The 288,358-nt window shown below is 46.9% G+C and overlaps 7 protein-coding genes, 4 long non-coding RNA genes and 2 other non-coding genes across 13 annotated transcripts; 6 read left to right on the plus strand and 7 right to left on the minus strand.

The window, feature by feature from the left end:
• Positions 1 to 45,536: 45,536 nt before the first annotated feature.
• LOC135389135 (protein NYNRIN-like) lies at positions 45,537 to 46,328 on the minus strand. The gene has a single exon (XM_064619147.1). The coding sequence runs from the start codon at positions 46,326 to 46,328 to the stop codon at positions 45,537 to 45,539; it is 792 nt and encodes a 263-aa protein (XP_064475217.1).
• A 13,979-nt stretch (positions 46,329 to 60,307) lies between these two features.
• Positions 60,308 to 64,495, plus strand: LOC135389144 (uncharacterized). The gene has a single exon (XM_064619161.1). The coding sequence runs from the start codon at positions 60,308 to 60,310 to the stop codon at positions 64,493 to 64,495; it is 4,188 nt and encodes a 1,395-aa protein (XP_064475231.1).
• A 285-nt stretch (positions 64,496 to 64,780) lies between these two features.
• LOC135389151 (uncharacterized) lies at positions 64,781 to 65,752 on the plus strand. The gene has a single exon (XM_064619174.1). It carries the CDS (start codon positions 64,781 to 64,783, stop codon positions 65,750 to 65,752), a length of 972 nt encoding a protein of 323 aa, XP_064475244.1.
• Positions 65,753 to 77,061: 11,309 nt separating this feature from the next.
• On the plus strand, positions 77,062 to 78,395 carry LOC135389158 (uncharacterized protein K02A2.6-like). Its single transcript, XM_064619200.1, has 2 exons — positions 77,062 to 77,511; positions 77,793 to 78,395. Exons 1-2 carry the CDS (start codon positions 77,062 to 77,064, stop codon positions 78,393 to 78,395), a joined length of 1,053 nt encoding a protein of 350 aa, XP_064475270.1.
• Positions 78,396 to 95,092: 16,697 nt separating this feature from the next.
• On the plus strand, positions 95,093 to 188,042 carry LOC135372722 (uncharacterized). Its single transcript, XM_064606216.1, has 7 exons — positions 95,093 to 95,241; positions 98,798 to 98,871; positions 128,122 to 128,214; positions 133,499 to 133,583; positions 154,716 to 154,777; positions 179,938 to 180,012; positions 187,912 to 188,042. Exons 1-7 carry the CDS (start codon positions 95,193 to 95,195, stop codon positions 187,975 to 187,977), a joined length of 504 nt encoding a protein of 167 aa, XP_064462286.1. The 5' UTR covers positions 95,093 to 95,192; the 3' UTR covers positions 187,978 to 188,042.
• LOC135372705 (uncharacterized) lies at positions 100,195 to 101,011 on the minus strand. The gene is made up of 2 exons (XR_010416075.1): positions 100,892 to 101,011; positions 100,195 to 100,817 (listed from the first exon to the last, which is right to left on the minus strand). It is a non-coding gene; the product is annotated as an uncharacterized LOC135372705 (long non-coding RNA).
• Positions 120,094 to 121,527, plus strand: LOC135372709 (uncharacterized). Its single transcript, XR_010416076.1, has 3 exons — positions 120,094 to 120,249; positions 120,558 to 120,673; positions 121,246 to 121,527. It is a non-coding gene; the product is annotated as an uncharacterized LOC135372709 (long non-coding RNA).
• On the plus strand, positions 143,093 to 143,907 carry LOC135372716 (uncharacterized). The gene is made up of 2 exons (XR_010416083.1): positions 143,093 to 143,212; positions 143,287 to 143,907. It is a non-coding gene; the product is annotated as an uncharacterized LOC135372716 (long non-coding RNA).
• A 35,360-nt stretch (positions 188,043 to 223,402) lies between the features above and the next one.
• On the minus strand, positions 223,403 to 223,891 carry LOC135389165 (uncharacterized). The gene has a single exon (XM_064619214.1). The coding sequence runs from the start codon at positions 223,889 to 223,891 to the stop codon at positions 223,403 to 223,405; it is 489 nt and encodes a 162-aa protein (XP_064475284.1).
• Positions 223,892 to 251,232: 27,341 nt separating this feature from the next.
• LOC135389170 (uncharacterized) lies at positions 251,233 to 261,504 on the minus strand. Its single transcript, XM_064619227.1, has 6 exons — positions 261,475 to 261,504; positions 261,341 to 261,406; positions 256,860 to 258,791; positions 252,413 to 252,679; positions 252,008 to 252,201; positions 251,233 to 251,445 (listed from the first exon to the last, which is right to left on the minus strand). The coding sequence occupies exons 3-6, from the start codon at positions 258,595 to 258,597 to the stop codon at positions 251,233 to 251,235; spliced, it is 2,412 nt and encodes an 803-aa protein (XP_064475297.1). The 5' UTR covers positions 258,598 to 258,791; positions 261,341 to 261,406; positions 261,475 to 261,504.
• A 519-nt stretch (positions 261,505 to 262,023) lies between these two features.
• LOC135372734 (uncharacterized) lies at positions 262,024 to 262,809 on the minus strand. Its single transcript, XR_010416093.1, has 3 exons — positions 262,664 to 262,809; positions 262,413 to 262,469; positions 262,024 to 262,066 (listed from the first exon to the last, which is right to left on the minus strand). It is a non-coding gene; the product is annotated as an uncharacterized LOC135372734 (long non-coding RNA).
• A 21,417-nt stretch (positions 262,810 to 284,226) lies between these two features.
• On the minus strand, positions 284,227 to 284,348 carry LOC135379837 (U5 spliceosomal RNA). The gene has a single exon (XR_010419290.1). It is a non-coding gene; the product is annotated as a U5 spliceosomal RNA (small nuclear RNA).
• A 172-nt stretch (positions 284,349 to 284,520) lies between these two features.
• On the minus strand, positions 284,521 to 284,640 carry LOC135379628 (U5 spliceosomal RNA). The gene has a single exon (XR_010419104.1). It is a non-coding gene; the product is annotated as a U5 spliceosomal RNA (small nuclear RNA).
• Between the last annotated feature and the right edge of the window lie 3,718 nt (positions 284,641 to 288,358).

Below are 288,358 nucleotides of genomic sequence, written 5' to 3' on the forward strand. Positions count from 1 at the left end.
CCTTATTGCCCAACCTTGCCCTTATTGCCCGCAAGCGGTACGCAAAAACAAACAGGTTTCAGCTTTGAAAACTTAAATAACTATTCATAAATAAATGGTGATATGAGAAACTGCTCAAGCTATAGTGCGCCAGGCGGCACCGTATGGCGCCGAAGCTATATTCACCAACTAAAACTACGTTTCAGCAAAGCGACAGATAGTCAATATAGGCTGAATTAATTGACACAATAGCGAAACCATCAGATAATAGGATACCTGAATCAAATCAAACTCAATCAAAAGGACACCTGATTTCCTAATGATTGATAAATTCTGGTAAAATTTTCAGGTGCGTCATTGATTACCACGGAAATCGCTGCATGAAGACCTAAAGAGTACGCATGTATTTCAATGAAAGGATGCCGGCGATAAATTAAATGTTTGCATGTAAGGCCCAGTTCTCACTTGGCGACGCCCTACACCGCGTCGTGAGCGGGCGGCGGAAGTAGAGGCGCATTTCCGCTGCCCCGTCAGCGCGCACGATTTTCATGTTCTCACCACAGTGGCATTCCGTCGTCCAAAGCAGACAAAAAATCAGGAGGCGTGGCCTTTCTGTGTCACCTAATTGGTCGCCAGATGTCGGTCTCGGCAGCTCTCGCCGACGTCGTGAAAGAAGGGGGGAACGGCAGGTTTTCTCTTTTTCTTTTTGACTCAACGTCTCTCCTCTCCCGACCCCAGAAATGCGCGTCTATTTCCGATTGGCACCTTGCACGAATGGGCACGACGGAGAGGGGCTCGCCGCAGTGAACCGTGCCTGTAGTCGAGTTCATCCTCTCAGAAAAAGGCATCTTGGGTCTTGTAGATGAACTTTAACACATAACATATTCATATTTAAAGGGACCGAAAAGTGAATATAAACATATCGAAACTTTATGTTAAGCGAAAAGCTTGAACCCTCAAGAGCTCAAATATCAAAGAACTCCGCTGAAATCGCTGTAATAGCTAATAGAAAGCTAGTAGATAGAAATAGTAATAGTAATAGAAATAGCTGCAGACTTGTAGAAATGTATATATGTATGTATGTATGTATTTCTTCCTTGCTGCAAGCTTTTCTCACAGCTTTTTCTTTGCAGTCACAGCATATTATGAGTTTGTTCCTGGAGGGTTAAGTAACCTGGGGGCATATCTGTATTTGTAGATGATACTCATGTCTTGTATATATGAGTAAATAAGATAATTTTCATCAGTGTCATTCAGCTGGACTGTGTTCATAACCTTTTAATATACTTCTTATTGACGAGGTTTCCAAATGCTAATTAATATTTGAACCAAGATTGAGATTTATCACTTAATTAACTCTATTTTGCTAAAAGGAGTACTTGTAACTGATTCATTATCATGTCCCCAACTATCATTTGTAAAGAGGGACTTGAGGGCTGACTTCAAGTATTAGCAACCCTTGATCTGGGTTTAAAGTTAACCATGCAGCATTGGTGTGGGCAATAGTACTAAAAAATGGCTAAATAAATTATTGCATAAGTTCTCTGTTACTGTAATTGAGGTATACTTCTGTAAAGTACTTTTGACAGCCCTGTAAATTGAAATTTGCTTCAGTGTACACGACAAACGCTTTGTAACATTTAATTGAAATATAATATAACAGCAGACGCAACATTTTGTCGAAACTCAAACTATATCTTCCTTTTTTATTGTCCATGGGTTTAGGAAACAGAGTAGGACTTCCTGCCCTCTGATGTTTTGACGTACTTGATAGAGTTGTAAAACCTGAAACAAAATAAACAAGAGAAGTATTAACAGTTTCGTCCTTCCCTTTTGAATTTAACAAGCTAGTTATATTTTACCAGTTGTGCACTTTTGTATTCTCTGTTGGTGAAAGGATTACAGGAACAATAATGCTGCAGATCCAACAATGACCTGTCATCTTGATGAAGATGAGAACTTTTCTTCAGGCATGCTAAGTGAGACAAAAGAAATGTACAATGAAGGCTGTACAAAAACAGCAAATCTCCGTCGACTAAAATTTTATATATGGGGAGGTTACCACATCGTGTAGTTTCCATCCAAAAGTAGGACTAGGCAAGGTTGTTTGGTTGTTGTTGGTAGGTTGTTGGCATGTTGATGTGCTATACCGCTATAGCACATCAATATAGATGAGGGGCAAACACAGTAGACAGCATGGTGGCTGCAAACTCTAAGCGACGATTTATTCAACAGAACAAGAAATCGAAAGCATGAGTAGAAAAAGGCAGTGCCCATGCAATGCATGCAGAACCACATTAATCTCTGAGAAGGTAGGATCGGGAGAGCAATAAAGAAAAATGACGGTTGTGTCCGAGATAGGGGAACTCTTCAAATTTAGGAATAATATGATGTGGTAACCTTGCATGGCTCACTGCAGCTGTGACACACACTGAACAATTCCAGTAGTGGGGCTTCAAAGACAATGAACTTTCACTGTTTCAATGGTCATTCAAGTGTAGAGGATGCATCTCTAGGAAATTAATCAGCGTTCCTTAGCCATAACTCCACCTCTTCACACAGGAAGTATTCTTCTACCCTTCAAACAACCTAGTAGTTCTCATCGGTTTCTTCTCCTACTGTTGACGTCATACTAATGTTCTGCGCCTGTCCAAAGAGTCTAAAAATGTCACAAAGTCTGCAACACGTAACAAATCTACTGCTTCAATCTCTGGACTTTTGCATACCTGCTTTCAGCTATTTCTGTCATGTCAACTTGAGTGTCTCGATCGCACAACACGAAGCAGTCTGGCGCCATTTCAACACTGGAAGGCCCCTAAAATTAAATTTGTTGATGTTGACAATGTTGAGTACGGGACAAGTAGGATAACATTCATCGCTATATTATAATTTATACATGTGTGACGCCTGTACATACCTAAGACTTGTGTTGAACTCGTCACCTCGGTGAAGCAAAATCACTGATTACTGAAAGGCAGTTTGCTTCGGACGCCTTCGCAATTCGCCGTCTACGGCATCTTCGTAGTCATCGGCAGCAAAATGAGCTCAGCACACACGACACGACTGCTGCATCTAATAGCCCAGTGTTTCGAACCACATTCGTTTTCGCTCACTCTCCTGTAGAATCTTGTGGCAGAAAACGCCCGCCGTTGAAGATGAACGAACATGATTTTTGCATCCCCGAACACCAAAACTACACCAGGCATATGTAGGTATCTCGAATATGTGACACACCAGCCACGAACATGTCATTGACTTCCACTTTCTGCTTCACGCGGCCAGCATGACAACTCACGACGTAAATAAACGCGATGACATAGACGGCCTTGTAGATGGCGCGGCGGATCGTAGCTCGTAGCGGCGAAGTAACTGAATGCCTTATTAACGTAGAAACTATGGAAGAGAGCGTCATTTTTAAAATGGCGTTTAGCTGTAAGGTAATGTGCGTCAAGTTTATGCTCTACAAAATTAACTCTCACTTGGTAAGGGCTGACCAATCCCTGGGAGTCCTGCACCCGAAACCCAAGTTGCTCTTTTTTGCCGTTCGTTGGCAGCACCGTCCATGTTCCGGCAACCTTCGAAATATTTATACGTAAAAAATATGCCGAATTGAGAAGTAATGCTTTCTGTGTCTTATCAAAGAATGATGTTGTGCACGACAGTGGCAAAAAATATCGGGGTTATTTTGCACTTTTCGGTCCCTTTAAGAAGTCATCAGTGAGTTTAGGATGGTCCATCAGAGTGGTGGGTTTGGGATCGCTCAAACAGTTAAGCCTGATGTATTGATGGACCATAAGAATTTCTGATGGGCTGACAGCGACACCATAAAGCATGATTGTTTGGTTGGATTGGATTGAGGTTTTACTGGCGCATCAGCAACTAAGGCTATAACATGATGGTTTCATGGTCCCTCAATACCTTAATGGGTTGATGGAATTTTCTACTTAATAATTTAATTAAGATACTGGAACACGAATCATCATATCAGATACTCGCTGCCCAACTAGCACATTTTCAATTTCCTCAAGATCCTCTGCGTCGAGTATCCTTTGGATCTCCACATCGCAGTTGAAGGCACCTGTATAACAGACACTGGCTGAACCACAGTGCCTTCTTAGTTTATCAAGCGATATTGTTGATCTTGTGTTGCACAATTCTTTGTTGAATATTTTATTGATGATGTGTGGCGATATCGAGTCTAACCCTGGGCCTAGTGATGCACTTAAAAAAAAACTCAATGAGATTTTGAAGGGCCAGGCCGACACAAATAGGTCATTAAGCGATATTAGACGTGACCAACGTTCGCTTCAGAAAACGGTGGACGAAAACTGTGAACAATTTAAAGTTCTGGGAGCCAGGTTAGCTAACATGGAATCCCTTTTTTCTGACTTTGCTGATATGAAACGCACAGTAGGGGTCCTTCAAAACACAGTTACTGAGCTTGCGTCAAAAATCGATGACCTTGAAAACAGGGCAAGGCGTAATAATCTCATAATCTATGGCCTTGAAGAAGGGGATGGCAAAACTAACGATAAATTGCTAGAAGTCGTTGAAAGCTCAGTATTTCAGAAGATTGGTGTCACTGTCCAATCTGTTGAAGGTATTCACAGACTGGGGCCTAAGCGATCTGGTACTAGACCAGTTATCTTCAGACTGTGTGACTTTAGAAAAAGGGTATCAATTTTGCGAAACTGTAAAAAGTTAAAAGGGTCAAGTATTTCGGTTAGCGAAGACTTTTCGAAAAAGGTCCAAAACGTACGCAAGCTACAGTGGAGCAGCTGTTTTGAAGAAAGGAAAAATGGTGCAAAAGCGCGCCTTGTCTACGACAAGTTGTATTTACATCATAAGGCATACTGCTGGGACCTCATATCTGGATCACGTAGAGTATGTAGTAGCTAACACGGCCTCTGTTGTTGATGCGTCACGTGCTGACGCTGCTACATTTTTGTCAGCAGATTCCCCCATTCCAACTAAGGGTTCCTAATAAATCAGATGAAGCTATTTCTCTGTTTTACACAAATATTCGTAGTGTACGTGCTTGCGAGAAGCGTGTGCCTCTTTAACTACATGAATGATTGCGAGGCTGATTCGGTTGCACTCAGAGAAAATTGGCTATCACACGACATATCCAATGCAGAAATCTTTAGTTATAGTGATGTGCCATATCATGTGCTTCGTTGTGATAGAGTTAACCGTACTGGTTGTGGTGTAATGATTGCTGCAAAGACCTGTCTAAAGCCTCAGTTGATAAAATTGTCTGTAACTTATCTCGAAATGATTTGGATCTGTCTCCATGGTGCACATAGTATGATTGTAGTAGGGATTAGCTATAGTCCGCCATCTTCACCAGCCTCCTTTATTCTCTCCTTCCATGATGCTCTTTGTGAGTTAATTACCCGATTTCCCTCGTGTTTGTTACATGTAATAGGTGAATTTAACTTTCCTACCATTACTTGGGGATCACTGCCGTCCTCACACCCTCGAAGTTCTATTTGTGACGATTTCCTCAATGCTGTATCCACCTTTAACTTCTCTCAGTTAATCTCAGAGCCAACCCCCTTTGGGTCATCTTGCTCAAGTACTCTCGATTTGCTGTTCAGCTCCCATCCGGACACTGTAAAGTCCGTTCAGGTCTTACCTGGCATTAGCGACCACTCCATTGCTGTTGGGACAATTCATACACCCTTTGTTAAACAGCACACGACTACCAAAGCTATCACTTTCTATGCAAGAGCCAACTTTGAGGCCGTTAACGCAGACCTTCACACCTTTTAGGGAAAGCTACCTTCCCGAATTTTCTTTGAGGTGCTTAGAGGAGAACTGGTCTCTTCTGAAGAATGAGTTCAACCGTCTTATCAATTTGTATATACCACGCATTTCCATCCCTGTCTCTAGTAAAACGCCATAGCTCAATCGTGAGCTTAGGCGTCTCCGTAATAAATAAGAAAAAGCGCCTATTCCGCAGAGCGCGTAGGACCAGTAACCGCATCCACTGGGCTTCTTACTATTCTGCTGCTAATCAGTTCAAGCGGTCCTTGCTATCGACAAAGACCGCTTCTTTTTAGTTCAACCCTGCCTAGCCTCCTTCGTTCCAACCCCAACGATTCTGGCACGCTCTTAAGCCGCATGAGGACCGAACCGTAAATTTAGTTCTTGACGGAATAAGTGTACCTGCTACCTCGTGTCCAGTTGTGCTGAACGACGAGTTCACAAAATCGTTTACTGTTCCCGACTATCTAGGGACACCACTTGTTAATGTTACACCCCCTAGTATAAAATTTCCTATGGATCCTCTGGCCCTTGTTGTAGTGGGTATTCATAAACTGATAGACTATTCAAAACTCTCGTCCAGTTGCGGGATCGATAACATTACAACCAAGTTCTTGAAAGGCACGAAGGATATAACTAGTGTTCTACTGTTTAAACTATTTTCGTAAAGCTTGCTCTCTTGTAGAGTTCCGCACGACTGGAGGGTTGCGAATGTCATTCCAGTTCACAAGTCAGGTAGCAAACACGGCCCAGGTAACTACAAGCCCATTTCATTAACATCGGTTCCTTGCATGTTACTCGAGCATATAGTTGAATCTCATTAAATTCCTTGAATCCAATTAATTCTTCTCTAACGTATAACACGGTTTTCGCTGTCGTCTCTCTTGCGAAACGCAACTAGCTTACTTCACCTATGACATATTTTCATCTATCCACGCTGGTTCCCAAATAGAGGCCATATTCATTGACTTCCGCAAAGCCTTCGATAAAGTTCCTCAACACCTTCTCCTTCATAAACTGTCTGTCCTAAGAACTGATCCAAATTTACTTGCATGGATTGGGGACTTTCTTCACAACAGAACTCAATTTGTCTATGCAAATAACACAACTTCCTCCATTACATCTGTCTTATCTGGAGTTCCACAAGGTTCTGTTCTCGGCCCACTCCTGTTCCTAATTTACATTAATGACTTACCGCATGCAATTTCATCAACCATTAGACTGTTTCCTGGCGACTGCGTGATCTATCGTATAGTTAGAGCCCCCTCTGATAAATCCGCCTTGCAAAGTGATCTCCATGCCATTTCTTCCTCCTGTAAAAATCGGCTTATGCCACTGAACACTAACAAGTGCAACCACATGTCACTACGACGCACTAATCATACGCTCAACACTTATTCTCTAGATAATATCATCCTTGACACGGTAAGTTCATATAAATATTTGGGTGTTCAATATAGCTAACAACCTCACGTGGGATCTCCACATTAATCTTGTATACTCGAAATCTAACAAAACGCTAGGCTTCATCAAACGTAGCTACTCCAAAGCACCTATCGAACTAAAGCTTCAACTGTACACCACACTAGTTCGCTCTAAACTTGAATACGCGGGGTCTGTTTGGGATCCTTACCAGGATCTCCTTATTCGGAAATTAGAATCGGTACAGAACAGGGCTGTTCGCTTCATTTTTTTAGATTACTCACGTCATTCTAGCGCCAGCGAGGTCAAATCTCGCGCCTCTCTACCACCTCTTTCTTTGCGCCGTATACTCTCTCGTCTGTTGCTGTTTCATAAAATCTATTATAATGACACTCTTCCCAGGTATTCTCTTTTTTCTCCTCCTCACCGTATATCTTGGTACTTGGATCATCCTGAAAAAGTCCTGATTCCCTTTAGTCCAACTAATCATTTCCAGAACTCATTCGTTCCCAAGACAGGTAGTGACTGGAATGACTTACCTGCGGCCATAACAGTGGTCCGGGACTCAACAAGGTTACGTTCCTTACTCCACTACGTATTTGATGTGTAACTTTGTACTTTTTCATTTACTTCCTTGTTATTTCCTCTGTAATTTCGTGTGTACTTGAGGGTAAATAAATAAAGAAAGAAAGAAAGAAAGAAAGAAAGAACCTGGGGCGCCACAGTGGCCACAGAAGGAAGGGTGCCACAGTGGCGCTCTGCAGTAGAGGCACATCCTCCTTGTTCTCCGCGGGCTAGTACAGAACTAATGCCCATGATGAACTTGAGTCTACGTTTATTGCAGAAGGGGTAGAGCAACGTTCTCACACTTGTAACAGAGTAGCACACACTGCTTGTCCTTGATGAGGGCACTCAGCTGCATGGTCCGTACACAGCTGCTGCTTCGGTTCTCATCACGAGAGATGTCCATAGTATATGATTTGATGGGGTAGGTGAAAAAGTCTGCCTTATGACGAAAGATGGAAGTCACTGAAAAGGTTAGCCAGCTGTAGGACTCGTAGTCCTACGCGAGTCCTACCGCTGCCTAACCTTTTCAGTGACTTCCATCTTTCATCATTAATTTCTCGGGCACTTGAGGCTTTGTATTTGTCCTTTCTATGTGTTCCAGCCCCAGAACATCGGTTCTCTCAAGTCTTCTTGTTTAGAAACACAATAACACGAACCTGTGACGCTAGTGTAACAAGAAGAGAGTACGTCTGTTCAAGGGAACTGCAAAACATTTAATCAAGATGGCGGAAGAATCTCAAGTCACGAGATCCGTGCCATGATTTTACGTTATAGGTGTCATGTTTCTTTACGCTCCCACGCCCCAATTGAGGACTTTGTCTTGAACCGAATGAGCATTGAAGGATGAACCTGCTTGGTCGAATCAAGCTTCATCTGCTTCTAGTTTATACAGGAGCTGAATCGGTCTCTGAATCACCTTTCCTCCTGCTCTCTTCATCTGGCAGGATCGCACACGGCCATCCGCGCTTGCCTTAGTCTTCTCGACGCGTCCCAGCGCCCAAGAAAACCAGGCAAATTTTCCTTGCGGATGTGTACAATGTCTCCAGTTTTTACGTTGGACGGAGACTGTGGCTTTCGTACGTTCGCAGATCTGAGATGCAGGAGGCATTCTTTTGACCACTTGCTCCAAAATGAATCCGCTCCCGGTAATGCCAACGTCTCCTGAGCTGATCTCAAGTTGATCGCAACTCGGTGGGAGACTCACTTAATGGAAGAGCCGTTATCCGTTTCCCAACCAGAAAGTGGGCTGGGGTGAGCGCGTAATTGTCATTTGGGTCCTCAGAAACAAAGGTTAAAGGCCGGGAGTTCAAAACGGCTTCCACTTCTGTGACCACAGTGACTAGAGCTCGTCGAATGTGAGTGTGGTTGTGCCGAGTATCTTCCTCAAGCAAGTCTTGACGCTGCGGACGAGCCGCTCCCAAAAGCCACTCCCACCAGGCGGCACGTTCCGCAATGAATTTCCATACGATGCCATGTGACGCAAGGAACCCGTGTACAGTGAATCTGTGATAGCTGTGCGAGAGAGAGATCGCGAGACACACGCTTGAAAGAGCGAAGATTGTCCGAATAAACGGTTCCCGGCACACCTCGCCTCGATATGAACATCTTGAAAGCTTTTAAGAAATCTTCGGCTGTCGTAGAGTCGGTGAGTCCAATGAGGTGAGTCCAATCCGGTGAGTCCATGCAAATGTCCGGCATAATCTGTCCCTGTAACATCGAATGGTGGAGCTGGGGATATCCGATCTCATGGCAAAGGGGCCAGTGGCGGATCCAAGGGGGGGGCGGTTGGGCGATCGCCCCCCCCAAAAAAAAACGTCAGTTTATGCATTGCATTTCCCTCTCCCCCTCCCCCACTGCGCGCTCCGGCAAAGAAACCGCCCCCCCCCCCAAACCGAGGGTCTGTATCCGCCCCTGGGGAGGGGGCACCTGCCCCCCCTGTCCCACCGTCCGACCCATGCCAACAACGGTCACGCGCTTGCTTTCACCAAGATGCCGCCTTCACTCTTTATTCTGTCTCCATGACAGCGCTTTCCTTCTTTCTCGCGCGCGACTCACGGCACGTGGCCAATTCCGCGTCTAAGCGGTGAGAACGGAGTCTGAAGTAAAATGAAGCGAGCGAGTCTTCAAAAGATTGACAGTTTCTTTAGTCGCGCTCCCAAGCATGCCTTGCAAACTTCAATTCAAGACAGCGAGGAGGTCGCGGCGCCGGCAATATCACAATCGGGTTCCTCTACGTTGCCCACGGATGACAGCGACGCGGACGCCAATCCTCAGATAGCGTGTGCCATGCCAGCAAGTGCTGTGGCTGACGGCAACGGTTAACGACATGAGCGCAGTCACAGTGCTGAACATGAATGCGAACTATCGAACACCATGAGTGACAGTGGAAGGAATGATGGCTCCGCTGCAGCCTTTTTACTAGACGTTGGAAGCTTTGTCGGGAAACATGTTGACGACTTCACTAAGCGGCGCTTGTTGGAATCTCATTGGCATCCAGCGGAAAACTACAGTTTCCCATACTCCGTCCACAAAAAAGGCGGCAAGGAAGAAAAGAGATATGTAAGCCACTCACATTTGAGCAAATTTAACTGGCTGGTTCTCTCGAAGTGCCAAAGTGGTCTCTATTGCAAGTATTGTGCACTCTTCACAACGGGGAGCGTAGGAGGGTACCAAAGGAATGTTACTGTTCAAAAGCTCGTTACAAAACCTCTCCGAACATTCGCGAGGCTACTTGGCAAAGATGGTGACCTCCCTCTGCATGAAGCAACTAGATACCACAAAGAGGCGGTTCAAGCCGCAAAAGCCTTTCTTGCCTGTGCCGATGCACCTGAAACGTGCGTCGCCAATCAAGTATCTTGTCAGCGACTTCATCAAGTGGATGAGAACCGGAAAAGACTCTTGCCTATCATAGACTCTATAATCTTTCTAGGGCGCCAAGGAATACCGTTTCGCGGACACAGAGACGACGGGATGCTTGCAGACTGTTCGCAAGGTACTTCATTAACGTCAAACGAGGGCAACTTTCGAGAACTTTTGCGGTTCCGGGTCGCCAGTGGGGACACAGAACTCCAAAAGCACCTTGCCAGCACGTCGTCCCGGGCCACATACATCAGCAAAACGACGCAGAATGAACTCATCCAGTGCTGTGGAGAGGAAGTCCTTGCCACGGTCACTGGGCGTGTGCACGAATCCGGCATGTACAGCGTTATGTTCGACGAAACCACTGACCTAGCTCACATGTCGCAGCTTAGTCTCATTTTACGCTACGTTCACAAGAATGTGGTTCGAGAGGACTTTGTACAGTTCGTCGATCTTCGTCGTGTCAGTAGCGATACTGATACCGGTATCAACATTGAAGAGCCCGTCTTGACAGGAAAGATACTCGGGGAACAGGTTGTAACAACACTGAAGACCTTAGGCCTCGACCCAGAAAAGTGCGTAGGTATAGCTACCGACGGCTGCAGCGTCATGGTGTCCGAGATCTGTGGCGCTGTGTCTGAGATCAAGAAACATGCGCCTAATGCGGTGCACTGCCCGTGCTTCAACCACGCACTCAACCTGTCTTTGTCCAAGTCCTGCAAAGTCCAAGCGATCAGAAATGCTGTTGGCATTATGAAAGAAGTAATTTCCTTCTTTGCGGCGTCATCGAAACGAAACGTGGTATTAAAGAGCACCCTTGGAGGCCAACTTAAAGGCCTTTGTGAGACGAGGTGGGTTGAACGGCACGACAGCGTTATACAGTTTCGAGAGTCCGTGGGCAGTGTGTCGAAAGCTCTTGATACCATTGCTGACTGGAAAGAGATGCAAAGCGCAGCGAAAGCAAAGACGCTCCGTGCTGCCATCAGTGACTCCGAATTCCTAGTAGCAATTGTTTGCTTGGCGGACATACTCGCGCACACTGTTCCACTGAGTCGTCTCTTTCAGAAGGAATATCTTGACGTTCGCACGGCTAGGAGCGCGTTGGCAGACACCATGACTGTTCTCCGCGACCGCAGAGAGAAAAGTGAAGAGGCATTTTCGGAGCTCTACAAGCAAGCCAGTGCCCTGGGAGAAGAACTGGGAACAGAGTTGCGGTCCCCACGTATAGCTAAGAGACAGACTCACAGGTGCAACGTCGCTACGGCCAATACAGAGAGCTACTACAGGATGTCACTGTTCACTCCGTTAATGGATAATGTGCTGTCAGATTTAGAGACAAGGTTTACAACCGAGGCGGAAAGAGCATACGAGCTGTTCCTTTTTGTGCCCCCTCACACCTGTGCCACAGACGGCGTCGACAAGGAAGCTGTTTCTGCTATTGGGGAGCGGTATTCTGCGTTCATGGGGAATAGCGCGCCAATAGGACCACTTCTACTTCAAGCCGAGCTGAGGTTATGGCGCGAAAAGTGGAAGACCCAGACTGAGGTGCCGGGTACTGCTGTTGAAGCTCTGGACAAATGCGACAGGGAGGTCTTCCCTCTAATACGTACGCTTCTACAAGTACTGGCCACTCTCCCTGTTAGCGTAGCCAGTGCCGAACGGTCCTTCTCTACTCTCCGTCGGTTAAAATCGTGGATGAGGACACAGATGGCTGAAGAGCGCTTGACTGCGTTGGCATTGCTGCACACCCATAGGGACATTGCCATCGATACGCAAAGGGTCATCGATCGTTTCGCAAGTAAGGCTCGCGGACAACGGAGACTAGATTTTGTCATCTGAGTGATATTTATATACCAGTTCTCTGATGCACAATAAACATCAGTTTTGAGTTCACTGCATGTCAGTAACGCTATACAAAAATCACCTTTAACGAAGAAAAAACTGTCGTAGTTCCCCGCGGCAGGTACAGTAGAAGGGCCCCTTCTTGTCCCCCACCCCCACCGCACGCACAACAAGGCATAGGCATCTGAAGATTGAAAACACTATATAGAAATTCGCTTGAGACGTTGTCCGCCCCCCCCAAAATGAGGGTCTGGATCCGCCCCTGAAAGGGGCAGTAATTTCTGTACAGGCTCGTGCTTTGGCTCGGCGACAAACTCTGCACTGATGCAAAACACTCTTGACCACCTGACGCCCTCGAATAATCCAAGACTCCTCTCGTAAGTCTGCCAAGGTATCATGAACGCCAGCTTGTAGCAACCGTACATGCGCACGTATAACAAGTAGTTTGTTACTGGATGGTCTGGTGGCATAACAACAGGGTGTTTTGTCGAGTCCCGAAAAGTACCATACTTAAAGCGATCCTGCATGCGAGGAATTCCTTCATCATCGTGAAAACGTGTGCTCTGAATGAACTTGTGAGCTGTCGGATGCGGGCCAAAAGACTGCCGTTGTGCAACTGCTCTCCAATAGCGTTCCGCTGCCCTCATCTCATCTGAAGTCGGCATCCTTGTGATTTTCTGCAAGGCGGTCCTGCTGTTGTGCACAAACCTCTTCACCCATGCGGTTTCCCTGAGCAGCCGCGAAAACGAGCTGAAATTGCTGAACTGCAGTATGGGAGCTTCGCTGATAGACAAAGCGGAGAGAACATGCGCTGGTGTCCTCTATAAGCAAACTTCTTGCGGTAACGTTTCTGTAGCATGCAATTCTGGAGGCCAAGAGTCTGGATTGCAGAGCCATGGTGGGCCGTGCCACCAACTAGTAGCGTCTAATAGGCGGGCACATGACATCCCTCTTGTCAGAAAGTCGGCTGGGTTGTCTGTTCCTGGACAAAGCCTCCACTGGAAGGCCTGCGTGGTGGTTCGAATCTCAGTCACGCGGTTCTGCACGAAAGGTTTCCAACCCGCAGGAGATCCGTGAATCCAATATAAGGCAATAGTGGAATCAGTCCACAAAATTGTCCTCACATGCACCAAGGACAACTTCGTCCTAACGAACTTGGCTAATTGTGAAACCAGAACGGCAGCCATCAACTCGAGGTGCCGAAGGTAACAACAACAACATATATATTGTGATGATGAAGTGGGGAGGTTTTCCACTCTAGGAGTGGAACGCTACCCCATAGCTAGGGGTCTAATATGGTAAAACTTCAGTTGTAGGCTCAGAAAATGTATTCCTTTAAATGAAAATAATACAAAATAATTTCATTGCCCCTTTAACCGTGATCTCTCTCCTCTGGTATCAGGAATTCATAGGTTTATTCGAGGTTCCTCGTCAACTACTCTAGCGAAAAAACGTAGAACGAAACCAGCGGATAACAGCCAAGGCAACGTTCCCATCCCGGGGTATGAGGTCGTTCTTCAGAAAGCAGACCTGAAACAACAACAGCAGGTGAACCATGGCTGTGACCCTTTTTTTTGATGGAGTACAACACATAAAGAACACCGAGGATATATAAAAGAAAAACACATGACAAACTACGCGGGCGTGTTTGCAAACGCCGCTGACCCTAGGAACGTAGTGGTACATCCATGCACATCACAGCGATATCCTCGCCTCTTCCTCGATCAAGTTCTGGCACCGAAGTATTTGTCATACAGATTATACAGTGGGGGCCCCGTAGCATAGCTAGAGGTGGAGCCTCCCGGAAGCAATCTGAATATCATATGGCGACAACATCAGAACAAGTTATACAATATAAGGACGCACATTATATGGAAGGTCAGGGAATGTACTGTCACAGCAAGGGACAGCGCACAAGAGGGCAAAAGAAAAAAACAAATCAAATAAATACAAGAAAAAACAACTAAGAATCGGCAAAAATATGACATTTATGAAAGTGAACAGCGTAGAACAGAAGCTAACAGTGTAGGCGCAAAAACCCACGGGAGAAAGAAGACAAATAGATGAAAAAGCTAATGTGTACGAAAATTAGGAACTAATTCATGAGATGGTTCCTTAAGATGATCCGAAAGCGATGGAATGAACGTACTGACTTTACGTAATCGGGCAAGGTGTACCATAGTTTGGCAGCCACGAAGGTGAATGTTTGCTTCCCGTAGTTGGTTGTTGTGCGTGGCAGGAGAAAATTACCGGCGCGAGATTATCTAGATGGAACTGTAGCAGCCGACGCAAAATGGACGACGAGCGCCGCCATGGCCGTTTCGTCACGACGCGTATCTCGCGCATGATTTCTATCGAGTCAAGTGGTCGACATCCTTTCCGCTCCACCCGCAGCCAACCAGTACGAGGCGCTCAAGACTGCTGTCCTCGAGCGAACCACGGCTTCGGAACGCAGGCGCTTCCAAGAGCTCCTGTCTTCCGAAGATCTTGGCGACTGCCGTCCATCTGAACTATTGCGACACATGCAGGGGCTGCGTTGCGAGCGAGCCCTGTCCTTCGATGCCAGCCTCCTCAAACAACTCTTCCTGCAGCGCTTACCAACAACCGTGCAGATGATTCTAGCGTCTGCGTCGACTCTGCCATTGCAAGAGCTTGCGGATCTTGCAGACAAGATCATGGAGGTTTCCCACCCGTCCATCTCAGCCATGCCTGCAGCGCCGCCCTTGCCTTCAGCTGTTTCCCCCGCGGCGTCTTCACCATCCGCCTAAGTCCGGCTAACTTCTCCGCCCGGCGACTCCATAGCCCAACTGCGCGAAGATTTTGGACGCCTCTCCGCCATGGTAGCGTCTGTCCTGTCATCGCGTGCACCTTCCAACACAGACCCCGTTTCGCCCAGGCGCCGCCGACGCGATCGTCCGTGCTCTGCGTCCCGCTGCCCCAGTCGACGCCGTTCACCTCGTCGGCCTCTGCAAGAGGAGCCCATCGACCCTTGCTGGTACCACCAGCGGTACGGCTCCGAGGCCCGTCGGTGCACGTGACCCTGTACTTGGACCGAAAACTTGCCCGGGGACCGTTAGCGGCTGCGACTGTCTCCACCACGCCTAGCAGCCGACTATTCTACATTGTTGACCGGCCCTCAAAGACTCGCTTCCTCGTTGACACCGGCGCCGAAGTGAGCGTGCTCCTCGCTTCAGGAAGTGACAAGGGTCGTCCAGCCGTGTTCCATCTTACGGCTGTCAACAACACTGGCATCTGCCACCCTCGATCTGGCCCTTCGCAGAACGTTCCCGTGGCTTTTCCTTGTGGCCGGTGTCCGCCAAGCCATCCTGGGCGCCGACTTCTGACACCATTTCGGCTTCTCTGTGGACGTCGCTCACAAGCGCCTGATAGATACCTCCACCCATCTGTCAGTTCAGGCTCGCTCCATTCTGCGAGCCCTCTCAGCGGCACCTCCATTTCTGCCTTCCACTCATCATACGCTGCCGTCCTCAATGACTTCCCAAGTCTCACGCAACCACCAGATTCGTCGCGCCCAGTCGCACACGATGTCGAGCACCACATACAGACCACCGGAGCACCTGTTTTCGGCTGGGCACGTCAGCTAGCTCCGGAGAAGCTCAAGGTTGCAAAAGCAGAATTTGAGCACATGCTGTTCATCGATGTAGCCAGACCTTCCTGCAGCAATTGATCCTCCGCTTTGCACATGGTGCCCAAAAAGACCGGCGACTGGCGCCCCTGCGGTGATTACCGTGCACTGAACCTTGTTACTGTGCCTGACCGTTACCCGCTCCTGCGGTTGCAAGACTTCACGGTCAACCTCCACGGCACTACCCTCTACAGTAAAATCGATCTGATGAAAGCATATCACCAGATCCCCGCCGCCCCTGAAGACATCAAGAAAACGGCAATTACGACTCCGTTTGGGCTGTAGAGTTTCTGCGGATGCCATTTGGTCTCCGCAAGGCGGCCCAAACGTTTCAACGTTTGATAGACAGCGTAATCAGGGGCCTCCCCTTCGTCTTCGCATACATTGACGACTTGCTTGTGGCCAGCTCGTCTCCAGAAGAGCACGAACATCATCTCCGCCTGCTTTTCTCACGCCTGGCCGCTCACGGCTTTGTTGTCAATGTACAAAAATGCGAATTCGGCCTGTCATCCACAGAGTTCCTTGGGCACAAAGTCTCCCCGGAGGGCATAACACCGCTTCCCTCCAAGGTCGAGGCTATCTCCAACTTTCACCAGCCCTATCCATCCGGCAACTTCGGCGCTTCCTCGGCCGAATCAATTTCTACAGGCGCTTCATTCCGCACTGCGCAGAAACCCTCCGCCCCCTTGAAGCTCTTCTCGCTCAGTCGAGCCGAGCTGCGAAGAAGTTGCTGTGGAATTCTGACGCCGAATCGAGTTTCCTCAAGATCAAGGCAGATCTTGCCGCTATAGCTAGCTAGCATTCAGTGGACGAGCGGCGCCTGAACCCAAACTGACTCGGCGTTAGCAAATTGAAATTCTCAATGTAATTATTCAGACGAATCACGAGAAGTTTCTGGAAAACAGGTAGTTTAACATTGACACTACTCGAAACTAGGCCCCACTCGAGTTTCTGAAAGAAAACGTCAATCTGGACTACGTGTCACATAGGCGTCTGCCACTATCGGCAACCCAGGCAACGCACGGCGCCCTAGTATACGGCTAGTCTAAACGTAGACTTCACAAATGTCTATTAGACGTCTAACAAAGTAGCTCTGTTGCTCCGTATCCGTCCCCTAGCCTTCCCCTAGCCCAGCTAACGTTATGCTAAAATACGGCTATTAGCGGGATAATGACAGCACCGATTTAGACTTTTTTCTTAGACCAAATCTGTAAAATGGGCCAGCACTTATCTATCCACTGAGCCGTCATATAGACATGTATTAGCCATGATGTCTAAAATTATACATAATTTATACCTAAACTTTAGCACCATGTATCGGTTCATCCAGGTGTATGTCCCTCACGTGCGCATGCAAATATGTGTGGATTATGCAGAGTATGTCTATACAATTCGAAGAGGCAGCATGGATGTTGGTACAAGATTTACTTCTATTAACATACAGGGTAAACATTGACATTGAGTTGGAAACGTGCGGACAAGTTACCACACATCAGGAGCACTTCACGTCGTTATACAATGACATACCAACCAATCGCAGTACTCGTATCACTGTTAGCTGCAAGCAATGCCTCTGTTTTCGGGTCCATGCGCTGATCTTGATTGCTCCAAAGGCAACATGTACTTTACACACGTATGGGATGGTACACGACTGTGGGTAGCAGGAAGTCTCCAAGATACATCGAAAATAGAAACAATATATGTAATGAAACTATAACCTACTATATGTAAAAATGTTTGATGCAGCTTGTTTACTGAAGAACTGAAATGGATGCATATTTTTGATTCAGTCGCTATGCAAGTGTCTAGAATTTCCCTATCCATACATGTCGCATCGTATTCTGCTTGTGCAGAACCCATTTGACTTCCGACTGACAATTCGAAGACAAAACCTTTTTCTATACGCTTGCATAACACCAACGGAATCTGAAAAGGAAAGTGTTACGGAATCTGAAAAGTAATCATTCTGACAGCCTGCACTGAAATGACATCAATTACATAAATACCATGCAGTCCAAACATTTCAAATGTAACTGAAACTAGCGTCAGATTAGCGAGCACATAGAAGTCCAGCGATATTGAACAACAGCACAGTGAGATGTGAAAAGGTAACAGTTTTCGTTTACCACAAATGTGATTGGAGCTGCATCTAACCTGAAGTGCCAGAAAATGAGTCACAGGACAGGTACAACACCTGCCCTGTGAGTCATTCATCACCTCCAGTCCATGAGTCTGCAAGCACCTACAAAACTAATAAAGAGATGAAAGACAATCAAAGAAAGAAAGAGAAAGATGAGAAAGATGAGAAAGAGAAGAGATGAAAGAGATCAATGGACATAACTGCTTAACGTACGCACTGTTTAAAGACAAATGCAACAATCTTAATTAATGTTGACCTGAACCCATATTTCACTGCAACACAGACAGCATTGAACGTAATCAAACGACTTAATTTTATTACCACATATTTATTTCAGTCTCATATCTCCATTGTTTTCGTCACCCATAAGCAGCCACATTCTGCAGATAAAGAAAAATATATTTAGCTGCTGTGCTCCACACCTCCACGGCGTTCGATTGTGAACACAAGCAGGAATAAATATGAAAGCGAAGGAATAGAAAGAAAGAAAACTCACCCCTGAAACCCAAAGACCGCGTTTCACATCTGGAGCGTCGCGTCATAGAAAAAAAAAAAATCAAGAAATGCTCTCGAAGAAGATCATCCGATCAGACCTTGGGCCTCGCCTGTTGCTTTGGTGACTAAAAAGGACGGCAGCCTTCGATTCTGCGTCGACTACCCGCGGCTAAAAAATATAACCCGCCGTGACGTACATCCGATGCCTCGTGTCGACGACGCGCTGGACTGCCTCCAGAGTGCCCGCTACTTTTCGTCCCTCGACCTTCGATCCGAGTATTGGCAGATTCCCATTGCCGAAGACGACATCGAGAAACCTGCCTTTACAATACCTGATGGGCTGTACGAATTCCTCGTTATGCCTTTTGGATTATGTAATGTCCCGGCCACATTCGAGCGAATGATGGATTCAGTGTTGCGCGGGTTGCGATAGAACATTTGCCTATGTTACTTTGACGACATTATAATCTACTCCTCAAACATGGATGAACACGTCACCCGTCTTTCCGCAGTCTTCAACTGTATCGCACGCGCCGGACTTCACCTAAACCGCAAGAAGTGTCATTTCGGATATCGGCAAATCAAAGTAGTTGGCCATCTTGTTTCCCAGGACGGCACCTTCCCTGATCCGGACAAAATTCGTGCTGTTTCCAAATTTCCCACGCCCTCCAACATCGAAGAAATACGCAGCTTCCTTGGGCTGTGCTCATATTTTCGCCGTTTTATTCGCCACGTTTGTGACATCGCCGCTGCCGTTTCCTCTCCGCTTCGGAATAATACCGCTTTTGCTTAGAGTCCTGAATGCAATGCGGCTTTCCTGAACCTGAAAACCGCTTTGACTATACGGCGCCTGTCCTCAGCCACTTTCACCCCAACCTGCCTATTGAAATCCATACTGTCTCTAGTGGAGATGATATTGGCGCCGTCTTGGCTCAGGGACATCCTCATGCTCCGATGGAGTCAGCTGTCGCTTTCGCCAGCCGTTCTTTAACATCAGCTGAGCAGAATTATTGCAGCACGCACAAATAATGCTTGGCGGTTGTCTGGGCAGCCACCAAAATTCCGCCCGTATCTCTATTCTGCCCGTATTGACTTTCATAAATTCAACACATACCACAGGAGACGACCACAAAAGCGTACTGACGTCAGCAACTGCGACCGTGTCGACACCACAGTTCAAGAGCAGGTTTTATAGTGGTACATTTCCCTTTAATGAGGCAGCAAATTTCTGATGTGATAATTCAGTTCTCACTAACTGGCGACCTTTTTTTTTTGTTTGTTTTGAGTACTGCTCCTACAAGATTTTTCCTCATCCTTTCCTAAAAGAATAGTTGGTCGCAAAAGGATTGCCTTCAAAAGGATCTGCAAGTCTCTTCTATCCACAAATGGCAGAGAGGGTTACTTCATTTAGATCATTGCTGATTTTGTGTAGTATGTTGGCGAGGTTCGACACCCTCTTTACAAACATGGTGAAATAGATCTATACACAATCATGAGGCCGGCCTTTTCGATATATACCTTTCTACAATGGGAATCTGCGTATGACTCGTGAAAGCTTCCGTACTCTAAAGCCATCTAGTGCCAACTCAAACATTCTGACCTCCTCGATGCCTTCGAGATGGCATCGCATTTCTGAAAGACATCGGGAGGATCATCCGTCAATCCGAGTAACATACACGTTCTCATTAAATGTAACAACACACATACTTTACCGGCAGTTACATTTGAGCTTGAGAGTGAAGGAATCTGATGCACACGTACCTCAATATCATGTATGCCAGTACGTAATGTCTCCATAGTACTGTTTGCACGTTGAAGATATTTCTGCAAAACGAGAGAATGAACCTTGCATATCGTAATGTTGTCTAGCTCCATTCTAGTGATGTCAAGACCATCATAACAATAACGAGACACATTATGGTGTGTCACTGAATAGCTTTTCCGAAGCCGTATGTATTGAGTGCTTACCAAATAAATTGTTGAGTAAATGCTATTCTTAAACAGGGGAAGAGTACGTAAGGGTGAATAACATGGCATGTGTTTTCAAATTACTGTACCAGCAATCGAAAAGTACCAGCCCGATATGCAAAGCTGATTAAAGAGGTCACAACGCTTTAAACATCATCTGGCATCAATGAGAAAATTGACAAGAATGGCTCTGAACTCTTTCACGGCGGTAGTCAGTGACTTCATCTGCTTCCATAGGGCTTCCATGAAGCACAGCACAGCTGATAACGCTGCTGCACGGTACGATCGAACTAAGCTTTTATGAGTCGTTTTTGGGCCTTCCTTGCTAGCTTGCTGCGCCCCTGGTTCCTGTTATACTTCTCGAGAGAAACTGGTCCGCGTGGTTGATGTTTTCTTTTTCTTGTTGTTATTAGTGCTTAGACAGGCGGCTGCAGCTGGAAAGCTAAACTCGTCATGCTTCAGGCAAGTGAACCCAGCCAGAGTGCTGCACGCAAAGGTGAAAGCGGGAAACTTGTCTTTTTGCTAACCTTTTGGATCTCGAAGAAGACAAATCTGGCAAGAGGTGGAGCTGCAGCCGAAAATATTGTCTTCGGGTGGTGAGCGCAGTCGCATCTAACATTGGTCGCTACCACCCCCGTAAGGCCGACCGCGGTAAAAGCGATGCTACGGATGTTGTGTTTAGGCTCATGACATTTTGTTTTTATATGGTACGTTTTCCTATTCAAGTTGTTTGGAATATTTATCCCGCTCTTAATAAAAGTAGTTTACACAGCGCCAACTGATTAATGAAATAGATTCCTATACTACAAACCTAGCCGCGCTGATATCTTATGGACCAGAGCGAGAACTCGCTGTAACTTACAAAATCGGCAGACTAGTTTTGAAGAAGCTGCATGTTGTTGTGCAGTTAATAGACAGCTCTAATGGTTAAATAACCGCGAAATCGGGTTCGTAACTGGGTGGGGGATAGACTGACATGTTATGGATTGATGACTTTGATGAGCTCGGTGCCCGTCAAACGTACGTGTCGCATTACGTGTGGTTCAGCGATCCTCAAGCGATCCCGGTTCAGTAATATCAGAAAAACAAGCGGCCAAAAGACGTAGGCGGAAGGAAGCATACGCCACAACTGCTAATTTACAACTGAAGACATATTATGCGACAAGACATGTTTGAGCATGGAAACACAAGGAAACACGGCGTTCTCACGCGGGACGAATGGAGCTTTTTTTGTGAGACTATACAGGGTGTCCAACCGAAAAAGGACCAGGGGCTAAAAGAAGGGGGCTTGCGCTCTTTCACTCTCTCACACTGGGGGGAAGTAAAGACGCGTCTTCGAAGACGCGCAATGAACAAAATAAAGCAATAGGTGCTCCTTCACGAATTTTTTTTTCTTTTTTTGCGGACGATCTATCGAACGGATTCTTGTTCTTGTTGTAAACGGCTTTGGTATCAGGTGACCGAAGAGATCAGATGTTCTCACTGGCACAACTTAGTAGCTTTTATAACTAAAAAGTTAGAAAATTAATTACCGCTAATCAATTGACAAGGGGCGATGAAAAAATATTTTTGGATGGACCACACAACTGCCAAGCACGTACACTTGGTTCCATTTGTGCAGAGCACTCCGTTTTTTCTTTAGCCCCTGGTCCGTTTTCAGTGTGAAATTATGCCTACAGTCGGCTTCTTTTTTTCTTTTCTTTTTTTTTTTGGAATCACGAGTCGTACGCCTCAACTTGATCCTCGCCTATCGCAACAAGATCATTGAGCTGATTCGAGTAATTTGGCTGCATAATGTAAAACCCACCGCGGCAAGTACTAGCAGCCCGTTGTGTGACATCCGCCATCCGCCAACTAGAATTAAGCGGAACACAAATTCACGAATCCATATTGATGCAGTTACCACCCTTGGATTTCGTTTGCCATTTCGGTTTCTGGTGGGAGAAATCAAAATATCATTTTCGTTTCTGTTTCTGTGTTCGTTGACCGCCGAGTGAGGCAAGTTATCTTCTCTGCCTACCGTTGGCGTTTCAGGTAAACAAACCCCCCGATTGAAGTGCAATAGTACCAGCGTCCGTACCATAGTGGTTAGGATGATTCCCATATCGAAAACAACATTAACATCAGCTGTCTTTCAATTCGCTCTATAAATGCCATGTATGTTCACTAGAATAGCCATATTCTTTCGTGTGTTTTCATAGCTTTTTCGTTTTATGCATCTTAATGCATTGTGTTCATTACCATCGTCTCACTCCGTAATTCGTCTGGTTTGCTATTTGTCATTGCTTTGTTATATCTGTGGAGTGTACGAAGGGGGGTCAGACCTCGTCAAGCTGCAGTTGTTGCAGCTTTTTCTCTGTATCCCCTCACCAAGTGTCATTGGTGAAATAAATTTATTATTATTATTATTATTATTAATATTGCCTTTCCACGCCGAGACCGGGAGGTGCATGGCAGGGGTCCAAATCCTGTCACCGGCTGTGCCGTCTGACGTTTTTCCCTGGAATTTCTCAAGACATTCCAGACGAATGTCGGCACGATTCCTCCTGAAGTCGGCCCAGGACGTAGACTAACCCCCCCTGTCCCCCACGCCTTCAAGCTGCCCTCTCTCCCTCTGTACACGTCTATACGCCGCTCATAGCCACTGTTGCTTCGCGGCGCTAACCCGTAAGTAAATATACCGATAGTAATAGTACCGATGTTTGCGCACGGTCAACCACTGTCTCCATCGGCGTGGCCGAGCAGGTGAAGGGGTCCTACTCGGTGTTAGTAGCCAACCCAGACGAAAAAGTAAGTTGCTACTCTACAGGGTGTCCCAGAAAACGTGTAATTGGATTATATTTAAAGCAAAATTACGCCGCCTAGAACCATGCGGTCAACAGCGTTTGCTCTTATTAGGTTTTTGTGACCTCCAGGTGTGAACGTCATGTATCGTAAGTTTAATCATGTAAATATTTGCGCAGTGATCACGGAAATCTGCAAAGCAAAAGCGACTTTTTTACCCACCACTAGGAAGAGCGTGACGAATTCACTCAAATTCACGATAATTGATAATGATACTCACGACCTATCCCATCGGAAAAAAAAGAGGAACATCATACTTTAAACAATAAACCAACCTTACGAATGAATGAACACCGAGCCTTAAAAGGACAATAAGGGACAAAGGGACAGGTAAACAAGGTGCATTTTCTTTTAATGGGTTGTGATACTTGCTCACGGTGAACGTTTTCCAAAAATTGTTGTCGAAAACAAAACACTAAATACTGGCTCCAAACAGACCGAATATTCACTGCACTCTGCACTCACTTATGCCCCATCTTGCGATGCCCAGGCGACAATAGCCACACGTCATTTTAACGTCGCGTACCATCAGCCATTCAAAATGCGGGACGCTTATACATTGATTTCATTGTAATATCGGGAAGATAGGTGAATTCTAAAGGTCTGGCCACTTGTCAGTCCCAAGGTAGCCAGCTGAAACCGTACCAAAAGTCAGCAATTATGCAGTTCATGTACGCACTAGGTTTTCAGTGTTGTATTGCCCCGCGAGGTCACCGAGATGCTCCCGCAACCGGTTCCTTCGCGAGCTGCCGCTTGTCTCAATGGGACCTGTCATTGGCTAGGAGATCGAAATCTCCCCTACCTCTAGCCCCTGGAATATGGTGTCGATATACGTTAGAACCTGGTGCCGTGTCCCGGTTCCAGGGATGAAGGAGAGGCTCACGTGGATCATGCTCTTTGAATGGCATTGTTTTGTGGTAGAAACGCTCATTAGAAGTAAATGAATTTCATATTTTGATATACCGGCCTCGGTGGCTCAGTCGGTAGCGTGTTCGCCTTCTGACCCCGAGATCGCGGGTTTGAACCCGGCCGAGGACGCCAGCAACTTGGTGGCAGGGTACAAGTTGCTTAGACACGCCGTCTTCAGCGAGGGACGTTAAATACGGGGTGCCGTGTGGCGTCGCTCATGATCTCAGTTGTCTCGCGACGTAAACACCCAATTATTTATTTTTATATCGTGAGCTACGTTTTTTCATAGAGCATAATAACTGGAGAATGTTCGTCGAGCTGTTTAGTGCCCCTTTGACGAGCAATGACTTTTTGAGTGCAATCATTATGAGTCCGACGAAACGAGGTTTCAAAGCCAGCCCATAGAGTGGTAGTAGAAAAAGTAACAGTTCCTGAAATTGGGAGGGTGAAAGCGTTATCGCAGCGACAGTCGGACGCGATAAGCCATGCCTGTGTTATCTATCTCTGCCATGCCGGTGGGCTGTGTTTCCAACGTCCTTTCGTCGAACTAACAACGATTGCGCTGAAATATTCGTCGCTCACAATCTTGTGCGAGCCGTAGAGTATGATGTTCCATTTTTTCTGATGGGATATCTCCTGAATAGCCCTGTCAATTATAATTACGTTGAATAAATTAGACATGATCTTCACATTGGTGAGAGTGACCTTTAATTGGCTAATTTACGACTTTAGTTCGCAGAAATTTGCATAATTAAACTTACGGTACATGACATGCGTCATGCGTACGGTACATGTCATGCGTTGACCGCATGACTCTAGGTGGCGTAGTTTTTTGTTATAATTCAATTACACGTTTTCTAAAGCACCCTGTATAAAATATCTATTGACGGTTGTCAATAGCTGTACGAAGGAATTCGGCAAAGGATTCATAAACGCTGCATGGTCTTCCTTTTTCGGAATTGGCCACTCAAGCCCATATCGTAGTAAATCTATAAACAAATGCTTGTAGAACCTCTATAAGCCATCAACACGAAGCCTTCATAGAATCAATAAGGAATTTATAGACCCTGTTCTGAGCATCCCGTACAAAGTCTGCTGGGAATTGACCACCGTGTTCATATTGAGCATTTACTGCGACAGGCCAGTAGTAAAGGGGCGGTCAGAAACTGCTGCATAGCTAAACTACGGCGCCCCTGCCCCTGAGCCCTGCGCGTATTTTTCCCCGCGCGGCGCGTGTGCGGAGGCTTGTCCGCGCGATTATAACATGCAGAGACATGCAAAGAAGGGTCATACACAAAAAGTACGAGTGAAAATATACTTATTAATGCCAATTGTAATGCCAATCAAGTTGAGATATATTTATTAAAGCCAATAGTGCTGGGAATTGTGCCAATTGTGATGCCAATCAGGTGAAGGAGAAAAACCCAGCCGAAAAACCTTCACCACCTGTAACAGGGCGGCGCTCGGGTGGAGGGCTGCTGTGGTGGGCGGAGCGTGACCGGAGGGCTGCGTGCGCGCTTACCCTTCAGCCTGGGCTGACTTCTTTCACCATTTTCCTACTTGGGCCGACTTCCTTCCCGCGACCGGCTGGCGGCGCTCGAGTGGAGAGCTGCTGTGGTGGGCGGAGCGTGACCAGAGGGCTGCGTGCGCACTTACCATTCAGCCTGGGCTGCCGACTTTCGTCATTTTTCAGCCTGAGCCGACTTGAATCTTAATTTTTTTCAGCTACAACAGGGTTGCAGTAGGCTGTTTACATGCAAAGGATAGCCATACACAAAAGTACAAGTGAAAATATATTTATTAAAGGCATCAGAAATTATGTTATGGCTCTGCGTGAATGGGAAAAACTTAGCCAAAAATCTGAAGCAGAAGAAACACAATACACGTAACAAAGAATATACTTATTACAGGTACGATACAATAGCATTGAATAGCTATCGCAAATCAGACACAATATTTTTTATTAACTGTAATCACAAGTTTTCAATGAATCAGAAGGGATAGCACATTTAATCAAAGAAGATATTCTTAATCAATATGATTATAAACAAAAACATAAGTTGTGTTATAAAAAGTCTAATATTTCTATAGGTGAGAACCATCAATGCAATAGTGGGAAGTTCTGATAGTTGTATGTAATTAACTGTGAACAGCAGAGACCCTGGAAGACTATGCGACACGAACACAAGAGGAAATAAAATCTATACCACTACAAAGAAGATATTCCAATTAATCAACAGAGTAATCTATCATTCAGAAAATCAGAAGAAAAAATCAAACTCATCAGAAAATAGACATGTTAAAAATGAACTTCACCACATAGCATGCTCCTAGCCAACAAACAGAACAAAGAACGACACGAACACAAGAGGAAATAAAATCTATACAACTACAAAGAAGATATTCTTAATCAATACGATTACAATCAAATTACAAGTTGTATTATAAAAAGTTTAATATTCCTATACGTGAGAACCATCATTGCAATAGCGTGAATATCTGTCATAACATTTCGGGCGCAATAGGGAATCTCAGTTTGATATTCGAACATTACTCAACTTTTAATTTCTTATTAAGTGAACAGCATAGATGTAAGGAAATAACGAGAAACAACACAATCAACAGCTACAATTAATAGAGAGCCAAACCTGCGCACCATCCAATACATAGAGAAATAATAGCTAACAAATCTATCAAAAGGCGAAATATTACAATATAGCACAGACTTAACGCTGAAGAACAGAGGAACACGCGGCGACACGTGAACAACAACAGAGGAAAATAATCTATCATTGAACCATCATAAAATCGACCAATATACAATTTTCATTCTAACAAACACTACGAACCTTGATAGAAGTATCCAAGACGTAGGAAATACGCACTGTTTTCACTCTTTTCTTCAAAGCCAGGAGACTTTATGTCTCTATCTATGTGACCATAGCACCGCGCATGCTTTGTCACTCAAAAAGTTAGGGGCTATATTACTTCGTCCAGCAAACGGGGCGCTCTAGAGGTCAGATAAGAGAGTTCAAAGGCGATATATTTTATTGTGCAGCGCAAATGGATGTCGATATCACTCGCGGGGGTTACTATCTTTTCGCATCCTTTCCCTGAAACGGAATTCTTTCGTCAAAGTGGTTGACAAGTCGAATACGTTTGTAGAGATGCGATATTGTTATTGAACATGTAGAAAAAGTGCAAATTATTAATTGGTAGCAACGATACTCAATCAAAAACGAGAAACAAATTTAATTACATCAATTTTTGTAATATCTTGCAACAGAAATTTCTAATGAACCACACAGAAATATCAAATGTGAAATGCAACTCAGAATTATGAGGCATTCCCATCTTAGAGGTACTTACTTATGTCAATCGAGTGAACGATTGAAACAAATACAAGACAACAATTATTTCGAGCAGTAAGTTCACAACTCACAGAATATCAGTCGAGTGAATACTTGAAACAAAATCAAAACAATAATTTCACGACAGGTGGATATTATAGCATTCTAAACCAGATAATACAATTTTAATCAATAAAATAAACATAGATATGCTTTTAATTAAGTGTAGATGTGCACTTGAAAACAGAAGAGACAATTGCTCTACATTGAAAAGATGGACAGATTTTGTACTCGATACCATAAGTCATGGGAAGATGCGATAAAAAACTGCTTCGAAAAGGAGGAGCCGCGAAACGATTTCATTATTGCTGCATTTCAATACGTCCTAGACATGGTGGTATTCGGAGAAATGGTACAAACTACAGAACTGAACGTGCAAGAATTTATATGCCGAATCTACAATACTTATAAAAATATCTGCACATCAACATCGGAAGGGCCACTGCGATTGATGGCGGAGTTTTTGAGCTTTGCCAACGAAGAATTGAAATACACTAGACCAGATGTAATTGTAATCATTGCAATGGGCATTGCGTTCATCAAAACAGCAGTCGGATCAAATTATCATATAGAAGCGGTCTATATCGCAATAAATGTGAAAGCATAAATAAAGAAAAATGTAAAGAATAAATGTGATTAGAAATGTAGACTTGGCCTGCACACCATGCTCGTAAAATCTTTCGTTTGCATTGTGGCATCTCATAATAGATTCGCTTTTCGCGAAGGGCTCCCAGGCTCCCTTTTATCTCCCAGGCACTGAACCCGAATGCGATTGTAAGAGACGATGACACTGTGTCGCGAACGCTTTGACTTATCCCGCCGCAATCAGTTATCTTGCCTTATTTCCCGTTTTGCCCTATCTTGGCGACTCATTTTTCGTATCCAGTCATACAAACGGACAACTGTGTTGACAAAAATATTTATTTATTTGTTCCGCACTCCAATCGGGTTGGTTGTCAAAGACGCCTTTTCTTCTTCTTTTACTATGTCTGGGCTAGTGCAACAGATTGAGAAATATACATGCGCAGTGGAATTTAATTCATGAAATATGATAAGTTTTCACGTGAGATTATTGATCCTTTTTGTAATAATAGATTGATGTATCATGTCTCTAAATTTCAATGACCGATCCTTCTCCGGCAATTCTATCCTTCGGGTGTTGAACTTGTACAGTAGTCGAGTAAAACATATTTGGTGGTCAGGTCTCATTCCATATGAGAATTCTTACACAAATTGTGGAATATTCGTTTCCTTAGCGATCACTGTTCTCAGTCTAGCCATGCTAAATGCAAGGTGTTTTCGTTGTGATGCGTAGAATTCATTATAATGATGACAAAGATTACATTTATTGTTTCAGTTATACACTTGTTTATTTCGATAAATTACAGTTCTATTTCAAACTCTGAACTTTTCGTTTCTTGTCTTCATTGATGAATTCCGAAGACATTAAATAGTTTATTCTGATTATTTTGCGCTTGAATCCAGCGTTGATTAACGCAGGCGCCATGTTGTCGCCGTGTTTGTATTGCTTCAACAACTTGCACTTTGTCGCGATGAACTTGCACAGTCTCTTATTGATGTTTCCTTTCTTTGTATGAAGATTCTTGAATGGCGTACAAGAGAGTATTAGATGAAAATCGTCCGGTGGTCCACCGCAATTGATATGTTTGTTGAGTTTCAACAGGTAATAATACATCAGACCTTGCACAACAATATTGAACTTCTGTTGATTCGACATCGTTGCGGAGACTGGAAGAAGAAAATAATTGCGTTGCCGTGGTAGTGGAACATATCACGTGATAAGATTTTATGTACTTTCCATCTCAAATATGTGTAATTTCAACAAATCCGTAATGAATCGTGCGATATAGACCGCTTGTATCTTATAATTTGATCCGACTGCTGTTTTGATGAATGCAATGCCCATTGCAATGATTACAACTACATCTGGTCTAGTGTATTTCAATTCTTCATTGGCAAACCTCAAAAACTCCGCCATCAATCCCAGTGGCCCTTCCGATGTTGATGTGCAGATATTTTTATAAGTATTGTAGATTCGGCATATAAATTCTTGCACGTTCAGTTCTGTAGTTTGCAACATTTCTCCGAATACGACCATATCTAGGACGTATTGAAATGCAGCGATAATGAAATCGTTTCGCGGCTCCTCCTTTTCGAAGCAGTTTTTTATCACATCTTCCCATGACTTATGGTATCGAGTACAAAATCTGTCCATCTTTTCAATGTAGAGCAATTGTCTCTTCTGTTTTCAAGTGCACATCTACACTTAATTAAAAGCATATCTATGTTTATTTTATTGATTAAAATTGTATTATCTGGTTTAGAATGCTATAATCTCCACCTGTCGTGAAATTATTGTTTTGATTTTGTTTCAAGTATTCACTAGACTGATATTCTATGAGTTGTGAACTTACTGCTCGAAATAATTATTGTCTTGTATTTGTTTCAATTGTTCACTCGATTGACATAAGTAAGTACCTCTAAGATGGGAATCCCTCATAACTCTGAGTTGCATTTCACATTTGATATTTCTGTGTGGTTCATTAGAAATTTCTGTTGCAAGATATTACAAAAATTTATGTCATTAAATTTGTTTCTCGTTTTTGGTTGAGTATCGTTGCTACCAATTAATAATTTGAACTTTTTCTACATGTTCAATAACAATATCGCATCTCTACAAACGTATTCGACTTGTCAACCACTTTGACGAAAGAATTCCGTTTCAGGGAAAGGATGCGAAAAGATAGTAACCCCCGCGAGCGATATCGACATCCATTTGCGCTGCACAATAAAATATATCGCCTTTGAACTCTCTTATCTGACCTCTAGAGCGCCCCGTTTGCTGGACGAAGTAATATAGCCCCTAACTTTTTGAGTGACAAAGCATGCGCGGTGCTATGGTCACATAGATAGAGACATAAAGTCTCCTGGCTTTGAAGAAAAGAGTGAAAACAGTGCGTATTTCCTACGTCTTGGATACTTCCATCAAGGTTCGTAGTGTTTGTTAGAATGAAAATTGTATATTGGTCGATTTTATGATGGTTCAATGATAGATTATTTTCCTCTGTTGTTGTTCACGTGTCGCCGCGTGTTCCTCTGTTCTTCAGCGTTAAGTCTGTGCTATATTGTAATATTACGCCTTTTGATAGATTTGTTAGCTATTATTTCTCTATGTATTGGATGGTGCGCAGGTTTGGCTCTCTATTAATTGTAGCTGTTGATTGTGTTGTTTCTCGTTATTTCCTTACATCTATGCTGTTCACTTAATAAGAAATTAAAAGTTGAGTAATGTTCGAATATCAAACTGAGATTCCCTATTGCGCTCGAAATGTTATGACAGATATTCACGCTATTGCAATGATGGTTCTCACGTATAGGAATATTAAACTTTTTATAATACAACTTGTAATTTGATTGTAATCGTATTGATTAAGAATATCTTCTTTGTAGTTGTATAGATTTTATTTCCTCTTGTGTTCGTGTCGTTCTTTGTTCTGTTTGTTGGCTAGGAGCATGCTATGTGGTGAAGTTCATTTTTAACATGTCTATTTTCTGATGAGTTTGATTTTTTCTTCTGATTTTCTGAATGATAGATTACTCTGTTGTTTGATTAGGAATATCTTCTTTGTAGTGGTATAGATTTTATTTCCTCTTGTGTTCGTGTCCCATAGTCTTCCAGGGTCTCTGCTGTTCACAGTTAATTACATACAACTATCAGAACTTCCCGCTATTGCATTGATGGTTCTCACCTATAGGAATATTAGACTTTTTATAACACAACTTATAATTTTGTTTATAATCATATTGATTAAGAAGATCTTCTTTCATTAAATGTGCTATCCCTTCTGATTCATTGAAAACTTGTGATTACAGTTAATAAAAAATATTGTGTCTGATTTGTGATAGCTATTCAATGCTATTGTATCGTACCTGTAATAAGTATATTCTTTGTTACGTGTAATGTGTTTCTTCTGCTGCAGATTTTTGGCTAAGTTTTTCCCATTCACGCAGAGCCATAACATAATTTCTGATGCCTTTAATAAATATACTTTCACTTATACTTTTTTGTATGGCCATCCTTTGCATGTAAACAGCCTACTGCACACCTGTTGCAGCTGAAAAAAAAATTAAGATCAAGTCGGCTCAGGCTGAAAAATGACGAAAGTCGGCGGCCCAGGCTGAATGGTAAGCGTGCACGCAGCCCTCCAGTCAAGCTCCGCCCACCACAGCAGCCCTCCACTCGAGCGCCGCCAGCCGGTCGCGGGAAGGAAGTCGGCCCAAGTAGGAAAATGGTGAAAGAAGTCAGCCCAGGCTGAAGGGTAAGCGCGCACGCAGCCCTCCGGTCACGCTCCGCCCACCACAGCAGCCCTCCACCCGAGCACCGCCCTGTTACAGGTGGTGAAGGTTTTTCGGCTGGGTTTTTCTCCTTCACCTGATTGGCATCACAATTGGCACAATTCGCAGCACTATTGGCTTTAATAAATATATCTCAACTTGATTGGCATTACAATTGGCATTAATAAATATATTTTCACTCGTACTTTTTGTGTATGACCCTTCTTTGCATGTCTCTGTATGTTATAATCGCGTGGACAACCCTTCGCACACGCGCCGCGCGGGGAAAAATACGTGCAGGGACGCGCCGCGAGGGGAAAAATACGCGCAGGGCTCAGGGGCAGGGCTGTCGTAGTTTAGCTATGCCGTAGTGTCTGACCGCCCCTTTACTACTCAGGCCTATGAATTCCATGCTGAGTCTGCGCTGCAAAACGATTATTGTGTCCCTATTGATCTTGTACCTGTATTTGTATTGAACCTGGATCTGTACCGCAGAACTGTTACTTTATTTCTACTGAGTTCGCATACTGAGTTCGCATTAATTGATGTTTCTGCGTGGCATGCAAATATGATTGGACAGCACAATCTACAATCCCTTGTTTGTTTTTCTTTGTTGTTTCGCTATTGTTTTTCTTCTTTTGCCGTCATACATATTTCCTATGTACAGTGCTGGGGAAACTTTAGGGAACGCGCTTCGGCCCATTCGTTCGTCAGAGTGAGACGCTGAGAGTAGGACAGACACGCGAATGGGGCCATTGATTTGTGGACGTGTACCTAGGTTAGGTTAATTAATTAATTAAATTAAAATTATTGAATTACTAATTTGGGGTGTACGTCGCGAGACAACTGAGATGTGCCTAGGTAAACCAGTCACGTGTTTGCAACTACATACATACATGCAAGTCCCTATACATCAGTGGCGGATCCAAGGGGGGCGGGCGGTTGGGCGATCGCCCTCCGTAACGTCAGTCTATACATTCGATTTCCCTCTCGCCCTCCCCCACTACGCCCTCCGACAAAGAACCCCCCCCCAAACCGAGGGTCTGGATCGGTCCCTGCCCTACATTCGCTGCAAGCGTTTCACTCTGAGGAAGGATTGCGCTGAAAAGTGTTCTGGAAACTTTTGTTCCAGCACTCCGCGTGCTCTGTCGCCTTCACACTGATTAACTTGCATTGATACACAGATTCAATAGGGATACACTAATAATTTTGCAAAGCAGGTTCAATATGAAATCCATAGACCCTTTCTCAATAAACGCTCAATAAGGAATCAGCGGCCAATTTCCAACATACTTTCTACAGGAAGTGCAGTGTTTATAAACACTTAATCGAATTTATTCGTACATAGACATTTTATATAGTACCAATACGCTTTGTATAAAGACATGAATCCTCAGGCACACGATATCTGTGATACAGTAGAAAATATTTGGTAACAAATGCAAAACGCAGCTTATGATATAATGTCGGATTTCACCGCGTAGTAATAGTTGTTCAATCGTATCGGCACGTAAATCATTAGCAGATATTCTAATGCATTTGTTCAATTTTTTTCCGTAAAACCACGTTTCAATACCTCATTTTATATACATTTTACCTGTTAACTGCTCGTTTGTGAACGCAGAGACACACAAATAAGTGCCTAGGCAGTATATTTTTGTATTTTGGGACATATCAAGTTTTTTTCTTCATTGCTTCAGGGTATGAAACACATCTGTACGTGAATATAGTAGCAAGTGCCTGTGTCAAATATTTGTGTGAAATAGTGTCATGTAATATAAATACAGAGCAATATTATTAGCACCTGTTTAGTACTTCACTGTTCTTAAATTACTTTGGAAACTGCGCGTTTAACATACGTTGTCGACAGAATACCTGTGCACAACACACGACGGTCAACACATGAAGCAGTATGCAGCCTATAGCTGCCTATCCACAACGCACAATAGGCAGAACATCAATCAGAAGCCAATATGTTGCCTATAGGCAGTCTATGCGTGACACCGAATATACACCACATGAATAAGAAACCGCCAAAGCAGCACACAATATTCGACCCATATTGACTGGTCATTCGCGATACGGGCCCAGTATGGGACCCGTTTCCCCCATTGGTATTTCCCCATATTGGTTGAAACTGGGCAATATACGCCCCATATTGGCAGTTTGCCATAAAGAAAGAGGGGAGAGTGTGCAGGCAAGCTGGTATAGACGAATGGTAGGGAACCGAGAGACACGGAACAAGAAGGACGGACAACAAATTCTCAGTTTCAGGCTGCTGGGTCTGAAAATTTCTTTTCTGTCCTTCTTGTTCGGTTCTTGTCTCTCGTCTTTAGGGTATAAACGTCAAATTGCTGTAGCATAGGTCATGTTCAAGACTGATCTATGTTTAATTTGATATTTATTCTATTGATAATTGAGTGACATTGTTGTACTTGTTTATCATTGTGCACAGTGTTGCATACATTGCGATTAATTAATGTGCTGCTGAGGCGGTAGAGGCCCTGTCATGTCTCCTGCGACTTTTTAGCCTCTGCTCCCACTCACTTGCGTGATGAAATAAATAAATAACAATAATAATAATTAAATAAATAAACTTGAAAAAGAACGAATTACTTCCAAGCTACTTCGGACACAAAATAGCACTTCGCAGGTGCAGCGCGCGTGAGCAGTTCAGTTCGACCTTGAGTTGCCTGCAGAGGAGTGCAACACGGTTAGATCGTTTTCGTTTATATCCAACAACTCGAACGCTTTGCAGCATACTTCCTGTGGGCGCACGGTGGTTCAGCTTCATTTCAGTTCTTACTTCCTAAGTAGAATACTGCATTGATTGGATATTACGCTTTGCGGCACAAAATGCCATGAAAGAACCGGAGAAAAAAGCAAGAAAATAAGTGGACGTGTGTGAAAAGAGAATAATTAAAAGTAACTTGGAACTTAGCATAAGTTTCTATAGTCAAGTTACCTCCTCTGAAAGTTACCACGGCGCAAATGTACCGAGTTGAGTGACAAGTTACCAAGAAAAGGAACTTAGTTACAGTAGCGAGTTGCCTCGAACTCTGGACTGAAGCATCAACGTGCCATGATATCGAAATAGACCCAGAAATGCCAGTCAGCAAAGGGAACAACAACTAAGTGCTGATCATGGACGGAATCGTAATTTCTCTTCTCGATTTCATACCAAGTGCTAGCACAGGGTAATCGACAGTAATGCTGACAGGTTATCAGTATACGGGCGGGTTCAATACCCGATGCTGTCTGGCTTTTTGGACGGCTACCATGTTTCGATAGTAAAATCTGAACAATGCAATTCTCTGGAAGAAAATCAAGGATGTTGAGCTACACCTCGCTGCGTTCAAAATACCCATGAAGGCCTTCGTTCTCATAATTTTCGCTTTCGTCTATCGCGCGCAACACTCACCTGGCTCATCATTGAAAACGTCATCATTGCGTTCCGTACGCACTGAGCTAATTGCTTCGAAGATCCTTCTGTGTCCTTGAAAGGAAAAATACGAGAGTTAGACGGGCAATGTCGAATTTTCCTTGGTTTCTGATTATTGTCATGCAAATTCGTTGCATTTTACAAGTAAGAGTGTCAACTATAGACCCTCAGTGTGAATACAACTGCAGGAGGCTGAACGAGTATAACGTCCTCGCCGTTGAGCTCCGGAACTTCTGCCTGGTGTCTAGTATCGAATTTCAGCTTCATTTTCTTCTGGTGCCATCGGATTCTCATCCAGCCATATTCGGTCGGCTACCCCTAGCCAGCACGGAGAATGGAGTCCTCCTTGTACGCAGCAAAATGCGGACTGCGTCGGACAGCTCTTGCGTGCGGCCTGTTGTGATGCTGTACTGCGCCTTCTAAAGCGCATCCAACCGCCACGAAATTTGGGATGGACAACCATGTACTTTTTACGTGCTCAATTGTTGTTTCATCGAACACATTCGCTGCAGGTTGGTAGGGTGTTGTGGAGCGCATTGTAATCCCATGCTCAAGTGCTTACTTTCGAAGCTTTCTACAGCGAAACGCAGGACCGCTGTGTGAGATGACCACCTTCGTGTTCCTTAACATATCTTGATCAAGATGGGCAATGACTGAATGAGCGTCTTCTCGTCCAGGTCGTGTCGCGAGCATCCTAGTGCAGTGGACGAAGAGCAGGAAGGCTTGAGTGCGCCTACAGCTTCGCCTTTTTCTTAGTTCGACGAAATCCAGGTGAACGACGCGAAAGGTTGTGTCTGGGTTCTCGGGTTGTATCATAGCGCATGTCCGCTGGTGGAATCTGGCTTTGTGAATCTGGCATTCATGTCACAAAGAGGCGTAGTCTCGTATGATGGTTCGCATCTATCGTCATTAGACGCGTTTTGCAAACTCAGAGTATGTACGCCAGAACCCATCATATCCTCCGGATTCCGGACTGTCATGATACAGTTCGAGGATTTTGTGAACCAACGTATAAGGAACAAAAAACTTCCCACTCCCTAACCTGTAGTTGCTAAGAGCCCTCCCAGAGCTTTAGGCCATTATAACTTCCTCGTCCACGGTGATTGGACGTCGTGGCAGGTGAGTATTAGACGGCACAGCGCATGGACGCCTGTGAGGCCACCGGTGCTACGGTGAGAGGATTTCAAGTCAAAAGGTTGCATTTCCAAGATCCAACCTGCAATTCTCCCATTGGACTCTGCTAACTACCCCGCCGTACATGCATGCTTTCTGGAGTGTTATGCAAAGTATGCTCATCATGTCTCCGGGATATGAGTACTCACAAGAATCCACACAAAACAGTCGATAGCAGCAACTACATAACTTTATTGACCACTCATGCCTTTCACCTTTATTCACATTTAAAAGCATAACCATTCATCATCAAGAGACCTGAGCGTTGAACTCATGGCGGCACAACAAGAACTTTCCCCGCGCATCATTCGCAATGATCGAACGATGAAACCATGAACAACGAAGAAATGCGCAAAAAAACACCTAGGCCCTTATTTTGGGGTCCAACTTGTTTTTCTTCTGCAAAAGCACATGCAAACCTTATCATGACGTCCATGAGTCTTCAACGCATTGAACAGAGTGGCTGCCTCTCCCTTTGCTGGCGGCATGCTCAACCTGCTAGAAATATCATTTCCGAAAGCATGGTAGCAGCATACCCATGTGAACTAGGTAACATACCGTCTGCACAAAGCAGATAGTCGCGGAGGGTTTCATCTTGCTGTCTACCTCCCTGTTATCCATCCCAGGCGAAAAAAATAAGCTGAGAAGTCAACTGGTACCAGCTCATTCCCAGTTCGCTCCAACTGGAACTAAGTGGTACCAAACTGGAAAGTGAACAGGTGCCAGATCAAGCTGGGCTGGTGGCAACTGGAAAGCGAAGTGGTACCAGTTGAAGCTGAACTGGTGGCATCTTGAAAGTGAACTGGTTCCAGTTCAGGCTGGACTGGTAGGAACTGGAAGTGAGGTGGTGGCAGTTCGTACTGGACCAGTTTACATATTTGGGGGAAGTTTCGGTTTCAGTGCTAGGACAGGATAACATAAAGATTGCAAGACGAAGTTATAAAACCGATCGGAAAGTAACTTTATTAGTAGAAACAATCATATTTCAATTTTCGGTAAAGTTCGTTAGCGTTAACGAAAGTTTTTTTTTTGAATTCTGATATTTGTATTTTGTGCGTTCCTGCTCCCGTGATGAATGATGCGTTTACTGTGCAATGTTCGCTTGCTTAGCAGCATGCCTGTACAACGATTTTTGCTCGTGATGTGTGACAAAAGCGTTAGTTTTATAATCTAAAGGATCTGTCGAAGTTACCACAGTGCGAGAGTACAACGAGCGCCAGCGGCCGGGAGGGTGGATGTTGTTGGATCACAGCACGACTGCAACTGTGGAGAGCGCTTTATCGTGAGTACTATGCGTAAGTGCTTTTCCCTTGCACACCGTTTAGAAATATTACTTCCACTAGAACCTCTTCTCTTTAATCCGCGTCACGTTCGTGACACCTGTAAGTGCATGCCGTCCCAGTCGAAAATGTGTCTAAGAGACTTCTCAAAATTTCCTGAGAGGTCTGAGAGGACCTTTCAAGAAGTCTTGAAAGGTCTGGTAGAACCTTGCAGGCAGCACAGAGCGGTCTGATAGGACCTTTTAGAGAATACCTGGAAGACGTTGTAGAATCATTCATGTAGCCCTGAGGGGTTTGGGGGGACCTCTCAGACAGCTCAGACAGCTTTGCGACAGTTCATCGTGTAACACCTCCCAGAGCAAGTTGCTGCATGTTTCCCGCGCCGCGGGACATGCCACGTCGTCCGCTTTGGAAAATGGTTCGCAAGATTTCACATGTTTGTGCATTATTCCTCCAAGGAACAAGTGCCGTGACAATCTTGTATTGCCGTTCCCCCTTGAAGCTATTGTTATTGCAATGCGTGCATTATTGCACGGCACGCAAGTGGAAGCGTTTCGGCCAGTCGCCAGCGGTTCAATCAGTCTGTTTTGAAACGTTGAACTGTGAGGACGTCGGCCGCGGATATCAAGTAATTTGCGTTTTGTATTCGGGATTCTAACTGTTTTTGAGCCATGTAGACGATGCGTCAAATATGAGGAGGAGGTAGAGTGTCGTTGGGAGGAACCCGAGAGGTCTGCCTGCCTGATTAGGCGGCATGGGGAAAGGGGCATAGGGAAAGGTGGTGGAGAGGAGGAGAGGAAAGGGTGAAGTGGAAGACCGAGCGGAATCCGCTCGGGGGGAGGATAGCTGCGTCCATGGGCCGACTTCAGGGGAACTGTGCCGGCATACACCTATTACACATGTGAGGGAAACCCAGGAAATACCCCAGACGGCACAGCCGGCCCGCGGATTCGAACCGCGGACCTCCCAGTCTCCAAGCGCACGCGTTACCGCTGCGCCACCGGAGCTGGTCGTCAAATATGCTTTTGTGAGTGACAGGCATTCCTGTTCACTTTACACTTTTACCGCTGTTCGCAGACACGCATTATGAGCGCCGATAAAAGTACCAACCACGTTAGGTTACCAACGGCGCTTTGTGCCAAACGGTATGATATATATTTCGATGCCTACACACTGACTTACACTGACATTTTGAAATTGTATTTCTTACAGATGAATCTCATACGAAGCGTCAGGTGGTGAGAACCCAATCTCGCCAGTGTCTTACGCAAGCAAGGGAAACTAGACACTGCATCGCGAGTCCCGAAGTATACGTAAAACAGACGAACTTGATCACCGATAAGCGGAGTTCCTCAAGAATATTTTTCACCGCCGCTGTACGGACATTGCGAATATGTGTCCCATGAGTTCACGCTTTGTGGAATACGACAGAATGTGTTGATGATGACTGTATGCTTTCGTAGACATGTAAGTGCTAAATCTAGTTTCTGTTGCTGCTATGTACCGTTTCGTGTAAATTCTTGCCAGCGATCCTTCAACAAATATTAGATATTGACAATTCTGCAAGACATTTGAAATAACTGTTAGATAATCTGATAGCAGTGTGCATGCCTTGAGTGTATCTGTACAATCGAAGGAACTCAATATATGTGGAGTTTTGTGACACGTACTTGTCTGTATCTATCTCTGGTGTATCATGTAGCACTGTATGATTGTACCGCTCCGACGACAGGTGCAGCCTAGACGGCGAAATTGAATATTGATGTTCCGATGTCAAATCTGGGCATTAGCTTCTGAGAGATCCTGAGAGGTCCTGTCAATCTGAGAGGTCCACCAGCCTGAGAGGCCTTCTCAGGCCGAGAGGACCTCTCAGTCCCATAACACATTAGACCTTAGGGGTCTTTTCACAATGAGTTTTACGAGTAACATGCGGTTTATGTTAAACGTTACCAGCAACATTTTTTTATTCTCGTGTTTTAGTTTTTGTCTTTTTTTTTCGTTCATTCTCGTGTGTCAGATCCTTCACACCACGGATGTTCTTGAAGTAGCGTAGTGTGCCAGAGTAGTACCCATTGCCCCCAAAAGCCGGCTAACCTCGTAGTTGAAATGTCCAACTACTGCACAACGGAAATGTTGAGAGATTCGCGAGCTTTCAGTGGCCACGACTGCTCAAATTGAGTGACTGTCTAGGCACACACTACAATAGTACAATGACATGTTGCAGTTGAATGCATATTTACTTGTGCCCTTTCAACTTTTTCAGAAAGCTTAAGCTGTTGGGGTTCAAAGGAAATATCGATCCATTGTGTATTATTGAAAACATCTTATATACTTTGTTGAATGATTCAAGATGCCCAAAAGACAGTCAAGCAAGGACCAGCCAACCATGAAACTGTGTAGTTTCTAATTGCTATAATTTAATTACATTATAGTTATGCTACATGTACAATAAAATATGTGTAATGTTTGACTACAAATAAAATGTTACTTTGCATTGCAGTTCTTTGGATCTGGCGTTGCTGGGAATAGCGATCCTGCTAAGCGCCACCAGCTACATACAAGCTGCCCTCTGTCCGAACAGGCCACTCCAAGTGAAGCCACTTGAACCGGTCCCAGCTCAACAATGAGGTTTGCGACTGTAACGAGTCGCAGCTAGTCCAACTAGGACTGGGTGCATTGTGTTATCCAGCAGCGTTTTGTAGTCGTGTTCTGTGTGTGACGCAATTTCACTAGCCATATTCCCAGTGTTGTGTGAATTATCTCAGACTATGGGATCTCGGAGGAGGTGTTGGAGTCTGATGCATCTCACCGTTACATATGCTCTACAAAGCCACTACAAGATTTAGAGCAGCATATCACATGCACATAGCACAGGAATGGCGGCATATATATAGGAATTCATACCGAGAATCTATTACATATGTTCAGTTTCTGAAAATTTTAACCTCAATTCTCGTCAGGATATTTTAGCACTATTCGGCTTTGACATACAGATGAATGGCGAGAGAATCCAGAGCATAACGATTTACTGCTAGACCGGGAAAAAACACAGCGCTAAACAGACAACCACGGGAGGAACATGAGACACACACGGGCGCTGACTCAAGCTGCTTGACTCAAGACAGTTCCCATCACAGGATTGAGAATTTCAAGATGGCTCGACGCCCGCCATTTGCATCCCCGACCCCGGTGAACTGTAACTGTAACTGCAACTCCCTTCCTGTCATAACTTAAGACGGACATGCGCGTGAAGCTACAAATGATGCTTACATCGGTATACGATAAAACCACTAATATCGCTGTTATATAGGAAACGCGAAATTAATGAGTTGAGTTATTCATTTGCCTATATTCTCGACACCGTCAACCATTCAATGGGCATTGAAAGTGGCCGTGTAGCAGCGTCAAAACTCGAGCGTGCTCGGGAAGTTCGATGCAGATCGGATTCGAGAAGGATCGAAATGCCCGTGTGACAGGAGTATTAAAAATAAAGTTGTTGTTGTTGTCTGCACTTACATTCGCAACACGAAGATAATATGCGAAGTGGCTTTAGGTTGGTCATCACAACTGAGGTTTCGATGAGTGGCTTAGATGTTACCATACCGATGTTAGATTCCTTATTGCTTTAACAGCTGTGACGAGCGTTTCGTGAGAGAACAGTCGCTTCTGAGAGCGGATATCTTCTTCCTCCCCATTCGATAATATGAAGGGGGGGGGGGCTCTCGTCGATCTGAGGCGGAGTCGCTTGTTTGGGCCAACTAGTTGCTCCACAGAGTGTTCTTTCTGACTGTGCCCAGCATCCTAGGGATCTGCTGAAACTCCAACACAGCACTGTCATCACTTTCGCATCTTGCTAGGCGGAGCAATAGTTCGATTTAGGCCGACTCGGATCCTCACAATGGCAGCAAAGCACCTTATGGCAGGCAAGTCGCGCTGCGACACCAGTTCTACCGGGTACGCACAGGGAGGATCACAGCAAGTTCAGTTTCCGGCCTCCACCTGCTTCGTGATGGTCCTCCGGCACTTCTCTGGCGACAACCAGCATCCACGCTCTCGTAAGGGTCATGGCACTGTCGCCCACTCAGCAACGCACTCACCAAGAAACAATCAGCCCTCAGCAACGTTCACTCAATGCGCTGAGCAACCGCCCAACGCAATCAGCAGCCACTCAACTCAGTCAGCAACTACTGAAACACCCAACCCACTCAGCACTCATATCTGTTCTCTTGAACTCGGAGCAGCGCTCTTGTTCCTGCTATCTTTCTGCTGCTCCATCAACTGCCACAATTACAAGCAGTGTGCCCAGTTGTCTATCACCCATGAGCCGTCTTTATTCTCCTCTTCATGATATTGACGCAGACCCTTACCGCATGCATCGCTCCGCGTCTGAGGGGGGAGTGAAGTGGCAACCGTTGACGACGACGACGCGCCTCTGCTGCCGCGCGTTACTGCGTCTTGCAGCCAATAAAATCGGCACCGTCCTAGCGTACGGCCACTACCACACGCCCCCTGGGACATTCCATCATCGCCAGTCCAGTCAGGATTCATGTAGGGGAACACCACCTCCTCTAGACAAACATCATCGTTAGCTAATCTTGGGTGGGACTGGAAGCCTGATGAGCATCTCATTATTTGATAACATCCGAGAAACGCGTAACTTCCTCGTGATTTGTCGCGAGATCCCGTACGAGCCCAATCGCAACACTTATTCACAATCCAAGCCAACCAAGGATGACCAGGAAAACCAAAACAATTAAAGGTCTTCAGCATCTGCACAGTGAGCGCGAACTAAAAAGATTACGATAATGTACGTCATGTTCAGCAAAGTATCCAGTACGACTACTGTAACCGAATGTGTTTCATAGCACGTGTGTGTTGAGGGCGTGAAACCAAAAATCCTTACGCTGAACTCACATTTCTTTGGAATGGATACTTGTGGTAACAAAGGCGGAATGAGACGCACCCCATGTGAAGTCCCTAAAGAAGAAAAAGATTATATCTTTGCGGGAGCGACTGTTTCACGATCATTAGAACGTGCCTGCTCAAGGAATGCATGTGGCTACCTAAGGAAAAGATAACATATTTCACACACCGACTGTTTGACAGTCGTTGGAATGCACCTGCTGAACGATGTGTGCGGTAATGAAGTCAAGAAAGACGTTGCTTGACTTAAAGCATTGACTCGCACCGTGGAGGCAAGAAACTAATAAGAGGGCTATAAACACGGAGGGTCGGGGGTTTCCTTTGGCGGTCGCTCCTCGCAATGTCACCCCCATCTAGTTGCCCGCTCACGTGATCCCCTCTTGTTTCGGTAATGGCGGTCTGCGCGGAGGCTTCGGAGTTCATTTGCACAGCGCTTTGAAATGTACGGGGTACTTCAACGTTTGCAGCGTAATAAATCGCAGTGGAAGTTCAGCAGAACAGAAGAGAAGCCCGTCAATGTCACAGTGATGTACGTACGTCTTCTAGCAATTTAGCGATCCGTTGCTTGAACAGTTTCAACAAGTGTGATAACTTGTTGCTCCAAAGAGGTTCTGAAAGCGGGAGCAAGTTATTGGGCCGCTGTGCGTCTCCGTATTCAGGTACGATACGCCATGAGAACGCCATGTTTGATGACGCATTGCAGTGACGTTTATGGGTCACCTGTTGGGCAACAGACCACAGTGCCATGCGCCGGTCTGCATGCCCTGTTGCAATGGGAGAGGCGGTTAGGGCATCTCTTTATTTTCTTCCCTCCAAGGCGCGCACCACGTATAAATATAGCTATGTGTATAGCTATAGCACACGTAGAGAGTTTGTGCAGAGCAACCTAAGTGGCATTTGCGCATGTGACTCGCTGTATAGTTGCGAGGCGTACGGCTCATGCCCTAAGCACCACCGCGATCAGCAGGCAGGAATGGCGTTCACTCAGTTGTGTCGCGACGTAAACCCCCAACTATTAAAGCAATATATTAGGAATGGCGTTTAAGTTAACTCTGGTGCAAGTTGTACAAAAGGTGACGGACAAAGACCCATTATGCGCGCTAAACCTACCGAAAGTCTAATAAATTCAACCCAGGTCAACAACAATGTAAACAGAGTGACGCCTACTTGGCTGCACCAATGTCACCATGCCCGTCTTTCAATAGTTGTCTGCACGTGCAGCTCCGTTAGCACGTTGTTGGACTCACCTTTCCATTTCTGGACCTGTAGTACCGGCACCTACATACGATTCATCGGAGACCGCGATATTGAAATCGGAGCGCCTATTCTAATGTAACGCAAGCCTAAACTTGCGCCCTCTATATCTATTTTGTGACTCTGAGTTTGGTTTACACGGCTTTTCTGTACATTCTGCACTTTTGTTTTCTTCTTTTGTATTTGCTTTCGTTTGGTATGTTTTGACGTCGTGTGGCCCAGGGGAGTAATCTTGACAGGGGCATTCAGGAAGAAGCAACGTAAAGCGCCTGAAAGACGGCCGTTCACGAAAGCCAGTGGTACCCGTGGCGGAACTCTAACCGACATTATACGTACTACATCAGTCTGATTACAGGTCAGTTGTAAGCGGAGAGAAAGGAGTGGTTTCGCTGAGCTTTTGTCAACTGCCCTCTTTAGGATCATTGCTTGTACATCGGTGAAGCTTAGATGTTGTGATTTTGATCATCAGTCCATCAGACTCTGCTATTCACATCGCTAACCTAAGACCCGTGTGTTCAAGGAGACGACCCCTTACTTGCCCTTTGTATGAAGAAGGCATCGAAAGAGTAGCGCAACAGGATATCCTTCATGCATTTTTCAAATAGCCTGGTTGCCAAGAAAGTGGCCTTAGCATTCGTGATGACGCCTGCAAAGAAAACACAGAGTTCAGTCGACCCATAGCAGAGATTCATTAAGGGTCCAGATGGAAGCCAAAGCATCAGGTCAGGAACATCCAATATTAACAAAGACCAGTGTTCTACTATGCACGATCCTCATCAATGGCAGTGTGCACTAAGGGAAATTGACTGAATCTTGTTCCATTGCGGTCGGAGCTGCCCTGTAAACACAATTATTGTTTCTCAGGTAGAACTGTATGGGTAGAAACAGTGATTACCTATCCAATTTTACTGCACTGGTTGGAAATGGATAGTTATACGTGTTGAATCAGAGAGAAGCACCGCAACAGAAGGTAGCTGTTTATTGCCGGCTAGGTGCCAACCGAACTGAATCAGAGAGGCCGAGTCGAATGGCCGAAAAGCTTGCGCGTAACACGGGGAGCGTGCCCAGCTCGATGCGCACGCCATCTGTATCGTCTGCTACAGCCTCCCCCCCCCCCTGCGGGAGACACCGAGGCTGCCCGGCCATGAGACATGCTTAGAGCGGGCGGGTGCAGAGGAGTGGCTGCCGGGAGCAACCGCCGACGAGGAACCGGGCGCAAAGGAGGCGACGATGCTGGGATTTTCAAGATACGTTGGTTTCAGCCGGTCGACTGACACGGTATCCTCTGCGAGGACAGGTATCCGGCGAGGACAGGTTCCTTTCCACAGTAAGGCGGAGAGAGGGACTTGCGCACCAAGTCTGTCCGCAGGAACACATGAGTTGCCATAGGCAGGTCTTGAGGAATGTTGGGGATATGGTGGGATGGAGCCCTCGACGGGGTTGCTCGCACAATGCTGAAAGAGCGATGAAGGCGCTGGAGGAGGGCCGAAGACGAGATGTCGGGTTTCGACGGGCACAAGAACTCTGCGGGGAGGCGGAGCGAACAGCCGTAGACGAGTTCAGCGCAACTGCATCCGAGCTCCGGCTTAAGGGCGGCACGAATACCCAAGAGCACGAGGGGGAGATGGGAGACCCAGTGATCTCTCTCTCCGCGGGCGATGAGCGCGGATTTGAGGTGGCGATGTAAACGTTCCACCATGCCATTAGAAGCCGGATGATAGGATGTGGTGCGCAGCCTGGTGGTGTCAAGGAGGGTAGCGAAAGCAGTGAAGAGCCGGCTTTCGAACTGCCGCCCCCGGTCAGTTGTTATTGGGGAGGGCACGCGAAAACGCAATATCCACATAGACAAGAAGCTGGCGGTGACAGTTTCGGCTGATATGTCTGGCATGGGGAAAGCCTCTGGCCATCGAGTGTAACGGTCCACGGCGGTCAGTAGATAGCGATTGCTGGATGACGGGGGCAGCGGACCTACAATGTCCAGGTGGACATAGTAGGTCTGCATACTTTTCGGAATATTGGAGGTCTGCTTCCAAGCTGGAACAATTATCATTTTCTTTGTCCAACTCTGTGCTTATGGCCCAATGGCTATGCTACTAACGTCGCTCTACTCTATACACTGAAAGCCGAAAGTATACAACACACCGTGCACACATACGCACATACGAAAAAACAGGGCGATTTTTTCTGCTTTATTATTACAATATTTAAAATGCATGCATAATTGGACTGAAAGGGCATTCCGTGTTGAACAGTCCAAGGAAATAGTGAAATATAGCATCCAGTGTTAGAGAAAGGTCATGTGAAGGTCATTATTAAAGACGACGGTGTTCAGTTAACCAATTATTGTACAAGCTAAGCGATTATTCTGACTGCTATTAACAAACTAGTTCAACTGTCTTCAACGTATACCACCCTGCCCTATTAGGCAAGTGCGTAGGAACTGTAGAGGACGATGGTCTTCCTCTACATGAGTCCCGACCGACGATGATGGTATGCAACGGAGAGCCGATGACGGTGGCCTATCTCCATGGCCGCGCCGGTGGAACTGAGAAGCGGGTGCTCCATGCGCGTGGCCATCCTTGTCGTTGTCTAGCGGCACTACAGGGGTCCCCCTGCCGTCAGATGCGTTGCGGACGCATCGCAAGAACTGGAGTCCAGGTAACGCGCCTGGGAAAAGCTGCAGTTGAGGGCGACCGTGTATATGTGCATGGTCGAACAGGTTCATGGCACGGCACACGTTGGCGGCATATCACAGATGGTGAGTTGGGATGGTGAGTTGGGAGATGGTGAGGACGGGAACAACGATCCGTCAGGTAGAGACGAGCGAGAGAGAGTGAGGCGCTCGGTGTCGTGGTCCTGGGGTGCCGCGACCGGCACGGGAGCCGAAGCTCGAGAGTCGCAGGTGAAGTGAGTGAGGTACCGAGACGGGCTGAAGCGTGCCAAGGCGTCCGCTGCCGCGACTGCCGCGACCGGCAGGTGAGCGCAAGGCTCGAGTGTCGCGGCCGGCAGTGAGGAGCGTAAGAAGAGGAGCGAAGAGTACCGAGATGCGGTAGGAGTGAAGGCGGGCCGTGTGTGCCGGAGGTAGTGCTGCTGGATGGTGTCGTCACAAATTTGCTATAGTGAAGGGCCGAATTGCTCCGGACGTGATGTTCTTCGTCCGGGTCACCAAATGTAGAGGACGATGGTCTTCCTCTACATGAGTCCCGACCGGCGATGATGGTATGCCACGGAGAGCCGATGACGGTGGCCTATCTCCATGGCCGCGCCGGTGGAACTGAGAAGCGGGTGCTCCATGCGCGTGGCCATCCTTGTCGTTGTCTAGCGGCACTACAGGGGTCCCCCTGCCGTCAGATGCGTTGCGGACGCATCGCAAGAACTGGAGTCCAGGTAACGCGCCTGGGAAAAGCTGCAGTTGAGGGCGACCGTGTATATGTGCATGGTCGAACAGGTTCATGGCACGGCACACGTTGGCGGCATATCACAGATGGTGAGTTGGGATGGGATGAGTTGGGATGGTGAGTTGGGAGATGGTGAGGACGGGAACAACGATCCGTGAGGTAGAGACGAGCGAGAGAGAGTGAGGCGCTCGGTGTCGTGGTCCTGGGGTGCCGCGACCGGCACGGGAGCCGAAGCTCGAGAGTCGCAGGTGAAGTGAGTGAGGTACCGAGACGGGCTGAAGCGTGCCAAGGCGTCCGCTGCCGCGACTGCCGCGACCGGCAGGTGAGCGCAAGGCTCGAGTGTCGCGGCCGGCAGTGAGGAGCGTAAGAAGAGGAGCGAAGAGTACCGAGATGCGGTAGGAGTGAAGGCGGGCCGTGTGTGCCGGAGGTAGTGCTGCTGGATGGTGTCGTCACAAATTTGCTATAGTGAAGGGCCGAATTGCTCCGGACGTGATGTTCTTCGTCCGGGTCACCAAATGTAGAGGACGTTGGTCTTCCTCTACATGAGTCCCGACCGGCGATGATGGTATGCCACGGAGAGCCGATGACGGTGGCCTATCTCCATGGCCGCGCCGGTGGAACTGAGAAGCGGGTGCTCCATGTGCGTGGCCATCCTTGTCGTTGTCCAGCGGCACTACAGGAACGTTCTTTAGTGTCTCATCGCGTGGAGTTAGACAAAGGCAACACTGTCGCCCTCGATAACTGACAAAAAGGGACCCAACAATTTCCGAAAATGATTGCGGTTGTCAGCAAATGTTTGACCGTTTTCGCAAGGAGACTAGAAGATACGAAGTGGATATGGATAACATTCGATTATTCGCATTATGTATAAGTAATTCTTAATCTGCTACATATTCGCTGCCAGAGCACTCACTGCATCCTACCTCTCGCGAGAGCCAGATGCTGTTCACCAACGTTTTTATTACATCTCAGTGGACATGAGCAGGATTTCAAGTATAATTGGGCTGTTTTGGATGGAGAAGTTACCTGTCAAAAAGAAGTCGTTACGAGTTAAGTTACCGTGTGAAAAGTGTAACTAAGTTAATAACGAAGTTCTTCTGCATGAAATGTAACTTGCAGTTACGAAGTTACTTAAAAAAAGAACGACTTACTTCCTAGTTAGTTCGGACGCAAAACAGCACCACTACACAGGCGCAGCGCGCGTGAGCAGTTGAGTTCGACCTTGAGTAGACTGCGGAGGAGTGCAACACGCTTATGTCGTTTTCGATTATATTCAACAATCCGAACGCTTTGCACCTTACTCCCTGTGGGCGCACAATGGTTGAGCTTCACTTTAATGAAAGCGGTTCTTACTTCCTGAATAGAGTACTGTCATTGATTGAATATCACGTTTTATGGCATAAAATGCCATGAAAGAACCGGAGAGAAAGCAGGACAATGTGTGGACATGAGTGAAAAGCGAATTAAACGTGACCTGGAACTATGCTTAACTTACTTTTTCAAAGTTACCTGAAAACTAAAATGTTCCTCCGAAAGTTCCTACGGTGCAAATGTAACGAGTTAAGTTACAAGCTAACAAAAAAAAGGAACTTAGTTACAGTAACGAAGTACTTGTAATGAGTTACCTCGAACTCTGGTTTTTACCTCCTTTCAAGTTGTTCGGCAGAAAAATGCGTTCTAGTCAAAGTACTTTTTCGTCACCTGTGCTCACCGGCCCCTTATTGAGGTGTTCATTGCGTTTTCTTTTTTGACAAATATGTCGCGACATATTGAATTGCCATTCCGATGAGATCCGGCTGTCTTATTGTATCATGCCCACATACAGCTAGGTCTCTTGAAGCAACGCAATTACTCACAAAAGCACAAGTGTCACAGCAAGATCTTCGAGACACATCTCTAGAAAGTGCGAATTAATGCTGCAAGGAGCTTGCATTGGAATTTTTGGTAATAAGTAGATTGTAAAACTGTGTGTTTGTAAACGCAAAAAAGGTTTTACAAAAACAGACGCCTTTGTGTGCGTTATTTTCTGCCGTGTGTCCTAGAAGACTATTTGGAATGGCTCGCCTTCGCGCTCGCGAACAGGCCCCATTTGCATATGCACACCTGCAAGCCTGGGCACGTTCGTTGTCTAGTAAACAGATATTCATCGCCGCGTGCATCCATGCGAATTTTCAAAACGTTTGCGGGGCCCATGTTTGCACTCACACAGGTGTACGGCAACAATTTTTAGACACGCTATAAGGTGTAAGACTCAATACCTGAATCTAATAATTTAATTAATAATTGGGGGTTTACGTCGCGAGACAACTGAGATCGTGAGCGACGCCACAGCGGTCGGTATGTGGATTGCTTTTGCCCACCTGAGGGTTCTTTAACGTGTGATGAAAGCTCATCACACGGCACCCCGTATTTCACGTCACCCGCGGAAGACGGCGTGTCTAAGCAACTTGTACCCTGCCACCAAGTTGCTGGCGTCCACGGCCGGGTTCGAACCCGTGATCTCGGGATCAGAAGGTGAACACGCTACCGACTGAGCCACCGAGGCCGGTAGTATACCTGAATCTCAACGTATAATTTTATACCTCGTAAGTATCAGTCGCTGTAAGTAACAGGTGACCACTGCTCTGAAACGTATTAACCTTAGTGTGTGGGGATGGGCAGAGAAATACATAAACACCATACTGCTTTGAGGTGTATGAACTCACTGAACTTGTCCCCGCAAATCATGAATGGTTCTATGTCCGGCTTCTCAGACTCTCCGAGTAGACCGCAGAGCAGGAACAGAAGACAATAGGCTAGCGTGGTCATATTGATCACGAGACAAGCGCAGTAGCGAAGAACGCAGTAGCGAGAAATATACTGCCGTATCTTTACGTGAATATTACCAACGAGTAGCTCTGTTTAAACATCTGCTGGTCCCGACAGCTGAATTCGCCCACGGTTTCCTCCACCTTGTACCAAATAAATATAATGGGAGGATACAGACTCTCGGAGTTTGCACAGTGTCACGACTGTGTCGCTACCGTCGGCCCCAAACTACGGCTAATCGGCACCGTCATCGTCCTGCACGTGCAAAACGTCATCTGGCTGGATGCCGTGGGGGAGCACGAGAGCTTCTGGGGAGAACTGGGGAGCACGAGAGCTTCTGGTCCCTCTTGGCTGCTCTTTGCCTTTGCCATGTCTGCCTGTGATTAAAATCCAGCGTCTGGACCTCTCGCTGTCGTCAATTTGGGACAACGAATGCATCAACGGACATTATAGGTAACTTCAAGGCTTCATATACGACGCACACTTTCAACAAGGTGAAAAAAAGAGAAAAAAAAAGAACGAGGAAAAGGTTTCACCGGTAACGCGTCCGCGAAGCCACGTCGTGCCTTCTATAAACAACATTTGAGGAAGTTCCGTCAACTGAAGTTGTCCTGGTACAAATCGATATCAATCGTCCAGATTCTCTGCTCATTGTTCACACCCCAATGAAACCCACCCAAGCGGCGTGCTTTGACATTTAAAGGGGTCATCGCATCCGGGAATGTATGTACGAGACCAATACGGTAATGATTGTCGCCTCTTCATCGTCAACTTGGCCAAGTTTGTCTTCCAAAAACAGCTTTCATACTAAATATACAAGTTTTAAAGGAGTACAGAGGGCCGTAAAAAAAAAAGTCAGATTAAGACGTCTGATGAAAGTTTGTGAGTCATTATACCGAATGGCGGGAAAGGTTTTGATGTGTACAGTTTGTTTCCCAGAAAAAAAAGTCACATAAACATGGCTCCGCGCGTTCACCCTTAACTCGCCACTCCAGGTATAACGAGGATGAGTAGGTATGATGCCACGTTACCGATGACGTTATAAGGAGAACTCGTTCTGGTTAGCCTGTCAGTGAAGGTCAGCGCCTTGTTCCTTTGCCGCCGTAAACCAGTTTTTCCAGTTCTCCCGGATAATTGGGGATAGAAGGAGGGGCCGAATCAATAGATAGTTTTAACAGACCGTTGATAACGTTGCTAGCGTCTCACCGTATCAACCGGAACCAATCAGTGGATAAGATTCTGAGTCACGCACGAGTGCGATTGGTTCCGATAGAGACGACAACTTTATCAACGGTATACTAAAACTCACTATAACCGAGCCAGGAGTAAGGCTTTTTCAGAACCCCGAACAGTCGAGTTGCAGAGGACAGCGGAGTAGCAGACATTTCTCTAGGCCAATCAGCGAGCGTTCTCCTTATAGCGTCAGCGTGAGGTTCCAGGCAGATCACAGGCTCGTATTACTCTTCACTACCGTTGCAGGCGGTCGCTTTTTGCGGCGAATTTTAAATTCAATTTCTGCGATAATTACGACTTTTGTGGTGTGAATTACTTCGCATGCTGCATCTAACTGGTCTACTTAACAGTTTTATAGGAAGAAAACAGGGTGTTAAAATGACTTCTGTGCTACTTTAAAGATTCGCACTTCCTTTGAAGCTACCATGATGACGTAAGCCTAGCACACGAATGCGATCGTAGCTCAGGCGATTGCCTCCCAGGTCGTCTGCTTGACGTTCGGATGGCGATATACCAAGTGAAGAGCCCTCGGTTAGTATGCAGACTTCCGCTTACCAGTGTAAGTTCTGACGTGACCATGTTAGGTGGAACACGGTGTTCTGTTCCTGGCTGTACGAACACGTCCGACGCTAACCAGAAACAACATTCCACAAGCCGATAATAGACTCCACGCCCATCAAACGCTGTCCCCTCGTATTCCGCTTACCCTGTCGGTCGGTGAGTTGCCAAGGCTACCAAGGTCCCTCCAGCCGCTCCTTGATTGGTCTTGTCTGTGCCAAAAGACGCTCACTGATTGCCCATGTCCAGGTGACGTTTCAAGAACGGGAATTCCGGAACACCCTCAATATGCATCGTGTGCTCTACAGATGTGTTACATCAAGCAGCACAAGAACAACGCCACAAATTCGCGTCGGATTTTCGGCGTTATTAACAGTGACGAAGGCGGTGTAAAACGGCACTATACTTCCGAAATCGACCGGGACCCGTAAGCCAAAAACACCTGTGTCTTTTCCTTGCGTTTGTCCGTATACCTCTTTGGACGCATAACTTGTACACTCGCTGGTATATTAAAGGGGCACAAAACAGGTCGACGAGCATTCTCCAGTTATTATGCTCAATGAAAGAACGTAGCTCACGATATCCAAATACGAAATTATTTCGCTTCTAGCAAGCGTCTTTAACACCAAATAATGACATTCAAAGAGTATAATCCGCGCAAGTCTCTCCTTATCCTTTGAACTGGGTGACGTCACCACATTCCAACGCATAGCAACACCGAATGCGAGGCGCTGGAGGTGAGGGTGATTTCGCTCTCCTAGCCAATAAGGATCCCACTGAGACAAGCTACAGCTATGGTGGGCTGGAAAGCATGGTGTGCCGTTCGGCGGTTGTCCCCGCCGATGTTCCTGCCGAGAGATGGCGTCAAGCGTATTTCGGCGCTATGCGATCTAATCGCCTCTTGGGGCTGATTTCAGTTCTACTCGTCATGTGATTACACACCCTCCGTTCACCCATGAACATGCCTCTCCTTTGCTCTGCATGCAAAATGCCCCTTGAGTGTCACCTGCAGTAGCGATCGAATAGCACACCTAGATATCAGTGCTGACATTTGTCGGCGCGTCCCTATCAGCCTGGTACACAGGTTTGGGGCACATGTGCTGTGATAACGATAAAGACGTGATCAAGCAGCCGGTTTTGCCTTCGTGTAGTGATATTGGTGATATGTGCCTATGCCTCCCTTCATTTGAGCGACCTTTACGTTGCAAGTTGCGAGGTCCGGTAACGGTGAATAGTGATAGAAATGTTTAAGTCGGTGTTGGGCTATAAGCGTGAGATATGCGTTAGTTGCAGCTAACCAACGTGGGCGATCGAAGTGCTGATTACAGTCTGCATATGAGCAGTCTGTAGAGGCAAGGAATCCGGAAGACAAAAGGGCCGAGACGAAAATATAAGGATTTATTCATTTATTTCAGAATACTGCTGGTCCCAGAAGGGACCTTGGAAGGAGTATGGACGGTACACATAATACCTTCATATAGTGGCGACAATTCGAAAGAAACCCGCGCAGCATAGGGTTCCCAAGTTAGCTGTGCGTACGTCACGATCGGTAACAGGAGTGTTCTCTATACCGGTAGTCTGACCTAAGCACCCAATCAAGCAATGGCCGAAGGCCAATGGCCGGAGAATCGTCGGCTGCGGATCGCCCAACAACGATCGGCTTGCCGATGTTGAAACGATGGTGGCCCATAGTAGCACATAACAATGCTTGGACACGCCGTCTGTCTGCCAATGTTTATACGCGGTTGGCAGGATGTACTGTACAACTATGGTTGACACACCCTCGGCCAAAGTGGTTGAGAGAATCTTTGTGACCGCGTTCTTTCCACTACCCCGCGGATGTCTACCCTCCCGCACCCACCGTGCGGGTGTTTATATATATATATATATATATATATATATACTCATGGAACGATGCGGCAGCACCAGAGGACACGTGTTTCGCCGTGTTTGCGGCTCGTCGGCACTGGGTAGCTGCGCATCGTTCCTAATTGGCAAACCAGGGGTCACTCAGCGAGCGATATGCACCTGGGAGGGTGACTGAGCACTCCTCAATGCCACAGTGCAAGCCAGTGAATTATAATGCAGGAAAAAAGCCATTAAAGAAACAAATAAATGATACTAGATGTGTTTGAAATTCAAACTTACAGAATAACATGGCTTCTATGGCTGTACGCAGAGAAACATATACTCATGGAACGATGCGGCAGTACCAGAGGACACGTGTTTCGCCGTGTTTGCGGCTCGTCGGCACTGGGTAGCTGCGCATCGTTCCGAATTTGCAAACCAGGGGTCACTCAGCGAGCGATATGCACCTGGGAGGGTGACTGAGCACTCCTCAATGCCACAGTGCAAGATGGTGAATTATAATGCAGGAAAAAAGCCATTAAAGAAACAAATAAATGATACTAGATGTGTTTGAAATTCAAACTTACAGATTAACATGGCTTCTATGACTGCACGCAGAGAAACATATACTCATGGAACGATGCGGCAGCACCAGAGGACACGTGTTTCGCCGTGTTTGCGGCTCGTCGGCACTGGGCAGCTGCGCATCGTTCCGAATTGGCAAACCAGGGGTCACTCAGCGAGCGATATGCACCTGGGAGGGTGACTGAGCACTCCTCAATGCCGCCGTGCAAGCCAGTGAATTATAATCACTCCTCATTATAATGGGACCACGCGACAATGACTGACCCGGACGCACGAAGTGACAGCAAGCTGTGGTAACGCATCATGATGCCAATCCTTCTCGTTGCATTAGAGAAAACATGGAGGAACATGGAAAAGATTCCATGCGCATTATGCGAAAACAGCTCGAACGCATTGTAAAATAAACTAAGCAATGTGTGGCCTCTGTGGAGTCTGCTGTGAATAAGCAATTGAGTTCCCAGCTTCTAGCACAGGATGCAGGAAGTGTTGTATTTTATCCCACATTGCCCACTCAATGTGAACTCAGCTGTTCAGCAGTTGCTGAAACTTTTAGTAGTGGATCAGTATCCAAGTCCCCTGATCTGTCATTCCATTCCTCTGCAAGCCCCCTCCCCTCAACAGCAGGGTGTGGCAACCTAGAATATGTGGCAGAGTTGTCACCAGCTCGTGGCACATACGAGTACAGTGCTGATCTGTTTCCCCACACCTCTAATGAAGGGCTCCCTGCATGTACTTCTTCAGGTAGTTCCCCTGAGCTTGAGCTTCTGGCTGAGACGTCCCCTGAAACCGATACTGTGTCAAAATTAAGGCACTGGACACTCGAAAAACAACATTCCACGATGCTCTGTGCATGAACTCTTGCAGATCTTCAAGGAAAGAGTTCCAGAGCCACCCAGGTCATGCCGAACATTGCTTGGCACTCCTGGCAGCACACCCACTATTGCCATAATGGGGAATACGTCCATTTTGGGATTGCTGAACAACTAAAAAGCAGGCTTGAGGTTTACTGCATAGTTAGACAGGGTACCTTGCAAATCTCTGTTAATGTCGATGGGTTGCCAGTTTTCAAAAGAAGCAGTACAAGATTTTGGTGTATGTTCAGTCTCCTTCGCAGCCCCACCTGTACTGGCTGCAGCACTGTATTCCCCATCGGAGTGTACTGTGGCCTTGGGAAACCCCAACTTGGTGGGTTCTTGAAGGTGTTCGTACATGAGATGGGCTTGTTGGCTACAGGTGGCTTGGGATTCAATGGTGTATCTTATGCAGTGACGATAAAAGCTGTAATATGTGATGCAGAAGCACGAGCATACATAAAGGCTATCAAAGGACCTACCGGTTCATATGGATGTGAAAATTGCTTCACGGATTGTGAACATAGAGGGAGAAGAGTTTTCCCGCGCTTAAACAGCCCTTTCTTTCACAAACCCAAGAGGAAAACCACACTGCGGTATCTCCGCTCACCGGGATTAATGTGCCCATGGTGTCAGCATTCCCCCTAGACTATATGCATCTTGTATGTCGAAGGGCGATGAAGAAAATGTTAGACTGGTGGGTTAGTGGAAGCTTACGAGTACATGTGAGGCTGGGCCAGTCTAGTCTCACCACCATTTCCTCCCTACTAGATTTCATATAGGGCTATGTGCCATCAGACTTCCCACGGAAATGTAGGGGCCTTAAAGAGCTGAAACGCTGGAAGCCTACTGAATTTAGCTTTTTTGTGTATGCCGGTCCAGTTGTCTTGGGCGGAATTTTGTAGAAGGAGATGTATGAACACTTTTTGTGCCTCCATGTCGCGATAGCCATACTGGTGAGTCCTCGTCGCCGTGACCTTCTTAATTACGCCGAGGAGTTACTGCACTATTTCGTTGAAACTTGCGCAACGCTATATGGCGTTGAGTTCATAGTCTACAATGTTCATTCCTTGATTCACCTGGCGAATGATGGCCGCCTGCATGATCCACTCGATGCGTGCATCAGCTTCCCCTTCGAACGTTCTATGCAGGTCCTTTAGCGCCACATTCGATCAGCAAACAAACCCCTTCAGCAGTTGCACAGGAGACTCTCAGAGCACATGGGACTATTTAAATGCGCTCTCTTCGCACAGAAAGGACTGAAACGGCTGTGCTGTTATAGCCACGTCAGTTCATAACAAGGGCCCAGCATTGTCGGGTTGCGAGAGGCAATATGGTAAACGTTATCTACGTGGCTCCATGATTTCGACTAGCATGAGGAACGGACACATGCTCTTGCGTGATGGTAACACCCTCTCGGTATGCAATGTCATAATTTTGGAGCGTGAAGTCATTTTTGTGGGTCATATGTGCCACACAAAAAGTGAACTCCGTGCCCATCATCTACACTACCCATCTATTTAGTATCTGATGTAGCTGCTGCTCTCACCTTTGCCAATCACACTGATGTCATTTGTCATCACTGAGGTCACTGATGTCACAGTTTGGCATCTAGGGAAAATGAACTCTCTCCTACCAAGTAAGATTGCTTCCAACATGCTCCTTGCCTTACGTGGGCTATAATGTCTGCTCAAAGCGACATAGGTTTTCGCCAAGCACTTGGAGGGGATCTACATCACATCAAGTTCAGTTTCGTTATCAGAGACCAATGTTTTGTTGCTTTCCGAATCATATGGAATCGCCGAAAAAAATTCATATAAAATCCTGGGGGCGGGGGTGGGACTCCTGGGGGTGCTGGCTACCTCTTAGGATCTCTACATATTTGTGAAATGTAAGTCTTTTGTTGCAATAATGGTTTCATCATCTCTGAATTATATTTTTTTAAGGCATTTAAACACGATAAAGAGATTATTGCCATACCGAAGGAACTACGTAGGCGACATAGGGAGAAACTCTTCGCACTGGAACTTCCTGAGTGGTGCCCGGAGCTTCCAGCTTCAAGTTTTGACCAGATGGAGCAGCTGAACAGTTTCCTTGCGGAACGTGAGAACATGTCAAAGACGGTTAGTGTCATGATCAGGTTGTATTACTGTTACTAGGCCTGTGTGAATAATGGAATGTTTATACCAAATCATAAAAGTACGCAAGAAGGAAAAGTAGGTGAGGGTCGTCTCTAGCGGCAGCTGCTGACGGCAACCTCTACCTTTACCTTGGCTTGTGCGGACTGCTCGTGTGGTAACTCGTTTCTGGCCCTGACGAAGTAAATACATTGTTTTATCCCGTCTTACCCATTATCGTGACCTGACTTAGCAACGATCTGGTGGCACGGACGTGATGAGTCGTCACATGTGTGGATGACGTGTCCCGACTTCGTGACATGTCTAAGCGTGGGAAGTGTTATAGCCACCTATAGTATCAATGTCGTTATGTCAGAGTCAATTGATTCCACTTCGTGTGCTCAGAAAATGCTCCGAACAAGAAAGTGACAGCTACAAAACTTATGTTGTACTCTTTGTTAGACATTACAATAGGTATCGGTGACATTTCAAACCATGATGTTAGCTGCAACGTGCTACATTCGATTTTCCTCTGTGTTTGAGTGCATTATCTGGAGGAACTCCGCCACCGGTGCTCACGGTTCAGTCCAACCTCGCTACATCAATCGGCAGTGGACGAACAGTACGTCGTCCTGAGAGTCGAATATGGACTAATAGAATATCCAAATTTGATGCTACAAACATGAACAAAAGTTCATAGTACACATTCACATTGAGAACACTTCCCATCATCGTAACATTCAGGTCCTTTGTTATTCCTTTCATTGGTGACAGAATGGCTTGTATGTAACCTGTCTCTCTTATAAATGAATTCCTCTTACCATGCACCTTCAATTGAAATTTCTATCAGGTACAGTTCTTTGGTGTAAGAGGGGGCTCAGATGCGAAGGATGTCATCCGTCAAATCCTCCGACGCGTACTCAAGGACAACCTCGCTATAGGATGCAGTTGGAACGGATCAAGGGGAGAGAGGCATGCCTTTCCCTACTGAAAAATCCTATATGTTGATCCTCAATATGATGTTATTGGATATAGGACCTATAAGTGGTGTAGGTACCACAGGAGTTACAGGTTTTATAGGAGCAATATAGGTATTATAGGAGATGTAAGACATGCGTCTCCTATAGACTCGTTTCATCTGACGTCACTGTCGCAGACGGCATAGCCTTTCCACCTGCTTGTGGCAGCCATACTTTTGTGCATGGCGCGTGCACGCTACCAGCATTAACTGTGGTGCGAGCACGTGCGAACACAAAAGTATGGCAGACGGAATGAGGTCAGTGAAAAGGGTTTATATGATCTGTACACTGCGTGTATGGGGACACGGTGTGAAATTTGGCTGTGGCGATACATGCAAACACATGCAATGAACAAAAATAATAAGAGAGGAGTACAATAAAATACAGCCTGCTTCCCTTTATTTATTAAAACCATTCGCAATTTTTTACATTCAAGGACACAGCTGTAAAGGCTTGCACTGCGACTTACTTGATGTCTTTCAACATTTGCGTGACGTATCTGTTCATTTTCCCACGTCGTGTGTGTGCTGGATCATCTGCGTTGTTCACAAAAATCGATCCGTGAAAAGCATCTGAAATTCACAAATTCGTCGTAAGTAGCAGGGCCACTGGAGCATCACATGTGACATCTTCACTCTGATAAGCGTTGGAGGTTTACCAATAGGGACACTGAGCTAACAGATTGAGATAAGGTAATAGGAATCACACGGGCAATATTCACACTGAGAGCATAAAGTAGGAGGAACCCACATGCTGGAAAGGATATTGAACAAAAAGCACGAAACATGACACTACTGGCACGCAACTAACCTTTACTTCACCAAATCTAAGGGCTTCTAGATGTATCTTCCAACACGCACACAAGAAAGCATGTCTACACCTTACCTGAGTTACTTCTATTGTTACTTTTAGACCGTTGTTACGTGTGTTTAGAAGTAACATCGGCTCAAAGGAAGAGGTAACACAGGAAATTGCGAATTTTAGAAGTAAATTGGGTCTCGAAGAGCAGGGGCAGAGGTAACCTGTGGGGAAAACCCCTGTCTTCTCCTGGTTACTTGTGCGTGTTACTTCTACTGGGAGTCCGTTACTTCTACGAAGATTCACCAGGTGGACGTCACAGCAGCCTACCTAAACGGGACATTAAGGAAGACAATATACATGGAGCAGCCTCAGTCCTTTGAGCCACAGGACCAAGACGAAGTCTGCCTAAAGTAGCCATTAGTAGTCATTACCTGCATCAATTGCCTCCACGGAAAACAACCGCGCAGCTCATTCCCGAACGTAAAGCCTGCGATGATAAACGGATACAGTCTGTTGCTAATGCAACGGACATATCATGATCATCATGAGTACAACACGACTGAGCGCATGTCTCGCACATCACATCCTGACTATCATCCGTCGCGAGCGTTATTCATTCTGGAAATAAACATCGTCGTAACTAGTCACGTCTCTTCTCGACTTGGTATCAACAGAAATTGGTGCCGTGACCAGGATACTCAAGGTTAAAAGAACGAAGGATACAAGGATTACGGCTCTGGTTCTCGCATTGTTGGCCACGGTGAGTTTTACGGTTTGACTTACTCCCGTGGATATTCGAATCGAGTCGGCCATGGACAAGTTGAAGAGAGACAGGAAATTTTTACGCTCACAAGCAACAAGATTGAGGAACGATATCGACGAGAAATTGGAAGCTGCCGGTACAACCGCGCAAGAAATTGCTATACTAAGAGAGAAGCTCCAAGATATTTCCAGGGATTTGAAGGCTGTTGACAGCGAGCTCAAGGATAAATTCTCTGACGAAGAATATGAACGCGAGATGACTGCCACGACCGAATACCGCCATCAGATTTTGGAGACCATCACTCGCATAGATCTGCGCTCCCAAGTAGTTTCGACGGGCGCGTCGACTTCGGCGGCTTTGAACCCCAGCCCTGTTCCAGCTGCTTCTGTCCATAGGGACAATAAGATAAAGCTGCCAAAATTAGAGCTCCCGAAGTTTCATGGCGCCATAGACGCATGGCTTCCTTTTTGGACACGTTATGAAGTTGCAGTACACCACAACAACGCGCTTACCGCCACTGAGAAGTTCTGTTACTTGACGTCTCTGTTAACTGGGAACGCTGCTGATCTCATCCGTGGATTAAATTTGAATGAGGGCTGCTATAACGAGGCAATTGAACTTCTCAAGAAGGAATATGGATCATCCACACGCATAGCTGATGAGCACATAAGGAAGCTGACAAACATGGTCCCAGTCACGGATCCTGCAGATATTTCGAAACTGCGGCAATTCTATAATGAAATTCAATCCCGGGCACGAAGCCTTCAGGTTTTGGGCATATCAACCGATGCCTACAGCGCACTACTTAGACCCATCATTTTAAGCAAGCTGCCCCAAGACATGGTCATTGAACATCAGGAACGACAAGAATTTAATGACAGTACTCGCGGTGCAGATGTGGCCAGTGGCAGTGCGGTACACCTTTACAGCCAGGACTTCCAGGACCTGATGGACTACTTGCGAGTAAAAATAGTGTCCAAGGAACGTGCATTAGGGTATACCGGTGAGGAGAAGCACGAAGGGAAACCGAATATTCGTAAGGTCAAAACCACCGATATGCCAACGGCCTCTGCTCTTTTAAACGCCAACAATGCACGGACACCAAATAATGCAAATCATGAATCGTGTTTATTTTGCAAGTCAGATCAACATCGGACGGTCACTTGCGACAGCGATATCCCACTACAGGAGAAGAAGCGGCTCTTAATTGAAGCAAGATGCTGTTTAAAATGTACGAGACGAAATCACATTGCTAGTCGCTGTCAGTCGTATATCAGGTGTCGCAAGTGCAGCCGAAGACACGCTACGAGCCTCTGTGACCCAGACTACATACGCAATAGGAGTACCCAGCAAGTACAAGTCAACACAGTTCCGGTCGACCCCCCGGGAGAGGTGGTTTTAGCAGCCTCCGCAGTTCCCTCTAAACAGTCAAGCACGATAATTCTAGGCACAACAATGGCATGCGCGAAGGGACCTGAAAACACATGCTGGGTACGCGTTCTGTTTGACAGCGGTAGCCAACGCAGTTTCATCACCGAAGAGCTCGCGAAGCAATTAGGATGCCACTCCCACGGAGTCGAAAAAATCAGCATAGGGTCGTTCGGTGGAGCAACAGTCACCAAGGCATTGAGCAAAACTTCGGTCAAGCTGCAAACTACACAGGGCACTGCCGTAGAAATTGACGTCCTGCAAACGCAACAAATATGCGCCAACGTACTTCCTGCCATCGGTCAAGAGCATCTCAAGGGCACTTTCCTACTTGAGGGAACATCGAATGTCACCACGGCAGATCAAGAACTTCCTATCTCCATTCTCATTGGGACCGATTGGTACTGGAGACTCGTGCAAGATGACATCAGGAGAATTAATGATGATCTAGTCTGTGTCCCCACCGAATTAGGATGGTTTGTGCATGGCGTCGTAAACGACACGATGAATTCTCAAGCCCAGGAGCAAGCTGTAATGCTCTGTGTCCGGCAAGGCCTGCAACGTCAATTCATTAACAACATTTGGGGTCCAGAGGACGAAGCCGATTACGACGACAAAACCGCAGGAGAGGTATTGAACAGGTTTAATAGTACAGTCAGGAACGTCAACGGAAGGTACGAAGTACGGCTACCTTGGAAAGACGACATAGACCTTGGAACAAATGAACGAAACGCACGGAAACGACTTAAAGGTTTGACGGACCGTTTACTTCGTACGCCCGACCTGCTCAAGACGTATGATGATGCTATCCGCAAATATCTAATTGACGGCGTCGCAGAAAAGGTGCCAGAGAACGAATACAATCACGATCAAGTTGATAGACCAGTGTACTACTTACCTCACCACGCAGTCATTCGCACGGACCGCATTACAACGAAATGTCGTATCGTGTTTGACGCTTCCGCTCATGAAACTCAAGAGATCAGCTTGAACGAGAATCTTCACATCGGACCCAATATGAACCCGAATGTAAGCGTTCTCCTACTGAGATTTAGACTACATGCTGTTGCTTTTACTGCCGACATAGAAAAGGCATTCCTCCAAATACTCATCCACAAAAGAGACCGAGATGCCCTGCGATTCCTCTGGTATCAAGCTATGCCCACAGGAGTGGGCGATAAGTTGGAAATATGGCGAATGACGAGAGTCACGTTCGGGACTGGCCCTAGCACATTCCTGTTGGCGGCGACATTGAAGAAACTGCTGAGAGAGTCCGAAGTAGAGTATCCGGAAACAACAAGACTATTGAACGATTGTACGTATGTCGATGATTTTATATCTGGTGCTGACTGCGAGGAAGCCGCTATCAACGTGTACAACGAGGTGAAGAATATAATGCAGAAGGGAAGCATGAACATGCGAAAATGGGCCTCCAACTCAGCACGGCTGAACGCTTTGTACCTGCAGGACCCGGAGGAAGTCTCACCCTTCGCTGGAGATTCCCGCGTGATAAAGGTTCTGGGAATGAAGTGGGATACGGAACAGGACTCCCTCTTTTACAATGCTACCAACCTTCTTCAAGGTGGAAAGCCTGCTGTATGGACGAAGAGGAAGGTGTTGCAGACGGCTCAAAGCATATACGACCCGCTAGGTTTGATGTCACCGTATACGATCGCTGCAAGGATCTACATGCAAAAAATGTGGCAACAAAGTCTCACTTGGGATCAACCTATTCCGGCGGACCTACAGGAGAGTTGGGAAAGGTGGTATGAAGACTTACAGTACCTTACCGAGATCAAGATCAACAGGTACTACGGCATGTGGACGACGAATGTATCGTTGCATGTTTTCTGTGACGCAAGTTGCAACGCGTATGGCGCCGTTGCGTACCTGGTTATTAAAACATCGGACTCTGCTTCTTCAAACATAGTGCTGGCGAAGGCCAGGGTAGCACCAGTCAAGAAGCAGACGCTTCCAAGGTTGGAACTCCAAGCCGCTGTTGTAGCTGTGAAAATTTCAAGAATGTTGATGGACGCATTCCCAGGCATCAAACAAGTTTTCTTCTGGACTGACTCGACAATCGTACTGTATTGGCTACACGGTAAGAGTGAGAATTGGAAGGAGTACGTTCGAAGGAGAGTTAACGAAGTCAAGAAGTATACGAAGCCAACACAATGGAGGCACTGTCCTGGGACCGAAAACGTCGCGGACATGGTCACTCGAGGTCTTCGACTGACTACACTCACGACCAACGACAAGTGGTGGAACGGCCCTAATTGGCTCACAGATGAACAAGCATGGCCTGAAGAGTGCTTCGAAGCACCAAGCTGCCGGGAAGAAGCGAAACATGAGCAAACAGCACTTGCAACAACGACGGCGCCAGCGGAAGAAGTTACTCGCTGCACGAACTTCAGCTCACTAAATAGACTCCACAGAGTAACAGCGTGGATAAAGAGATTTTGTGGAAACTGTAAAGGGGCTTCTATCGATGGACCACTTAGTATGGAAGAGATTGAAAACGCTAAGAACTATTGGCTCCGACATGTACAAGTCACAGCTTTTCCTGAAGAATATCAAACCCTGAAGGCCGCGAAATCACTAAAAAGACGACACTTCATGCAGAAGTACAGACCGTTTCTTGATGAGAACGGCATAATGAGGGTTGAAGGGAGGTTACAGATGGCAAATCTTACGTTCGATGAAAAGCACCCCATAATCATGCCACGAGATGCTCACTACGTCTCATTACTCGTCGAGCAAGCTCACCGAAGGGTCATGCATGGAGGAGTAGCAGACACCCTTGCATAGCTCAGGGAAAACTATTGGATAGTTCGAGGAAGGCAGGTGGTGAAGAACATTCTTCATAGGTGCACCGTTTGCAGGAGATTCAACCAGACAAAAACGTCTGAGAACACGCCACCACTTCCTGCTGACAGAGTGCAACAATGCCATCCATTTACTGTTGTAGGAGTGGATTTTACAGGACCTCTATACGTCAGAAACACGCACGGTCATCAACGCAACGTGAAAATGTACATTGCCATGTTTACTTGTGCTGTCGTAAGGGCTGTCCACCTAGAAGTTTCCCGCGACATGTCGGTGGCAAGCTTCGTTCACGTACTACGAAGATTCTTCGCACGGCGAGGGATGCCTAGAGTAATATACAGCGACAACGCACCCACCTTCAAAAGATCTAACAAGGAACTTGCTGCATTATGGCGACGTATACGAGACGATGAAGTGCTGGACTGGCTTGGGACCAACAGCGTGAGCTGGAAGTTCATTCCTACAAATGCACCGTGGTGGGGTGGATTTTATGAACGATTGATAAGGTCTGTGAAACAGGCATTGAGGAAAACCATCGGCAGAAAATCACTGACGTATGAAGACCTGGTGTCAGTCGTAGCAGAGGTGGAAGCCGTCATTAATTCTCGACCGCTTTCTTACGTGTACGATGACCCACATGAGATTCTTCCGCTAACACCAGCGGAGTTCATCACAGGGAGACGCCTTACCATAGTGCCTCCAGAGATGACAACAGAGGAGACTGAACCCATCCATCGCACATGGCAGAAACGTGCAACATTGCTCCAAGCAGCATGGCGAAGGTGGCAGAGGCATTACCTTATGGAGCTCCGCTCAGCCAACCAGTGCAAACAAAACAGGGGGAAGACTATGTCGCCAGGCGACGTCGTGATTTCCGAAGACAGAAAGCCAAGGATGTTCTGGCCTCTGGTCCGCATTCAATCCGGACACAAGGGACAAGACGGGACGGTACGGTCATATACAGTGCGAACGTCTACTGGGCATGTGACTAGACGCGCTAGCAGGTCGCTGTACCCACTTGAGATACAACAGCATGACGTTGCCGGTCCGCAGTCTGTTGCTAATGCAACGGACATATGCAACAACACGACTGAGCGCATGTCTCGCACATCACATCCTGACTATCATCCGTCGCGAGCGTTATTCATTCTGGAAATAAACATCGTCGTGCGACAGGCTAAAGTAGCTCACAGACTGTTTCCGCCCGGTCCAAATTTCCTCGGGTACCATCCCATCTAGTATTCGCTTTGCGCAGCGATTTCTGACGTACACAGCAGTGTTCATTGCTTCAGCCCAAAATTTTTCTGGCAAGTTTGAGTCACGCCCGCTTTTGATCGCTTTTGGTCGCTCATCTGGCAACAGTTTACAGTATCACACGAGAAGGGACACTACATCGCGTCCTCGTGTTCTGTCGGTTGCATCTTTTGAAATGTGACGCCTCTGTGGCTGACAAGTTAAATCACGCTCGTGCTTGTAGATGTGTTGTGAACTGCTTCCAAATGACGTTTACAAACAATGACTTCTGGGGAGTGCCGAGAGGCAGATGCAAAGGGTGCGAGGACTGCAAGAAATACATAGTGGAGTCCGGCAGTCGTCATCTAAAATATGAATACTGTGCGCACAGCCCGGTTTCACATAACAGGATACATGAAATAGGTAAGTGCGTATTTCATCATGATCGTTCCAAGTAGATTCGCTGTTGGTGCCTGTCTTATGGTAAGTCATACATGATGTGCTGTCTGCGCATATGTAAGCTGTTGGTCACAGTGTCAACGCTCGGCCTTAGCGCATTCTGCTTTCTCTTGTCAGCTTTGCTCTCTACATCGACTTTACTTTGTATCTCTCCGTGTCGCCTTCTTGTCCCAGCATCTGTCATACGCTGAAAGGTATACGATACCTATAGAGCCATTTTGACATTGGGATTTGTGTAATGAAATTTAACTACGAGCAAATTGTTTCCATTCAGCGTTGAAGAAGAGTGATAAGCGCTATAGTCTGTGTGTCGTAGCAATTACAACGAAAAGAAACTGGATTTTTCGTAGTACATTGTTCTGAGAAGTATTTAGTTCTCTTATCGTGGGGTTATACTTTTCATTCGTTTTTTTTCTGACGGATTTAATCGATTTTGGTGTATGGGCTAATTGCTAAAAAACTAAAGCCCAGTTGACTCACTAATGAAACGATGCGCGATATCGAATTCCTCATGAATAGGCAACTGATTGACCACTATACAGCGTGCATTTCTTTATGCCCAGGTGTGTGTGTTTGGCGGCGAATAGTATTTTCTTTACTTCTTGATACGGCTTGATTTTGACTTGTTCAGGGTCGTGTTGTCAATGACAGGTTATTTCGTCGTCTTACTGGCTGGTCGATGAATTGACTCAGTCATTTTCTGGCTGACTGCGTTCCTAAATTTCACTGACTTCGTGGTGAATGGGTCGACTGATGACTTGAGCCACTGTGATTGGTCGATGTGGTTGCCCACATTGATGCCTTAATTGGTTGTTATCAGTGGTTTGCTAGTACAACTGACCACTAGATAGCATCTCGCGAATTATACCAATGAAGAAAGTCAAGACAATCAATCAGTCAATAACACCGACTAGTCAGTAAACTGTTAAAAAATAAGAAATCGATCACATCTGCTAATGAATTACATTCAGATGAATTTATCTACCAGGCAACCTAAATCCCCATCCCGATGAGTCAGGCAGTGGAGGAGCGGGTGGGCTGGTGGTAATTAATATGTCAAGGGCCTGCAAACTAATGTCGACTGATTTTCCTCAGGTGGCGAAGAACATGTTCAGGACGTGAACTTGCAGCCACAGGAGGAAATAGGGCATAGCTGTGACGTTTTCCATGGTATTTATTTTCTTACATATAACGACCTGCCATCCACAAAATATTTTGCCGTCTGTATTTGTTGGAAGTTAACATTTCAGTACTCTCTTCTTTTTATGTGCATGTATCGCTGACCTCACCAATATGCTGCATTACACCTGGCCTTGAGGAAGTTCAATGTGACCTCCATACTGTGGCTGGTTTCATCACTGCCGCTACATGTACAAATATGGAAGCTTGTGAATTGGAAAATCCCCCGTTTTCGGCAAACGACGCTACGACACCGAACACCGAGTCTTCCAACATATCAGGTATCTACATTTTTTGCATTCATTACGCGTGCTTGCACAAGTGTAATTAAGATCTGCTTTTGCTATTAATGGATGTACCCAAACAACGTGAGAACGATAAATAAGGAGTGCCCATTCCATTTTAGATATTTATGGTGGTGAAAGCGGCACCGTCCCCACAGCAACAAGCAAGAATGAGGACAAGGTCCGTATGCATGCATGCCGCCCCTGCAATTTTACAACACAATATTTCACGCGATTCTGTGAACACATCAAAGTCCCTTTGGAGCTGTGTTCATTCTACATAGTCTCACATATGCCACCACATTGAGAAACGATATCTTACGTTGCCAATGCTGGGTTGTGTTTTCCTGATGTTCACTATAAAATACGTGCCCAGGAAAGCCCATGGTCATTGTATTTTGGTATGTCACACGTGTCGTGTTTCGTGTGTGCCTGCATGCAATTTGCTGCATGCATGCACGGACGCGAGGAACGGGCGGGTGCAGCCCCGGAGCCCCGGGAACGGTGTTACTTCTAAATGCACGATGCACTTGGTTACTTTTAGAGAGGTAACCCCGGCAGAGGTAACGCTGTACCCATCTAGTGTACAGGTAACAATATTGCAATTTTTTTACCTTTACTAGAAGTAACCGGGCTAAGAGTGTAGGCATCACCTGTAGAGCAGAATAACACATCCACAGCAGTTCGGTGCACCAGAGGAGCCCAGAGCCACAACGAAACGCAAAAATCCGGATGCGAGAACAAACGCGTCCGACCTCAACGAACTTTGCAAGCGAAATGAACGCCAGAGCGCCAGAGCCCAGCCCCCGCCTGGTGGCGGCGGTGGAAGGGAAGGAAGATACATGCTGTTCCGGCGCTCCTCGGATTATGGCAAGAGAACGGAAAGTCGAGCGAAGACGGGACTAATACTATCGGAAAGAGGACGCTTTCCCAGTCAAAAAGAGACCTCAATCGCCTTTCTACGCCAACAAAAACCCGATATCGAGAAAAATGCCCCCGGTCCTATGTATAAGAGGGCCGCCGTTGCCATGGGGTCCTAACTCTGGAATGCAGAGGGATAGAAAGGTGCCGCAAGTTTCTACACGTTGCCTATGTCGAGTGCGTTCATCCATTAAAAGGAAATTCGCATCCGCCGCGGGCTTGGAACCTGAAAACAGTGACAAAGTCAGGAAATGGTGGTCGGTGTCAGGAATTTCGAGAATGACGCGTTAACCGCTGGAAATGGACGGGTGGCTTGAGTAAGTTGTAGAGCAGAAAACAGAGCACATGCACACAAAATTTCGACTGAATCGGATGCGAGTTGAGACTCCGAACAGTGGGAAGCGTTTCAGAGTTGCGCTAGCGAGACTGGTCGCCTCGTACATACTCTTAAGCCGATATCGCGAGAATGGAACGTCGCGCGTCTACGGGATCAACGCTGTTCGAAAGAGCACATCGAGACTGTCACAACGAAGGGAAACACAACAATGTCGCAGCAAGGGGAACGTTTTTTTTGGGAAAAGCCGTCGGTCCCATGTACTGGGAGGCTAGTAAACGCGGAAGCCTGTAAATCGAGAACCGCTAAAGTTGGAAAAGTATGGTAAATTTTATCACGTGCACCGCTTCGATAACAGTACGCTCTCCAAAGATAAACCATGTCCGACGCGAGCTTATTTCCGAAAAAGGGACCCGAAGTTCGAAAAAACGGCGTTTCTAACGCGTCTCCTCGTCCAACTTCTAAACCACTAGAGATCAGCTGCTAGTGTGATTTGAGCGATCGTAGAGCTATTCCAGACCTGTTCGGACCTCAATTTTTCGTCTCGATCCGACAAACGGGGCGAGAGGTACGGGACTTTGGAGGTGTCGGAAGCACCGGCGGGGGCCTTGAATTTCAAAATATCTCGGCAATTGTCAGGATTTCCCACAAGCTACGAGCATGCAGGCGAAGGGGGAAGAAACGGGAATTCGTCACAAAAAACCGCGTCCCGATATGACAGCTGCAGGCCGAGATATTAGACCCGGAAACCTATCGAGCGACAAAGCAATATTGCTGGGTGGGGTTCAACAACCACTGGACGGTTGAAGAACGCCAAGTACTGTAATATGCCAAATGTGTGCATGGAAAGCACGCATCATTTTATGTTTGATGTTTGGTCGATCAATAATGGACTTGTATGTATGTTCCAAAAATGAATCTAACATCAGCTATTTTAAGCTGCAGCTGAAAATAACTGATGAAACACATCAGCCCTCCTAAAATCAATTCAAAATTTTTACATGTAAAAATTTTGTAAAAACTGTAAAAATTGTAAAAACACTCTTGATGTACCGAAAACTGGTTCCTGGTTGCTTATTCAAGCGCAGGCACATACGCAATCGTGCAATCGGATATGAAGAACTTGGTTATTGTTACACATGGCGATGAGTCAGAGAACTCGACTCTTTTCGGTCATCACCGTGTGTGTACGAAACCTTTGTGTGTGTGTGTGTGTGTGTGTTTGTGGAGCTTAATGATATGAGGAAACAGTGCTTTCAATTGCTTAAAGGAAACAATGTTTATTTTTAAGGATGAAAATCGGAGGGCATTGTGGATAAAGCCTGTGAAACTACGCAACGAGAATGTGTCATAGGAAATCAACAAGACAACATTTGTCTGCTCCAAGCACTTTTTGTCGCTAGACTTTCTACCAAATGTGGCAAATGGATACCGCCGCCTGAATGAAACCGCACTGCCGTGCTGTGCCGTGGAAGCTCTGTCTGTGCCAGCAGCGGAAGCAACATGTGATGTTGGCGAGAGCAGTGGCATCTGTAGCAGTGCGTCAAACCCCGATGCCATTGCTGCTCAGGGACAAAGTCACGTCAGCTGTCACAGTCGAAGTCGAAGTCACAGTCACTGTCGAAGTCACGTCAGCTGCAAGTGGCACCTGCAGCTGCAATGGAGGTACGATTGTGGATTTACTGACGAGGCAACTTGCGGAGAAAGACGAAGAACTTCGAATTTTGAAAAGTCAGCTCCGCCATACAAACGAACGGGTGAAGGAGATACTTCAAGAGAAGCAGAAGGTTGGGTTTCAACTCAAGCAGCTTGAAAGAGATGCACAACAGCAATGGATGTACTGCTTGCGACATACTTGTTTGATATCTCCAACCCCTGTAAGAGCGGGTTACCGAACCAAGTTGCTGTGCTACCGTCGCTTTCGCCCCACTTCCTTTCCACTGGTGGCGGCGGGGCTGCGCAGTGCCACCAGACGGGAGAGATGGCAGTCCGATAACCGCGCGTCGTCTGCTAGCTCCAAATGCATCGACGGGGCGCGCTTTCCTCGGAATGCGGAGTGGAATGGGAATTGTAACCTGTTTCCTTTTGTTCCTGTTTACTGTTTTTGAAACGTAAGTACACCGGGATTAGGCCACATTTGAGCAGTTCCTGCGGTCGTCACAACTTTTTGTGAAAGGTGTCACAGTAATGCAAGGGACCACGGCTGCTCCGTGAAACTGGCACAAGCGAGGGACTATCTCATTTTATTTACTGGTGTTATGCGAAGCAAGCAAGCCTCGCTTGCTGGCTAGGATAAAAAAAGAAATAATAAACTTATACAAAATGAGGAAAAGAAACGCTGCGGAACACGAGACCTCAGTAACGCGTTGGTGCCCCTCCACTCTCAATCACTGCGCTCATTCGCCTGGGCAGGGAAGCGTAGAGGGCGGAACAGCACCTTAGGAACAATCGAGAAAGTGTTGATAAGCTTATCAACATTTTCTCGATTGTTCCCGATGTGTTATTCTTGAGGTCCATTTATTGGTCCATGCATTCGCACTCCGCATTCCGAGGAAAGCGCTGCCCCGTCGACGCATTTGGAGCTAGCAGACGATGCGCGGTTATCGGATCGCCATCTCTCCCGTCTGCTGGCGCTGCGCAGGCCCGCCGCCACCAAGGGAACGGAAGTAGGGCGAAGGCGACGGTAGCACAACAACATGGTTCGGTAACCCGCTTTTACGGGGGCTGGAGATATCAAACAAGTATGTCGCAAGCAGTACATTCTCTGTGCATATCAGATGAAAGAACTCAGTTCTACAATGGCTTGCCGGACCTAGAAATTTTTGCACGCTCTTCATGACTATCTTGACCCTGAGGAAAATGGCTCCAACATTGCACGGCAGACAAAGCCAGGGAACACTCCACCACAGGCAGGATGTGGAAGCTTTCAACAAAGAATGAGTTGTTCCTTGTGCTTGTAAGGCTCCGGTTGCGTCTCTTTGAGCAAGACTTGGCAGACCGTTTGGAGTCTCTCAGTCAACAGTATCTCGCATTTGCGTATCGTGGCTTAATTTTATGTCTTTGAGGCTACTAAAATTGCCATTACGGCAGCCTCGCACTGCAGTAAACACCACCATTCCCACCGCATTCAAGGAAAATATGCAACCACGAAGGTCATCCTAGACGCAACAGAGGTCGGGTGTGAAGTTGCGAGCTGATTAGCTCTTCAATCTAGCACATACTAGACATACAAGAGTGCAAACACATTCAAGGGACTCGTTGGAATAGCCCCAAACAGGCTGGTAACTTTCGTGTCAGAACTTTTCACTGGGTTCACGTCTATGACAGAGAGTGCGTAATAATGAGTGGGTTTCTTGAGCTGCCATTCGAAGAAGGGGACTCTGTCGTGGGAGACAGGGGTTTTACTATCGCTGATCTCCTGGAGAATGGAATCACCTTTCCTTCGTAATGAAGAGTTCACCGCAGTACAAGAAACGAAACAGATTGCGTCATTACTAACTCATATTGATCGTAGAATTCGGCGCGTAAAGTCATTTCACATTTTTGATAGAGTTGTGCCACTGAGCCTTGGTCCAGTAGCAAATCAAATGTGGACTGTTGCTGTTATCTTAACCAACTTCCAAAGTCCATTGGTTGACCAACATGGGGCAACCTCTGCATGGAGCTGGCATGTACTACTCCATGCAGAATTAACAAACACGGCTCCATACTGCGCATCCCGGAAATGCCACTCTAGTGGCACTTGCAGAAGTTACTGAGAGAGAAGCTTTGGGGGACCCCTCACCAGGGCATACCTGTCTGGTGGTTTCCCAAACCTTATCTCTCATTACATTCTGCAAGTGCCGCTAGAGAGGCATTTCCGGTATGCGCAGTGTGGAGCCGTGTTTAACTTAACGAGGCTTGGTGCGGCACAGGCGATAAGCTGTAGAGGGTAACTCGTTTATGTGGGAAAGTGTCGATCAGTACATGAGAATAAAGCTTTTTAGTTGATTAGAGTTAATCTAGTGTCATATCACATTCCGTAAAGTCATTGCACTTGAGGGTGAGGACTTGCGATGACAGTTACATTCAAAAACAGTAAACACACAAAATATCACCTAGGACAGATATGTCCAGCAAATAAAAAACCTCTAAAATATTGCACAATATCATATACAGGGTATCTAACTATGAACAGGACCATAACGTTCTGTCAAAGCAGCAGCATCAACTTTTCCCACAAAGCTTTTATGAGAGATACTGTTAACAGCAAGCATGGACATCTAAGAACAACACAGGCACAAAATGTCACGTTGAACAGATATGTCCTAAAAGACTGCACTATAAATATACATATATATCTAAAAAGGCAAATTTTCGCACTAAAGGTCACTTGATCATGTATCATTCCCAGAGTTGTACACGTTACTCGAAAAAAGTAATTACAATTACTGTTAGTACTACGCGAAAAGAAATTATTTACCGCTACAAATTACTTCACCAAACATTTAATACGTTGCCGATTAAAAATGTAACACGTTACGTTTCCCATTAAATTTAATTAAATTGTCTCGACTACTGTCCCAGATGAGGACTATCGTATTGGCGTCGAAACATCCGCTTCGTTTTGTTACTATTGTTATGTTCAGCCCGCACAATTTGTCAATACAGGCACCTATTGTACTGTTGCTCCAGTAGGTCGCGGTTGTAAGGGGCTATCATATATTACTGTGGTGTGCATGGAACACGTGTGGACTAGAGACGATCGTACACAGTGACCTCTGCGTCATTGCTTCAGTCGAACTCGTGGTGGAACAGAAGAATAGACTGGCTTGCTGAAAAGTGTTGCCACTGTTGACAGAAGGTTAAAAAGTAATCGATTACTCAGTAATTGATTACCGAAAATTATAACCAGATTACTTGGAAAATTACTTGCTCACAAAATTAATTGATTACGTTAAAATTTACTAGAGAAAAGAATTGATTACTAGTAACGCAATTACTAGTAACGCGTTACGTACAACTCTGATCATTACACTGTCATTGTGCACGAGGCCATGGATGTACACAGTCACATGTAAAATATAGGTGCTGGCACAAAATGTCACATTGGACAGATATGTCCTAAAAGAATGCTTTATAAATATATATCTAAACAGAGAACTATTTGTACTAAAGGTCATTTGATCGTGTATCATATCACATTGTAGTCATTGCACATTAGGCCGAGACGCTCTATCGTGTTTTTTGGGGTTTGTGATACCAAGTAGGGCAGCAGAATTCTGAAGTAAAATGATCAAGGGCCCCCTTTGTAGCCATCCTGCCTTCTTAGTCGAAGTGTATTCATTCAACTGCCAGCCACTTTTGTGACCATAGTGTTAGGTATTGCCTATAAAGATAAAGACGACGAGAATGTTAGAGGCACGACGCATGTGCCCAGCATGTAGGACTGTTTAGTTGCTCGGAACATTAAAGGCTTGCTGTTCGGCGGTTGCTTGGTATCGGCGTGTCTTCGGTGGGCAATATAGAACAACTGGCGACACAGGATAGGATCTTCAATCATCATGTAGATAGAGGCCGACCCAACAGCACGCCAAGAAGTAACATTGCGAGCTACCTCAGGAAAAGGACTGAACGGACTACAACTACGCAACCGATAAGTGAGACGCTTCTTCAAAATGTCCACGCCCCATGCTTCGCAGCGTTTAGGAAGCATGTCGGAGTTCAACCCGAAGGGGGACGATATCAAATCGTATTTCCAACGGTTCGAAAATTTTGTTGACATAAATGAGGTTCCAGGAACAAAGAAGTTGAAGCTGTTCCTAAAGGTAGTGGGCGGTCACGCTTATGAGGAGCTCAAGAAAATTATTGTTCCGGAGAGCCCCACCGACAAAACTTTCGATGAAATACGGAAGTCGCTTGAAGCCCACTTCAGTCCAGAACACTCAGCAACAATCGCAGAACGTTGTAAATTCAATAGGCGGATCCAACAAGAAGGAGAGAGTGTCAAAGATTTTGTCACTGAGTTAAAGCATCTGGCGCGGTACTGCGAATTCAAAGCATTCCTGAGTGATGCCCTGAGGGACCGCTTTGTTGCAGGGCTACGCGATCAGGCGACACAGAGGCTGCTTTTTGCAACGGAAAGCCTAACATTTGAGGGCGCATGCAAAATCGCGCTTGAAAAAGAACTCGCTGCACGACAGACGAAGGAATTGTACACCGCAGAGCCCAAATCAGCTGAAATAAACGCGGTGCGCGGAAACGCCAAAGAGAAAAGGCATGTAACTGAAGTAAAAAAAGACAATGCGTCACAGAAAAGGAGCTTCTGTTATCGTTGCGGTAAGGGACACGTTTCCGCAAGATGCTGGTATCGGAACACGAAATGCCGAACATGTGCGAAGACTGGGCACTTGCAAGCCATGTGTCCGGAAAAGAAAAAGAGCTCGGTACACTACGTTGAAACGTCAGATGCGAATTCTGAGGAATCGCGTATCTATCATGTTGTAATGTAAGCAACAGGGAAACAGCATGGCTACGAGGTTTCTTTGAACATTGAAGGAACGCCAATTTCAATGCTCGTGGACACAGGCGCAGCAGTTACCTTAATGCCCGAAAGAATCTACATTGAGCATTTCGCAGGAACCAAGTGCGAGCCAACGCACGCCTCACTAAGACCTACACCGGTGAACCGCTAAAGCTAAAAGGGGACGCAGTTGTCAACGTGGACATATGGGTCAAAGCGCAGCACTTTCGCTCTTCGTGGTAAAAGACGACGACAAGGATTTGCCGACGCTACTAGGCCGTGACTGGCTTGAAAAGTTACACCTCGACTGGAGAACAGTTTGCGCTGTCACGGATGACAGCAGAGTGAAGTTACTACAAGACAAGTTTCCTGAAGTTTTCAGCAGCACGCCCAGGGTAATAAGAAACTTCGTAGCCGAAGTTGCCATAAAAGCCGACAGTTTGCCCGTGTACTACAAAGCAAGGCCCTTTCCCTTCGCGATCAAGGACGCTGTTGCAGAAGAACTGCGCAGATTGGAGAACAACGGCATCGTAAGACGAGTGATGAAGAGTGACTGGGCAACTCCTATCGTAGTGGTTCCCAAGCGTGGAGGCGGACTCAGAATCTGCGGAGACTATAAGGTCACGGTAAATCAAGTTCTCAAGATTGACTGCTATCCGCTGCCTCTTCCAGAGGATCTCTATTCGATGCTTGCGGGAGGCAGGGTGTTCAGCGTGTTAGACTTGTCTTCAGCCTATTTACAAGTACCGCTCTCCAACGATGCCAAACCTTTACTCACGGTCAACACTCATCTAGGACTGTTTGAGTACCAAAGACTTCCTTTTGGAATTACGAGTGCGCCAGCTATTTTCCAGGCAATGATGTACCAGATCCTGGAAGGTATCCCAAATGTAGGATGTTATATAGACGACATTATCGTCACAGGCAGCAAAATAGAGGGCTGCTACAAAACGGTCACACAAGTTCTGCAACGATTAAATGACTACAACCTCACTCTAAAAGCAGAAAAATGTCAGTTCTTCCGTGACTCAGTCGTTTATGTTGGCCACGGGGTTCCAGCTGAAGGAATCTATCCGATAGCAGAAAAAGTGAATGCTATCAGGGACGCACCAGAGCCAACCAACATTACAGAATTGAGAGCCTACCTAGGACTCCTCAACTTCTACGCCAAGTTTTTGAAGAATTTGGCAACGGTGACAGCTCCTCTTTACGGATTGCTGAAGAAAGACAAACAGTGGCACTGGGCAAAAGGGTGCAAGAACGCTTTCGCAATGACCAAAGAGATGATTCTCAGCAGCGAAGTGCTCACCTTTTATGATGTGAATAAGCCCATTGGACTAAGCTCTGACTCATCTGCTTATGGTCTAGGGGCCGTCATCTTCCATGAAATGCCAGACGGAAGTGAACGACCAATCGGGTTCGCGTCCCGCACATTCTCATGCAGCGTTCTCATGAACGCAATTATGCACAGGGCGAGAAGGAGGCACTTGCACTCATCTTCAGCTTGCGACGTTTCCACCGACACCTGTATGGACGACGTTTCAGCCTCTACACCGACCATCAACCCCTTCTCGGTCTACTGGGACACGATAGACCTGTGCCATCCTCAGCTGCCGCCAGAATTCAGAGATGGACAATGACACTGGCCGCGTATCAATATTACCTCAAGTATAGGAATGGCCTGAACATGGAAGAAGCAGATGCGTTATCGCACCTGCCGTTATCCGTACAAGAGAGAAGGGACGAACTAGACTGTTTAGCCGTGTTCGATGCGACGCCCCTGACTGCAGCGCAAGTTGCAATGGAAACTAAGCGAGACCCGCTTCTCAGTGCGGTCGTCCAGTATGCACTAGCCGGTTGGCCAAGCAAGTACCCCCAAGAAATGCACGCATTCTTTGTGCGCAGAGACCAGCTATCAGTGGAACAGGACTGTTTGACATGGGGCTACCTGGTCAATGTCCCGAGGAGCTTGCAGCCTGCCGTGATCGCGCTATTACACGAAGTTCATCCAGGCATGACGCGGATGAAGATGTTAGCAAGGTCATACGTTTGGTGCCCTGGTCTAGACAAAGATCTAGAGAGCACAGTACGGAGCTGCAAAATCTGTCAAAGTGTTCTTCCGGCAAAGACTGTTGGTCCTTTGCAGCCCTGGCCATACCCAGGGGCGGATCTTTCAGGTCATACGCAGGGGTCAGGATGTCCTGACCCCGTCCTCAGTTTCTGTCTTCACATAGTGCTCAATTTACCTCGATTGCGTATCTACCGTTCTGGGCAAGGCTGGACCCCCCTCTCAGAAAAATCCTGGATCCGCCCCTGATATACCTGACAAGAGTTTGGCAATGTGTACATGTGGACTATGCTCTGAAGGACGGCGTAAATTTGCTGGTGCTGGTCGACACCTACTCGAAATGGGTGGAGGTTTTCTGTATGACTACAACGACTACTACAAGCACACTGAAGAGGTTGGACGCCCTTTTTGCATGGTATGGTTGCCCTGAAGAATTGGTAACAGACAACGGGCCACAGTTCGCCTCTGAGGAATTTCAAGATTTCCTGCGACAGCGAGGAATCAGACATACTCGAGCACCTCCATACCACGCTGCTTCCAACGGAGCTGCAGAGAGACTGGTAAGGACCACCAAGAGTGCGCTCTTCAAGGAAGCTCTGGAAGACATGATAATGGGAGCGAAGCGTAGAGTACGAGAGCGCATTAACAACATTCTGATGCCCTACCGAAACACGTCAAATTCGGTAACGGCAAAGGCTCCAGTGGAGCTTTTCCTGAAGCGGTTGCCCCGCATTAGGTTGTCTCTCGTGAAGCCGAACTTCGCAAGTGACATGGCAGACCGTCAGAAAAGGAATACTGACCGTCGTAACTGCGAAAGAGGACCGGCAGACCTGTTCAGCGTCAACGGCAACGAAAGGCGAAGCAGAATCATGGCAGGAAGGGATCATCGAATAAGTGGTTAGCACATACCTCGTCAGGGTAGGATGTCACGTGAGATTCACTCATGCTGATCACCTGCGGAGGCGACGGGCCATGGCACCAAGCACGTTTCGTACTGCAAATCAGGATGTCGCAGGTGCTGCGTCTACCCGTCCGAGTAACGAACCCCAAACGTGGGAAAATGTCGACACAGCAGAATCGACGTCACGGGAGCCAGGGCAGTTTCAGCACGGCAGCTCACCAAACCCCATCCAGCAGCCGGGATCAGCAATTAGCAACGGGGACATGGTTAACAGGAATGAGAAAACGCCTGACTCCAGCTTCGCTGAGGAAGAGGCGCCCAGCTTCTCCGGCTGTCAGTCGTCCACACCAATGCTGCGGAGAAGCACGCGTATTCGCACTGCTCCCTACAGATACCGCCCGGACGATTATACAACAAAGAACTAAGTGAACAAACATGTAACAGACTTAGCTTTTGTTTAAGGATGAAAGAGTGTTAGGTATTGCCTATCAAGATAAAGTCGACGAGAATGTTAGAGGAACGAGGCGCGTGCCCAGCATGTAGGACTGTTTAGTTGCTTGGAACATTAAAGGCTTGCTGTTGGGAGGTTGGTTGGTATCGGCGTGTCTTCGGTGGCCAATATAGCACACAAACAACAAAATCTCCCCATTCCCAGCCAGTCAGTGCCATTTGCCCCAGCACCTGATAACAGTAGCGGTGGTTTCTCTTCAGTTTTGAGTGGCCTTGGTCGTCAAGAGCCAAATATGGTATGTTATACTTGGCAGAAGAAGGCTCGCTGTCCTTCAGTGTATACGGGCACTTGATCTCTAGCACACCACTAGGTTTAGCCTCTGTGGGGTCATAAACGAATCTATCTGGCGAGGCACCCAGCCAAGGGCAGCTTGGATCCATGACAATGCATGCTGTAGATAGAGCGACATCATGCCCAAGTCGTCGCATTACACCTTCGTAGCACTGTGCGGCAACATCCTCGTGTTCTCTTCCATATGCCACAGCCCGTACTTTAGACAGGTCACGTTGAGTAATTAGGTTGTTCAGTCAATTTTCAGTCCACTGAGAGCGGTGCAAAACATGGCCAAATTGTGACGCAGTAAGCCGCAACTTCCCTGCAGAGAGCCATCCTTTACTGCTCTCCTGCTGACGGGTGTTCCGTTCAAGAACTCAAGCATCCTCGCTTGTGGGAACAATTTCCTAAAAGTCAAAAAGATAAAATCAATCGCACGCCACTTGCAGTAACGGTACTTATGTTGCCTATGGATATGGTTACCAAAGGATGAAACAGAACGTACCAAGCAGACTTGAGCCCGTTACCAAAAAAAATGAACTAAATACCGTTACTCGTTACTTCAGAAAGAAGTAACTAAATACGTTACTCGTTACCAACGTACAAAAGTAACGAGTTCTCGTTACTCACAGGTAACGAGTTACTTTTACGTTACCGTCGCATAGTTAAAGGAGCCAACAAACATGCTGTTTACTTGCCTTCAACTCTTTATTAAATTGCACTTCAGGAGAAGCTAATACTCGAAATTTACATTTCCGAAGTGGGGGTCATCGAAGATTACGAAAACACACGAAAAGACACCAGTTTTCGTGCCACCGATCACCAACGGTCCCCAAAAACAGACGAGGGGCTGCGTCATAATTTAGGGCGCTCAGGAGCTTAGCAAAGACAAGAAAAGGCGAGAAGTCGAAACGCGTTTTTTGTAGCCATAGCACAGTTGGTGCCCATTCTCGGTGCCCATTCTGGTGGTCGGAGATTACGGAAACAAGAGAACATACAAGGGCCTTCGTTTAAGACAATAGTCAGGAGTGAAGACGATGAAGGGTTGATTGAAGGGGTCATTGATTAGCCGTGTGATGCTGATTCTCCCTGGAATATATCGGTTGAGGTCCCATTGGTACATGAGCCACCACTATGAAGTCTCGAGTGCACATATTCAACTTTGTAGCAGTTGTCTTGCGCTTCTGCCTGCCGCTGTCTCTGCCACCTGAGCCAAAAATGAACCTCCCTACAGCCTTGTACACAGCTGGCTCCTCGTGCAGTGGTGACCGCTGCACTATTGCTCCTGAAAAGTACTCGTAAGTAGAATATGATGAATAGGGCTTGTAGGTATAATTCCATATTTAATCGCACTGCGTAGAAACACAGGAATATCACTTAAGCAGATTGCACAGGAACAAAAAAGGAAAGAACATTGACTGTTTTTGTGACTTATTGCTCAAGCAAGATCCTTTGCGGCTGTTCAAAGGTGATCAAGTGCATACTGAAGCCACATCAAATCTGTCTGAAAAAAAAAAAACATAGTTTGGGACACCTAGGAAACGTTGTAGCAATAGGAGGAATCTAAATATTATACACACACTCACTATTTCCACATGCCACTATTACATCTAGAGTCGTAAGTAAGACAACTGTAAACAGCATTAGGATTACCTACCAATCACAACAGTGCAAGGATTGGACCCCGTGAACGCAGACTTGCTGCCTTTCATCCCATTCACACTGAATTCGGCCTGTTGCGGCGTGCGCATGAACCTGGATGCAACAGCCCCGACTACAGTGTAGAGAGCGGCTCCTCCCAACCAGCAAGGTATTCTCTCTGAAACAAATGCATCACAGACCATATAGCTTTTTCTAAACCAGCTTGGCCTCCCACTTGTAGTATACAGTAGTGATGTTTACTTAGTTACACGAACGTTAAAATGGCCATTTACGAAAGGATATACACTACAGGTTCGATGCCAAATGTTCCAAACTTTGAGATTGTAACCAAGCAGATTAGGGGACTTATACAAAAATGTTGAATGAGAAACACGAGCATAAAGAGCACCTGGGCATGAAAAAACTGAGAGTTACTGTCAGTTCATTACATATTATACTCATAGCTCTCGTCTCCTTCTGTGGCATTGGCTTGCAATGATGCCCTTCATGATTCATCTCCGGCGCCAGTGGAAGGGAAGTTGTCAGTAGGGAGGTTGACAGCACCCTAACAAAAAATTCAAAATGATGAAATGTACGAATTGGTCGTACACCTGAAAAACAGAAGGTCAACCCATTTTATTTGCTAAATACCGCGTGCAAGAAAACTGCACCACTGTGTGCCATTGCGTACATTGTGTGCCGCTCTCTATGTAGAAAGACCATAAACAGAGAAAAAAAAAAACTTGTACTATGTAAGACTGAGCATTAAAGGCCACACAAAACTTTGTATTGTGGTAGCCCTTGGGCATTTCACACAAAACAAATACCAGTACAATGAGAAACGGGCATGAGATACTGCGAAAAGTTGCAATGCGACTGACCCAAAGCATTCAACAGAATGCAGAACCTTCTACCATGAAAGGCAAGTAGGTTGGAAGGCTCTTCCAAACATTGCACTATAATGGATCGTGAGGATCAAAGACAATTCAAAAGCCGTACGGAAGAATGGTGCAGATACGCCATTGGGTTCGCACCGAAAAACACGATAAATGTGGCGGATCCCGGGGGTAGGCACGGGAATTTGCCGAATAACTTCGTAACCGCTCTGAACATACAACGTACAGTACATCATAGATGTGAGATAGAAATGTGTTGGTAAACGATTGCGATATACGAACCTAAAAATTCCACGAGATCGGACGAGGGGGAAACGAGTTCCGTCCCCACAGAGGTACCCGATACTCTTCAGCGAATTTCTGGAGAACGAAACGTCGCGCACTTACGGGACCAAAGTATTCGGAAAGAGGACGTCGAGCCCTTCAAAAAGACACAAAACACATCATATTTAGCTCCACTATTGGCATATTTCGGAAAGAACTATTCGGGATATAACTGGCAATCGCAACGCGTAATGTTCACTGCCCTAATCTGTGCATTCCACTTAAAGTTCAAGTATAGCCTGAATAACATGTTACAATGGTACTTAAAATAAGCAATAGGGAGCAAAATATAGAGACAATACTTACCACTAGCAGAATGTTGTGTAACAACTTTGTGGGAGCATCTTTCTTCCTGCCGCATTGCAAGCTATCCCACACCCAGGGTCATCCGCGTTCGCTCATCTATAGGCGAGATGTACTCAATAAAAAGCCATTTATTACGTACCAGTTACAAGAGAGAGAGCCCCAGCTCCGCTCGGCCTGGCCGATAGTCAGGAAAGAGCCCCGATGCCGTCGCAAACACGTCTTTTAAAAGCTGCCAGGAACGCCCCCCTTCGCATCGCGTGACAGTTTATTAGCGCGGCGTGTCACAAGATAAGGCATCCACACAAAGAATACATCAAGCATTGAAAAGTTCGAATGTTCCTGGGGGCACTTTGGGGCTTATGAAACAAAACCATGAACAAATTCCGTGTTGTTGGGGGGTCAGAATCTGGTTCACAGATCAAGTGCCTCTGTGATATAGATAAGCATGTCATCTACGTGGTCCATGCGATCTGGGGCTATTCAGGACGTCGTAATAGTTCTGGACGATGTCTTTCCAACACGGCGATGGTGGCCGCAACGTCTCGTTCGGAGACCCTGGGTGTGCGAGCAGCTTCTTTCCTGGCTTGATGCAGTGCGTCCCGACGATGGGCAGCCCTATGTATTTCGGAGACTGGACACAGTGGGCAAAGGATGCGACGTTCTTCTTCTGTGTAAGCGATTGGGGGGTCCGCGGGGTGCCCTTCTTCCAGTGTGATCCCACGAAAATGCGGTGGTACCTGGCTCGCATCCATTCCTCGAAGAGGCCTGGGATGCGCCGTCCGCTCTGATCGGGAGACCCACGAAACTGGAAAGCCTCCTGCTATCACTGTCCACGTAGCCACTGACTGAAAACGTGGAGCCCCCGGGAGGGTGGCTGAGTTGTCTGGTGCAGACCCCGTACGAGCCGAGCGGGAACTTCGCTGGGCTGCAAAATCTTTGTGCCTCTTGGACATCATGAAACTGGAAAAAGAAAGCATGTATACAAGGACCAGGAGGTTCTTCCTGACGGGAGGATCTGTTAAGAACACCAAGAAAGAATGGCATCGTGAAGACGATAATTCTATCAAAAGCTAACTTGATCGACAGCACTAGTTCTAGTAGCCGATATAGTAGCGTTCCGTGCGTTCGCAGCCAGCGGGAACAGGAGAGGCTGGTGGCTCCGACACGAGCGAGACTAGATGGGGCACCCTAGTCCTCATCTCGCATGCATCTGCGCTTGGCTAGTTTCAGCGCAAACTTCCGCTGGAAGATAAAGGCATACCAGAAATAACGGGTACTGCCAAACGGGGATGGTAGACGAAGCGTCGTTTACCATCCCCGTCGAAGCGTCGTTTACGTCTTCTTCCATCGAAGCGCAGCCAGATTGTGGCAGCGGCTTGCACAGCGATGATGTGATCTTAAGAAAGACGTAGGGTGGCATCTGTGGTATGCATAGCCACGTGCCGTGCGAAGCAGTCCTCGAAAATACTATCGCCGACTCCCTCGGCCGCCCCGAAACGGTCTCTATCAACCGCCTGAAACCGGCTTTCATCGGGGCCGATGACACTCCAGCGGCCCTGTCAACCAGCACCGCCGGCCGTTCCAGCATCCTCGGCAAGACACCCAAACGAGTCCCTTGGAGTGACTTCGTCACTTTCGTTGGAGGGGGGGGGGGGGGTTACTGTGGCGAAGACGAGGACAGCTGATGCTGTCCGCTCGCGCAATAAACCATGAGCTCAGATCTTCGCTGATGCCTCACCGGACCGGACAGGCTATCTTTCTCTAAAACACAAACAGCAGGAAGCAGGTGCTCTGCACTCCCAGGCAGCAGCACGAGTAGTGAAACCACGCTGGGTACAACGCTGTTTTTGAACAACGTTCTAGACGTGTCTGATAAGAATATCGCTCAGGCGAAGTGATAAACAACCTTCGTAGTGGCAGTTTCTCTCTCCTATCTGATAATAAAATGCTGGTGGCAATTTCTGGGCAGTAGCTGTGTATAGGAAATTTAATTCACTAGGGTTCTTATGCGTCTTGGAGATATTATGTGATGCGAAGCGTGTAATTTCGATTTAAGGCCTCCTCATATTCAATGGGCACGCGCAGTCCGTCTTTCATGTTGAATTCTAAAGCTACGCGACAACACACTATTGGTAACGACCCAGGGAGCACATGGCGGGCTATAAAAAGAGATAAGGAATGTCTATAGAATGTCTAGGCACTAGACCAAATGTCAAGTATCCGTCCACTAGACGTCAAATAACACGTCAAACGTTACGCCACCTAGCCATCTAGCCCTAGACATCCGATGTCTGTGTACCTAGCCGAGATTTAGACATTCTTTTGATCTGATGTCTGGAACAGGGTCAGACACTTAATCATGTATTACACATGAAATCTACAGCTAGACCAATTTTATCCCTCCATTCAGGCCACAGGTCTAGTGTTATACATTTCCTGTACCTTACTTTAGCCACCCTTAGAGGTACTTTAGACCATGACTAGTCCTGCTACCGTCCTGGCATGCATTCATGCAGAAATGTGATATAATTGATAGCAACATGGATCTCAGCATGAACATTTATTCACAGTAAACCACATGCGAAGTCCACGGTACAAAACGCAGTCTAAAACTGGATTGACTTTGCTGCCAAGCAGGCGTCTTGTGTTTTGACTGAGGAGTGTTGAACTGGCAGCAGGCTGTTGATGGCCACCTCATTCCTTTCTTCAAATGAGTGATTGTTGGTGCTGCAGCACTGCCTCCAATGACTCACTGTGGCTAGAAAATAGAACAAAACATGTCAGAAAGCATTATGTAGCCTGCTAGTTCTAACTAGTTTGTTTAGTGGCTATGCACACTCTTTCACGGGATGCTTCTCTGGCCACATAAGAGCAAAAACTGTATCAACACTGATCTGAGAGACGCATAAAGAAAACAAGCTGCACGTACAAAAATCACAGGACTGTTACAGCTACACAACACGAATTGCAGCAACAGCTGAAAATCTGTTTGTGCGCGACTACCTGATGTGGACGCTGCCAGGATATCAGGGAAACGAGGATGTAACAGCTGTCGCTGTGAAAGACACCTGGTGAAAGTACATCGATGTGACAGGAGTTTTCTCGTGACGCACGACCTTACCTGGTCGAGCAGGCGACTGCGAAGCACTCCATGATTGGCGCAGCACTTCCATCACTGCATTACGCTAAAACAACATCTCTGCTGCTCTCATAACTTTGGTGCAAAAATTCTGTACAGAATAAAAATAAACACTGTGTATATTATAAAAGACAATACAAAGCAAGAGCTGTAACACCACGTCAAATATTATAAGGTTTATTCACATGACGTCATCCGCAGGAGACCGCCACTGTCGCTAGCAGGCAGATTTGCAGCCATCGGCCACCATATTGTAGATCTCAGCCAAGCTGTTACACATATTATACTCACCGTATATCTGGTGTTTCAAACTTGTTGCTCTGTGATTTGTAGAATATCCAAGTAATTTCCATGTTTTCGGTGTTAATAGTCACCTAAAAAGCATAATGCAGAGAACAAATGCAAGGGCGTGACATTGAGGGACCTATAGTATGGCGCTGAGGTGACTTCGGTGAATAAATCCTTTAGGAACTCAAATCTTGCACTGCTACCAGATAGCTGTTTGGGTAAAGTAAGACGGAATGACATAGTCACGCTGTTCTCCATACAATACCAAGGATGTTTTAAAACGACTCAGCACAGAAATACTAGTTTCGTACCGTTTGATGAATATTTTGTCTGCTGCCCATACATGTTGTGCGGTTCTTTAGCAAGCTTCTGGCAGTCCTTTCTTCTACATCGCACTTCCCTACTGACTTTCACAGCATCTGAAAAAAATTTTCGATTTCGTTAAGCACACGACAACCATGTAAATGGAAAGCAGTTAGAGCCTTTCACCAACTGTGTTCGCAATACTTTGTTGACAAAAAATTCAAAGAGTCTCCCTCTAGAGCATGATTAGGGGGCACATCGAACACCAGGAACATTGGACGACAACACAGTCACACGTCAGAGAACACTGCTTCCCCTCACCTCACACGGAACTGTTAAGCTTGTGTGCAAATAGATGTTTCGTAGGGTAGGTTACCACTATTTGCATATCCACCGATGCAAGATAGTCCAAGCACCTATAAAAAGGAAAATGCAGTTGCTATGAAACCATGATATGCAAACAAAAGTACTTGCGCAAAATTTTCAGTGTGTAGTTTGCCAGCGAAAAATGCAGCAACCGAAGTCGGGCTGACATGACAATGAACTAACCAGCATTTATGTTCCGCCGTGTCCGCCCTGCAAACCGTAACTGTCGACTTTCGCTTACACAAGACTTCAACAGTCATCGAAAACTCGTGAATCTCGATGGTTAATTAGTGATGCCGCATTTGTTTTAGCACCAAGACGAACCAAGGCACTTACTGAAAGTTTTACTGCCGAACATACAATGTTAATCACTACTTTGAATGCAAGTGCAGTCAGGTCAACCCACACTTGCAATGTGCTCCAATCGATGATACCAAGACGAAATATATAAAGGAAACGATATTCCGATATTATGCCACGCATCTCTACTACTTGCGATTTGGTGCACAGAAACGGGCACATACTTTAATGAAGAGTGAACTCACCCCTTAAACTTGAAAGCCAGAGCACAAAGAAACGCTGTCCACCACAGTGTAATATACTCTGGGAGCTCTGCTGCGCTCAACTGTTTTTATCACGGGACAGCACGGCGTACATTCTCGCTATGCTAAAAAATTGCAAGACAAAACGTGCAGGAGATTAAAACTTCGAAAGATTTTCGTATAACAACCAGTGGAGTGCAGCCGCCAAGACCCAACTGCTATCAGTTGCCCGTTGCGCGTCCGGAAAGTTTGAAGTTTCAACGGTTGAAACTGAACAGGTTCGAACTGGTTGGATGCATGGATGATGGATGGTGATTGGGTTGACGGGCAGACGTCATTGCCATTGCTTTAGCTCGTGCTTATTGAGTGCTTATTTTTTGTAATATTCTTTAATTTCCGTGGCCGTTCATTATAATTGGGTGGCGGAGGTTAAATGTTAAATAGCACATATGCCAATCCAGCGGAAGTGACACCAACATCATCATCATTATGCCATCGTCATCGTCGTTGCAGCGACGAGTGGCGTATTTTGGTGCTGTGTGTGTTGAAAATCGCTATTCTTTTTGCAAACATTTTATCGGTGCCTTTGCTACTGAGCTACAGGTGTGCCTAATATGTGGCGTATTGCCTGTTCAGCGGTTTCAAAGATAGATCATGGGCAGTTTCAAGATTTTTTGAAGGGTCCTGAAATCCCTGAGTCACGTCAGATTCCATTTTACTGCTGCAGCTGTGTAGCTTGTGGGAAAATGTCATGAGCAGTAAACAAACATCTGCCATTTGCTGCCCACAGTACGTGCAAAGTGCTGCTGCGTTTGTGGAGCAATGGTTTATAGTGCTGCGCTGAACGATTCGTCGGAGTCGTCGACTTTTTTATTGACGTTTCAGTGATTCAATAATTTAGTTGCTGATTTCTTTAATTTGGTGTAGCGTAGTATTTTGCAGGGAAGTTACTGACGTACAAAATTTACATTTACCAGCAACGGTAGTGCCATCAGGAACGCTAGTTCAAGAAACATTGCCCCGAACAAATGCGGGCTTTCGTGAAGAAAAAGATATATATTCAGTAAAATAAAATATTACTTCACAGCACTTAAATTCTGGTAATGTCTTCTAGTTGTGGATGCTATATATATGCATGTCAGTGAGCCAAAAAAACTCTGATCATCATATCTATGGACATTATTTAAATTATCTACGTACCTCAGTCAGACTTCCCTCATCTGACTGATCTTTTGTTACAATATATGGGCATACAACTCACATAGCATGGAAGACTACATACTATCCATTTGGTCACAATATAATTTGACAAAGTTAATGTGGTCCATTCATGCATAGTTTCTGAAAGTTGTTACAGAGTTTAGTTTTATTACCTCAGTATGATCTTTTGCAAACAGCGTGTACTTACTGCTTCACACATGTGTGATGGAAAGGAAGAGAATAAGGAATTTCCTTCATGTATGAGGATCATCCAACAAAAGTTCCTCTGCTGTGAACAAAATAATAAATCTATACCATAACATTGAAAAAATTTATGTACAGATTAGAGCTCAACGTTACTCCCTAATAGAGTCACTTTATTTAGCTGTGCATTTTTGATACTGCGATACCAAGTATTCAATACGTTGTCTGTGCCATGCTATGTCCTATTTACAAAGTGAGGCATTCACTTTGCATTTCACCTGATCAATTTGTGTTTCATGATCACTTGCGAATTGGTGACTGCCGAGGGGCGCTTTGAGAGGAAGATGGAACAGCAAATTGGGCAAGTTTTCATTGAAGTAGGAATCATCACATTGAGCATGCACGAGGAGAACGAAGTATACAGGAAGCTCACGAAAAGGAAACTCACGTTTGTGAGTCTCCTGTATACTTCATTCTCCTCATGCTCAAGGTGATGCTTCTTACTTCAACGTTGCACCAGCTCACTTGTTTACTGTTTCTCTCTTTGGCAAATTTCCAGATGAATTTCTGTAACAAATCCCGAGTCTTCGAAGACGAGTGCAGACAGCGTTGACGTGGTACGCTACACCCTTCCAAATCCTGTGCGTTTTTGTTTCATTTTAGCTTGAGGCTTACCCAGGATCTCGCAGTACACCTGCATTACTGTGATTGTGCGTGTGAGGTAATCTACAAGTTACACAACGATAGTCCTAAAACACTGTCGGCATAGCCTTTCCAGACGAAAACGCGAGTTTGACCTCCTGCAGAATGCTTTCACCGGGCACCCACCATGACTTCCAATGGTATTTTGTCTCAGCACTTGCATAATGCACCCACGTTTCATTAATAATAATGGTTCCAAGAAATTCGTTTTGACCGTCTCGATACCATTGAAGGAAAATGCAAGCTGCATTCATTCGTTGCTCTTTACGAACGTTACCGAGCAAATGTGGACCCCATCTCGCATAACTTTCGTTGACCAAGCTGAAGGAAATTTGTTTCCATGAGTATCAGAGTGCAGTACCAGTGACCCGCCAGTCCCCGTTAACAATTCTCGGAATTTCAGAAAAGAAACGTTGTTTCGTGGTGTTATAGCTGATCTCCCACTGTACTGTTCATTGTGCAGATTTTCACGACCCTGTACAGAGGACACACCATTTCAATGCCTGTAAAGTGTTTTGTATAAACAGGTGTTAACTGTCAGTGGATATTCTCTAAAGCACTCTTTTTTCTTTAACGAAAAGTGGGATAGTCCTTACTTACTAGGATAGTCAGACGCACTCGGAAATATCACATGCATGCTTGAATGCCTGACACAGGTGAACGGCACTCCATTAACCAACGTTTGCAGTGCCGGGATGTCACACCCAACTACTACACCATTCAGTTTGTCCTAGTGGTGTTTCCTTTGAATAACAAATATCGGGAACTTATTTTTGGATGACCCTCGTAATTGCAGTTCTCTTTCTGCATTTGGCTACATTTTTTAGATTTCTTGTGGTGACTCCTGTGGACAGATACCGGCATGGAAGACATAATAATAATTGGGGTTTATATTGCGAGACAACTGAGATCATGAGCGACGCCACAGCAGTCTGTCTGTGGATTGCCCACCTGAGTGTCCTTAAATGTGCAATGAAAGCTCACCACACAACACACCGTATGTAATGTCCCTTGCAGAAGATGGCATGTCTAAGCAACTTGTATACTGGCACTAAGTTGCTGGTGTTTTTGGCCGAGTTCGAACCGGCGATCTCGGGATCAGAAGGCGAACACACTGCAGACTCAGCCACCAAGGCCGGTTCATGGACAACTTGGACAACACAACTATGTTAACTCTGCCATCAAGTAATTCAGTTTCCTGCATATGTTTTGTAACAATTGAACTTCAGATTTGCAAGTCTGAAGGCTAAGCTTAGAACCACCGCTTATAATTTAGTGACTCTATTTGGTGTGTGAATCTGTTCACATCGCTTAAAAACCTAATAAGACAAAATCTTGCTGATTTCTAAGATGTGGTATATACAAGGCCAGCTACAAGACGTCTACAATTAGACGTCAATTACTAAATGTCTACCAGATGTCTTGTAAATCACTAATTTTAGACATCTAAATAATGATAAGACTTTTAGCCGTCTAGTCAACGTCTAGTATGGGCACTATCCCTAAAGTCTATGGTTAGAACAGGTCCGGATGTCTAGTAGACTACCATATGTTCCCTGAGGAAGCTCCTGCTAAAACTCGAAGTAACTGTGTCACAAACAGCAATTTGTTACGGGCTATATATATTTTCCACAAATTTTCATGAAATAATTGCATTCATTCTTGCTAGTTTCTACTGATTTATAGTTTCTCAGCTTACAAAACTCTGCTCGCGAGCAAAACGCCATGCGCCGGTGCACGAACGTGTGCCGTAAAAGTGAAAGTAATTTCGGTTCAGCCAGCTATCTGCCGCTCTTATCATCGCAGACACATATAATGGGGATCAATATGTGGATTCATCGATATCTGGAAGACGCTGTGATATTAATATGGCAATTGGCAAATGAAATAATTACAACAAAACGAAACACTTCGTTAGCTAAGTTTACTTCCTTGCCTCCTCTTATAATCTACACAACAAAACACTAATATCAAATTTTCTATATCGCTCACAAAGCGTGTAATATTATCAGCAATAAAGTGCAGTCATAACTAGTTTCACTTACTTGTGAAAAGAGACTGCAGATCCCTGGCTTGCATATTGCTTGCAGTTCTCGACAACGCATTTGTTGGGCATGTCGTTTCGGTCGACCACCAAGAAGACCGAAAACAAATGCCCACACCTTCCATGGTTTGCCATTTATAGCGTCGCTAACCAACTAGACCTTGACGGTCGTAATAAAAATTACTCATGGGCTCCTTGTCGCGGACCCGACGGACCAGGTCGTCGCGGCGCATTCCGCACCCCGGCCCGTTGTAGACATTGCAATTTAGAGAACCCAAACTGCCGTGCGTGCAAGTATTTGTAGACTAATATGTGCAAATAACCGTTCAACATTCAGTACCAAAATGAAAAGAGTAAGATACTACTTCTTTATTGAGGCATTTTTTAAAAGAAAATCGATATGTAAACGCCACGCAACGAAACAACAGAAAAGTGACAGTTCGCGCCGCTGCCGGTAGCGCACTTCAACCACGAAGGTCTGGCAACTACGCTCAACAAGATGGGCCCGCCATTTGACGGTTTCTCGAAGGGAGTTGAACCCACCTGGTGTCAGAGATAACATCTTAAAATTTTGATTGTTTCCCTGTTAAGTGGCATCAACGCATTTTTTTACTGAAAGGCTGCCTTCCCGCATAGCAGCTGAGCATAGCAGAGGAGGGTGCCACTAAGTGACCGCGAATACTGTGAACGCTTCCGTAGTGACCTACGTGTTGCCCCATAGCCGCCAAGCCTGGACTTTCGTTCGCACATTTTTTGCATGTCACTTGAAAAGCTCTATACCAAGGGTGTGCTCCTAAAATGTGGGTCTTTTTTGTAGCGCTTATTTAGTGCGCCTCGGTATTTAATGAAATGTGTTTGTAACTTGTGTGGGGGCGCTAGTGGTTACCCGACATTGTAGCCCCAGTAGGGGGCGCTGGCTGTACTGGTACGCTAGTATTTAAGGGGACGGGCTAGATGTCAAGAGGTGTGCGTTTTGGGAGCGTGGTCTGCAGCATGGCAGGGAATAAATCAGGTCTGTTGTGAGTAAACCTCCTTTGTGGTTCTTCCCATGCGCGGCTTATGCGGGCGAGTTTGGGGTTCCGGTCGTGGTGAACGAAGGTTCCCACAATTTGGCGCCCAACGTAGGGGCCTTTCCCGTTTTCTGCTGGTGAGGATGCTTGGCCTGTTTGTAACTTCGTAATTTGGCTCTTCTTTTCTGGAGGCTGGAAAGAGCTTCGTGCTCTTGTCTCCATAGCAGTTATCGTAATTTGCATAGTAAATTAACGTCACCGCGCGCTTTATTTTCCCGTTGTTTCGTGTTTCGTTCTTTTCGAAACGGGAGAAGCCTTGTGCTGTTGTCTCGAGGGGCAGTTAGCTCAACCTGCCCGGTGCAGCGGAGTCGCCCCGTTATCTTATCCAAATTCTAGTGTTTTCACTGGCCTCGTTACTCGTGTTTGCAGAATGTACGGGTTACGCACAGTATCCCGGAGCCCTCTCGTTCGGTCACCAGCATGGGAGCCACGGTATGTTGGGTTTCCTCCGGCCTTTTACCTAACTAGGCTTTGGCTTGTTTTTGGAAATTGTTAGGTTTGAATTGGGGGGGGGGGGGTTGTAGACCCTACTGTTGCAATCCTTGATGTGTTCGGTACCCGACGCACTCTGCTCGCTACCCGTCCGCGGACACCAGCGAACAGCCATCCGGACCTTGCAGGGCGGTTGACGAGGTTGCAGCGAGGTTTGAGGTACTTCAGCAGTGCCCTCATCCGCATAATTGTCACACTCTGGAACCTGCAGGCCGTAGCCTGACAATTCTAATCCGACATGGGTGTAACCATGCATGACACGCCACGGGCAGCGCGTTTTTACCTCAGGCGGTTCGCCGTGATAGGCACAACCATGTGCGCTGTTATTACTTGATATACCGCTCTGATCGATCACGAGGATATCAGGTTGATAAGGTGACGTTACGGCCTATCCGGCAGAACGGTATCTCGGACGGATTTAATACCGCACGCAACCTTGAGTACGCTTATCTCTTAGGGTTTGCAAGAGATGGCCCAGAAGGATTACAGTTCGATGTAAATCCCTGGTAAATTTGGGAAAAGCCGGTTTTCAACTGGTCTAAGGCCACGTCACGGTTCCCGAATGTCGCCGTTTCCTCGAGTACTTGACACCCTTGTATTTGCGCAGAGGTTCGTCATTGTAGGGAGGGTCCTGCAGGCCCCAACCTGCTAATATGGACCATCCGGGTTTCAGCCGGTATGTATCCGTCAGTACCGGGTTTCGGTCACCACATCCAGGTGCTCACGATCCAGTGCGCTTTTGTCGAACTTCCTTTACGCGGTCCTTCGCTCGTACGTAGGAGAGAGTGCTGACCCAGCGCTCCTGGTGGGGGGCTTACCTTTTACTACTGCCTATTTTCGTTTCTTCCAATCTCCAGTCGACGAGGACCAGGGAGGACGGTTCGTCCATCATCACGGCCGCCTGGTGGATATTCCCGCTCTCGGTCCCCGGTTCCTCCCGCCGCGGTTCCTCGACCCCGGATGAGATCTGCTTCGACATGGACTGTCGTCCACAATGGTTATCCCATCTCTTGGGCTAGCCACTCCAGGTGGCCTTAGCATCGCCCCCTTCGGACATCAGACCCGGCCACTGTTCTGCCGCCGTTCCGGGGACTGACTATGGCTGAGAGGCGTCCCTCGGACCCACTTCTGCCCCTCTCGGTCGAAGAACAACGAGTGCTTTGCCGTGTTCCTGAAATTCACCGGGCCACTCACCAGCGGGGACACCTGCATCGAACACGGGCTGCGGAGTCCTCCTCTAGCGCTATCAACCCGGACACTGCTATAAGCGTTCTTCGTCGCATGCGGCCCGAGGCGCTCCGCGAGCTCCTGCGTGACACGCTCCGCCAGCCACTTGAACCACCCGGTGCCCCGCCTCCGATTTTCGAGGAAGAATTGCTCATGGAGTTTCCTTCAGACGAGGACCTCTAAACTTTTGCGTAACGAACTTGAGGAGGGGAAGATGTGGGTGCGCTAGTGGTTACTCGACATTGTAGCCCCAGTAGGGGGCGCTGGCTGTACTGGTACGCTAGTATTTAAGGGGACGGGCTAGATGTCAAGAGGTGTGTGTTTTGGGAGCGTGGTCTGCAGCATGGCAGGGAATAAATCAGGTCTGTTGTGAGTAAACCTCCTTTGTGGTTCTTCCCATGCGCGGCTGATGCGGGCGAGTTTGGGGTTCCGGTCATGGTAAACGAAGGTTACCACGCTTGTTTTAAATGAATATTTTGCTTCTGAATTCTTCCAGGAACAGGCAACGGCAATTGAAGATATGTCATTAGGGAACATTAGTAACAGGAGCATTGATGCGGGCGGCGAAAGAAGTGAGGTGCGCATATCGACCCCGCAAAGACATCGCACAGAACAAGGTGAGCAAACGTTTCCGTTGTGTTCCTTCAACAGCTATAGAACTTGATTAATTCGAGGAAACAGACCAGCTATTTTTGAGACGCACAGTTTAGAAATTACGTTGCGATATATATTCGCCGGTAACTGCAGGTTGAACCATGCACAAGCCAGAAACGTCACCGAAAAACGCCGATTTCATTCAAAAAATAACCCCTAAAATATATGCCGAAAATAAAAATGAGGCTACTGATGACATTCACGTCACATAGGCATGTTTGGTGTATATTGCTCGAAGAATGCTGCCCCGAAAATCCTGCTTCGAAGATTGCTCAATACGGAAAGCTTTCCACATCTTGCCATTTCACGAAAGGTTAGTCCGGAACTCACACACTTTCTGAACACAATCCGTCATCGCTAATTAAACCCTAAGCTGACAGCAGCTCTCCTCGTCATCTGCAAACGGTGGCGTGGTGCCCAACATAGACGTTCTTAATGTCAGATAGGACCACTAATGAGTCATTTCACTAATACAGCTGTTAGGAAGAAGATATCCTATTACTTAACAATCGCTCGTTATTTTGCGTGAGACGCTTGTCTTGGACCTATTCTTGCACATAAACCCTCCTTGGTTCACGCACACCGTACATTCATTTGGAACTGCGGGTCCAAGAACATGATTGCCCTCGCGATCATCGTCGTCATTCTTACGTATTCACAGCTATGTGAGTAAAAGCGTCCATAATTGTATATTGCTCCTGCTTAACCTCGCGCCTCCATCTGCGACGACTCAGATCCTTTGAAAGGACGGTCGCATCCGATCCGCTCGATTTCCAAAAGTATAGTGTAATTTTATTCCTCGTGGGCCTTGGGTAACGCTATCGGAAATCCCACGCGAACTCGTGGCGTAGTTTGGCCGTTCTTCGATGGAACACGTGGCAAGAGCAGATGCTGGATGTAGAGTGTATGCCTCTTTCTGGAAAAAAGAGAAAATGTTAGCCAATAGGAACGTAGGGGGGCGCGACCTCCAGAAATGGAATGCTGCGATGGTGTGAGTGTTTCATATATGTAATTACGTGGCCTGCGGACGGCGCCATCCCTCCTCTGATCGCCGCGGTCTTTCTCCTCCGCGTAGGGAGTGATGTCACGCTGCCGGTGCTGATGCAGCTCCAGCTGATGTTTTTAAAATCAGTTTAGCTTTTGTACTTTAGTAGTCAAAATGAGTATATATCCGCATTTTTCTGACGAAAAAGTGAGACAGGTAGATCGTTGGCCGATGCCGAGCACAGTGGTTTGAAAGATGTGCTTTCCGATGTCCCTTGAAAGCGTTTCTCACTCAGTAAGGGTTGCCTTGGACACGTAGAAAATAAAATTGCCCTGATCAAAACTGAGGCGAAAATTGACAATCAAGAAATGCACAGTCATCTTAAGATACCTAAGATAAAGGTAAGCGGCGCTGGTACTGACGAGTCTTATGACCAGTGCAGCTCCAGATCCCCTGAGGGGTTCAGGTAACGATCGATTTTTGTTTGTGCGAGCACAGTTTCCTACATTTATAATTTTACGCGAAATTCAGCGTTGTTATACTGATTTCGAGTTGTCCCAGGAAACGAGGGAAAAGGGAATAGCTTGCAAGTAGCCCATATACAGGGTGTTTCGTTTTTATTCGTTACGATTTTTTTAATGAAAAATAACTAGCAGAGGAAAATAGATGACGCTCTAGGAGGTGGGATATACGACCAGCCGAACATCCTGTAGAACAGCATTTGCAACCACAGAACAACTAATTAGCTAAAATTCATTAATTACATCGTTAAGTTTATGTTTTCCGGAAAATATTTCTGTGAGATAGCAGTATTGGAGCATGTCATCATTCAATTCCACAGTCCTTATTAAGCACCCTGTGAAGGTGCTTAGCCCACACTGACCCATACTGACCCTACACCACCAGTGTAAGGTGCTGATGGGGACCCCAACGCATAGTTTCAGAATACTTTGAGAGGTGCTAGCGGTAGTGCGCCGAAATAGCCCCCAAAGCGGCGTGTGCAAAGCGACCTCATTGGGCTAAGCAGGTAACATGACCCCCGCGTGGCTCCAAAGAAGCTACGGTTCACCTTCTATACTCACCTCACTTGCCCCTCGTTTCTCTCTCCTGTCGAAAATCCGTTAGGGCGCCCCTTTCCATCTTTCCTCCATGCTCTTATGTCTTCCTAACGGCGAAAACTGCGACCTCGTCTCTCACACTTACCCCTCGTTTCTCTCTCCTGTCGAAAATCCGTTAGGGCGCCCCTTTCCTTCTTTCCTCCATGCTCTTATGTCTTCCTAACGGCGAAAACTGCTACCTCGTCTCTCACACTTACCCCTCGTTTCTCTCTCCTGTCGAAAATCCGTTAGGGCGCCCCTTTCCTTCTTTCCTCCATGCTCTTATGTCTTCCTAACGGCGAAAACTGCTACCTCGTCTCTCACACTTACCCCTCGTTTCTCTCTCCTGTCGAAAATCCGTTAGGGCGCCCCTTTCCATCTTTCCTCCATGCTCTTATGTCTTCCTAACGGCGAAAACTGCTACCTCGTCTCTCACACTTACCCCTCGTTTCTCTCTCCTGTCGAAAATCCGTTAGGGCGCCCCTTTCCTTCTTTCCTCCATGCTCTTATGTCTTCCTAACGGCGAAAACTGCTACCTCGTCTCTCACACTTACCCCTCGTTTCTCTCTCCTGTCGAAAATCCGTTAGGGCGCCCCTTTCCATCTTTCCTCCATGCTCTTATGTCTTCCTAACGGCGAAAACTGCTACCTCGTCTCTCACACTTACCCCTCGTTTCTCTCTCCTGTCGAAAATCCGTTAGGGCGCCCCTTTCCTTCTTTCCTCCATGCTCTTATGTCTTCCTAACGGCGAAAACTGCTACCTCGTCTCTCACACTTACCCCTCGTTTCTCTCTCCTGTCGAAAATCCGTTAGGGCGCCCCTTTCCATCTTTCCTCCATGCTCTTATGTCTTCCTAACGGCGAAAACTGCTACCTCGTCTCTCACACTTACCCCTCGTTTCTCTCTCCTGTCGAAAATCCGTTAGGGCGCCCCTTTCCATCTTTCCTCCATGCTCTTATGTCTTCCTAACGGCGAAAACTGCTACCTCGTCTCTCACACTTACCCCTCGTTTCTCTCTCCTGTCGAAAATCCGTTAGGGCGCCCCTTTCCATCTTTCCTCCATGCTCTTATGTCTTCCTAACGGCGAAAACTGCTACCTCGTCTCTCACACTTACCCCTCGTTTCTCTCTCCTGTCGAAAATCCGTTAGGGCGCCCCTTTCCATCTTTCCTCCATGCTCTTATGTCTTCCTAACGGCGAAAACTGCTACCTCGTCTCTCACACTTACCCCTCGTTTCTCTCTCCTGTCGAAAATCCGTTAGGGCGCCCCTTTCCTTCTTTCCTCCATGCTCTTATGTCTTCCTAACGGCGAAAACTGCTACCTCGTCTCTCACACTTACCCCTCGTTTCTCTCTCCTGTCGAAAATCCGTTAGGGCGCCCCTTTCCATCTTTCCTCCATGCTCTTATGTCTTCCTAACGGCGAACACTGCTACCTCGTCTCTCACACTTACCCCTCGTTTCTCTCTCCTGTCGAAAATCCGTTAGGGCGCCCCTTTCCATCTTTCCTCCATGCTCTTATGTCTTCCTAACGGCGAAAACTGCTACCTCGTCTCTCACACTTACCCCTCGTTTCTCTCTCCTGTCGAAAATCCGTTAGGGCGCCCCTTTCCATCTTTCCTCCATGCTCTTATGTCTTCCTAACGGCGAAAACTGCTACCTCGTCTCTCACACTTACCCCTCGTTTCTCTCTCCTGTCGAAAATCCGTTAGGGCGCCCCTTTCCATCTTTCCTCCATGCTCTTATGTCTTCCTAACGGCGAAAACTGCTACCTCGTCTCTCACACTTACCCCTCGTTTCTCTCTCCTGTCGAAAATCCATTAGGGCGCCCCTTTCCATCTTTCCTCCATGCTCTTATGTCTTCCTAACGGCGAAAACTGCTACCTCGTCTCTCACACTTACCCCTCGTTTCTCTCTCCTGTCGAAAATCCGTTAGGGCGCCCCTTTCCATCTTTCCTCCATGCTCTTATGTCTTCCTAACGGCGAAAACTGCTACCTCGTCTCTCACACTTACCCCTCGTTTCTCTCTCCTGTCGAAAATCCGTTAGGGCGCCCCTTTCCATCTTTCCTCCATGCTCTTATGTCTTCCTAACGGCGAAAACTGCTACCTTGTCTCTCACTAAGTGAAACAATCATCTTCTAGGGGATCCGGTCAACGGATGCCCCAACTGGGCATGCAAAAAGGATGTGATTATTCACCTGAAACATCGCGTAAAGGCAAGTACAATTTTGCACAGACTTTTTGAACGAGTAAAGAACGAGGAAGGAAAAAAGCACAATTCGTGTGGGCGAATACACTACGTGACTCAGATTTTCAATCTAGGTCAGGTAGTAAAGCATTGAGAGATCGTAAAACAAACACTCTTTCTGGAAACTCCTGGAGTTTCCTTCCGACGAGGACCTCTGACTTTTGCGTAACGAACTTGAGGAGGGGAAGATGTGGGGGCGCTAGTGGTTACCCGACATTGTAGCCCTAGTAGGGGGCGCTGGCTGTACTGGTACGCTAGTATTTAAGGGGACGGGCTAGACGTCAAGAGGTGTGTGTTTTGGGAGCGTGGTCTGCGTGGTTAGTCAGGAATAAGCCGTGTGTCACAGCGAAGCACACTTGTTTGAAGTTCGCACTGTACGCAATCTTTAGCTGTGTCTACCTTTAACACGAATCGAAGGTCAATGTCATTCACTGAGGGATAAGCTCTTCAACACTATCTGTTTCTGAATAAGCTGCTACACGTCCAACGTAATTGTAAGATGTTAAAGGCCGGCCCGCATGGTGCGTGTTTCTACGAATATTGCGCTGCGTAAAACTCTGCATGGCCACGCAGCGAGACAAAAAATACGCCTGTCAAACCGCATGGGGCGCAAACCCCGCTGCTGCGTGCACAGCGGCTTTCGCGTATGTGCTTTAGGAAGTGTTTACAACATTCTCCTGTTCCGTGCTGAAATGCTTGTTTTTGTGTGCATTCCTTTGTAATTGATTTGCATTTAGTAAAACGGACCCTCACGACCGATAGCTTTCGTACTTAGGGAGGTCCTTCTGCAGTTTTTTCGTAAGAGCAGTCATTGCTAAAAAAGAAGTAAATGATGGACCTGAACCAGAAGTGACTTCCTACGCCGTCATTGGTTGCTGTGGACACCCGTGCGTGAAATATCAAACCTGCTCTGACGCAGTGCATCACGCGCTACGAGGAGCTGCGATGTACAAAATTTCGCGCTGGGCGTGACATCTCTACTTTTACCCAAGAAAAACGCACCGCGCGGGCCGGCCTTAAAGGAGCATGGAAATCATTTGGAACATATATTTTTTCACCGCTTGATATGAACATACTACCTTCATAAACTGTTACGGAAAATATTTCCTTCGAAAAGCGCGAATTTCCTGAGAAAATTAGTTTGGAAGAATGCGCTCCGCGGCGACAGTCTCCCCCAAGCCGAGTCTGGCGTGTGGTGACGTCAGGCGTCCGAGCACTTCATTGGCTGCCGGAAGCGTCCGCTCCCCGCCAGAATCGTCTGCTAGCTCAGGAATCATGGCAACTTACCGACTGAGACGCTGTTGCTATTTATTTGCGTTTGACATTCACTTGCGTTCTTACATGATTTGTCTCGTAAGTTTTGCATAAAACAAGACTGCGGGCAGTGTAAAAGGTGTAGCCAGGCCTCTGTGTTGCAGTGACGGCCCGGGTTGAGGTGGATCGTACGCGGTTGTGATTTCTGTTCCGATTGTGCTGAGGTGTCGTTCATTAGTGAACAGTATTGTGCCTGTGTGTGCAGCATATATATATGTGATACGACTAAATACGTTCCTGTCAGTTGGAGATTTATTCCATGTGCCAGTGTTGTATTCTGCGTATGACCATTCAAAAAAGAAAATGATTATTTGACCATGTATTTTGGGGTTTCCCACAGATCGCTAGCAGATGAACTTTACTAACTTTATTTTGGTATTCATGTTGTAGTGTTTGTGGAGACGTTACGCTCCTGGTATCACTAAGATATGGTAAGCGCAATGTTACACAGCTATGCGTTCATCGGTCCGCTCTTTCGCCTCAGAGATGCCAGTGTCCATGCGGTTCAGAGCCCATAGTGTTGACCACAACACGGAGAAGTCATGATGGTCGGCAACATCTTCAAGTGAAAACACTGGTCACTGCGCCGCGTCTTCATGACTATGCATTTGTAAATAAGAAGAAGCACTATATTTCAATCCGAATGTTCGTTCACACTTAGCAGCATCACTTACCAGCCTCCGGTACATTCGTGTGGCGAAATCGAAGCTCGAGGAACTTAGCCTCCAACTCCATAAAACGTTTCGTCGAGAAGAGCAGACGTGTCGCCTAAAGAGTGTTCAATTCATCACCTGTCCTTCGTACGGCGTCCGATGAGCAACAACGCTTCCTTCCCGATCGGCTTGCCAGCGCGCGCCGGAGAAATCGCAAAAAATAAAGAAAAAGACGGCGCGGTCACATGACGTCAGCGGCTGACAGCCGAGTGAGGGGGCATTTCTGCCGCGAGATTCAAAGCTCCCTCGCGCTCCAGGATTGCGCGCTACGCTCAAACTTTTTGTGCGAATATGTATCACAGGGCTCAGAATCATAATTTCTACTTCTCCCGTCATATTTTATTCCGATCATTTCCATGCTCCTTTAAGTTTTGCTGATAGTCAGGAACCTGACATATACAGGTTCGTGATGGTGCGATATACCTGTGTAGAGCACAGTATACATTGCGGAACAAGCGTTCCTGTTATACAATGCAAGAGAATGACCACGTCATGGAAGCCAACATCACAAAACACATTGCTTTATCATTAACTGCGGACATACATTTTAAATAAGGCAGGTATCCTCAATCAATTACAGACCATCAAACCGATCCGGAACAGGAACCGAAAACAGGAAAGAACCGTTATTTTTGCCGGAACCGAACCGAAAAGGCCTGCGCCATCTTGGTGCTTAACGGGAACCGAACCGATTTATAAAAATTCGGATCCCGTTTCAAAACCGGTTTCAAAGCACCGATAGTTCGAGACTGATAATTTTTCCATGGTACGCACCCTATGTTCCCCAACCTGTTCCAAGAGTGACCGGTTCATGCAACATTTTTTGCAACCCGAGTCTCCAATACTAGCGGAAATGCACAGCTGGATGCCCGCATCAATGAAGACAACCGCGCTCAATAGTTTCGTTTCCCTGTGGCCACGCGTTCTAGTCACAGCTTTGCGGCCAGCAGAAGCTCATACCCGAACCGTTCTGAATGCTTTTGGATAAAGAACAGCGTTTGTACAAAAAGAATTGCTGGCTATCTTTACTATTACGAAAACTTGGGAAGAGAAAAAAAGCTTTCGCAACTTTCCTACCGTTTATTTTAGGGCATATACATTGTGCAATGAACCGGTTCGGAACCGATATGTGTGTCCTCCTCGAGCTGAACCGCAACCGAACTAATATGGTTGGACCCAAACCCGAAACTCCCCCAAAACAATCGGTTCGATGCTCAGATCAGGAATCAAAATTACAAGTTCCATGAACAACGCAGATATGCTTGCTGTACGTGGCAACCATTACCGCTACAGGTTGCAAGAAATTTCTATTTGTGGAATGCACGAACACTGAAGACATAGTGCATCGCCATAGAAGAAACCCTCCTAACCCACTGTACAATCTTCTCTGCAGGGATTTAGAGCAACAGTTAGGGGCACAACGTGAAATATTTTGACACTAGCAGTGGGATAGCGGAACGAAAAAAATTATGACAGTAACGTCACAGCCTGTAAGGAGCCGAGCGGACCGGTGACGGGGAGCAACGCAACTAATCAGGCGTCCATCAAACAACACATTCGCGTCACAGGTACCGAGGTACGAAGTACATGGGTAGAAGCGCACTAGTGTTTTGCCCCAAGTTGCGAGCCTGCGTCGTTTGTACTTCATCGGTGAAACACCACATTCTCAGTAGAAGCAAACATCGTAACAACAGAAACACGCACTTTTATCACGTGCATAACCGCTACACACCACATTGTTGGCGGCGTTGACACCGGTAATTTCACGACATATCCACAGCATAGCAGAGCGCAGCACACTCATCCACAGAGAGGTTGATATAGCTAGCCTCCTAAAGGCCATCGAAGCGACAAATTGATGCGCTGCCATTTTGTTTGGCACTAACGTAAACAAATGCAGCGGCGGCAGTGACTAGGTGGACGGCATTACTCCCGCGACCAGCGCCATTCCTGCCGACGGGAGGAGCCGCGTTGTGGATAGCGCACGTTAACGAAGAAGGTTAACGCAACGCGCGTTAGGAGGAGCCGATAGCGCGCGCCAAATGTAGAGGGTGCTTGAGAATAGCGTACCCCAGAATGATGGGATACCGCAGCAAGGTGATGCACTGTGTCATCCATTCAAAGTTATCCAGGATTGGTTCTAATGGCATTCTGCTGGGACCGCCACATTTAACCGCCACGGTTCCAACCGAGAATATGCGCAACTTTCAGCTACGGTGTCTCCGCCACGAGGGAGAGCGAAGGTGGTATTAGCTCAGCGGTGACTTCGGCTTGAAGCTTGCATTACAGACGATCAGAACTTGCGTCCGCTGCTCTACGCCTGCCACATAGTAGTTGAAAGCACGATCGCGCTAGCCTAATGCAAGGAGAGGAAAAAGAAGCTGGACACCAAAAACAGAAAAAAAAGAAGAAACTCTCCGTTTAAAAGCAGGAAGATGTTACACAGTGCGTCAACCGCGCTGTTGTGGTGGGAAGAGTCAGTTTACACTCCTTCGCACGTGAACAGACCACGAGTCCTTACGTGTCTGTCCAAAGGGGACTACCTCCAGCTTACGCTTGCCTCATCCTACAAACTGTAAGAGAAGGGCTTGTTTATTTACATCTTGGTTATTAAAAGTTTAAGTAGACGTCCTACGTTGCAGCGGAAGCTTTACGTTCGTCAGGAGCTAAAATGAAGAGATTCCCCGTACTGTAGCAGCTATACCTTGTTTGCGAACAAATCCATTCTCTTGCTCTTTGTACTTTTGTCGTCTGTGTGTCATTTAGCATTCCTGCTGTTGTGCGTAACCTAAATATATGTGTACTTAGCGCTTTAACAAAAATAAAATGCAATTAAACTTTGCGAAACAAGTTTTATGCTTTCTTCGTCAGTCAGAAGCAGCCATAGTATTTTTTGCACAATATAAACACCTGCTAGAAATATCCCAAGTTTATGTGCAAACAGCAGGCTGCAGCAACGAAATATTGCACTTGTCATAATAACTATGTGAAGCCATGGTACATAGGTGAACTGAATGAATAATCTAAAATATTACACTAGTAATTTTGTCACACATAAGCATCATGAGAGCTAAGAAATGTTGTGCGCTACGGCATTCATAGCGTTCCTGCGACACATGAAGTGATGACACGTGAGGGAGAATGTTAGAAGAACACAACATAGCATAACCTTCGGGTCATTTCAGTAATGTCATCCCTTTTAACAACCATGAACCGCGTTTCATGAAAGAAACAGATGTCATGGCTTGACATCGAGAAGGAACATTCCAAGTTGGCATTGCGAATTGCATTGGGTCACGTTTTCCCCTTTATCAACAAAATATTACATTTTATGTTTTATAATTAGCTTTGGAATGCTTTCCCTCTGTCCTGCAACGGGGCTTTTTATCTCCAGTAGGACCCACGTGGGCTGTAACTCAGCCGTGGCACAGTATAGGGTTCACACGGGCTCAAGCTCCTCGACAGAACTTCCAATCAGTTTTTCATGTACCTGCTGTACGGGAGCTTCACTTGTGTTGCCATAACGGGCATCATCATCACCTTTAAATATTTCAGGATAGTACAGCCTTGTGATCGGTTCGACAGGTCGAATGCTAATGCGCACATTTGCACTTACTCTGTGACACAAGATTGTGATTTTGCGGGACGGCATAGCCTATGCTGCAGGTCCTAGGGGATGGTAACACTACTGTCATAACAGAAATAAGTAACAGACAGCGGTTTTTACCTCGTGTAGTGAGCACTTATAAATTTGAAAATGACCAATGTCGTAAAATACTACTTGATAGAAAACTGTTTACAACATTACAAACGAAGTGAGACGTTCTTCACGAAGGGTTCACTACTTGCACTGTCAGTATATTGTTCGTGTGGGTGGGCTTCAGGTTAACTGTTTCGATTAATCACAGCATCTTTTCTTGTACAAACCTATATAAAGTGGAGCACGGAGCAGCTTTGACGAAATCATGTTGTATCAATCATGTTGTATCAAATTTGCTGTCGTCGAGTTGAAATGCAGGATCTTGTTTGATATTGCAAAAGTCATTTTACCTTTGTCGGTTTAAAAATATTAACCTTTAACACTTTCCACGACCGTTGCTCCACATCCGTAGACGAGAGTCCATCAACATGTTGATGCTTATCCTGACGCCTATCCTATGAAAAAAGATAGATTAAAGCATCCCGAATGAAGCAAGGTTGCAACACTTCAATTAGGAAAAACACTGAGAAACGGAGATCCAGTTGTCTAAATATGTCATCTCTTTGCTGAGGAGAACAACGGAAGCGTTGCTGACGCATAGTCCTCCACGACTGTGAATGTTGTAAGGCTCGAAAATTTCGCTGGAACATTGGACTTCAGAGCTCTCTCATGGAAGGACTTCCTCCATAACAAGCAACTATTCGTTCGCACCCGTCAAGGGGATACGGAGCATGTATCTATGACTCATGGAGTTCAGGGGAGCGTCCCCAACAACACACTGTCATACCAGGAATATCCTAAGAGCATCATGCATGGACGGGGGTGACATCCCCAGGAAGGCGATTCTGATCCTCAAATCATCCTCAACATGTCATTTTGGCACTATATACCGTCCCCACAGTGTCCTCAGAGCATCCACAGACGCTACGTGAGGGCAACTTTAGGGCAGTGCTAGAGCACTTCTAGGATGAACCATTCTTTTCGTTTTTATTTTATTTCTTTTCTTTTTTATTTTTATTTCTTTTCTTTTTCTTTTATTTTTATGTGTTGACACATTGAAACACATCAATGTTTTTTATTGCACAGAAAACAGTTGCATACTGATTCCATACACGTTGGTTAGCTGCCGCAATAAAGTCTTGCTGTTTGTTTCTAGCACATTTCATAAAGGAACAATAAGCGCGGCGGTTTAAAAAGGAAGTAGAGATAGATATAAAAGACACATAAAAAAAACACTCCGAAAGGTACTGCAGGTTTTCTCGCTCAATTTAATCCTGTGGTCATTCATTTTAATCCCATGGTCACTGAAATTAATCCAATGATCACTGAAATTTATCCTATGATCTATCAATTTAACCCTATGGTCAACCAATTTAATCCAGTGGCTAGCCAATTTAATCCGTCCCATATCATTACATCTGCCGCCATTGGAATCAGTATAACCCAGTAACTTATGTCTACTGCTGCACGATAAGGAGATAAATTGCGAGTACTTGGTCATTTATCACATTGGTATTGCATCATCAGTTATGACTATGCGGGACTTTATGAGCTCTTCATCACTATAACCTATATTATAGTCCATGACTGGACTATTTCGGACCACCCTTGTTGGAAATGGTATAATGACATGAATTATGACTATGCGGGATTTTATGAGGTTTTCATGACTATAACATACATTATAGACTATAACTGGACTATTTCGGGGTAACCTCATTGCAGAGAGTATAATACCATGATCTATGACTATGTGGGATTTTATGGGCTTTTCATGACTAAAACCTGCATTGTATACTATGGCTGAACTATTTCGGACTACTCTTGTTGGAAATTGAATAATGCATTACTTATGACTATGCGGGATTTTATAAGCTTTTTATAACTATAACCTACATTATAGACTATGACTGAACTATTTCGGACTACTCTTGTTGGAAATTGAATAATGACATGACTTATTATGACTATGCGGGGATTTATGAGCATTTGATGACTATAACCTACATTATAAACTATGACTGGACTATTTCGGGTTACCCTTGTCGGAAATGGTATAATTACATGAATTATGACTATGCGGGACTTTATGACCTTTTCATGACTATAACCTACATTATAGACTATGACTGGACTATTTCAGACACTACCGTTGTCGGAAATGGTATAATGACATTATGACTATGCGGGACTTTGAGCTTTTCATTACAACCTACATCATAGACTATAACTAGACTGTATCGGAGTAACCTCATTGCAGAGTATAATACTATGATCTATGAGTATGTGGGATTTTATGGGCTTGTCATGACTAAATCCTGCATTGTATACTGTGACTGCACTATTTCAGACTACTCTTGTTGGAAATTGAATAATGACATGAATTATGACCATGCGGGACTTTGAGCTTTTCATGACGCTAACCTACATCATAGACCATGACTGGACTATTTCGGACACTACCCTTGTCGGAAATGGTATATGTCGGAAATTCACGCAAATCCATAATAAAATAGTCGAGCACCTAAAACTGTGTGGGAACTGCGAAGTAGATTGGGGGGATGTCAGGGTTGTGGCCAGAGAACCTGACAGTATGAAAAGAGTTCTATTTTGGAAACTCAAGAAATACGTGGTTCTGGAAATGTCCTAAATAGACCTTCCATCCCTTTCACTGATCAGTTGAAGCTGTTCCTTTCTCCCTTTTCACCTCCTTAATGTATATTTTCTCGACTTTGAATAATAAATTTTCAAGTGCATTTGAGATGTGCGTCGTGGTCGTCTTTGTCTGCTCTCTCAGGGCTTTGTCGTTGGCGTTCAGGAACTTCCCCATCTGGGATTCGAACCTTGAACCCTTTTGTTTAAAAACCTGATGCTATAGCCACTGCACCATTTTGGCACTCACTAAGCTCCTTCTGCTGTGTCATCTGCTGTTTGTGCATGTGCCACTTAGGGATGAATTGGCTAGGACCAGAGAGTCGAACCGAAACGTTTCTCTGTTCAGGTTCGACAAATAAAGGTTCATTTCCGGTTCAGCTGCGGAAGACAAGTGTAGTGGCTTGAAAAGTTTTTTCCCCAAGCGGTTAGGTTCACGAATCGGTTCGGTTGCCACAGGCGGGAATGAAGCACAACAGGCAGGTTAAAGCACACTTCTGTTTGTGAGGTACAGTGCTTGAAATGAACAGGAAGGCATGAACGTCGTTCAAAATCTTGATATTAAAATCAAGATTACTAGTGGTTACGACAGGAGCATAACCGTGAATTACAGGTCCGGGTTTTGAAATAGTAATTATCATAATTGAAATTATTGATTGCCTGTCACTAGATGCGAATACGTTAAGTAGCGAACGACGCTTCATGCTGGTTGGATTGGCTTATTTTGGCTCCCAGGAATTGTGGATTTTAAAGATTTTAGTTAAGTTAAATTAGGACGGTGCGGCTCTCAGCCTGGGGTCTTAATGTAAAAGGCACGTCATCTCGTTATCACTGACTGCCGCCGTGTTGCCATGGGCGCGTTGCTGGCATTGCGCAAGAGTGAAGTCTCTGTGGACAAAAGACAGAGCAAGTGCAAACAGAGTACGGCCCATTTACGACCCATTGGCAATTCTTACATACTATGTCAGTATGCATATTTTTACCTATTTTACTTCAAATGCACACAGATAATCGCCTCAATGTTTTCTTTTCGTTCCGACCAACATGAGGGTGGCATGGCCTTTTACTTTTGAAGGGGCTCACACACACTATGTGTCAGTGATCAGTCCTGCAGTTAGGGTGGATATCCTGTATAGCTGAGGCTGATTAGCATTTTATTATAAGATATGTCGCTTCATGAATGCTGCCCAAAACTGTTGTTGACCCCTAATCCTTATACGGGGTGTTTCAGTTAAATCCCCTGCCTAAATAATTTGCGAACAGGTGGCCTAATCGAAGAATTTCGCGTTTTAAAATTCTTATACCACCTGCAATCTGCGTACCGTGTGAATGAGTGGGAGGCGCTCATTATTTAAATAAAAATTCAAATGAGTTTCATAAAAAACAAACATATCTTCTAAAGCAGGGTGCTGTCGGCATTAAAATGGGTACTACCCCTTTGGGACTCTCAGTGGACGCCTTTTAGAGAAAAGTCTCCCACTGAGTGGGTCAACACTGAGTGGACACCTTTTAGAGAAAGGTCTCCCACTGAGTGGGTCACTGAGTGGAGTGGGTCATTTGTTGCAATAATTAATTGGTTGCGGTTTACACATTTTTGTCGCAGCGAAGCGCGTGAGGACAAGGCGGACAAGGGAATAGGAGGGAGTCCGTTTGCGCTTAACCGCGACCAGGCTAGACAAAAATAGTAAACTGAAACCAGTTAATTACTTCAACAAATAACCAGCTTTGGACGGAGATGTTTCTCTAAAATGTGTCAACTAAAGGTCCCAAAAGGGGTACTACCAAATGAGTACTACTCATTTTAGAATAAAGTACCGTTTGGGGCCTGTTCGTCACACATAATAAAATCGTGCACTCCGCCCACCTTAAAAACAGTGCATACATGCTGTGTCGTCTATATTGTTGTTAGCACTGTTTTAGTGAATTTACCCGCTTTAATGAAGACAGCGGCCTGCTTTGGAAGCTGTGTTTTCACGAAACTCATTTGAATTTTTATTTAACTAATGAGCGCCTCCCACTTATTCACATGGTGTGCAGCTTGTAGGTGGTATTGGAAAGATACTTGTAAAAAAGACGTTGACGAATTCTTTAGCCCGGGGGTGTAACTGAAATACCCTATATGTATTCACGCATATGTCGTAGCCATTAGTTGTCATAACAGGTTTGAGCTACCATCGTTGTTGTTATTTTGCGACTCCAGCAAATCCAGAGCATTCCTGCAGACCACGACTTTTTTGGCAAGCAACAACAAGGCTACGAAGCTAATAAAAGAAGAAAAAAAAAGACGAAAAGTTTTTTTATGTTCATGCAACGTTCTGCCCCTACTTCCATATGAACAAGTTATTTGAACTGGTTACCGGCACTTTTTAACGCTTCAGTTTCGGTTTTGTCCAAAATGACGGTTTTCGGTTCGGGTTTGGTTCGACTCTCTGTCTGGGACTATTCAGCAGTTTAGAGACTAATTGTACATCCCGGAATGCAACAAGGCAGCAAGGGACCAAATCCAATGATTAAACGCGCCCGTGGGGACGAAATGCTGCGACTCCTCCTTTTGTCTAAGTGCAATGCTGCTTCTAGCGCAATATGTCGTGGAGCAGCTGTGATGTACAAAATGAGGTGTGTGAGCTGTCGTGCTTGCTTGACTGAACCAACCTTGTTGAGAAAACTGCACACATAGAAAAAAGAAAAAATCAGATTGGCAGCACATGATGCATTTTTGCCTGTACCTGTCTTTAAGTCCAATATTTAAAGCATCGTCATTTCAGCCTTGTATGTCATGCTGTGTATAATGGGCACGCCACTGAACAGTGGATCACTGTGACCTGCATGCGTCATTTATATGATGCGCCATATTTAGTTTCCTGTTCAGAGGAGGAGGAGGACGAACCGAGCATGTCTTCTGGCAAAGCATCCATCAATGTTGGCGATGCATACCAGATGGTAGAGTAAGTAGACATATAATTAGTGGTCCCTTACGTTGTACCTGGGCTTGGACTTTGCTTACGAATCCTTCTGTTCATGTTCTGTTTGCGGCTGGGCTTTCCTGTACTTCTTTCCCACTGAACAGGGATGATCCAGATGATGACCACGGGGTCAATTATTCATTTCCCGACCTTGGTCCGCTTGGTTCTTTGCTAAGACCTGACGTTCCGCTAACAAAGAAAGTTCACTTCCAAATAGTGGAAACTGTTTGCCAGTCCATGCTCAAGTGTTCACTGTGAGTTGCATGCAAAAATTCCTGTGAATGCTTGATTGTGAGCGCAGCATGCTGCACATTGATACTGGGGTGGAGTATGTACATTGCATGTGACCGCTTTCTTAGGCCCGTTTGTCATTCTGGCCCAATGCCATATGATTCATGCAACAGTGCCTTCCTGTTTGTTGCTGTTTCAAACCACTGTGCTTGTGAATGCCCTATAGACCATGTGTCCCACATGTTAGATGTGCCTTTTGTATTGCAAGTGCTTGCATCATTCTTTAATATTATTATTTTATTTTCCTTTTTTTTTGTTTCATTATCAGATGTTGCTGTTACAGTATTTTTTGAGAACATGTTCTCTCGCAGATTTCCCAGTAGGGCATTCTATGCCGAGGTAGTGTCAATGCTTCTGGAGCGATACCCATTCTTAAGCGATGTAATGGGAACTGGCGATGTAAGTACATTGCTCAGGACTTGTTAAAAGCTTCTCAAGTGTAACTGCAGCCAGTGCAAGTGAGGAGGTTATGTGGGGTAGACCAAGATTGTGACCTGAGTAGCGTGCATCGTAACTGGTGAGATAAAAACCATGCCACACCTGTTCGCATGACCTGGCATGTTGTCAGATGGCTTGTTCGCATCACATTGTCAGGTGTTTTCAGGTGTCCACGAGATTCATTACCTGTGTGCTTTATTTTGTATTTTGCATGAGGGCTGCATGGGCCCAGCTTTGTAATACCGGCTTCAGAGAGCTGTATGCTGTCAATAACTTTTGCTTTTATGAAGCGCTACAGCTTACCACAACTGAACTGGTGGGTGCAACCGTGGCATGAGTCAAGTATCCGCTTTCTAAATGCTGTACGTGTTACAAATGATGCTGCTGGTACTGAAATAGCTGACTTGCATATTCATCGTCATCAAACAATTTTGCGAAGCAGTGGAATACTTACAAACCCTCACCTTACAAAGAAACCAGGTGTCTTTCTAGAGCAACACATCAGAGAGATGGAGAGAATTCTGGAATGTTGAACGATGATCACGGAGACTGTAAAAGCAGTGTTACAGTGCAAAAAAAAAAAAAAGAATTGTTTCTCACTCTAAATGGGCACCGAATTATACAGGGTGTCCCAGAAAACGTGTCATTGAATTATAATAAAAAAACTACACCACCTAGAGTCATGCGGTCAACGGCATTTGTTCTTACTGGGTTTTTGCCACCTCTTCATATGAATGTCGTGTAACGTAAGTTTAATTATGTAAATTTTTGCGAACTGAACTCGGAAATTTGCCTAGTAAATGTCACTTTTTTATCCCACCAATGTGAAGAGCGTGTCCAATTTACTCAAATTAATGATAATTGACAGGGATATTCAGGAGCTATCCCGTCGGAAAAAATAGCCGAACATCATGCTCTACGGAGGTCGCACAGAATAGCGCACGATGAATTTTTCAGCGCAATCTTCGTCGGTCCGACGAAAGGAGGTTGGAAACCCAGCCCACCCCGGCATCGCAAAAAGAGATAACGCAGGCATGGCTTATCACGTCCGATTTTCGCTGGGATAATGCTTTCCCTCTCCCAATTTTAGGAACACTACTTTTTCTACTATCACTCTTTGGGCTGGCTTCGGAACCTCCTTTCGTCGCACTGCGAGCGATTGCGCTCAAAAAGACATCGTGCGTTATGGTCCGGTGCTCCGAAAAGCATGATATTCGGCTATTTTTTCCGATGGGATAGCTCGTGAATATCACTGTCAATTATCATGGATTGGAGTGAATTCGGCACGCTCTTCATATTGGTGGGGTAAAAAAGTGACCTTCCCTTGGCAAATTTCTGAGTTTAGTTCGCAAATATTTGCATAATTAAACTTGGGGTACATGACATTAACTTTACAAGGTGGCAAAAACCTAATAAGAACAAATGCCGTTGACCGCATGATTCTAGGTGGCGTAGTTTTTTTATTATAATTCAATGACACGTTTTCTGGGACACCCTGTATTTTTGCTGCATACATTAAAATCTTGGGTCAAGCATGATGAGCACAGGAGATGTTCATTCCCAACACGCTGCACTGTGCCTTTAACCTGTTTTTCCTTTTGTTTAGCATATGAAAATATCTCCTCAAGTCATAGTTTTTATTACCTCATTCCCTCTGTATCCGTACATTTGATGTGTTGCCCTTCAGTCTAAAAACTTCACTGAAACAGTTCACAAGGGTTTGCAAAAAGTCAATGAGCAGGTGGGAAATGATACTTAATGCAGAGAGCACACATTATGGGGAACACTTTGCAAAGCACGCACATGCGAAGCCCAAGTCACCTGATGCAAACTCAGCAGGGACAGGCTTTGGAAGTCACTGTCCTTTTTCTCTCAAGTTTGGTATTTTGTACTTACCCCTCTCTTGCACTCACAGGTTTGATGCATGTAGCCTTAAATGGTTCTCTAATCACAGTAGCTAGTTATTAGCTAGTTTTTACTTCTCTGCTAGCTTAGAGTGGAACAAACTACCTTCTTGTGTATGATGTTTATGTGTTCCTTCTCCTAGGCCTTTGCTCAGCCACATTGATGCTGTTCTCACCTTTCTTGTGCTATCTGTGCTAGTCTGTCACTTCCTGTATCTGCAGGAATCCTGGGCAACCTCCCTCACAAACAAACAAAGTTCAAAAATGTGCGGCGCAAAATACACAATAATAGGAGAGTTCACGAGAACAGGATCAAGTATTGCAAGCAACAGAAGAGGAAGGCGGTAGATGGCGCCATTACCACCGAGGACAGCTCAAAAACTGACGAGGTGCTTAAAAGACGGAAACTACACACAAGCAACTTTGCAGTACGTAGCCATCTCTTCATATTACACCTACTTGTACCTTTCTGCATGGCTGTTCTTCTTAGGACAGCAACGCAAGAGTGAATTGCGAACTGCTTCTTTTGGTAGCAAGCAAGTCCATCCTTCATGGATGGGGAAGACTGCAACAGTGCTGCAGCTCATGAAGAATGGCTCATAAAAGAAGCTAAAAAGTTCAATGCAGATGAAGAGCTTATAGATATGCGGATGGCGGCTACAATGAAACAAAGAACGGCAGCTATTGTGAGACTCCCAGTGGCAACTAGCAAACAGACTTACCCATACCTGATGGACTCTGTGAGGGTCTGTGAATTCTGTGTCTTTTAACTACTGCAGAGTTAACGTATGCGAATGCTGTGGGAAACAACACACCTATCAACAAGAAAGGTCACTTTGTCATTGCCACGTCACTTTCGATAATCAAATTTGGCATTTCCTAGTGGCTGAAGTTGTTGAGAGCCCTGAGGGTCGATAGTATCAGGCCAAATGCTTAGGGCCTCACTCTTATTTTATTTTATTTTTTTAGTAAAATTAGGGGAGGGAGTGTAAATTTGTGGTTGTATTTTTCTTACATGTTGGTTTTTTTTTGGGGGGGGGCGAAATTTCATGAAGTCATGTTTTGACGTAGAGAGTTCAGATGCATTAGCGTCAATTTTTGGAAGAAATAAACGTGTGTATGGCAGTGTGCGCATTGGGTGCAGCATGCAAAAGGAGAGCGTGCGAGATGCCATAGCACCCGTAGCCGATCAAGAAGCCATATGTTTTTCTCTAAAATTAAGTTCCACCCTCTAACACAGCACATTTATACCCCTGTCAGACGTACTAATTTAGTGTCACTTTCAGCGAGTACACTTGCAATAAGTGTCATTCTTTACGAGTCACGCGGCATCTTTTAGTGACACTAGATGCAAAGTACACTTACGATGAAGTGAGTTCGCCAAACTCACTTCACTTTGCCTGCAACAATCAAGTACGTAGCCTCCACGGCAGGAATTGCGTAACAAATGCTTATTTTTGGAAAAGGAAAGAAACAACCCAACCGGAATTTATATTTGGACAAGTTTGTTAAGACAGCGCTGATTTATATAAGAAAGACGTAAGGATTTTTTGGCGTGATTTACCGGTACTCTCGTTCACAGACTGCCCAGTAGAGTTCGTAATCCACTTCGCGGCAGCCATATTTGTTGACATTGCACGGTGGTTAAGTGTTTCCGGCGAAATCGCGAAATAACCGCAGTGAAGCACTGAATAACGGAAGACAAAAAAGACAGGGTGTCATGGTCTGAGATAGAAACCCATGCTATCAGAACATGGGAGGACCAAGCGAAACGCGAAAGTGTATGCTGACATCGGGGGCCAGTTGCACGCGCAAGACATAGTAAAGACCACCAAAGAGGTGAAGAAGAAGATTGAAAATTTGTCAAATAAATATACTTGTCGACTTCAACTGCGAAGAAAATCTTTATGAAATGTTTCTAGACGTAAGAAAAACGATTTTACCGAGAAAGTATATTGCACTCCCCGATGTTTGGTGGGAGTTCAAGCTCGCCCATCGTCATCACCATGTCTGCTTAGTGACACTTACTTATACCGTGTAGCAGGAGCGTAGTGAAAGTGACATTACGGGACGGAGTGCACTTCAACTAAGTGACACTAAATTAGTACGTCTGACAGGGGTATTACTCTCGTGTGCAGCAACTGGTATTTGCCTTATACGTGCTGCCAGAGGTCTACCATTTTGCTGTGGGCAATGAACTTGGCTGTGGTTGTTACTGGAGGCAGTGGTATTTGTAAGACAAGTGTCGCAGAAATAGCGTTCATTTTCCTTTTATCACCCTCTTTGTAAAGTGTTGCGGTCCCCTACTTAGGTCCCTTTCTTGTTTTTAGTTCTTCAATGAATTTGCGAGGCTCTATGGCCACCACCCACTACAAGGGATGGAAAACACCCTGGAGTGCATCCGAAAGCTTGCTCTAAAAGGCATAATCAAATGCAAGAACGAGCGTCGGGACCTGCTGCTCACTGATGAAGGACGGGAAGACATAGGAGACACGCGTAGGAAACGTAAGTACTTTTGCTAAGCTGAAGAATGACATAATCACAGTTGAGCAAGTTACTGCTCAAACTGAGTGATCAGGGTAGTGACATACTGTGTTGGGGCCAAAATACCAAGTCTTGTAATAGGTTAGCTTGCTATGGGTACCACCTAATCTTGTGCAGTGCTTGGACTTTTCCAGATCTGCAGGCAGTCCATGCCTTCCAGATACTGACCTCGGCTGTGAAGGAGCCCGATGCCACAAAAGATATGTTTGTGAAAGATGTAAGTAACTCATAAATTATGTCACACAGATTGTTTTCTTAGGCTACTAAATGTTATCTAGTGTGTGCGTGTTCACGCTGTTTGATGGTGGTCTCTCCTTTTTTTGCTATCACTCTATTTGTCACAAATCTGCACATTCACTGCAACGTTTGTCACCCATTACATTCAACTGCATCACACCAACAGTGAGGGGAATAGGAGGGCTTTCAACACCTGACTTCTTTTCCTTTTTCCGTTTATGCTGTTATAATGTGGCTGTAATGCTGCAATTGTGCCACATTTGCCATTTCTGTATCTGGAATCTAAAGCATAGAACTGTAGGTGAACTCAATGAACACACTTTTTCTGGTGCATTGTGGAGGCATTGTCAGTGTATGTAACCTGCATTCCGTGGCTTAAGAACTTAAACATATTATTTTTCCTTAACAGGGTACGCCCATCCCAGTTACGCCGTGTGTGGTGTACACAGGGCCACGCCTTGAAGAGGCACAGCATATGCATCTTCATGTAGACAAGATCAGTTTGTTCAGAGTGATTGACCTAGAAGAGGGTTTTGCAGCCATCCTTGCTGCATATTGGCTGTTCCAAATCGTGTACTGCCGAAGGCCATACAACGTGCTTTGTACACTTGAAAGAATATGTCTTGGACTCTGTGACGCTCGCCCAAGGACCCCTGTCATAATTTTTTTCAATACCCACGGTAAACACTTCGGTAAAACTACAGAAAATTGAGCCACTGCCCCTCCCGCTGAGTTTATCTTGCACATAGGGCAGAGTGACACCCATGCAGTGATGCCCTGCTGCTGCATTACCTTACCTGCTGTTTTTGCTTGTTTTAGTTGGGACAGCTCAGTTCATGTTTAGGGTGCCTGATGAGCACGTTACTTTTTATTTCACGTTACATGCGTCAAGTGTAGTTCCTCAGTTGGTAAAATCGATACAGTGCAAGAACGAGGACCACAAGGATCATACAAACACAGGCACTGCCTAACAACTGAAGTTTAATTCTGCAACTGCAGGAAAATGAAAGGGAGATAGTAGAAGGGAGAAGAGAAACGATGCTACACAGGTCATACGTTTTCGTGTGACCTGTGCAGCCTCGTTTCCCCTTCTCCCTTCTACTTTCTCCCTTTCATTTTCCTGCGGGGTCAGATTAAACTTAAGTTGTAAGTCAGTGCCTGTGTTTGTCTGATCCTTCTTGTCCTCGTTGTTGCGCTGTATCGAATGAGTATGTACCAACTCGCTCAAACCTCTGTATCCCTATTTAGTGATTACTTTTCATTTTGGTTTGGGGTTTACTTGCGACAGTATGTGAACTACATGCTGGACAGCATGTATCTGCCAGGTCCCTGGTCATTTATTAATGTTGCATTTGTGATGGTGCTTTTTTGGCGTGTGCGTTCGTTCAGTTTTGTCTGTGCCGATAGTGGCTAACTTTTCGTATCCATATGAATACATCTGCTGTGGTGTTCCACTGACATACCTCATTTGACATAGTGTTCTGCATTTAGTAAGTGCGGACCACAGACATGTTTAGCTTTGCTCAATTTCACCGATAAGTACATTGCGTAACATTCTTTCTAACTTTCTTTTCACTTGATTCTCAAATAGGGTACAGTACCATACTGTACTGTACACATACGCAAATACTGTAGTTGTGGCTGATATTATTTCCTTTCCTAATTTGTATATCTACAGCAGTGACTTGTGAAATTATCAAAAGTTGCTTTTTCTTATCTGTTTTTTGTCTTTACATTAGTCTTTAAACCGTGCCTTTCTCTCGTATAGTGTGGCAGCCCTTCGCTCTTGATGTTTATGCAAAGGAACTACAACTCACTATTGTATTGCGATGTGTAAGGTATGCGGGACATTGGAGTTTCCGAGGTTTACTTTTTTTGTCTCTCAGTGAACATTACTTGTCCTTTAGATAAATAATTGCCTTGCCCTAGCAATAAACTTGACACTCATGAATTTTGTTCCATTTCCTTGTTCCAGATCTGTTAAAGATATTGCTTGCGCTGAGGCCTGTCAGGTGCCCTTATGGAACAGAGGTTCTTCATTGAGGTGTTTCAAAGGAAGCTACAATACGCTGCACAAGTCCACTTGCTGGCACCAAGCTTGATTGCCACAACTTCCTTGAAATACTGTCATATCAGAACCTCTGACCTGCACACACAGCATCCTGCAAGTGCATGCAACATCCTGCAGGCAGTATTCTGCATGTAGTAATACACCATTTTTAGTTGGTGCTACTGTTCAAAAACACCTCACTCAAACAGTGTTTTTTGCATAATACACCCTCTATATGTGGTGTTTACAGGATGTTACACCCTATAGAATGGGTGCTTTGCATACATTACATATTTTTATGGGTGTTCAAATTTACACCTTTTTTGAACGGTGTAAAGCGACACCAAAATGGTGTTCGCCATGGGACAAGATTTTTACACTGAAAGGGTGTAAAAAAATTAACTGTGTAACGTACACAATTGCCACAAAGAAAGAAGCTTCACGAGGAGCACAGATTGTGACCACGATTGTATCTCAGTACGGCCGAAGTCTCATTACGGCCGATGTCTCAATACGGCCGAAAGTCTCAATACCGCCGATAATCCTTTAATCCCCAAGTGTCTCATTACGGCCAAAGTCTCGATACGGCCGAAGGCAGTCTCATAACGGCCAAATATGAAAATGTGTATTGTAACCTGCATTGATATGCAATGTCGCAGCCAGGTATGGATATAATATATTCAGCGGGGTATAAGCCATGCACTGTGCCCTTAGGGCCCTTATCATATTTATATACACATATTGCGAGACAAACGGTATGTTATCATACCACAGCACAATGCAACATATTGTGTAATGTGTACTCCCACAAGGTAGTGTTGATGTTGCTGTGAAGCAGGCTACTATGTGGAGTTAGCTACTTGTAGAGAGCTAGATGAATATTGGCTTTGTTGTGACGCTTTTGGAGCCATCCTACAGTCACTGGCCAAGACGGAACACCTATCTCAGTCGATGTCAGTTTATTTCCATTCGCCTTACAATGGTACAACTCTTGCTTCTGGAATGAGTAAACCTGCAAGAAGCGAAGAGCAACCATGAATGGGCTAGCATATTAAACAAAAGCATTTGTCTCTACATGGCTGGTTTTAATGTGCACAAGCTGCACATGTGTTGATACGTGTCTGTTATTTCATACAAGGTTAACATCAATCTTCATCAAGACAAAAGAATGACAAGCCTTAAAAATATGACTTCCAGGTAAACACAGAGCATGACCATGATATGAATATAGGTTCAGTAGTTCATTCCCTTAATGGAAACATGTGAATATCAAATAGTGATACATTACAATTCATGAAATGACGCATGCATAACTTTCCATTTCTGGTTTCTTTTTTATAAAAGTAGTGCACGAATTAACATTCGTGCACTACTACAAAATTTCTCACTTCACAACAGAACCTTATGATGATCTTAACAGCTCACCTCTTCGGCCAGGACTCCCTGGGCAGCAACATCCTATTAGCCATGTTGTTGTTTTTCTTTTTCGGAATCCTCCGTGCAGCCACATACCGTGCCTGGAATGGAAAACCAGCTATAAATAACAATGTATTTGAATGACTTCCTCTTGAAGTATTTATTCTAATCAGATATGCTTTTGTGCCTAGTGTGGTGCGCGAAGGCACATAAGTACAACATTTGCAGACGTTCGACGTAAGCAGTTCAAGGAGATGAATTCAAGTACGCCGACTTGCGCTTTTATTTTTGAAGAAATACGACGACAAATTTTACCAAATTAAATATGGCTCACAATGATACGAGTAAATGCTGCTGTACGGTGATGCATCGTCGGTATCTTATCGTCATCGAATAAATTTGTTGTTCCTAAACGCGCAACCAACTAGAAACGGCGCAAACCTACGAACAGATACCGAGTTACATCTATTACAGGCACTTCGGCTGTTTTGATTCATTTAAATTACTCGTATGAGAATCCAACTATGTGTGGACAGCACAATACTAAGCAAGACAATCTACGAAAGCATTACTCACCAGAATTCCTGCTAGACTTGGTCTTGGTCAACACTGCGCGATATACGTTGGGGCTGTGGCGATTCATTCAACTCGATTTTTACGGGAACAACAGGCGCTACTCGAAAGACAACGACGAATCGAAAATAGAGAGCCGCTATAAAGTCCGCTAATTTGCACATTACAGCACTACAAATCGATATATGAACACGTCGTAAACAGCAGCCACTCGCTCACACAAGAAACGAGGTACCCAACGTTGCTAGACACCATCCGAACTCCAAAGTGAGAGTAGCAAAACAACAAGATATCAAAACACGAAAGGAAGAGTATTGATCCACGCCCCTTCTATAGCATGCAAAACGTGTTTTGAGCTGAGATGAACATATATGTTCATGACGCGAGTAATTTTCACTTTTCACTGATCCAAAGGAGGTCACGTGGGATTGCTTGACGCTTGCGAAATTAACAGCAATGAAAATGGCGAAACGAAACTTGTGAATCGTGCATTTGCTCTTCATGGTAGCTGCCAGAAAATCGAATCAAACTTATGGGACACTGGATTACAGGTATGTTGGCATCTTTTTCATTCCTGCATATCATTTCACATTACACTATACGTGAATACATGGTGTCATGTCATGGGTGTCATGTCTCACGATGCTTGGGAAGTAGTTGCATGGGGAAGTGTGCATGGTTCTAGACTTTTAATTTTCGATCGCGTAATCGAAATATCAGCACCTCTCGCATTGTGGCTTGCATGTGACCAACCAAGTGCTGTTCCCTTACTAGCGCTTCCTACAAACGACAAAACGAAACATGTGGGAATGTATATTTTTGATTACTCATATATAACAAGAAAATATATCGTTTTCAGGTTGCTGCCACTACTCCATGTGCCCGCAATTGTCTTGCGTGTATGATTACACTAACGACGTCGCCGACCACGGCGGAAGTGTTTTGCGTACACGCGTTTCAGCATGAAGCCTGCAGGTAACATCTGATGCTTACCCTTCGGATATTCTGAATTTACATATTGTAGCTTAGAGGAATTCCGAATGCCCAGAGTGACACACACTTATAACATTGTGACATCAGTGCAGCGGCATAAGCTCTAATGTAGTGCCCCACGAAAATGAACAAGGGGAAGTGGTTTATTCAGAATCCCAAGCACGAGAGGGGTTGGAAAAAATTGTGAGCGGAGGTCATCATTATAGTTACGTCATTACAGCTTAACATATCATTACAGACGTATCTGAAGCTGAAATCGCAATGGCACCCCCTATAGGGGGTGCACAGGCAAAAACGTTAGGGGGGTCCGGATAAACCACTGACGAGGGGGACTCCTCCACCCCATGTCAAGCCTCATAAAACACCTCCTGAAATATTTTCCTGGCTATGCAGCTGCATCATTATGACGTAATTGTCATTGTTGTCCATAATTCTTGAATATGTTTTGAATATATGGAAAAAAGTCTGCTTGACAGCATATGTCTTATGGTCATCATCAAACAAGAGCATATGTCATTTTGTTCAGTGCCTTATGTACTTTTTTTAAATTTCAGGTGGACGTAAATTGTAGAAGGCAGCTAGTGGGGGAGAAGATCATGGTCATAGGTCATGTGGCTCCTGGAGCTCCCAGTGGGCTCCCTTGTGGAGTACTTTTCAGAACACGCACACAGTTCGCTCACAGAACCAACGAGTAGGATGTTGCTTGAATACTGAGAGAAAATGGCGTAACACATACAAATATCGTGTGACACATATGACAATAAAAACATTTTTCACGAGGGATGCATGAAACACTGTCGCAATATTGTGTGCACGAACCATTGTGTGTGACACAAGCCGTGGGGGAACACCGTCTCGGACACATTTTGGGAAGCATAAAACACAGTATATACAGAGCTAATATGGTGGATGCTTCTTTTTTCTTTTTGGCCGTTATGAGACATCTTCGGCCGTAATGAGACTACCTTCGGCCGTATTGAGACTTTGGCCGTAACGAGACACTTGGGGATTAAAGGATTTTCGGCCGTAATGAAATTTTCGGCCGTAATGAGACTTCGGCCGCAATGAGATGTTACCGTGACAACAGCAAAGCATCGATAAAGTTGCTCGTTTCGTTAGCCTGAACGACTCGTTCAGCTGTCTCGTGCCGTTATGTTGAACGTGGGAAGCGATTAAGCCCCCAGGTCCCTTCGTTCATGAGGTGACAGCGCTGCACGTAGGCAGAAGCACCACAACGAAGAGAGACCAGCCTAATTATAGGCAGCCGACTGTACGTTTATTCCCTGTCAAGACGTTGATCCTTTGGCGGCTCAAGAATAGAAAGCCTAAGAGACTGACAATTATTATGACAGTAGGAAGTTGCGCATGACACACTAGGAATTCCGGAGCATAACCTATACTGTGACACATTATATTGGGGAAGGAGGAATTGCCCAACAAAGACACAGGAAATTTGTCAAAGAGCATTGGTATTATGAGTCACTCTACTTGAAAAGTAATTAGTTATTCGGTAATTGATTACTCAAAATTGTAATCCGATGACTCGAAAACTTACTCAATTACTTGTAACGCAATTACTAACGGGCAATTACTTGTAACGCGTTACGTACAAGTCTGAATAATTGATATTATGCTCTAGGCCATCTGGGACATTATGCTCCTTCAGCAGCACGATAAGTCCGATCCTTGCTGTTCCATTGCTCGAAGGTGACTTCGCCCTACCTGACATCACCATCAGAGTCCGACTCGTGGAAAGTGTTTGTCTCTGCGTTAAAACCCTGTGAGTGCGATGCTACGCGTACGTTGAACAAGGGGATATGTCATGCTCCTGGATTTTGTTCAATTTTTGCTCAGTCACACAGCCGAAAGCGATGCTATCAGGATAGACGTGTAGAGTCGGCACATACATACATGTTATGCATCTTGCGTTTGCGTTATTCGACGAAATCCAGCTACAATTACTTTACCATATGTTGACTGGAAGTTTTCTCGTTTCGGTATTTTTCGACTTCTCTCCATATTGCATACAAAGGTTGAACTATACTTACAACATACAGACACCAAAGTTGCACAGAAATTTTTTATATACAAAATGTGTACGAAATTCATAATCCCAATTCGGGACAACGCGTGATAGCTCTAAAATGATCTCTGATACGTTCTAAAATCTGCCAAACACTTATGCACTATACACTACGTAAATATGCATGCACTTATGCTCCACAAACAACGGAAACATGCCCCGTGGTGTTATATGCTATAATGAACCTCGCCTCTGTCACGGAATTCACTTCCAAATTCAAGAGACACGTCCACTTCGAAACGTCTGCGCTCTACACTTTGCTATGTATGCATGCATGTGAATTTAAGTGCAGCTTCAACTCTACATGAACGGTCGAGCGCGCACCCGCGATAATAATAATAATAATAATAATAATAATAATAATAATAATAATAATAATAATTGGAGTAGGTTTACTGGTAAGGGTATAAGTAGAGCCTGAAGTTTTCGGGAAATATTTTTTTCTAAATTCGGGGGGTAAAAATCGGGTAAATAAAGGTGTGCACTAAATTCATGCGAATTCAGGTTGAAAAAACCCCCGGTATGCTAAATCCGGGGAGAAGTCGGGCTCAGTTACTCAAACTAACTGTAGTGGTTCATTACAAACGATCATGATACTGCATTTGCTGCCAAAAAAGCAAGTTAATGCATTCCTACAGGCATCCCAGTGAGGGGAATTTGCCGGGTAAAAATCGGGTTTCACCCTAAAGGGTGAACCTTCAATTCGGGGTGCAAATTCGGGGAAGAATCGGGTAAAACCCTAAAACTTCAGGCTCTAGGTATAAGCCTTCCTTAGCGGCGACACGTTGCACATGGGCAGGACGGCGGATAATCTCGACCATCTGGAGTCAAAAGTTTCCGACACACGGCGCTTACGGTAAGGTTATCATGGTGACTCGTCACCCGTTATCATGCAGCCGAGGTGCTTTGACCAATATCGTGGCTTCGAAACTGAACCGGCTATCTTGGGATCAGCAGGCGGACACGCTACACACTGAGCCATTTTAGCCAATTAGCCAATTTTAGCCAATTTTAATAAGAAAACATATCTCAACTATGGGGACATCTTCGAACGACTTCTTCTGACAACTGTCTGAATATAGGTCTAAACTCAATATACGATGTTCGTTAAAGGGACTATGAAACGATTTTTTTCTTCGTTTCGTTCGAAAGAAGACATTTTTCTGAGTCTAGAACCGAAATTTTACTTTCGTCGCGCGAGCGGATTTCTCGGGAGCGAATTTAAACGGAGCGGTGAAGGGAGGACAGCTGGCGCCGCGCCGTGGCGAGCTGCCAAGCGGAGACACAACGGGCAACTTGACGCGACCACGGCCGGCTCAGCAACACGTCATCGTGACGTGCTGCCGAGCCGAGAAATCCCGCCAGCAGCATGTGCCGTAGGATCCCGCGTATGCGTTCATCGGGAGTGGAAATCTCCATGACAGCTGCTTTCGCGCGATCGGCAGATTTCGGCAGTGGCGGCAGCCACAGCGCGAGCTCGCGGCATTACTTGCCATTGTGCAACACCGGTGACGTAACGGGGAACCGAAGTGCGGTCCGTACAGTTACACCATCGACAGGGAAATATGCGCGGGAGAGGAAGAACGCGGAAGAGACATTTCCAGCGCGGGCTCCTCGCAGAGTGGAGCGATTTCGTCCGGAAAAATTTGTGGCATATTAGTTTCTCTGCGGGAAGAACAGTTTCCATCGAAAAAAAGTATGGGGGTTCGGGAAATTTCATAGTCCCTTTAAGGGTTCCTATTGGTGTCGTGGATTGTGCCACAAAATACTAGCGTCTCTGAATTCCATGTGCTAAACGAAGGACAAGGGTATGCATACCTATTTTACGTGACCTTACCGAATATTAGCTCGCCGATGTGATATCTGCAATGTTCCCGCAATGCCAGCGCAAACAATTGTGCTTCATAACTCGAATGGGATGTAGTTTGATCAATATATATTGTGATGTTTGAGCTCTATTTGGGCCTCATCGATGAGAGTGACTTTTTTGTCCTTCTGTATGTATTGCGGCGGTGCTGTGCACCACCAAAGAGGCTTGTATTGCCAAATGTAGGATGGGACAAGCGTAAGTCTTGATCACCATCACGTTTCAAAAATAGTATTGCAAATATAGGCGTTCGCTGTTGGTGAACACTTGAGAAACAACACAATTATAATTATGAGGGCAGTTATTAAAATAAAAATATAGTGGTACTGTGATGTTACACGTAAGGTTTGTCTGCGCAGTGTGGCGACATGTTGCACGTGTCGCCACAGTGTAGCACTGCGGATAATTTGGACGTGCGCCGGCAATCTCAGACACACGGTGCTGGAAACAATGTTGTTTACCTCCACCACATTGCTACCGCCCTCGGCCGGGATCGAACCCGCGATCTTGAGCTCAGCAAGCCAGCACGCTACCGATTGAGCTACCGAGGACGGCAGGGCAGTTATTCAAACTGCGGTGTCAACGTATCTCCAGAGGTATTTCGTTAACGTAGTTGCAAATGAGCCCTTTTACAAAAGCAAGCGCCACCAATGGCACGCAAGGGCTCATGGGAACGTACGGTGCTTCCTGCATTACGAGACGGCCAGAGGCGGAGGTAGAACAACTTTTCCGGTTTGTGCTGGATAAACAGAAGCGGGCGACGCAGCTGTGTCCCTTAAAGTCCCCATGCAGCTTTGCGCCTCGTGCTCGGCGCACCTTTTTAAAATCGTCCATATTAAACGTAGAAAGACGAACGCGGCGCAAGCCTCAGAACGGCCAGTTTCTGGATACGCGTATGCGCATGCCCAGCCACGTCTGGCGGCGGCTGCCATGTTTGTTGACATGAAAACATGCTGTGGGCTGTGATGAGGGTTGTGGAAGCTTTTTCTCGCAATACCTATAATGTGTCCACTGCCGAAACATTAAAGGCATAAATGTTGGCATATGGTTATTCACACCGTAAAAGCATCACCGAATGAAGCGGGAGCCTTCCATTCGCGCCGTTGGGCGGATGAAACAAGATGGTTTCGTGTGGATGATCACGAAGAACTCAGGTGCTACGCTCTCCGTTCCCAACGTCTTTCCCTTTGCCAGTGTTGGCGCATGCGCTGTGAAGCTGCTTGCAATGCTTGTAATGTGTTGCGTCGAACTATACGAGCGTCGCATTGATAGTTGGCATGAAATCATGGCATGTTATGAACATGCCTTAATAAAGTTTTCGTGTGTTTTTTGGGGTACATCACGTTTTATGTGCTTCCACAGGAACAGTCTATACCATTCAAAACAACTGTTATCCTGCTATATCCTCAAGAAATGCCAGCTACGCCCACGTTGTATTAATTTGCCATCATTGCTTTGTCGTCTTCCCATCATGTCGAATCTCGCCGCAAGGAGCGACGCGCACGTGGAAATGGTCCATTCGATAACGGCAGTTGAAGAAACGGCACCAGCTGTGGGGTTGAAACCCGCGATATCTGATCACAGATGCTACCATGGTGTCCACCCTTTCGTCAACATACCAGGCTACGCTAGCAAAACGGGGACATGCACTCGCATTCAACACATTCTCTTTTACATGGTTGCCAGTCGCTCCCACATTCACAATCGAGGCGGGCGTCATCTTTCTCATGTAACGTAGTAGTGGATGAGGCAATTAACACAGAAGGGCAAACACAACGCAAGCCTAGTGATGAAAAATTTCCGGAAAATTTCGGCCCCGGAAAAAAAAACTCTTCGTGTGTGTGCGTGTGTTTTCGGAAAAAATTGGGAAAAAAATATAGACGAGGCTATTACTATAGCTTCTAACTTTTCTATTCACATTTAATACATTGGGCGACATTTGAGCAAAGCTTTTGCATAACCGTAGAGGCAGCAAGGACAAAATACCGAGCAATATTCTTACACCTCTCATCTGCAGTAAAGCTCTACGCAACGAGGTTTTGTCTGACTTGTATCCACTGATGATGGATAACAGATGAGGTGTTACCTCGAGTATCCTCTAAAATCTTCTTGCTTACATTCACATTTGAATGTTACTTTATGTATGTATTACGCGCCGCGTACAACAGCAAAATAATGACATGAAATGAGGTTTCGGGGTTCGTGCGAGCCCCATAATCAGAAATATTATGATAACAATGTCACTTGTCAGCTTTTTGTTAAACAAGGTGGCGTAGCGATGTGGGAGCGGGGGACGTGGATAGAATCCCCGGCTTGCGGACCATATTGAGATTTGCATGAAGAAACCCGAGTTTTTGTACGCGCTCCTCAGTGAGCCGGTTTGACATTTTTATGTGCACGTTTCCGAACTGTGTCTGTAAATCCTGATGTTTTTTTCCCATATTTTGAGCCGACGAAAAAAAAAACATTTTTTCGTGAATTTTTCCCTTTTTTTAGATCTCTATGCAAGCCTCACAACGCTCAGTTGCAAACTGCAATTGGGTAATGACCATAGAGGGACCAGCAGTGGAGTTCAACTCATACTCTTCCGGTCTGAGGCAAAGATTTCTCTACCCCCCCCCCCAGCCCCCCAGGCCCCTGCATTTTTGCAAACCCCCCCCCCCTGAAATTTCTCAGGTGACCCCACCCAGCTAGGCCACCAACACGTTCTGGTAGAGAGTCCGGCGCAGCGAATTACATCCTGCACTGTCAAACTTGGGCTGTAGGACCACAGTCATGCAGATGATCGTACCATGAATTTGTCCAAAATCATTTGAAAGTGACTGTTCAATGATGGCATATATTGCGCGCATATGCGAGCAAAAGTGCGTGCGGGCACGCAAACTCAATGTCGATCATCAAGAACCATTTGCGCCCAACACAATCGAGCGAGGTATCCTGCTTTTTTCTCGTCTAAGGTTTTCACAGTTGGTTGCTACTTATTCATTGAGCTTCGTGAGACAAGGTGCTAGTCTTTTTTTCTTTGTCGGTCGTGTGATTATGCATCTTAATGTTGAAATGCCGTTCATAATGAATCTGTATTCTAATGCACTGTGTTCTAACGTAATAACATGTACAAATAAAACGGGAAAGCTGCGCAGAGATGTCAGTGGAACCTTCACCATCAAGCATATCCCCCCCCCCTCCAGCAGTGAATTTCTGGGGAAATCACTGGTCTGGGGTGCGTCCAGTATCTCTGCCCGTTAATCGGAGCGTATAGGTTCGAATCCTACTGCTGCTACCTTTCCTCCGACTACACCATTAGTAAATTAAGTCTACTTATGGAGTTGATGGAACATGAAGTTATCGCTCAGTCATCGCGAGAGGGAGGCGTGCTACACGCCATCGGGAACATATCTCATGCTTTTCGGCATAATGACATTCTCCCTACGTGCTACAGAGCAACAATAACGTTTACACATTGTTTTCTTCATTTTACAGTACAACGATCGTCTCCTCGCCTGCAGATACCAACCGCAACCTGAGGACCCTTGCCCGTGCTATAATACAGAAGAAGACGGGGCAGACTGTTTGGTAAGTTTCATTGCTGCTACTCTCTGAATATACAACGAATGGTATAGTGCCAGCATTATCTAGTTTTCTGATGTAGAGCCAGTAATAAATAAAACCTCATTGTGGGTAATGTAGCTTTTTTCCGGAGTAAAGAGCCAGCAACAGATACATGCGTGGTTATTATTGGATATATAACGACTATCGCGCTATTGCAACCCCAGCCCTTGGCCTCGCTGTCGAAACCCATAACTAAATGACGTGCTCAAAAGTAATAATATGTAGTTCGCCAGTGCCGGATTCAGGGGGCAACCGGGGCACTTGCCCCGGGGCCCCCACCAGTGCTCTTGTCTCGTAATTATTACTTTTTGTGTAAATAGTAGGTCACTGTGGAGGTTATAGCCAATGTTACGCTTTGATCAAGAACTGTCGTGCGCCAAACATTTTGTAGCATGGCCTGATAAAACCAGATTTGAGTATTTGATCACAAGTTCCAGTCCTCCGCCGACCATCCTGACGACAGGCTGAAATTGCAGCAGCGCTCGTGGTGATCACGTTAGACGCTCGTCTGATTAGGCCATTCCGAGTAACCGCCGCCTCTAGACGCAGCGTTGCGTTGTCTACAGACGAATCGCCGTGTTTCTGCAAGGCGAAAGCGGGGAGTTTGCATGGTTGGTGCGAAGGTAAGAAATTTCGGATGTCTTTCGCAGTTCCGGAGAGAAATTGAGAAAAGGGTGCGAATCATAAGTCCTGGCACGAGATCCCATATGAAACTTTCGTACCGTTACGAACTATTTGGCTGAGATGAGATTGTGAAATATTGCTTCCCATCATTTGCTACAGGTTGTGTGAAAGCAGGCAAGCTCTCAGAGTCAGCTTGCGACTGATGGCTTCAACAATTGGAAGCACGCCTGCGAAAGACTATCAACCCATGAAATATCAAAAGATCACCTGGAGGCGATAGTTAGCTTGGTGAGACGGCAGAACGAATTCAACCGGGTAGACTCTGAACTCGAAAGGCAAGCGGTGGGGGTGGAGAAATACTGGAGCAGTATCCTGAAAACGATAGTCAGTGTAATAAAGTTTAGCTGTGAGAGGGGTCTGGCAATGCGGGGTGATAACGAGCTAATAAGATCATCACAGAATGGAAATTATCTTGGTTTACTCGAGCTCGTTTCTGAATATGACGACTTCTTAAGGAACCACATTGCCAACCACGCAAACAAAGGTAGCGGTCATACAAGCTATCTTTCGTCAACGGTGTGTGAGGAAGTTGTTGAAGCAATGGGTCGGCAAGTCAGCAGTGAGATTAAGATTAGCAGTTCATGCTTAACCAGGGACATAAGGCTCAGGACATGCTCATGGCTTTAGTGAAGTTCCTCGACGCACATGACATAGACATCAAGGACTGTCGTGGGCAGTCGTACGACAAAGCCGCATCCATGAGTGGAACGTACAAAGGCTTTCAAGCACTAATACGGCAGAAAACCCCTCTGGCCACGTGGGTACCTTGTTCAGCGCATTCCCTGAACCTGGTGGCAAAATCAGCTGCTGAGTGCTGCCCCGCTGCTGTTGCCTTTTTCGACTTCCTTGAGCAGGTATACGAGTTCTTCACAGCGTCGACGCATAGGTACAAAGTGTTGAACGATCTCATCGCAACGGTTTCCGACGACTCCTCGAAAAGGCACGTTGTTCCAGTACCAAAAAGAGTCACCGGTACAAGATGGTCCTGCAGAGCGGATGCAGTTGGAGCGTTAGTCAGTGGCTACACTGTTTTCTTAAAAGCGCTGGAAGACGATGAAGATGAAACGCATGAAGTGCGATTTAAGGCTGGTGGCCTCACTGACACAATGTCTAAGCTGGAAACAGGAATTTATGCCGCGTTTTGGGACGAGATTTTACACAGAGCAGACAAGACCAGCAAAAGCGCTGCAAAGTCCAAAGATTGACCTGAACAGTGCAGTTGCCTTGTTGATATCGCTCAAAGAGTTTGTTTCCCCAACGCGTGAAGAATTCGAGCGTGATCGGGGAAGCTGTGACAGGAAAAAGCGAATTTACTGCAGTGAGAAGGCGGCGACCCAGTATGCGGCGGACTCCTCTGGACTACAGGTCGACCCCGGAAGCACGGTTTAGTAGGCCTTCGGAGGAGTTTCGTGTAAATAACTTTCTCCCAGCAGTTGACCAGTTTCTGGCTTCTCTTAATCAGCGGTTGGGCGCGTACGAAGAACTGCCGTCCAGGTTGGTGTATTTGGTGAAATCGGCGTCCTTGACGCCGAAGACATTAAAAAAAAACGTGTTGCCTAGCAGAAGCCTACAAGGAAGATTTGGATGATTGTTTTCTTGACGAACTAGTACACTTCAGTCACTTTGCAAAGGCATTTTTGCGAGACAAAGTCGGCAGCCGAGAACAGTTTCTCAACACGCTCCTCATAGAAGAGGGTGTCAAGGAAGCTTTCCCCAATGTAGAGATTGCCCTTCGTATGTATCTTTGCATGATGGTTAGCAAAAGTTCCTGTGAGCGCTCATTTTCCAAGCTGAAGTTCATAAAGAACACTCACAGGGCAGCCATGACGCACGCCAGGCTGAACACCTTATCGCTGTTATGCATAGAAAGGGACATTTTGAAACAGCTTAGCTTTACAGATCTCATTAGTGATTTTTCAGTAAAAAAATCCGGAAGAGTTCCAATCTACGCTAGCAGCGTGTCCTAGTCTTAAGTAGCTTGTAACATAGTTAAATGCAAGTGTACCCTAGAATGTGCCAGCAGCTGAGTACGCAATGCGATCAACACGAGTGTCGTGCGTCTTGATCGCAGGATCAAGATGAGGTCTTAGTAAACATGTTGATTGAAAGTGATGAGAACTGTGAGTTCTCAATAGTTCCTCCCATCACCCGTCGCAGGGGAGGTTGAGGAAACTTATTCTTCAACGTCAAAAAGTGCTGAACAGTTTGAAACAAAAAGTACTCAACGTGATTTCCAAGACAGAAGAGAACCGGGCTCGGTTGTACATGGTTCGTTCACGAGCGATGTAAATCAAGTACCACAGATTTTCACTCCTCTGAGAGTGTAATGTAAAGGGTACTGCTACCAGTGCCATCATCTCAAATGACATCGTTCACGCCCGTGAGATGTTGAACAAGGAAGGCGTACGCCTTTTTGTACCACTTATAAATTTCATACTTGGTACAAAAAAGGCAGCGCCTGCGGTTTTCAACAAATCAGGGGCGAGAACCCTGCCATTCGGAATTGTGGTTGGCTACGAGCGGGCTATAAGGTAGAATTCGTTTCTAAGAAAAAAATTGTTCGTCAAAAGCTGCACAAGTTTCCCTAGAAGGAAATAAGACCACCAAGAGGTATCAAACACAAAATGAAACTTAACCGTGTCAACCCTGTGTTCCTTTCTACTGTGTTTTTTGTGAAGTTTTTGATTTGGTGTATTGTTACGTATGCGACATCTTCTAAACTTTTGAACTTCTGTGACATTTACAGGGTGTAGTTCTTTTAGCTTAACTTATGCCTGCTGTTGGCTGCGTTCTACAGTTCCCGACAAAAGTTAACGGAACACGCGAGCTGCATCCTTTTTCTCTGGTGCGGCACCCAAGCGGTCTTCGGAAGCGGTTGAATTCTTTGCTGAGAGAGGCGTGGATGAGTGTGCTGCTCGGAAATCGCTATGGTAGTTTCGGTTTTGCTTCTCTTGAACGTACCCACGAAGTCCATTGGATTTCACTGCAGTGCTCTCCAACACCACGTGACTGAAATATTGTGTATGTAAGCTGTCATCTGATCACATCTGATATTTAACGATTTCGATATTTAGCGATGTCCCGTAACGATTAATTTGTTTAGAATATATGTAATGCTTCTTCGCTTTTTAATACGAGCAACACAGTATCGTGTTTCCACAATGACTTATTATTTGTGTCCCCAATGATAGCGGAGAGCCACCAGTCTTCACAATGTTTCAGTGGCGCGGTGTTGCAGAACACTGCAGTGGTTTCGAACTCACTTCGCAGGCACTATCGTGGGAAGCAATACCGAAACTACCGCAGTATGTAGCTTGCAGCACGCTCATCTACCCCTCTGAAACAATGACCTCGCTCAAACTCACCCGCTTCCGCCTGCCGCTCGGGCGTCTTAGCGGAGAAAAAATGCGTAGCAAAAAAAAATGCTTTTGCTGAGTCTGAGAATTTATCGTCTGGCCTTCTTGTTCCGTGTCTCTCGGTCCCCTACCATGCATCAGCTCGCTTATTCCATACGCTTCTGTCGGGACCTGTACATTTTGAGGAAAGTTTGAATGATGTTGGTTAGTACGTACGTGGTTGCTCGCATTCGATATGCAACGGCCAAGACAGCTATGCAAGGTGTCCCGGGGACACTCTTTCACATCAAGTGTCGGCAGTGTATAACTGTGATATACCTATACCTTATTGCTTTGAGTCTGTGACGTACAACTCCCCCCACCACTCATAAGAAAGTAGCTGCAAGTATTGTTTTTGCTAAAACACCAAGAATGGCTGTGAGAAATTGTGTCGATATGAATAGTTACTATACGGTATATGTACAGAGGATGTTGCGCGAGAGCGTGGCCATCAATTATTGTAAAAAAATCTACGTGAGATAAAAATTGGAAACATTCTGCACGACACTTGTGAATGTTTTTGCTACGCTGCGTACGCTGCTTTTGCCGCGCTTTCAGTTTATCTTGCTGTTGGCAGCTCTCACGCTATCGGCCACAAAATGGGAAGTGCTACTTCGCCTCGTTCCTTCTGAATAATTATTGGATTATTCGCGAAATATTCAAAACCATTGTAATGCAACTACTGATGAGCAAAAGCATTCGTCGTTCGTAAGTTGCTTGCTGATTACGCCTGACCTTGACACTCCCAAAACTGTGGAGGTAGCCTCACAAAAGGGACTGGCGCACCACTCCGAATCGGCATTGCTGCTCAGGGCATAGGCGCCGACTGCGGGGGGCGGGGGGGGGAGGTTTGGAGGGTCTGAGCGCCCCACCCCGCAACTTTTCCTGGGGGCCAGGCCCCATCCGGGAAGTCTACCCAGCTGACACTCAACATGAATGTTTCGGGGGATATCCTAAGAATCGCGTGTTGCATGCGAGTGATCATGAAGTTTGAAGGCTCGCTACATATACCTAAGGCGTCTACTGCAAACTGTTCGCACACTTCGTTGGTCTCCGATAAAAGGACTCCCATAGGAGTTCATTCATGTTCTGTTCACCGTCTGTGCCACCGCCCCATTTGCATTGTTCACATCATTGTGTTGTTATTGTGTTCATAATACTTTGCGCAGATCATTGTTGATGCTGCGTTTGGCTGGTGCTTCAGAGGGGAATGTTACGGATACTACGACTACCACTCTCTGAAGAAAGCACATGGTGAGTAGAAGTCATGTTAATTGATATCATCTCAACGTATTGTCTCTCTGTGCTAAACAAAAATATTCACTGGCCAGATGCATCGTCACCCACAAAGACTTTCAGAAATACGAGTCACTAACGAAGAACGAAACCCGGGACTCCGAAGGGCAAGATAAAGTTTTAGCGAAAAGAGGCTGAATTAGTGACAACAGTAATGCTAAAATAGTTTGATATCCATTCACAGCCGTGCTGTAATTATCAGGACTTCCACGGCAGCGGTGGTTCAGTTCAACTCTCTTTGCTTTCGGAGCTGTGACGCCTTTTCTCCATAAGTATTGGCGCATTATAGCCTTAGTTGCTCATGCGCCATAAAAACCCGAATCATCATCATCAACCTTTTCTCCATATAATCACTTTTTTATCAGTGTTTTGAGAGTCATATAGCCTCGGTCCTCGTGCCGCACTGCAATGCCCTGGGAGCAATGTGAGTGTCTCGAAGGACTCTGTGACGACCACTAACCTTGATGTGTTCTTTTTTTTAATTTTTTCTTCACATACCTCAAATGCTTACATCGGAATTGCGTAAGGGGGATGCCCAAAAACACACAAAAATACCTCACAAGAATTACAATGGTTCGCATGTCTTGGTGAAATCAACAAGTATGTTTAACAATACAACATTACGTGATAAATTCTTCCAATTCCGGTGCTACCTACCTGCAGTGGGCTTACCTGTTACCTACGTGCTTACTACCTGCACTGGGGAGTTGTACAAATAATCAGATGTGCCAAAAATTGCCCGTAGCTTAAAAGCATGATCCACACGGCTTGAGGAGATATGGTGGTAATGTATAAAGATAGAATGAACGTAAGTCGAACCACAGTGAATATTTTATGCGTGTGCACTACGCTACGCACTTCTCTGCGATCTTCTAGACATGAAATCTATTTATCTCTCTGTATTTTTTTTTTTTTTTTTACAGTGTATAACGGAACCTGTTTGTCAAGGATGGCTTAGGTCCTGACATCCGACTCGGCGCGCCATTTGGTGGCGCAGCAGCAAATCGGAGAGCACATGAATAGAGAGTCAAGAGCAACACCACCTAGATACAGAAAGCCTGCGCGTTCGTCGACTTGACGTAAAAATTAAGATGATGATGATGATGATTGGAGTTTTAATGGCGCATCGACAACACAGGTCATAATGCGCCAACACTGTGATTAAAAAGTGACTAGTTAAAAATAGGTGGGATGTTTAAAAAAGAGAGAACGAACTGATAAAATGAAAGCAAAGGACTACAAAAGATGCACAACTCCAATGTCTTTTAAAAAATTGAAAACTCTACTAAAAGCGATGATAGCCTCATCACCCAGCAATAGCGCTGGATGAAGAGGCAAGAAATACGTATAAAACTCTGTGAAATGATGCTGAGTAACAATTAAGAGTCAGCCAATCAGTTTTCAACGTCCGTAGCCAATCACGAACGTGCTTTCAACGGTCGTGGCCATGGAGAAGAACCACCGTCGTGTGCGAGTTGTGGTTGAACGTCCCCGCGTACTAAATGAGAAAAGTTGGAAATAAAGCGCAAAACGGTCTCAATCTTTCTCAAAAGTGATATTCTGGTAAGCATCTTGCACTTTTTGTCTGGTGAGCTGGAATCATTTACGGGTTCTTCAATTCGCGGAACGGTGAATCGCAGTAGCAGAGCATTCTGACTATACAGGGTGTCCCAGAAAACGTGTCATAGAATTATAATAAAAAAACTACGCCACCTAGAATCATGCGGTCAACGGCATTTGTTCTTATTAGGTTTTTGCCACCTTCTAAAGTTAATGTCATGCACCCCAAGTTTAATTATGTAAATATTTGCGAACTGAACTCGGAAATTTGCCAAGTAAAGGTCACTTTTTTACCCCACCAATATGAAGAGCGTGCCAAAGTCGCTCAAATTCATGATAACTGACAGTGATATTCAGGAGCTATCCCATCGGAAAAAATAGCCGAATATCATGCTTTTCGGAGCACCGGACCATAACGCGCGATGACTTTTTGAGCAATGCTCGCAGTCCGACGAAAGGAGGTTCCGAAGCCAGCCCACAGAGTGATAGTAGAAAAAGTAACAGTTCCTAAAATTGGGAGAGGGAAAGCATTATCTCAGCGAAAGTCGGACATGATAAGCCGTGCCTGTGTTATCTCTTTCTGCGATGCCGGGGTGGGCTGGGTTTCCAACCTCCTTTCGTCGGACTGACAAAGATTGCGCTGAAAAATTCATCGTGCGCTATTCTGTGCGACCTCCGTAGAGCATGATGTTCGGCTATTTTTTCCGATGGGATAGCTCCTCAATATCCCTGTCAATTATCATTAATTTGAGTAAATTAGACACGCTCTTCACGTTGGTGGGGTAAAAAAGTAACCTTTACTAGGCAAATTTCCGACTTAAGCTCGCAAAAATTTACATAATTTAACTTACGTTACACGACATTCACATCATGAGGTGGCAAAAACCCAGCAAGAACAAATGCCATTGACCGCATGACTCTAGGTGGTGTAGTCTTTTTATTATAATTCAATGACACGTTTTCTGGGACACGTAGCGAAGGAGGGAGAGGAGGCCATGCGCAAGCTTTTTCTATCTAGGTGGTGTTGCCAAGAGCCACGCTGCGTCGTTGACAAAAGTTGCGTCCTGGCCAAAAAACGCCAGTCGTGCGAGGTAGTAGAAGCACAGGGGTGACACAAACCCGCCATTGTTGTAACTACCCTCAAGCGGGTGCTTTTGGCAAAACTGCCATCTTGTCCTGGTCGCACGTCATAGAAAACGTCATTTTCAGGTCATGTGACTTTGTTTATATGTCGTTTTGCCGCTTACCGACATATTTTCGCCGTCATAACAACAAGAGATTACCGTATTTTGCCAGCGTAAACTATGGGGTGCTTCTTCCGCAACATGGTAGCCCATTTCTCCTTAGTTTAAGTACATGGCATCGGCTCGGTAAGTCTTAACGCGCAGTCGTCATCACATCTTTGGAAGTCCACAATACGAGGCTTTGTGTGCAAAACTGCGCGTTTTACTGCAAGATTATCGGATAGAAACAATTACCGTGATCGAAAAACATCCAAAACGTCGTCCAGAAACAACAACCGCATTGTTTACAAACGGTTTGGCCGCCGATCACGGGCGCCGCCATCTTTAAGGTCACGTGCGCATTGACGTTTGCTGTGACGTGCGACCAGGACCTGTCCAGGATGCATTGCGTTCGCCCAGCACGCTTTCGTCTACGGAGGAATACATTGGATGCCACCCCTGTGAGTACAAGCGCCGTCAGTGCATTCACTCCAAAATCGAACGGTGTCGGGGCGCTGCAGAGAACGGAGAACTGCCGTCGCGTGAACGCGTCGTCTACTTTTACGCGTGTATTCCGCATTCCGTGATGGAGCATTGGGGAACCGAACAGTATCGTACCATCGCAGCACAAGGGATCTTCCGGTGTATATACACAGCAATTACGGAAAATAACCATCGACTGCGAACATCGGCCCACGTGTTATCCACACTAGAAAGGTGACTCTGCCGCCCCCTATACATCAATATCGCAGCGAAAACACGCTATGTGGCGGCAACGAAGAGTGCTTACGGCGTCCAAAGATTGGGAGTGGAGGGCCCGGCACGCCGCTGTAGAACGGGGGGGAGGGGTGGGATAATGGCAGGGTCGTTTCGCCGCTCTTGAGCGCGAGCCGCCAATATGGCGGCGTGCGCGACCTACAGGGGGCGCTCTAAAGGTCACGTGATCCGCCGGTAGTGTGGAAACAGCGGCGGTAGTGCCTGTGTTTGGTCGTGATTATGCGGTATTGCGCTGTTTTGAACTGCAGGTCGTCATCAGGTACGCTTGGAATCAACTTCCCGAACTATATAGCCGAAACGCGAAAAGTTTCTCACATCTGGATAATCAAGCTGCGAAACGGAATGCAAGCGCCAGAAAAATTGGTGCACTATGAGGCATGTTCTGAGCATTTCGCCGAAGCGCACATAGGAATGAAATAAAAGGGTAAAGTTGTACTTGCTGGACTGAAAACTTGAACAATATGGCGCACTTGGTTTCCCGTCCTGATCCGAAACGTGGTTTTCTGAAAGGAAATATTGTGCCGTCAAGAAATATACCTACGCGGATGCTTGACAAGCCTCCATCAAAAAGCCTGCCTGAGAGGAGAAATCGTCATTATGCTGCACTGTCAGATATGTTTTTGTGCGATTTTGTTTATTCTGCTATCGATCTTCCTATATGGTGCTTTGCGGTTATCGCAGGATATAAATTACGTCTCACACCTGAAGAAAACGGGTGTCACATCAGTCACATATCTCCAGCTATAGGAATAAAGGTGTTGCACTGCTGTATGGTTTCCAATGTAGAGTTGTTGGTTGACTAATACGTCACGCTGTACAATACAGATAACAAACAGAAACAATAGAGAACAGATACAATACAGAACAGAACAATAGAGAACAACAGAACAATACAGAAACAAACAGATACGAATATCGAAAGAAGTGAGAGGGCGCTGACAAGCTGGGACACACAAGCTGGTACATGATGAGAGAGGCGGAATCCGAGACGAGGAAGGAATATACACAAGTTCCTGCTTTAGCCTGAACGAAACTACTATACAGGGTGCATCACGCAAGACTGACCAGAATTTTTATGAAAAAACCTATGCGAGCCGCATAGATGTTGTTTTTGCAGTTGAGTTGTACGACCAGGCAGACATCCGAAAAAAGTGTGCAACTACGAGATGACTAATTACGTAAAATTCATTAATAATTTGTAATTGGTGATTTCGGGTAAAAGCGAGATGGCAGATTGAGAGACATTCCTAGTTGCAAGCCATTTCACGTTGAACAATCCTGAAACCCGTACGTGCGTTAAAATATCCATCCCCGAATTTCGATATGCAAATAAGCCGAAACACAACGCCGGGAACACGGGGAGTACAGCGCTTATTTCACGTCAGAGGGCCACGTGATTTGGAGCGGTGGAAATCATTGGAGTGGGTGACGCTCAGCTGGGTGCGCTTTTTCGGGGTTGGCTCATTTGCATACCCAAATTCGGGGATGGATATTTTAGCGCACGTGCGTGTTTCAGGATTTTTTAAACGTGGAATGGTGTTCAACGAGGATGGTCTCTCAATCTGCTACCTCGCTTTTGCCCGAAATTCCCTAATTAAAAATTAATTAATGAATTTCGGGTAATTAGTCATCTGGTAGTTACATACTCTATTCCAGAGGATGTCCGCCTGGCCCTAGAACTCAACTGCAAAAACAACATCTATGCTGCTCCCGTAGCTTTTTTATAAAAACCCTGTATACACAGGATAACGTTACAGGACTATCACCGTATTGCTAAAGGGATTGCTCTCAAGCTTGCACCTCACACAATTGCAGTCCTGTTGGTACTGGTAAGATGAAAACTGTTGACACATGTTATTACCATTGGAAAGTTGATCTGTACCGAATAACTGATCCACTCTGTACCGGCTGCTAATGATCACGATCCTCAAATGTACTGTTACACGTTGCTCTCATTCCATGAGGCACCGCTCTTTATCTTTCAATTCAATTCAAATTTTATGGTGCCCACGAGCAACCAGATTGGTCCGAGTAATCCTGCACCACTCCAAATACTTGCCAAGTACGGCAAACAAAACTATGAATGTGACACTGCTCAAGGCCGATAAGAAGGCTTTTTTGACACACAAAATATCCGTGTCTGGAAGCTGGTGTGGGCATCGATAGGGAACCTGGAAGACAAATCCCGTCCGTAACAGCACTGCATCACACGCGCACCTGTGTAACGCGCATAAATTTAAACAGGAACATACTCATTAAAATGAAAGAACATGAAAGAACTGAAGTTCTGAAGCTGGAACAACATAGAAGGCGGGACAAATACATACAAAGCCTCAAAGTGCCTAAGAAATTAACGATGAAAGATGAAAATTACTGAAAAGGTTAGCCGGCTATAGGACTCGAACCCACATCTTCTGGATTGCCGGTCCAGGGCTCTACCAATTGAGCTAAGCTAACACGCCTTCTCAGCGACTTCCAGGGTGCGTCATCTGAAGGGAGAAACCAGCCACTCTCTCTCACTCAACCTCCTTTCACTCTTACATTTTTGCTCACTCACACACACATTCATACGACGGGATCGACGCAAATGCACTTGGAACTCTGCTGATCTTTGTTCTATGATATGTAGCCTTTATCTGTGGGATGCTTGCTCGGCGTTGTTTTTGTTATGTGATCCATCACGTTGAAGTATATATGCATCACAGTTGTGGCGGAGGTGTTAGGCACGTAGCCGAGCAATTATATAATTCTGCTGTCAATTAACTTTCAATGTGTATCTGTTTGCTGGCCACGTCAAGGACACTTTTGAAGAACGACATTCGCATATGAATCCCTCAATGGGGATTACGGCGCTTTCTAGGTCGTCCAGAGCCAGCGTCCCTTTCAAACCCTCGGAACGTCCGGCTGGGAGTCGTGGAAAGCGGGTCAGGCGAACCAGTAAGAGGCGGCAACCGCATGGAGCACTTTTGCCAACTGAATGGCAGCAGAACTTGAAAGGAACGGTGACCTACTACGCGAACAATAGACGACGGACCGATGAGCCGGTTTCTGCCAAGGATAGATATTTAGTCTGAGGAGAGGAAGTGACACCACCCGACGGAACCGTGTGCGCCAATGAAAACACGCTTCACAGGAAATGCGACAAGCACGTGACAAAGTCACCTGTAATCATGCCTGTGATCGCTTCTTTTCTTTTCTTTTTTTTTGTCGGGCTTTGCTTTCTTCGCCCTGCCTCCTAGAAGGACACGCGCGGACTTCCACGTGGATATCGCAAGTTTCAAAGAGGCCACCCCTTTGGAACGTTAAACTTGTTCAGTATAAAAGGACATCAACTTAAAATATATCCTTTGGCAGGAGGTGGCAAGGTGTGTGCAAGACGAAGGTGACTAAATGAAACATCAAAATGTTATTTGTGGCACATGCCAAATCGGAAATGTGTGAGGAGATAGCGGTAATAAAAATGCAGTCTGATATTTCTTTAGTGAGCATTGCTAGAAACACTCATAAGCCAACATACTCTTCGTATCTCAAAATTTCTTGTAAACACCTGATTTCTAGATGTTATTAGCACCGTACTTTTTCAAGAACCGCTAAAATATCATTTATGTCACTAAACAATACGTACAGCAGTTTACTACAATAAGCATTGCTACATCGCGTGCAACAAGCGGTGGTAAACGCTAGGCCGACGCTTCACCATGACAACCTCAACGTGGATATTCTGCTCCATGCGGTTGCAAGCTTCGATACCGTTCCGTTCCCGCCGAGTTGGCGCTCCGTTGGCCCGATTCAGTTGGCAAAAGTTGCTCCATGCGGTTGCCGCCTTTGTCACCCACTTCGGAGAAAGCTATGTTTAAAAGTGAAAGTTTTCCATATCAGCTCATGTTCACGTGTAAACCTTGACGTCAGTTTGTAATTCTGATTGGTTGGTGAAGGAGGTGTGACCTTTCCGTAAAAAGGCGACACTTCTTGACCACTGGGATTGATTGTCGCTTGCCAACGTGTCATGATATGTTGTAAATAAATGTAAATAGTTGTTTGTCTGTTGACTTCGCCTGCGAGTCCGTTCTTCAAGTAAGGTGTCTGTCGACCATCCGTGATTTGGGCCGCCGAATATCTCATCATCGCTAGGCCCACCCCGAGGAGGAACCTAACTATAGTCATGAAATGTCATAATGATCGTCGGTACTCATAAAACACTGTATGACACTGTTTGAAGCAGCGGTAGTCCCATAAAATCGATTCATGGCACATGAAAATAGTCATGAAATGTCATAACGACGGGCGGTAGTCATAAAACATTCTATGACACTGTTTGAATCAGCGGTAGTCCCATACACTCTAAATCGTTTTACACCTTAAAGGGTGTAAATCAAAATGTTCATGGCGCACACCTTTTAAGGTGTAACACCCTCGTGGCAGTTGGGGTGTCAAGGTTGTAACGCCGAAGCCGAATAGAACTGCTGGGTTCGTGGCAATATGCTGGTAACTGTGTATTCACAATTACCAGCATATTCCATATAATCACGTTGAGGTCCATATATGTATGTACATCAAGGTGATTAAATATGTGTGTAAACATGCACAGCCGACATACAGAAAATGCATGGCAATGAAGCATGGCAGCTGTGTATAGCTTTTCGTGAAATTGTAGACCTTCTCATGAGCAAGCACCTCCCCCATATGCATGTTCATTACTTAGAACGTTGCATTTATTCGTTTCTTCAAGGCTTTGCAGTGTTGTTCCCACAAATATCTAACCCCTGTAAAATGCATTACATTGTTCATTATCCGCGACTCATCAGGATGTTTGGTCCTCTCCAAGCTGTATGGTGTATACGTTTCGAAGGGAAACACCAGCATTTTAAAGATGTTGCTAGAAAAACTCGACATTTTAAGAACATAACCCTTTCATTAGCAAGAAGACATCAATTTTATCAAATGTATGTGTGGTCGCAGCCCTTCATCAGTTCAGAAATGCCATCATGAGAAATGCTTCATCTACTGATGGTTCCAAGCAGATACTTCTTCAACATGCCCCAGAAGCAATTCAGAGTTACATTCATGACCGTGATATTCACGCAGAATCTATAGTCTATGTGAAAAGTGCAGTTGATAATGGTAACACATTTGGTGTTGGCTGTGTTGTTGCCAAAGAATCTTCCGAGGAGGACTTACCCGTGTTCGTTGAGGTTACAGGCGTATATGTTATTAACTCTGATACCATTTTTCTCATACAAACATTAACTACAGTTGAGAATGATGAGCGCTATCGTGTATTTGTTCCGTCTTGCAATGAGGAGCAACGTGTTTTAAGAAATGTAAGCACTATTTCAACAGATCTTCTAAATCTGCATACATTACTAGGTGGTAGACGTGTTGTAAATCTATGCCACGCACTTTTGTAATGTAACTTCCCGTTCCCTGTTGTTGTATATATTTACTTTTGTTCGTGTGAACGAAAATAAACATACTCCCTTCCTACACCCAGGCGACACACTTATCACCATATTTCTCCTGAGGGTGTAGTACACCATTGTTACACCCTCAGGAACTTCCAAAACAAAGTTTTAGGGTGTGAAAGGGGTGTGATCTTTGTTAATACACCTATTTTACACCTTTAAAGGAGCATGGAAATGATCGGAATAAAATATGACGGGAGAAGTAGAAATTATGATTCTGAGCCCTGTGATACATATTCGCACAAAAAGTTTGAGCGTAGCGCGCAATCCTGGAGCGCGAGGGAGCTTTGAATCTCGCGGCAGAAATGCCCCCTCACTCGGCTGTCAGCCGCTGACGTCATGTGACCGCGCCGTCTTTTTCTTTATTTTTTGCGATTTCTCCGGCGCGCGCTGGCAAGCCGACCGGGAAGGAAGCGTTGTTGCTCATCGGGCGCCGTGCGAAGGACAGGTGATGAATTGAACACTCTTTAGGCGACACGTCTGCTCTTCTCGACGAAACGTTTTATGGAGTTGGAGGCTAAGTTCCTCGAGCTTCGATTTCGCCACACGAATGTACCGGAGGCTGGTAAGTGATGCTGCTAAGTGTGAACGAACATTCGGATTGAAATATAGTGCTTCTTCTTGTTTACAAATGCATAGTCATGAAGACGCGGCGCAGTGACCAGTGTTTTCACTTGAAGATGTTGCCGACCATCATGACTTCTCCGTGTTGTGGTCAACACTATGGGCTCTGAACCGCATGGACACTGGCATCTCTGAGGCGAAAGAGCGGACCGATGAACGCATAGCTGTGTAACATTGCGCTTACCATATCTTAGTGATACCAGGAGCGTAACGTCTCCACAAACACTACAACATGAATACCAAAATAAAGTTAGTAAAGTTCATCTGCTAGCGATCTGTGGGAAACCCCAAAATACATGGTCAAATAATCATTTTCTTTTTTGAATGGTCATACGCAGAATACAACACTGGCACATGGAATAAATCTCCAACTGACAGGAACGTATTTAGTCGTATCACATATATATATGCTGCACACACAGGCACAATACTGTTCACTAATGAACGACACCTCAGCACAATCGGAACAGAAATCACAACCGCGTACGATCCACCTCAACCCGGGCCGTCACAGCAACACAGAGGCCTGGCTACACCTTTTACACTGCCCGCAGTCTTGTTTTATGCAAAACTTACGAGACAAATCATGTAAGAACGCAAGTGAATGTCAAACGCAAATAAATAGCAACAGCGTCTCAGTCGGTAAGTTGCCACGATTCCTGAGCTAGCAGACGATTCTGGCGGGGAGCGGACGCTTCCGGCAGCCAATGAAGTGCTCGGACGCCTGACGTCACCACACGCCAGACTCGGCTTGGGGGAGACTGTCGCCGCGGAGCGCATTCTTCCAAACTAATTTTCTCAGGAAATTCGCGCTTTTCGAAGGAAATATTTTCCGTAACAGTTTATGAAGGTAGTATGTTCATATCAAGCGGCGAAAAAATATATGTTCCAAATGATTTCCATGCTCCTTTAAAGGTGTGAAACGATTTAGAGTGTATAATCAGTTCCTGGCACATGTCATGAAACTAGTCATGAAATGTCATAATGAGTGTCGGTAGCCACAAACCACTGTATGAAGCAGCGGTAGTCCCATAAAATTCATTCATGGCGCAAGTCATGAAAATAGTCATGAAATGTCATAATGACAAAGACAGTCATAAAACACCGCATGACACTGCGAAAACCAGGGGTTGTTCGATTAATAATTGGCGTAATCGTAAAAGGATCAATCATGAAAATTTCCATGAAGGAATAATATGGAATACATTTGCACGTAGCGCTTGGAAATTGGAAAATTAATTTTAAAAATTTATTTGTCAAAAGGTGCACAAGTTTGCCGAGAAGGAAATAAGACTACCAGGAGGTAGCAAACACAAAACGAAACTCAAAAGTGTCGACCCTGCGTTCCCTTCTAGTATGATTTTTTGTGAAATTTTTATTTGGCGTATTGTCACGTATGGGACATCTTCTGAACTTGTGAACGTCTGTGACATTTACAGGGTGCAGTGTTCTACAGTTTCCGACATAAGTTGACGGAACACGACATGCTGCATAGTTTTTCTCTGGTGCGGCACCCAAGCGGTCTTCGGAAGCGGTAGAGTTCATTGATGACAGAGGCGTGGACGAGTGTGCTGCTCGGAACTCGCTACGGTATTGCTTCTCCTGAACGTGCCCACGAAGTGCTTAGGATTTCACTGCAGTGCTCTCCAACACCACGTGACTGAAATATTGTGCATGTAAGCTGTCATCTGATCGCATCTGATATTTAATATAATCAAAGCTAAGTCCCGTAACGATTAATTGGTTTAGAAGGTATGTAATGCTTCTTCGCTTTTTAATACGAGCAAAACTGTATCGTGTTTCTACCATGACATATCCTTGTGACTCCAACGATAGCGGAGAGCTACCAATCTTCACAATCTTTCAGTGACGTGGCGTTGCAGAACACTGCAGCGAAATCACTTCGCAGGCACTATTGAGAGAAGCAATACCGAAGCAACCGCAGTATGTGGCTTGCAGTGCACTCAACTACCACTCTGAAGCAATGGCCTCGCCCAAATTCACCCGCTTCCGCCTGCCGCTTGGGTGTCTTAGCGGTGAAAAAATGCCCACCCCGCTTGTTCCGCACACTTCTGTCGGGACCTGTACCTTTTTAGGAAAATTTTAATGATGTTGGTTGGTACATACTTGGTTGCTCGCATTGGATATGCAACTGCCAAGACAGCTGCGCGAGGTGTGCCGGGGACATTCTTTCACATGAAGGGTCGCCAACCTGTAACTGTGATATACATGTACCTTATTTTTGTATAATTTGGGACATAGAACTCTCTCCGCAGTCATAAGAAAGTAGCTGCAAGCATGGTTTTGCTAAAAGCGCCAATAATGGCTGTGATAAATTATGTGTCGATAAGAATAGTTACCGTATTTTCAAGCGTATTAGCCGCGGCTTATGCGCGATTTTTTTTTTCGCGGACGCTCTGCGGCTTATCCACGGGTGCGGCTTATCTGATGGCTATTTTTCCCTGGTATTTTCCTCATACCCCTGAATAAACGAAAGTGCCGACAGTGCCCCATGTTTTTCGGAACAGGACCGCCCTGCCAGTGCACGCACAATACCGAACAGGGGCGGGTCCACATTCGAATGGACTGACCTTCCGAATACATTCCCCCACCCAGCTTTAACAAAATGGGTGACAGTGATTAATGTCTATACCACTAACTCGTCAATCCACAAAAAAAAAAAAAAAACACGCAACAAGGGCACAATCCGATCTTAGTGGAACACTAGAACTGACCTCCTTTGTTATACATCATGCCGATACTGGAATGTGGACCACAGGGTTTATGGCCTTCCCTAAGGTCTCCGTTGTCGGCATACCCACAGGAAGGGTTCAATACACCTGACATCGGGATAAAACGTGGTCAGCTAAGCGTCAGTTTTCATTTGACCTGAGCAGCAGCATTCGTGGACACGGCACTTATAGGTAATACCCCTGTCACACGGGCATTTTCGATCCTGCTCGACCGAACCTGCTTGAACCCAATGCAGATCGGATGGTGCTACACTGCCACTTCCAAGCAGGATCGAACTTTGATCCTGCTTGACTCGAGACAGTTCCCATAACAGGATTGAGAATTTCAAGACGGCTCGATGGCCGCCATTTGCATCCCCGACCCCGGTGAACTGTCATAACTTAAGACGGACATGCGCGGGAAGCTACAAATGATGCTTACATCGGTATACGTATACATCGGTACGGTACATAAATACGTATACATCGGTATATAAAACCACTAATATCGCTGTTATATAGGAAACGCGAAATTAATGAGTTCCGTTTATTCATTTGCCTATATTGTCGACACCGTCCACCATTCAATGCGCATTGAAAGTGGCCGTGTAGCAGCGTCAAAACTCGAGCGTGCTTGGGAAGTTCGATGCAGATCGGATTCGAGAAGGATCGAAATGCCCGTGTGACAGGGGTATAAGGCATGGCTCCATCGCGGAGGCACAGCTACGACCAGCGGATTCAAATTAAAAGTCGTCGACGTCGCGGACCAGTACGGGAACAGGGCAGCTGGCAAGGAGTACGGCGTCAACAAGCGTTGAGAGTCTATATTGATTTTGTTTGTGCATCACTGGTTTAGCGCACAAAGCGGTCGCGTCGTATTACCCGCGGCTTATCTGCGAGTGCGGCTTATCTGCAAAAACATTTTCAAAATGTATCTAAAAACCGGTCCTGCGGCTTATCTGCGGTGCGGCTAATACGCGTGAAAATACGGTACTATACGGTATAGGCACGGAGGATGTTGCACGAGAGAGTGACCACCAATTACTCTAAAAATCTACGTGAGGTAAAACATTCAGCATGAGGGTAGGTTTGGGTAGCAGTTTTTGCTACCCAACCAGTTGTTTTCTATGAGTGTGCCTCATTAGTTAATCGAATTAGCTTAATTGAAGTCAAAATTTTTGAAAGAAAGGTAACTTTTTGCGTTAATTAGAAGGCACAAGACCGGAACCCACCATTTCAGTCACAAATTCAGGATGTTTCACAATGTTTCCACAAAAATTTGGGATCCAGAAACACTCAACAAATGCCAGAAAGACCTTTCCGTGGCAACATTTTGAGTTCGACTAGGATAATTAGCCTAATGAATGAGCTATACTCATGTAAACCGCCTGATGAGGTGGAAAAAGCTTAATAAGTGTGGTGCACAAGGTTTCCCATTTTCATCTCACGTAGATTAAAAAAAATAATTAAGGTTGACTCACTCGTGCAACACCCTATATATACCGAGTGTTTTGTTAAATCCCCGGGCTAAATAATTTGCGGTGGACCAAAGTTTCCGTTTTTTTTTTTTTTTACAACGATCTGTCCGATACCGCCTACAAGCTGCGCACCATGTAAATGAGTGGGAGGTGCTAGTTCTTTAAATAAAAATCCAAATGAGTTTCGTCAAAAAACATCATTTCTAAAGCAGGGCGCCGTCGGGATTAAAATGGGTACTACCCCTTTTGGGACCTTTACAGGACACCTTTTAGAGAAAAATCTGCAACCGAGGAGGGTCATTTGTTGCAGTAATTAATTGGTTTCGGTTTACGTATTTTTGTCACGGCTGGTCGCAGTGAAGCACAAAAGGACGCTTTTCTACTCACTTATTCATGAATGAGTAATCGAGAGTAATTTATTGGTGATTACACCAATAAATTACGCCCTGTTGCATTTCGCCGCGACCAGCCGCGACAAAATACGTAAACCGAACCCAATTAATTACTACAACAAATGACCCGCTTCGCTGGCGGATTTTTCTCTAAAAGGTGTCCGCTGAAGTTCCCAATAGGCGTAGTACTCATTTTAATGCTGACGGCGCCCTGCCTTAGAAGTTACGCTTTCTCACGAAACTCATTTAAATTTTTTTGAAATAATGAGCGCCTTCCACTCATTTACACAGTGCGCATCTTGTAGGTGCTATCGGGCATATAATTGTAAAAAAAAGTTATTCGATTGGTGCACCCGTTCGCTAATTATTTAACCCGGGGTTTAACTGAAGCACCCTGTATATATAATGTTAAGCGTTTGATGGGCTGTACTGTGCTTTGCTGCGTATCTTGCAAACTCCTCAATAAATTGTTTTTCAGTGTATATATTTAAACTCTCTTTCGATTTGTATTGTTAAACATGCAAGCACAAGAAACTGTCAGGGAATAGATTTACACGTGACATTATTTCATTGTGCGGTGCAGTAGATTAGATTAGTTTGTGATGGTGAATCGTACGCATAGGTGCAGAAGCATTAATGAAATACACGAAATATAGGTCCCATATAGCATAGGGGGCAATATCCTGGTGCAGTTCTCCGAATTTCATATATGGCATCCTCTGGACAAACAGAGGACGTCCATGGATGCTCCCTTAACCGTCCCATAGACGTCCACAGGACGTCCTGAGGCTTTTATGGATATTTTCAGGACATCCATATGTCCAGAGGTGGATGTTCAGAGGGTGTCCTGAAGACATATAGTTGTCTGGGAACCAGTGCAATTCGGTCCGAAGAACCATTCCCAAAAGTATCAATTCCTTGCTGGCTCAAAGCTTCACACATTCGATCTTCAACGCCACAGTGAAAAACGTTGCGAAATACCGAACACAAACCGGCGTTCGCGAAACTCGAAAACATCCTCCAAATCGACGTGAAATGCCGCGTAAGGGTACTGGAGTGCGACAGGATCAAAGAGCTTCACAAATAGTTTTCTTGCGTTGGTGGAGACTGATGATTAACGGGAGACAGAAGTCCACCTATTTTATGTCATCACGGAAATGTCCATTTGAGATTTAATGTGTTTAAATGTTTAAAAATATTGGAATTATGCGTCCCATATGCGCCGTTGAAAGTGCACGGTGGCGGATTGGTCGACGAGAGAAGGTGTAAGAAGGAGTAAGATGCACGCGTTACCACCTCTCCGCGAGGTTCGTGCACCACCCATACACCTTCCCCTCAAATGAATATGTATCGGACCATCGTTTGTCCTTTTATGAGGAGTATATCTAAAATGAAAAGAGTATAAATGGGAAATATTCCTTTTTCACTCCATAGAAAACATTTTCGAATAACAGCGAACGTAAACCAACACAGTTTTCTTAAGAATAGGTCATGTGTAATTCAACTCTTTCAACTTGTCTCTAACCTTCATACTGCCATGCACTCCCCCCTATAGACGGATATCATTTTCCTCGATTTCAAAAAGGTGTTTGATAACGTGCCACACCACCGACTGCTAGTTAAAACAGGTGCCTTGAACTTTCACCCAACGGTTAGGAACTGGATCCGAACCTTTCTTACGATCACACCTAATGAATTGGTATTAAAAATTGCAAATCACCACCGAATACTTGAAAATCGGATTGTTCCCCACGGTTCTGTGCTCGGTCTTCTTTTGTTTGTGATATACATATAGGGAATACAACCTTCCATTAGATCCAAACTTGGCCTCTATGCAGCCCTCTGCCCTATATACCGCGTCGTACAAAATGAGCAAGACTGTTTCGTCCTCCAGAACGACGTCGAGCGCATTTCAGACGGGTACAAAGTTGGCTCACGGAAATCAACACTGACAAAACAAAAAGCATGACATTCACTTCGCGCCAAACCCACAAAACTTACACAACAGACAATGTTATACCCATGTCACACGGGCAGTGTTAACCGCGGTTAAGGAAACCACGGTTACGCGTAACCGCGGCTGGCGTAACCACCGTTAGCGCGCAAACCGCGGTTTGTGGTAACCGAGCTTGGCAACCTCGGTTGAGGGCACGACGACGGACCGAAAGTGAGACTGCCGACGAAGCCGCCTGCAAGGCTCGTACTTACCACAGGCCAAGAGAGGAACACTTCAAGTGTTACAGTTGTGGAAAACCCGGCCATGTTGCAAGGAACTGTCGCTCCAACGGCAACGGACTAACGAGGCAGTCCAACTACCGTGGAAACTTCAGAGGGCGAGGAGGATCCCGCCCATGGACCAGAGGTGGGCAGTGGCAAAGAGCACGGTTTGCGAGAACTGAAGAGGCAGAGCGCCTAGCGGAGAACTTCAAAGACTTTGCCTTGCGAACCACTTCCAGTGATGAGCTCCCTTTAGGCAGAAACACCAGGTGGTCAATAGACTCAGGTGCAAGCAGTCACATGACCGGTTGCAAGGACTTGCTACAGGATTTTAGAGACGACACTACCAAGAAGGTAGCTCTAGCGGATGGCACGGAAATCGACTGCGTAGGTACAGGGACCGTCGTATTCAACGTCGTCACAAGGAATGGCCAGCGCAACAGGTTGTCTGCGAAGGATGTATTATATGTCCCGAACATGGACGACAACCTAATATCCGTGTCAAAACTGACTGACAAAGGAATGGATGTTAACTTCTCAGGCGAACAGTGTACTGTTTATCAGAATGGCAACTTCGTTTTTGAGGGGCTAAAGGACGCTGTGGTCTACAAAATGCAAGCCGAAGTCGTGGTACCGCAAGAACAGGCAAACATGGCAGACGACAACTCCGCAGCAGGATGGCACAGGAGCATGGGACACTTAAACTACGACACACTGAAAGTAATGGCCAAAGACGGGATCGTACGAGGACTCCTGAGTTTCCTGTCACCAAATGATGACAACTGCGACTGTTGTCTGCTAGGGAAGTGCACGAGGCTCCCATTCAAGCCAACCAAAAATGTACCCCGACAAAAAATACTAGAACTGCTTCATATGGATCTGTGCGGTCCTTTCCCGCCATCCCTCGGAGGAAGCAGATACATGTTAGTCATAGTAGATGACTGCAGCAGGAAGGTGACTGTTCATTTCATGAGCACGAAGGATGAGACACCGTCGGTTATACAGAACGCCGTTGAGCAAGCTGAAACTCAAACCGGCGAGAAAGTACAAAGAATCCGGACGGACAACGGTGGTGAATTTGTGGGACGAAAATTAGAGCACTTTCTCAAGGCAAAAGGAATCGCGCATGAGAAGACAGTACCATACTCTCCCGCGCAAAACGGCGTTGTCGAACGCATGAACCGGACCTTGGTGGAAACTGCGCGTGTGTTCCTTGCGGACGCCAAATTGCCGGAAAAGTTCTGGGCGGAAGCAGTAAACGCAGCGGCACATGTGCGAAACCGGTGCAGCAAGAGGGTACTGCAAGGGGCCGTACCAGAAGAGGTGTACACAGGAAGGAAGCAGACAGTGAGCTATTTCAAAGTCTTTGGATGCCAGGCTTTTGCATGGATCCCGTCACAGGAGAGAACGAAACTCCAAGCTAAGAGCAGGAAAAGCATTTTCCTGGGTTACTGTAACGACCGGAAAGCGTACAGGCTATACGACCCAGTACGGAAGGTTGTCTTCGTCAGCAGGGACGTCAGATTTCTCGAGCACCGAAGAGGTTCGGAACTCCTACAAGAAGGCAGCATCGCTGAGAGGACCGCTCCTAGCGTCACCTTTTACGACACCATTCAGAATAGAGAGGCAGATGGCTCCGCCACCTTAGAAACCCCTCCCCGCTCAGAAGAGGACTCTGAAGCCACCAGCGAAATGTACTTTGACTATCCGTGGTCTCACGTTCTCAAAAGCAAGGCACATTAATGTTTCAAGCACTTGTACGTTGCTTATCGTCATCCAAAGACACCTAAACACATCTATCATCTACTTTGCACTCATTAGCCGTCCAGTAACACGCTCTGATCACAAACAGCCAAACATAGCAACATAGCACAGCGGCCGCCATGACCTTTCAGAGTTTTCTGCCGCCGCCGCGCTAACTGGAGGCGGCGGTGGCCGATCTGTTGCACAGGAGCGGGTTTGGAGATACGCCTCCAGTGCTGGTCTCAGCACAATCACTGTGTAAGCCTCGACAATACTCGACTCGCTATCCGACCCCTACCTCGACACACTTCAAACCCACTCGTCTACAGGTCTCGACGTGGGCACTTTCTTCGACGTTTTCCTGCACTCCGCGCGTCAACCGCTGTATAGTTCACGTTATTTTGAGAAGCACAACCCACCGGAGCACAGGCTGCCTCGTGAGCGTCGCATTCCATGCACGAGACTTAAATGCCCGGTGATATAGCACAATTCCAGTCTGGCACGACATTAGAGCTTCGAGCTCGCCTACCGCTAGCGGTACGTGGCGGTAGCCGACGCTACGGTCCTCATCTCGGTCTGGGTCTCGGCCCTCATCACGGCTAACGCAGCCTCGCTCTCCCTCGGACCCTATGATCATACGCCCCTGTGCCTGTTGCAGCACAAGCTGCGTCCTCTACCACGTCACCGCATTCGCCGCACACGTCATCAGCTTTGTCACGGACACGTGCTACCAGCAGCAGCTCTAATTTTATCGTCAACGTTCAGGAGTTCACCCACGACTTGAGAAGCTCACCAGTATATCCGGGACACTCCATCATCGCCGATCATGTACGGGAACATCATCTCCTCTGCAGACCCAAGTCACGTATATCACACGCGTATACTTGCTGTGTAGTCACAGATACAGTACATCCACTAACCCAATACCTGAAGAAACGCACAAACGCCACCACGCTTTGGAAGTGTGGGCATAATCTAAACGACCAATCACAGGTAACGTTGATTGCAGTGTGAAATAAACAGATGTTCAAAGTTTCCTGCCGCTAGCCTTGCTCTTTTGGCAGAAGGGACGTTTTCGTCTTCTGCTTTCCGGCCGTCCACCTGATCACGTGGAGTAGCACTCCTTGTCTTCATTTTCAAGAAGATGCTATCACCACAAAGCCTGCGGCGCATTTTGGATCCCCTTGGAAACTGGATTCGTGTTGGCTGTGCCTGCCGCAATGCCTAACTGTTAGCTCTGCACAGTGCGTGAGCAAGCAACCGCAGTATTGGGTAGTGCAATTTCGTACGGCACGTCCAAAATATATCATTAAACAAGCCGAGCGAGATGGTGTGGCTGATTCATATCATAGGGCCTGCGATTATTCTCTGAAAGACAAGAGGCATGATTAGGCGCACGATCTAAAGATTTTGATGATCATGCCTCACCATGATAGGCAAGCCTGCATCTATGCCATTCTATCTATGCCTCACCCACGCAGACGCACGCAGATTCGTGGGTGAGGCATAGATCGGGTGGAGCCCGTGCGACGTTGCAGGTATCCATCCGTCAGTGTATTAAGGCAGTAGGGGCCCCATCCTCGTCAAAGTAATCGACTTCGATTACTCTGTGTCTCGCCCAGGGCCGGCGATAGGGGGGGGGGGGGGCGAGTAAGGCGACCCACTTAGGTCCTGCGCACGAAGCCCTCAACCAGAGATTACTTTTTTTAAAGTATCAAGTATGCACTTAATCATGTGAAACAGGCCCCGCGGTGTGCCTTTGCCTCAGGCCCCGCATACCCCTAGCACCGGCCCTGGACTCTCGCCTGTCATTGGTTGTGGCGTGAAGAAGGCGTGAACAACAGAAATGAATGTGACGCGCCCTCAACCGTTGGTCGAACTCGTCATTCTACAATATTCGTGATAAAGTAGATAAAGCGTGAAGGGTGCAGGATCGTCTATCTCGTTACATTCACCTCTCTTCTTCACTCCTTCCTCACTTAACCACCAATGACAGGCGAGACACAAGGTAACCGAGGTTATTACTGTGACGCGAATACGGTCCCAGCTCTCTCCCTGTGCACTGCAGGGATACAGCGCAACTAGTGAGTTGCTTGGTAGTAGAATTAAGGCTGCACTAGACAGCGAAGACAACTCTACGAGGTTCCCACCGCTATCGAATAAGGACAAACTTTCGATGCTCCTGGTCACTCTATATCCTGTACACCGCAGATCAGACAAATACCATCTGCTTCTTGACGACGAGTCATCATCGTTCCCATAGAAACGTAAAGCTCGTAGTGTAAGGTTGATTGCGATCCCGGTGACTTGGGATGTAGTTGATATTCAGGTTAGGTCAAGTGACTGTCGCTGTTAATCGCATCGGTGAGAGCATATGAGTGCAACCTAAGTAGAGGGACGAGCTTCGACATCACTTAATGCCTGACAATCTTAATGTGTTTTTATATTCCACAAACATTACCGTTCACCTGCACGCATCCTGCACGCAAGGATACCTTATGTTCTAATAATCTGGCTTGCCTCCACAAACCATCTCCATCTATTCCCAGGAGAATGTAACATACTCGGGGGACAACGAGGGCTGCGAACGGTTTTCCGATTTTTCACACCACATGCACTCTTCATAGGAATCTAACCAAAATAAGCCCGCACAGAGACGTTGACCGTGAGAATTAAGTGCATGACATCGCAGGAATACGAGAGAGCATTTTCAGTGACGTGGCATATTCTTTGCATTACCACTCGAATACCCAAATAGCGCTAATACAACCATTGACTCCGTAGAAACTTGACCATATGCTGTACGTAAATTTGGGGTGCGGCGATCCCTTGCTGAAACATGTGGTATCGAGTCCTCAATTGACCAATGTTCTATTTTACAGGGGTGAACTATAATATACCGTGCAAAATTCCGCAGGATTATACGAACTTCGTTTCAGGTGCGGTAAGTACCGGATTTTTTTTTTCTTCAGAACAAGTTAAACTAGATGAACTAAACTAGATTTAAACTAGATGAAACGTAACAGTGCATACAGAATGGATGCCTAAAAGTTATAGGCTGCCTTGTAGCCGCAAAAAGAAATATCTGAAAAAAAAAAATATTGGACAGAATGGAGGATATGCTTGTACGAAAGTAACTCCGGGCTAATTAGGTAGCATATTTACAGGTTATAAACTCCCAATATAGGGTTTAAGGGTTGCACCCTTGTAGCGACAAAGGCCTGTGACGTTTGTTAGTCCTAAAATGTGCAGGTCAACGGTAAAGACTGAGTAGTAGAGGGGCTGAGGGTCAATACTCGAATGCCTGGTTTCTGAATGTCGCATGTGTAAGAATGTAAGAGAAGACACGGCCGTGCGCTTCGCTGGCTGCGTGCTAAGTGAAGGAACGAGAAGCAGCGCGAGAGTTGCTGCAGCCAGCCGTTTATTTAATAAACCGAAACCAGAAACCAATAGGATGATGAAGATGATGAGTGTGACGTGATTATCAGCCGGGGTGAACTTATGACAATAATACACTCCCCCTCAAACCGGCTGATATGTAGAAATTCCAATCCATATTCGTCAGGGTATATTCAGCCCGCAGTCACTACCACAAGAAATGTTCTTATCGCTCGATACTGGTTTGGTGAGAGCGTCAGCCGTCATTTCTTCAGTTGCGACGAAGGATTCATTGAACCCTCTGTGCTCCAATTCGTTTCTGACATAGAAATATTTTAGGCGAATATGCTTGGAGTGTTGGTGAAAGACAGGATTCTCAATAAGCTTGATCGCCTATTGGTTGTCGCAGTATATTTGAAGTTCTCCGACGCAGAACTTCTCAAATCCAGGAAGGGACAGAAGCCGCCGATATTTCGAACAGAGACTGTTCTTCTTCTGGGCACCGTCCTCATCATTGGCATGGTATTTAAAGGGTTAGGTGTGACGTGTTTAAAGGTTCATGCGAATTGTGGGTCAACAGCCCGGAGGGAAGAAAGGTTCCGTACGGGCTTTTACGGCCGGAGTGAATGGCTGCTTTGTTAGAGTGTGGAGGGGATTATGTGAACGTAGTGATCTAGGCTACAGACCGGTTACAGAAAAATGGAAGGTTCACGAACACGTGGACGAAACGGGACAACAGGCAAGAATTGGCAAGCATAGCGAAAGATAAGGAGGTTAGTGGTTACGTGGGGAAAATTCCAGAACCAACAAAGTTTTTTTTTTTTAATATTTGTAATGCAAAGTTGTGGCATGCAATAAAGAAAGTAGAAAGCAGTGGCCATGCAGAACATAACAGATGATAATGGAGGTAGAAGGGAAAAACATATTTTATTTGTGAAATGTTTCTAGGGTGCCTTGTGATTTGTTGATACCGGACGGGTGAAGAGCGTTGAACTTGTATATGAGATAAGACTCCCTATCACGTCTGTCACGTGTGGATCTAAACCCGGTTTCTAGAATATATAGTTTAATGTTGTCAAAATTGTGGCCAGGAACGTTAAAGTGTTCGGCGACTGCTTTGGGGAGTTTGTTGGACGTGTCGGTTCTGTGTCCGGTAAGGCGGTTGTTCATTTGTTGGCCGGTTTCACCAATCTATTGCATAGAGCAGTCGCCGCATTCAATGCAGTACATGACATTGGAGCTTGTGCATGTGAATGCGTGGTCAACGGGGTGGGTGTAATTGCTCGCACTACTTTTGATGGAGTTAGCGTGTTGAACGTGCTTGCATGTTTTGCAGCGCGGGAGGTTGCAGGGTCGCGTTCCCGTGTACGCGGTGCTTGTTTTGCTGATTTTGGCATTGACCAAGGAGTCTGCCAGGTTTTTTGCGCGTCGTTATGTCACCTGTATGGGATTTGTGAATATATTGCTAAGCCGGTCACTGCTTTGGAGGAGGGGCTCGTGCTTCTGTAGAATGGCTTTGATGTTTGGAAGTGCGTTGAATATCTTGTGATGAAGCTTATTTGGCACGCGTCAGGATTTTTTCGGTTTTCCAGAACCTCGTCTCGATCGAGTGTGTGTGCCTTGCGACGGAATTCGGTTAGGAGGGAGTCTGGATAGTCCCTTTGGGCAAGTGTACTGCAGAGTTTGTCAAGCTTCTCAGCGTAATCTGTGTCGTTTGAACAAATTCCGCGTAGTCTTACACTCTGCCCATTAGGAATTCCAACCTTACAGTGACGCGGGTGGTGACTCTTGAAGTGAAGGTATTGTTGCTTGTCAGTTGGCTTTTTGTACAGGGTTGTGATGAGGTTGCCGTTGTCTAGTGATATTGTGGTGTCGAGGAACTTAATTAAGTGAGTTGACTGTTGTGATGCGAACTTTATGTTGCTACTCGCGGTGTTCAGTTGATCTATGAACTTTTGAAATTCATGTTCCCCGTGTTCCCATATTATCAGTATATCATCGATGTATCGAAGGTACACCGTGGGTTTCAATGAGAGGGCGCTGAGAACTTTGTTTTCTAAGAACCCCATGAAGATATTTGCGTATGTGGGTGCAACAGGTGTGCCCATACTTGTACCGTGTACTTGTAGGTAGTGTTCGCCATTGAACTCAAAGTAGTTCAGTTTAAGGACCAAGTCCATTAGAGCGAGTATGGTTTCCGTGTCTTTTCTGGTGTTTGTTGTAGAAAGGGTATTGCAGAGGGCTGTGATTCCGTCGTTGTGTGGGATGTTAGTATACAGTGATATCAAATCCAGCGTGGCTAGTATTGTGTCCCTACCAAATGTACGAGTGTTGTTGATATCTCTGATTATTCTGAGGAGGTGGGGTGTGTCTTGTACATGCGATGGTAGTGTTGTCGGAATATGGTTTAAATAGTGGTCTAGGAATTTCGAGAGCCTTTCTCTTGGTGTGTTGTTATTAGATACAATTGGCCTGCCGGGGATGTCAGCCGTATAGAGCTCGTTGGCGTGTACCTTGTGGATTTTGGGCAGTAAATAGAATCGACCTGCGCCTGTGTTTGATGGGGTGAGATATCTGAGGTCATCACGTGTGATGAGCTTTCGTTCGTGGAGGTCCTGTATGGTATGGGTTATTAGCGCCGTGTACTCCTTTGTTGGGTCATGGTCCAGTTTGAGGTAGTGTTGCGCATTGTTGAGTTGCCTATGAGCTTCAGAAATATATTTATCTGTGGGCCAGATGACCATACTCCCACCCTTATCTGCGGGCTTGATAATGATATCATCTCTGTCAGCTAGCGCTTTGATGATGTCACGCTGTGTTTTAGTGAGGTTGTGACCACGCGAGCTTTGGGAAATACCGCGAAGGATGTCGTTGCTTACTTGTTTAATGTACAGGTCTAATGCGGGTTCTCGGCCGTGATTTGGTGTCCAGGTTGATGGTAGTCGGAGGTCGTTGTTGTTTTCTTGTGTTGTAAGAGCGAAGAATTCTCTAAGGCGTAGCCGTCTCGCAAAGTCTGATATGTCTTTGTGGATTTCGTATTCGTTAACAGAATTGAGTGTAGGGCAGAAAGTTCGGCCAAAAACATTTTTATCCATTTGCCTTCTTCTAGGCATTCGGTGAGTTCCAGATATTCCGCTTCACATGTAGAAAGTGCAATTTGTTTATTTGTTTATTAGTGCTACACAAAATCAGGAACACACTTCAGATAAGGGACAGTGAGGGGGAAACCCTGTTAAACGGTCCCGCAAGAAAACATATTATTCAAATACATCTTATGAGGGAGAGGCAATGCAAAGGTAGTAGTCCGCACATAATGTAACAAGGAAATATACAAGATGATACACATCAATACATATAATATGCACAAACGGTGTACGTTGCTACAATGAAGTAATGGACATGAAGAAATGGACATGTCATTGAACTAAATAAAGAGATTAATGCCGCTGTTGAAAGTGTAATTTGCAAGAGCGCTTGAAAGCGAGAAAACTAGTTGTTGACCGTAGGTTATGTGGGAGTTCATTCCACAACCTAGTTCCAAAAGAAGAAAGGGAGAAATGACCGAAATTAGAGCAAAAGGCCGAACATTGAAGAGAATGCGACACGTTCCGTAGGGAATATGGTGGAACGAAATTTTGAAAGTTAAGTAGTTGTCTGTCAAAAGACCTGTAGAAAAAGTTATGCATAAGAAGGGCAACTTTATAATCACGGAGATCGAAAATATTAAGTACAGATAAAAGAGAAAAAGCGAATGACACCGACTCCAGACGGCCGACAGAAAGGATAATTCGTAGCGCACGCTTCTGGGCAAAAAGCAGTGGGCTCAGATTAGAGTTATACGTGAGGGCGTAGACTTCAAGGCCGTAGTTGATATGGGAATGAATCAGGCCGTAGTATATGGTTAAAAGTATGTTAGTTGGGACTAGGTTCCTGAGTTTGCTTAGAGTATACAATCCACTGGAGATTTTACTCCGCACATGGTTAATATGATGGTGCCAGGATAAGTTTTCCTGCAAAAAGACGCCCAGAAACCGGGTGACAGAAACACGAGAAAGGATATTCCCTCCGAAGGAAAGCTGCAAATTAGTGAAATCCAGGCTCTTTTGAGACGGTCGGAATACCATATACGACGTTTTTTGAAAGTTAGCAACAAGTTTGTTATGTGATAGCCACAAGTTAAACTTATCGAGAACAGAGCTCGCTTTACAAAATAGTGTTGTGAGGTTTTTAGATTCAACAAAAATAGTCGTGTCGTTTGCGTCAATCACCCGCTGCTTTGAGGATTTCCAGCTAATTGCACCCTTTGACAACATGTACACGTAAGCGTTCCTGGATTTTCCCGTCTCATCTTCGTTCCAGCTAGCGTCTGTGTAACCAACAATTGGTAAGCCGGAAGCGGTGTACGTTATTCCGGTCTTTATGGTACCGCTCAAATAGCGAAGCACTTGTTTGGCCATTTGCCAGTGCAAGTGAGTATAGCTATTATTAAATGGGCTCAGGTAGCTTACAGCAAAAGTTATGTCTGGTCTTGTAGCTTGTACCAAGTACATTAAACTTCCAATGAGTTGCTGATAGGGCACGTGTGAATCCCTTTGCTTTGTGTTCCGGAATAGCAAGCCGACCTCCGTCTGGCTGACCTTTCCTTTTTTTTTTATAAACATATCCCCCCCCCTTTTGATCTTGGGTTTCAACACCGTCGTACACTCTTAAAAATGAACTTCACCACATAGCATGCTCCTAGCCAACCGTCATCTCGAATGATTTCGTTATCAGCCCTGATTTGTTGAAAACGGGGGGCGTACGCCTTTTTTGTGACACTTATGCTGTTCATAATTGTCACAAAAAGGCGTACGCCCCCAGTTTTCAACAAATCAGGGCTGATAACGATATCATTCGATATGATGGTTGGCTAGGAGCGTGCTATGCGGTGAAGTTCATTTTTAAGAGTGTAACTTGTGTCAGGAGAATCTTTGCTCGCTTGTCCTGATATCACGGAATGTCCTTTCACTATGGGCGTTTTGACAGGCTTGCAATCTTGCATGCCGAATTTGGCGAGAATCTCTGAGATGTATTTCTCTTGGCTCAAGCTTATCTTCCGAGAGACTTTATCATGACTGATTTCTATGCCAAGGATATATTTTGGCTCACCTAGGTCCTTCAAATCAATTATTTTCCCCAGAGCTTCAATGGCCTTGTTAAGCACATGCTGATTTTTCGCTGACATTAGGACGTCGTCAACGTATACACAGAGGATGACTGTTTCATTCGTGTTGCGGAAAATGTACACGCATATGTCACTTTCCAGCCTACTGTAGTGAAGATCCTGTATCGTTCTGTCGAGAGTTTGGTACAATGTTCTACCGGACTGCTTCGGACCGTAGAGAGATTCTTCTAGTTTGCCGACTTTCCCGGAAGTGGAAGTGGTACTAGTCCCAGGTGGTTGCTCCATATACACTTCCTCTTCAAGGACAACGTGGAGATACGCCGTTCTAACGTCGAGTTGACGCATCACCAGGTTTTCTTCATTGGCCAAAGCTAATAACAATGGTAGGCTGCTGAGCTTCACTACTGGTGAGAACGTTTCATAGTAGTCGACGCCATGTGCTTGACTGGCTCCTACGGCTACAAGACGCGCTTTATATTTCTGTATCACCCCTTTATCAGCATACTTGCATACTCCCTTTATCAGCATTCGTTGCGTTTTATCCTGTAGGCCCATTTGGATTTGACTACTTTCATTCCGGGCTCTTAATCCACTAGGGTCCAGGTACCATGTTCGTGTAATGACTGTAATTCATCGTCCATGGCTTGTTTCCATTTTGAGGATTCAGGGGAGGTTATAGCCTCTGCGTTGGTGGAGGGCTCGCATAGTTGAACTGTTTTGGCAGGTCATTCTTTTACTTCCCGTATAATCCCATGGTCAGTATAACTCTTCTTCTTCGGGTCCACCTGTAATCTCTGAAGAGGATGTGAAAGTCTAGTAGAGCGACGTAATTCAAGACCGTCGTCTTCGGTGGAATCGTCGGAAGTATCTATAGAAGAACTGTTCCGGATGGCAGAGTTGTCTGACGTTTGCGTGTCACGACGCATGTGTGACGTTGTGGACGCCGTGGTATTTGATGTGGTGTATTCGTGGAGAGAGATGGTGGTGGGCTCGCAGAAAGGAACATGGAGCATCGGCTCGGTCTCGTGTTGGTTGTAACTGTGCAGAAGCTCTGAACCACTGCGCTGTTCTAGGCAGCAAACATCTCGACTGACGAAGAACTCGTTTACGTTGAGGGTCAAATAACCTATATCTCTTGCGGTCATCGCAATATCCCCCAAAAATGCTGGGTATGCCCCTGTCTTCAAGTTTGGACCTGCGATGTGTTGGAATCCATGTATATGCGAGGCACCCAAAAACTTTCAGGTAGACAACCGTTTGATTGCGATTGGTATAGATCTCCTCTGGAGTACGCCCTTGCAATATTATTTCGCTGCACCTGTTCCTGATGTAAGCTGCTGTATTTACCGCTTCAGCCCAGAAGACCTCAGGCAATTTTGCCTCTGCGAGTAGTACGCCGGCAGTTTCGACGAGTGTGCGGTTTGTACGTTCGGCTATGCCGTTCTGTGCTGGAGAGTAAGGCATTGTTTATCATGCACGGTTCGCGTACGTGCGAGAAAATCTTCCAGATCCTGTGCAAGAAATTCATCACTGTTGTCAGTCCGTATTCTTTGTACCCGCTTTCCGGTTTGAATTTCAGTCTTCGTGATCGACGCTTGGACAATCGACGTTGTCTCCGCTTTACCTTTCATAAAATGCACAATAATCTTTCGGCTACAATCATCAACGATGAGAAGTAGATACCTGCTACCTCCGAGTGAGCGTGGAAAAGGGCCGCACAAGTCCATGTGAATTAGCTCGTTGACCATTTGTCTGGGAGCATGGCTGGTAGACTTGATTGGCAGCCGCGTTAATTTCCCAATGATACAATGTTCACAGGAATGTTCTGTGGGTGCAGGTAAACTGCTTGGGAGCCCTCGAACTACCTGCTTACTGGACATGACTGATAGGGCATCGTAGTTCGGATGGCCGAGTCGTCTATGCCATTCTTCTGAAGGTTTGCTTCGGATACGATTTGCTTGTTCAAGCGGCGGTGAAACTTCAGCTAACATCTTGTAAGCTCCTCCAACTTTTTTTTCGTCGAAGACAGGATCCCAGTGATGTAAAACGTTACACCCATGCCCTGAAAAGGTTACATCCATCCGTTTACCCATCAACTTTGATACGGAGTGGAGGTTGTCCGCCAGGGACGGATGATACCATACCGCCAAGCAGTATCATAGGCTTTTTCTAAATCAAAGAAAAGAGGCGCGCAGTGATTTCCTCAGACAAAAGCCTCTCGAATAGTGGATTGCACTCGAATAAGGTGGTCTGTCGCGTATCGAAATCCACACTGGTTATTATTAAGGCAGTTTTTAATCTCAAGACAGTATATAAATCGGTTATTAACGACCCTCTCGAAATTTTTGCCCAAGCAGCTTCTCAGCGCAATAGGTCGCTAACTAGTTGGGTTTGAAGCATCCTTCCCAGGCTTCAGGAAGGGGTTGACCGTTGCTACCTTTCATATTGACGGCATTTGGCCCTCTTCCCAGACGTTATTAACAAAAACTTGCGCAAACATCGTTTAGATTGATTTGACAGGTGAGTAGGCTTCGAATATGCGATGCGGTCTGGCCCCGTGGCACCGACTTTTACGGAAGACAGTGCTCTCAGGAGCTCTACCATGGTAAAGAGACTGTTGTATGCAAGGTTCTCACCACCTGTGACGGAAATGGCTTGTTCTTCAGCTTGTTGCTTCAACGAGAGGAAATCCCTGTTGTAATGAGAAGAACTCGATATGTTGTGAAAATGCTGACCGAGCAGGTCAGCCTGCTAGCCCAAGTTCTGATATGGAGCTCCATTTACCCGAAGAAACTGTTAGATCGTGAGTTAGGCAGTATATTCAAGGCAACCTAAAAAGTATAACTGGATTTAATCATAAGAGCAGATACAAGCAAGTACTATATACGATCCGGCCGCTGCCACACCCGTCTCTCCGTTCTCCTTCTCTTGCTTTCCTACGCAGCGCTCTGCAGCAGCCGCCGCGCTCTAGAGGCGCCAGTAACCGACCTGTAACGCTCGGCCATCCTAGCCGTCGACCGTCCCGGGAGACAAACCATACTTCTCTGGCTTTCTTTTGACGAGCGAAGAACGGCGAGGCACAGCCACGTTGTCATCTTCCGATTCACAGTCCTTGGACGGAACGAGTTCGTCGTCACTGTCCTGAGAAACCTGATAACGCCGAAGTTTATCCACGGGCGCCATGTTGCTATAAACGCGAGTCATCCGCTGTATCTCGGGGATGTCGTCGATGTGGTAGCAATCAGTAGGCAAAGCCTCAGTTATAACATATCGGCCTTTGTAACACTCCTTCAACTTTCGAGATTCTCCCGTCGACTCTGGATTATGTCATAAGATAACCAAATCACCAGGAGCGCAGTGCGGAGCGTCAGCTCTCTTCCAGTTGTAGCCTTCCCTTTGTTTTTGCTGATCCTCTCGGATGTAGTCGATTGCTTTCAAGCTTTCTTCAAGAGATCCGCATCGAACATCTCCCGATACAGAGCGTGGTATATAGTTCAAAAGCAAACCAAACGGCGTGGTGCGTGGTGCTTTATGATACGTGTTGTTAATTCCCCACTGTATCTGAGGGAGCTTGTCATCCCAGTTTTTTTTCCCTTGGGGTCCTCACACAAGCTGACAATTGCTGGGGTGATCATTCTGTTATATCGCTCTACCTGGCCTTTGGCACCAGTCTCATTCTTGATGTGGACAATTTTTAGGTCTCGACAACACTGCTGAAAACTTGAACCGGTATATGACGTACCCTGATCAGTGATCAAACGTTTCGGTGCTCCGAAGATAGCGACTATGTCCAGTAAAAAGCGTCGAAATCCGTTTGCACAGGTATTCCGGACAGCGCGTAGTAGTACGAACTTGGTGAAGGCGTCCACTGCAACGATGATGTACATGTTGCCGCTTTTACTCTTAACGAACGGGCCGAAAAGGTCCATATGAAGGGTGTGAAACGGCTCACCCAATTAGTCGATGCTGTGCAAGGAACCCGGCTGTTTCCCCGAAGGTTTCTTGTGAAACAAACACTGTAGGCACTCAGCGATGTACCTTCGCACGTAGCGTTTCATTCGCGGGAACCACTAGTCACGGCGCAAGAGTTCAAGAGTCTTCTCAACAGCAAAATGCCCAGCGTCGTCGTGGCACTTGCGGACGATTTGATGTCTCGCCGCCTTGGGCACCACCCAACTAGGATGTTCGCAATCGTCGATGTGAACTCTCCCGTACAGTCGTCCGTTGATTATTTTGTATTCGCGGTGCAAACATTCACTGTTTCCGTCTTTCGGATGGGCCTGAAGGTCTTATATAATGCTCCGCAATTCAGCATCCGTCTTCTGTGCCGTTATGAGCCAGTCTTCCGTAGTCAACGCAGTAGCGAGCACATGTACTTCATCAGTAGAGTTGGTTTCCTCCGGATCTCCATGTGGCATTCGGCTTAAAGCATCAGCGTGTGGTATGCTTGTACCAGGTCTATGTTCGATGTCGAACTGGAATTCCTGCAACTTCAGGTACCATCTACCAATCCGTGGCACCAAATCTCCCTTCGCCAATGCCGTTCGCAGGGCACTGCAATCCGTAATAAGAAGAAATTTCATCCCCACGAGATACAGCCTCAACTTCTCGATCGTCCAAACAACGGCAATCGCTTCCAGTTCGTAAGAGTGATAACGTTGCTCCTCTGGTGTCGTCTTGCGGCTGACGTACATGACCGGATGCAGGTGTGTATCAGATTGCTCTTGAAGCAAAACACCGCCAAGGCCGTTCTCTCTTTCCTTATACGAAAGTCGGTAAGGTCGGTACGTAACTGGCTTGTTTGTAAGCAGTTCTATATTCATTTGTGACACAGTGGTTAGTCCGATTTCAGACTATGATTTCGCAAAACAATCACGGTACTCCTCAAGGATTTGAACCAGCTGCTGGCGTTCCTCTGACGATGCCGTCTCTCCAACATTGAGGTCATGCACGTCGATAGGCTCGTATTTGTTAGGATGAACGTGCAATACGGCAGGCAGATCAATGGACGTATCTTCGCTGCATTTATCTCCACGAGCGACTACTTGTCCCTTTCGAATACTCAAGTCTGAGCCGGACATGTTCACAATGGGCACAAAACACTGCGAGTCATCGGTAACGCGTACAACACAACTTGGAATACAATATTCTTCACCCTCTTTTGGTCTGTATTGTGTATCTACAAAGAGGTCAGTTTCCGCTGTACTCTGCGTAAAACATCCAACGAAACCGACGTAGTTCGGTGGTATGACGGTAGAGTCCTTTGCCCATAGGCTAACACGTCTCTGTGGTGTTGGGATCTGTATTCGACTAAGCGTATTATCATCTTCGTCTATATCTTGACATTCTTCAAACAGGCCCAGCGTATCCGCCTACGAACGACGGGTACGTGACGTTGCTCAATGAAAGGCTGTCCTACCAAAAGCGGTACGGACTAAGAGTGATCTGGAACAATATAGACTGGGCTTTCGCCTCGTCGATCTTGATATGAGCGTTCGCAATACCGCATACAGGTACACTTCCTGACCCGTATCCGGCGATGTTGATCTTTTCTTTAGGAGGCGAGTACACGACATCTAACTCCTCGGCATCAGAGAGTCTGCCGTTTATGACCGCGTCAACGAAATATTTCTCATTGTCCCTACACGACACTGCTTGATTTTCAACATGGTGACTTTTCACAGTATGAGATGTTGTCTTCTCTGCTGGGCAATCCTGTACCTTGTGTCCGACCTTCTTGCACTTGTCGTAACGCTGTCGCTTCTGCGGCTCTGGGCATTCCAGCGAGATATGACCGTACCTGTTGCAATTAAAGCAAAGAGGTTCCTTCTTCTCATTGAATATCGGCTTGCGCTTTGTCCTCAGCTTTGCTGAAGCTTGATTATCAGATGCCCTCGAACGAACTCCGTCTGATCTGTGTTCATCGCGATTCGGTGCAACTCTAACAGCAACAAGTCCAGTTTTTTGATGCACTTGAAAAGGTCTTGAAGCGTTGTAAAGGAGGTCACACTGACACAACGAACTGCCTCTTCATCGTCTAGTCCAGTTATAACGTACTCCATAATGTTTTCGTCAGTCAATCCGCATCGCCTAGCTCGGCTCACTTTATCGTGAAAATACTCGGCAACCGTTTCATCCTTTTTCTTTTTTAATTCTCTCGACCATTTCGTGGTACAGCTTCGGAAGGCTTCTTATGAATGGGAATGCGCTCTGCAGGTGTTTCCCATTCCTGCCACGTCGTCAGCACTTCCTGAAGTCCTTCATGCCACGTTTTGGCCGGTCCCTCTAACTTGCACACCGCGTGACAAACTGTTTGTGCGTCAGTCCATTCGTACATTGTTGCAATGGTATCCACGCTCTTTAGCCACGTTTCGATTGTGACGTTCGTATCACTAACAGGGTTGAATGCTGGGACCTGATTTCCGCCAATCGTCCCATCGCTGAAGGTTGTCCGCCGGTCCCGGTCGTTCGAAACAATATAGCAGCCCCCGTGATAGCCTCACTGACTGCAGCCCGTATAGTCGCTTGCATCACATCATGCAAATCATAGGCGCCGTCGCTACTGCTTACTTGTTGTTCGGTGCGTTGTTCGTCGTTTTGAATGGTGCGCTGTGTGGCGTTTCCACGCGACGAATGGGTCTCCCCTACGTTGTGCTGTTGGTTCTCCGGACACTCCCGATCGACGTTTTCGTTGTCGCCGGCTACGTTAGTCCCTTGAGAATCAACAGCAGCACTCCAGACACCCCCATCACGCTGCTTTGAGTTCGTGTTCGCACGAGTGGTCGTGGTAGGATGTCGTCGCGGCATGGTGACCAAAATCCAGTTACATCCGCTGCTGTGGCTGTCAGAATTGCGCTGTGGACCTCATAATCCCACTTCTGAATTTGTTAGATCGTGAGTTAGGCAGTATATTCGAGGCAACCTAAAAAGTATAACTGGATTTAATCATAAGAGCACATACGAGCAAGTACTGTATACGATCCGCCCGCTGCCACACCCGTCTCTCCGTTCTCCTTCTCTTGCTTTCCTACGCAGCGCTCTACAACAGCCGCCGCGCTCTAGTGGCGCCAGTAACCGACCTGTAACAAAAGGGGACATAAAAGCCTGAATGACCTTCTTTAATTTTTCCAAGTCTACCCCAAACAGCCTTTGATGGGGTGCTGTATGTTAAGGAGGGGATAAAACTGCACCACGAAGACCGTTTCGTCTGCTTTCTCGTCCATTTGGCTTTCACCCGTGCTCTTTTAAATGCAAGGAGGTTTACTGGGGTGGGGTAGCCCCACCCCACCCCAGAAAACCTCCGTGTGGTGCGAAAGGTACCCGAAGTTCTGTTCCGTTCTCTGCGTGTTTTCCCAGATGCCATGCGTCCACGAAGGTTTGGAACGGTTGGGGTGACGGCCAGATGTTTGTGGTGCGGATTTTAGAGTCGCATTTATTATTGCATTGGTGATAACATTATTTGCTTCTTCAATGCTAGTACCCTCAAAAGATAAAGATACAATGCTGGCTTCTTTCTGAAATCAGCTCCAGTCTGCCTCAGAAAGTTTCCATCCTGGAGGTCGTGACATTAGAGAATTTGTTGGACCACGAAAATTTATAACTATAGGAAAGTGGTGACTATATACCACGAGGATTTTGCTCAACTGTCCACTGCAGACGTGGAAAAAGTGCAGGACCGCACAGCGAAGTGTCTACAGAAGAGAAACTTTCTGTTGACGAATTTACGTATGTGGGTAACCCATAATTTAGGGGACATAGTGGCCTCGAGAGAAGAACCCTCTCGAACATTTTACCTCGGCTATCTAGTTTTGAGCTGCCTCACAAGGGATTGTGAGCGTTAAAATCGCCTGAGATAAATTTAGGGCTGAGTTAGTTGATTTCATAGCTTTTCAAGTTCACTTTGTTCTATTAATGATGATGGTGGCAAGTATAATGAGCATCCTGTCAAGACAGTGTCAAGGCAGACCTCAACCGCAACTGCCTCCAAGTCTGTGACAAGCGGAAGGTGTTTTGCAGCTACAGCCTGTGGGAGAACCACAGCCACACCTCCAGATGCACGCGTCCCAGTTGTACGGGCCCTTCTAAAAACATTATGTCATTCAGCGAAAAGGATTTTCTTCGTGTAGGTATGTCTCTTGTAAGTAGAAGCAGACGACCCTGTACTTTTCGAAGATAACGTGCATATCATCTATGTTAGTGTGGAGGTCCCGACAGTTTCATTGAAGGATTACTTGCCCCATGATAAAAGTGGTGTTTAACAAGAACAAAGAGAGCCTGAACATTGTGTACTAAGGAGGTACAACTCTTGGTGGGAGTAATCTCTCTTCGTCTTGGGACTTGCCTCTACCTCGGCCTCCTTTTTTTCTTTTTGCTCCTTCATGTGGGAAGGACCGCGTGGGTTAGACGTACAGCGGAGACTTGATGATGATTTCTGCGACATACAGTCATCAACGCCAAGCTCCATAATGTGTGTACGTGATATTTTCAGCTGCTTTAATTCTCAGCACGTTTTTTTTTTTCTTGCTGCCACTGAGGGCAGGACGGTGAATAGTTTGCATGATTGTCGCTGCAGTTTGCACATTTAATCTTATTTTCACAGGTTTCTGCTGCATGATTTTGCCCTGTATCGGCGCGCTATGGGCAGATAGTGCGTCCCCGGCAGCCTATTTCCAAAACATATCGCGCACAGCCGGCGAGGCTCCTCCTCACCCTCTGCTGCGCCGGGATCACAAGGCGCATGCGCCTGTTCGCACGGCCATTCATGTGTTTGATGCCGCTTCAATCATTGCCGCACAAGACAGCAGCAGTGGCACGGCCAAGTGCATCCGAATGATGAGAACACCTCTTGCTGTTTGTACCGTCCTTTGTGGCATCGAAGCTATCGAATAGCTCGCGAATGAATAGTCAAGTTACACGCTGATGCTGTAGCAACACGTGAATGGTGCACCTGTGGTGTAACACAGACCAAATCATTTCTGCAACGTTGCAGTTGACTTAACTCTTCGGCATACTTTGCACCATTCGAGCTGCATATATGCTGTCTCATGATTTGCTATTTTGAACACATAATAAAGGGTCTATTCGAACGTTCCTGCAATGCACTTCTTTGTAGTCGTAGTGCAAGTTACAAAACAAATCAAGAGTGGACTCACCAAAATCACTCTTGCTGTCATATATGACACAGCTAATTCCGCGATGTGTAATAAACGTCAGCGGCAAAACACGTTATAATGGGTCTCCATATGCACAGGCAGTGCAGTCAACCCACAATTTGCGAACCGTGAGCATTATATTATTGCTATCGAGGAATTCACGTTTGGAATAATTGCAAGAGTAGACATGCAGTAAAATAACACGAGATGCCCCTTAACATGTGATGACATGCATTTAATTTAGTCAGTAAACGTCTTATATATATATATATATATAAGGTGTGGCGACGTTTGGGACTTATAAACATATGTTCAACGTGCAGCCAAAGAGCGTATGCTATTTTTCTTCATTATATATATATATATATATATATATAAAGTTCAAAAAAATACGGAAACAGATTTTAGGGAAGCTACAAACACTAGTTTATTACATAGGGAGACGTTAAAAAGTAAAACGGGCAAGGGGTCGATGTTTCGACAGTGGCACTGTCTTCGTCAGGACTCCTCTTTATAATTCACTGGCTTGCACTGTGGCATTGAGGAGTGCTCAGTCACCCTCCCAGGTGTATATCGCTCGCTGAGTGACCCCTGGTTTGCCAATCCCGAACGATGCGCAGCTACCCAGGGCTGACGAGCCGCAAACACGGCGAAAGACGTGTCCTCTGGTGCTGTCGCATCGTTCCATGAGTATCTGTTTCTCTACGTGCAGCCATAGAAGCCATCTTAATCTGTAAGTTTGAATTTCAAACACGTCTAGCGTCATTTACTTATTTTTGATGGCTTTTTTCCCCTCTTTATATATATATATATATATATATATATATATATTGCTATACGTGCAGCCAAAGAGCTCTTGCTAATTTTCTTTTCCCTTATACACTTTACTGGCTTTGCACTGGGCTTTCAGAGGTGTCTTAGGACACCCTGACGGGAGGCATCACGTGCCACGTGACCTTCTGACGCCATCCGCTCAAACGTTGCCTGCCTGCGTACTGCTGATGATGGCCCAACAAGGCCGAAACAGCTGTCCAGTACTGGCATGGCGACGTTTGACTTACAAACATATATATATATATATATATATATATATATATATGGTGTCCTAAAATTTATTCGTTCTTGCCAGTCTTGCTCAATGTTAGTAGTGCAGCTCTACCTCTTCGTTCCTGTCCAAAGCTCAATTAAATTGTCCGAGGGCTATTAACTGTACTCTGGACACGATTCCACACAGATCCAGCTCTAACATGCTACTCATGAATCACATTGAGGGCTATCATCAGAACTGTTTTCTTTTAGGGAAGACGCATCTTTTTCTCTTTGCCCTTTTCGCTGTGTCCCTGTTTCAAAGTGCTCCTCCAAAGTGACATATAACTGTTAGTGATGTGACTGATGGCATTCACCACCTTCATAAATCAAAGTAAGAAAAAGTAGGATATTGATTGATTTGTAAAAGAAAAAAAATGGAGCTGTTAGTCCCAGGTAGGATATTCTGAACTTGTTCCTTATTCATTGTTCGGAAACTGGGGATTCATATAACAATGACCTAGCCACTATGTGTTTGTGTGTGTGTGGGGGGGGGGGTGTTGAACCTCCCCCAAATCATAGGTAGTGCATTTCGGAGTGACAAACAGGTGAAATCACCCCCCCCCCCCTCCGAGCAATGTCCCCACAGAGCCCCTCCCGCAACATTTTTCTTGCTGCGATACTGCTTCATAAACGGACAGGGGAATACAAGGTGCTTCACGCGAGAGTGAACTGTTTATACATCGAACGGATTCGTAATTTGTGGTTTCATAAGCAGAGGGTAGGGAGCATAATCATGAAAGACTTGCAATATGCATGCAACTACGCGGTAGACATATTCAAAATGGGCAGCAGCTCGTTGTGACAACAATTCATAAAATGCATAGTTGGAAAAAGAAAAAAAAAGCGTGTTTTATGAAGAGTTACACAGCAAAATACCGGAACGTTAGTACAATAGCACAAGATACAAAGGCTTCTGCAGTATCACATGACAAAGTATTGACGTGGTAACACTTGATGTCCGCTGTCCTTTGCCACGTTCGTGTTTGGTCATGTGACCTGTGCGAAGAGGGTTCGGTCTTCGGTGTCAGAATGTAGCATTGCTTAGTTTGTACGGAAAAGCTCTGTCAAGTGCGGCTAGAAAAAAAAAAGCACTAGACAACACCAACACACACACTGAGTTAAGTGGTGCGTAAGTGTCAGATTAAGAAGTGATGCTATTACATTGAGCAAAAAAGATTGCTATATGAGCGACGACATTTCCTGAAACGTAAGGCGAGCTGGCACTCCGAAAAAGCGTGCACTATTGAGGATTGTCATGCGTAATATTCCACAACAGAGGAAATTCATTATTATAAATACTATAAAACATTTGTAGTTGGCGACAAACAAAGAACACACGTGTCTGTTCATTGTTTAGACACAAGACCGTACATCCCCATTTTTTCCTAGCTTCAGCACATACAAAACCGTGTCCAACAAAAACATAAGCACAAGTCGGCACGAATCACCTTCAACTCGTCCATCGAGGATTTGTTTCTTTCCTACATGACATGACCCAGTATTGTTCGATGATTGAGGTGTTTTCACCGGAAAAAAACAAAGGTTCGGTGCGCAGAGGCAGGCGAAGTCTACAAGTAATTCACGAAAAAGCCAATGAGTGCCAGCGCCAGGGGCTAGTACTTGGGCTTGTTTGTTTATCTGAGGCAGAGGAGTCGGATATCAGATACGCGTTAAAAAGCGCGCGGAATTTCTGTGGGCGCTGCCGTTTACACTGCTCATGCGCGCGGGTCAAGCGTGGACGGCGGAGTTGTTGCTGCGCTGACGAGACCACTTGGCGGCGGCGTCTCCATGGTTACAAAGAGCATGCGCACTGCGGCAACAGGAGCGATGTGCGAGAAGGAAGGCCGCGCTGTGCGCGTTATGTTTTGGAAATACGCTCCCCGGCAGACCTGCGATCCGTGCGCAAAGCGTGGGTTAGGAACGTAATGTCGCACGGGCCAGTTGGTATATCCTTATTTGGTGTCTGTTGGAAGTTTGTGTAGCTGAAAGAAAAGCTCAATATGCTTCGGCGACATTTCTTTGCCATCTCGGCGCATTACAATCCGTCGGGCTCTTTCTACACGCTGATCCTTTAGGCATTCCTCGAACTCAAGCTGTCGAGGAGCTCATGTTCTGAAATTACGCCCTTCATGATGTTCAGTGTCCTATGTTCGGAAATACTAACTGACCCATCAGCGATTTTCTCGAGGGAGAGTAGCGTGGAGATTTGCAGTCTCGTTTGTACTTGAATTTGCATGTCTCCTGTCGCCAGTTTTGTTGCTGTGTAGGATTTCCCAATGACTTTCTCGAGTTCCCTATCAATGACGAACGGTCATATTTTTGTCACTTGACAAACCAATGTTCTGAGTGAGGTCTATTATAGTCATTGGCTGTACATCGATGCAGTGCCCCTTTCGACGCCAATCCTGATGTTTAGAATTTGCCGAATCCATACAAGGAAAGTGCCGTTTCAGTGTAGCGGGCATGTCACACACCATCCCGGGCAACGCATGGTGCGCTAGTATACGTCTAAAAGACGTCTAAATGTGGACTTTGGGAATGTCTATTAGACGTCTAACAAAGTAGCTCTATTGCTCCGTATCCGTCCCCTAGCCCAGCTAACGTTACGCTAAAATACAGCTAATAGCCGGATAGCGGGAAATGCGTGTCTGAAGTGCTCGCTGGGCCCTCCGCTGCCCGTCAGAGCTGTTGCTCGTCCTCAGCGCATGCGCGTAAGGGAAAGCACGGGCGGCGCGGGGAGGGGAGAGCCGGCGGCCTTGAACGCCGTGTCCGTGTGGAGTGAACTACTTTGGGCAAGTGAACAAGTCACAATCGTTCAGGACTGTTTGCGCTGAGATCGTTGTGAACTGCTCGCGCTGTTCTGTTCTGACTTCGGGGCAGCTCGTGGCTTGGAAGCCGTGGGGTGGGCACGCTGTTTTCGCGGCACTGCAAGCTTAACATTTTTTCTCCAGAACGGTACACGTTGCACTTTTTAGTTCAGATCGCTCATGCATTGTCAAGTTAGCACGTGCGTCATTGTTTAGTGTGATATCTGAAGTATAATGTGCAGTGTAATGACAGGCAGTATACACTGTTAGAAGAAAAGGCATATAGAAGGTATAAAAAAGGTATAAATAAGGTCTAGAGTACGACATTTATACCTCATCACCACTGTCTATACCCTGTTTAAACCATGTGTAAGGTAAGGTTTGGGAGTTTGTGCGCGAGTGTCTCCAGGTATTTCCTTTCTTGTTATCGTTCCTTTGGCCCTTTTTTTTTTTTTCAATATTTGTGGAAAGCTGCGCTGGGAAGCCGCCACTCGGATATGACGCTGAAACAAATCTAATATTGCCGTTTTCTTCAATTATACCACAAGGTCTTCAAAATATACCCTCTAGGAGGTATATGTTTATACCCTGAGGTGCAAATAATATACCTTCAGGGAGGTATAAAGATAATATACCTTGAGGAAGGTATAGCGTTTATACCTCAAAAGGTATGCGCCCTGGGACAAGCGGTTTATACCCCAAAAGGTATAAATTTTTCTAACAGTGTAGGTATCAGTAATCTCGCATGTATAGATACTGCGAACAACATGAATTAATTGAGTTGAAACTGCAGGTACACTCAGTCATACTTCTATATGTTCTCAAGCTCGGAGCATGCAGACATATGTGATCATAACAGTGAACGACAACAGCATCTTGCATTACTATTGATGTGTGTATTGCTTTTCTCGTTAAAAAAAAAACTGCCGCCCACGTGTTAACCGACGTCAAAATGACATTTCCTATGTTGATGTCCTGGAGCCTTTGGAAAACCACATTGCAAGATCATTTTATTGTATCTTGGTCGAGCCACATAGAGCGTCTTCCTGGCCTCGTGACGCCAGTATATCACGTGATAGTGCGAAATAGCGAACAGGTGAACGAATGAACTATTCTTTTAAACGCATTAAAGCCAGTGTAGTGAACTGAACTGAATTAGTTCATCAAAGTGAACTGACTTGCCCATCACTACTGACCACTGACCGTTGCGCAGTCGCGCTGGCTGCGCCTTCTGCCGACGCCGTTTGCAAACTGGCGCGCCGATGGCTTCGCACATATTTTCGTCTCACTGCAGCACTCTTGCCCAGTTGTGCTTTCTTTTGCCTGCTTGTAACGATCTTTCATTCATTCAGACTAGGTTGTTCATGGGGCCAGTACAAATAAAAATTGAATTTAATCACGTTGAACCCCACTCTTGCAAGGCACACGGTTTGTAGTCACTCTGTCGTGAGAGCAGGAAAAATGAACTACGTTGATAATTTTTCGCAGAGCACAAGGCAACGCCATGTTATACCTCCTGTGAAAATAGTTGCATAAATTTGTGATGAAGTCTAAATGTGACCAACATATGACACGCTTTTAGACGTCTAAATAATGGATAGCGTTATGGACAGCTTTTAGACGTCTAAATTTATCGGTATCCCTAAAGTCTCAAGTTATCCTATTTTTAGACGTATACTAGCGCACCATGTGTCACCTGGGATCGAGGCCAACAAGAGAGCGCCCTCCGCGCACCAGCAGTTACCTCTACACGATACCCGAGTGCAGCTTCTAGGAGAAAGAAAGTACAGCCCAAGGTTGATCCTTGCCGAGAAAGAGGGGGAGGGAGAAAAATGAGGAAAAAGAAGAAGAGAAATGAGAAGTTAATGAAAAGGGAGGATGGCGACTAGCTAAATAGTCCTGGCCGGGCCTTCCGGGACCACCCGTCGATGGGAAGCAAGTGCCAATGCGGTGTGTTGTTCCCAGAGGGGCCCCGAAGGGTCCAAAAAACATCTGGGTCTACTCAACCTAGAGAATCCCCCTTGCCCCAGACAGAGGAAGGCCACCCACAGCCAGACCTGGGGGTCAACTCTCCCGCGGCGACCCTGCCGTAATTGCGGGAGAGGGCTATTCCGGCAACGCTGCCGGGCGTTGGGGGCGCCAATTATCCGACGCCGGGCCGGCGAAATCTGTGCTGTCCTTCATGAGTAATAAATGTGGTCAATGGCCGACTCTCAGTGGCCAGCTCAACATAGTAATAGGTCGATGCAATTTCGAGCTTGGCGAAGTGCCTTGCCCCAGACAGTGAGTTCAGCAATTCTTCAAAACTGGGGAATGGATAAGCATCTGCCACAATAACTTCGGTTCCGCAGGTCAACGCATACGCGTACTTTGCCATCCTTCTTCTGAACTACGACAATCGGAGAAACCCATGGGTGATGCGTCCGCCTACTCGGGAATGCCTTCACGGTCCATTCTCTTCAGTTCCTATGATACTTTGTCTTTCAGCGCCAATGAAAGACTGCCCACTTTCTCTGCAACAGGCTGCACAACCCGTTTCACTTGTACTCTGTGTGCAAATCACTTTGCCAGCCCAATGTGGTCGTGAAACTCAACGATGTAGGGGTAGCCAGCTGTAGGGATCGAACCCATATCTTCTGGATACCAGTCCAGGGCTCTACCAATTGAGCTAAGCTAACAGGCCTCTCCAGCGACTTTCGGGGTGCGTCATCTGAAGGGACGACAAACCAGCCACTCACTCTCACTCACCCTCCTTTCACTCTTACATTTTTTGCTCACTGATACACACATTCATACGACGGAAATCGACGCAAGCCCTGGACCGGTAATCGAGAAGATGTGGGGTCGATCCCTACAGCTGGCTAACCTTTTCAGTGACTTTCATCTTTCTTAGGCAATGTGAGGCTTTGTTTGTATCTGTCCCTTCTATGTTGTTCCAGCCTCAGAACATCAGTTTCTCTCTCGTCAAACTCTCCCCGGAGATCTTGTGGCAGAACATTTCGCTGACTCTGGATGCTAGCACATTGCAGCGATCTTCCTTCGATGCGGATATCTGAGCGCTTAACAGCGTCTCTTCCTGGTAACGTTGCGACACACGGCACAACATAAAACAAAATTGGAGCATTTCTGTCCTTGTAATTCACACTTGCTTGAAAACACACACGTACAGCTAAGTTTTGTTCCAAAGTTGCTTTCGTACACATGTTGACTTGTCATGTTGACACACATGTCACGCAAGCTGCCGCGTCCGTATCAGCGACCAACGTCATGGAAACAGCTTCTACAATCTTGTATGCACGTATTTAGCTCTGTACATACCCTAGCTTCAGAAGTTCAGTGTTTTTGCTGTCGCACTCAAAATTCCTAATTGGCTTGCGCTTCCGACAACAATTAATGATGACGATGAGATGGGGTGTTTCACCGCGGTGGCGCGGTACCCCAACTTTTGCACGTAGAACATTATGGGAAGATGATGACTTTCATAAGATGTCCCACATACTCGATTTTCCTTGTTTCGAGCTCTACGCTGTTCATCATTACCAAAGTCTCCCTCGCATAGGTGACAGGCTACATGCTTACTGTCTGGCTGATGTGATGTCCTCCTGCTCGCTGACAGCTCAGGAGTTTTCCGTGAAGAGTATCTTTTTGGTCGTTGTCGAGCTTGTTCAAGTGTATGCATATTCGTCGAACGGTCTATGCGTGTGTGTGTCTTGTGCTCCTCCCGTGGTTGTCGTTTTCGCGCTGTGTTTTTCCCGGTCTAGCAACCAACTAGCCCAACAAAGCATTTTGGTCTATGTCTGCAGCCGCTTTCCTACTTTCTTCGAACGTCAGCGCCAAGGCAACCATTTCTTCTAGTAAAAGTTGTCCCCTTGTACCAGTAGCCGCTCACGAAGAGCTTTTAGCGTTGTACCCTTCAACAGCTGGTCCTTGATTGCATCATTCTCGAAATCTCCCAACTTACACTTCCATGCCAAACATGACAAAGGCCTGTGTCTCGTCTGTCAGTTGCTTACTTGCGCGGAACTGGCAACGTACAACTATGACATTCGAGGTACTCGAAAACATGCATCCAAAATGCGCAGCTCCTGCTGCGACAAGTCCGGAGAGCCCGGCGGCTTACTGTATTAGCCTTCTTATTTCGAAGACGCCTGTGGCACTGCTGTGACCGTTGTAGTGGTAAGAGCATTCAAGATACGTTGGCCTTCAACACCCACAGCAGTATAGTTGTACCGCTCTCTTCCTAGCAGGCGTGAATGTAGAATCCGCAACTGCGTCTAGTTGAGGAAAATTCCTCACCGTTGTTCCCATGCCACTTCAGGTTCACCGCGTACATGTGAGATTGACGACGGTGACTGTAATCCAAATGCGCTCATGTTGTGGTTCCGGATACGTTCTTCTTAACCCATCGTCGCCACGATTCTATGTCGCTAGCGTGGTTGCATGACGTATAAAAAAGAGACTCGGCAGCCAGCATAGCCAATTATGCAACGGCGTAAAAACATCCGTTTAAGAAGGAAACCGCCAAGCGGCGTGGAACACATCATGTCACCTGAAAACGACGTATCACTTAAGCCATCTGAAGGACACAACAGTTACCTTGTTTGTTCGTGATACAGGCGAGTCATGCAGATAAACAGGATGGGTTGAAAGATGAGAGTGAGCAAAAATGTAAGAGTGAAAGGAGGTTGAGTGAGAGAGAGTGGTTGGTTTGTCCCTTCAGATGACGCACCCTGGAAGTCGCTGAGAAGGCGTGTTAGCTTAGCTCAATTGCTAGAGCACTGGACCGGTAATCCAGAAGATGTGGGTTCGAGTCCTACAGCTGGCTAACCTTTTCAGTGACTTTCATCTTTCATCGTTAATTTCTTAGCAAAATTGAGGCTTTGTATGTAATTGTCCTTTCTATGTGTCACACACAGCGGGGGAACTCCGGACCTTCGGGCTACCCGAGAAAAAAGTTCTTAATTCCTCGAGGGTCGTACCCTACTCTCACTGAGTCCCAACTGTGTGTGCAAAAGAAATATTGAGATTTTGGACGGTCGACTGGTGCAGTGTGCACTTCTGGAGAAGCGGGAGCGGAATGAACCGGAGGCCAAACACAGGTGTAACCTTCATAACACAACAATTTACTTAATCAAAACAATCGTCGGATACTATAGAGGTATTCTATTAAACAACACTATTTGGAGATCTCCATATAACACTATTTGGAGTAGGAGTGAAATCGGAACAATAGGTAGAAGGGCAGTTAGACAATGGTCACTGAAGTTTTAAACATATGGAGTTATGGGTTGAGGGTATACATTATAGATCTGTCCGAACAGGATTGAAATAGCTTAGCTGTGTCGGCGGTGGAGTCCAGAGTCCGAAGTAAGGCGTCTCGGGCGGAGCCAGCTGATGAGGTGGTGCTCGGTGTCGGGGATCAGCGTTGACCACACACACAACACTTGGCACACTCGATCCTTGGTGACTGTCCCCAAGTCCGACACTTCGTCGACCCGGTCTCGACACACAACCGTTCGCTTGCACTGCTGCTTTTCAACTCCCCCGTTGTCTCTGAAGTCTTCCCATACTTTTCCTTTTCCCGCGTTTTTGCACTCAGAGAAGCATTGCCATAAAAAAAAAATATACATATACGGGCCGCTCGCTAAGAAAGGGAGGATCCCCAAAAACCAATTAACGTGAGCGCCATAAACGACACTCTGCGGTTACAGCTGTGTTCCCGTTTGCTCTCTGTCCGACTCTAGGCAGAGGCCAGACCCATAAACGGGCACTGTTAACAAAAAAAATTCAAATGCTTGAACTCTACGTATCCGTGGATCCCTCTTTTTACTGTGAAGAACGCATGAGCTTTGTGACACTATGTTGTTCCAGCCTCAGAACATTATTTCTTTCAGGATGGGTTTACTGAAAGGTGCTTCCCGGAGATCTAATTTAGGTATTAAGATGTAATGATCAATAGATTCAAATGCCTTGCATAAGTCGATGAGCACAGCGGAAGTAATTTTGCTATAGCGTATGGCAAGTTTTATCTTATCTGTCAACGTGTGTATCGCTGTCTCTGCAGGGTAACCTATCGAAGCTCGATATTTGATAATCCTCGATATTTTTATTGTTTGACATGACAATTTTTTTAAAGTAGGGGCGCTTTGCAAGTAAGTCTCCATATTGTTTACTAGAGAAAAGTATGAGATAGGTTACACCTTCTTTTGCGCCACATTTATTGTGACACTGTTGAACCTCCTCGCAGTGTCCACATTTGCCGCCTCTCAATGTCGTAGGAACACACTTTTATCGTACTGTGGATCAATTTATTCGGTCACTTCTTTTTCATTAAGCACGTTTACTTTGGCTTGGAACACACTAGAAGTATTTCAAGTCTGTCGGGTGCAGCTACAGAAAGAATATCATGCTGGCTCATCATCAGCTCGGGCGCAGATAGGGTTTATAGTACATGCACAGGTGTCTCTTCTAGCATAACATGCTCTCATTCTCTTGCATGCGGACCTAAACACAGAGTTTCGGCTGCAAATATACTTGCAAGACCAAGCCTCACGGCCTTGTCAATCAGCCTGATGGGACTTACTGTTGGGTAAGGCAGAATGAATCTTTCAGGGTAATTTTAGAGCACTACAGAGTTAGGAACTGACAACCTCATAGTGCGTTAGTTCTCGCTCTTTATATTTTTGATGAACTATCGTGATTCCTTGCCCAGACGTGTATAAAGTTTGGGATGAATAACAGTGTAGTATGTAGCTAATTCGCCTTCAAGTCGGTACAAGGGTTCATGATGACAGGAGGGATTCGCGTATGAAAATCTCCAGAAGGGACCGTTGTCTCAGCATAATAATAATAATTGGGTGTTTACGTCGCGAGACAACTGAGATCATGAGCGACGCCACAGCGGCCGGTCTGTGGATTGCTTTTGCCCACCTGAGGGTTCTTTAACGTGCGATGAAAGCTCATCACACGGCTTCCCGTATTTAACGTCCCTCGCGGAAGACGGTGTGTCTAAGCAACTTTTACCCTGCCACCAAGTTGCTGGCGTCCTCGGCCGGGTTCGAACCCGCGATCAGAAGGCGAACACGCTACCGACTGAGCCACCGAGGCTGGTCGTTGTCTCAGCGGACGCAGTCATTCAACGCGCTTAGATTAACGGACGACAGAAGAAGCAAAGAAAGGAGAAAAAGGCGCGGATAAGATTGGCATCGATGTTTTTCGTTCGACAGCATTCATCGCACGGGTCTGAAATACTCGGACGTGACGTATATTCACACATATATTACGTTGGCTTCGTAGTACAGATTACCTTACCCTCAAAAGAAGCAGCATATAATTTCTCAAATGATTTAGGGATTATATAGACCTTACAAATTATATTACGTTTACTCGGGCCCGATAGCACAGTATGTGGTACCACCTGACCAATTGTAAGAGTGGTGGTGAAGATGAAAACTGCTCGCCGTGGTTGGCCACGCTGGAAGCGGGCAGCGTCACGACTAAAACGCAGAAAAAAAGAAAAAAGAAACCCACACTACACTATAAGCGCGATATAAGCCGCGTTTCCTTTAGGAAGGCGACAAGAGCAGCAGTCCGGCGTCGTCGCTCGCCGGGCGAGTTGCCACCAAAGATGATGTCACATGTAGACATGCTGGGGTCAGTGTTGATCGGCCGTCTTCGTGCTTCGTTGTAGGTGGGACATTCGAGCAGGATGTGACTTATGGTTTCCGAATTTGAAGAGCACTGTCGACATAGTGGAGTCGGTGTAAGTCCGAACCGATGAAGCCAGCTGTGCGTGAAGGCGGATCCTGTGCGGATTCGGTGAAGGACAGTGGCAGTGGCTCTGCTGCAGATGCATGGCAACAGAGGGGGGCGGGCGTGGGATATTGCACGTCTGGTGGCTGAACTGGATGTCTGTATAAGGGATCTGGCGGTTTTCCGGCGGCATTCTTGCGGGATAGGAAAGGGCTTTGAGGGTAGAGAGTGAGCTGCCCTAGCAAGTTTATCAGCGTGTTCATTGCCTGGGAGGCCAACGTGTGCAGGAATCCATTGTAGGGTAATGTTTATTCCTTGCTTCTGGGCAAGCTCTAACGCACGTCGGGTGCTCTTCACCAGTACTGATTGATTGTCAACATCCGATAACTTATGAAGTGCAGCTGAGGAATCTGTGAGTATGACCGCTTGATTAAGCTTATGAAGAGACGAAGCGATGGAGGCGTGAAGGATGGCACATAGTTCAGCAGAAGTAGATGAGATAGTGTGGGAGTCAAGTCTTGAAGACCACTGCAGGTTGTTAGAAGGAACAAAGTAGGCGCTAGAGGTACAGTCTTGAGATACCGAACCGTCGGTATAGATGAGACTGTGACAGCTGTAGTGATTAGAAATGTGGTCAAGGGCCTTGTGACGTGAGACGACTGCTGGCGCACGCTTTTTTCCTTGAATGCCCCGTATGGTGGTAACTGTGTTAGGGAAGAAATCTCTCCAGGGCGGTGAAGGCGAATTTTCAGAGTCTTGGGGAGGTTGCACTTTGAAATTTTTTCTGAGGTAGAACTTGCACAGTTTTCCGATGTTCGTGTTGAAGCAGCTTTTGATGTGATTTATGACAGAAGTGACTGACTGGGTGAGCCAAAGCCTGTCGAGAACTTCATAGAGGCATCTCTCGGCGTGAATGCATACTGGCCATTCTTCTGCTTCTAGTAAGGTTTCCTCGATGTCAGACGCCCGCGGAAGACCCAGAGCGATGCGTAGACCAGTTCGATGTAGTCGTTCTAGGCGCTGCCAGTTGGTGGGAGAGGGATCAATGAAGGAAAGACTGTAGTTCATGCGGCTTAGTATGAGCGCTTTGTATAGTGAAAGCATAGACCGAGGATGATTGCCCCAAGACTTGCCACAGAGAAGTTTCAGAACATTAAGGAGCGGCTGACAGCTGCGTACCATGTGGTCTACTTGGTGGGTCCATGACAGGTGGGAATGAAAGATGATGCCGAGGTAGCGTGTCTTGTTCACACGTGGAATGGAGATTCCTTGGAGGGAGAGTGCAGGAAAGCTATTTGGGATATGTTTTCCCTAGGGGGCGCAGACGAGGGCTACTGATTTTTCCGGTGAGAGACTGAGGCCTTTAGTGGCGAGGGAGCTTGAAATGTGATTTAGTGTAGCTTGAGCAGAAGCTTGAAGGGAGGGCTTGAGCTTGCCATGAAAGAGGAGGCAGATGTCGTCTGCATATATTAGATATTTTGCGGTGTAAAGAGTGTCGGGAGCGTTGAGATGAAGGTCGGAGAGTGCAATATTGAAAAGGATGGGGGAGAGAACTCCGCCTTGTGGAACTCCTCGGGTGAGAACACGTGATGAACTTACTTGCCCTTCGATTGCAACAGCTATTGTACGGCTTTCGAGATATCCTTGTATGAAGGCACCCATCCTGCCTGTGATGCCATATTGTTGTAGAGGGGTAGTGATGGCTTCATGTTTAACGGTATCAAACGCTTGTTTGACGTCGAGGAACGAGACAAGAGAGATACGGTCCTTAGAAAGTGCCTGCTGTATTGCTGCGGTGAGTTGGATGAGAGCATCAGTCGCTCCCCGATGTCGGCGGTAGGCGCACATGTGGTCAGCAATCATGTGGCGTTGTTCAAGAGCCCATATGAGCCGTCGTTTTACCATACGCTCCATCACTTTACATACGCAGGAAGTGAGTGTAATGGGGCGGAAGTTCTCTAATTTTGAGGTTGGTTTACCACGTTTGGGGATGGGAATGACAGTGCCATGTTTCCATGAGTCAGGTAGGTCACCGGAAATCCAGATCGAATTGTAGAAATCCAGTAGCTGGAGACGAGCAGGTTAGTCAAGATTCTTCAGCATTTGGTATGTAATGTGGTCGTTTCCGCAGGAGCGCCCTCGCTTGCAGCGCTTGAGTGTGTCTCCGAGTTCAGCTAAGCTGAAAAGGTCATCTTCTGGCCCACTGTGGGCAGGTGTAGCGGTCTTACTTGAAGGAGAGAATGAAACTGGCACAGAGGTCGTAGAAATATAGTCGGCGAAAGTGTCAGCAAGGCCGGATAAAGTACAGTTAGAAGCGAGAGCTAGGGCGGCCAGTGGTCGCTTGGGCGCTGGAGAACCCTCAAGTGATCTGATGATGTTCCAGATAGCAGAGGAGGGTGAATGAGCAGTAAGGGAAGCAGTGAAATTATGCGATTGAGTGCGTCGGAGACGGTGGGCATGTCATCGGAAGGCAGCAGAAACTTTTTTATAGAAGATCCAGTCATCGGAGGAGCCTGTCCGTTGCGCTCATCTCAGAGCTCTTCTGCGGGAAGCACGTAGGGAGAGGAACGTGAGGTCCGGACGTGGTTGGGTGGAAGAGATTGTGACAGTTTTGGTTGAACGTGCAGCACCCTGAAGGATTGCTTCAATGATGTTGAGAGAGTTGCAGGCAGAGTTAGTGGCTTTTCGGAACGCATCCAAGTTAGTGATGGAGTATGTACGTCCGGTTGTTGTGGCTGATGAAGTAGGCGAGATGAAGAAGGGAAAGTGATCAGAGGACCAGGGGTCCAGAATAGTCTTCCATAGGACAGAAATGTCAGGGGACACGATTGTTACGTCGATGGCGCTTCTGTAACTGGGAGCTCGGAAGAAAGTGGGGCTGCCGTCATTAAGGAGTACCAAATTGGTGGAGTTTAGCCAGTGAACACAGCTGTTGCCATTGTGACAATCGTTGTCATTGCCCCAGAGGCTGTGTTTAGCGTTAAGATCTCCGCCTATGATGATGGGGCCAGGGCAGGCCTGAAGAAGATTTGAGAATGTGCTGGCTGAAAAGCAGCGGTTTCCGTAGCGGTAGAAAGAAATGAGAGTGACTTGTTTGCGAGAGACTTGTAGCTTGCAGGCAACAAATTCGGCAGCAGAGGAGCAAAGGTGGGAGAGGTCGATATGTGAATGAGTGATATTACGGTGCACGAAGATTGAGGCGCGTGGACGCCCGTCGGACTGATGAGTGGTGGAATGATAGGCAACGTAGGGGGAAAGACGGAACTTTGCATCCACGAGACTTTCAGAGATACGTAAGGCACCAAAGTTGTGTTTCGAAACTTCAGCACGAATATCATGGAGCTTGTTGGCCAGGCTTCGGGCATTCCATTGAAGGAGAAGAGGTGAGTAAGCCGTACCGCTCATTATAGGTTGAGAAGAATTAAAACTTGGCAATGAGACGATAAGGAGCAGAGGGATGAATGCAAACGCTTGATGTTTACTGATCATGGTTGGCTGATGGGAGGAGACTCAGTATAACTTTCTCGAAAGCCAGTTGGCGTCCCTCGACGTTACAACGAGGACCAGCTGTTCGAATACTTCTGTTCCAGCGGTGTCAGTAAGGTAAAACGGGAACATGCCTACTCTCGGGAGAGTGACGGGTCTGCACAGACCATCGTTAAGACTATGGTCCTTAATTTTAAACCTGACCAGGCGCTACCAGCGGAGATTCCTATCGGTTTCAAGTACTTCCCCGTGTCGGAATACGTAGACCCGATACGCAATGTTACAACTGCCAGAAGTTTGACCACTAGGCTCGTCACTGTCGCGACTCGAAAGATGCAAAGTATGTTCTGGCCCACATGATAAGCAATGTACCTCACGATGTGAGCCCATATGCGCAAACTGTGGCGCTCACCACACCGCAACTCACCATGTACGGTTGCAAGGGCAGCAACAGCCGCACACCGACGGCGCATACTCAGTGGATAATCGTATGCCTCTCCCAATCGTTGCCATGACCTTCACACTGCCCACTTCCCGCGACTATCTGGCTCTTCCGTTGCACCCGCACGCGCTGATCACGGCCCTGCCAAGTCTTTTATCTCTGCCGTCAAGCAAGTGCCACATGTCGCGCGCCTCACGGCCCAGGCCAGTGGTCGGCGGACACCTGACCCTGAAATCCAGAAGTCCCGTCTGTTGGAGGGACAAAACACTACACCTGGCACTGTAGTCGCAATGCTCGTCGCCGCCTTACGTGCCATTGTCCAGCAGCTTCGAACGACAGCAGACTTACCTGCAGTTCAAGCTATACCTGCGCTTGAACGTCTCCGTACTGGCTCCGTATGGCTCCTTCCTGGTATGTATGGAGCTGGTATGTTCTATTCTACCTGCTGTAAAACGGCAAAATCGAAAGCGAACATTGATGCAATAGGTAGCAGTGATGTGGGTAGCAGGTAGCAGCCGTGAGCGTGAAATGGCTCAGCACTTCCTACGTTTGCGTGTGCACATTCCCCGTCACCCACTCCCCAGGAAAATTTGATTCCGTCCTGAAAGTGATTTCCACCATGTAGCACGAAGGACACGCTAGGATCTCACTGGCTTCATAGCTAAAGACGTCACATCGCCGGACGCGCCCTGTTCTCTGCTGTTGAAGATCTAGAGCACATTCGTCTCCATTGCCCACACTACCAATCTTCCCGAACCGGACTCTACGGGTCCCTTAAAGAGCTGGACACTTGCCCTCTTTCCCTCACCAAATTGCTTGGTCCTTGGCCATATCCAGCCCACCAACGCTCTGTCCTCAAAGCTCTTTTCACCTTTGATACCATAGTGCTATTACCACGACGACGACGGTGTCAGCAGGGACGGGTGCATGTCACGCGCATTCTCATTCTGTCCATAAAATCATTGCCATCGCCACGCTGTGCTGCCCGTATCACTTGGTGCAGGTGCGGGCTATCCTTCTCCGAAAGCGCTGTTGTTCTGGCCATCAACGCCCCAGCCCCCTGACCCCAGGACCACACGAGACGACGACGACCGGAGACGACAATGACTAAGCCCCGAAGATGCCCCCAGCCCCGAAGACGCCCAACGACGCCCGCGACGACAGCGCTTAGTGAAGGACACCCTCGGCATGAGTTGCGCCGAAGAAAGCCGCCAGCTCGCTCGCACGCATACGATGCTCTCCCAAGCCGACCAAAAGGCCCGTTACGACGACGCGCACTCCGATGCCCAGCACCACCCAGGAGCCCTCGTGTGGGTGTGGAAACCCGAGCGCAAAGTTGACCTCTCTGAGAAGCTCATGCGGCGTTATTTCGGCCCGTATGAAATTCTTCGTCAAACATCGCCGGTGAATTACGTCGTCCACGCTACTGACAGTACACATCGACCATCCCGGAGAACGTCAAAAGAAGACGTCGTACATGTTTCACGCCTAAAACCCTTCCATTCGCCGGCAGTTGATCAGGATGATTTCCGTGAGGGGAATATTGTTACATGACGACGAGTGGTTCAGCGCGCGCAGCGGTGATTCGGCTCGATCTCTCTGGCTGCTCTGAGCATTAAAACAGTCTCTAGCGCAATCGTGTCTCTACTCGCGTCAGTACTTTGATCCTTATTGTGAAAAGGCCATTTCATTCATTATTCATTCCCCACATCGCCACCAGCAATGGGGTAGAGCATCACCCCTGGCGATGAAACTCACCAGTCATCATCTCGGAATAAAGTTGTTCTTACACTAGTTTGAGGGGGAGAAAGCGATTGCAGGATGTTTGTAACGAGAGAGAAATAGGTGAGAACTCCAATTAGGGATAAGACACAGTTCCCCCACAAGAAGTGCAACTGGAGAAAATCAGTGTGTGGAAGGACAGGAATTTCGACCTAAATTTAACCTTTCCGTTGAATGTCTTGTCCGTGCTGTTACATCTCATCCGGTCATAGGGGTGGCATCCAATGTATTGCTCCATAGACGAAAGCGGCTGGGCGAAGGCATTGCATCCTGGGCAGGTCCTTGTCGCACGTCACAGCAATCGTCAAGGCAGACCTGGCCTTAAAGATAGCGGCATCCGTGATCGGCGGTCAAACCGTTTGTAAACAATGCGGCTGTTGTTTATGCGCGACGTTTTGGATCTCTTTCGATCACAATTATTAATTTTTTTACAGATAACCTCGCAGTAAAACGCGCACTTTTGCACATAACGCACCGTACTGTTGACGACTTCCAAAGATGTGATGACGACCGCGCGTTAAGACCCACTGAGCCGATACGATGTACGTAAACTATGGAAAAATGGGCTACCATGTTGCGGAAGAAGCGCCGCATAGTTTGCGCTGGCAAAATACGTCCATCTCTTGGCTTTATTGCGACGGAAATATGTCGGTAAGCGACGAAACGACATGTAAACAAAGTGACATGACCTCAAAATGACGTTTTCTATGACGTGCGACCAGGACAAGATGGCAGTTTTTGCCAAAAGCACCCGCTTGGGGGGAATTACAAAGCGATGGCGTGTTTGCGTTTCCCCTGTGCATCCGGTGCTGTTGAGGAACAATATGAAGAATACTGACTGAACGGACCGGTTCCTCGTAATCAAAACTACAATTCAGGGTATTATACCAGTGTAATGTGAAGGTGACGTCTCCAAAGGAAAATAAACGCTTATCGGTCTTTATCGTGGCACTTCGGTTTCCCTGAAGAACATGCGCATTTTTTTACACATATGCTATAATGTATGGATATATTTTGCTATTTCAGGACCCACGGAATGCATCTTCTGGCCATTGTAAAGGAGGCTTTTGCACGAAGGTTCACTATAGCTGAAGATATCGAGAGGTAGCTTCGGTTGTCAATGCCTCTATGGAATAAAAGCTATTTGCATCCTTGTGCTCGCTTTACATACTTCTCTTCGGCAGTACTATCGTAATTTTTTGCCCTCAACTGGATGGAATTCTACTGCTTTTTGCGAAAGAAACGCGCTTCCCTATTGGAGACCATCACAGAGATGCATGAGTTGTAACGATGTCAGTTCCGAGCGACGGAGATGCAGAAGGTGTCTCGGCGGAAACGCAGAAGAAGAGGACAGGCAGGCGCCTGAATACTAGCTCCCTCTGTGTAGCGTAGAGTCACCCTTTGTAGAAGCGAATGTCGCAAAGCTGCAATGCTGACGCACCCGCTTACCATGCATGAATGTTGTGTACCGATTTCACCAACTTTTTCAAACCTCATTTGCTACGTATTTACTCAACTTTAAAATGTAGTGTGTAGCTAAGCGTATAGCAACACTTTTGTGAGGGCATCGCGATCTGTGCATGAGAGTCAAGATGGCGAAATTCGTAGCAGACGATGCGGTTGTCTTCACCCTATGCAGAGGGAGCAAGTGTTGAGGCACCTTAGGCGCAGCGAATGCCACAATCACGATCCGTGGATTTCTTATACGTACCACATCGTATGATGCAGCATCCACCCTGCTGAAATATCTAACAGAATCTCACATATCTATCTCAGAGGGAGTCTAAAGAAAATTTTGTGGGATTATGGAAGAATTTATCAAAAAAATTCTTACAGGATTTCTGATACGATTCATCTTAGGGGTTCTCATAAAACTTCCTCTAACAAAGTCTTCTAAGCTTTCTCGAGCAGTTCCTCCCAATAATTCAAAGTATGTCGTGGGAAACAACAGAGAGATGTTCCATTCCTTTGGCTGTTTTAGGATGTCATTGAGAAAGGCCTGTTTTATTGCCGTCAGTGTGGAAGTGAGCAACGTGTCGTCGCAGCCGTACTCGTGTGGTGGGCTAAAATGTTTTATTCATATAACTCTTTAATGATAACATTGAAAAAGCTCCGCATATGCAGTACAAATGAGCCTAGTGTTTTTGACGATGGAACATCAGTTATGGGTTTTCTTTAACGCACTTCTGGTATACATCTGAATCAGAACTACCTGGCTGCTTAGCAGCAAAGAGACCCAATTAAGTCGAAAGTGAGGAACGTGGAAATGCAAGCCTGTGTGCTGCATGACATTCAACGTTGTGATAAAAGTGTTCATTCAGAGAGGTACAAGACTCTTAATGCTATGCCTTGATCCGCGTGTCACACATACGCTCATTCTCCTATACAGGTCTGTTTTATTGCCGTCAGTGTGGAAGTGAGCAACGTGTCGTCGCAGCCGTACCCGTGTGGTGGGCCAAAATGTTTTATTCATATAACTCTTTAATGATCACATTGAAAAAGCTCCGCATATGCGGTACAAATGAGCCTAGTGTTTTTGACGATGGAACATCAGTTATGGGTTTTCTTTGACGCACTTCTGGTAGACATCTGAATGAGAGCTACCTGGCTGCTTAGCAGCAAAGAGACCCAATTAAGTCGAAAGTGAGGAACGTGGAAATGCAAGCCTGTGTGGCGGCGATGAAGACCTGCCTCTGCTGGCGCGCGCCACTGCGCTTGCCAGCCAGTTCTACCGGCACCGTCCTGGCGTGAGGCCACGCACGTCTGCCCGCTGGGACATTCCATCGTCGCCGGTCAGGACTCGTGTAGAGGAAGACCATCGTCATCTACATTTGGTGAGCCGAGCACAGAACACATCGTTCCGCTTAATTCGGCCCTTCCCCATCCCAAATTTTCCAACAGCCAGCGAATGACTCCAGAAGCCATCACTGGAGCCACGGTGCCTAGTTCCTCCAAGGACTCGCTAGGCGGTGACGCTCTTCGCTCAGCATCCAACTACCTGGCATATCACGACGCCGCTCCAGCACCGTACCACTCTCGACACACCATGGTCACTCTCACTGCGTCACGCCGCCCCACGCTTCACGACGGTCCTCCTCGGGCATTCACCAGAGGCACGTTCCCGAGCCACACGCTCCTGCACCGGTCGCGGTACGCCACTGTCGACCGCACGACCCGCATCAGCTACGCTAGCGGTCCAAGAACCCTGCCGCCTCGCCTTCCCACCAGGCTTCCATACAAGACACTTGCAGCTCGTTCAGATGCGGTCAAGAGGCCCCGAGACCAACGTTCCACCGGTGACACGCACGGAGGCCACGGAGTTTTACTCCCGGTCTCCCCGTGCTTCACGATGGTCCTCCCCGCAATCCCCTTGGCGGCAACACTACGAGCCCAGCGCTCACGAACCGGTCGCCGTTCTGTCGCCCCTCTCTGAATTACTTCGGCCTACCTGCCCTCACACCGCCCCTGGAACCCGCAGGTCGCGTATTTACAAAACCTGACCGATAAGCGACCTCGGCGGCGGCAGCAGCTCGGAGCCCCCAAAACCCGAGATGGGCGCCTCCGCCCGCCTTGGAAATACGGAGGCATGATGGCGGCTCGCTAACCAAGCGCACTGACGTGATCGCGGGAGAGATGATTTTGTGCTGCTGTGTGGAGCGTTTTCGCACGTTGAGGCGCATAATGCTGACATTGTTGGTGCCCTATGGAATGTCGAGGAGAAACGCGTCAAGTACGCTAAGAATAACAGTCCGATGGGTTGCACTCGCCGTTGTGGTTGAACTAGTTGAACAGACAGCCGAAGAGGCCACTTTGGTGGTTTCATTCAGTGCCGATGCTGAGCGTTTGATGTGAACAACGTCAGTTTTCTGTTGTGAGCCTGGCCATAAATGTGTGCATCTGAGGTATACTTTTTACCGGCTGATGGATGACATGAAGTTAATCGGATCTGCTCCTTAGCCAGAGAAATGCAGACGCGGGTCACGGAAGGCAACAGTCTTGAACATTAGATCACGTGCACGAGGTACGTGCACCTCAACAGATGATTACCGTTCTGTTGGAAAATCACAATTTGTATTACACGTGACCGTTAATCTGTACACAGCCCGTCCTGATACTGAAGTTGGCGTACGCCAGCTGACGGCCCCCTTTTCTTTTGTCGTTATTTACGCAATATGTTAATTTTTCCACATGAATCTGCATGCATTTCCGATAAGGTAATTGGCCCGACGTCTACCCCCCTAAATTAAAAAGTTATAATTCGGGGTCTCAACACTGCACTAGCAAAAGGCCCATTCTGATCTAAGCACTGCAGGAAAGATTGTGTGTGTGTGTGACACCATGAAGGCATCACTAGAATACTGCGAGAATAGAATAGAACAAATGATCGTGATGAAAAACCGCATATCTACTCCTATGACCACTTTTTTGTTGCAAGGAAGCTGTGGCATCTGAATTGCAGTGTAATATGTCTATCTCCAAGCGCTGAGTGTCTCGAGCACAGATTAGCACAAGCTTGCTAGTTGGCTAACTGGATCGCCGTAATACATGTTTGGACGGTATTGCTCGAGCAGCCAGGGAATATCTGTGCGCAAGTGTGTGAAGTAGAGTCTAGTGTGAAGCACTCTTACCTACGTGAGGATTACTGGACGTATTCTGTGTATGATTCTGTGTGTGTGTGGTGAGTGAATTGCACACAGAATGCATGTGGTTGTTGCGGAAGTGTCCATCGCTAACACATGGCAGTGCAGTGCTAGAGATTCGCTTTTTGGGCTTAAAGGAATGAGCATAGGGCGAGGGCGGATTTAAGGCTCTGGTATGGTGTGTGCGCGTGTGGGGGAGGGCGTCATAAGGAAACTTCGTGCTTCGCGGCACAGTATCATCCAGGAGATTGGGTTTTTACGTAACGAACGCAGCCACTTGGGCCGCCCCACCCCCACCCCTTAAATCCGCCCCACGGTGCGCTGTATCACTGCAATTGGCAGTAAGTAATAGTAACGGAGTTTATACTCGTGTGTGAATCGGCAGTACTCTTCACACAGAAGTACAGCACTATGTGCTCAACTAAAACGGGGCATAAAAGCTTGATGTACATTTGGCAGGCTGATATTGTGCCAAGTGTGTGACTTCTAGCTGGTCCACTATGAGCTAAGGATATTTAAATATGACACTTAGTCAATCACGTGCAGTAATGAGCTATGAACTGTTTTGTTAACTATTAACACCTAATTGAGGCAATGTTAATATTTCATGCAATGTAAGTGCAGCTACATGATGGAATTCTCCTCCTTGGGTGAGCGTCACCAACCCCAAGATACCTGATGCTGTGTATTCAGAACAAAAACATACAGGGTGTTTCACTTAAGAGTGACCCCAATTTTTTCTTTAAATTTTTTTGAAGCTGAATTAGGATAGTCGGGCTAATTAATGGGAAATGCTGATGTTCAGCACCAGCTGCTGTTTATCACTGTACATCCTTAATTGGCCTAATTATCTCAATTGAATTGGCAAAAAAATTGAAAGAAAAAATTTGGGTCACTCTTAAGTGAAACACCCCGTATATATCAGTAATCCTGCGAACCTGCCAAGTGCTGGCAATCCCGCAGACTCTTTTCTGTTTTTCTTCTTTTTCAATAAACCTGCACCTCCCTGCTTCCTGAATCCTGTTGTGAAAATCATGACCTATGACCTGACCTGATCTATGTAAAGTGAAGAGAGAATCTGCTACTGAAAATCACAGATAAAATGGTTAAAAAGCAAGCGTGCTGGTGGCTAAGATCCATGACGAAAACCCGAGACTGGGAAAAAGACGAAAACAGACGACACAACACAAGTCTCAGACACAGCTAAAGTTTTAATCGACAACCGCACACTTTTAACACATCAAGTGGGGGAGGAGGGACAGTGCAAAAGGCTCGCCAAAGCAGGGCAGAAGGTCACAGACGCTTTGCTGACACAATTCCCAGCCCCCAAAATTGACAACGTTTCTCTCAAAAGCCTCCGGCTGAGGTCGGCTTCCCTGGCCTTGACAAAGGTTTCATCCCATATGGGAGAACAATTTAAGCAAACGTTGAGATGCTTTGCCAATTCCGACGAGTGGTCCTCATTTTTTACCTTCGAAGCGTGCTCCCGGAGCCTGTCATTCAAGCAACGTTTCGTTTGGCCGATATAGCAAAAACCGCTAGCAAGAGGTATCTGATACACCACATTTGAGTGGCATTGTACATAGCTATTTTTATGCGATTTACAAACTTTGTCACGCTTCTGGAAAGGACAGAGAGCATCAAGTCTAAAGCAGTTTTTAAACAAAACCCGGACACCAAACTTTTTTGCTACAGCAAGGATGTTATGTGAGACATTGTGAAAATATGGGATCGCAACACGAATCTCATTATCAGTGACAAGTGGGACACAAGGGGAAATTAATCTACTAAAAACAGACTCAAGAGCGCGAAAAAGCATTGCATTAGAATAGCCTGCGAGCCGCAGACAATCACACTGAAAGTTTAAAGAAATACACAACTGATGTACACAAGACATCCTCAAGGTGCTAGACAGGAGGCCCGCGACAACACCACGTTTTACATTCTTTGAATGACAACTGCTAGCGGGTAAAAGTGGCTCAGGAGCCAATTTCCCATACGACCAACACAAAGAATGTGTTAGGAAGAGCCTCACATCAAGGAACTGTAGCACATCATTGGTCGGGTGTTCAACAGTGAAGGACAACTCAGGGGATGTTGCTCTTATCAAGCGCTCACAGGCGAAAATATCATCTTCAAAAGTAGAAAGCAGCAGCAAATCGTCTACAAAGCGCCTAACAAGCAGTTGAGCACGGGGAACTGTCGCCAGATATGATGTAACAGCATTATCAACAGTAGACAAGTAAATCTCTGATAACACAGGTGCGATGGCCGAACCAATGCAAACCCCCGTTTTTTGAATCAACAGACCCTTATCAATGCGCACAGCAGTCGATCTAAGATAAAGTTCTAAAACACGTATGAAATCTGACACAGCAATGCCTGCTTTTGATTGAAACGGACCAACTTGGATTCAAGATCTCTTACTCTAGACAACAGAATGCCTTCATCTAGGGAGTAGTTCTTCTTTTTTGGTGTTTACGAATGACGTGGTCCAGGTACATGCAACGTGACATCGGTTACCCTGTTTTCTAGGAGTATTTCGAAACCTGTAAAGGGGGACATTTGGATGGACCACGCACGCATTTTGAGGTAAGACTCTCGTCCATACCGTCTCATTATTTTGGCAGTACTGGACGGCTACTACCTAAGACGCTACTTTGATTGTGATATTTCCCTACATGCGCTTCGTGGGAACCCAAAACAAGATAGCAGGGACCCATGAAGCATCTTGAGCCATTTGACACTTATGGCGAATTCGGGTGGTCATATCGCGGCAACACGACCATGCGCTCGGAAACTCATAAGTCGGCGCCCGCTCTGGATCATGGGGTCGTTGCCACCCGAACATGAGTGCCACGAATCTAGCGATTTTAGTCGCTGGGGTCACGCTTGGAGCATCGCGATCGCGATCTTCGGGTCCGTCGTCTGGTACCCTATGTGAACTTTGACGTGCGGGCCAATGAGGGTAGGGGCAGATTTAGCACTTCCGTATGGGGGGGGGGGGGGGCACTCAGTGTGCGCCCTGACCATACGGAGTGTCCCACCGAAAAAAGAGCGAGGGGCTAAAGAAAAAACGGTGTGCTTTACACAAATGGAACCGAGTGTACGTGCTTGGCAGTTGTGTGGTCTATCCAAAAATATATTTTATATCGCCCCTTGTCAATTAGCGGTTATCAATTTTCTAACTCTCTAATTAGCGGTTTTAGCTCCCAGATGTCAACGAGGAAGCTGTGGCACAGGTCGAGAAAGACGCAACTGAAGTGGTTAGAGGTTGTTATGGATTGTGGTTTCGTTTTTTCCCAGGTTTAAAAATTGGTTTCACAAGCCGCGCGCACCACAGAGCGCTCCCAATAATTTGTTGGTTGTGGTTGGGCAATCCGTTCCCGTTCGCTTCGGGTTATTAGCAGCATTCGATTCAAAGCAGTGACGCTATTTGTGCTTTAGGTCGGTTGACTGGGAAACCATCGGTCATGAAACGTCTTATGCCGCGGATGCGTTCGCCGTAGGTGGCTTGCCTTTTTCTGCTGATTATTCCCGAAAATAGTTATCTCAGGCAAACAGTTGGTGTCAAATGAGATACATCAAAGCAGAGTTTCGCTTTCGTGGCTCATAACTTAAAATTCGGCATCACATCACATCATAGGTCGTCACTCGACGTCACTCCATTTTCCGTGATGTAACGGTCAACGTGATGTAACGGGAATTCGCCGACCTATGAGCTGAAAGCTATTGAAGTTCAAGATATTCTAAATATTCAAGATATTATAGATATTAGAGCTACTGAAAGTAATAAGTTTATTTCTCGAAGGCATTTGTCGCGTGTCAGTCGGAAACGTGCAGTACGACACGTCCGGGCTCGCTTGGGAACAATTCTTCCACTTTGGTAGATTATGTAGGCGTTTCTCATTTCTCATTTCTCTCTCAAAAAGTATTTCGGGAGGTATTCTACTCTTACAAGGGGGATGAGAATTTAACCTTCGTTTTCTTCTTATCCTAAAACCCTCTGCCAAAGGTATGACTTAGGATCCCTTGAAACCCCCAATAACTCTCTCCTCGCCGGCCACTTCACTGATCATGCATTGACGTGCAACGGAGGTTTCGCTAAACAAGGCTTTAGCGTGAACACGGCATTCTTTTCCGACACATCGGAGCGGACAGAGTGGCAGTGTATGGGCTAAAGTCGTTGCCTGCAGCTATGTAGGTACTCGAGTGGCTCCTTAGCACAGTGTTTGGGGATTCATCATTCTAACATAATCGTTTTGCTTTGTTTGTCTTACATATTTACCTTAGTGACCAGCAAAGGGGGACCAATCCCCCTTCTAGCAGCTGCGTGAGCACATTGAAGAGCCGGGATTGGAATTGTCTGCCGCGGTCTGTAATGAGCTGAGACACCTAAACGGGCGGACCATGTAAAGACGAATGCGCGCGCGACAGTTTCTGCCGTAGAATCGGGCATTCGGGCCATCTGGTGTACTTATCTATAAATGCAGGTTAGTATGAACCGGTGGTTGCTTGAAGGAGGCAAGGAACCGACTATGTCGATGTGAACTTGACTGAAGCGTGAGCTTGGTAGGGGGAACGTTGACAGCGTGGAGATAGTATTTCTGTGTGCTTTGGCTCGCTGACAGGGGAGGCAAGATTTTGTCCATTTGCGAATATCGGTATTCATGGGCGGCCAAACATAACGCGCTGCAATGAGGCGCTGCGTGGCCTTCATTCCGGGCTGGGCGAGATCATGGAGTGCCAAAAAGATTGATCCGCGGAATCCGCTGGCAACAAAAAGCCGCTCCGAGCCTGTGGATGATGTCGCAATAGACGGGGTCCTGTACTCCGGCGAACCTGATTTGGTGCAGTATTAGAGAAGAGCGTCTGGACAGGAGGTGCTGCAGCTCGGGATCGGATTCCTGGTGGCGGGCAATGTCTGCGTGGTTAATTGGGACGTGGTCCAAAGTGGAATCTCGGCTGAGGACGTCGGCAGCCTCGTTGTCGGCACATTTGATATGATCGAGCTCGGCGTTAGAACTCCACCAAATACGCGAGGTGCCGGACCTCCCTCGGGGAGTGTCGGGGGCTGCCTGAAGAAGAACAGCTCGGGAAGCAACTTGCCGTCGAACGAAGCAGTCCCAAGGACATGCTGCATATGGTGCAATAGTTGGGATGGCTTGCGTTCGCCCAACGGCTCTTTGGTGATGAGCTCCTGCAAGCGTCGGCAGTCGGACGGGAGAACTCCTCCGAGTCTAACGCCGTACTTGAGGGCCGTGACCTCTAGAACAGTGTTTCCCAAACTTTTGGCGGTAGCGGACCCCCGGAAGGGATGAGAACCAATTCACGCGGACCCCCCCCCCCCCCCCACACACACACCGTCACAGCCAGTGCATAACCAGCAACCTCGTCAGCTCTTGCGTGCTTTCGATACAGCTTCAGAAACGATTCCGGACTGGTTTCTTCTTCTTGTTTGTATGTGTATGACGCGGACAAACGTGCATTGCAGGACTTTTCTATCAGAAATTAGAAGCCAGCCGTTGAAGCATGCTTGTAGCAATTTTGGAAGTTCTGGGTGTTTGGAAATCGGGCAGCATGTACGAGCGCGTATTTGTGGGCACGAAAATCCTCACTGAAATGTGAGAGACGGTCGCGGACCCCCACAGACACTCTCGCGGACCCCCAGGGGTCCGCGGACCACACTTTGGGAAACACTGCTCTAGAAGACTGTTCTCGGGAAGGACGGAAAAACGTGGTGATATTTCGAGGACTGGGAACTGATGTTGCCCAGAGGGAATTGCGATTCCGCCTGCCGGAACCATATATCTGGCCGTGAACGAATGAAGGCGGCAGAACGAAGTGGCCCACGTACTGGTGCGGTGATGGCCGTCCCATCCATTTCGTTATTCTTGAGACGTCCGAGTCACCACTTTGGAGAGACAGAGAGGGTGGTGTCCGTTCTGATTGCAGTCGATGGACAACTGAACTACTGCACGATTTATTCAGAGGGGGCACCTAGAACCAGGTGTCGTCGTCTTCACTGCGGCTACCGCTACACACTTATGCAATAACCCTGGCGCTTACTCTATGTGTCTTCTCACCGCCATGCCTTTACAGGTCAATCAAATAATCAAATGACCCCGTCACAACGTTGTCAAAGGTTCTATTATTCTCGACTTTCCATGTTTAGTTACAAATGTTATGCTAAGAGTGCAATATTTCCACACAAGGTGATTTAGGTGAGGTGGTTTCGAAAATTCCAAGTCACTATACCCGGCTCTTCTACGTGGTTACGCTTCGGCGCCTTCCTGTGGCACATTAACCTCTAAATGGTAACCAAGGAGTCAAGAACTACGATACATACCCGGGAAATTACATGGGACACCCAGCCATTTTTCTGCAGGAATTATCTTTCTTCTGACTTGTGCGCACCATTCACCTTCCGTATACAGTCGCCTCCAGTGTACACTGCGGAGTGCATTCTAGCCTCTAAGCTACACACATCACGCACGCCACACACAGCACACATCGCAATCAGTGGCAACGCCACTGATTATAACCCGTGCTAGGAGCTAGGGGGGATAGGGGTGGCGTGACCCCACCCCTACATGCCACATGCCGGCCCACGGAAATCGTGCAAATGCGGGAAGAAATAATATTATATATGCCGGTGGTGGTGTGGAGGGGGGCAGGGGTTCAGCGTGACGATCGCAAAAGTTATTGCAGTTACCGGCGCCTATCTATGCAGCGTTCCTGTATGCTTTTGAAACTATGAGCTTTTCGGGCTACTTCAAATCTTGTGAGGCGGTCTCACAGCTCGTCATACGCTACATGTAAACGCATTATTAAACGTTCGAATATTATTTATTTTCATCTTCCTGCAGGCACAAAGATGAGTACGTGCGCATACCCAGGATCAGCGGGGGGGGGGGGGGGGAGTGAGTTATTGTGTCGATTGTTATTGTATATGTAAGCTGTTCTCCTCTAGCTTCTTCAGTTTGTGTTTGTGTTAAAGTAATGCGTTCAAAAGGCAACACCAATAAGAAAGCGAATAACATTTGTGTACGTTCTGTTTCTGAAACAGGCAACCTCCAACGCGATCAACGAAATTAAGATGCAAGAAATCCTCCGCACTTACACTTCGGGCATCGAAGAGGTGAGAAAACTTTGTTACCCCTATGTAGTCTCCGTTTGCTCTCATTAAGGGTGTTGCGACACTTTCTCTGATGTGTTGAAGCATAATATATACTCTGCGTACTCATTATGAGAACACCGTGGAAAAAAGAATGTTTCCTCTGGCTAGATTGGCCCGGAAAATAGGCGCGGCCACAAAACGACGACCCACGGTGTGACCACACGGACCCCTCTCTCCCACGCGCGTCTTCCCTCGCTGCTCCTGTGTGACGTCACCGACGTCGCTTCTTCGCACCCTCGTGTTCTGTATGCATGTACTCGCGTCGATCCCACATGCAGTCTTCAGTGGTGTAGTATTTATTAAGAAAAATATACCGTCGTTTCCACCAGGCATCACTAGTGAAACAACCTCCGGGTACGTATCCAAAAGGGTAGCACTAAACGATATGGTGAATCCACATTTCATCAGGACTTGAGCTGACGGTTCCTTCCAACAGACGAGATTTCCAACAGAAACGGGAAGACAACAGCAGCAAACAAACAAAAAAACTAACCGGGTAGATATCTATGTTGATTTAGAAGCTCTGTTGAAAGCAGTCTTGGGTAGTAACTAAGTTACTTCTAACTTGTAACTGTAACTAGTTACTTTTGGGGTTAACTAGTTACAGTAACTAGCTACATTTCCAGAAAAGTAACTTTTAACGTAACTAGTTACTATTTCTGTGAATGTAACTGCAAAATGTAACTAGTCACTCGAATGTCGAATCTCGATCATTGTTTACGTACGTACACATGTCGTATTTTTCCCTGTGGGAGAGCCACACATTTACTTGTACAACTTCTGGCTAAGTGCAATAATACATTTTTCTCACTGAAGTAAATGTAAATAAATGTATGTTTTTAACGATTGTATCACCCTCTCATGGTGTCATTGTGGTATTTATAAAAAAATAACTGTAATGTAACTAAGTTACTTTCTCTCGGTGACAGTAACTGTAACTACTTACTTGACCACGAAAGTAACTATAACTGTAACTTAGTTACTTAACCAAGAAAGTAACCATAACTGTAACTTAGTTACTTAACCAAGAAAGTAACCATATCTGTAACTCAGTTACTTTTTAGCAGTAACTTACCCCAGACTGGTTGAAAGGCTTTTGTTTCCAGCACATGTTCGTGACACATGTTCGTGACACATGTGCCACGAATATCCGTACCTGCATTTGCGTTGATATGCTGCCTGCACAGAAGTATAGGCCGGATTGGTATATTTTTACAGATTACGCCTTTCCATGTCGCCTTCATAGAACTACAGTTGAGGCTACTTTAAAGAAATTCGGAACGATTGTAAAGTACAGCCAGGTGCATTGTCCAGCGCGTGTACGTACATGTGGATTTTTTGCTACACATTCCTTGGCTACCAGTATGCCGTCTTGACAGCGAGAAAAAGAATGCGAGAAACATCGAACGCGAGTTCCTAAAACGCGCGGTTCCTCTTCGCCGCTGTGGCGACGTTGCCCTGGAAAACTCTTCCCATTTGCGGTCGCGTTAAAATTGCGCCAAAAGTGAGCGGAAGGGCTTGTCATCACGGAAACCTTCTGATGTTGTGGCAATGCCGTCGCGCCGATGGGGTGTCGCTCTGTGCAGAAATTTCAAATCGTGGAGGATTAGATCGATTTACAATGCTGACAATAAAGTACAGGGTTTGCCAAGATGAACTTCGGGGCTAGAAACGAAGATAAAACAAATACACTAATACTCTCTACTCAAAATTACTCAAAAAGTTTTAAAATGCTCAGGGGTGTAGGTCAACACTGGCGTAAGAAGAGCGCTATATTCTGTGTGGTCAAACTGATCGAGGACTGAGTCGCACAGCTCCGCCCTTGCTTCTTGATCAAAGCACGTCTGATCAGGCGCCGAGGATCGTGACCTGTGTGGGTCAGGGCGCCCATAAAGACATTTCAAATGTAGTTCTATTAATTTCTGACGCAATATGAAAAGATGTGACTTGGCAAGTGACATACACACGAATTCTCCCGACGCTATTACCTTTGTAAGAAAAAGACGTACCTGAACATCGACGCGCGCGCTCCCGCTCCCGCTCAGCAAGGTAAAACGAGGAGAAGGAAGAGGGGAAAAAAAAAAACTCGCAGCTGAGCTAATTACGGTAACATCAGCGATCACGTCCCAGTCATGGCCTTCGCATGCTACGACACCCACAGTGCGCAAATCTTCGTTCCCCCTACATCACCCTACCACACCCACAGTCGGGGCCGGCGCTTTCCGTATTCTTTTTTTATTTTTTTCGTTTTTCAGGTAGTTTTCCCTTGTAGCAGACGGCGTTCCTCTAATTGAATCAGGTGGCTGTACCGTAATGACGTCAAAGCGACTCGTCTGGTTCGTTCCGTGCATCGCCACCGCTGTGCACGGTTGCGAATATTATAGCGGAAGTCCGCGATTTATGCGTCTGTCGAACGAACCGCTTCGATTAGCGCATTTTAATAGTCACGTTAACAATTCCGGTACAGAATTTCGGGATTGTGACGAGTTCAGAGACTGCTTCCAAATATAGTCCTGTGCGGCTCAGAATTACCTAACCCGCTTTATCTAACCAAGTCCATGTACCTCAGGTGACTATATCGGCGGGTCCTGCACAGTTCATGTGTGCTTTGTCAATTCCACTGAATGAAAACACTTCATAGAAGGAATACACTTCAACACTTCAACATTTCCCTGAAGGAAAACACTCGAAACTTCGCAGTGTGACCACGTTGGTAAAATAGATGACGGTGAAAATCTTACTTCTTCTTTCTTTTTTCCTGCTATGACAATGCCACTCCTTCTCCATTTCTATACACCAGAACGAGACTCACTCTCCACTTGAAGTCACTCCACTTGAATGAGGAACAGACAAAAAAAACTGTAATAAATAAATAAATAAAATAAAGAGAAAAACAATGTGAGTGTAGTGAGAGAGACGAAACACTAAACCGTCTATAACACCCCTGCTGCGTGCAGCACAGCGCGTCGAGGGTGGCGTCCTCCAGTTTTGTTTTCCCCGAACATTTGTGAAAATACTGGCTGCCAAACTGAAGATCCGTTCACCTTCGGCGCTGGAAGAAACGACAGTCCGCAGATATCTGTACGCACGTGTAGGCAGCGGTCCCGTGCCACTGCCAGTCATAAAAAGTGTCATTTTCTTACGAAGGAGCAGCGCGAATTCAGCCACGAACAGATTTTGGCACACACAAACTGAACTTCGTGGGCCCACGCATCTGGAGCACACTTCCCGTAGGACTCAGACATACAAGCAGTTTGTTTTCATTCAAACGGCGACTACGAGCTTTTCTCTGCTTAGATTTATGAACAAATGTATTCATTCCCGTGATCTGTTGTTGAAAAAGGAAAAAAAAAAAATTTGCCCAACTTATTTTATGTGTACAATCTTTCACTGTGTGTTTCTCTTTCCATTTATTTTGTTCTCGTGGGAACCCCAAGATGCATTGTACGTCTTGTTTCGCATTAATAATGTGTAAATCTGAGACTGCATGACAGGCTTGGCCTCGCAGTCCCACATCTAATTTGTGTACATGATGCTAAATAAGAAATTCTTGAATCTGAATGTGAAGGAGTGAGTTTCTGCCTGATGGCCTACGGGTGTTCGATTTTCCCGTCATATTTGTTCTCACGAAATCCCGGGGCTTCGGGACGTCAAAAATTAGCCGGGATCCCGGGGTTTCGGGATAGCCCGATCGACAACCCCAATGAGGACGGTAAAGGAATTTCTGAATTTGAAAGCGTGCCCTCCACGTCGCCCTCTGTGTTTGGATCCTTGATAAAGGGATTCTAAAGTGAATGGCCAACCGCTCAGAGAACGTGTACCTTGCTCAAAGCATATAACTTGAATACTTCAGCTGCGTAATAGCTCTTAAGTACATTGAACATTTTTTTCAGCAATCAGATTTTAAACATTGCTGTTGTAGGGAAAACTTCCGAGTAGATTGTCGGCTGATACCGGGTATAGTAAAGGTGTTCGGGTTTGTGTTTCCGGACGCAACCGAAACTGCTAGTGCGGCGATGATAAGGACAATCAAAGAACAACGTTTTTAAAGATGATGGATGGGGCGTTTCATCGCTAGGGGCGATAATCTACCCCAATGAGAACAACAATGGCGCTGCAGGTGAGAATAAGATGGTGTTACGTATCTAACGCCATCGTAGCCAATGGCACTGCTATCTTGAGCGCAGGTCGTGGAGCATGACATAGTTTCTGTAAAGTCGGCCCAAGACGCAGACTAACCCCCACTCCTTCCTGCTGTCCTCTCTCAGATGCCCACGTCTGTACGCTGCTCATAGCGACCGTTGCTTCGCGGTGCTAACATGGAATTAAAAAAAGTTTCTGTTAAAGCCGTGGCCGATAGTGGTTTCCCTCTGTGACTTCTCTGTGACTTCAGTCACCTGGCGGGTTCTTTGGCTCCAAGCATTTCGTGATGAGCTGATTCGCTCGGCAAGAATGGATTGTTTTCGATTGAGTCGCTGTTATGTCCTTCATTGTGAAGTGAATGAATGATGAGTTTGATGACGAGGAATGAAGGGGCCAACTGACAATGAAGCCAAATTTATTGGCTGTCAAGGCGACGCGCTAGAGGGCCAGTTCTTCGTCTGACGCTACTCGCTAGCAGGGACCGAAGGTTACAACTTCTGTTCATCCTTCCAGGAGATCGAAGCCAACTTTGGAAGACTCGTACGCTCTATGTTGGAGATACAGGTCTGCGAAATGGCAAAATTTTATCATTGGATTTGTTTTCTGAATGTCTTTTGTAATATTTTACTCTGTAGAGAACGAATGATGAAGACCAGGCTCGTCTGAATGACCTAAAGAGACAGCGTGAAGAGGTGCAGGACAAGGCAAGTTATCATATCTCGGCAGATCATCATGTACAACGCCATACCTCCACACAGAACGTAACATCAGAGAGTAGCATACTACATACGGACGAATGGTGGCAACTGATGGAAAGGTATCAGCAGTGGGATTTGAACCCACGCCCTCTGGTTGCTAGTCAGAGATGCTGTCATTGGAACGGCAGACGCGACGCAATAGCAGAGAAGGAACGACAGAAGAAGAGAGACACATGTTTACCGACGGCCAACACACGGTTACACACAAGTCGTATTTATTTTCGTCGATTCCGTGGTTTGCGCAAATTCCCAGCTTATCGTTGACAGGTCAGACACCAAACAACTATTGGTGACAAGGAGTTTACGATGCGGTAGCACCAAACACACACAAACGCACAAAGGACAAACGATCCGAGCGCGGTATCGGGAGGCCCGCCGTTCCCCGCCGGCGCCAAAAGGAAGCCATCCCTACCCCTCCGAGCGCTCCGATTGGCTATATGAAAAGCGTTCGCGTTTCTGCCCTCCGAAGCTGCAGCCCGGAACGGTTCTCGAAAAGAGGCTGGAAACGCTCCGCGGGTAGCGTTTCGCGGCGCCGCGAACGCGAAACGCGTTCCAAAAACGCATGTGTGAATCCAGCTTTACAGTGATGCCACTCTCTCACAAGAGCACAATCGTGGCGGAGGATATCTGTCTCACTAGCAACAATCGAAGAGTGAATCTGTTGAGGGTAAATGCGTGTCCTCAATGACTTCTCGTGTCCCTTCCTTTAATGGTGGTGGGTCAGCTGAAAAAGTTAGTCGGAACCTGAGATATGACATGCATCATGCCTTGATTGGTAGAAGAATCTCAGTCTGCTGATTCGTTGCCGGTTTTAGCTCTCATGGAGTTCAACTGGACATGCATACATTCAAATACAAACCTCTCAGACAATCCACGCACAGACGCTTCGTGCATGGACAAACAAATCGGGGGAGCGTGTTGAAGCGCGCCAATTTCAGTTCCCATCGGATTGGGATATGGCTAAATAGGCCAAGGTGCAATGTTGTGAATGTTCGTGAACAGCACGATGCACACCAGGGTGGTGGGCCAGATGCAGTGCAGATGTCGTGCAGTGACCCAGCAAGCTTGCAGAAACATTCCACAAGCACTTCAACAGGAAGCACAGCAAGATGTGCTTCACGTAAGGTAAAAAAAAAAAAATATTACGCAGAAAACCTACTCTCCAAGTCAAGTAAGAGTTTTTCAGGAAGTAATTTAGGTACTGTTGAATTACTGAGTATTTCGAGTCCTGCCCACCCAGGGCTTGCCACGGGCTTACCACGGCGCCCCAAGGTCCTACGCGTGTCAAGACTGACTAGTTGGTACGAGTTCAAAATGGCTGGAACGAGCGAAAGAGGGACAACTACAACTTTGAATCCTTTTGTCGGGTTGTCTCTGTTTAGCTTTCTCCTTCTGTCGTGGACCTCAAATTCCCAGGACTCCAGGGAGACGCCGAGTTGTTCAGGAATACCAAACGTGTTCGTGGTGAAAAATCGGGTCCAACCTGAAAGAGAAGAATCCCGCACATAGTGTACCGAAGATCGTACCTTGAATGTGCAGCGCACAGTCAGATTAGTTATGCCCACTCGCGCCAACAGGGTTTTGATAAAAGATGAAAGATGGAAGTCACTGAAAGGGTTAGCCGGCTGTAGGAGTCGAACCCTCATCTTCTGGATTACCGTTCCAGGGCTCTACCAGTTGAGCTAAGCTAACATGCCCTCCCAGCGAGTCCTAGGGTGTGTCATCTGAAGGGACAACCGAGCCACACTCTCTCACTCATCCTCCTTTCACTTTTACATTTTTCCTCACTCATACACACATTCGTACGACGGGAACGACGTGAGCGGCAACTGTTGAACATGAGACAACTGACGTTCTGAGGCTGGAACAACATACAAGGGATAAATACGTGGCCAAATAAGGGGCCTTATATGTATTTGTCCCTTGTATGTTGTTCCAGCCTCAGAATATCAGTTGTCTCATGTTCAAGGTTTGATAACATAACCTGATGCAAACCCGTCCACTTAATCCCACTATTAAAATGTTTCTGCCAGGCAGTTCGTAATGCATTGTTTACTTGCGCTTTCAGATAACTAGAGATAAGGAGATAGGGAGATAGAGATAAGGAGATAAGATAAGGAGAGATACGAGGAGAAACGTGCAGCTCTAGAGCTTCACGCGCGCGCTGAGAAACTCGAGAAGGTATACAGTTTCCGATATTAATGTCATAGATAAGATACCTGTTATTCTACCGATCTGCTTTTGTTTACGTGTGCAGGACAAGCTGGAAGAGAAAATGGGGCAGACACCAGATAATACTAGCATCGCCTATCCAGCCAATCTTGGGACAGGTTCACAGCATGTTAATGAAGGTAGCAGTCTAAGCGCCCCATTACCTCAGCGTACCAAAATATGCAATACTTTATAGACTTGGCGGACTTCTTCCCAGGGCCTCAGCCGGAGCTGCAAACGGAAAACAAGAACAAGTGTAATACGTCAAACAGTGTCGTCGTCGTCGGACGTGGTCGAACGAGTTAAAGACCGGGTGATTCGAAACATTCGACATTTCATTAGGAAACAAATCACTGAACCGCGTTTGCCCTAAATATTTGCGAAAGCCCCATACGGCACATCCCCTAGACCTTGTAACTACTCACTTTTCCATTACATATTTGCAACAGCAATGTTAGGGGCCCTGTATCTTCCGGTGGATTTTCGCAACAACAGGTTACACTGAAAAAATAGCTATGAAACTAGCGATCTGGTGAAGATGATGCATAATGTAAGCCCCCGGGACTTCCCTTATAGTCTCGGGGTTTTACATTATACTGCTTAACCAAGGTGAGGCAACTCCTGAATTCTCCGTTTGATATTTGTGGCAGCGGCGTATGCCGTCCGGTTACCTTTCGAAAGTTCCTCAATATTTGCAGGTGTGCAGTCAAATGGCGAGAACAATAGTTTCCCGAGTTGTGCAAATTCGTCAATGTTCGCCTTGGAGCGAACGAAAAATTAAAGTGGTTCCGTGCCAAGGCGTGTTATAGACCACAGCCAATGGACGGTAAATATATCCTCTAGATTTTCAAGCATTTCTGAAAAAAATATGCCAGTCTTGGTGAATTATTTGTTATCCGTGTCCATATGCTTAGCGAAAATAAATATTTTTCTGTCTTGGAAGTTCGGTTCGCTGCGAGTTTCTCGCAATCAGGATTTCCTGTGCTGGGCTTGCCCTCTCACGGTACCAGAGACTCATAGGTAAGAAGCGACTTCACTGAATCATTTCATTGATCGCCTGCGGTCTTAGGCACACAACATCATCGATGTCCATATACAATCGCCAGAAACGTCCCTACTTTGACACAGAGGTAAGATACCAGTTGCAAAATTGTGCGGTACTTTGGCCGTACCAGAGTAGGTTGCCATACGTAGCATTGGTTCTTCGGTCTGTCAATAATAGTGCGACAGTATGAGGTTACGTGTTTTATGGGAAAGTGTGGGGCGTCAGATAGCTTCTCATTGTTGCCATCATGACCATCATCACCACAAACTCCACCTTCAAAATACGGCGCAGCATCTCCATGATGTTGGAGCAGTTGGAGGAGCACGTATCCTACACACCAGTTTGGTTGCCTTCTGTTTCTATGTAGTACCGTAACGGTTATCACGATGGAGGCACACCGAGGTGGCGCTTTGATCGCCCAGCAGCGGTACCCTTGAGGAAAGACGCACTTTTGATGTTTAATATATTTCTGTTTATTTCTCTGTATTTATTTATTTATGTTGCCGAAGAGCACTTTACTGCTGGAACGTGTTTCAAAGTTTTTCGACTGCCAACTTGGGGTACACTTTCAGTTCCATGATGGTATTGCCATTGGTGACATTTTGCACGTAGTTGTCTTGTACGGCACTTGTTCATCCTGGTCCCACAAGAGCGAGCATCTCAAGAAGCAAGTCCTGGTACCTTTTATTGACATCTACGTCAAGAAAGACGAAAACTTACATACCCTGAAACGGAAACCAAACCGTTGCCACAACAGGTTGACAACCTGTTGTCCAACGCACAGACACCTTCACGTTGATCAACCTACATTGCCTATCCGGTTTCCGGTTTTAGCTCTCATGGAGTTCAACTGGACATGCACACATTCAAATGCAAACCTCTCAGACAATCCACGCACAGACGCTTCGTGCATGGACAAACAAATCGGAGGAACGTGTTGAAGCGCGCCAATTTATCAGTTCCGATCGGATTGGGAAATGGCAAAAAAAAATCGAAGTCGAAGTGCTTTTCTTAAAACAGTGTTCTGCTTTTTTCCCTGTATGTGTCCCTGTTATTCCCTGATCCCTTTTTTCCCTGTATGTGTACCATCACAAGGCGCTTTAATGGGCTGTTAATGGGCACAATAAAACCTAACCAAATCAAATCATATAGGAGGACCAGCAATAGAGTCTGTCCGACTGATCAGTTGTTCTTTCAGCGTGTCGTATGTTTTTTCAGCTGGTGGCGAAATAAGTACATCACAAACCTCTGTGGCGACGGATGGGGTTAATGCGGCAACAACGTAGTTGGAGCGAGTCGTCTGTGATGATATGTTCCGTAGTGCAAACTGTGCTTCCACTTGGGTGAACCAGACGTTGGGCCAGAATTCCGGGAGTTTGATCTGAATGACAGAGATGTCAGCAGGTTATTGTTGAGTGGCCATTGATGTGGAGCTGACGTAAACAGAAGGAAAGGGTACTCGATGGCACAACCAAGGTGCAATGTTGTGTATGTTCGTGAACACCGCGATGTACACAGCGGTGGCGGGCCAGATGCACTGCCGCTGTCGTGCAGTGAGCTAGCTAGGTCACAGAAAGGTTCTGCAAGCACTTCAACAGGAAGTACAGCAAAATGTGTTTCACGTAAAGTAAAAAGTATTACTCCGAAGAGCTACTCGAGTAAAGTGAGAGTGCTCAAAGAAGTAATTTAAGTACTATTGAATTACCGAGTAGCCTGTCAAGGTACGCCTGAAATAAAGTTGTTGTTGTTGTTGTTTTTGTTGCGTAGTTGAGTTGGTATTATGCGATCATGTCCTCAGTTGGAAAGTCGGCGATAACCTGAGAGCGGATTTTAAGGCACCAAGACACGCGTTTTCGGCCGCAAAAAAAGCCGCAAAAAGGCACGAATTTTTACAGGCAAGGCACGATCAATACTGCCCTACTGGCACTACCAGCGATGCCCGCGCCATTGGCCGCTTTAGGGTAACACGTCACTCTATCTCGTGTGCTTTAGTGACAACCGCAGGTTAATACAAAGGTTCCATAGATCCAGCGAGAGAAATAGGAAGAAAAAACATCTTGAAGATTTTGGTGTAAAAAAAACACTCGGATCGCATGGTGGTCTTTATCTTGGAATTGAATTCAAAGCACCGTGCAGGCATGTTCTTATGGAAACCTCGAAGACAGCAGAAGACAGGCACAATTTCAACTTGTTCCCGAGTGAAATTCTGTCGTCTGTGCCTACAAATTGTCCTACATACCTAAAACGACCCCAGGACGTCGACCAATTCGACAACGCGGGTACTCGTATGAAATATCGTCGGGAACAGAAGAAGTGTTACCACCAAAGCTGTAAAGTAACTCATTAAATGTAAATGACTTACAAACAAACAAAACAAACAAACCTACTTTAAGTAATTACTCTTTGTGTAACTGATTACTGTAACCAACGACTAACTGTAACATGCATCCGTGACTTGTACTCTGAGGAAGGTTACTTCTTCAATCAAATTACCATGCGTTAGGTGCAGGGGTTCGAACGTTACAGAGTGATTCCAACGATAACTTTCCAAAATAAGCTTCTCTTCCGTCTATGGCCTATTCTGTCTATGGTTCCGTGGTCTATTCTGTTCAAACTAAGCTTAGCAGCTTCGCTACATTTCTGCGTCCCGATGAAGCTGGCAGTCTAAAAAAAGGCACAAAAATCAACACGTAGCATGCAAGTCTCGTGTCGCTTATCAGATCCCCCTGTGCTGTGGTGTGAACTATATTGAGCAAACCAGTCGATGAATTAATGAACGTGTCCAAGGACACGTGAGCATGGTTCGAAACAAAAACATTTCTTCAGAACTGGCAAAGCATGTTGTTTCATGCATTGATTGTCTTCCCATCATAGATTGAGAAGTTACCCGTCAAAAAGAACTCGTTACAAGTTAAGTTATCGTGTGCAAAATGTAACTAGGTTAATAACGAAGTTCTTCAGCGTGAAATGTAACTCGCAGTTACTGATTTACTTGAAAAAAGAACGAGTTACTTCCAAGTTACTCCGGACACAAAATAGCATTACGCAGGTGCCGCGCGCGTGAGCAGTTGAGTTAGACCTTGAGTTGCCTGCGGATGAGTGCAACAGGCTTAGATCGTTTTCGTTTATGTCCAGCAATAGACCTCTCCCTGTTTGTAAAAAAAGACGTCATAGTGTTCGACAACGCCAAAATTTGGTAGAATTAAACTACGCTCGAGCTAGAGGTGAACAAGGTCGCGCCCGAAAGCCACGGTCATGAGGGGATTACGACATGGTCCCTTAAAGGGACGCGACCCTCGGTCCTACTTTTCTTTCAATGGGAGACAGCGAGCAAGTGCCCGTTCGTGGAACCCAGCCCTCCTTCCGATTTCTTTCGGTTTCAGTCTGTCTACCAATGTCATGATGGCGTTTCTCTGGTAGAGGTCTATTCGAACGCTTTGCATCTTACCCCCTGTGGGCACACAATGGTTCAGCTTCATTTCAATGGAAGCGGTGCTTACTTCCTGAATAAAATACTGTCATTGATTGAATATCACGTTCTATGGCAAAAAATGTCATGAAGGAACCGGAGAGAAAGCAAGAAAGGACGTGAGTGAAAAGCGAGTTAAAAGTAACTTGGAACTTAACTTACTTTGGCAAAGTTACCTGAAAAAGGAACGACTTCCTCTGAAAGTTATCACGGCGCAAAAGTACCGAGTTAAGTTACAAGTTACCAAAAAAAGGAACTTAGTTACAGTAACGAGTTACTTGTAACGAGTTACCTCGAACTCTGCTTCCCATAATAATAATATTTATTTCCACGATATTGTGGGGGAGCCAGGGACAAAAAGATCCAATGCAGCTTGACGAAAATTCCCTGGCGCACCTACAGTATGACAGCAATCACTTTATCAGAAACACTAATTGACATGAGAAAAAACAAGCACAACTGAAAATCACATAATCGCATGGGCAAAACTGAAAAAAAAAATCATATAGTCACGTAGGCAAAAACACAGCAAAAAAACACATCCGAAAATCGCATAACCAGTTCATTAGAATCGATTCATGGACGCCTAAAAAAATAACGCTTTTAGATACCGGTTGGATGGCACAACCGTGTCGCCGAGAATGCCATACTCGTTTGGCAAACAGGGCAAAATGTGTGATATGCCATGATCCCGAGAACCGAATAGCTCTATGTAGTAAACGCCAACCCGTCCCGGGTCATTCTCGAAGCTTCTGCAATTGCCTCAAAAAGCCTTTCGGTAAGCCAATCATCGATTGCCGTTTCCTTCTCCCCTCTGTGTCCTCCTTACCCCAACCGGTTTTGGCTTGCAAATAAAACTTGATTAGCTGGTAGGGGAGCGCCCTGTCTGCTTCGTTCCATCAAGCTCAGGGTCATGCTTGCCACTCTAACTTTACACCAAGCTCGCTTGTATTCTTTTCCTTTCGATTTCTTTCCTTTTTTTTTTGTCTTATACCCGAAACGCAATGTCGGACACAGTCGGGATCGACCCTGCAATGGGTTGTGGGCGCCATCGCACAGGACACGACGCGCTGTCCGCGCTTCATCTTTTTAAGGCGCTTTAATGGGCTGTTAATGGGCACAATAAAACCAAACCAAATCAAATCAAATCTCATCCTTCCTTCACCGTTTGTTAATTCGTCCCTTACTCCTAATTCATTACTTTTCCTGTTTATTTATTTTATTATTTCGTTTTTTTCTTTTCTTTGCGGAATAGCAAGCCGACGTCCCATTCCGCTGACCTTTCATGCCTTTTTTTCTTTGTTGTAATAACTATGTCCCCCGTTCGCGACTGCTAACATGAAGCTACTTGATTTTGGGATCGGTTTGGCCTGCTATTCCTCCATCATGATTTGGCCGGCTATTTGGGGTCGGTTGTCAGGGTCAGATTGAGTGTTTTCTGTGGCAGTGATGACACCATAAGGGAAGCAAACGACTTGGAACGGATTGAAATCCAAGGAAAAGCCAATCAACGCCCGTTGCTCAGAAGATGAAGAGGAAGCGACAGACCAGTCGATATTAGGGTCGCTGAAGTCAAAAAGAATAATTAATTTCTCGTTGGGGTGACTACAAGTCCAGCTACAATGGTGAAGGCGTCATGGATTTCGGACACGAAGGAGCTTATGCAAGGTGGGCGCTAGCAGACACAGATCAAAAAGTGAAAGACGGTGGCCCTCTCACAGATACCCGCGTAGAATTAGGCACAGTCAGTACATTCGCATCTAGATTCCGGTCAGCAGCAAAAGGAGATATTTCATTGTCGCTCATAGAGAATCCGTTAAACGTGTCTCTGTCACAGCTAAGATGTCACGAGAACACGTTTCAAAAATAGAATCATTGTCATCACGCTTATGTACAATACTTCGGATATTTGTACACAAGATAGCAAGGTCACTGGGTACCCTGGCTGAATAATGCTTCGGGGATAGTGATCTCTCTGAGTTTCAGTGACACAAGCCCTTTTACAGGCGTTGTACACGTAGCACCGATTGTCAACGTACAACTTGTCGAAACGCAGTTTTTGTGGTGGGACGACTTATTCGACGCAATAAACTCTGCAACGCACACGCATACACACACATGAACAAATATATATACAGATGAACAACGATAGCACGCACACAGGAATGACAATGATAAAATCTATCTACACAGCGAGGTGATCAGTCAGTCAGTTTTTAGCAGCTCCCGTGGCATAGTGGTTATAGGATGATCACTTTCCACTTCGAGACTGGGAGGTGACACGGGTTCGAATCCTGTCAACGGCTGTGCTGTCCGAGGTTTTCCCTAGGTTTTCCGAAGACTTTCCAGACGAATGTCGGCACAGTTCCCCCTGAAGTCGGCCCAGGACGTATACTAACGCCCCTTTCCCCCACTCCTTCCTGCTGTCCTCTCTCCATGTGTCCACGTCTGTACGCCGCTCATGGCCACAGTTGCTTCGCGGCGCTAACACGGAACTTAAAACAAAAAGAAACGCACTCTAAAAGGAGAGTTGGAGGAGTGTGTATAGTCCAGCAGTACACGTCTTGCAAAGGGTACACGACAAGCATAGTCCAGCGACACTGAAAAGGATGTGCCCTTAAAGTCAGTAGGCGCTGAAAGGACGCATTCGCTTTCTTTGAGGGGAATCGAACTTGACTTGACTATAATCGGCCGTTTTATGCAAGACTTAACATATACCCGAGGGTATGGGCTCGCTCTATGGCCTCAGGTCCAATGGTGACAGAAAGGTAGTGGGAACGTGCGTCAATTTTTTTATGTAAACCTTTTCTAGATCGGCTCAGAAGTCTGAAACAGCTTCGATGACGCCGTAAAAGACAAGGTATAGCTTCTGCGTGATTCGCTTTGAAGGTCGTTTAAACGAGACGTTGCGCCGCTCACATCATAGGGATGAAGCAGACTGCTTAAAGGGAGGGTCCGCAACGGTTGTGCCCAAAATTAAGTGAAAGTTGATTTCAGCAGAGACCACCCCCCAGATGCTGACAGCAGCCTTCGTTTCGTATAAACGTGCGCGTATAATTTACAAACAGCGAAAACGATAAAGCGAAACCGAAACTATGAGAGCAGGCGGTGGCATCGGAATCGAGGAGCGCCACGCCGTGACGTCAGTCGCGACATTCGTCTGCCGTGATTCCCATGTGTTGTATTGCATTGAAGACGCCAGGAAGCAAGTTACGCTCAACGTGCAGTCATGGAAACCGACTCCGCATCAGAATAGAACTCCACGGGACTTCAGCCCGATTCAGACGTGTATTCTAATGAGGAGAATGACTTCACCGCCACCATAAACCACAACGACTCGCCGTATTCGACGGACCCTGTACCAGTGCGCGCGTCGCTTGAAACCGAGGCCTCGGACCCATACACTGAAGACTGTCGAACTCGGAGTAACTAATGATGAGTTTCTAATAGGTTGTCGCACATTCTTATACAGGGTGTCCCAGAAAACGTGTTATTGAATTATAATAAAAAAACTACACCAACTAGAGTCATGCGGTCAATGGCATTTGTTCTTACTGGGTTTTTGCCACCTCCTCATATGAATGTCGTGTAACGTAAGTTTAATTATGTAAATTTTTGCGAGCTTAAGTCGGAAATTTGCCTAGTAAAGGTAACTTTGTAACCCCGCCAATGTGAAGAGCGTGTCTAATTTAGTCAAATTAATGATAATTGACAGGGATATTCAGGAGCTATCCCATCGGAGAAAATAGCCGAACATCATACTCTAAGGAGGTCGCACAGAATAGCGCACGATGAATTTTTCAGCGCAATCTTTGTCAGTCCGACGAAAGGAGGTTGGAAACCCAGCCCTCCCCGACATCGCAGAAAGAGATAAAACAGGCACGGCTTATCATGTCCGACTTTCGCTGGGATTTTGCTTTCCCTCTCCCAATTTTAGAAACTGTTACTTTTTCTACTATCACTCTGTGGGCTGGCTTCGGAACCTCCTTTCGTCGCACTGAGAGCGATTGCGCTCAAAACGTCATCGCGCGCTATTGACCGGTGCTCCGAAAAGCATGATATTCGGCTATTTTTTCCGATGGAATAGCTCGTGAATATCACTGCGAATTATCATGAATTTGAGTGTATTCGGCACGCTCTTCATATTGGTGGGGTAAAACAACAACAACTTTATTTGCGGCCTTGGAGAGTGGGGAGTTTCATCGCAACAGGCGATACTCTACCCCAGTGCTTGGTGGAATGGGGGGAATAAAATAACGAGCCCCTTTACAATAACGACCGAAGTCCGATGGTGTCCAGAAATGTCAGAAGAGCTTTGAGCGCAGAGCGTTGCTGGGCTGGATTGGTAAAAAAGTTACCTTTACTTGGCAAATTTCCGAGTTCAGTTCGCAAATATTTACATAATTAAACTTGGAGTAATGACATTCACATTGGGAGGTGGCAAAAACTAATAAGAACAAATGCTGTTGACCGCATGATTCTAGGTGGCGTAGTTTTTTTATTATAATTCAATGACACGTTTTCTGGGACACCCTGTATAAGTGCCACGGGTGCACGCGTAATATGAAACATGTTGCAGGTGCACATGCGGTCGGTGCCTCCCGCAGGTGCCCGCAGGTGCCACTCCGAGTTCCCGCATGAGCCGTCTTTTCGTGTCGAACATTCCTGGCTCAAAATGATGAGAACATATCGTCCTCGAGCTGGTCTTCCTCCACTTGATTTTGCGCAGCGCCATTTCCCACTCCAAACGACGTTGTTTGGCCGTCGGAAACTGGAAATATGCTACGTCTGTTGTTGTATCCGACCTGTTGCCACAACTGATTATACAGCATGTCTTACCGGCCATCGTGGTGGGTGTAAGATCAGTGTGCGACGTAACGAACACAATTGCTACGGAAAATTTCCTTCGTCAAAACTGCCAAAACACACAGCAAAGCAAGGCGGACGGCGCGGGATATCTCGCGACTTACATCACGCTCGATGTTGCTTGCAGAAAAGCGCTCGTGGCTCGCACTACCCTGTCACCGAGCGCGTCATAGAAGAAAATCATTTTTATCAAGTTTGACTCAGTTTTCGAAGGAGATATTTTACAGGCATGGTCGTTGATGGCTAACGGTGACGAATATTCGAAAATCTCGGAAGGGACCTTATGCGGATTCTCCCTTTAACTTCGGACACATCTTTGACTGCTGGCGTAATTAAACAACGTTGTCTTTGGTAGGAGTTTTTTGTGCGACAATGTCTGTATAGGTTCTTGCGCATCGACTTGATCGTCTCAGACTGCCTTGAGTTGTGAAATCATTGACGCCTCGTTAGCTGCAACAGATTTGCAAAGTAGATTGCCCGTTTTCGGGGGCAGGTAGCACAACACTAAGCTCGCCAGGGACATCTGTATTACTCTGTATGATTGTCCCATGAATTTTAGAGTCCCGGGGGACCCGGATTGCTTTCTACATCACCGCTACGCAACAGCAACAACGATACACACGTCGTTACACTCGCAAGTACACATATGACAGAAATAGAGATAATGCACATACTTTGGCACGGTAGCACCACACGACATATTTGCGGGGATATTAAAGTGACGATTGTTTCTCACACGTTGCGAGAGAAGACATTGGTTAGCGCCCTGTTTCACACTGGTGTCACAGTGCCAAAAGCCGAAACAGGTGTGGGTGCAAGTTTTCAAAGGCAGACAAGGCGTCGCTGATATTGTTGACGTTGGTACGAGAAGCAGAAAGGAGCGCGGCATGTAGGCCCGATGAAATGCGCCGTTGTCGCTCGGCTTGACGACTTAGCCAGATGTATAGGAGATTCCAGACGTACAAGGATGAAAGGAGCAGCTGGGCAATCGGTAGGACTGGAGAGGGACTGTACCACAGAGAAGAAAATACACTGTAGCGAGATAAGACCGAAGTTAGGGCGCTTCATGCTGGCGTTACCGCCAACTCAATACACAGTTTTATCGTTACTGAGAGTGAGGAGGAAATGACGTGAGAACGAAAATACAAATGAACACAATACAACGCTTTTGGAACATTTCACAAAGTGATATGTGTGGTTTCGGGTGCAACCGTTTGAAGTAGAGGGACGTATAAACTGAGTGCGATTTCAGAGTGGTGGAATGTATCGTGCATGCCACATGTACTGTTGGGGACACGGTTGTCTAAAATCTCCAGCCCGCGGCGGAACGATCCCCTATCGGCGATGTCGCGCACGAAGGAACTATAACAATACCCTCGCCGAGGGGATGCCGCGCTGGACTGCTCTCCCTAGCAGACGACGCTGAGAATGTGATGGTACTCTCTCCCGACAGGTGGCGCTGCGTGTCCTTACCTCGCAGACTGTAATGGTATAGTTCCTTCGTGCGCGACATCGCCGATAGGGGACTGCCCGGCCACGGGCTGGAGATTTTAGACAACCGTGTCCCCAACAGTACACGGTAATCAGCAGCCTGTTTTCCTTGTAAATGGGAAATGTCATGGAAAAGAAGGAATGGTGACATCATTCCTTTCTTGCATGGTATTTCCCACTCGCCAGGAAAACTGGCTGCTGCTTACGATGTACGCGCGGCATACACGATAGCTAAAAAAAAAAAAACTATGAAATCTACCTCCGTTTATGCGCTCCCTACTCAAAACGGTTGGACGCTAAACGACAGATATGCTTTCGAGAACTGTTCCAACAGCGTTCCTTACTCAATGTCCTTAAACTCTTGAGCTTCAACATTGACGAATCTAAAGGATGCATTAACGAGCGCTTCAGAGAGCACAAAAACGATGTTTCCAATAATTCACCAACCACCGAACTGCCCTTGCATTTAGACAACTATTCCGATTGCTTTCCTCTCTTCAATGAGGCTAAAACTCTCTCACACCCCAGGTTGCACTAGTGACCTGTCCATATAGGTATGGCGCCGTGCTTGATAATGTGATCAGCCTCATCTGTACCTTCCCCTCATTTGCTTACTCAAACCTTTTGAGACACACACACACTCTCTCTCTCTCACACACACACACAGTAATAATAAAGACATGCGGCAATCAGTCCGACCACAACGCCACAACCGTCTCCTCTCTGCTTTATTCAACGGTTGCGCCGCGCTAGCCGTTGAATGAATCAGATATCAGGCGTCATATTCGCTTCTTAAAAGATGGCATAGCTGCGTTCCTTTTCCTCTATCCTGTTTGTACCTCCTATATTAAATCTTCATTGCTGGTTCTGTCTTGTGCTGTTCGTTTTGTGTTCTATCTTTTGTCGTTCCCTCAGTCTCAAGGACATGTTGCCTACGTCATTAAATATAGATACCGAATTAAAAAAATAAGAATAAAAGTTGTGACTTTCAGCGGCCATTAAAGGCACTACCCGCTCCATTGCCAGTGATGCTTAACCGCAGCACACTCCGAGATTCGAACAAAAAAATACAAGAACACAGGAACAAAACAAAAAGGGAGAATCAATACATTGTCACCGTCATATGAACTGCAGCTTGTGTACGGAAACAGCGGTTCTAAGAAAAAGGAAAACCGGAATATATGTTCCATTGGTATTTTAGAAAGCTGTCCACGTAGGAAACATAAATGACGGGACCACGTTTCCGTGAGAACAAAGTCAACGCCAGCAAAGTCTTCCTCGGCGACACAGGTAGCAGTGCCCCAGATGAGCCGAATTCGGGCGCGACGTCCAGCGTCGTGCTCCTGTAGCCGTAGCCAATAGAGACCAGGAGCTATTTTCCTTCGCGTAGACGTTACTGCCGTGTCCTCGTCGCTTCGTTCCGCGCACGAACACTCTCTCTCCACACGTTGAGACGCAGTAGGTTGTTCTGCGAAGACAAGGTTGCGTTCGCTGTGTATCTGTGCATATGCGTGTGGCTTGTACGAAAAGTGGTGGATACAGAAGACAACGGTAAGTTGTCTTACGTCCTCATACATGGTAGATTGATAACGCTCTCACCGATGGAATTCTCTGGGGTTCTGATCGAGGGACTGGATCTGTTTGATGTTCATCTGCCGCCTTCCCTTTAGTTGCTACTTTTGGGAGTGCCGGTATGTAGTAGTTTGTTTCGCGGCCTGTTAGGTATGTGTTCTCTGCCATTCATTTTGTGCACCGTGTTTTAAAACATACCAGGAAAGTTGAAAAAGGCACCTCTGTGAAAGGAGACATACCCACAGGAGTAATAGGAAGCTGCCTTGCAACAAAGGGCTCGCTGTTACGCGGTATGTTTTGAAGCCAATGACGTCCCATGTTGCTCTTCCGTATTCGCAGAACTATCTTCCCTTTGAGAAAGACAGACACGGTGCCATCTCGGTCCCCTTATCCATTCTGTGGAAGAGGAGATGCGTGCTTCATAAGTGGAAAGCTAAATCAAAGGCGCTTGGCGTTTTAGTAGTAGACTTTTGAAATATTCGAAGTCTGACTACATATTGCGTTCCCTTCTTATATTACTGCGTTACCGGGAGGTAAAGGATAGAGTTTCACTCGTGTTATTCGAACGCTTCGCGTGTTATTAAGTGAAAGGCTCCCTAGGGGTGAAGACAGCCACCCTTACTGGAATCCTTGTCACCTGCTCTGGTATCCTTCGATGTGAGGCATTCTCTATGCATAAAGGAAAGAGCCTCGGCAACCACGGATCACGAAATGTTTTGTCCTACTGAGCTCTTCAACTACTGAAACTCCGAAAAGCACAGCTTTTCGGAGAAATCCCATGCAATTTCTTTAAATTTTGCGGCGCATGTCTCTCACGTCTTGTCGTCTGAATTCCAAGACTCATCATATTAATATTATGAATGCAAAAACGAATTAACGGGCTCCTTGCTAAAGGTAACATAAAACGGAATTATCAAATCTGGCTATGCCTTGACTTTGCTGGCATGCGCTTCGGTAGAAAAAGTTACGTTTCAGGCTGCATATCAAAGGCACTCGTAATGCCTTGCCAACTGTGAAGGAATGCAAAATGTACCTACCGTCATAGGCGCCGACTGCGGGGGGCCCTTGCCCCCCCGGAAGCGTAATTCCAAAACACTACCCTGTACAACGGATCGCGCAGTGTCTAGCTTTAGCGAGCGATAGCTGATCGTCTGGCAACCTGCGTTACCATGGCCACGCCGAGACGCTATTGCATTTCCACCGGTTTCAAATATCGATGGAGGAAACGAAAGCACAGATATCTTTCCCAGTTGATGTCTCGTCAGCGCTACTTTTTGAGCCTGTTTTGTTTCGTTTTTATTTAGTACGTACGATAACATCAATGACATCAGAAACATGCGGAGCACCCAGTGGGAAAAATTTCATGTAATTTGCAATTGCATGGCTCGATTCCCTGTCGCGCGATATGTTGAAGTGTGATCCATGCAAGATATCAGCTGAGACATCGTATCAAGAGACGTAGTGGTGGCGTAAAATGACGAACAATGGTCCACAACTTCTGGCTTAGAGCTTGGGAACTGTTATGGTCTTTTTATTTACTATATTTTTGCTGTTGCGTCACCACGGACAGCCGCCTTCCGGTTTTCGGTGTTTACAAGTTTTGAGACCTCTCGAAGCACGGTAAAAATGAACGCCAAACCAAATTACAGTAGCACAAGATTGAATTGACTTGCAACATAATAAAAATAACAATATAACCTCTTTGTCACTTATCCTTGCTCTGTCTCGTAATACCTCGGAAAATATAAACACCGAAAACAAGAAAGCTTAGATGATTGAGTTTTTTCTTCTTCTTGTTCCGTTTAAATACAAATAGATTGGGTGCTATCTATAGGAAACTGAACATGTTCACTGACCGAATTCCAGCTTGCTATACTCATATGCGACAAGCAGTGTGACAGGAGTGGGCGCGTCGTACACATAATTATACCTGAGGCATACTCAGCAATTAGTTGCTATAGAACAATAGTGAAACATACGTCGGCGCTTTTCACGGACAGACCAGAGGTGACACGTTTATATGGTGCACCACTCTCAACTGGAAATTAAAACTGCCACATATGTGCCCTTTGTGCGATAGGAAATTATATTCATAACTAAAGAAAGCATCCCCTTTGCGTTCTGATTCTGTTTTCCTGCCCATGCATGTTGTAGCTCTAAAGGGCTAAATGCGCCGGGAAGAGGCAAGCAGTAAGGGTGCCATCCGCGGATACGTCGTTTGGAGACGGACTACACGCTCACACACGTCCGCACAGGTTGACTTCTTTATTGCAACTACAACTAAACACAGAGAGAGAGATGGAGACCACAGAAGAGAAGTAAACGGACACTCTCCGTGGGAACGATACGAGGATGGGAAGCCAAAGGAAGCTTATGTAATTAGATGCTCGCCCCCAAGTGGTTCACAGATCGAACCCCAGACACTGAAAGCACATATGAAACGGTCTGTCTTTACGTTAGCGGAGAAGGCAGCACATACATATAAACACACGTTCGTTTCTCCAACACACTCCCCCGCAATCAGCACTAGCTCATTCTGTTATACAATCTCTAGCGGGAAGAGATGTTGGATGGCACGTTTAAGTGTTCCACCTCCAGGAAGTCGGACCTCACAGGGTCGTACACGTCCATCTCTGCCAGGGAAAACTTTCACAACACGACACATCCTCCACATTTGTCTTCGAAGACGGTCCTCCTTTAGCAACACTAAATCGTTTACTTGCGGTGCCGTTGAGGTCGCAGTGCGCTGCTCATGTGCTGTACGCAGTTCCAGGAGGTACTCGTGTACCCACCGCTTCCACAGGCGCCGCAGGAGAGCCTCTCGGTAACGCAGCATCTTCATTAGCTGCGGCTGGCCAGGCCCCGAGGTAACAGTAGGCTGGTCAGGCAGTCGGGTTATACGCTTACCGACTAGGAAGTGGGCCGGTGACAAGGGATCGGGTTCGTTGCTGTCCGAGTAGACGAAGGAGATGGGCCTAGAGTTCACCATGGCTTCTACCTCTGTGAGTAGCGTTGTTAGTTGGTCAAGCGTCAAGCTACTTTTGCCTAGGACCTTCCGGAGAGTCGTTTTGACGGTGCGCACCATCCGTTCCCAGAATCCGCCCCACCACGCTGCTCTCTCAACGATAAATTTCCAAGTTATGTGCGTCCCAGAGAAATAGTCCTGTACTTCGCCGCTTCGCATTTCGGTCCAGAGCTGTTTAAGGTCTTTCGATGCGCGTTTGAAAGTGAGGGCATTATCTGTGTACACAGTGTGGCATATCCCTCTCCTGGAAATAAATCTACGGAAAGCCAATACAAAAGTGGCTGCTGTTAGATCGGTTACCAATTCGAGGTGCACGGCTCTAGTTACGGCACACGTGAACAGAACTATGTATGCCTTGCTGCTTCCGGTCTCAGTTTTATAGAACAAAGGTCCGGCGAAGTCAATCCCAGATACAACAAATGGTTCTGCCTCTGTCACACGGTCGCGTGGTAGTGGTGCCATTGCCTCATCCGCTGGCTTGGATCGCCATTTCCGACAGGTCAAACATTGATGAATAGCTCGTTTGACTGCTTGCCTTCCTCTCAGTATCCAATAGGACTCACGGAGCTGCACTAAGGTGTCTCTAACACCTCCATGCAGAAGTCGCAAATGCTCTTGCATGATGAGTTTCGAAGTGAAGTCGTGATCCTTGGGAAGAATTATGGGATGCTTAACTGCTGTCTCTGCATCGCGCTATTGCAGCCTTCCTCGCAAGCGCATTATTTGATCCTCGTCCACGTAGGGTGACAGGGTTCGTAGTGGAGACGTTTCGCCGACAGTGTTTTTGCCCGATGATAGTATTTCCAGCTCTCCTGGAAAGCTTTCCCTCTGCACCTGGCGGATCCATTGTCTCAGCGAACTTTGGATTTCGGCCGCATTTAGCGGGCCAGAAATTCTAGCATCTTTCTGTCGACAGTTGTGAATAAAACGCTTGATCCACGCGGTGATTCGAAGCACAGTCAGAAGAGAACTGTGGTTCTCAAGAGTGAGGAGTGGCGTGCTAACATCGGCATCCGTCGCCATCATCGCTGTTGCGTTTTTTTCTTTCCTCTCGCGATGTTGTTTCAGGAAGCTCCAAGGTGTCAACTTCGAATTTCGGCCAGAGGGCCTCTTCATTGTTGAGCCACTCAGGTCCCTTCCACCAGAAGTCGTCTTTCATGAGCATGTCGGGCAGCACTCCTCTTGTTAGCAGATCAGCTGGATTAGATTCACCTGGACAGTGATGCCAGTCTGAAGGGTTGCACATACTTTGAATCTCGGTGACGCGGTTGGCAACAAAGGGTTTCCATCTACTAGCGCTTCCTTTTACCCAGTGAAGAACCACGGTCGAATCGGTCCAATACCGCACGGTGAGGCCTTCGTAGTTCAAAGTTGCTGTCACGTAGTTAGTAAGCCTAGCACCCACAAGAGCACCCAAAAGTTCAAGTCCTGGGAGTGAAACTCGCTTTAGTGGGGCTACTCCCGATTTAGCAGCTACGATAACGACATTTATGCTTCCATCTTCGTACACTGTGCGCAGATGCAGCACTGCACCGTACGCTTGCTGGCTCGCATCGCAGAAGCAATGAATACTTCGGGACACAACTGAGTCATCGTCTGTGATTGCCCTTGGCACAGTGATCTTTGGTAGAAATGGAATTCCCTTGCACCACTGTTGCCACGCTTTACCGATGTGTTCGGGTAGCTCGTCGTTCCATCCGTTGCCCAATTCCCACGCTTGTTGACTTAGTATTTTTGCCTTGACTGTGTAGGGCGAGAGAATGCCGAGAGGGTCGTATATTCGTGCACTAACTTGAAGTAAACATCTCTTCGTGTCTCTTTTCTTTGTCAGGAACTGGTCCAATGAGTCCATTGGAGGTGACAAGACGTCATTTGTCGTGTTCCAAACAATGCCCAAGACCTTTTTCATCTGACTGTTGTCTTTGTTTTTAGTCCTGAACGATACCTGTAGCTCACTGTCGTTCATCGCTCACTTCCTTAGATGCATGCCAGCAGCCGAAAGAACTTTATCTGCCTCATCGTGCAGAATTTCAGCCTCTTCTCTTGACCTGACGCTAGTCACAAAGTCATCCACATAGAAGCCATCCGTTAGTTTTCTGCAGGTTTCAGGGTAAGTGCTAGACATTAAGTTGAAATGATAACGAGCGAAGTGTTGCTGCAAGAAGGAACGGGCTGGAGGCGGCACCAAAGGGCACCCTCGTCATTCTCCACACCTCAATCTCGGACAGTGGTCTTCCGCTCTCCGGCATAAAAGTGTACCACATGAATCTGAAAGCGTCTCTGTCGTTCGGATTAAGAGAAATTTGCAAGAATGCTTTCTCAATGTCAGCTGTAACGGCAACGCTGTGCTTACGGAATCTTAGAATTGTCGCCAGGAGATCGGGATTCAGGTTTGGTCCAACTTCCAGGCAGTCATTCAACGAAGGGCAGTCCGAAGCACTGGACGAAGCGTCAAACACGATGCGCACTTTAGTACTTGCTTTGTCAGGTCTAAATACATCTCGATGAGGCAAGTAGAAGACTGGTCCGTCGGCGTTTGCTTTGATATCAACTTTCTCAGCGTGTCCGTCATTCAAATATTGCCGAATAGTGGTGTCGTACTCCATCATGACGTGCTGGTTCTTCAAAAGCCTTTACGTTAACGAGTTCAGTCTCTCCTCTGCAGTTCGCTTGTTTGTTGGCAAACAGGGATCACTGGTTTTCCACGGTATGTGTACCTCGTACCTTCCGTCTTCATTGTGCTTTATCTTTGCTTCGAACTCTCGCACGATAGTGTCGTTTACCTTGTCGCAAACCGTATCCTTTGTTTGTATACCCATATGCTCTAGTTCCCAAAATCGTCTCAGTTCGTTCGATATATCTGCCTCGTTTTGGTCAACTACCGTTCTCATGACGCAGACATTAGTGCAAGTTGTAACTGTACTTGTTGGTACCGGTCCTTGAACAGTCCAACCAAAGATTGTATTGATAGCCACCAATGATTCGCTCAAATACTTTGTCTCTCCGGTGACGACCCTCCAATAGCAGTCTGCTCCGATAAGGATTCCGATTCCATGGTCGCAGTCGGTGTTAGTCATCGGAACGCAAGTTCAAGCCGTGGAAGAGCTTGAATTAGGAAGTGAAAGAAGAAGACCCGGTACTTGAAACAAGTGCTGGAGTTCGCCCTCGGTCGTTCTTATTGCGTCCTACCAAAGGGCAATTTTGTCGAACGTCTGGGAGCAGGCGCCCGGGTTTACGTCGCAGCCGTGCTCAAATTCCTGGCTTCTGACTTTCTCCTGTCGGCGGGCAACGCCGCTGCCTATAATGAGACGAGGATCATCCCCCATTGCCGCCTCGGGCTGGCCGTTCTCTGCTGGCAGTTCATCTCCAGCGTCAACATATCAAGTCGGGGAAGAGCTTGAATTAGGAAGTGAAAGAAGAAGACCAGGTACATGAAACAAGTGCTGGAGTTCGCCCTCGGTCGTTCTTATCGCGTCCTACCAAAGGGCAATTTTGTCGAACGTCTGGGAGCAGGCGCCCGGGTTTACGTCGCAGCCGTGCTCAAATTCCTGGCTTCTGACTTTCTCCTGTCGGCGGGCAACGCCGCTGCCTATAATGAGACGAGGATCATCCCCCATTGCCGCCTCGGGCTGGCCGTTCTCTGCTGGCAGTTCATCTCCAGCGTCAACATATCAAGTCGGGGAAGAGCTTGAATTAGGAAGTGAAAGAAGAAGACCAGGTACATGAAACAAGTGCTGGAGTTCGCCCTCGGTCGTTCTTATCGCGTCCTACCAAAGGGCAATTTTGTCGAACGTCTGGGAGCAGGCGCCCGGGTTTACGTCGCAGCCGTGCTCAAATTCCTGGCTTCTGACTTTCTCCTGTCGGCGGGCAACGCCGCTGCCTATAATGAGACGAGGATCATCCCCCATTGCCGCCTCGGGCTGGCCGTTCTCTGCTGGCAGTTCATCTCCAGCGTCAACATATCAAGTCGGGGAAGAGCTTGAATTAGGAAGTGAAAGAAGAAGACCAGGTACATGAAACAAGTGCTGGAGTTCGCCCTCGGTCGTTCTTATCGCGTCCTACCAAAGGGCAATTTTGTCGAACGTCTGGGAGCAGGCGCCCGGGTTTACGTCGCAGCCGTGCTCAAATTCCTGGCTTCTGACTTTCTCCTGTCGGCGGGCAACGCCGCTGCCTATAATGAGACGAGGATCATCCCCCATTGCCGCCTCGGGCTGGCCGTTCTCTGCTGGCAGTTCATCTCCAGCGTCAACATATCAAGTCGGGGAAGAGCTTGAATTAGGAAGTGAAAGAAGAAGACCAGGTACATGAAACAAGTGCTGGAGTTCGCCCTCGGTCGTTCTTATCGCGTCCTACCAAAGGGCAATTTTGTCGAACGTCTGGGAGCAGGCGCCCGGGTTTACGTCGCAGCCGTGCTCAAATTCCTGGCTTCTGACTTTCTCCTGTCGGCGGGCAACGCCGCTGCCTATAATGAGACGAGGATCATCCCCCATTGCCGCCTCGGGCTGGCCGTTCTCTGCTGGCAGTTCATCTCCAGCGTCAACATATCAAGTCGGGGAAGAGCTTGAATTAGGAAGTGAAAGAAGAAGACCAGGTACATGAAACAAGTGCTGGAGTTCGCCCTCGGTCGTTCTTATCGCGTCCTACCAAAGGGCAATTTTGTCGAACGTCTGGGAGCAGGCGCCCGGGTTTACGTCGCAGCCGTGCTCAAATTCCTGGCTTCTGACTTTCTCCTGTCGGCGGGCAACGCCGCTGCCTATAATGAGACGAGGATCATCCCCCATTGCCGCCTCGGGCTGGCCGTTCTCTGCTGGCAGTTCATCTCCAGCGTCAACATATCAAGTCGGGGAAGAGCTTGAATTAGGAAGTGAAAGAAGAAGACCAGGTACATGAAACAAGTGCTGGAGTTCGCCCTCGGTCGTTCTTATCGCGTCCTACCAAAGGGCAATTTTGTCGAACGTCTGGGAGCAGGCGCCCGGGTTTACGTCGCAGCCGTGCTCAAATTCCTGGCTTCTGACTTTCTCCTGTCGGCGGGCAACGCCGCTGCCTATAATGAGACGAGGATCATCCCCCATTGCCGCCTCGGGCTGGCCGTTCTCTGCTGGCAGTTCATCTCCAGCGTCAACATATCAAGTCGGGGAAGAGCTTGAATTAGGAAGTGAAAGAAGAAGACCAGGTACATGAAACAAGTGCTGGAGTTCGCCCTCGGTCGTTCTTATCGCGTCCTACCAAAGGGCAATTTTGTCGAACGTCTGGGAGCAGGCGCCCGGGTTTACGTCGCAGCCGTGCTCAAATTCCTGGCTTCTGACTTTCTCCTGTCGGCGGGCAACGCCGCTGCCTATAATGAGACGAGGATCATCCCCCATTGCCGCCTCGGGCTGGCCGTTCTCTGCTGGCAGTTCATCTCCAGCGTCAACATATCAAGTCGTGGAAGAGCTTGAATTAGGAAGTGAAAGAAGAAGACCAGGTACATGAAACAAGTGCTGGAGTTCGCCCTCGGTCGTTCTTATCGCGTCCTACCAAAGGGCAATTTTGTCGAACGTCTGGGAGCAGGCGCCCGGGTTTACGTCGCAGCCGTGCTCAAATTCCTGGCTTCTGACTTTCTCCTGTCGGCGGGCAACGCCGCTGCCTATAATGAGACGAGGATCATCCCCCATTGCCGCCTCGGGCTGGCCGTTCTCTGCTGGCAGTTCATCTCCAGCGTCAACATATCAAGTCGTGGAAGAGCTTGAATTAGGAAGTGAAAGAAGAAGACCAGCTACAAAGTGCTGGAGTTCGCCCTCGGTCGTTCTTATCGCGTCCTACCAAAGGGCAATTTTGTCGAACGTCTGGGAGCAGGCGCCCGGGTTTACGTCGCAGCCGTGCTCAAATTCCTGGCTTCTGACTTTCTCCTGTCGGCGGGCAACGCCGCTGCCTATAATGAGACGAGGATCATCCCCCATTGCCGCCTCGGGCTGGCCGTTCTCTGCTGGCAGTTCATCTCCAGCGTCAACATATCAAGTCGTGGAAGAGCTTGAATTAGGAAGTGAAAGAAGAAGACCAGGTACATGAAACAAGTGCTGGAGTTCGCCCTCGGTCGTTCTTATCGCGTCCTACCAAAGGGCAATTTTGTCGAACGTCTGGGAGCAGGCGCCCGGGTTTACGTCGCAGCCGTGCTCAAATTCCTGGCTTCTGACTTTCTCCTGTCGGCGGGCAACGCCGCTGCCTATAATGAGACGAGGATCATCCCCCATTGCCGCCTCGGGCTGGCCGTTCTCTGCTGGCAGTTCATCTCCAGCGTCAACATATCAAGTCGTGGAAGAGCTTGAATTAGGAAGTGAAAGAAGAAGACCAGCTACAAAGTGCTGGAGTTCGCCCTCGGTCGTTCTTATCGCGTCCTACCAAAGGGCAATTTTGTCGAACGTCTGGGAGCAGGCGCCCGGGTTTACGTCGCAGCCGTGCTCAAATTCCTGGCTTCTGACTTTCTCCTGTCGGCGGGCAACGCCGCTGCCTATAATGAGACGAGGATCATCCCCCATTGCCGCCTCGGGCTGGCCGTTCTCTGCTGGCAGTTCATCTCCAGCGTCAACATATCAAGTCGTGGAAGAGCTTGAATTAGGAAGTGAAAGAAGAAGACCAGGTACATGAAACAAGTGCTGGAGTTCGCCCTCGGTCGTTCTTATCGCGTCCTACCAAAGGGCAATTTTGTCGAACGTCTGGGAGCAGGCGCCCGGGTTTACGTCGCAGCCGTGCTCAAATTCCTGGCTTCTGACTTTCTCCTGTCGGCGGGCAACGCCGCTGCCTATAATGAGACGAGGATCATCCCCCATTGCCGCCTCGGGCTGGCCGTTCTCTGCTGGCAGTTCATCTCCAGCGTCAACATATCAAGTCGTGGAAGAGCTTGAATTAGGAAGTGAAAGAAGAAGACCAGGTACATGAAACAAGTGCTGGAGTTCGCCCTCGGTCGTTCTTATCGCGTCCTACCAAAGGGCAATTTTGTCGAACGTCTGGGAGCAGGCGCCCGGGTTTACGTCGCAGCCGTGCTCAAATTCCTGGCTTCTGACTTTCTCCTGTCGGCGGGCAACGCCGCTGCCTATAATGAGACGAGGATCATCCCCCATTGCCGCCTCGGGCTGGCCGTTCTCTGCTGGCAGTTCATCTCCAGCGTCAACATATCAAGTCGTGGAAGAGCTTGAATTAGGAAGTGAAAGAAGAAGACCAGGTACATGAAACAAGTGCTGGAGTTCGCCCTCGGTCGTTCTTATCGCGTCCTACCAAAGGGCAATTTTGTCGAACGTCTGGGAGCAGGCGCCCGGGTTTACGTCGCAGCCGTGCTCAAATTCCTGGCTTCTGACTTTCTCCTGTCGGCGGGCAACGCCGCTGCCTATAATGAGACGAGGATCATCCCCCATTGCCGCCTCGGGCTGGCCGTTCTCTGCTGGCAGTTCATCTCCAGCGTCAACATATCAAGTCGTGGAAGAGCTTGAATTAGGAAGTGAAAGAAGAAGACCAGGTACATGAAACAAGTGCTGGAGTTCGCCCTCGGTCGTTCTTATCGCGTCCTACCAAAGGGCAATTTTGTCGAACGTCTGGGAGCAGGCGCCCGGGTTTACGTCGCAGCCGTGCTCAAATTCCTGGCTTCTGACTTTCTCCTGTCGGCGGGCAACGCCGCTGCCTATAATGAGACGAGGATCATCCCCCATTGCCGCCTCGGGCTGGCCGTTCTCTGCTGGCAGTTCATCTCCAGCGTCAACATATCAAGTCGTGGAAGAGCTTGAATTAGGAAGTGAAAGAAGAAGACCAGGTACATGAAACAAGTGCTGGAGTTCGCCCTCGGTCGTTCTTATCGCGTCCTACCAAAGGGCAATTTTGTCGAACGTCTGGGAGCAGGCGCCCGGGTTTACGTCGCAGCCGTGCTCAAATTCCTGGCTTCTGACTTTCTCCTGTCGGCGGGCAACGCCGCTGCCTATAATGAGACGAGGATCATCCCCCATTGCCGCCTCGGGCTGGCCGTTCTCTGCTGGCAGTTCATCTCCAGCGTCAACATATCAAGTCGTGGAAGAGCTTGAATTAGGAAGTGAAAGAAGAAGACCAGGTACATGAAACAAGTGCTGGAGTTCGCCCTCGGTCGTTCTTATCGCGTCCTACCAAAGGGCAATTTTCTCGAACGTCTGGGAGCAGGCGCCCGGGTTTACGTCGCAGCCGTGCTCAAATTCCTGGCTTCTGACTTTCTCCTGTCGGCGGGCAACGCCGCTGCCTATAATGAGACGAGGATCATCCCCCATTGCCGCCTCGGGCTGGCCGTTCTCTGCTGGCAGTTCATCTCCAGCGTCAACATATCAAGTCGTGGAAGAGCTTGAATTAGGAAGTGAAAGAAGAAGACCAGGTACATGAAACAAGTGCTGGAGTTCGCCCTCGGTCGTTCTTATCGCGTCCTACCAAAGGGCAATTTTGTCGAACGTCTGGGAGCAGGCGCCCGGGTTTACGTCGCAGCCGTGCTCAAATTCCTGGCTTCTGACTTTCTCCTGTCGGCGGGCAACGCCGCTGCCTATAATGAGACGAGGATCATCCCCCATTGCCGCCTCGGGCTGGCCGTTCTCTGCTGGCAGTTCATCTCCAGCGTAACATATCAAGTCGTGGAAGAGCTTGAATTAGGAAGTGAAAGAAGAAGACCAGGTACATGAAACAAGTGCTGGAGTTCGCCCTCGGTCGTTCTTATCGCGTCCTACCAAAGGGCAATTTTGTCGAACGTCTGGGAGCAGGCGCCCGGGTTTACGTCGCAGCCGTGCTCAAATTCCTGGCTTCTGACTTTCTCCTGTCGGCGGGCAACGCCGCTGCCTATAATGAGACGAGGATCATCCCCCATTGCCGCCTCGGGCTGGCCGTTCTCTGCTGGCAGTTCATCTCCAGCGTCAACATATCAAGTCGTGGAAGAGCTTGAATTAGGAAGTGAAAGAAGAAGACCAGGTACATGAAACAAGTGCTGGAGTTCGCCCTCGGTCGTTCTTATCGCGTCCTACCAAAGGGCAATTTTGTCGAACGTCTGGGAGCAGGCGCCCGGGTTTACGTCGCAGCCGTGCTCAAATTCCTGGCTTCTGACTTTCTCCTGTCGGCGGGCAACGCCGCTGCCTATAATGAGACGAGGATCATCCCCCATTGCCGCCTCGGGCTGGCCGTTCTCTGCTGGCAGTTCATCTCCAGCGTAACATATCAAGTCGTGGAAGAGCTTGAATTAGGAAGTGAAAGAAGAAGACCAGGTACATGAAACAAGTGCTGGAGTTCGCCCTCGGTCGTTCTTATCGCGTCCTACACTCTAAAAACGGTGACCCTTTTGTGACACGTTGTAAGTGTCACTTTTTTGCGAAAAAGTGACGCTTTGCTCAAGTGTCACTTTCAGAAGCTTTTGTTGATTTTTGCTTTTTGAAGCATGTGTCACGAGAGTTCTTACAGCAAGTGTCACAATCAAGGCCGCTTACGCGAGGCCGCTTGCACGAAACTCTTTGAGTGCAACACTCCACGAGTGTTGCACTCACGCCTATTGTTTATCAATGGAACCGAGTGTAACACTCAATGAGTGTTCCACTGAATCCCATTAAGAAGCAACAGGCTCGAGTGCACTCGGTGAGTGTTGCACTCAAAGAGTTTCGTGAAAGCGGGCCGCCGTGTGGTGACGATATTGCACATTTGCATAAAAGATTAGTGTGACTGATACATGCTTCTGAGATGGGTAAAGATGCAGTTGACACTGACACTGGATGTATGTGGAACGTAAGACCAGATGGAGAGGTTCACATCAAAGCAAAACGCAATTTATTTGAAAACAGACACACTGCACGATAATCCAATCCAATGAGTCCAGACTTTAAGACCTTCTTGACATGGAGCAAGTTATGTAACACTGACAGAAGAATCGTCGTTGTTTCAGCGCGGTATAGATCGTGCTAGACACTGAACACATGACATGTTTCGGGGTTGTTGGCGCTGCTCTCTATACATAAGCACCATATACAATTCCGCCACTCTTGTGCCTGCCCTGCAAAAGTACTTCCTTTCGCGTGCCGGTTCAGTGTTGCTCTCAGGGGAAATACACAGCATACAAGAAAGCAACAGAAAAGAAACACAAAAATATATGAGTTCCGCTGACCTGTAGTGTAAACTTCAGACAGAGCCAAAACTTCTGACTCAATTCATAGAAAACGAAACTAAATGCACAACACATACGCAGGGTGTCCCTGTAATTATGTCCAGAAATCCTTATTAAAACAGCACGCTACCCAGAGATATGCGGTCGAGGGTGCTTAGTCTCGCTACGTTTTTGGCTACCTCGTGATGTGGATTTCATTCGTTTGTAGCATTATTTTCATCATTCTTAAGTAGTCAGCTCTGAAAGTTCCCTTGACATCACCTCTTTTTTATGTTGCTATTTCGAAGACCGTGATGAGTTTACTCCATTTCAGCATTGAGTTTGAGTTTGATTATAGAAAAAAAAGCAGCATTCAGAATATTGGAAATTACAATACTGGCTGTGAAAACCTTCGCTAAGAGTCTTCAGGAGTACCGCACAAATCCGTCAATTTCTGGGCATTCTTTTCGCCTCCTGCGACTACCAATTTGCTCAATGGCGAAATGGAGTGAAGTTGGCACGGGCTCCGCAATGGAGACATAAAAAAGCACCATCACCTTGGCAAAATTTTGAGTTGACTTTTCAAAAATGTAAAGAAATATAAAAACAAATGAAATCCACATCACCAGGTTGCAAAAACGTAGCAGGACCAAGTACCGTTGAGCGCATGAATCTGTACAGCGTACATTTTAGGAAACAATTTTTTGGACATGGTCATCGAGCACCCTGTATATACGAGCTAAATATAAGCGCTCCGTATCCAAGGTCCACAACCGCAGCCTCGTCTCTGCTCACCGCAGTAAGTCTAATATGCGTTTCGTTCGTGCTGACATGTACCATTTTTCAGGTACACTACGCTTGCTCACAAAAATGCACTCTAGCAAACCTAAGAGCTGCGCGTACGCATTAGGATATTCTAAATCCATGATGAAGTAAACGCTGAGAAGGAGCAGCAGACCGTCTTCTTGATTAGCGTACTTCTGGAGGGGGACCTTTTGCAGTGTTCTGCGGTCCCTTGACTGCAACGCGATACAGCTGTCCGTTGGTCCCAGGAACAGTTTCGGGCCGGGAATCGCTGCATTCGGAGGAGGGTCACTCTGAAAGGTATAAATGTATTTTCTGTGTTTCTTTTTTTTTTTTTTTTTTGCAAATACTATGTGTAACAACAGAAACCGCCTGTAGTCTGAACGTAATTGCAAGCCACATCAAAAGTAGGGTATAATATTCAATAACGTAGCGCATCACATTTGAAAGTGAGTGTGAGTGAGTGTAAGGCATGAGGTAACTGATGTTCTGAGGCTGGAACGACATAGAAGGGACAATGACATACAAGGCCTCAAGTTGCCTAAGAAATTAACGATGAAAGATGAAAGTCACTGAAAAGGTTAGCCAGCTGTAGGACTCGAACCCACATCTTCTGGATTACCGGTCCAGGGCTCTACCGGCAGGCTCTAAGGCAGTATGTTTCACGCTTGCCTCTGCCTCAGTGTCATTGCGTGATAACGTACCTCACACTAGCTACAAATGCAAAAATGTCGTGCAGTAACCCTGTCAATTATTGATACCAAACTGTAAAAAAAGGAAAGAACAAAGGTGTCCCAATATTTTTTCTGTTAGTTTTTTGTTTGCTAAATCAGAGCTCACATCACACACAGATGCCTAAAGAGTGGCAGCTTTGGCGTACCAGTGTGACTGCACATTCTTTGGAATGCTTTGGTTGGAGATACTTCGCCAGCTCAGCGTATGTATGTTGCCCCTCTTGACTAGCCAACTTGCTCAGAATATGTGAGTGCTGACTGCGCATTTCTGCCAAGGTAGCCTTGAAACGGAGCTCCGTTTCGCACATCAACTATACATGTAGGGAAAAAAATGCCGGTTAGTGCCATTCTCCTCTCTAGCATCTTGTGCGCCTTCAGGCGGGCTACGATTGGCTTGCCCTGTTACTTACACATTCTTCTGCCATGAAATAAACTGGGAGGCAGTCCGTAACGTTCGTTTCCCTCTGCTCGTAAGAGTATTTCAGTAGGATGCAGACGCGAGCAACATCGAGCTGGTCGAGAGCAGCTTTCTCGATCACCTGTAAATTTAGAACAGAACACAATTAACTAGCACCATTACTGTACCATTTGATAAAGTAATTGTTTGTGAATAAAGCAAGGTCAGGTAAGTAAAGATTTGAGAAATAATTTGAGCTACCTGGAGTTCATCCATGGCGGCCTCGGCGGTCAAGGTCACATGAGTCTGCTCTTGTGATACCGTTTGTGCTTTTTGTTGGCTCCGCAGTTTACGCATCTTCCTTCGCTGGCGCAGCCGACGAATAAAAACGCTCTGAGAAGAAAGTTTTTTTCACATCACACTATGGAATTCTTCCAGTAATTAAACACTGATTGGTTGACGTCAAGGTAATCGTACCGAGTCGTACAAATATGCATAAGCCGTAACTGTGAAGCTAGTTTCATTGAAATACCTCCCTCTGATACTGATCAACAATTTCGAGTCGTACCCAAACACTTCCATTGGTTATCTTTGCTCCAGGCTTTGCCTTATCCCACAGCATATGAGGATATACCTCGGCCAAGGCTGCTCCTAGGGCTTGGTACTGTGTCCTCTTTCTTCCCATTGGCACATCATCGACCAGGTTATTTTCACTACCAATCAATAAGGCACACTTAACGCTGTCCCAAAAATCTTGCAACCAAAAAGCACACTCTTACTCAAGATAAAACAGGAGTTCATCTTTTAACTGCGAGGACTGCTGCCGATAGTCTGAAGGAGACAATTCATTTCCCAGCAGTAAATTCTGTACAGTTGGTGAGAAGGTAGGCAGTGGATGCTTCCACTTGCTAAACTGCAGAAAGCCTTAGTCATTAGGGCATAGTCAGTAGAACACATTTTATATGCCAAAGACAACAAGTTATTTTTTATAGAAAAAGGCGCAACGCATGGTGCAATACTTCACAGTCAAGATTTGTTATGTGCAATAAGTAAAATACACTTGGACTTTACAAGGCTTCGCGAAGGAAAAATGAAGTCCCACAAAAATCTGGGAGAAAAATGTTTCCCATTACGAAGCAAATTTAACACTGAAAAAAATACAGGATGCCAACTTCTTTTCTTAGGAGTAGAGTACTTTGCGACAAAACTACGACAACTGCCTAAATGTTACGTCGGTGTGATGGCTTTGTTATCAAAATCATGCAAAAATTTAGAAAATACACTGTGTCCAAGATTTTCAAACATCAAAACAGTGAAAGCATTTAGGTTTGCAGAAAACATATTCCGCAGATGGGTAATCAAGAACGGGCCACGGATACATAAGCTCTCCTGGAACAGCAACTACCTTTGAAGACGTGTCTTTCAGAAGAAAGCAGTTAAAGTGGTCACTGTATCCCTTTTCTACCATTAAGGTGCACTCCAGATAATGGGAACAGTCGAACAGCACTATCTGTGATATGCGTGCAAAGATTACTGACGAGTGTTTGCCGTTGAGTACGACTACGTTATTTGGCTGAAGCCGGACGTTCTGCACCATCGCATATGGCACAGAAAGACCAATCGATGCCTCCTGCTGCTCAACATTAGCCTTCCGGAGCACTTCCGCACTAAGTTTACAGGGAGAACCCTTAGGGTGCTGAACATCAATTTCACGCATCGTGTTCGAGTTTCCTTTCCAAAGTGTGAATGAAGCCCTCAGCTGAAAAAATTCCGCGACAGAGAGGGGTATGTTTTTGAAGTTATAAAACTTTTTAGATTTCGGAACGGCATTTTTACCCTCGAAGCGCATTGCCCAATGGTTTCTTCCCGGCCCATGTTGCTTGAGCTGTTCTCCCAAGTGCACAAGCATATGGAGCTTTGGAATGAAATTTTGCGTTCCGTAGGAAGACACATAAAGCTTGTGATGCTCCTCAATCATGTCCTGCAGGTCACCTATTCCATCTGCTGAAAGTACAGGTGAGGTGCAGATTTGAGTTATCTTGCACAACATTACAAGACACTTCAGCTCATCATCCGTTTCACCTTCAGGGATGTACTGTTTGAGGATAAGAGGGAGGTGAAGCAACAAAATTAAGGCTGCATTTGCATACGTCACCACAATGAGGTCTGAATCGAACTGTCGAGGGAGGTCGGATTTACTGACTGATGAGTGAAACGTAAAGCTTGCAATACTTTCATTCAGCTCGTGACGTGATAGCCATTTTTTTTTCGCGAATGACCGACTTCAAAAATAAGGATATTTCCTTCGGTACAACTCCTTCCAGAAGGACGTGCATGGGGTCATACCACACGTCATTCACAATGGAAAATCCCTTCAACTCTGAAAGCACACTTCCACAGTTAATACCAAATTCCCGTGAACGCCTCAACTTTTCCGTCTTTGTTTTAGCTCTCGTGAGTTGCTTGACTTGATGTCTGATTTGGGTGTCAGTCCGAATGCTGCATTCCTCGTGTCTAACTATTGAAGGAAACTTTTCCGTGATTTCTGTGCACGTCCTGCAACCTCTGTATACAGATGGGGAAAATGACTCTTTAAACCCAGCTAGGCCGTGACAAGCGAGAGCATCACCAGCAATACCTACAAGGCAGCCAAAAAATTTCTCTTTAGATCCAACATCAAATTCGATCCCGACGGTACGTAATCTATTTGTGGTTCTCACAAAGTCTCTAAGTATAGCTGCCTTGCTTCTTGCGTCTTTCAGGTGGCTTGCTTGTGCTATTCCAAGGAGAAAAATGTTTGACAACTTTGATCTTTCTGCCAGATCAACATTTAAAAACGTGATATAAAATACCGTGAGCTTCCCTCTCTTGCCTCTTTTCATGCCCAAAGCATTTGCGAGCTCAATATCGTCCGAATAAAGCACCATCTTTATTATGTTTTTTTTTATTACCCCGCAGTAAAAGATGCCGCTTAAACTTTACGCTGTCGCATATATCTCGAACAAAGCTGTCACGTGACTGACTCGCAGGAGATGAGGAATACGTTCGAAATGTTGGGTGCTGAAGGAGATGGCTAATGAGCTTCTGCAGCGGGATGTAGTAAGCATACTTTCCATTGGGCAGGCTCACGCGTTCTGGGGCAATGTACATATTTTGGGACTGATAGTATTTTAGTCTAGCATGGTTGCTTGCAAAGTCAGAAGTGTCAAAGTCACAACCCAAGGCACTGGCAATTTCTTCTATGGAAGAAACAACCGTGTCCACTACAACTTTAGCACATCTGTGGTGCCCTTCTAGCAAGCGACATAAGTCGCTTAGGAAAGCCTTAGCATCGCGTGGTTGTTGTGGCTGCACGTTCCTCTCCTCAGTTACATTCACATCATCAATAACGGGGTCTTCCTCAATACGGTCTTCAGTAGGAGGGTAATTTACACATTGTGCAGGTATGCAGAGCTTCCTATGCTTCCGGTACTGACTGTATGACTTAAAAGGCGTACCACATGTGAAACACACAACACGAGCTCCTGTCTGTGGAGCATGGTACATACGCATATGGTGTTTCATGCGTGACAAAAAATGTGTCCGGTAGCTGCAATAAAGACAGCGGTGAACTCGTACCCCGTCCTGAGCACTAGAACTTGCTGCGGCAGGCCCCTGCGACGCGCACGACACAGCATGCTCCAGTGGAGGCTCGTTGTCATTTCGTCCAGTCTCTTCAAGTTCCCGCTCAACCTCACCCTCTGTATGACCAGAACGTATATCCGTGTACTGCGAGGTATGTCTTTCGTTGATTGAAACAGATGCATTGTTCTCTTGGGTGAATGAACCGACGTGCGTCTGAGAGGTGGGATATTCCCCATCCGAATCTGAAAGTAAAAGACAGATAGATGTGTAGATATAATCTTATTTTTGTTGATACAATAATAGCTAAGCTGTTAGTTTAATTCTTCCTCACAAAAAAAGCTTTTATTTTGGTCTATGAAGGGTGCTCATTATCCACACGTGTTTTTCTTTTTTTTTTTTTGCCCAACTTATACGTCCATTATGAAATTTTAGTGTTGACATTTTGATGCCATCATCCAGCCGCATATGTTGCTCCAATTGAAGCCTGTTGTGACATGATAAAACGCCATACCCTGCAGGACATCCTACATTTATTCCAAGCATAGGAAAAATGCATGTTAATAAATATCTGATCCAGTCATTATTGTTAACTTAATAGTTTACCTTCAGTCTCAGTCACTGACACAAGAGATGGGCATGTTGTTATTCCACCTGTTCCTGAATGATGTGCATAAGGTGTGTGAGGGAATGAGGTGGATGGATTTGCAGAACCCCTCATACGATGACAGTCCTTCCTCGTAGTGCAGCTCGAAGTACAAGCATGGCCTAAGAGGAACGACAGTAATTGAATATTGAGCAGATTAGTTTAATTGGTTTGTATAATCAACCAATTGGTTTGTATAATAGTTCGTCATTTACCTCAGCTGTACATGAGGCCAACCGTGGACACATGAAAACCATTATGCACATACATGCCACTTTTTATTGTTAATGGAAAGTAGCAAGATTAGAAAACTGCCATTTGTGCATCCAGTTGTGCACCCCGGTGGGCAGCGTATGTTACCATTAATTAGCTAAAATTCGTTGCCTACGTTGTAAACTAGATTTCTAGGGGTTGTGAAAAGGCATAAGTGGAGCTAGTCTTTATTTCCATGGTATTTGTTAAATAGAACGATGCCCGAACCTGCCTGAGATACAAACTTAATTCACTATGGAAATGAGCCGAAACCGGAGCTATGCAACACTCCAGCGCAAAGGCAGCAACAGGCATCCTACTTGAGAAGATCACGTGTCTCGAAATCATGGAACTGATAGAAAATTTGGCATTTTATATCTCGAAGTACGTTGGGTTCTCATGTTATTAAACAAAGACGAAGGATTTCAATAATACTCATATTTCCTAGAATTAATCTTAGCTAATTAGCCAGCCGTTCAGTAGCTTACAAATCGTATACGATAAAGCGTCCGCATAGTCCGGCCTACACAACTGGCGTATTCAGCCGATAACAGAGCTTACAGTTGTTTTAAAACGTCTGTAAAGGGGGGGGGGTATAGTTTATCCAAAGAAATAAGAAAGAGAGGGCGATCTGCCTGCCGAGACGGACTGCCAGACGGGAGAAAATCTGTAAGGAATAATAAAAACAAGAGCTCGAACATTTCCTGACGGAGATGTTTGTGTAACTCATGGATGGAATAATTAACAAAAATTAACAGAGCCCGCCTGCCATGTGAGCGCAGCTCTGCTGCGAAAAAAAAGGGGGGGGGAGAGGAAGACACCCTGTATATAATAGGGAGCAAAAGGTTCAAGAACTTTAAAAACTCTATCAAACCTAATAAAACAAATTGGAGACAAGATTTACCAACATCCTCCTGTGCTTCCTGAGCGCACGTATTCATATCTGACAAGATGGTTTCTGAAATTTAGGGAACAGCGGTAAGCAAACGTGACGAATACAAGATGTACACATACATGTCATGCTTGATAGAAGAACGAGCTTGTTTCGTTGGGCTTTTCGTAATAGCATGCTCAGGAAAATTAATTGCGCACACTATAGCGCTATCCCCACTTATTTGGTTTTTCTTCATACACATATCCCTTCACCCCGCCACCACCAGCATTCTGCATGCCCAGAATGCAAATTTAGGTGTCGCGTTACTCCGCGAGGCCACTGCCTCTCCGAGTGCAAAGGTAGCACAGCGCTCCTGTCGTCTTCAGCTCTCCGAAAACAGTGCAAGGCTGCAGGCAACTGTTTGTGTCTAGCAGTCCCTTTCTTTTTACCCCTAACAACGTAGTACACACCCAAGAAACAAGTTTTGTAGGTCTGTGTCTTGTTCAACGATAACGGAAGACACCCGTAAAAGCACAGAACACACCCGAAAGATACGTCGCAATGAAATGAGACAGAGAGAAACGAACGAAAATAAATTTTCGCACGCACTTGCGGCAAAGACTCAATTCCATTTTCTTCATCACTAACTTGCCCTTTCGAATGTCAAATTATTATCGCGCGGATTTGAATGAACACACGAAGGACGCTTATATGACGTAAAATAGTACGCGTCCCCACGCGGGCAGTCGCACCTCAGTGATTGCTGTGCTAGCAGCAATTTTACTTGTATAAAGTTGGGTGGTTTCTAATACCTTCATGAAAGCAATACGGTTTGCGAAAAGTGTACACGCGTCCGTCAGCAGGGCAGAGACACAAAGGCAACATGACACACTTCCCTCCCATGTTTATCCACCAGCTATTGCGTGTGTTTACGCAGTTTTATCGCGTTCATCGCAGCGAAAAGAGAAGAACTACTTACCGAGGCGTCCGTGCTTCACCGGAGGATGCCCGCACATGATGCACCACCCTACCGGGCACATTGGATGCGAAGTGTTCGCTCTCACATAAGACATGCACTCGCATGAGTCGCACATGCACATCCCTCGACGCGTTCCGGTGACATCAACGTCTGGGTGTTCTTGAAAATGACTAGAATATGTCATCTTCATCAGGACGCGAGAAACGACTGGCGCGTTTCCCGCCTGCGAAAGCAAGCCCATTGTTGGTTGCCGAACAAAAAACCGCAGTGGTCCGAAGCGTCCACAACCGAAAATATCTAGCTATGTGTCACGGTCAACGGCTGCAGCTCTGGAAAGTGTCACAAACCTCTTGTCATCGGCCCTCCCGGACTTGCGTAATCCTCTGTGACACTTCGGCCCCCTCGCTGACAACTGTAAACACGTTTCCGATTGCTCTTGGGAACTAAGTTCACTGAGTGACACTTTTGGAATCCCAGTCTGGACTCGTCCAAAAGTGTCACACCGATTTCATGGGTCACAAAAGTATCACCGTTTTTAGAGTGTACCAAAGGGCAATTTTGTCGAACGTCTGGGAGCAGGCGCCCGGGTTTACGTCGCAGCCGTGCTCAAATTCCTGGCTTCTGACTTTCTCCTGTCGGCGGGCAACGCCGCTGCCTATAATGAGACGAGGATCATCCCCCATTGCTGCCTCGGGCTGGCCGTTCTCTGCTGGCAGTTCATCTCCAGCGTCAACATATCAAGTCGTGGAAGAGCTTGAATTAGGAAGTGAAAGAAGAAGACCAGGTACATGAAACAAGTGCTGGAGTTCGCCCTCGGTCGTTCTTATCGCGTCCTACCAAAGGGCAATTTTGTTGAACGTCTGGGAGCAGGCGCCCGGGCTTACGTCGTAGCCGTGCTCAAATTCCTGGCTTCTCACTTTCTCCTGTCGGCGGGCAACGCCGCTGCCTATAATGAGACGAGGATCATCCCCCATTGCTGCCTCGGGCTGGCCGTTCTCTGCTGGCAGTTCATCTCCAGCGTCAACATATCAAGTCGTGGAAGAGCTTGAATTAGGAAGTGAAAGAAGAAGACCAGGTACATGAAACAAGTGCTGGAGTTCGCCCTCGGTCGTTCTTATCGCGTCCTACCAAAGGGCAATTTTGTTGAACGTCTGGGAGCAGGCGCCCGGGCTTACGTCGTAGCCGTGCTCAAATTCCTGGCTTCTCACTTTCTCCTGTCGGCGGGCAACGCCGCTGCCTATAATGAGACGAGGATCATCCCCCATTGCTGCCCCGGGCTGGCCGTTCTCTGCTGGCAGTTCATCTCCAGCGTCAACATATCAAGTCGTGGAAGAGCTTGAATTAGGAAGTGAAAGAAGAAGACCAGGTACATGAAACAAGTGCTGGAGTTCGCCCTCGGTCGTTCTTATCGCGTCCTACCAAAGGGCAATTTTGTTGAACGTCTGGGAGCAGGCGCCCGGGCTTACGTCGTAGCCGTGCTCAAATTCCTGGCTTCTGACTTTCTCCTGTCGGCGGGCAACGCCGCTGCCTATAATGAGACGAGGATCATCCCCCATTGCTGCCCCGGGCTGGCCGTTCTCTGCTGGCAGTTCATCTCCAGCGTCAACATATCAAGTCGTGGAAGAGCTTGAATTAGGAAGTGAAAGAAGAAGACCAGGTACATGAAACAAGTGCTGGAGTTCGCCCTCGGTCGTTCTTATCGCGTCCTACCAAAGGGCAATTTTGTTGAACGTCTGGGAGCAGGCGCCCGGGCTTACGTCGTAGCCGTGCTCAAATTCCTGGCTTCTCACTTTCTCCTGTCGGCGGGCAACGCCGCTGCCTATAATGAGACGAGGATCATCCCCCATTGCTGCCTCGGGCTGGCCGTTCTCTGCTGGCAGTTCATCTCCAGCGTCAACATATCAAGTCGTGGAAGAGCTTGAATTAGGAAGTGAAAGAAGAAGACCAGGTACATGAAACAAGTGCTGGAGTTCGCCCTCGGTCGTTCTTATCGCGTCCTACCAAAGGGCAATTTTGTTGAACGTCTGGGAGCAGGCGCCCGGGCTTACGTCGTAGCCGTGCTCAAATTCCTGGCTTCTCACTTTCTCCTGTCGGCGGGCAACGCCGCTGCCTATAATGAGACGAGGATCATCCCCCATTGCTGCCTCGGGCTGGCCGTTCTCTGCTGGCAGTTCATCTCCAGCGTCAACATATCAAGTCGTGGAAGAGCTTGAATTAGGAAGTGAAAGAAGAAGACCAGGTACATGAAACAAGTGCTGGAGTTCGCCCTCGGTCGTTCTTATCGCGTCCTACCAAAGGGCAATTTTGTTGAACGTCTGGGAGCAGGCGCCCGGGCTTACGTCGTAGCCGTGCTCAAATTCCTGGCTTCTGACTTTCTCCTGTCGGCGGGCAACGCCGCTGCCTATAATGAGACGAGGATCATCCCCCATTGCTGCCTCGGGCTGGCCGTTCTCTGCTGGCAGTTCATCTCCAGCGTCAACATATCAAGTCGTGGAAGAGCTTGAATTAGGAAGTGAAAGAAGAAGACCAGGTACATGAAACAAGTGCTGGAGTTCGCCCTCGGTCGTTCTTATCGCGTCCTACCAAAGGGCAATTTTGTTGAACGTCTGGGAGCAGGCGCCCGGGCTTACGTCGTAGCCGTGCTCAAATTCCTGGCTTCTCACTTTCTCCTGTCGGCGGGCAACGCCGCTGCCTATAATGAGACGAGGATCATCCCCCATTGCTGCCTCGGGCTGGCCGTTCTCTGCTGGCAGTTCATCTCCAGCGTCAACATATCAAGTCGTGGAAGAGCTTGAATTAGGAAGTGAAAGAAGAAGACCAGCTACATGAAACAAGTGCTGGAGTTCGCCCTCGGTCGTTCTCATCGCGTCCTACCAAAGGGCAATTTTGTCGAACGTCTGGGAGCAGGCGCCCGGGTTTACGTCGTAGCCGTGCTCAAATTCCTGGCTTCTGACTTTCTCCTGTCGGCGGGCAACGCCACTGCCTATAATGAGACGAGGATCATCCCCCATTGCCGCCTCGGGCTGGCCGTTCTCTGCTGGCAGTTCATCTCCAGCGTCAACATATCAAGTCGTGGAAGAGCTTGAATTAGGAAGTGAAAGAAGAAGACCAGCTACATGAAACAAGTGCTGGAGTTCGCCCTCGGTCGTTCTCATCGCGTCCTACCAAAGGGCAATTTTGTTGAACGTCTGGGAGCAGGCGCCCGGGCTTACGTCGTAGCCGTGCTCAAATTCCTGGCTTCTCACTTTCTCCTGTCGGCGGGCAACGCCGCTGCCTATAATGAGACGAGGATCATCCCCCATTGCTGCCTCGGGCTGGCCGTTCTCTGCTGGCAGTTCATCTCCAGCGTCAACATATCAAGCCGTGGGAGAGCTTGAATTAGGAAGTGAAAGAAGAAGACCAGGTACATGAAACAAGTGCTGGAGTTCGCCCTCGGTCGTTCTTATCGCGTCCTACCAAAGGGCAATTTTGTCGAACGTCTGGGAGCAGGCGCCCGGGTTTACGTCGTAGCCGTGCTCAAATTCCTGGCTTCTGACTTTCTCCTGTCGGCGGGCAACGCCGCTGCCTATAATGAGACGAGGATCATCCCCCATTGCTGCCTCGGGCTGGCCGTTCTCTGCTGGGAGTTCATCTCCAGCGTCAACATATCAAGTCGTGGAAGAGCTTGAATTAGGAAGTGAAAGAAGAAGACCAGCTACATGAAACAAGTGCTGGAGTTCGCCCTCGGTCGTTCTCATCGCGTCCTACCAAAGGGCAATTTTGTCGAACGTCTGGGAGCAGGCGCCCGGGTTTACGTCGTAGCCGTGCTCAAATTCCTGGCTTCTGACTTTCTCCTGTCGGCGGGCAACGCCACTGCCTATAATGAGACGAGGATCATCCCCCATTGCTGCCTCGGGCTGGCCGTTCTCTGCTGGCAGTTCATCTCCAGCGTCAACATATCAAGTCGTGGAAGAGCTTGAATTAGGAAGTGAAAGAAGAAGACCAGGTACATGAAACAAGTGCTGGAGTTCGCCCTCGGTCGTTCTTATCGCGTCCTACCAAAGGGCAATTTTGTTGAACGTCTGGGAGCAGGCGCCCGGGCTTACGTCGTAGCCGTGCTCAAATTCCTGGCTTCTCACTTTCTCCTGTCGGCGGGCAACGCCGCTGCCTATAATGAGACGAGGATCATCCCCCATTGCTGGCTCGGGCTGGCCGTTCTCTGCTGGCAGTTCATCTCCAGCGTCAACATATCAAGTCGTGGAAGAGCTTGAATTAGGAAGTGAAAGAAGAAGACCAGCTACATGAAACAAGTGCTGGAGTTCGCCCTCGGTCGTTCTCATCGCGTCCTACCAAAGGGCAATTTTGTCGAACGTCTGGGAGCAGGCGCCCGGGTTTACGTCGCAGCCGTGCTCAAATTCCTGGCTTCTGACTTTCTCCTGTCGGCGGGCAACGCCGCTGCCTATAATGAGACGAGGATCATCCCCCATTGCTGCCTCGGGCTGGCCGTTCTCTGCTGGCAGTTCATCTCCAGCGTCAACATATCAAGCCGTGGGAGAGCTTGAATTAGGAAGTGAAAGAAGAAGACCAGGTACATGAAACAAGTGCTGGAGTTCGCCCTCGGTCGTTCTTATCGCGTCCTACCAAAGGGCAATTTTGTTGAACGTCTGGGAGCAGGCGCCCGGGCTTACGTCGTAGCCGTGCTCAAATTCCTGGCTTCTCACTTTCTCCTGTCGGCGGGCAACGCCGCTGCCTATAATGAGACGAGGATCATCCCCCATTGCTGGCTCGGGCTGGCCGTTCTCTGCTGGCAGTTCATCTCCAGCGTCAACATATCAAGTCGTGGAAGAGCTTGAATTAGGAAGTGAAAGAAGAAGACCAGCTACATGAAACAAGTGCTGGAGTTCGCCCTCGGTCGTTCTCATCGCGTCCTACCAAAGGGCAATTTTGTCGAACGTCTGGGAGCAGGCGCCCGGGTTTACGTCGCAGCCGTGCTCAAATTCCTGGCTTCTGACTTTCTCCTGTCGGCGGGCAACGCCGCTGCCTATAATGAGACGAGGATCATCCCCCATTGCTGCCTCGGGCTGGCCGTTCTCTGCTGGCAGTTCATCTCCAGCGTCAACATATCAAGCCGTGGGAGAGCTTGAATTAGGAAGTGAAAGAAGAAGACCAGGTACATGAAACAAGTGCTGGAGTTCGCCCTCGGTCGTTCTTATCGCGTCCTACCAAAGGGCAATTTTGTCGAACGTCTGGGAGCAGGCGCCCGGGTTTACGTCGTAGCCGTGCTCAAATTCCTGGCTTCTGACTTTCTCCTGTCGGCGGGCAACGCCGCTGCCTATAATGAGACGAGGATCATCCCCCATTGCTGCCTCGGGCTGGCCGTTCTCTGCTGGGAGTTCATCTCCAGCGTCAACATATCAAGTCGTGGAAGAGCTTGAATTAGGAAGTGAAAGAAGAAGACCAGCTACATGAAACAAGTGCTGGAGTTCGCCCTCGGTCGTTCTCATCGCGTCCTACCAAAGGGCAATTTTGTCGAACGTCTGGGAGCAGGCGCCCGGGTTTACGTCGTAGCCGTGCTCAAATTCCTGGCTTCTGACTTTCTCCTGTCGGCGGGCAACGCCACTGCCTATAATGAGACGAGGATCATCCCCCATTGCTGCCTCGGGCTGGCCGTTCTCTGCTGGCAGTTCATCTCCAGCGTCAACATATCAAGTCGTGGAAGAGCTTGAATTAGGAAGTGAAAGAAGAAGACCAGGTACATGAAACAAGTGCTGGAGTTCGCCCTCGGTCGTTCTTATCGCGTCCTACCAAAGGGCAATTTTGTTGAACGTCTGGGAGCAGGCGCCCGGGTTTACGTCGTAGCCGTGCTCAAATTCCTGGCTTCTGACTTTCTCCTGTCGGCGGGCAATGCCACTGCCTATAATGAGACGAGGATCATCCCCCATTGCCGCCTCGGGCTGGCCGTTCTCTGCTGGGAGTTCATCTCCAGCGTCAACATATCAAGTCGTGGAAGAGCTTGAATTAGGAAGTGAAAGAAGAAGACCAGCTACATGAAACAAGTGCTGGAGTTCGCCCTCGGTCGTTCTCATCGCGTCCTACCAAAGGGCAATTTTGTCGAACGTCTGGGAGCAGGCGCCCGGGTTTACGTCGTAGCCGTGCTCAAATTCCTGGCTTCTGACTTTCTCCTGTCGGCGGGCAACGCCGCTGCCTATAATGAGACGAGGATCATCCCCCATTGCTGCCTCGGGCTGGCCGTTCTCTGCTGGCAGTTCATCTCCAGCGTCAACATATCAAGCCGTGGGAGAGCTTGAATTAGGAAGTGAAAGAAGAAGACTAGGTACATGAAACAAGTGCTGGAGTTCGCCCTCGGTCGTTCTTATCGCGTCCTACCAAAGGGCAATTTTGTCGAACGTCTGGGAGCAGGCGCCCGGGTTTACGTCGTAGCCGTGCTCAAATTCCTGGCTTCTGACTTTCTCCTGTCGGCGGGCAACGCCGCTGCCTATAATGAGACGAGGATCATCCCCCATTGCTGCCTCGGGCTGGCCGTTCTCTGCTGGGAGTTCATCTCCAGCGTCAACATATCAAGTCGTGGAAGAGCTTGAATTAGGAAGTGAAAGAAGAAGACCAGCTACATGAAACAAGTGCTGGAGTTCGCCCTCGGTCGTTCTCATCGCGTCCTACCAAAGGGCAATTTTGTTGAACGTCTGGGAGCAGGCGCCCGGGCTTACGTCGTAGCCGTGCTCAAATTCCTGGCTTCTGACTTTCTCCTGTCGGCGGGCAACGCCGCTGCCTATAATGAGACGAGGATCATCCCCCATTGCTGGCTCGGGCTGGCCGTTCTCTGCTGGCAGTTCATCTCCAGCGTCAACATATCAAGTCGTGGAAGAGCTTGAATTAGGAAGTGAAAGAAGAAGACCAGCTACATGAAACAAGTGCTGGAGTTCGCCCTCGGTCGTTCTCATCGCGTCCTACCAAAGGGCAATTTTGTCGAACGTCTGGGAGCAGGCGCCCGGGTTTACGTCGTAGCCGTGCTCAAATTCCTGGCTTCTGACTTTCTCCTGTCGGCGGGCAATGCCACTGCCTATAATGAGACGAGGATCATCCCCCATTGCCGCCTCGGGCTGGCCGTTCTCTGCTGGGAGTTCATCTCCAGCGTCAACATATCAAGTCGTGGAAGAGCTTGAATTAGGAAGTGAAAGAAGAAGACCAGCTACATGAAACAAGTGCTGGAGTTCGCCCTCGGTCGTTCTCATCGCGTCCTACCAAAGGGCAATTTTGTCGAACGTCTGGGAGCAGGCGCCCGGGTTTACGTCGTAGCCGTGCTCAAATTCCTGGCTTCTGACTTTCTCCTGTCGGCGGGCAATGCCACTGCCTATAATGAGACGAGGATCATCCCCCATTGCCGCCTCGGGCTGGCCGTTCTCTGCTGGGAGTTCATCCCCAGCGTCAACATATCAAGTCGTGGAAGAGCTTGAATTAGGAAGTGAAAGAAGAAGACCCGGTACATGAAACAATTTCTGGAGTTCGCCCTCGGTCGTTCTGATCGCGTCCTACCCAAGGGTAATTTTGCCGAACGTCTGGGAGCAGGCGCCCGGGTTTACTTCGTGGCCTTGCGGAAATTAATGGCTTCTGACGTGCTCCTGTCCGCGGGAAAGGCCGTTGCCTATAATGAGACGAGGATCATCCCCCATCGCCGCCTCGGGCTGGCCGTTCTCTCATGGCGGTGGTGGCAGTGACTTCATTGGGAAAAGAAAACGAGGTTTGCCTGCTCAAAGTTGGCGGCACGTTTCGTTTTCTGGGAGGGGGAAGTGGGCAAGGAAGGGGGGAGGGGGAGTAGAGGAAGTCGAGCAGTTGCTTCTCTTCGAGGAAAAGGAGGAGGGCGTCACGGGTTTTTCGCCTGGTTGTGTAGGATCCAGTTGGATGGGTGATGTCCAGGCTGAGAAGGGGTGCTCCATTGGGTTGTGATATTTTCTGAAGGAGGGTGTTGCGCTCCTCCGTGTAGTTGCTGCAGTGAAGGAGGAGATGTTCAAAGTCAGCTGTGACTTGGCAGGAGTGGCACAAGGGGGAGTCGCCTATTCCTATCTTGTACAGGAAAGCGGGTGTAAGGCGCTGCCCGTGCGTATGCGGTAGAGGACAGTACTCTTCCTTCTCGGAAGACCTTTTGTGGGGCAATGGGGTCTGCCTTGACCAATTGCTCCGAGTGCTCGTATTCGTACATCTTCAAGGTACGCTGTTATGGAGAGGCGGGTCGCCTTGGGGTCGAGTGGCGCCTTGATGCAGGGATCTTGCTGGTGTGCTTCCGAAGCTAAGTTATCGGCCTGTCCGTTGCCTAGAATGCCGACATGCGAGGGAAGCCACTGTATGGTGATGGGTGGTTCTCCACGAGTGATGAACCACTCTGAACGAGTGGTTCTCCAGTGCCTCCACGACGTCTCTGATGTTCCAGGATAGTGTGTCCTCGGGCTTTGGGTGCTGCAGGCGGGCGAGGGCTGCTCGGGAGTCACAGAGGATGACCACAGGTTGTGGTGGCAGGACAGCTAAGGCTTTGGCTGCGTGGAAGATGGCGATCTGCTCTGCCGTGGTAGAAGAGACTTGACCGAGTATGCGACCATTCCAACTGGTTCCCAGTGATGGGAGGCAGTAGGCTGACGAGCTGGAAGCAGTTGAGCGGTTTACAGAGCCGTCGGTGAAGACTTTAGTGTGACGGGAGTAGCCTTCTTGAATGAAATCAAAGGCGATAGCTTTGGCAACTATAGGTGAGATGTTTTTGTTATTTCGGAGTTTAGGGATTGTTGTTTGGCAACAGATGTTGGGGAGTTCCCAAGGTGTCCTGAGGGAAGCCTCTTGTTGCTCTGGCTTTGTCAAAAGTTTGAAGGTTCGGAAGAGGTTGTTGAAACGGGATTAGCTGTGTTGCTCCAACTGTTTGATGATCTCCTTTCCCGCTCGAGATTTGCTGAGCCTATCGAATTGTAGGAGGAGCTTCTGCGTGGCACCAAGACAGAGGGAGCAAACTCTAGCTTCTGAGTAGGTTCTGGTGTTTGTAGCTGACTGGGGAAGACCCAGAGCTGTTTTCAGGCCGGCTCGGTGTATAATCTCCAGTTTTTCCATCCAGGTTTTGGAAGGGAGGATGAAGGGGAGCCCGTAGAGGATGCTGGAGACGGTGAGGGCACTGTGCAGAAGGAGTAGGGCCTCTGGAGAAGAGCCCCAAGTCGTTCCGCAGAGCCGCCTTTGTGCGTTGCGGTAGTGTAAGAGAGCAGAGGCGAGGGTGGAAGCATGTGACTTCCAAGTCAGACGTTCATCGATGATGAGGCCCAGGAGCTTCTGTTCTCTGACGCGGGGAATTGGCGTCCCCCCTATGTTTAGAGGGCTGGGTCTTTTCGCCTCCTCTTGCTAATCACCATGTAGGTAGATTTGTCCGGAGAGATGGTGAGCCCGGCTTTGGCTATGTAGGTTTGGGTGGAAGTTATGGCTCTCTGGAGGTTTTTCTGGAGAGATGGAAGCCTGCGTCCGGTGGTCCAGATGGTCACATCATCAGCGTAAATGCTGATGTGGAGTGGAGGGGAGGATAGGGGTAGAGCATAAGTGAGTCCTGCCATTACAATGTTGAAAAGCACAGGGCTGAGTATACTGCCCTGAGGGAGTCCTAAAGTGCAGGATTTCGTAATGCTTAGGACTGTACCCAGACGGACCTGCATTGTCCTTTCCTGGGGGAAGTTGTGATGAAGCGTATTGTGCGCCCGCCGACTTTGATTTGTTGGAGCTGCTTAACGACCGCCTGGGCGGTGACACTGTCAAAAGCCCTGCGTACGTCTAGAAAGGCCGCCAGGTGTGTCTGGGAGGATTTCTTGGCGTTGACCGCCGCCGAGCAGAACTCGAAGGGTGTCAGCAGTGGAGAGTTTCTTTCGAAAACCAGTCATAGTGGAGGGCAAGACGAAACGTGAGTCCATCTACCAGAGTAGCCTGGTAAGAACCAATCTCTCCATAACCTTTGCAAGTCAGGGTGTTAGGGAGATAGGGCGGTAGGAGTCAGGACTAAGAGGAGGCTTGCCTTGTTTGTGGATGGGGACTACGATGGAGTGTTTCCAAGCAGGAGGGACTGTGCCTTACTCCCAGATTTCATTGTATTTTGCAAGGAGTCTGTCTTGGGCTTGTGTGGTTAGATTCTTGAGTGCCTGGTAGGTGACTCCGTCTTGACCTGGGCTGGTGCGACGGATGCTGCTATGCAAAGCAAACATGAGTTAAGTGCGCGTGAAAGGGGCGTCCATGCGGTGGTGAGGGAGCTGTGGTAGTTGTACTGCCGGCTGTGGAACTGCTGCCTGGGTGAAGGTTTCAGCGAAGAGGTTTGCTGCTTCGGTGAGGGTGAGAGAATGGGCGAGGGCAAAATCCTAGAAGGGGTGCTTGTTGGAGCAGTTACCAGCGAGCATGTTTACAACTGCCCAAATCTTCGTTCCAGGCGTGTGTGGGGTGAGGGAGGTGCAGAAACCCTTCCATTGGAAACGTCGCAGGGCATTGGAGTACCGCCTCAGTACGGCAGAGATTCGATTGAAGGAGAGTGTGTTGTCCTTTGTTGGGTGTTTACGTAGTCGGCGCTGTGCTCTCCTCCTGGCTGCTGAGAGGTTGAGAAATTTGAGGTCAGGGACTGGGTCTGTTGCCCTCTTGGTGATGGCAGTGATGGCCTTTTAGAGATGACTGTATGGCTGTTGTGATGTCACTGGTGTTGTCCAAATTGAGTAGGCTGCGGTAGCGATCCCACTGTGTGACAGAGTGGCGGGATCGTGGAGGGGGTGCGAGGTTGCTAGTGGAGTGAGGGAGCGTGAGAAAGATGGGGAAGTGATCACTTCCCATTGTATCTTTTCCTGCATCCCATGTGACGTGGAGACCAGGGGAGTAGATGGAAATGTCTATTGCTGAGTAGGAAGAGGGCGGCCTGAAAAAGGTTGCTGCTCCAGAGTTCGCCACTGCCAGATCTAGTTCGTCGATGGCGTCAACGATTTCTGAGCCTCGGGGGGAGCACTTGTCACTACCCCAAAGATGGTGGTGTGCGTTGAAATCGCCACATATAATCAGGTTGTCTGTGCACTGATGGCGGATGTATTTGAGGCACTCGGATAACAGGCCCCGCGGAAGACGCCGATGCACATAAACGGATACAACTACAAGTGTTGTCTTTTGTTGTTTCACAGTGGCCGCTGCAAATTCGGCCGTGTCGCAGCCGATGTCCCGGATGTCGACAGCGGATTGTGGACGATTGTCCCTGACGAAGAGCGCAGCACATCCGGTGGGGAAGGTGGGAATGCCAGGGCTGACGTAGTTTCGGTAGCCCTGGATTGTACTTGATTCAGGGAGACCAGATTCACTGAGTGCCAGGATGGGTATAAGATGGTTTCTGACAAAGAGGTTGACCTCTTGCAATTTGCCGCGCAGGCCACTGCAAATCCAGTGCATGACTGTAGGGGGGTGGCGTCGGGTCTCGTTGGGTTTTTTGTCCATGATTTGGGGTGAGGGCACAGTGCGTCCAGCGGGGTGGACGAGGTTCCGTTTGTCTGAGCTGAGTGGAGAGGGAGCTCAGGCGGCGGAAAGGCTGATGATGCCGTCTTGGAGTGGGATGATAAGGGAAACAATCGAGCGGACCGTGGCTGGAAGCCCAGGGCATTCAATGATGGCTCTGATAACAGCGAAGGCGATGCCTATGAATGACTCAATTGTGGGCCGAGCTGGTGGCGAGGACTTCTTGCTAGCTGCGTCCTCACGTAGGTGCAGTGTAGAGGAGGGTTTTTCCTGGGAAAGCCGGGAAGTTGAAGGTGTCACAGTCCTTACGGTGTGCTCGGGTCGTGTAGACTGGGCGGGTCCATCATTGGTCTGGGTAGAGCCCTTTAAGGTATCTCTGTACAAGGGCGAATGCCTTCCATTGGTGCTTTCTGTCGACGGTGACGCTTGTTTTTGTGGAGGGTCCGGTCGCTTATGGGGGGCAGAGTCTTTCTTGAGGGCTTTTTCAGGCTGGGGTGCGCCTGAGTCGGTGTCCGGCCGGGTCGGAGATTTCCTAGTCCCCCCCCCCCCCCCCTGCTTGCGGCATTTTTCTTCCCTTGCTTGTAGGGATTTCCTTTTTCAGGCTGAGGCAGTGGGCGGCAGTTTCAAGTTGTCTCACAGTGCAGGACATGTCAAGGGTGGAGTGGGCACTCCCACAGTTCGCACACTTGAGAGCTGTCTTGTCTGCGCAGTCGTTGGAGTCATGTTCACCAGCACAGAAAAATCACTTTTTAGGGCGAGCACATGTGGCATCAACGTGGCCGAAGCGACCACACTTATAGCACTGGACTGGCTTAGGCCTGAAAACACTCACAGGGAACTTAACCGTGCCGATGTGGACGAACTTAGGCGTAGGGCTTGTAACAAACACAAGTTTGACAGATTCGGTCTTTCCTATGCGTTTGATAGACGTGACGGAAACTCCTGAGCGTAGCCGTTGGAAGATGAGAGGGTCACTGATTGGAATGTCTGGCACATTGATGACACCAATAGCAGCCTGCTTTGGGGCTGGGAGGAAAGCACTGACTGGCGTGGAACATAGTCGTGAGAGTCCCAGCAGCTTGTTTACGCCACCAGTTGACTTGACGTCTACAGGAACTCGGTTTTTGGCTCGGTTTACGGGTATTTCCGATAACTCGTTGGGAGCTTCAGAGGCGATGAAGTCTTCTAACTTAACCAGTTGGGGGGGGGGGGAAAGATGACACACTGTGTAGCTTACCAATTGGCCGAAAGAGCACTGTTAATCCCTGAGGGAGACGACGGGCTTGCACAGATTTCACTGTATCATCGCTGGAGTAACTAGCACGGCGTTGAGCGCGACGAAGGTGTTTCCTTTCTTGTGATGGTAGTTCAAAATTTCCCTCATCTCCAGTGAAATCGGTGTCACAATACTGGTTGTAGGAGGCATCCGCTGAGGCGTCAGATTGTGAGCTAGCGTCTAGCTGGTCAATTTCCAGAGGCTCGTCAACCGTCGGGGGATTTTCCACTGCGCAAGGATCCAGAGCGGCTTTGGCGTGCGAGTTGTCTTAGTTTGCGAGTCATGAGAGCATTCATCTCTTGTATTGCAAACTGTTAGGATGAAACATTTATAGAAGGTGCCCGTCTTCCCAACAATTTTAGCCCTATTTACTCTAAATGTCCCCATTGACCTAAAAGAATTTGCCCCTTTGTTCTAACAAAATGCAACTGAGACCACCTTATAAAGGGGAGTCATTACTCTCGCACTTGGGTCCAACAGGGACGCTCTTACTCAAAGCGCTCTGCCATGTCCCTTGTGCTTGTCTAATTAGTGCTATTTCCCCCCGTAAGCCGCAGTTACTTACCAATTCCCTAGGATACTTACCCCTTTTAGTGTAGACTAAATTTAATTGTTCCATGAAGGATCTTGAAACCTTTGCATTGCCATCTTTTCTTAAAATCCTCTTCTCCAAGCCTCTTTAATTCCCTACCCAACCATAACCTAACACAATAGCTAATCTTCGCTTTTACTTCCCTTTCGTCGCATTCGACCAGGCAATGCGAGCAATGCGTGAGCAATGCGGCATCTGTTTAGCCAGCAGTGGTAAACTGTTTCAGTGGCTATGAGTTGGCTATGGGTTTTCACTTAGTCAAATTAAACACAAGGGAAAAGGTTCCTTTCCCTTGTGTTTAATTTGACTAAGTGAAAACCCATAGCTTCCTCGTATGTTAGGGAGTTCAAACCGAAATATTCGCTAACACTTCTCCAGACTCTTCCAATTATCATGCATTCGAAAACTGCATGCTTTACCGTTTCCGGTTTGTGACAAGCTGAGCAGTTTGCGTTGGAATTTTTTTTCCACATATGGAATTTATTTTTTACGGGGATTACCTCGTGTGCCACTTTCCACATTAACGACTTTCTACTGTCTTCTGTCCAAAATCTATTGATTCTTTGCCAGGCTTGTGGTGCCAAACCACAATGCTGATTTCCTGCGGCTTTTGTGCGTAGAGTTTCATAGATTTCGTTCACCTTGTAAGTTGCAAAATCTTCTTTTTCATTTACAGCTTTTAACTCCTTCAAGGTGTCTTTACCGGACTTATAAAACCATGGGAGGTAGGCAGATTTTGGGCCACCTAAGCCAACCCGTTCGGAAGTGAAAATTCTTAAAGTCCACCCCAGCCAGAAGTGTGCCAAGTCTTTACGAACTTCATTTCCTTCTAATGAATTATATATTCCTTTTACTGCGTATGCTTTCGCTAGATTGATTAAGTCTGGGACGTTTAAGCCTCCTTTATCAAAGCTAAGCATAATTTTCTTCTGTTTGACCCACTGTGTACGCCCGTTCCAGAGGAACTAGAAAATACTGTTTCTCAGTGTAGTCAATACAGGTTTCTTAACGGCTTCATAGCAAACAGGAAGGTCCATTTGGGTATGATAATTCTATTTATTATTTTTGCCCTCGTAAATATTGGAATATCGGTTTTGACATAATCATCCATTGTTTGGGAACTCTCTCTAAGTTTTGTTAACCAATTACTGTCTGCTATTCCCTGGTGGTTAAAACGGACTCCCAGTATTTTAAGTTCTTTAACGACTGGAATATCAATGTCCCTTTTTTGCGTTAAACCACCTATATACATACCTGCGCTTTTTTGATTATTTAACCCGGCCCCACTACATTCTCCCCATTCGTGTATTGTTTTTAAAGTTTCAAGTGCCGATAGTTCGTTTTTTACTATGACTGTTAGGTCATCAGCGTATGCCACTATACTTTTATTTCCTCCTTGTATTGGGAGGGGTATTGAATGTATGAGACTGTTGTTCCATACTTGCTGAGAGCGCAGGCAGCGACCGACCGTAAGCTGGAGGACCGGAGACACAGGCGAAAGTTTAAAGCGCTGAGAAGGGCTGTTTACCCGGAAAAACAGACGCGAAGGTGAAAACGCGGAAGTCGCACGTCGGCGGCGCCTCTTACAGAGGCTACCGACCTTGAAGAGCGCAGCAGAAGGTGCGGTGACGTGACTCGTCTGGAGAGCCCGGAAAGAGGCTATCGGCGGGATGGCTGGCCTTGAGGGAGCGAAAACAACAAGCGTCCGCTCGCTTCGAAAGACAGGGATAAGTCATCCGCCGGAAGGTGCCGTTTACGCAATGGTCCAGGGAAAATGGCGGGCGCCCAAACCACGTGATTCCCAAGAGCCAATCATAGCGTCTCCGCTGGCCAGCGCGGGAAAAAAGCTAGGGCCCAGTGCGCATGCGCAGACCGACCTCCTTTCTCAACCTCCTCCCCCTTCTCTCCTGGGTTTTGTCGTCTGCTCTCGTTCCGCGCTCCGCCAGCTCCGCTGGCTTCGCGGGGTTATTTTTCTTTTGCGCGCTTGCTTTTTGCTGCTTGCCAAGTCAAATGTGTATAAACTTAATGAACTGGAAGCGATAGCGGTTTATGAAGTGCAAATTTATTTGTGCTCATGAATTGTCTTGAAAAGGTTCAACATAATCACATGTCTTCTAACAGTCTTCATTTGAAGTTCAATAAAATCCCGGACCACACGTCCAAGGGGGTACATCAGGTTATGTTTTTGGAAGACGCTGCGCTGTGCCAGGTGTGTCCTTGCCGCCGATGGACGCGAGAACACTGAAAAAATAAGGGAAAGTGTACAGATTGTGGATGCCTGTGAATGAGGGAAATGACTAAAAAGAAGCGCTAAAATTCTGTTTTTAACGCTCTTATTGAAATAGAACACTAAATAGAATGTCCCTTGGTGGTTCATGGCATGATGAAAAAAGAGGAAGGAAAGGCCAGCTGTAACGTGAACGAAAGTATACGCTACTGTGTTCTGTTAATCAATGTATGGAACTATATAAGTTGAAAACGAAATGCCTCAGATATGGGCGCTGCAAATATGCAGATACCTTGAACACAGAATGTTCTGCTAGGGCCCTCTGCCTTGGCACATTAGAGTCAAAGTTGCTAACATGCCAGAACAATACCATTCATCGTAATCATGTACTGGACCCATTCCATCATTGGCATTTTCTGTTAGTGGGTTTAGCTTAGGAATGGAAAGTCAATTGAAAACTTAGTAAAAGAGAGGTTAGAAGCCGTGCATCCACAGCAGCATGCATTGTACTAAATAACTAGGAGAAAGGCGAAGACACAGTGGAGTGAAAATGTTACGATTTCAGAAGGTTAAAATCTGAATCAAAGTTCACATACAGATTCAGACAAAATACTATGCAGCTATAGAGCTTTGTTGTTGCTATGATGTTGTTATGAGAATATTAGAAATAGAACATTATCATTGCTTATGATGATCTATTATGAATAAACGAGCCACACATGTACACACTTACACACGCTTTGTTCAAAAAAGGCAAAAGCAAAAAGCATCTGCATTCCTTTTAGTTTAACTTACTTTGATTTGATTTGACCATACTGGCGCAAGGATAACAGGGATCATGCTGCGCCGAAGTTTAACTTACTTAAGCTTACTATAGCATCGACTGTGCTGCTCAGAGCTCCTGCACTGTTTTACCAGGATTCAGTAAGCCCGGAGCAGGCACAGTGAAGCAATGCAATATGAAACATCCAATACCATGTCTAAACCTGATCTGTTGCCTTCCCTGAACGATGTGAGAGCAAATTACCACAATGAAGGAAATAAAATCAGCAAAAGCCAATCTGAAAAGCAGCTTGCAGGGAGGGCAGTGGTGAAAGAATGTGAGAATCTACTACAGAAGAACTGAACCTTTCTTTTTGTTCAAATGAATAAAAGAAATCCTCTGCTCCAGACAGTTGTGGGGTCGTACGCGCCCATTCTAAATTATTACCGTTTTAGGCTTTCAGAACAACTCTCCCATGCTGATAGCCACTGAAATATGCGGTGCATTACAGTGCGTGGAATTACATTTCAGAAATGTTGGTAGTACTGAAACTCTACTTAAAATTTGGATAATGTCAACATGATATGACGAGATCTACGTTGTATTCGTGAAGCAAGTTTCTTGCGCTTCCTTCTGCTCTGTTGTTGCTGCATTGAAATTTGCCTGTTTGCAGCATTCGTCAACCTTAAGTGGTTCTCTATGCGTAGGACGACAAACATAGAATGGAATTTCGTCATGCAAACCACATCACAAAAGGGTTCATGACTGGACTGCTTTAAGATGTGCAGCAAGTTTGCCTTTACATTTTTCTTGTGCAATATGTCACCAACATTTGCCTGAAATGTCGTCTCCAGTTTCTGATAATATTCAAAGAAGGCACTTGAAGGGACACAGGTTTGTTCATTAGCACGCAAATAAAGAAACACGCTAGAAGGGTCCTGAAGGTCATCCTGTGTCCCTTTGAGTAGTTCACTGCAGTTGCTACAGTGTGACATTTTGAGGAACAATTCAACCAAGTGTCCTGCATATGCAAAGTGCGCATTTAGATCAGCAGGACCAATGTCAGGGGACGTATCTGATGTCTCGCTTGAAGGCAGATCATGCTCTGGTTCCTCTGGTGGAACAGATGTAACAGTAGAAAATGGCATGCGTTTTAGTTCATTGAGGATTAGGCTCAGCTCAGTAGCTTCGCAGTTACCCCTGCCTGTCGCATTGACAACTTTGCTTGCCAATGTATGCTTCAAACCAGCAACAAACTGAAATGCATTAGGTGTTTCATTGCTTCCATGCATTTGCCGAAACTGTCCAAACATGTTTTCTAGGGGATCTTGGTTGAGTCGCCTCGTGAGCAAGTGCTCAAAGTTCGAATTCTCATGGAGGTCATCCCACAACGCAAGCACAGCATTAATTGTTACTTGCCAACCATTCACTGTTGGTGGCTCTCTAGCACAACCAATAAATTTCCAGTTAGAAATTCGCTCGGCGGCAGATTGCAAAATTTCTTTATGCTTAGTAGATGCTGATATCGCATATCTCATTTTTTTGTCCTCGCTCTGAGCAGTTGAAGAACTGTTAAGGGTATCAAAGAGAATATCCATCTGTTGCAAGAAATCTGATGTCGCAGCAGCAGCAGGTGGCATCTCTCCCACTACAATGAGAACCGCAATGCCTGCTGACACGCTGTCACTAAGGACTTGTGTTGCAAACTTGACCCTCATGCGGTTGAACACTGTTGGGTTGATATGGTTCTCTGTGAGCTTCGGTGCAAGGCGTGCCTTGAGGGGGTAGTTACTCTCATAGAACTGTTTGATGAAAGCCCACTGAACCTTTTTCTCAGCACTCCCATTCAGAAGGTCATACTTGAGCAAAAGATTCCGGGTTGTCTTCATCAGGTGCGGAGGGTCAAACATAAAATACACCTTGTGGTCATTCACAAGAAAATATGGCTGTGAGGGGGATACTTCCAAATTTCTAGCTAAGGCACAGTTGCTTGAACCTTGGTCACAGACAACCACCTTTACAAAAATATTTGCTGATTGCAACCGTTGAATCAATTGTACGAGCAGAGCCTGCAGAGTATTTGCTGAAGCTGCGGATTTCGACAGAACATACGCTAGGGGCTGGATCCACGTTGTAGAGATACCGGACAGCATTACGAGAAGAGCTGAGTTTGCCAACTGAGGTTCTCTCTCTTGGCCATTGTCAACAAAACCAAGCACCACATCAGAACCGCGATCATACTGTAGATGCTGCTTGATAGACATCTCATCAAACATCAACATGCATGTACGGTCCTTCAGTGGTAGATCCTTAAGCTTGGCCTCCAGCCTATTGAGAACTTCGGGCAGCACTCCAGGCTCCACATGAATATCCTTTAGCCAAGTACGGAGGGTACGCTCAGTTGGCAAAGCCAGGAACCGACTTAAAAATCTGTAAGCCCTCGGCCCCATGAAGTGCAATTTTAGGGCTAAACCCCGGAAGTACTCAGGCCACCGGCGCCCATACTTGCGAAAACGCTGCAGGTACAACTGAACCCTGAAAATTTCAAGTGCCTCCTTTGACATATACCGTGATGCACCGTTAATTATCTGAGCTCTTGACAAGGTACTTAGCTGTGCTGTCGAAGCAGTTCTTCTTGCACGAAACAGACTTTTTCGCAGCTTGTCACGTGACGCCCTTAGTGACTGAATTAGAGAAGTGGTCCTTGGAGTCCTCACAATTTTGGGTCTGCCTCCCCTGTGTATTCTTGGTGTAGCTGCTGCAGTAAAGAAAATATAAGAGACAAATAAATAAATAACAATAAAGCAAACAATGTCACCGTGTGAACAAAACGAAGCACAGGTATGCTACGGCAACAGAGTTGCAGAATATAGTCATTTACTCTCCATCATAATTATGCAAAGTAGGGCAGCATAATCTGTTTTCCTGTCCCAACTATTAATTTGATTACCCCCCCCCCAAAAAAAAAAAAGAAAGAACCGAAAAATTTCCTCTGTTCCTCTTTCTCTAGCTGCTACTATACTTATCACTACCACTATCACTCTCATTATCTTCGCCATGACAAACGCTCGGCCTCGCGCATCGCATCGCGGCTCGCTATCTCTCGAATCACCACAGTCACCGTACATTGGTTATCAGCGATAGGTTAGAGCAAAATGTGAGAGCGTTGCTAACATTTACTCAGCCCTCATAGATGGCGTCGCAACACGTCGCGCGGCACATGATGTGCGTATTGCGCAACGTATGCGAGAATCGAAAGTACTACTGTCCCAACCCGAACGTCTACAGGTACTGAGGTGAGAGTTCATCCTACGAATTTCCCGCGTGACATTTTGCGATCATCTCGTTCCGGAGGCACACTTAGTGTTGTGGTTTTCAGATGTCTGTTATATACGACCACCAGTTCGTGGGTGATTCGATGACGCTGCGACTGGCGGAGCGTATCACTCGGCGAAAGAGGAGCGATCTACGTAAGTGCTGATCACATTTACAAGTTAACTATTGCACACTGCTGAGGTCCACGATTGTGTGCACCCCTCCCTTCTCTTCTCAATATGCATGTTACCGCGGTGCCGGCGTACGGGGAGGGGGGAGGATTTTCGAGCAGGAAGCACCAGTTTTATGGTCATAACATGGATGAACAGAAACTAGTAAGAGGCGGGGGTCATGAGGTAGTGGCCTACCTACCCCCTACCCTGATTGTACCTCTATAAACATAACTGTGAGGTGAGATGTCGTTTCCACCTCAAGCTTTTTTTTTAATTGTGAAAGCCTCATTTTTGAAAGGAACAAAAATCAGTGCTCAGTTACATTCATTTTTCAGAATCTTCAGTTTTGAAGCCCGGTGCCACATGCCGGGCTTTACTGCACGCACTTGAGAATTGCGAAAATATTCACAGAAAAGTCATCATAATGATTGGCACTAATGACATCAAAAAGGTAAGCACATATTGAAGAAAATGTATTGATGCTTCACTCAATCTCTGATGCTGCAGAATGTTATTGAAAGGCCTTTGATTTTCGTGGTAAAACCTTCCTAGTTTATGTATGTTCATTCTTCTTTTCTTTTTTTTTGAAAAGATGAGAGATTCGGAAAGAATCAAAGAAGACATCTCAGCAGTCATCAACCACATCAAGACACGAGTGGACAAAGTAATACTTTTAACACTTCCGCCATGCCCACTTGTCTCTAAAACATCTAGGGCATGGCACACGCTTCACGCAGTCAACACACATATACAGACACTACAGTGTGGTAAGTTGCTCAGATAATGCAATAAATACTCTCATGACATAGCCGACTATGGAAAAAATGGAAATGGAATGGAAATTTAATGTTTACTGTATACGGTGTATGCATCTTTCATGCCTTTTAAACAAAAGTATGAGTCATTATGTTCAACGCTTGCAGATGACATTCAGCTCTTGGATATACACAAGATCTTCATAAAGGGTCCCAGAAAGCCGAATTATGGCATGTACGAGAGGTAAGTTAGCAAAATGATCAAGCTTGACAGAGCTGGATGGGAATCTTTAAAAAATTATGCTTATGTTGTCTGAAACCTTTACTTGTACATAGGAGGTACAGACGTCGGCGCAACGAGGCAGCACCAAGGACTGACCTTGTGCATTGGAATAGGAAGGGCATGGATGCTGTTCACAAGGCCATAAAAGATCATCTGGGACTGTAATTTCTAAAACTGTGCTAGACACACGATTAAAAATGAACATAACGGCATAGCACAGTAATAGCTAACCATCATCCCGAATGACATCATTATCTGCCCTGACTTGTTGAAAATTTACAAACTGCATCAGTGTCACAACAAAGGCTTACGCATTCCACTTTCAACAAATCAGGGCAGATAACGTTATCATTTGAGTAGATGGTTGGCTAGGAGCGTGCTATGCGGTGAAGTTCATTTTTATGAGTGCAGTTTTTTCAATCTGTTTTGTGTTCTATACTGTGCTAGCATTGTGAATAACGGGGGGGACAGGAGAAGTTAATATGCATACTGGGACGACAAGGGGGAACTACGCCGGTTTTAGTCTGGATGAACTGCTAAAAAGCCAATGGATAACCTCAACCTGCAGAGCCTGTGGTAGGATTCCGTACCCATTACCTCACAACCTTGAGCATGGCTGTCACCAAGATGAAAATTCTTTTACCCACTTTGCAATGCCATTGTTAGACAGTGATTTTCTACTGGTTTTCGTTAGAATGAATGTTCTCTTTACTGCTACCATTTCGTTCTCAGTATAGGCAAATAATTCGTACAGGCGGCATAATGGTAAATGACCACATACCAGATGAACCCAATGAATCAGGAGCCAACACAGGTGACTGGGAGCAAATGTCGGCACCTCCAAGTGCTGTAAAGGAAAAAAAAAGAAAAAAAGATGGAACTAAACCAAGAGAAATGTTGAGTAAGGACACTCACTGGGTGGTGATAGCCGGTCCAGGTTTGCAGTGGTTGGTGTATCAACCACACTGCTGCAAGGATCTAAAAAAAAATAATGCAAAAGCCAGCAGGAATTCCATGAAAATACTGTGGCAAAAAAAAAAAACACCTGTTGAGGTAGATGGTATAGGAACATGAGGTGGTCTTGGAACAGGTGAAGGTGGGGAAACTGGTGTGTCAGGTGGCTCCCGTGGTTGTTCTCGTGACTGAAGAGAGACATCTAAAGAAGAATTGACACAGAGGCATATTTATCTCTCATTCTAAACACAATGTGCATGATTACTGTCATTATTATGATTATTACTTTAGTCTAAATGTCCTAGAACATGCAAGTGCTCATGAAAGGACCACCGTTGTTTTAGGCAGTGACACAACCCATCAAATGGAGTACCACACATATAATGATTAAAACATGAAACAGGTGAAGGTGGTGAAACCGGGAAAAAGCATTTAGAAAAAGAAAATTACGTATGTGTAACAGTAGAGAGATGTGAGAGCAACTAACCTTCCACTGGCATATCTAGTGCACCATGAGGCTCCTGTGTTTGCTCTTGTGATTGAAGAGGCATATCTAAAGGAGAACGACCACAGAGGCATAGTTAGCGACCTGTCCCACTGTCAATCACAATATTTGTGTTACTACTGTCAATATAGTGAAAGTGTGTATGAAAATATATATAAACCTGTTATGCAGCGGAAAAGTGCAACAAAACGATCGACAGGGCACATCATTGACTTTACTAGGAATTAACAGTGATCTATCGAGAACCCCCCACAGCCCCCCCCCCAAAAAAAAACAAGAAAATTGGACGAGATCCCACTACAGTTTTGTAAAAATTCCACACGACCCAACGACGAAATTCTTGGTAAACCACTGATTATGCATGAAGCGTGATGCCCAAAATGGATGAAATTACCATAATCAAGTGCAAGTAGCCCAGGCCATTGTCTCTGCAGTGAAGTACTGGCTTGTCCTAAAAGAAACAAAAAGAAACGCATAATCAAACCTGCCCACATGCAACCTTCGAACGTCTACAGATTGACATGAATGGAGGTGTGGTTCACACAGTCCCCACATATGTAACTCATCCAATTCCACAACCACTGCCTAATTTCTAATTACGGTATAACTAAAACATACATTCACAACTGAAGTGAAAAACCTCACCCTGCAGTGGAACTGTCGGACAAGCTGTTTTCTTCAACCGTACTTTGGCACGAGAGTTGAAGCAGTCCGGTGAGAAGTGCTCGCCACACAAAAGCCTACTCTTTAGAGCTGAGTCTGCCAAATCGTTCAGCTCAGGGCGTTGTGCATAGGCGATCCACGCGGATTTCCTATTTGAACACCACAACACACATGTCACAAGCATTCGTGTATCACGCTAAATGAATAACAGCTATGCATGTGAGAGTGACACATGGAGTATAATCTGAAAGCGGCGTCCGCGCGCATCTCTCATTATGAAACGCCTCAAACGTCAATCGATGGCCCGTATTAGACTTCACACGATAGACCTGCATTTTGTCCTCCAATGGAAAGTAACAAAAACTTGTCTTACCGTTCATCGATGGGAAATCGGAAGAATGAATGTCGGCTTCCAAGCGTGCGATTCGTACATCCTTTGGCCGTGCAAGGATGTCCTAAGAAGTTCTTCTTTCTGTTGTCGTGATGACTAGTTGAATTTGCCATCACGGTAGCTAAGTGCTAAGCAATGTAGCAGTGCTTAGCGTGCTAAGTTTCCAGAATGTAAATCGCAACTCGCAACTATTACTCACAGTCGGCTGCAGTCGGCGTCGGCGTCTTTCCGTTGAGCGGTTCGCGCGTTCCGATGCTCAGCTCGCTCCTCGGTCAAATGACTCTCGCCCAATCAGCGCAAAGGAAACTGACGCCAGTTTTTTAGACCAATGAGCATCCAAATATTTATACATATATTGCGCAGCCAATCAGAGATCGTTAGCGTACGCGCGCCGGTGGCGACATTATTTTGGAGGCGGTGCGTTTCGCTTTAGAGCCGGCGGCTGGATAAGTGTTCTCTCATGGCAGTTTGTCTCCAGCGTCAACATATCAGGTCGTGGAAAAGCTCGAATTAGCAAGTGAAAGAAGAAGACCTGGTCTGCTCGAGTTCGCGCTCAGTCGTTCTTATCGCGTCCTACCCAAGGCCAATTTTGCAGAACATGTGGGAGCAGGCGCCCGGGTTTACGTCGTAGCCGTGCTCAAATTCCTGGTTTCGGACGTGCTCCTGTCCGCGGGAAAAGGGCGCTGGCTATAGTGAGACGAGGATCATCCCCCATCGCTGTCTCGGGCTGGCCGTTCTCTCCTGGCAGTTTATCTCCATCGTCAACATATCAAGTCACGGAAGAGCTTGAATTAGCAAGTGAAAGAAGACCCGGTCAATGAAACAAGTGCTGGAGTTCGCCCTCGGTCGTTCTTATCACGTCCTACCAAAGGGCAATTTTGGGGAACGTCTGGGAGCAGGCGCCGGGGTTTACGTCGTAGCCGTGCTCAAATTCCTGCCTTCGGACGTGCTCCTGTCGGCGGGAAAAGGCCGCTGCCTATAGTGAGACAAGGATCATCCCCCATCGCTGTCTCGGGCTGGCCGTTCTCTCCTGGCAGTTTATCTCCATCGTCAACATATCAAGTCACAGAAGAGCTTGAATTAGCAAGTGAAAGAAGACCCGGTCAATGAAACAAGTACTAGAGTTCGCCCTCGGTCGTTCTTATCGCGTCCTACCAAAGGGCAATTTTGGGGAACGTCTGGGAGCAGGCGCCGGGGTTTACGTCGTAGCCGTGCTCAAATTCCTGCCTTCGGACGTGCTCCTGTCGGCGGGAAAAGGCCGCTGCCTATAGTGAGACGAGGATCATCCCCCATCGCTGTCTCGGGCTGGCCGTTCTCTCCTGGCAGTTTATCTCCAGCGTCAACATATCAAGTCACGGAAGAGCTTGAATTAGCAAGTGAAAGAAGACCCGGTCAATGAAACAAGTGCTGGAGTTCGCCCTCGGTCGTTCTTATCGGGTCCTACCAAAGGGCAATTTTGGGGAACGTCTGGGAGCAGGCGCCCGCGTTTACGTCGTAGCCGTGCTCAAATTCCTGCCTTCGGACGTGCTCCTGTCGGCGGGAAAAGGCCGCTGCCTATAGTGAGACAAGGATCATCCCCCATCGCTGTCTCGGGCTGGCCGTTCTCTCCTGGCAGTTTATCTCCATCCTCAACATATCAAGTCACAGAAGAGCTTGAATTAGCAAGTGAAAGAAGACCCGGTCAATGAAACAAGTGCTGGAGTTCGCCCTCGGTCGTTCTTATCACGTCCTACCAAAGGGAAATTTTGGGGAATGTCTGGGAGCAGGCGCCGGGGTTTACGTTGTAGCCGTGCTCAAATTCCTGCCTTCGGACGTGCTCCTGTCGGCGGGAAAAGGCCGCTGCCTATAGTGAGACGAGGATCATCCCCCATCGCTGTCTCGGGCTGGCCGTTCTCTCCTGGCAGTTTATCTCCAGCGTCAACATATCAAGTCACGGAAGAGCTTGAATTAGCAAGTGAAAGAAGACCCGGTCAATGAAACAAGTGCTGGAGTTCGCCCTCGGTCGTTCTTATCGGGTCCTACCAAAGGGCAATTTTGGGGAACGTCTGGGAGCAGGCGCCCGCGTTTACGTCGTAGCCGTGCTCAAATTCCTGCCTTCGGACGTGCTCCTGTCGGCGGGAAAAGGCCGCTGCCTATAGTGAGACAAGGATCATCCCCCATCGCTGTCTCGGGCTGGCCGTTCTCTCCTGGCAGTTTATCTCCATCCTCAACATATCAAGTCACAGAAGAGCTTGAATTAGCAAGTGAAAGAAGACCCGGTCAATGAAACAAGTGCTGGAGTTCGCCCTCGGTCGTTCTTATCACGTCCTACCAAAGGGAAATTTTGGGGAATGTCTGGGAGCAGGCGCCGGGGTTTACGTTGTAGCCGTGCTCAAATTCCTGCCTTCGGACGTGCTCCTGTCGGCGGGAAAAGGCCGCTGCCTATAGTGAGACGAGGATCATCCCCTATCGCTGTCTCGGGCTGGCCGTTTTCTCCTGGCAGTTTATCTCCATCGTCAACATATCAAGTCACGGAAGAGATTGAATTAGCAAGTGAAAGGAGACCCGGTCAATGAAACAAGTACTAGAGTTCGCCCTCGGTCGTTCTTATCGCGTCCTACCAAAGGGCAATTTTGGGGAACGTCTGGGAGCAGGCGCCCGGGTTTACGTCGTAGCCGTGCTCAAATTCCTACCTTCGGACGTGCTCCTGTCGGCGGGAAAAGGCCGCTGCCTATAGTGAGACGAGGATCATCCCCTATCGCTGTCCAATAAGACCAAATGATAGCACATCCCTCCCTCCGTCCCCTACAACAAAGCCAGATCGGGGAGCACGCCTGCAAGGCACGCCTGCAAAGCATTCGCCGCCGACGACGACGATCTGTTCGGACGTGTGTTCCATCGCTCTTGCTGATTTCGTGAAATTCGCCAATATTATCAACAAGGAGAAGACAGCCTCTTCCGAGTTTTGCTAAGGAAGATGGCAGCCAGGAGGAAAATCAACCGTGAGTTCAGCTTTTTTCTGGAAACTGACCGGGACAGTCCTCCAGTCTATGATGAAGCACGTCGGTGTGCATGCTTCGAAGGGGATCAACCCTTTTGGTCATGGCAAGTTTGCCATCACGGTGCGCAGCAAACAAGCGGCGGATGCCCTTGTAGCGAAGGGAACGTTGGAGATTAATGGTTGGGAGTATGCGCTTGTTCCTTGCGAAAGGAACACGAAGACCGTCTCGCTGCACTTATTGCCGATAGAAGTTCCGGATGAAGACGTCGAGACGAAATTTAAAAAGTACGGCCAGGTGATCACCGTAAAGCGTGATTACTTCCAGGAGGCCCCGACTATCGAAAGGGGGAGTCGGCGGGTTATCCTGGTGATGGAAAGGGAAGTGCCAAACTTCGTAGACATTGATGGGTTCCAGACCTTGTATGTCTACTCGGGCATGCGCAAGACCTGTCGGCGATGTGGTCAGTCTGGGCGTCTCTCGTTCAACTGCCGGACCGCGTACTGTCTGCAGCGAGTAAGGCCACTCGGCCAGGGGATGTGCGGCCCCGTGCAAGAAGTGCGGTGAAGATCATGCTACTTCAGCTTGTACGCTCACGTCGTACGCCAACGTCACGTCCCAGGTAACGAAGCCGGCCGATAGTCTTGAACTCCCTGCAACGGCCGATGTGCCGGAACCCATTGGCGACTGGTCTGTGGCCGCGGAAACCGAGCTGGTAGCCGAAGGGGACGCCCGGCCCGTGGAGGAACCCGCTGCGAAGGGCACGACTGAGCACCCTACAGACGCGGGCAATAGCGAGACGGTTCCTGAACACAGGAGCGAAGAGAACCCGACCAACTCTCAAGCCGAGGACCAACGCAGCTCCCTGGAAGGGCAAGCCAGTTCGTCCGAGAACCACTGAGCTACTAGCCCCACCGTACCTAGTGACATCATGGAAGCGGACGTGGCAGAGGACACCAGTGGCTCCAAGAGCGGCGACACAGCTATGGATGGTGGCGACGGCGGAGTCGGCCAAGGTGCTTCACCCGCTGGGACGAAGCGTCCGCTCTCGACTGGAACAACGACGTCTGAAGAGCAAGGGTGCACGCCCTGCCTGGACAATTGGCCTCCCTTCCACAGCGGGGTAGTGCACTCTAAGAAAAAAAACGAGTAAAACGGGGAGCAATTGCAGCTTCTACTCCCCTAGTCTGCAATTACTCCCCATTTTAGTCCCCTAACCCGGCATTTAGTCCCGACATTTACTCCCCAGGACTGCAAATTGTCACTGAACTTTGCGAATGGTCTCCTGAATGCATCAGTCTACGTAAACATGTGCCCTTGGTCGATTTGAAAGGCATAAGGCCGTATAACCCAGCCAACGTAGCAATTTTCCATCCGCACAGAGTAGAAAACAGTCAGCCCATCTTTCTTCGCAAATTGTGCACTATGTATGGCGCAAGATTTTACATCACTCGATATATCACGGTTGACGGTTTGCTTAAAAGTATTTTCATGCATGCACCCGCATTATTTACTTGGGACTCTTACAACAACGCATGAAATGCAGTCTCCACTCTGTGACATTCATTTACTCCCGTGCATTTACTCCCGAAAGGGACTATTTTTTGTGGCAATGCATTTAGACCCCCAAAGGAGTAAAAGTACTCACTTTTTTTCTTAGAGTGTGGCAGAGGTGCACTGAAAAAAACAAGGAACTAAATTTCACTCGTAGAGTACCGTCTTATGGTGAGAGGCATTGCGTTTCTGTGTATCATTGTTTTCTTTTTAATGTTCAAACTCGCAACACTTAATGCTCGGGGACTGCGAGCACATGTAAAGCAGTCAACGTTGAAAGATGTCATGGAGACGTTGGATGTTGATATCTTATGCTTGCAGGAAACACATTTCTGTTGCCTTGCGGATGTACGATATTTTGAAAGAAACACCGGACTGATCACTGTGAGCAGTTTTGGGGCCAGGATTGCTTTGTCGCCTGCATTTCGCGGCGAAATTAGACAATATGTTCGGGACGATGAGGGTTGGGTTGTTGTGGTAGACATTGTCATCCAAGGAAAATTGTATAAAATTCTAAATATCTACGCAGCTGTTGATAATCACGATAGAAACCTGTTTTTCGAATCTTTAGATGGTTTTATGATTGGTTCCGGGGAAATAATTTTGACAGGCGACTTAATTGTGTGCTTAATGAATGCATGGACAGCATGGGGGGTTCTCTCGTGAGTAGGCCGTGGAAAGCCAAAGGGTTGCGGCGTTTAGTTCGGGTGTATAATTTCATTGATGCATGGGAGCATCTGTCCGCTTCAACCCCTGGTTTCACGTTTCACGCGCCGTCTCGAAGTGTCCGCTTAGACCGTTTTTATGTTAGCTGTGCCTTAACGCATAATTTAGTGGATTGTGAGGTTGTACAACTCAATTCCGGAACTGTATTCTTGAGTGACCACTGTATGGTTATTGATGAGTTTGCTTTCCGCAACGGTTTCGGAAGATTGCCGAACCGATGGCGTCTAAACACCAACCTGCTAGGTGACGATGCAGTGGTTGATGGAGTCAAAAGTGTCATTCGCGCAAACACATGTGCTGGTATTACTTCCGTTGACTGGTGGGATATCGTCAAAGCTGAGATAATCCGCGTGTTGAAGAAATGAGGCAAGAAGCGCTCCCAGGATCGGCGCGAAGCTATCTACGCAATTAGGTGGAGCTTGCGTAGTTTGCGTGGGTTGGGTCTCGAGACTGCTGCCCAGCGGGACGCCTACCGGGAGTTGCAAGAAGATTTGAGTGTGCTGTTGTTGCAGTCATCACCACCACCACAAGGTGCGCATCTCGCTGGCCAGGTAGTCACGGCACGGGACGTAAACACCACAAAGGCGCGGAGACGTCTGATACCTCTGCAAGCGCTCTTAGGATCAGATTGGACACCGCGTCAGACGCAAGATGACATCGAGGAAGCGTGCGTTGAGTTTTACACTGATATGTATGCAAAGAAGGACGTAGACAGGGACATGTGGGAAATACTAGATGGGTATGTGCCGCGACTACAGTCGGGTCACCACTTGTTGGACAAGGAATTGACGGTAGACGAATTGACAAAATCCATGAAAGCGTTGAGGCTGCAAAAGAGCCCAGGCTGTGACGGTCTCCCACCAGAGTTTTATCGCGTCTTTTGGAGTGGGCTGGCTCAGCCGCTTACTACTGTCTTTAATATGTGTCTTCATGAACTAAGAGGTCACTAAGAGTTGGTGTCATTAAGTTATTATGTAAGGATGAAAGTAAAAAGCATGAGTTAAGGGCGTGGCGACCGGTGACACTACTCAACAGTGAGTATAAAATACTGGCAAAGGCTATACAGATGAGACTCGGTGAGGCGATGGATGGTCTGTTGTCGTCAGCTCAGGCCTCCGCTGCCAAGCATAGAAATCATAAAACTATGCTAGAAGGAAACCTACCGCGATCCCGACGTCCGGGCGAGGGAGGCGCCATATTGTATCGCCAGTGTTGCAAACCGAAAAACGCGTTTCCCGCCGATAGCTTTCGTCGTGTTTTTGTTCTTTTTTTTGCGGCAAGTTTTACGATACAAAGGTTAAAACTGGTTATCGGAGCTATATTGTCTTGTTACGGGCTTTACTACGCAGAAGACAACAACTACGCCATGTACAAAGAGAAAGTTGAACCCCTTAGAAACAGCAAATGCTCGAAGTTTCGGTTTTGCGCGCGTCTCACCTGTTCCTTACGATCAAGGCAAGCATGTCCACCTCATGTGCGTTACCGCAGTGCAAAAGTCAGCATAGAACAGGATCTGGGGTGTCTTTTCACAAGTAAGCACTCTAACTTTATGATCTTTCTCAGGAAGTGAGGAACTATGTAATTCTAAGTCTCACAGAACTCTGAAACTACGTTTTACGAACTTGCTCATGTAACCGAAACCACGTGTACCCGGCCATTCCAGATTTCCTATCCAGAACAGTGAACTGCTGACAAAGTGGCTGCAAAGCATAAACGAGGAGTCTTTTAGATCTCAGTGTTTTTCGCGGATCTGCTCAAGACACTTTGAGCCATCCTGTTACTATGGGTCACACAACAAAAGATGTCTCAAGCCAGATGCCATTCCAACAATTTTTGAGTGGAAGAGAGTCGAACAAAAGGTAACACCAGAAAGGCTAGCTTGTGAGTGAGTTATATAAGTGAACTTTTTATGCAGTCTCAAGCACAAGCTCGAGAGTACAACAGGGAGGGGACAGGTCGTCAAGTACTACAAGAGGCAGTATGTTGAGTAACTTTTATTTAACACAGTGCCTATTCTGTGGTCGAAACCACAGGATAGGACGGAATATTATTCTGTAGTCCACTAGTGCGCATGTGCTTTTCTCTTGGACCACAAGATAGGGGACGGTTATTATTCTGTGGACCACACCATGGGATAGCGCTGCGGTTTATTCTGTGGCAGCGCCCACGAGGGCACACTTTTCGCAGCCTAGTCCGACTCCCCTGGGTCTACAGAGAAATGCGGCCGCCAATCCTGGGGTGCAGGAGAAGTGCGTATGCGCATCAGTGGACCACAGAATAGAATAATTCAGTGTTATCGTGCGGTCTGGAGCACAGAATACGCGCTACATCTATTTACAGCATGTTCTACATAAATGACAACGTAGTGCTAATACGTCTATTTTCTCAATTCAAAGCACGCAGGATCTGGAACCACAGCCATCCACTTCGCATCATGTCCCACCAGCCGTGAGTACTGTTTTCACTTGATACGACTTCATACCCTACAAGAATCAGAGAGAGAGAGAGAGAGAGAAAAAAAAAATACTGTTTTCTCTTTCAAGGCATAAACTTCAGTAAGTAACATCATTAGGGCCGGAGTGCTACATTTCTGCTTTTTCAATTGGCAAACTCCTGAAGAACTGGCATATTGCTGAATTACAGAGCCCCAGTTCTGGTCAAACAGACTCTGTCCTCATGGAACGAAAACGGTGGCTCTCCTTTGACACACAGGACACACCTCAGCCCCTGCCAAAAGCACACTGGCTTCAGCATGTAGCTGTAAAATGTCTGCATAAAGTATTCATGAGATTATGCGGTGCTGCTGGAGCAGCAGAACACAGTACATTGCCATGTTGTGGTATGGGGTGACAGCAGTACTCTTCATAAGCAATGCTAGAGAAACTTGCAGGACTGTCTTTCCCTAAAATTGTACACTACACAATGTATATATTTTCGACTTAGATGGAGTCATCACAGCCAAGCCAAGCAGAGCCAAGCCATGCTGACCTGTCACCTGTCACTCCTCCACAAGCAGCACCAGATCACACATACGCATGTGGCACAACTCCGAGAATAAAACTCCCAGTAACAGAAGAAAAACTGGAGCACGTCAGACGGCGGCTGCACGCAACAGAAAAAAAAAAAAAAATCCAAAGAAGAGAAGAAAAGATTGAAACACTCGAGGGAATGATTCAGGAAATAAAGGATAAGAACTTACTGTCTGAAGATGCTGAACAACAACTTTCATCATTTGGGGAGATCCCTAATGAACTGATTCAGGACTGGAAAACCAACACTGACAGTACATTATTTGGCCGGCGATACAGTGAGGCAACAAGGAGATTTGCAACCACCCTTCACTTCCACTCACCAAAGGCATATGAGTATCTTGCCAGTTTATTCCCGATGCCGTCAGAGCAGACCATTCGCACCTGGCTGAGGGCAGTCGGCGGATGGCCAGGATTTACGCAAGAAGCCCTTGACTATCTGAAGAAAATACATAAAGACACAAGTGAGAGGGAGAACTTGTGCAGTGTAATGCTTGATGGGATGAGCATTAGAAAACACTGTGATGTAATTGGAGGAAATATGATTGGCTATGTTGACCTCGGGAACAGTGTGGAAGCTAAAGAGGCTAATGATGTTCCTTTGCTGGGGATGCGCTTGTACGCATGGCAGTTGGGACTGCAGCATCATGGAAGCTACCCTTCGGATATTTCTTAAACTATGGCCTCTCTGGGGAGCTTCTCAAAAACATTGTGACACAGGCGATTAACCTTTTGGAAGACCGTAATCTAAAAGTGGTTTCTGTTGTCTGCGACGGGCTGTCCTCAAATGTTATGATGGCAAGGCTGCTTGGATGTCGTGTGCACGTGCAAAACATGGAAGACCTTGTAACGTCCTTCCCACACCCACGACATCCTGATGAAAAAGTCCACCTAATATTTGGCGCTGCACATGGGCTAAAGCTCCTGAAAAACCTGCTTGGAGACAAAGGTGCCTTCTACCATGATGAGTATGGAGTGAGTAATGATTGAGCTTTCATTGCATTGTGTCCCGAGTGCATTTTTTCCAATGTGCATCTTCTTCAAGGCTTGCAATAATAAGCAGTTTGTCACCAGATCAAGAGCCAACCTCTAAAGGGTGAGTCACAAACTATGTCATTTGGGGTTTATAGAAAAATGGCACTACGGAGCAACACAGGGTGGATGGCTTTCGAACAGCATCTACATTTCCCAGCATTGACGAATAAATTTGGCAAATTTTAATTGCAATAAAGTTAATTTAGTGAACCGAACCTTGAAATTTTTTCAGCCGACCCCACATTTTTACTGCTGAAACTGAATGGCCATCATGTTTCTGTTTTCTGCCGTCACTGTTCATGACAACACTGAGGTCCACCAACAAATCTGTGACTGCGGCTCTACAATAAAATGGTGGAGTTGACTCAGGAAATTGCAGTGGTGGAAAATATAGTTGCAGGGCAAGAGCCAGGCACACCATGTTTCTTCGTTCTGCCGTTTTCTTGTCCCTTTCTCAAATGATGTAGTTCACGGCTCACCCTGTATATGCTTCCAAGCTATAAATGGTGGATGTGGCCGAGTAACGCCAATAAAAATCTCTGTTCTATGCAGTTTCGTTTCATCTTTCCATTTTTAATGCAGGATATCAAATGGGACTACATTAAGAAACTTCACGAGCTCCAAGACCAGGAAGGCCTTCGTGCTGCGAATCAGCTCAAGAAAGCCCATATCGAATATCAGCGGCAGATAATGAAAGTCCGCCTTGCTGCACGGACTTTCAGTTCATCTGTTAACAATGCACTTAAGTTTGCTGAGCAGCTAAGTTTAGAGCAATTCAAAGGTTGTGGTGGCACTGCTACTTTCATTGCTGATGTGGATAGGTAAGAAAGTTCTACAGTAAAGAAAATATGTGCAGCATACTAAACGTTTTTGTTTCAGAGCATTTGACCTTCTCAACTCACACAGCCCCAGAGCGACGAACTTCAAGGCACCACTTCGACAGAACTCAATTGAGTCCTAGAAAAAGTTGACGATTGAACTGTCCCGGAAACTGATGGGCATAACACTTCCCTCTGGAACGCTTGCTGTTCAGGATGGTAGGAGGATGTCAGTTCTCAGCCTGGCCTTCTCCCTGAAAAGCATTGCAGAGCTTGCAGAAGCCATTTTTCAGAGAGGTGCAAGCAGGTAAGAAACAGCGTAGACATCTTTGCTCGAATGCTTGTGTGCAAGGCATCTTGAATTTATGTTACGCTCTTTGCTGACCGTTCTCTGTTGTACTGCAGCTGACATGCATGTGTTATAATTTACATTTTGGTTGCATTTTGTGAAGTAGAGTTGGTCAATTGTGCACATTAGTATGCCCTGAATAATGATTAGTTGTTGCCCTTTCCAGGTACATCGGTACCTACAGGTTCAGCCAGGACCACCTCGAACTGTTGTTCAGCTGCATTCGCCAGCGTGACGGCTGGAACAACTACCCGTCTGTAGAGCAGTTTCGCTATGCTTACAGGGCTATTCTCAACCATGCCGACGTCAGAGGGTCAAGAAGTGCCAATGTGCTGCAAAACCTGGAAGCGGCAACAGTTCTCAGTCACCAAGGGTATACAGAACGTGATGAAACAGAAGACACAACAGCAGACATGGGAAATGAGATCTCCACGTTGTTCCCCGATGTGACCTACAGCCTCAGCAACTTCACCGCTGAAGTTGTTCAGTATATTGGTGGCTATATAGTAAGGACTGTTGCTCAGAAGGTAACATGTGCTGGGTGCCTGGATATTCTAGTCAACGATGACATCACAAGTCTGCTTATTTTTATCAGGAAGAAGTGAGGGCTTGATTATGCCTTCTCGGCTTGTGAGGGAAGCACTGTACAGTTGTGAGCATGTCTTCAGACTGAAGACGACTGACAAGCTAGCCATAATTGCCAAGCTAACATTAGAGAAGCTTGCGATCAGGAGCTTCAGCGAGTTCATGCAGAGGTACGAAAACACCGCACTCCAAACTGATCATTACAGCTCAGATCCTGAGCACGTGATTATGCTTACTCGGGTTATCATGAAGAAGTATCTTCAGCTGAGGCTCCATGAGCTCTCCAAAAAGATAACGCAGGCGAACCAAAAGGCATATGTGCGCAGCAAGCTTACTAAGCAGGTGTTGTTTCTAATTCAGTAATGGACAGGCCATGACATATGACAGTCGCTAAATTTGACTGCCAACTTTCTCTACAACTTTGCTCTAGTCATCTTGCAGCTTGTGTTGAACTGGACTCTGCTAAGTTGTTCATGATGCGATGCCTGTGCATTACTGTGAATTACCGTAGTGCTCTGTACATATCATTTAAAGAGTCTTTTTTAAAGCTTTTTGATTGTCCTGTCTCCAATTTTGGGACCCACTTTTGTGGGCAGAAGTTGCTAGACCAGCTCGTAAGGTTGCCACTGTACCACCCTGCGTTTACTGAAGCCGAGCTTTCACCAAAGGAGCAGCGCCAAATCACAGTGACAAAACAACGGCGGTAGAACGTTCTTTTGCATCTCAGATTTGCTGCTGTTTGTTTGGTGTAAGTCGGCCTTAATTGCCCTGTCAGTTGCCTTCGTCGCTTCAACAAAACGGTATAACCCAGTCATGCAAAATATAGATTGCAAATATGGTTATGCGAAGCCCAACAATATTTACGGTCTGCCACTTAGCTCAGTGCAGTTCGTTACAGCGTTACATGTCCTGCTTGCAATTATGCTTCGTCTTGCTCGCTGATACAAGTTGTAGCGACAGTAACATTACATCACTTTAAATGACTAATCTACATAAATCAGCGAATGCATTCTGACCTGAAAAACGTATGCGTAGCCACATACCTGAGTGCACAATCAGCTGAGCTCACCAGCTTGCGATCGCTGGGTCCAGTGGCTTCAGGCTTGGCTATTCGGGCTTTGTAGCCACCACGAGCACTGCCTGAATCCGCATGAAAAAATATGGCGACGCATGCGCTTGGCCGTTGAGGAGGAAAGCGCCTCCGTTCATCGGCCTTGCTCTCTCTCTTTCTCCCTCTCCTGCCTTTCTTTCTAGAGTCTCTCCTTATGATTTTTATGCTGCGAAGGGACGAAGCGCACAAACGCACCTCAGGGCACTGAGGGAGATGTTGGCTTATTACCAGCGGAGACCAGGATCGCTTCTCCTGGTCTCTCTTGACCAGGAGAAAGCGTTTGACAGGGTCTCGCACGAATACATGTTTCAAGTGCTTGGAAAAATAGGGCTTCCTCTGATGTTTCGGCGCTACATTGCCCTCTTGTACAACGACATAAGCAGCGTAATTGAGGTTAACGGAAAGCTAAGCCGACGTTTCCCGGTGTTTTCTGGAGTGCGTCAAGGGTGTCCGTTGTCGCCCCTGCTGTACGTCCTTACGCTCGAGCCTTTTGTTCGGATGCTTGGCAGCAGTGACGTCATTCCAAGGGTGCTCACACCGGGCAGTGACGGTCAGCCGACAATATTCGCCTATGCTGATGACGTGACTACATGTACCACAAGCCCAAACGCCATTGGAGAAGCCCTGAGGCTGATGGAAATATATGCTGCTGAGTCAGGAGCCAAGCTGAATAAAGCAAAGTCAGCGGTCATGTACGTCGGCTACCCAGGAATTCACCGTCACATAGCTGGCATACCGGTAGTGGAACAGCTCAAAGTACTGGGCGATGTGTTCAGTTCGCAAGGTGTTGCACCCAGAACGTGGACGGACATCGAACAACAACTACAGAGCATAAATGAAGAATACATAAATATCGAAACGGGTTACCGGGGAAGGCGAAATATGCTACGGACGGAAATGTGCTCCGTGATATGGTATGCGGGAACATGTAGTCTTCCTTCCTGGGAGGTGGAAAAGAGGCTCACCCGTACAGTTATGTCTGTTCTTTGGCAAGGGAGACCGGAAAAAGTAAAGAGGGCCGTTGTTCAGGCCACGGCAGAGTGCGGTGGTTTGTGTATCTTTAACATCTAACTCATGTACATAGTCTTGGCCATCACTCAGACATACAACACACTGGAGGAGGGTGGCCATGTCGCCAGGTCCTTGGCGCTGTATGATGTGGGGACACTTCGTACCCTGTTTGGTCAACGCGTGAATCACTTGCTGCCCATGGCCGAGCCACCGCTGCCGTTTTACGTTGAAATGGCTATGTACATGCGGGAACATCAGCGTGTCCTGTAGGGAGAAAGTGTCCGCTTCATGACGACAAAGCAAGTATATGAGAGCTTGTTTTACGCATGTAAGCGAGATGAGGTAACGACTCACATAGCTGCCACAAGAGGGCTATTGTTGTCATCATATTTAGACGAAGACCGGGTGGACTTGCCGTGGAAAATGTCCCATAAGGTGTTGCCCGTGGCTACCTGACTTGTAAGGTTTCGCTTTCGAGCGTCCAGTGACTGTGCTACCTGCGGGGGCACGGAAAACCATAAATATACATCTTATGACTGTGTATTGGCTGAGGCAGTGTGGCGCAAGATGGCAGCATTGTTTGGTTTGCCCAAAATAGAATATAGTACAGTGCAGGTGTGTGACCCAATGCCAGTGCAGGGAGGCCAGATTCCGTCTTGTTGCTTGCTGCTGACAGAGATTAAATTCCAGCTCTGGGCTTCACGCAACCGCAAACTGTATGGGGGGACAGATGAATCCCTAAGGGTAGTCACGTTTTATGTTAGACTATCTTTGGGAAGAAAACTCCGACACGAGTTGGATGTCTTGGGCGAGGTTGCCTTCAAAAAGCGCTGGCAGTGGCACTGGAAGGCGTTTCTGCGGCAGCAGGGGCGAATTACGATTAAGCTTTGAGCGACATGGGACGCCACGTCTATGGATCAGGGTGCTTGCGCACGGGTTTCGTTCTTGTGCAGTACGAGGTGCAGGTACGCGAAACCTTCCTTTTTTTTCGGGATGACCTTGATTATACTTGCTAAATGCTCACACTGTATAGCTAGCGACTCTGTGTTGTAAGTATGGCTCTATGTCTTTGTACTGTGATTCGTGATTTGCGATGATGTGATGTGCATTGACCTGTTTTGGATGACTGTTTTCACCTGATTTGACCTGTGTGGACAGGCGTTGTTCTTTTGTTAATAAACTTCGCCTTTTACTAAAGATCACCGTGGAGGGAGACAGTACAATGAGCTTCTAGACAGTTGAGACATGAGCTTGATAGGCCTAACCCGTTTGGGTAAGGCTGTGTGGCGGCCCGTGGACGACGATGACAACGACGTGCCTCTGCTGGCGAGCGCCACTGCGCCTGGCAGCGAGTGCTACAGGCACCGTCCTAGCGTGAGGCCACGCACATCTGCCCGCTGGGACATTCCATCATCGCCGGTCGGGAGTCATGTAGAGGAACACCACCTCCTCTACATTTGGTGACCCGAACAACGAACACCATGTTCGGTGTAATTCGGTCATTCACCATCCTAAATTTGTCGGCGGCAAACCAGCAGCGAACCACCCTCTAACAGGCAAGGCGCACCGTTACCACTGTTCCACAGGGGACCCGTAGTGAGACCACAGTAAGCTGACTTTCCGGCCTCCACCTGCTTCATGATGGTGCTCCCCGACACTCTGGCGGCAACCAGCATTCACGCTGTCGTACCGGTCGCGGTACTGTCGTCCACTCAGCAGCGCACTCACCCAGCAATCATCAGCTTTCAGCAGCGATCACTCAACGCACTTACTCAGCAACAAGCAACGCAGCAACGGTCACTCAACGCCACACAACGCACTCAGCACCGCTCAACACAATCAGAACCACTCAAGCGTCCAAGCAGTCAAGCACTCAGCATTCATTTCTTATCCCTGGAACCCGCCCGGATCGCAGCGCTCCTGTTCACGCGCTCTTGTTCAACCACAATCACAAGCCGTGTGTGGAGTCGTGCACCATCCACGAGTCGTCCTTATTCTCCTCATCATGGTATCGATGCGGACCTCAACCGCATGCACCGCTCCGCGTCTGAGGGGGGAGTGATGTGGCGGCCCGTGGACGACGATGACAACGACGTGCCTCTGCTGGCGCGCGCCACTGCGCTTGGCAGCCAGCTCTACCGGCACCGTCCTAGCGTGAGGCCACGCACATCTACCCGCTGGGACATTCCATCATCGCCGGTCAGGACTCGTGTAGAGGAACACCACCTCCTCTACAGCTGTATTACTCAATTCCACCCCCACCCCCAAAAAGAAATAAATAAAGGAAACGAAACAGAGAGATATAGAGAGAGCAGATCACCACTTTGCCTCTCATATGTTCCAAATACGGCGTCCACGAATGTATAAAATTTAGGATATATGCTCTGTTCTCCCTTCAAATCTGCGTCTGCCGGTTTTGAAGGTCGATACGAGTTTCTTCTGCAAAGTATTCGTTACGACGAATTACGACGTCGTTACGCCAGGCCCGAGGATGGGTGCCGCAGGGTACCCTAGGGACTTGGCCAATCAGTTACGTCAAGAGTTGACGTTTAGTGTTCACGGATCATCAGATGTGCGGATCAAGCACGTCCTGGAGGCCACAGTTTCTGCTGTGACCCTGAAGAACCTGCGGGGCGTCCGTCCTGCCGGAAGTGGTCGTTTCTACATTACGCTGCGGACGATAGCTGCTGTGGAAACGTTGCGTGCTCTACCCGGTGGTGTCCCTGGTGTCAACGACCAAGGTAGTGACAGTACTCAACCTGCCCATCGAGCTCCCGGAGGATGACGTTATCCAGACCTTCACGAGGTATGGTCACGTCCTCAAGGTACACAACGAGACGTACCGTGAGTACCCCACGGTAGAGACGGGGGCACGGAAGGTGCTCATGGAAGTGACCAGCGAGGTGCCGAACTTTGTCACTATCCGGGGTTTTGAAGCCATGTGTTTGTTCTCCGGCATGAGAAAGCTATGCCGCCGCTGTGGGCATCACGGGCACTTTGCAGCCGATTGTGTCACACCCCGATGCAAGAGGTGCGGGAGTTACGGACATGAGGCAACAATCTGACGAAAAGTGCAAAAAGTGTGGCAGGGAGCACTGGACCAGCCGTTGTCGCATGGCTACCTACGCCAGCGTCGCCCACGACGTCAACAGGAGCAACGTCGGGGAGGGTGGCGGCGACCGAGAAGAGGAGTGACGGCTTGCGAAGTTTGCCGTCGAAGACGATACGGCACGAAGTGAAGCCGAAGGTGCACGTCAGCTACCTGATGAAGAAGTCGTACCCGAAGATGCCTCGAGTGAGGAACGAGTTAGTGTGACGGCTCCTGCCATTGAGGAGCCGGTGGACGGAGTACAGGGCCACATACCTGAACCGGAAGAACGACAGGAGAACCCTGTTATTGAGGACCCCGCTGTCCCGGTCATGGAAGACCAAGCAGAAGTAGTCGTGGAAGAACCCGACCATCTCCAAAGAAGCGAAGGCTCTGAAGATTCGCTCGCCATTGATGATGAAGTTGCCAAGGACTCCACGGCGAAAACAGGCAGTACGCTTGCTCAGGCTATGGAAATTGTTAACCAGACTGCGAAATGACCCCATTCATCAAGTACTTCCAAAGATTCAGGAAACGCTCCACGAATTCGGTCCGTCCTCGCCGACACACTTCGATCGGGGGGGTCAGACCTCGTCAAGCTGCAGTTTTTGCAGCTTTTTGTCTGTATCCCCCCACCAAGTGTCATTGGTGAAAATAAATTATTATTATTATTATCGCCGCCTGAACGTCTTACAAGACTTGTACGGGAAGACGGTTCCCTCACCACCAGCATGGACGAGCTGATGAGCACCTGCCACTGGTTTTACGCAAGCCTGTTCGACCGAAACGCGGTGGACACCTCTTTGTGGGAGGACGTTTGCCAAGACTACCCGAGTCTCACCGATGACCAGTCGTGTGACCTTGATTTCGAAGTGACGCCGTCGGAGCTCTTCAAGGCTGCCAGGACAATGGGGAAAGGCCAGTGTCCAGGGCCCGATGGTGTCCCGGTGGAGTTTTATTTACAGTTCTGGGACATCATCGGCGCTCCTTTGTGTGACGTCTTCGCGGAGGCCATCGAACGAGGCTGCTTGCCAGCATCATCGCGCTGTTGCCTTATCAAGTTAATTTGTAAAGATAGAAGTCGATCGGAAGACCTCACGGCCTTGAGACCGATTAGTCTACTAAACGTGGACTATAAACTGTTCACCAAGCTGATTCAGCTGCGCCTCGCCACCTGCATCGATCGGCTCATCTCCCCTGTCCAAGCCTGCTCGGTTCCCGGAAGAAGCGTTCAGCAGCACTTGTTCGCTCTGCGGGACATTTACTGCTGGGTGACACGCACGGGTTCTCCTGCGTTCATCGTCTCGTTTGACCAACAGAAAGCGTTTGACTTGGTGAGCCACGATTTTTCGTCTTGAGACGTGGGGGATTTGGTGAGCCCTTTCGGCGCTTTGTTCGAGTGCTCTACGGTAAAGCTCAGACTAAAGTGTTGGTGAATGGAAGAGCTACTGCGCCATTCAACGTGCGATCACGAGTGCGGCAGGGGTGTCCGTTATCACCTCCGCTTTACGTCCTTATCTTCGAGGTGGCCATCCGAATGCTCTCCGACGAACGTCAGGTCCTGCGACTTCCCGTCCCAGGCAGCCGCCGGTTTCCTACCATCTTCGCCGGATGATCTGACTGTATGCTTGCCGGGGCCAAGGGCAATCCAACAGGTGCTGGCCTGTCTAGTCACATACAATGCAGCGTCCGGCGAAAGACTGAACGAACGGAAGTCAACGGTGCTTGCTCTCCGGGAAGACTTCCCCTACGTCTCAGCGTACGGCATACCGGTGCAGGAGTCTTGCCGCATCTTGGGCGTACATTTTAATCGAAGAGGTTCACTTACCAATAATTGGGTCCTCGCCCTGCAAGACGCGGAGGCCCGTCTGAAAGCGCTGTCGTCAGTGGTTTGGAGTGGGTTTGGAGTAGGCATCGCCCCGAAGTTGTCCTACGAAATGTTTGTTCTCGGTTGAAGTTCTTTGGGACGGCCTTCCAGCCCTCCACTGCAACGGCTCGAAGGGTGAACCGCATGACATTTTCCTACTTTTGGAATGATCGTCCTGAACGAGTCCGGCGGTCAGTGATGGTTAGGCCACCACAAGAAGGGGGCTGGAACTTCCCCGACGTTCGCCTCTTCTGCATCGCCTTGGTCCTTGCGTCGCTGTTCAGCGTTCTTCGCAACAAAGACCACATCTGTTACGACCTTGCCATCTACTTCTCCGGCAGCTCGATACGGGACTTCGGAGGCTCCTACGATAATGAACGCTGCACACCGAACGTCTAATGACGTTCTACCGTCTGATGAAAATGCACGCCGTTAGGCTTCATCAGTTCCTGCCAGAAGCAGACTTCCCGATGTGGTCTGTCCGTCAGATCTAACGAGCACTCGGCGACATAAGCTTTCCAATTAGGAAGCAGCAGCAACACGACCGTGGTCACATCGCATCGAGGGTCATCGACGGATCGAGGGTAGACATCCTATGGCAACATACGCACGACATCCTTCCTGTACGAGGAAGACTGTACCAGTTTGGGTTAACCCGGTCGGATACGTGTGTGCTGTGTGGTGCGAGGGAAACCCAGCGCCGCATCTTCTACGATTGTATCAATGCGGCACCTTTGTGGCGTCGAGTGGCTTCCGTCTACCGGATTCCTCGAGTGTCCTATGACACGGTCCACTACCTGGACGACCTCCCAGTACCATCGAGGAAGGAACCCGCATTTCTGTTGCTGGCTGCGGAGATATGTTTTCAGTTGTGGTGTGCGCGGACGCGTTCCGTCCACGGAGCGGCACCGGCTACGCTCCTGAACCTGACACTTGCGACACGCGTGGCACTGAAGACCTGCCTAACGGCAGACCTTCGTAGACTAGGCAGGGACGGTTTCCGACGCCGATGGCGAAGTCATCATGAAACATCTTGGTCACTTTTTAAACAATCTTGTGATGTTTTGTCTGTCCTTTTCCCCTTCTTTGTGTAGTTCACTCTGAGCTTTGTGGCTATTTGTGGCTTAAGCAAGTGCAGTAAGGTTTTGACGTATATTATTCTCAATAATCAATTTACTAAAGTAGGCCTACTCGCGTAACTTTTGTATAGCGTTGTATAGTGTTGTATAAATGTATCGTATATCGTACTGTGTTGGTGTAATGTAAGGTACAGCGTGTGTGTACAGTGTAGCGTGGTGTGGTGTTGTGTATAGCCTTGTATAGTCTTTTTATAGTGTACTTTTGTACACGTAACATGAAAAACGGTTAGGAGCAACTAATATTTATTCGAAAAAGAACTTTCGTGCAAGAGACTGCACTTCTTCAGGTTACACAACTAAGAAGATACGACGACAGAAGAACACGCGATGCCAAGTTGCCGGTGCTGAGTAGATCAAAGATATTAAACGGTATTAGCAACTTATTTATTTACACATGGTAACACGACTTTCGTGCACGAGACTGCAGTTCTTCAGGTTACAAAAATATGAACACGGTACAGGAACATATGTACAGTTGAAGAAGGAGTTTTCATATGGGAGGGTAACAAGGTGATGGAAAGGATGTAAATACAGGTAAAAATGAAAAGAACCTAAATACAAACGAAGGGGTAACAGAAGCGCAACTAACGCGAGTCCAAAAGCTTTTACACGGCAAACGAGAACGCATGTAGGTGACGTTCCAGGAATTAAGGATAAAAAGGGAGTTATGGCGACGACGCTTCTTGAGCTTGTGGTCATCCATAACAACTTCATATTTAACAAGAAACATACTGTCCAAATTCAGGGTGGAGCTATGGGATCACGCGTGTCTCGCAACTATGCGAATCTTTTCATGAGGCATTTTGAAGAAAAAAACACTAGCATCCTTCCCGATCAAACCTTTAGTCTTCTTAAGGTACATTGACGACATTTTCATCGTATGGTCGGGTGATGAACCATCCTTAATTGCGTTTTTCGAGCATTTTAACTCCGTACATCAGGCCATCAAGTTCACGTGTAACTTTTATCAAGCATCAGTGAATTTTCTAGACGTGACTGTCTCTATACAGTCTGGTCACGAGCCTATACAAGAAACCCACTGACAAACGCCAGTACCTTCATTTTGACAGCTACCATCCTAATACTCAGAAAAGGAACATCCCATTTGGTCAATTCACACGTCTAAAACGGATGTGCTGTAACCCAGAAGATTTTTAGCCATGCGCTGAAGAAATGTCGAACGATTTTTAAAAACGAAATTACCCTCCCAACCTTTTAAACAATGCTCTCTCCAAGTGCAAATCTCTAGATCGGGATAAATTACTTTCACATGGACCGCGGCAGCAACAAAATCCCTTATCCTTCGTTACCGCCTATAACAAAGCACTCAGTGGCGCAGGATCCATCTTCACCCGCCATCTCAACATATTTGACAGCGACAAAATACTTAAAATAATCTTTCTGCTCGCTCCAATATCACATTCCGCCGATTCCGGCCCGACCCGTTTGGGTAAGGCTGTATTATTCAATTCAAAGAGAAAACATGCGTCCAGATCATACGTCAGACCAGCCCCCCCCCCCCATAAAAAAAAAAGATCAATACGCGGATCTGAAGGGAGACCAGAGCATATGTCCTGAACTTTCAACGTTCGTCGATGCCCTATTCAAAACATTTGAGAGGCAAAGTGGTGGAGTCCCGTCTCTCTCTCTTTCTTTTCCTTTATTTGTTTGACTTGTTTGGGGGGTCCGGGTGTAGCCGGTCAGGACACATCCGACCTGGACGCATGTTCTCTCTTTGATTTTTTTGAATTTTGTTTTGTTTCTTTTCCTCTATTTCTTTTATCTGTTTTGGGCAGGGGGTGCGGCCGGTCAGGACACGTCCTAGCTGGACGCATGTTTTCTCTTTGAATTGAATGATGTAGCCTTCCCCAAACGGGTTAGGCCTATCAAAAATTGTCTAGAAGCTCATTGTGCTGTCCCCCTCCACGGTGATCTTTAGTAAAAGGCGAAAGATCAATACGCGGATTTGAAGGGAGACCAGAGCATATATCCTTAATTTTCTACATTCGTCGATGCCCTATTTAAAACATATGAGAGGCAAGTGGTGAAGTCCTGTCTCTCTCTGTTTCTCTTTTCCTTTATTTGTTTTATTTGTTTTGGGGCTGGGGGTGTGGCTGATCTGGACGCATGTTTTCTGTTTGTATTGGATAGTATAGCCTTACCTAAACGGGTTAGGCCTATCAAAAATTGTCTAGAAGCCCATTCTGCTGTCCCCCTCCACGGTGATCTCTAGTAAAAGGCGAAAGAAAAATTCTTTCCCGGAACAGCACCGCAAGCGGTACTGCCCCGTCGACCTTTGTATCGGCCGTACCAGTCAAAGACACTGTCCACGCATGGGCGGACCGCGTTATCAAGGGGCCCTTCTCCAAATGTGAAGGACCGGCTCCCTTTCGCCTCCCTCCACCGCGAAAGATCGAAAGATCAATACGCGGTTTTGAAGGGAGACCAGAGCATATGTCCTACATTTTCTACATTCGTCGATGCCCTATTTAAAACATATGAGAGACAAAGTGGTGAAGTCCTGTCTCTCTCTCTTTCTTTTCCTTTATTTGTTTTATTTGTTTTTGGGGGTGTGGCTGGGCGACATATGCAGACACAAGACACAAAAATGCTGCTCAACTTGCTCCGGGTAGCGATACCAGAACAACCTATTTACAACCTATATACATCAATACGAACTCAAATGTGCATAGTAATGTTAAAAGACCTTAACGGTACCTAACGGTAGCCGTAGACTACGAGGGCGTGTACGGGACTCGTCCACTTCTAGTGCCAGACGTTCAGAAATGCGGACTGCTGGGACGCCAAGGACATCCCTATCTGGGTACAGCTCTCGGAAATGTTGGTGGACGGCTACTAGAGAGCCGTGAAGCTGGTGCGGCTGTTCAGCTCGGACGCTGTTCCTCAACTCGGGGACATCTGGTAAGTACCGACTGTGCAGAGATGTTAAGTAAACTGCTAGCACATGAGCTGGAGACTGAACATCTGGCAGAGCTCCTAAGAGAAGCCTCGGAGCGAGGACCTTGCAAACGACTGATACGTTAGGGATGCTCCCTCCGCCTGTGGAGACAGGGAGGCGCAATGTGGAGCGGTTGATCATGGGTGGTTTACCCGACCAGAAGAATGAAAAGAAAATGTTGTCAATCTGCGTAATTACGCTCTGCGGCGGTGAAAATATCTGGCCCAAATGCCAGGCTCGAGCACACAAAATGGAACGAATGAAATAGCTGCGCCCCGCAAATTTGAATTCAAACGACTCGGGTGATGCAACTTTTGCCTTCATAGCAAAAACCACAGCGTCCCAGTTTGAAACGGGCATTCCGCGTTTGCCAAAGGAAATGCCCAGGACTCGAAGAGAGGTGCATGTTAAAAACGGCACTGCAGGCGATAAGGTGAGGGACCCAAGCGTCATGACTTTACTCTTAGACTCATTCAACGCCGCTCCGGACAGAGCAGAGAAACGTGCGAACACCTCGCAGACGTAGCGGATTGACTCTTCGTCTCTCAGAAACAGCGTCACATAATCCGCATAAGCGGACACTTTGATGGATGCGTTTCCCGGCAACGGAAGGCCTCTAATTCGCGGGTAAACTATGACCTGACGCAGAAACACGTCTAGGGTCAAAGCAAAGAGTGTCGGTAACATGGGACAACCCTGTCGAACTCCGCAACCAACTTTAAAAGGGTGACTCTCACGTCCATTGAAAACAAGGGTACTCGAATGCGATGAATAAATGTTATAAATAAATAAACAGACACGAATTCAGCAGGAAAACCGTACCTGCGCAAGACACAAAACAGGAAGGAATGCAGCACCCTGTCAAAGGCCTTCCTCTGATCTAGTGATAAGACGCAACCATTTACATTGTTCATGTTAGAAAAATACAACAAATCCCTAAAGCCAAACAGAGCGCCATACATTCCTCGTCCTGGAATGGCACACACTTGTGCCTCATGCACAATACTCTCAGAAACATGCAGAAGTCGGCGATCTAAGAGCGACATAAACAACTTATAATCACTGTTCATAAGCGTAATTGGACGCCAGGAACCTGGGTCCGACAAATCAGAATTGGCTTTCGGCACGAGAACTACTCGGCCAAAACTAAAATACGTAGGAATTCTTACAAGACCCATAATTGAAGTAAACACTGCATGTACGTGAGGCTTCAGCAGACTCCAAAACGCACAATAAAATTCAACCAGCAAGCCATCCGGTCCCGGTGCAGTACCGCGACGCATCTGACCCAGAGCTTCGTCTAGCTCTTCTAGCGTTATGGGTGAGCGAAGTATCTCTTGATCTACATCGCTTAGCTATGGCAAGACGTCAAAAAATGCATCATTAACATCACACTCTTGTCGGCCTTCCGAAATGTCACGTGAATAAAAGCTCTGAAACCTGTCGAAGGCCCTGCCCGGGTCAGTGGTCACAGTACCGTCCGGCAATGTGCATGACGAAACAAAGGTATGGTCGCGTTGTTTACTCTCGCGAATGTAGCGGTACATCTCCACGCCGGACACAGACCGGCCGCGTGCCCTTTCCATTTGAGCTGTACTTGTGCTGGACCTCAAAAGCAGGTCACGCCGGGCTATCAGGCTGTCCAAATACTCACGCGTGTTAGCAGTGAGAACACCCCTTCGAACAACACGTATCTTATCGCATAAGCGATTGAACTCTTTCGTTCGCTCTCGCGACCGACGTTTCCCATACGTAGTGAAAAGGGCACGCAACTGCTGTTTACGCTGTTGCCACAAACGCAAAGATGGAGATATAGATACATCCAACAGCGCTTCTACTGCACCGATTACCTCATCATCCTTGAGCAACGTTTTATCTAGTCGCCAAAAAGGGCAGTGCAGAACTGGTGGATGTTCTAGGTCAAGTACCAGGGAGACGAAAGCGTGCTCGAAGGTGTATGCCGCTGTAGAGGGGGGGGGGGGGATATAGGTTTATTGCAAAACAGCACAGAAAAAAAAAACACGAAAGAGGGGAAAGGTTAGCCTGGCTCCAGCAGCCGACTTGCTATTCCCGCTTACAAAAGGAAAAGGAAAAAAAAAGGAAAAATAAAAAGAAAGAAGAAAAAAGAAAGACAAATCGAAAACAGCGAAAGAAGAGTCACAGGCTCAGCGCGAGCCCTGTGTCAGTAAGGAAGCGTACATGTTCCCTTCCGAGGCGCCACTGAATGAGGCGTTGCAGAGGGCCCAGTAGCGTTGCCAGCGTGACCTCCCTGAGCTCTAGGGCAGCTAACCGCTCCATCAGAGTGGCACGGGGAGCGGCGAACAGGCGACAGTGGAGGAGTATGTGGGAAGTGTTGCCCTCGGTAGAGCAGGCTGCACATGTAGGGGTGTCAAGCGTGCTGAGTTGGAAGAGCCGTGTTGGCGTTCGAGACACGCTTAACCGCAGACGGCGGATAACGGACGCCTCCTTCCTCGTGATGTTTGGGGGAGGGACGTATTGCATTTTTGGGTCGATGGAGTGCAGCAATGTATTGGGCGAGATGGCACGTTCTGTGAAATCTTGGACACATCGAGAGCGCAAGCGAAGTATTTGGAGCGGGCAGGCAGACATTGAAAGCGGGATGCTGAGACTCAAGGCAGCCGTGGTATGGGCACGTTTCGCAGCAATGTCGGCACGGGTATTTCCGGGCAACCCGACGTGACTGGGTACCCACTGGAGTCGTACGCTGTGGCCGGAAGCCAAGAGCTCGTTGTACCTGGCGATTACAAGCGTGCGGAGATCGCAAATAGCACTGCACCGGTACGACGCCAAGGTCTCCAATGCTGACTTGCTGTCCGCGAAGATAGACCACGAGTCGGCCTGTGAACCGGATATGGCGTTGAGCGCTTCACAGATGCCTGTCAGTTCCGCTTCGGTGGATGAAGTTTCATGCGGCAGCTTGCAAGTCTGCGTAGTGTCGCTGTGAGGTATGTAGAAAGCTTCAGACGACGCGCCGTACACAACCGAGCCATCTGTGAAAATTGCTTTACGCTGACCG

Source organism: Ornithodoros turicata, chromosome 1, assembly GCF_037126465.1.
Source record: "Ornithodoros turicata isolate Travis chromosome 1, ASM3712646v1, whole genome shotgun sequence".
Lineage (NCBI taxonomy): Eukaryota > Metazoa > Arthropoda > Arachnida > Ixodida > Argasidae > Ornithodoros > Ornithodoros turicata.

Excerpts from the sequence above, each read along its gene's own strand:
- LOC135389151 (XM_064619174.1), top strand. The coding sequence starts at position 64,781 with ATGTCGGTGGCAAGCTTCGTTCACGTACTACGAAGATTCTTCGCACGG.
- LOC135389170 (XM_064619227.1), bottom strand. The coding sequence starts at position 258,597 with ATGTCAAAGGAGGCACTTGAAATTTTCAGGGTTCAGTTGTACCTGCAG. Across the intron at positions 252,202-252,412 it reads AGTGCTCTTTCGGCCAATTG|CCCCAAAGCAGGCTGCTATT; the intron begins GTAAGCTACACA and ends CTTTCCTCCCAG. Across the intron at positions 251,446-252,007 it reads TCGGCACGGTTAAGTTCCCT|GAAAAACCCTCCTCTACACT; the intron begins GTGAGTGTTTTC and ends CGGCTTTCCCAG.
- LOC135389135 (XM_064619147.1), bottom strand. The coding sequence starts at position 46,328 with ATGATAATTGTTCCAGCTTGGAAGCAGACCTCCAATATTCCGAAAAGT.
- LOC135372722 (XM_064606216.1), top strand. The coding sequence starts at position 95,193 with ATGATTGCCCTCGCGATCATCGTCGTCATTCTTACGTATTCACAGCTA. Across the intron at positions 95,242-98,797 it reads TCTTACGTATTCACAGCTAT|GGGATCCGGTCAACGGATGC; the intron begins GTGAGTAAAAGC and ends ATCATCTTCTAG. Across the intron at positions 98,872-128,121 it reads ACCTGAAACATCGCGTAAAG|TACAACGATCGTCTCCTCGC; the intron begins GCAAGTACAATT and ends TTCATTTTACAG.
- LOC135389144 (XM_064619161.1), top strand. The coding sequence starts at position 60,308 with ATGGACAAGTTGAAGAGAGACAGGAAATTTTTACGCTCACAAGCAACA.
- LOC135389158 (XM_064619200.1), top strand. The coding sequence starts at position 77,062 with ATGACACTGGCCGCGTATCAATATTACCTCAAGTATAGGAATGGCCTG. Across the intron at positions 77,512-77,792 it reads ACAAAGATCTAGAGAGCACA|GACGGCGTAAATTTGCTGGT; the intron begins GTACGGAGCTGC and ends TATGCTCTGAAG.
- LOC135389165 (XM_064619214.1), bottom strand. The coding sequence starts at position 223,891 with ATGGAGTACGACACCACTATTCGGCAATATTTGAATGACGGACACGCT.